The sequence below is a fragment of the Sphaeramia orbicularis genome, chromosome 18 (genome assembly GCF_902148855.1).
Source record: "Sphaeramia orbicularis chromosome 18, fSphaOr1.1, whole genome shotgun sequence".
NCBI lineage: Eukaryota > Metazoa > Chordata > Actinopteri > Kurtiformes > Apogonidae > Sphaeramia > Sphaeramia orbicularis.
In genome coordinates, this window is record NC_043974.1 from 11,023,113 (window position 1) to 11,311,470 (window position 288,358).

General features: G+C 34.6%; 1 long non-coding RNA gene across 1 annotated transcript; it reads right to left on the minus strand.

Moving 5' to 3' along the window:
- Positions 1-6,111: 6,111 nt before the first annotated feature.
- Positions 6,112-151,866, minus strand: LOC115438216 (uncharacterized). Its single transcript, XR_003938049.1, has 3 exons — positions 151,375-151,866; positions 151,143-151,301; positions 6,112-6,193 (listed from the first exon to the last, which is right to left on the minus strand). It is a non-coding gene; the product is annotated as an uncharacterized LOC115438216 (long non-coding RNA).
- Positions 151,867-288,358: the final 136,492 nt, after the last annotated feature.

Consider the following 288,358-nt stretch of genomic DNA (forward strand, 5'->3'; position numbering starts at 1 on the left):
TGTGATTTCCTCATTTTTTCCAGACTCACCCTGTCACCACCTCTGCCTGAACACTTCACCTCTGCGTTTTCAATTCCTTCCCCTTCTCTGGAACTAAATCTGTCTCATCAGATTTTGAATTATAAAAGCCACTGAATTTCTAGTGCTGAATTTTTTTTGCACTGAAATGATATATCTGAATTTTTTGTCTCTGAATTCAACTATGTTCATAAATTTAGAAAAAAAAAAAAAATCCACTTCTTCATTTCAGTGCAAAAAAATCTGATACAAAAATGCAGATTCTTAATTTCAGTGCAAAAAAAATTCAGATACTTAATTTCAGTGTAAAAAAAAAAAAATCAGATATTAATTTCAGTGCAAAAAAATAAATACATAAAAATAAAAATTATATATATATATATATATATATATATATATATACAGATATATATAGATATAGATATAGATAGATAGATAGATAGATAGATAGATAGATAGATAGATAGATAGATAGATAGATAGATAGATATAGATATATATATAGATACTTAATTTCAGTGCCAGAAAATTCAGACACTTAATTTTAGTTCAAAAAAATTTCAGATACTTAATTTCAGTGCAAAAAAAAAAATCCAGATACTTAATTTCAGTGCAAAAATAAAAATCAGACACTTAATTTTAGTGCAAAAAAATTTCAGATATTTAATTTCAGTGCAAAAAAAAGTCCAGATACTGAATTTCAGTGCAAAAAAAAAAAAAAAAAAATCAGATACAACAAGGCAGATTATTAATTTCAGTGTAAAAAAAAAAATTCAGATTCTGAATTTCAGTGCAAAAAAAAATATATATATATATATATATATATATATATATATATATATATATATATATATATATTCTGACACTTAATTTCAGTGCAAAAAAATTCAGACACTTAATTTTAGTGCAAAAAAAATTCAGATACTTAATTTCAGTGTAAAAAAAAAAAAAAAAAAAATTGAGATACTTAATTTCAGTGCAAAAAGAATTCAGAATGTGGTGAGACAGATTTACTTCCATACCCTCCTCTGCTTTTATCTCGCCTTCACTTCCCCTTCTTGCTTCTTTCTCTGAGCGTTCCATCCAAATCTTTGCACCCCCACTCCCCTCTCCTTCATCTCCCTCGTCTGCCCCGTCATCCTCCAGCCCTCTGTCCTCATATGCATTCGCTTCACGCTGCTTTTCCATCTCTGTGGTCCTTCTCCCTACTCTTCTACTGTCCATCATTTAGTTTTTCATTGACTCTTGAATCTCGCTTCTCATTATTTTCACCTGCACATTTTTTTTTACCCATTAATCTTCCTTTCTCCAGTGATTTGTTCATTCTAGTGAAGCTAAAGCATCTGTTACAAAAAGGATAAACTTATACAATATGCAATACTTATTTGATGTTGACGCTCAAATAAAAGGATAAGACAGAGATCACGGCTTTGGTTTTGTTAAACCACGACTAAGACATTTTAGTTTTTTAACCATTACATAGCCAAATGTTTTGGATATGTTTCAGTCCGGGAGGCAAACACCCTGTCTACGTCTGTATGTTATGTCTATGTCTATTTAATTCTCGATTAGGTAAGTTTCTTGACAAGCATCTTATAACACTGGGTTACAAAAAAATGTTTTTTTTTGGTTGTCTAGGTTTTTTCAACTGAATTAGGACCATTTTGCAGCGCTAAATCCAAAAATGACATCTGTTTTTCTCAATCAGGTCAGGTTTTTTTGCTAATTTGATTTTGAAAAATTTGATCTTCTCACAAAATTGATTACATTTTTGTGACTTTATCAGTTGATTTTTTATATAGTTCTCACCCAAAATAGGTTTTAAGAGAAAAAAAAAAATCATTTTCTAACAGGATTCCTGTTAGGTACAATGGTGTATTCACCGCAGATGTAGCAGAATACGTCAGGCTTATTTTTGCAAGATCTTCTAGTCGAAGCCATTTCATTCACCTGTAATATTAAAAAAAAAAAAAAAAAAAAAATCATAAATTGGCAAAAGTATAATCTTTAGGACTCGTTTATTGCAAGAAATATGAAAGAATTTTGTATCATATGATGTGAAAATGCCCATAAATGTAAGCAAAAATGTTAAAAAAAAACCAATATGTAGCATAGTTCAGAAAGTTGACCTGATTGAGCAAAATTAATGTGATTTTTTGATTCAGCACACCAAAATGATCCTAAATCTGTGTTCCAAAAGTCAGAACTAAACATGGAGAATCAGCGTTCAGTTTCTATGCTCCGTATATCTGGAACAAACTACCAGAAAATATCAGGTCTGCTGAGAGTCTGAGTTCTTTTAAGTCAAGGTTAAAGACTCACCTGTTCACTGCTGCCTTTGACTAAAAGGCTTTTGACTTTTTAAATTTTATATTCTCTTTCGAAACTCTGCACTGCAATTCTTACTTTAATGTGTCTCTTTTTATTTTATTTATTTTATTTTATTTTATTTTATTTTTGATTTTATGTCTTGTTTTCTTACTTGCTGTTTTTAATCACCTTTTAATGTTTTAAATGTGTTTCTTTTTCCCTGTCGTTGTATTTCAACGTCCTGTGTGAAGCACCTTGAATTGCCTTGTTGCTGAAATGTGCTATACAAATAAACTTGCCTTGCCTAAATGAGCTCAAAAAACTTAAACAATAAATTTGTTGTTGACCAGTGTAATTAATCAGGGTCAGTACAGTTTTAGAACAAAAACTACCACCTCAATGGCAATAACTGAAGCAATAGAAGAAATCACTAATGCGTTGGATAAAAAAAAAAACAAAAAAAACATGTAATTTCAATCTTTATCGATCTTAAAAAAGCATTTGACACAATCAATCATTCAAATCAACTCAATAAACTTCAACTATATGGTATATCGGGGGGCGGGGGGGGGGGCTAAGAAACTGCCTAACAGATAGGGTGCAATATGTAAAAATGGGACAATGCTCATCAGAATATCTTGGCATTTCTTGTGGTGTTCCCCAAGGGTCCGTTTTGGGACCCAAACTATTCTATGTTTATATTAACCCTTTCATGCATAGTGGTCACTCCAGTGGACAGCTGTTCTCTTGTATATTCATGGATTTTGTTGCTCTTTTTGTTTTGTTTTGTTTTTTTACACATATCTTTATTGAAGTTTTAAGACACTACATATCTTTTCTGACATGAACTGGTAAAATTCTGTAGATCTCTCCTGAGGATAAACCACCAGAATCACGAGCCCTCCCATAGTTTTCACACAATTTATCAGTAAATACATGTTTCTGTGCGTCAAAAATTAAACGTGTGGTGTCCAGCTGAGTGGACATTATTGCAATTTCATGAGAAATAGAAAAATAGGTTCATTAGAATTTTTTTTAAAATGTATTTTTAAATTTTTTTAAAATTATTTTTATTATTTCTTTATTTTTCAGAAGGAAATTTTCAATCGCATTTTTTTTTTCATGTCTAAAGAGGAATAAAAACACTCAGGAAAAAAAATTTGATTAAGGTTCTCATAATTCGTGCATGAAAGGGTTAATGAAATATTTAATGTATCTGAATCAGGGTATAAAATTAACTTTTTACCTCTGCCATTGGTTAGTGACCTCCAAAAAATTTTCACCGGCCGAATAAAAAATTCCGTGCCTTATTTGACTTAAAATAATGACCATCGGTTTTTATTATGAAAATCTACCTTACAATTCACTAAAAGAATACAGTTATGTACAGATAAAAATTGATTATTGCCATTTTATGAGGTTATATTTCACTTCAAGGTGACTGCTACATTATCATTTAAACCCCTTTAGCCCTATCAGCCTGCCCGTGGGCCGAAAAATTATATTAATCTTCATCTACTATAAAAATGCAATAAATCAGGACAATGAATGTTTTTTTCTACTTTTGCTCAAAGTTAGACCCTAATGTTAATAAAAGTACATCAAAAGTGTATTTTAGTGCAAACTTTAATGTTCAAACATGATTTTTAATCTTTGTGGGGTGAAATATACGCTATTAAAAATCTCCGACATGAACAATTAATTTATGCATATCATCGCCAATCCAGCCGGAAAAAAAACAGGCGAGGGAAAAAAAAATTCTAATTTCTCTTTTAGTTTGTTACAGTTTACTCAGGCATAGTAATAGATACAATATTTTAGACAATGGGAATAGATTCTGTGAGGTCTGTAAATGTCCATAGACACCAAGGACATCCATATGAACCTTATTATTATAAGTATTATAAGTAATTCTTCATTTACTTTGGGTATGTCTTTTTAGGCGTTTTTCCCCTGAAAATATGGTCAGGGTTAAACAGGTTAAGAAAAGTATTAAAAACTGCAACCTTTGCATTGACTGAGTGAGTCAAATGTCGGTCTGACAGCTTTAACAGGAACATTCTGTTTAACCAACACAGAAAGGGAAAAAAAAAAAAAAAAAAAAAAAAAAAAAAAAACATCAACTGGGATTGAGTCTAAATGAAATGAACTCCACAGAACACAGACATTTGTCTACAATGCTCAATGAATATTACAGCGATTTTGGGTCGATTTTATTTTAATTTTGCATTACTGAATGATAGTGGATAAGATCGATTTTTCAAAGTGGGACCGCGAGTACCTTACCCGGGTACTGTCACACCGAGGCGGTTCTGGCGGCGCAGGATGGTCTCGGAGGTAGTGATGGGACTTTTGGTTCTTTGAAGGGAGTCGTTCACTGAAAAGAGTCGTTCAAAAGACTGGCTCTTTTATTTTTTTTTGCATTATTTTGAAACACCAATGTTTTAATGACTAAATAGACTACATGTGATGATTGACATTACATTTTAAAGGTGTTTAATTGGCGCGGCAGTAAATATTATCTTACCGTAAAAAAGAATAGTTACCTCCGCCAAGGAGGTTATGTTTTTGCCAGGGTTTGTTTGTTTGTTTGTTTGTTTGTCTGTCCGTTAGTGTGGAACATAACTCAAAAAGTTATGGACAGATTTTGATGAAATTTTCAGGGTTTGTTGGAAATGGGATAAGGAAGAAATGATTCAATTTTGGTGGTGATCGGGGGTGGGGGGGCTCATGGGGGGGGGCGCAGACCACAAAATTTCATCAAAATCTGTCCATAACTTTTTGAGTTATGTTGCACACTAACGGACAGACAAACAGACAGACAAACAAACAAACCCTGGCAAAAACATAACCTCCTTGGCATGGGGGGGGCCACTGATCAGCCTTGGCGGAGGTCTGCGCTCTCCGAGTGCTTCTAGTTTGTTTGTTTGTTTGTTTGTCTGTCCGTTAGTGTGCAACATAACTCAAAAAGTTATGGACAGATTTTGATGAAATTTTCAGGGTTTGTTGGAAATGGGATAAGGAAGAAATGATTAAATTTTGGTGGTGATCGGGGGTGGGGGGGCTACGGGGGGGCCCATTTTCAACAAACCCTGAAAATTTCATCAAAATCTCTCCATAACTTTTTGAGTTATGTTGCACACTAACAGACAGACAAACAAACAAACCCTGGCAAAAACATAACCTCCTTGTGTGTGGGGGGGGGCCCACAGGGGGGGGCCACTGATCAGCCTTGGCGGAGGTCTGCGCTCTCCGAGTGCTTCTAGTTAGTTAAATGTGTGGGCTAAATACATGACATGAGAGGTGACATTAGGCAAATGCTGGAATTTGACCAAAAACATCACGGTACACTATGTGGACTAGTCTGTAGCGTAAAAATGAAGAAGAAAATAAAACATTTTCTGATGAAATAACATTTTTCTTTGGCTCATTACTCATAGGTGGTCACTCACTCACTCACTCACTCACTCTCAAACTTTTCTCCAGTTTGGACCAGTCTTCCAGCTCCGCCTCCTCCAGTATGCACACCTCACGCTTCAAACTCATTAGCAGTTAGCATCAGCATGTAGCGCACACATTAGGAGCCGTGGGTTGCCATTGAAACCACTGAGGGACCAACTCTAGATCTTTATCAGTACTGAAAGCTCTGAAAGTCCAACTGGGTAAACATAGCATAGAGCTGTCATACACACCTGTCAATCAAAGCCAGGCACAGGGAACAGCAAAGCCCTCTAGTCACCCAAAAAGAGTCCGAATAAAACAAAGGTTAAAGGTTACACTCACCTAGCATTGGCATTAGCATCAGCGTTTACACATCAGGAGCAGTGAGCTGCCATTGAAGGTGCACGGGTACCAGCTCCAGAACCTGTCAAGGGCAAAGACAAGAGAATTAACCTATGTGTGAATGCTTGTTTTTGAAACCCACATAACATGAACACAATGAACAAACTCAAAATAAAATGCATTAGTTTAATTGGGAATTGAAACACTATCCAAGGAACGGCCCAATGTAATGAGACCTCTGGAAAAATATTACCAATGGTATTTTTAAGGAGAAGCTCAATGTGAGGTGATGGACTAATGTCGCACCCAAAAAACAGTAGCCATTAGTGGTATTAAACTTTAACCTGTTTAACCCTGACCATATTTTCAGGGTTAAAACATCTAAAAAGACATAACCAAAGTAAATGAAGAATTCCTTCACAATAATAAGGTTCATATGGATGTTCTTGGTGTCTATGGACATTTACAGACCTCACAGAATCTATTCCCATTGTCTAAAATATTGTATCTATTACTATGCCTGAGTAAACTGTAACAAACTAAAAGAGAAATTACAATTTTTTGTCCTCGCCTGTTTTTTTTTCGGCTGGATTGACGATGATATGCATAAATTAATTGTTCATGTCGGAGATTTTTAATAGTGTATATTTCACCCCACAAAGATTAAAAATCATGTTTGAACATTAAAGTTTGCACTAAAATACACTTTTGATGTACTTTTATTAACATTAGGGTCTGAACTTGGAGCAAAAGTTGAAAAAAACATTCATTGTCCTGATTTATTATATTTTTTATAGTCGATGAAGATTAATATAATTTTTTCGGCCCACGGGCGGGCTGATTGGGCTAAAGGGGTTTTAACACTTAGGGGTCCACTGACTGAATCACATGACATTTTCAACACGTCATAGGGAACAATTGCATGCCAAAGTGCAGACTTGAAACACTCTCCCACTTTTTATTTGATGTTGATAGAACAAAAAACAAGCGGAGATATGACGGTTTGAAACCGGAGCAAACAAACAATATAGTGTTATTATAGTGATAAGCGTTATATTTCTGACCATGTCTTAGTAATTTTTTTTATCTTTTTCAAAATGGAATAAAACTGGCTGAATCTGCAGATTCTAATCCACAGACTGTATTAGCGTCACAGGTAAGGGTGATAATGAACCCCCTGTGAACCGGTGGGGGGGGGGGGGGCAGAGAAAACACCCATGTAAAGATATGCTTTTATGTCAAATATTTAACTATAGTTTTAATTTCTGACTATTTTGATTTCACATACCTGATATCTGGAGCCAATATTCACTTTTAAAGTCTTTGCAAAGGTTTGTGAAGCATCTTTGTGTTACTTATGCAATAAATTATATACATTTTTCAAATCGGATTTTATGTTTTTGTGTGTTTTTTTTTCCTTTTGTGTTGATATAGTAAGTTAAAGTGAAACAATAATAGGCAGATGACATAGATGAAGCTGTGCTGAAAAAAAAACAAAACAAAACAATATAGTATAGTATAATAAACATTTCTTTATTTCGTATATAAAGGCAAAATCAAAAGTACTGAAAAACGGCCAAAATAGGCTCAGACCATTAAGGGTTAATATTTGAATGTTTCTGCCAACAGAAGGTACATTGCACCTATTATTTTATTTTATGTTTTATTCTTTTTTTTTTTTTTTTTTTTTTTTTTTTAATCCAACTTGGTTAAATTATTTCAGTGTGTGTATAAGTAGTTTTTGAACATTTTGAGCACAATTTCAATAATACCGCGATAATAATGATAACCATGATAATTTTGGTCACAATAACCGTGATTTGAAATTTTCATATCATTACATCCCTAGTGCGGACTTGAAACACTCTCCCACTTTTTATTTGATGTTGATAGAGCAAATACAACCAGAGATATGACATTTTGAAACCGGAGCAAAAAAGCGTGATTATAACGACATAAAGCAAGCATTATATTTCTGACCATATCTTAATAATTTTTTGACCTTTTTTAATGTAATGGAGCCAATATTCACTTTTAAAGTCTTTGAAAAAGTTTGTGAAGTATCTTTCTGTTATTTATGCAATAAATTATATATATTTTTCAAATCGGATTTTATATTTTTGTGTGTTTTTTGTCCTTCTGTGTTCATATAGTAGGTTAAAGTGAAACAATAATAGTCAGATGAGATAGATGAAGTTGTGCTGAAAAAAAGATACTGATATAGTATAGTATAGTAAACATTTCTTTATATAGTACATAAACGCTAAATCAAAAGTACTCAAAAACAGCCGAAATATTATCATTTATTTATGAAATAAGACCATGACTTTTTACAAAGTGGCTTTTGTGCAATTTCAGAATTTACTTGAAAGCACTCATAAAACAAGTGGTGCCAGGCACTACAAACTCCGCCCCTCGCATGTATTGTAGCTTATTTTAGCATCGATCCAGCTGAGGTCATCATGTACATGCATGTGCTGATGTCGGCATATCAATTACATCTATATATGTGCCAAGGCTGAAGTAAATCAAAACAAAATTGATGTTTTTTTTAAAGACGGGAAATTTTGCCCATTTAAAAAAAAAAAAAAAAAAAAAAAAAGGGGGGGGGGGGGGGGGGTAAAAAAAAAAAAAAAAAATCAGACAAAAATTTAAACATCAACCTACTTTTCCCAAAATGTAATGACATCTGTTCTGGGTCACGGGTAATCTATAAACCCAATTTTATATGAATTCAACCAATAGTTTTGCTGATAAACACTTTTGAAATTTTTCCCAACATAAGTAAATGGAAGAAAAAAAAAAAGATTTTAAAAATACATAAATTTTTTTTTACTTTGATCTACCATTCCCACAATGTAATCAGATCTATTCTGGGTCACTGGCAATCTATAAACCCAATTTGGTATGAATTCAACCAATAGTTTTGCTGCTAGAGTGTTAACAAACAAACAAACGAACCAAACCAAAAATAATACCCCTTGCCTCCCCTTCCATGGGTAATAACCTCATTGGACAACCTAGCTGGAAGTCAGTAACCACCATCATGAGAGTCTGGTGGACTTGTTTCACTGTACTGCCTCCAGATCCAGATAGATTTAGCATCTGCCCTCTATATTTAATAAGTCAATGATATTCTACAGACTGAAACAAGTGTTCAGAGAACGCCAACCTCCGCCAAGCACCCCGAACGGTGTGCATGTGTGGAACAACTATTTCTTTTTAAATTAAACAATTTCAAGGTTGTTCCACACAGCAGAAAAAGTTGAAGCTTGGTACCAGTCATGTGTATGTCAAATTATATTCAATTCCAATCAATATTTGTTGAGTTATGATGAAAAATGTGTCGTAAATAGGATTTTCAGTGTTAAATGTAAATGTCCACAGAGTCCACATTCCACAGTGAATGTGGACAATTTTGTGTCAGATACAAGATATTGTTATAAGCTAAGGGTGGATCCAATTGGAGGCTAATCGGAGTCGTTTTTCAAATTTTTTATGGGTTTTCAACAATTGCTCAATGATGAGAGATAGGAAAATTTGAGATTTTGTGACTTTGCTGTGACCTTGAACTTTGGCCTACTTGGCCCAAAATTTAATGGGTTGGTCCCAGGGCCTAGGCCTATCTGTGGGGACAATTTGGTAAAGATGGTTGGAATAGTTTTCCCATAAAGTTGCTAACTAACAAACAAACACACAAAGCAAAGTGATCACAATACCTCTTGACGGAGGTAATGACATGACTCAAATACAGAGATACAACAGGTAACGTTTTACAGTTAGATTACTTTAATGCAACTGAAACGATGGATTCGAAGGCAGCAACAGAAATCTGGCACATTAGACTACATGAACAGCCTTCATATTTGAAAACCAATCAATAATGCAAGACAAATTCAAGTGGAAAGCGGGAGAAAATTGGTCATAACAGCGCTACCTGCGGAGCTCACTTAAAACAAGTCCAACAGTCTATTCCTACGTTCGTCATTCAGTGAAATTAGCTAAACAAAAAAAAAAAAAAAAAAAAAAATTCATCTCGAGTCATTTACTCCTAGTTTCATTCGAGCTGTAAAGCGATAATCAAATGAGTGAGTTTATTATACAAGTTTAACGTCGCAATCGAATTTCCCTCGAGCTGATTACTCCCAGTAGAGAAGTAAAAGGTAGAATGTATTGATGAACATATAAACATAATTCCTGATGAAGTCTTTGAAGTGCATCGGAACTTCAGAGGGACGAAAGACGACAAAAGTAAAACTGTCTGAGCTGCTAATTTGCATTGATTGTTGGCGAAAGTACACAAAGGCAAACACTATGCACATTATTTATGAAGGTGAATGTCACTTTTATGAAAGCAGATCATGTTTCATTACAGTCTGAGTGAACTGAGGGGTTCGGGTCAAAGTCTTATCCTAAGGGTTGTAGAGAAGGAGGTCAAAGGCTGCAACAGTAGCAGCTGCTGACCTGTTTTTAATACTTTCTTAGATCAGGGAAACATATTGGGAGATGAATGAGAACCAGAGTCAGGGGTCAGTCAGTAAATGTGACAGATACAGCCATGCCTTCAGGCTCTGAGCCAGGAACGCTACGAGTGGATTTACCTTTAATTTATGAAGCGAAATGTGGATGAATGTGACGGCGTGTGAATGTGGATTTGTCCTTGCAGCAGTAAAGCAAACGGCCAGAAGGACACGAAGGCTTTGTCCTTCATGAGATAGGATTTTATTTTATTCCAGTCAATAAAAGAAATACTGAAATTTCAGACTGAATATAAAAATCTCAGAAAATACGATGGAGATACACAAAAGTTTCTGTCTCGGTTGAAAGAAAATTGGACTCACAAAGAATCTAAACATCCATAGAAGCTTTTGTTAACTGGGCTCCTGGGGGATTATGACAAGTCTAGAAAAAAAACTTTTTAAGTCCCTGAATGCCGATATCAAATGAACACATAGACATTTTACGGTGTGAATTGTGTTTTTATTTTGCATGGATGAGTCCCGAGGCTAGGGCTGTGCGATACGATGATATTAAATCGTGAAGGATTAGAACGTATCGGTGATCAGACAAAGCAGAGAGATCGTGGAATCATCTATAACAGTGGTTCCTAACCGTTGTTGGCTCGTGACCCCATTTTTTTTAGTGTACTGGCTGATAGGCTTTAAGCGTCGTCGTCGTCTGTCGTTGTCGTCTGTCGTCGTCGTCTGTCATCGTCTGTCGTCGTCATCTGTCGTCGTCTGTCGTTGTCTGTTGTCATCATTTGTCATCGTCGTCTGTCGTCATCTGTCTTCGTCGTCTGCCATCATCTGCCATCGTCTGTTGTCGTCATCTGTTATGTGTCATCGTCGTCTGTTGTCGTCGTCTGTTGTTATGTGTCATCGTCGTCTGTCGTCGTCTGTTGTCATCATTTGTCATCGTCTGTCGTCACCTGACGTCGTCGTCTGCCGTCGTCTGTCATCATCTGTTGTTGTCATCTGTTGTTATCTGTCGTCGTCTGTCGTTGTCTATTGTCGTCTGTTGTCGCCATCTGTCGTCGCCGTCTGTCGTCGTCTGTCGTCATCGTCTGTCATCATTGTCTGTTGTCGCCTGTCGTCCATTACAAAACTTTCGATCGTCTTCTCTGAAACAACTATTCCAATTGACTTGGTATACAACTTCTTTATGATGATGTCAACAAAAGTTAGTGAAATTATTTGGATCCGTCTCTGATTCTGGATTTGGTGCGACTTTGAAAAATTTCCCCATTATAAGACATAGGAAGTGCCGGTAAACTACAGGGCCACTTGTCCTATTTTTTTTTTTTTTTTTTTTTTCCAACCTTTGTTTATTTGGAGTTTTGGCCAATACAAACACTGTATCATATGTGACAAATCAATTGAAAACGAATTGTTGCACGATTTCCTTTTTTTTTTTTTTTTTTTTTTACATGTGTACAAAGACAAAACAAACAAACCCCAGAACAACTACACCAAACTTCTCCATTAACAAAAAAAAACCCCAAAAAACCTTGAAAGGTTCACATTTAGAACATTGATGTGTTATGTGTTACATGAGGTAAATACTGGACAGAAAAACAAAGAAGAGGACCAGGCAGAAAAATTATTATTTATGGTCAGTCTGGAACAAAGGGGAAGTTAGTTTTTCTGACTAGTTGAAACAGAGGATTTCAGATTTGTGAGAACTTATCAGCAGAGGCTCGTGACTCCATTTTAACATCAAAAATTTCTGTCGACCCCAGACATTCAAAACAGAATTTTTTTTTTTTTTTTTTGCCAAAATTCATTTGTTTTTGATCTTGTATTAGTTTGCTATACAGGGTGAGTCAGAAAAAACGCTCTTTCCATTTAAAGAAATTGTACTGCTAAAACGGAAACACTGATTTTTCTTTTGACCATACAGTCATATTGATGTGGTTATTGAGCATGTCTGGTGATGCAGTCATAGATTTATTGCATTGCATAAGAGAGAGAAGGTCCATTGTTTATTGGGCACTGAAATACCTGCCAACACAATGTATGCCACAGTGGACAAACTTGAAATTGACAACAATTACAGGAGTCGGGGCTTTGCTTTCACACTCAGGACATAGGCCTACATGACAGTGCCCAGAGAGTTTTCATCATGGCAAGACCACAGCGATTGCAGGTATTATTTCCTCATCGAGTTGTCTGTTTGGGTCAGGAGGGAAAGTGGCCACCTAGATCCCTGGACTTGACCCCCCTTGATTTTTTCTTGTGGGGGTATCTTAAAAACCATGTGTATCAGATTGTTCCACGAACTCTTCAGGAACTCCGAAATCGCATCACGGCTGAAATCCAAGCCCTACGACGAACACGAATGGCGAGAAGAGCTGTGTTAGAGATGCGACAACGAGCACAGATTTGCATCAATCTGAATGGTAGCCAGGTTGAAGGTCGTGCCGGACGACTTCGTTAGACAAAACATTTTGATGGCGAGTAAACATGCTGTAATGGTTGACAATTTCAATTTCATTCACGGTGGCATAAACTGTGTTGGCAGATATTTCGGTGCACAATAAACAATGGACATTCCCTCTGTTATGCTATGCCATAAATCAATGATTCAATCGCCAGACATGCTCAATAACCACATCAATATGACTGTATGATCAAAAGAAAAATAAGCATTTCCATTTCAGTGGTACAACTTCTTTAAATGAAAAGAGCGTTTTTTCTGACTCACCCTGTACTATGTTGCAAATAAACATTAATTTTAGTCGACATTTAGTCTATATAATGTATATTATTATGGACAGAAGCAGTAAAGCCAGGTGTAGATTACTGCACAAAGTGACAATTTGATTTCTTTGGTCAGGATATGTACAGTCAGTCCATCTTGGATTTTCAAGGCTGACAATTAATACTGAACAAACAAGAACTCAAACTATGAATTATGAAAGAGCTGCAGCATCTGAAACCGACCACAATGAACATTTGACACATAAACAGAACCACAGTGCTTCAGTTTCAGCTTCACAGTTTGTCATGTCTGTTATGGATTGGGATTGTCTCTGTCAACTCACCATAGATTTTTGATTAGTAAGTTGTCTTTTTATCAATTTCTAGAAATTCCAGGTGACCCCATGTTGGGTCCCAACCCCAAGGTTGAAACACACTGGTCTATAATATGATGTAGTTACAGCCATAGAGGTGGCGAGAAGGTCCTGGGTTCAATTCCAACACCAGTCGATGAGGGTGGGACCTTTCTGTGTGGAGTTTGCATGTTCTCCCCATGTCTGTGTGGGTTCTCTCCGGTACTCCGGCTTCCTCCCACCATCCAAACACACTGATAGGTTAATCAGTTAATCTGAATTGCCCATAGGTGTGAATGTGACAGTGATCATTTGTCTCTGTATGTTCAGCCATGTGAAAAACTGGAGACATGCCCAGGGTGTACGCCGCCTTCAACCATAAGTAACTGGGAAAGGCTCCAGTGACCCCCGTGACCCTAGTCAGGATAAAGCGGGTTCAGAAAATAAATGAATGAATAGAGCTATAGAGTATTCAACGGCTCTGGAGGTCATTATATACTGATGCACAGTTTTATCCTCACTAGGGTCACTGGAGCCTATATCAGCTACTAATGGGCGAAAGCCGGGTACACCCTGGACGTGTCACCAGTTCATCGCTGGGCTGAACATTTAGAGACAAACAACCACTCTCATGTTCACAAAGAGCTCCACTTCCATCATATGGAATTGGTTTGGCTTTTCCCCAAACAACAAAGTGCAAACAATAGTAATTTGCAAAATTTGCACAGACACGATTCGCATGTCAGATGGCAATACTGACGAACCTGTTCAATCAGCTGAAGAGACAGCATCCCAAATAGTATGAGAACCAAACTGAACAAGAAGACCAGCCACACCACAGCCAGAGGCAACAGGTAAACAAAAGCAAACAACTTTAATGCAAGCATTTAGTAAAGACACTTTAGAGAAACATGAGAAATTCATGGGGCCCAGCATTTGTGGGGGGCCCATAGAGGAGAGGAGGGGGTCCAGTGGATACAGGTTAGAAGTTGTGAAAATGTCCTGTAAGATCCGCTGTCTATAAGAGAGGAATAGAAGTCGGGAATTGGACGTTCAAGCATGTTCAGTTTCTGTTTTGTTTTCACGCTAGCGCAAGTGACATTATGTGTGGCCAACTGTCGGCAGTGTCAGAATTCATGAACGTCCTCATGCACTGGGGGGGGGGGGGGGGGGGGGGCATTTGTGTGTCCAGTAGATACAGGTTAGAAGCTGTGAAAATTTTGTGTAAGATCTGCTGGATGATAGAGGAATAGAACCTGAGAGTTACATGTTGAAACTATGTAAAGTCTCACTTTCGTTTCACAGCAGCATTAGTTATGTTAGTTATGGACCACACCCCCATGTATATAACTGCTGCCCCCACCACCACCACCCCAGTTTATGCCGAAGTTGCTCATTTTCTCATGGACAGGTAAAATTCAGCCAAGTTAATTCTACTTAATGTAAGCACGGACATTTCAAATATTCTCTACACTCGAATAACGTTACGCACAGTCGTTCATAGTATGTTAGCGCTATGCAGGTGTGTTGGGCTGCATTATGTAATAAATTCCCATTATGTAATAAAAGTTCAAAATGTAATAAGAATGTCATGTAATTTTGTAGTAAAGCCGTATTATGTAATAAACTGACGCATTTTGTAATAAACTACCTCAAATGCATTATGTAGTAAATTTTTTCACATTATGTAGTAAGTTATTACAATTTGAGAAATTTATTACAAAATGCACTTGACACATTTTTATAAAAAATAAATAAATAAATAAATAAATAAATTAAAAAAGTAATAACATGGTTCATTATGTAATAACAATCCAAATTAATATAATTGCAGAGCAATGTAGAAGAAATTAGTCACAGCAGCTACAGGTAATGTAATCAGAACTTTAACCACACAGTTTAAAGATTAATTTAGCACATTACATTTTCCTGAAAATAAAAATGTTTCAAGTGCATTTTGTAATAAATTTCTCAAATTGTCATAACTTTCTACATAATGCAAAAAAATGTACTACATAATGTGTTGACGTAGTTTATTACAAAATGTGTCAGTTTATTATATAATGCGGCTTTATAACGAGATGACGTGACATTCTTATTACATTTTGATCTTTTATTACATAATGGGAATTTATTACATAATGCGGCTCAACAAGGTGGGTCATCAAATTGATTAGGTAACTAGAAGCACTCGGAGAGCGCAGACCTCCGCGAAGGCTGATCAGTGCCCCCCCCCCCCCCCCCCCCCCCCCGTGGGCCCCCCCCACTCCCGATCACCACCAAAATTTAATAATTTCTTCCTTATCCCATTTCCAACAAACCCTGAAAATTTCATCAAAATCTGTCCATAACTTTTTGAGTTATGTTGCACACTAACGGACAGACAAACAAACAAACAAACCCTGGCAAAAACATAACCTCCTTGGCGGAGGTAATAAATTGTTTGAGAAACAAAAATTTTGACTCGTTATTACTAACATTTAGGAATGCATTATGCTGAGACAACGTCAGCACCGAGGTTATAATCGTTTTGGATTTTTTAGTACCTCCATTTTTTTTTTGACAAATCGCACCCTATAAATATATATATATACAGGGTGGGGAAGCAAAATTTACAATATTTTGAGGCAGGGATTGAAAGACAGTGTATGACCAATTAGTTTATTGAAAGTCATGAGAATTTATTTGCCACAAGAAAATTGACATAATAGAAAATGTTTTTATTCTATGTGTCCTCCTTCTTTCTCAATAACTGCCTTCACACACTTCCCGAAACTTGCGCAAGTGTTCCTCAAATATTCGGGCGACAACTTCTCCCATTCTTCTTTAATAGTATCTTCCAGACTTTCTCGTAATAGTTTTGCTCATAGTCATTCTCTTCTTTCCATTCTAAACAGTCTTTATGGACACTCCAACTATTTTTGAAATCTCCTTTGGTGTGACGAGTGCATTCAGCAAATCACACACTCTTTGACGTTTGCTTTCCTGATTACTCATATGGGCAAAAGTTTCGGAAAAGGTATGGATAATAGTGTTAGGTATGATTATGACATCAATATATGTTTGGTTTCAAAACAATTGACGTAGTGCCTGCTGAGAAAAAACAACTAAATGTTCATTGTAAATTTTGCTTCCCCACCCTGTACATACTGTAAATTTGCGTCCTATTTATTCTGCTTAGCTCTATTCTTACATTATTTTGTAGAATTGTAAAATTTATATTTTATTTTATTATGTTATTTTTAGTTTTTGTAATTTTTAGGGATGCACCGATACCGATACGAGTATCGGGCATCAGCTCCGATACTCAGTGCCTGTACTCGTATTAGTACTCGTAAAAGATATCCGATACAAATGCACCGATACCACTTACGGCCGTGTGACATTCACAGTTCAGTGCAGCAGGTACGCGGCGGTGGAATAATGTGTGGGGAGTGTGAAGAGTGTGGAGATTTTTCAAAATAAATGACGGTGATAAAAGTAACGCTGACTGCAAGTAACGTTACAGACACAGACAGATACGGATACAGCTTCATTCTGTCCTCTGCATACATTCCATCTGTTTTCCAGGTGCTGGCGGATGCGTACCCAGACGGATAATACCACCGGTAGTACGGAGCGGTGTGGACCGCCGCCAGCAGAAGTGAAAACCAAACTTATCGCTCATCGCAAAAATGCTGCAATATTAGTATCACATTAGTGTTGCCTCTGTCATCTCCATGTTTGTTATTACTGACTTTCTTCATCTTCTTCTCAAAAAAAACTTTCCTCTTCTTCGTGGTATTTGTCCAGTATGGTTAATTCAGAGCGGCGCCCCCTGGTGGATTAATTGAGAAACGCTCATTCCAACACATTAAATGTCAGTAGCAGCACTTTGTCCCAGTCAGACTAATGACAACGACAATAAAGCACATTTACAAAAGGAACTAAGAACTGGAATGGGATTATTAAGTACTCGTATCGGTACTCGGTATCGGCAAGTACTCAAATGTAAGTACTCGTACTCGGTCTGGAAAAAAGTGGTTTCGATGCATCCCTAGTAATTTTATATTCGTTCTATTCTCATTTTCTAAAGTACTGGTGTTTTGTTGATATTGCAGTGACTGGAGTAGCACAATGACAATAAAGGCTATTCTATTCTATTCTATTCTATTCTATTCTATTCTATTCTATGTGAAATCTGATTTGATTGCCATCGCCACAACAACAGATTGTCAAAAAAACTCCAAATAATGTGTTGGTGAACTGAACTCCATATTTTTTGTTCACTCAACACTTTCACCTTTTTCTTCGGTCAGCGTTCCTTTCCACTCATCCATCACCTCTTTCGTTCCTTCATCATCACTCAATTTATCTGTCCACTCATCCATACCTTCATCTCTCCGACCGTTTGTTCGTTCATTCTATCTCTCTCACTCACTCACTCGCTCACTTCTTTCTGAACCGTAACTTCATCGTCGCTCATTCCTTCGTCATTTCCCTCCTCCATCAGTCGCTTCTGGGCTCTGCCGTCATCGCTCACTTCATTCACGAGGTTTATGTCGTCTCCCTCCCTCGTTCGTATCTTCGCTGTCGGAATTCTAATTTTGTTTTTCAATCGCAGGCAGAGTAACGTTAATCGCCGAGGACGAGACTAGATTAATTTGTCTAGGTGGCGTAAGGACAAAGCACACGATAACGACGCTTCTTTCTTTCATCCTTTAAAACACATCATCAGTCGCTCCCATCACCTTCTTTTTTTCTTGTGTCTAGTCTTTGCATCATCCAACACACTTTCAATAAAAACCCCTTAAATCACCTGTCAAGCCTCACATCTTTGTCTGTCTCTAATGTTTCATTTTTATTCCCTTTATTCTTTCACTTTATCCAATCATACGGCCATCTTTTCTTACTCCCTTCCAAAAGGTTATCATTGACTTTATTGACTTTTCTTTCCAAATCCGATTTTCTTTCTATCTCGCTGTTTGATATTAGTTCAGCTGTATCTATTTAAGCTGTGATGGTTCCGCCGGGAGAGTTCATCATTGCGTATAAAATATTAATTATTTTGGCTGAGTGATCGGTTGCGGCTTGCTGTTGTACTGGCATACACTTTGATCGCATGCTGTACGTGCTATTTGTAGTCTAAAAGCAGATCTGAGCAGGTGAAGGGTAGCAATGACTGCACCGGGAAACATCAAAAACATCTGCCTAGTTAATCTAGTTGGCAAAATACCTCATATTAATTTCCCATTTCCCTGCAATGAAATTAATTTAAGCTGTAAATCAAGTTGTATTGGAGCAAAACATGATACAACCCATATAATAACTAGAAAAGCACTAGCAGACCTCTGCCAAGGTAGACCCCCCCCCATCACCACCAAAATTGTAATTTAATAATTTGATCCTTGTGCATTTCCTGAAAATATCATCAAAATCTGCCCCCCCCCCCCCCCCCCCCCCCAAATCACCACCAAAATTGTATAATTTGTTCCTTGTGCCAGAATCAACATGTCCTGAAAATATCATCAAAATCTGCCCCCCTGATCACGACCAAAATTGTATCATTTCTTCCTTGTGCCAGAATCAACATTTCCTGAAAATATCACCAAAATCTGCACCCCCCGATCACCACCAAAATTTTATAATTTGTTCCTTGTGCCAGAATCGACATTTCCAGAAAATATCATCAAAACCTGACCCCCCGATCACCACCAAAATTGTACCATTTGTTCCTTGTGCCAGAATCAACATGTCCTGAAAATATCATCAAAATCTGCCCCCCTGATCACGACCAAAATTGTATCATTTGTTCCTTGTGCCAGAATTAACATTTCCTGAAAATTGCATCAAAATCTGACCCCCCCGTCCCCCCCGATCACCACCAAAATTGTATCATTTCTTCCTTGTGCCAGAATCAACATTTCCTGAAAATATCACCAAAATCTGCACCCCCCGATCACCACCAAAATTTTATAATTTGTTCCTTGTGCCAGAATCAACATGTCCTGAAAATATCATCAAAACCTGACCCCCCCTCCCGTCCCCCCCATTCCCCCTGATCACCACCAAAATTGTATCATTTGTTCCTTGTGCCAGAATCAACATGTCCTGAAAATATCATCAAAATCTGACACCCCCCCCCGTTCCCCCGATCACGACCAAAGTTGTATCATTTGTTCCTTGTGCCAGAATCGACATTTCCTGAAAATATCATCAAAACCTGACCCCCCGATCACCACCAAAATTGTATCATTTGTTCCTTGTGCCAGAATCAACATGTCCTGAAAATATCATCAAAATCTGCCCCCCTGATCACGACCAAAATTGTATCATTTGTTCCTTGTGCCAGAATTAACATTTCCTGAAAATTGCATCAAAATCTGACCCCCCCGTCCCCCCTGATCACCACCAAAATTGTATCATTTCTTCCTTGTGCCAGAATCAACATTTCCTGAAAATATCACCAAAATCTGCACCCCCCGATCACCACCAAAATTTTATAATTTGTTCCTTGTGCCAGAATCAACATTTCCTGAAAATATCATCAAAACCTGACCCCCCTCCCGTCCCCCCCATTCCCCCTGATCACCACCAAAATTGTATCATTTGTTCCTTGTGCCAGAATCGACATTTCCTGAAAATATCATCAAAACCTGACCCCCCGATCACCACCAAAATTGTATCATTTGTTCCTTGTGCCAGAATCAACATGTCCTGAAAATATCATCAAAATCTGCCCCCCTGATCACGACCAAAATTGTATCATTTGTTCCTTGTGCCAGAATTAACATTTCCTGAAAATTGCATCAAAATCTGACCCCCCCGTCCCCCCCGATCACCACCAAAATTGTATCATTTCTTCCTTGTGCCAGAATCAACATTTCCTGAAAATATCACCAAAATCTGCACCCCCCGATCACCACCAAAATTTTATAATTTGTTCCTTGTGCCAGAATCAACATTTCCTGAAAATATCATCAAAACCTGACCCCCCCTCCCGTCCCCCCCATTCCCCCTGATCACCACCAAAATTGTATCATTTGTTCCTTGTGCCAGAATCAACATGTCCTGAAAATATCATCAAAATCTGACCCCCCCCCCCTTTCCCCCGATCACGACCAAAATTGTATCATTTGTTCCTTGTGCCAGAATCGACATTTCCTGAAAATATCATCAAAACCTGACCCCCCATTCCCCCTGATCACCACCAAAATTGTATCATTTGTTCCTTGTGCCAGAATCAACATTTCCTGAAAATTGCATCAAAATATGACCCCCCATCAACCCCCTGTTCCTCCCGATCACCACCAAAATTTTATCATTTGTTCCTTGTGCTTGAATCAACATGTCCTGAAAATATCATCAAAATCTGCTCCCCCAATTCCCCCCGATCATGACCAAAATTGATTCATTTGTTCCTTGTGCCAGAATCAACATTTCCTGAAAATTGCATCAAAATCTGACCCCCCGTCCCCCCCCCCCCATTCCCCCCAATCAACACCAAAATTGTATAATTTTTTCCTTGTGCCAGAATCAACATTTCCTGAAAATTGCATCAAAATCGCCCCCCCCCCCCCCCCCCCCCCCCTTCCCCCCGATCACCACCAAAATTGTATCATTTGTTCCTTGTGCCAGAATCAACATTTCCTTAAACTGCATCAAAATCTGAACCAACCTTTTTTGGCTCGTGACCCCATTTTAACATAGCAAATTTCGGGCGACCCCAGACATTCAAAAACTGAGACATTTTTTTGCTATGCTAATTCTATGCGACCCCATTTGAATTCCAGGTGACCCCACGCGGGTTCCCGACCCCGGGGTTGAAAAACACTGCATTAGTCATTGCGTGCTTAAATACCTTAATCACTTCGAACAGCTTCGATGATGATGATTTTGAAAGCAGCCGTGTGGCAGTTTTTACCCCTTGAATTTATCCGTTAAAAAGTTCTTATAACACTGGGTTACAAAAAAATGTTTTTTGCTAGTTGTCTAGGTTTTTTCAACTGAATTAGGACCATTTTGCAGCGCTAAATCCAAAAATGACATCTGTTTTTCTCAATCAGGTCAGGTTTTTTTTTGCTAATTTGATTTTGAAAATTTGATCTTCTCACAAAATTGATGACATTTTTGTGACTTTATCAGTTGATTTTTTTTAAAAAGTTCTCACCTAAAATAGGTTTTAAGAGAAAAAAAATAATTCTCTATCAGGCATCGGTTTTTCTCAATCAGGTCAGGTTTTTTTTTTGCTAATTTGATTTTGAAAAATTTGATCTTCTCACAAAATTGATGACATTTTTGTGACTTTATCAGTTGATTTTTTTTAAAAAGTTCTCACCCAAAATAGGTTTTAAGAGAAAAAAAATAATTCTCTAACAGGATTCCTTTTAGTTACAATGGTGTATTCACCGCAGAAGTAGCAGAATACGTCAGGCTTATTTTTGCAAGATCTTCTAGTCGAAGCCATTTCATTCACCTGTAATATTAAAAAAAACATTAATCATAAATTGGCAAAAGTAAAATCTTCAGAACTCGTTTATTGCAAGAAATATGAAAGAATTTTCTATCATATGATGTGAAAATGCCCATAAATGTAAGCAAAAATGTTAAAAAGCCAATATGTAGCATAGTTCAGAAAGTTGACCTGATTGAGCAAAATTAATGTGATTTTTGGATTCAGCACACCATAATTATCCTAAATCATCTCAAAAAACTTAAACAATAAATTTGTTGTTGACCAGTGTAATTGTTGCGAGTAGAAAAAGTAGATACCGATATCGGAAGAAGAAATGACAGCATTAAACCTATTCAGACAATTAACCCACTATGGCGATTCGATGACTTTAAATCTCAGCTCCTCTTTGGTCTAGTGTCATTGTGTCCTCTGCAGTGCCTTTGTTAGGCGCTGCTGAAGTGCCCTTCAACCAAACACCACCGCTCCATCACGTATTCAGCTGCTGCCCTTCGGCTCATTTTGACTCATGCAGAGAAAGTGATTTGCTTGTGTTGAAGGCAAAGTGTGAAAAGGCAGGATCCAATTACCTTGGGTAAAATTATTAATAAAGTTATCAGCCTCTACAGTGCAAAAGTGGGCGGTGTAGGAATACAGGAGCAAACACAACAGATAATGTTAATAATCCTGCAAAACAAAACCAGAGCGCAGGAGTGTAACAAATGTGGGCACCGACAAGAGCACGTACATGTTCTGATAAGAGGATGAAATTATAGAAAACAACGAAGTCCGTGTATATGTTCGATTTTTTTTTTTTTTGCTTTCATACCGGCTTCTTTTCAATTTGCAGCAGTATAGATAACATCAATTCAAGCACCCCAGCAGGAGTGATATCAAAGGTGTCCTTGTAAGAGTGGATGTATAAATAAGTGTCGGTGTCTCCGCAGAGCATAGACTACCTGTGATAAACCGTAGAGCAGGGGTGTCAAACTCATTTTAGTTCAGTTCCACATTCAGCCCAATTTTATCTCAAGTGAGCCGCACCAGTAAAATAATAAAAGTGAATGAAAAAAGTAAAATTATGTTCTGATCAGGTTTACATCTACTAAGTTTCCCTAAAAATCTGAATAACATAAACATCTTGAATTGTCTTAAGTTAAAAAAGCGCAATTTTAACAATGTTCGGCCTCGGTTTATCAGTTTATCATTTACACGTGTGTGTTACAATCACACAAAACATTTAGTAACAGGCAGAATATTGGTCAAATTGCATTTACTTTTCTTAAAACATTTCCGTTTGTTCATATTTTTTCAGGTTATTCACATTTTTTTTGTAAAAGTATAGTTTGTTAATGCAAACATTTTCATGTAATTTTACTTTTTTACACCAAAAAAACAAAGAAAAAATTTGGGGTTGTCATTATTTATAGATTATTATGATAATATTTTACTGGTTCTGCCTCAGTTTATCAGTTTATCATTTACACATGTGTGTTACAATCACACAAAACATTTAGTAACAGGCAGAATATTGGTCAAATTGCATTTACTTTTTTAAAAACATTTCCTTTTGTTCATATTTATTCAGGTTATTCACATTTTTTGTTATAGTTTGTTAATGCAAACATTTTCATGTAAATTTACTTTTTTACACCAAAAAAACAAAGAAAAAATTTGGGGTTGTCATTATTTATAGGTTATTATGATAATATTTTACTGGTTCTGCCTCAGTTTATCAGTTTATCATTTACACATGTGTGTTACAATCACACAAAACATTTAGTAACAGGCAGAATATTGGTCAAATTGCATTTACTTTTCTTAAAACATTTCCTTTTGTTCATATTTATTCAGGTTATTCACATTTTTTGTAAAAGTATAGTTTGTTAATGCAAACATTTTCATGTAATTTTACTTTTTTTACATCGAAAAACAAAGAAAAAATTTGGGGTTGTCATTATTTATAGATTATTATGATAATATTTTACTGGTTCTACCTCAGTTTATCAGTTTATCATTTATACGTGTGTGTTACAATCACACAAAACATTTAGTAACAGACAGAATATTGGTCAAATTGCATTTACTTTTCTTAAAACATTTCCGTTTGTTCATATTTTTTCAGGTTATTCACATTTTTTTTGTAAAAGTGTAATTTGTTAATGCAAACATTTTCATGTAATTTTACTTTTTTACACCAAAAAAACAAAGAAAAAATTTGGGGTTGTCATTATTTATAGGTTATTATGATAATATTTTACTGGTTCTGCCTCAGTTTATCAGTTTATCATTTACACATGTGTGTTACAATCACACAAAACATTTAGTAACAGGCAGAATATTGGTCAAATTGCATTTACTTTTTTAAAAACATTTCTGTTCGTTCATATTTATTCAGGTTATTCACATTTTTTTTTGTAAAAGTATAGTTTGTTAATGCAAACATTTTCATGTAATTTTACTTTTTTTACACCGAAAAACAAAGAAAAAATTTGGTGTTGTCATTATTTATAGGTTATTATGATAATATTTTACTGGTTCTGCCTCAGTTTATCAGTTTATCATTTACACGTGTGTGTTACAATCACACAAAACATTTAGTAACAGACAGAATATTGGTCAAATTGCATTTACTTTTCTTAAAACATTTCCGTTTGTTCATATTTTTTCAGGTTATTCACATTTTTTTTGTAAAAGTATAATTTGTTAATGCAAACATTTTCATGTAATTTTACTTTTTTACACCAAAAAAACAAAGAAAAAATTTGGGGTTGTCATTATTTATAGGTTATTATGATAATATTTTACTGGTTCTGCCTCAGTTTATCAGTTTATCATTTACACATGTGTGTTACAATCACACAAAACATTTAGTAACAGGCAGAATATTGGTCAAATTGCATTACTTTTCTTAAAACTACCTTTTTCCCCCCCCCCCCAAAAACAAAGGAAAAAATTTGGGGTTGTCACTTATTTATAGGTTATTATGATTAATATTTTTACTGGTTCTGCCTCAGTTTAATTCAGTTTATCATTTTAAACATGTGTGTTACAATCACACAAACATTTAGTAACAGGCAGAATATTGGTCAAATGCATTACTTTCTTAAACAATTTCCGTTGTTCATATTTATTCAGGTTATTACATTTTTTTGTTATAGTTGTTATAATGCAAACAATTTTTCATGTAATTTACTTTTTTTACCACGGAAAACAAAGAAAAATTTGGGGTTGTCATTATTATAGGTTATTATGATAATATTTTAATGGTTCTGCCTCAGTTTAATCAGTTTATCATTTACACATGTGTGTTACAATCACACAAAACATTTAGTAACAGGCAGAATATTGGTCAAATTGCATTTACTTTTCTTAAAACATTTCCTTTTGTTCATATTTATTCAGGTTATTCACATTTTTTTGTAAAAGTATAGTTTGTTAATGCAAACATTTTCATGTAATTTTACTTTTTTTACATCGAAAAACAAAGAAAAAATTTGGGGTTGTCATTATTTATAGATTATTATGATAATATTTTACTGGTTCTACCTCAGTTTATCAGTTTATCATTTATACGTGTGTGTTACAATCACACAAAACATTTAGTAACAGACAGAATATTGGTCAAATTGCATTTACTTTTCTTAAAACATTTCCGTTTGTTCATATTTTTTCAGGTTATTCACATTTTTTTTGTAAAAGTGTAATTTGTTAATGCAAACATTTTCATGTAATTTTACTTTTTTACACCAAAAAACAAAGAAAAAATTTGGGGTTGTCATTATTTATAGGTTATTATGATAATATTTTACTGGTTCTGCCTCAGTTTATCAGTTTATCATTTACACATGTGTGTTACAATCACACAAAACATTTAGTAACAGGCAGAATATTGGTCAAATTGCATTTACTTTTTTAAAAACATTTCTGTTCGTTCATATTTATTCAGGTTATTCACATTTTTTTTTGTAAAAGTATAGTTTGTTAATGCAAACATTTTCATGTAATTTTACTTTTTTACACCACAAAAACAAAGAAAAAATTTGGTGTTGTCATTATTTATAGGTTATTATGATAATATTTTACTGGTTCTGCCTCAGTTTATCAGTTTATCATTTACACATGTGTGTTACAATCACACAAAACATTTAGTAACAGACAGAATATTGGTCAAATTGCATTTACTTTTCTTAAAACATTTCCGTTTGTTCATATTTTTTCAGGTTATTCACATTTTTTTTGTAAAAGTATAGTTTGTTAATGCAAACATTTTCATGTAATTTTACTTTTTTACACCAAAAAAACTAAGAAAAAATTTGGGGTTGTCATTATTTATAGGTTATTATGATAATATTTTACTGGTTCTGCCTCAGTTTATCAGTTTATCATTTACACATGTGTGTTACAATCACACAAAACATTTAGTAACAGGCAGAATATTGGTCAAATTGCATTTACTTTTTTAAAAACATTTCTGTTCGTTCATATTTATTCAGGTTATTCACATTTTTTTTTGTAAAAGTATAGTTTGTTAATGCAAACATTTTCATGTAATTTTACTTTTTTACACCAAAAAAACAAAGAAAAAATTTGGTGTTGTCATTATTTATAGGTTATTATGATAATATTTTACTGGTTCTGCCTCAGTTTATCAGTTTATCATTTACACATGTGTGTTACAATCGCACAAAACATTTAGTAACAGGCAGAATATTGGTCAAATTGCATTTACTTTTCTTAAAACATTTCCGTTTGTTCATATTTATTCAGGTTATTCACATTTTTTTGTAAAAGTATAATTTGTTAATGCAAACATTTTTGATGTAATTTTACTTTTTTTACACCGAAAACAAAGAAAAAATTGGGGTTGTCATTATTTATAGGTTATTATGATAATATTTTACTGGTTCTGCCTCAGTTTATCAGTTTATCATTTACACATGTGTGTTACAATCGCACAAAACATTTAGTAACAGACAGAATATTGGTCAAATTGCATTTACTTTTCTTAAAACATTTCCTTTTGTTCATATTTATTCAGGTTATTCACATTTTTTGTAAAAGTATAGTTTGTTAATGCAAACATTTTCATGTAATTTTACTTTTTTTACACCGAAAAACAAAGAAAAAATTTGGGGTTGTCATTATTTATAGATTATTATGATAATATTTTACTGGTTCTGCCTCAGTTTATCAGTTTATCATTTACACATGTGTGTTACAATCACACAAAACATTTAGTAACAGACAGAATATTGGTCAAATTGCATTTACTTTTCTTAAAACATTTCCGTTTGTTCATATTTTTTCAGGTTATTCACATTTTTTTTTGTAAAAGTATAGTTTGTTAATGCAAACATTTTCATGTAATTTTACTTTTTTACACCAAAAAAACAAAGAAAAAATTTGGGGTTGTCATTATTTATAGGTTATTATGATAATATTTTACTGGTTCTGCCTCAGTTTATCAGTTTATCATTTACACATGTGTGTTACAATCGCACAAAACATTTAGTAACAGGCAGAATATTGGTCAAATTGCATTTACTTTTTTAAAAACATTTCCGTTTGTTCATATTTATTCAGGTTATTCACATTTTTTTGTAAAAGTATAGTTTGTTAATGCAAACATTTTCATGTAATTTTACTTTTTTTACACCGAAAACAAAGAAAAAATTTGGGGTTGTCTTTATTTATAGGTTATTATGATAATATTTTACTGGTTCTGCCTCAGTTTATCAGTTTATCATTTACACATGTGTGTTACAATCGCACAAAACATTTAGTAACAGGCAGAATATTGGTCAAATTGCATTTACTTTTCTTAAAACATTTCCGTTTGTTCATATTTTTTCAGGTTATTCACATTTTTTTTTGTAAAAGTATAGTTTGTTAATGCAAACATTTTCATGTAATTTTACTTTTTTACACCAAAAAAACAAAGAAAAAATTTGGGGTTGTCATTATTTATAGGTTATTATGATAATATTTTACTGGTTCTGCCTCAGTTTATCAGTTTATCATTTACACATGTGTGTTACAATCACACAAAACATTTAGTAACAGGCAGAATATTGGTCAAATTGCATTTACTTTTTTAAAAACATTTCCGTTTGTTCATATTTATTCAGGTTATTCACATTTTTTTGTAAAAGTATAGTTTGTTAATGCAAACATTTTTGATGTAATTTTACTTTTTTTACACCGAAAACAAAGAAAAAATTTGGGGTTGTCTTTATTTATAGGTTATTATGATAATATTTTACTGGTTCTGCCTCAGTTTATCAGTTTATCATTTACACATGTGTGTTACAATCGCACAAAACATTTAGTAACAGGCAGAATATTGGTCAAATTGCATTTACTTTTTTAAAAACATTTTCGTTTGTTCATATTTGTTGAGGTTATTCACATTTTTTGTAAAAGTATAGTTTGGTAATGTGAACATTTTCATGTAATTTTACTTTTTTACACCAAAAAAAAAAGAAAAAAATTGGGGTTGTCATTATTTATAGGTTATTATGATAATATTTTACTGGTTCTGACCCACTTGAAATCAATATTGGACTGTACGTGTCTGTATGAGGAACCTGAATTAAAAGGATTTTGACATCACTGATTGTTAATATCTACAGTGTAATTTTTGCATTTCACAAATTCATCCCGCGGGCCAGATTGGACCCTTTGGCGGGCCAGATTTGGCCCCCGGGCCGCATGTTTGACACCTGTGCCGTGGAGAAACTGTCAAAAATCCAAGTTAAGGTTTAAATGTTGAAGACTTTGGTTTCGGGCGCAAACTGAGGACATCCAATACGGCTCTTGGATGAAAAAATAAATCAATAAAAAATCTAAATCCAAAGGGGTGACTTTGAAGTGAAGCTGACCTGTCGGAGGCATTAATGTAAGATCATTTATTATCACCGCGTTCACTTTTATCATCATTTCCACGTTACACTTTCTGACAGTATCAAAGCAAACCCCTCGCTGTGGCAAATATTTTGGACATACAGGAGATCAAAGCGGGACAGGTGATGAAGGAGAGGAAAACAGATGGAGAGTGGAGAGAACGTGAATATGCTACACTAGTCCGGGAGAAAGAAAAAGGAAAGGAATGGAGGGAAAGGTGGTATTTCCATGTCACTGACAAGCCAAGCAAACTATGGAACGGCCAGCGGTGGAGTGGGCCCTGGAGAAGTGGGTATACTTTCAATTTTTGCCCTTTTGACCTCCGCCAAGAAGGTAATGTTTTTGCCGGCGTTTGTCTATCTGTCTGTTTGCAAGATAACTCAAAAAGTTATGGACGGATTTGGATGAAAATTTTAGGAAATGTTGATACTGGCACAAGGAACAAATGATACAATTTTGGGGGTGGGGGTGGGGTCTGTGCTCTCCAAGTGCTTTTCTAGTTTTTTTTTTAAAGTAGTCCAGAGAAGTCCAAAAAAAGACTACAGTGGTCCCTCGTTTATCGTGGGGGTTACGTTCTAAAAATAACCCGCAAGAGGTGAAATCCGTGAAGTTGTCAGCTGTATTTTTTACAATTACAGGGCGACACAAAACACAAATAATTAAATAAATAATTTTGTAAAAAATGTGAATAACCTGAAGTGTATTAAGAGAAGTAAGTACAATTTCAACAATATTCTGTCTGTTACTAAATGTTTTGTGTATTTGCAGATCCCCTGTGATCTGTACGTTCTAATGTCCATGTGAAAATCATCAACTGAAGCAGAATATTGTTAAAATTACACTTATTTTATTCAGTTTGTTCATGTTATTCACATCTTTTGAAGGGATAGTTTGTAGATGTAAACCTTTTCATACTGTAAATTTACTCTGAAACATACAGAAAAGTTTAGAGTTGACATTATTTATATATTGTTATGTTATTATTTCACTGGTTCCGTCCACTTCAGATCAAATTTAGCTGAATTTGGCCCCTGAACTGAAATGAGTTTGACACCCCTGATATAGATGAAGGTGTGCTGAAAAAAAAGACACCAAACATGGGTATAGTAAACATTTCTATATATAGTAAATAAAGGCAAAATCTGAAGTGCTCAAAAACGGTCAAAATAGACTCAGACCTCTAAGGGTTAAGAATCAAGCCCACTGAGATATAAGTGATAAAGTAACTCGTACTGTTTGTAAAGCACATGTCAGTGAAGATAGTGTCCAAAACATCACCCGCGTATACTTCCATGAGATTTGTTCATCCATCTGCCCAGGTGAGAAACTCCTCACATTTGCTCTGCTGTGTCGTTGATAAGCACAGTCAAATCCACTCCGTCACTATAATCTGTGAGATTTAGGAATGTGTTTGCTCTGCTCGACCCTGTGGAGGAAGTGAAATATACACAAACGCACACAATACGATCCCACATGCTTGGTCACAGAAGCATTAGGTCTTCAGTGTGTGATATGTCCTCCATCTCAGTCTGCGTCCTGTACTCACTCACTGCTGCTCTGTTAAACACACCTACGACAATCCACTTTATCTGTGGAAATGCACTAGTCTTCTATCTCTAATCCTCAGCTAGAAAAGGCTGATGGAAAAAAGAGGATCTTCAACATGTCTCTGTCATGTCTCCAAACTGATTTTCATTTTTTTTTTTTTTTTTTTTTTTTTTTTTTTTTTTTTTTTACAACAAGGGACATAGAGTATTACATTGAACTACACTGTAAACAAAAAAAACAGTATTATTCCAGCAGCAGGGGTGCTGAAAAAATACTGTTAAATAACGGAAAATAACCATCTCATAAAAATACGTTAATTTTCCATAATTAAAATACAGTTTTTTGCCTTAACTTTACATGACATTATATTACATTACATCCGTAATTTAACAGAATTTTTCCTGTTTATTTTAGAGATCTTTCCTGTATTTTTAAGATACAGGAAAATATCAATGAAATGACAAAAATAGACTGTGATTTTACACGTCAAATGTAAAATAACATGAAAAAACTGTAACTGTGAATAACCATAAAATTTCCATTTTTCAATAGAATTTGTTCTTTTTTCACAGAAAAATACAGTTCAAATACATTTACAAATGTATTGTAATTTCACAAATATTTCTTTTCTATTTATGAGATTAAATTGTTAATTTAAAGTTTAATACTGTAAAAAAAAAAACAAAAAAAAAAAAACAAAACAGTATAATTCCAGCAGCAGGAGTGCCAAAAAAATACTGTTAAATAACAGAAAATAACCATCTCATAAAAATATGGTAATTTTTCATAATTAAAATACAGTTTTTTTCCCTAACTTTACATGACATTACATTACATTACATCTGTAATTTAACAAAATTTTTACTGTTTATTTTACAGATTTTTCCTGTATTTTTAAGATACAGGAAAATATCAATGAAATGACAAAAATAGACTGTGATTTTATATGTCAAATGTAAAATAACACGAAAAACTGTAACTGTGAATAACCATAAAATTTCCATTTTTTAAAAGAATTTTTTTCCTTTTTTACAGAAAAATACAGTTAAAATACATTTGCAAATGTATCGTAATTTCACAAATATTTCTTTTCTATTTATGAGATTAAACTGTTAATTTAAAGTTTAATACTGTAAAAAAAACAAACAAACAAACAAACAAAAAAAACAGTATTATTCCAGCAGCAGGGGTGCCAAAAAAATACTGTTAAATAACAGAAAATAACCATCTAATAAAAATACGGTAATTTTCCATAATTAAAATACAGTTTTTTGCCCTAACTTTACATGAGATTACGTTACATTACATCCGTAATTTAACAAAATTTTTACTGTTTATTTTACAGATTTTTCCTGTATTTTTAAGATACAGGAAAATATCAATGAAATGACAAAAATAGACTGTGATTTTATATGTCAAATGTAAAATAACACGAAAAACTGTAACTGTGAATAACCATAAAATTTCTATTTTTTAAAAGAATTTTTTTCCTTTTTCACAGAAAAATACAGTTAAAATACATTTGCAAATGTATTGTAATTTCACAAATATTTCTTTTCTATTTATGAGATTAAACTGTTAATTTAAAGTTTAATACTGTAAAAAAAAAAAAAAAAAAAAAAAAACAGTATTATTCCAGCAGCAGGGGTGCTTAAAAGATACTGTTAAAAAACAGAAAATAACCATCTCATAAAAATACGGTAATTTTCCATAATTAAAATACAGTTTTTTGCCCTAACTTTACATGACATTACATTACATTACATCCGTAATTTAACAAAATTTTTACTGTTTATTTTACAGATTTTTCCTGTATTTTTAAGATACAGGAAAATATCAATGAAATGACAAAAATAGACTGTGATTTTATATGTCAAATGTAAAATAACATGAAAAACTGTAACTGTGAATAACCATAAAATTTCCATTTTTTAAAAGAATTTTTTTTCCTTTTTTACAGAAAAATACAGTTAAAATACATTTGCAAATGTATCGTAATTTCACAAATATTTCTTTTCTATTTATGAGATTAAACTGTTAATTTAAAGTTTAATACTGTAAAAAAAACAAACAAACAAACAAACAAAAAAAACAGTATTATTCCAGCAGCAGGGGTGCCAAAAAAATACTGTTAAATAACAGAAAATAACCATCTAATAAAAATACGGTAATTTTCCATAATTAAAATACAGTTTTTTGCCCTAACTTTACATGAGATTACGTTACATTACATCCGTAATTTAACAAAATTTTTACTGTTTATTTTACAGATTTTTCCTGTATTTTTAAGATACAGTAAAATATCAATGAAATGACAAAAATAGACTGTGATTTTATATGTCAAATGTAAAATAACACGAAAAACTGTAACTGTGAATAACCATAAAATTTCTATTTTTTAAAAGAATTTTTTTTCCTTTTTCACAGAAAAATACAGTTAAAATACATTTGCAAATGTATTGTAATTTCACAAATATTTATTTTCTATTTATGAGATTAAACTGTTAATTTAAAGTTTAATACTGTAAAAAAAAAAAAAAAAAAAAAAAAAAAACAGTATTATTCCAGCAGCAGGGGTGCTTAAAAAATACTGTTAAAAAACAGAAAATAACCATCTCATAAAAATACGGTAATTTTCCATAATTAAAATACAGTTTTTTGCCCTAACTTTACATGAGATTACATTACATTACATCCATAATTTAACAAAATTTTTACTGTTTATTTTACAGATTTTTCCTGTATTTTTAAGATACAGGAAAATATCAATGAAATGACAAAAATAGACTGTGATTTTATATGTCAAATGTAAAATAACATGAAAAACTGTAACTGTGAATAACCATAAAATTTCCATTTTTCAATAGAATTTGTTCTTTTTTTCACAGAAAAATACAGTTCAAATACATTTACAAATGTATTGTAATTTCACAAATATTTCTTTTCTATTTATGAGATTAAACTGTTAATTTAATGTTTAATACTGTAAAAAAAACAAAAAAAAAAACAAAAAAAAACAGTATTATTCCAGCAGCAGGAGTGCCAAAAAAATACTGTTAAATAACAGAAAATGACCATCTAATAAAAATACGGTAATTTTCCATAATTAAAATACAGTTTTTTGCCCTAACTTTACATGACATTACATTACATTACATTACATCCGTAATTTAACAGAATTTTTACTGTTTATTTTACAGATTTTTCCTGTATTTTTAAGATACAGTAAAATATCAATGAAATGACAAAAATAGACTGTGATTTTATATGTCAAATGTAAAATAACACAAAAAACTGTAACTGTGAATAACCATAAAATTTCCATTTTTTAAAAGAATTTTTTTCCTTTTTCACAGAAAAATACAGTTAAAATACATTTGCAAATGTATCGTAATTTCACAAATATTTCTTTTCTATTTATGAGATTAAACTGTTAATTTAAAGTTTAATACTGTAAAAAACAAAAAAAAAAACAAAAAACAGTATTATTCCAGCAGCAGGGGTGCTTAAAAAATACTGATAAAAAACAGAAAATAACCATCTCATAAAAATACGGTAATTTTTCATAATTAAAATACAGTTTTTTGCCCTAACTTTACATGAGATTACATTACATTACATCCATAATTTAACAAATTTTTTACTGTTTATTTTACAGATTGTTCCTGTATTTTTAAGATACAGGAAAATATCAATGAAATGACAAAAATAGACTGTGATTTTATATGTCAAATGTAAAATAACATGAAAAACTGTAACTGTGAATAACCATAAAATTTCCATTTTTCAATAGAATTTGTTCTTTTTTCACAGAAAAATACAGTTCAAATACATTTACAAATGTATTGTAATTTCACAAATATTTCTTTTCTATTTATGAGATTAAACTGTTAATTTAAAGTTTAATACTGTAAAAAAAACAAAAAAAAACAGTATTATTCCAGCAGCAGGAGTGCCAAAAAAATACTGTTAAATAACAGAAAATAACCATCTCATAAAAATATGGTAATTTTTCATAATTAAAATACAGTTTTTTGCCCTAACTTTACATGACATTACATCCGTAATTTAACAGAATTTTTACTGTTTATTTTACAGATTTTTCCTGTATTTTTAAGATACAGTAAAATATCAATGAAATGACAAAAATAGACTGTGATTTTATATGTCAAATGTAAAATAACATGAAAAAACTGTAACTGTGAATAACCATAAAATTTCCATTTTTTTTTTGAATATTTTTTTTCCTTTTTCACAGAAAAATACAGTTAAAATACATTTGCAAATGTATCGTAATTCCACAAATATGTATTTTCTATTTATGAGATTAAACTGTTAATTTAAAGTTTAATACTGTAAAAAAAAAAAAAAAAAACAACATAAAAGTAGTGTTTGTTCTGTAAGTTTAACAAGACTTGTTTGTTAATTGACAATTATCTTGTGTAATTACAGGAGGTTTCACAACAAAAATGTTGAATAAATTTGTTTTTGTGAATGTATAACATGTATAAACACTGATCAACTGTCCAAATATAGTTTTTATCAGTGGATTGTACAACTGAGTCTCATTGAAAATTATTTGTATATATATTCATAGGTAAATTGATTGTTTTAATACATGTAAATATTCTTTATTAAACATTAAAAAGTAAAAAAAAAAAAAAAAAAAAAAAAAAAGCAAAATCTCATGTAAAGTTAGGGCAAAAAACCGTATTTTAGTTAAGGAAAATTACCATATTTTTATGAGTTGGTGATTTTCTGTTAGTTTACAGTATTTTTTTGGCACCCCAGCTGCCAAACTATTACTGTTTTTTTATGTTGTTTTTTTTGTTGTTGTTGTTGTTTTTTTTACAGGGTATGCATGACAGCGTTACACGTAGAAAAAGGGCGATCAGAAAGAACAGGACAGAAAATATCTGGGCAAAAAATGAATTTCAAACTTCTTCAAGAAAACATCAAAAAAATTAAAACATGCCACACCATCAGAAAGTGAGAATCTGAATCTGATTTAAACTGAACTCAGAAGGAAATTCAACCAGCATGGAATGAGAGTATCTGCAGGGTGTTTCCATCCCAAATCAACCAGATTTCATAAAATGCCCCACATGACCCCGTCAGAAAGTTCTGAAAAATTCACACTTGTTCACCTAAAACAAGTGAAATTGGGTCAACTGACCAGCTCCATCCAATTTCCCAGAAGTCTCTACTACAGGCATCAACCTGAGCCAGTTCTGGGAAATCTAGAATTATTCAATCTGAACCCTCATGCAGTTCCACACCCTAGTTCAAATATCTCCAGTATTATCATAACTTGTGCAATTATCAATGCTATTATACTGTTAAAAATAACATTTACACCTACGTTTGTATACAATTTTCCTCCATGATGAATAAGTTTGTTCAGGATTATGAATAGAATTCCCAAAATTAGGCTGGCCAGCATCATAAAAATTCTGGGAAATCTTTGCTACATTTATGTAATTGACCCTGGTGAAATTGGGTCAGCTGACCAGCTCCATCCAATTTCTGAGAAGTCTCTACTACAGGCATCAACCTGAGCCAGTTCTGGGAAATCTAGAATTATTCTATCTGAACCCTCATGCAGTTCCACACCCTAGTTCAAATATCTCAAGTATTATCATAACTTGTGCAATAATCAATGCCGTTGTACTGTTAAAAATGCCATTTACACCTACGTTTGTAGTCATGCAGTAAAAAAAAAATATTTAAAATAGAACCAGTTCCATCCCAAAGCTAAAGTTTTGTGCACAACATCTTGAAACATTTATGAAGACATGATAAAAATTTCTAAATTTTCATTAACTGGCCACATGCTAATTTGGGTGCTCAAATAAAGAGTATTTTTGTGAAAAATTGAAATCGACCCTTTTTATTCATTGCCACACAGCAACACTTTTCATTGAAATGTCATCTTTTTGCAGTTTATTGTTGCATCTTGACCATAAGAATCCATGCAAAAAAAATTTGGTCTCTACATTTATCCATTATGGCACAGTGCAAACCTGAAGAGAGAGGACATTTGGAAGAATTAGCCTTTTGGCCTGATTTCAAGGCCAAAAGGCTTGACCAAACATGAAGGCACCTACAATTGTTTTAATGCAAAATATGGTCTTTTCAGGGGGATTTCACCCCAGACAGTAAGTTTCAGCAGTGTGGCTGGAATACCCAAGGAGATATAGCTCCTCAAAGTTGGCCAAAATGAAAATTTGCAAAATTAAAAAAATAAATAAATAAAAAATAACCCTTTCACGCATGAATTATGAGGACCTTAGTCAAGATTTTTTTTTTTTTTTTTGTTCCTGCAGTGTTTTTATACCTCCTTAGGCATAAAAAAAGTTTTTTTTTTTTTTTCATGGTGTTACAAAAATATCCACGCATTTAATTTTTTAAGTAAACAAATATGTATTATCAGTACAGACAGCTGCCTGTCAGCCAGCTGAGCCCATTAAAAAAAAAAAAAAAAAAAAAAAAAAAGAAGAAATATGTATTTAAAACCCAATATCAGAAAGTAAAATGAAAACAATGAAATAAAAACATTTTTAAGGCTGCTAATTTGATGTTTTCTCATATTTTAACATACTCTAATGCTAGTTGTTACCTCATATAATATGCAAAAAAACAACTATTTTTGTCTAACAAATAACAACTGATTTACACATAAAAATGTTACTGCAGATCAGGTTTATCAAGAACAGCAAAGTTATAGTAATGGTATGAATTGCAGTGTATTATGGGATGTTGCATAAGTGTCCACTGTGTTGGCCCATATGGAACTAAAACAACAAAACCTTTAAATATACAAGAGAACAGCTGGAGAAGAACTGTCCACTGGAGTGACCACTATGCATGAAAGGGTTAATTTTCAGAGGGCTGTATCTCCTACTAAACTATTACAGATATGACATTAACCCTTTCATGCACGAATTATGAGAACCTGAATCAAATGTTTTTTCCTGAGTATTTTTATTCCTCTTTAGGGATGAAAAAAAACAATTCGATTGAAAATGTTCTTCTGAAAAATAAATAAAAATTAAAAAAAATAAAAAATAATCCAAAAAAACAAACAAACAAACAAAAAACAAAAGAAAAAAAAAAAAATCTTAACCTTTTTTTCATGAAGTTGCAAAAATTTCCATTCAACTGGACACCATGTGTTTAATTTTTGACGCACAGAAACATGTATTTACCGATAAATTGTGTGAAAACTATGGAGAGGGCTTGTGATTCTGGGGGTTTATCCTCAGGAGAGATCGACATAATGTTACCAATTCATATCAGAAAAGATATGTAGCGTCTTCAAACTTTAATAAAGATATGTGTAAAAAACAACAACAAAAAAAAAACAAAATGAACAACAAAATTTATGAACATACAAGAGAACAGCTGTAGAATAGCTGTCCACCGTAGTGACCGCTATGCATGAAAGGGTTAATTTTCAAAGGGCTGTATCTCCTACTAAACTATTACAGATATGACATTAACCCTTTCATGCACGAATTATGAGAACCTGAATCAAATTTTTTTTCCTGAGTGTTTTTATTCCTCTTTAGGCATGAAAAAAATAATGCGATTGAAAATGTTTTTCTGAAAAATAAATAAAAATAAATAAATAAAATAAAAATAATCAAAAAAAAAAAAAAAAAATCTTATTAACCTATTTTTCATGAAGTTGCAAAAATGTCCATTCAACTGGACACCATGTGTTTAATTTTTGACGCACAGAAACATGTATTTACCGATAAATTGTGTGAAAACTATGGAGAGGGCTTGTGATTCTGGGGGTTTATCCTCAGGAGAGATCGACATAATGTTACCAATTCATATCAGAAAAGATATGTAGTGTCTTCAAACTTTAATAAAGATATGTGTAAAAAACAACAACAAAAAAACAAAATGAACAACAAAATTTATGAACATACAAGAGAACAGCTGTAGAATAGCTGTCCACCGTAGTGACCATTTGATTGAACATTTTCTTCTGAAAAACAAATAAAAATAAATAAGTAAAATAAAAATAATCAAAAACAAACAAACAAACAAACAAAAACATTAAAAACAATGAAAAAAAAAAAATCTTATTAACCTATTTTTCATGAAGTTGCAAAAATGTCCATTCAACTGGACACCATGTGTTTAATTTTTGACGCACAGAAACATGTATTTACCGATAAATTGTGTGAAAACTATGGAGAGGGCTTGTGATTCTGGGGGTTTATCCTCAGGAGAGATCGACATAATGTTACCAATTCATATCAGAAAAGATATGTAGTGTCTTCAAACTTTAATAAAGATATGTGTAAAAAACAACAACAAAAAAACAAAATGAACAACAAAATTTATGAACATACAAGAGAACAGCTGTAGAATAGCTGTCCACCGTAGTGACAATTGATTGAAACATTTTCTTCTGAAAACAACTAAAAAATAAATAAGTAAAATAAAAATAATCAAAAACAAACAAACAAACAAACAAAAACATTAAAAACAATGAAAAAAAAAAAATCTTATTAACCTATTTTTCATGAAGTTGCAAAAATGTCCATTCAACTGGACACCATGTGTTTAATTTTTGACGCACAGAAACATGTATTTACCGATAAATTGTGTGAAACCTATGGAGAGGGCTTGTGATTCTGGGGGTTTTATCCTCAGGAGAGATCGACATAATGTTACCAATTTATGTCAGAAAAGATAGCTAGTGTCTTCAAACTTTAATCAAAGATATGCGTAAAAAACAACAACAACAAAAACAAAATGAACAACAAAATTTCATGAAAATACAAGAGAACAGCTGTAGAATAGCTGTCCACCGTAGTGACCATTGATTTGAACATTTCTTACTGAAAACAAATAAAAATAAAGTAAGTAAATAAAACTAATCAAAACAAACAAACAAACAAACAAAAACATTAAAAACAATGAAAAAAAAAAAAATCTTATTAACCTATTTTTCATGAAGTTGCAAAAATGTCCATTCAACTGGACACCATGTGTTTAATTTTTGACGCACAGAAACATGTATTTACCGATAAATTGTGTGAAAACTATGGAGAGGGCTTGTGATTCTGGGGGTTTATCCTCAGGAGAGATCTACATAATGTTACCAATTCATGTCAGAAAAGATATGCAGTGTCTTAAAACTTTAATAAAGATATGCGTAAAAAACAACAACAACAACAAAACAAAATGAACAACAAAATTCATGAACATACAAGAGAACAGCTGTAGAATAGCTGTCCACCGTAGTGACCGCTATGCATGAAAGGGTTAAATTTTTGGATGTGTTCGTTTATCTGTTAGGTGAACAAGTGTGATTTTTTTCAGAATTTGGTTGAATTGCCATGGAATGACCCTGCATTGAGGAAGATGACTATCATCAACACTGCAAACAAAAAGTAACCTGCGGTTCTGGACGCCCAGTCGCTCTCTCTCTCTCTCTCTCTCTCTCTCTCTCTCTCTCGCTCTCTCTCGCTCTCTCTCTCTCTCTCTCTCTCTCTCTCTCTCTCTCTCTCTCTCTCTCTCTCTCTCTCCTCTCTCTCTCTCTCTCTCTCTCTCTCTCTCTTTTTGAGTTTGATCTCCAGCTCCAGATGCTGGGAAACGTCTTCAAAGAGTCTGTTCCCTTTCAGACAGAGCTGCAGGTTCTCTCAGAACTTCATCCCCCAAAACCAGAACACTTTTTGAAGAAGCTGAGAAACTAATAAAAAAAACTCTGCATATGCTTATTGGTATCTGTTGGCTCCTCAGAGTGATGTTTCTCAGCACTTAGACCAGGGATGGGCAGTTAATTTTCCTATGGGGCCACATGAGAAACTTTGACAGTTATTAAGGGCCGGATCAATTCACTGGCAGCTCTGCTCAATATATATCTCTATAAAAACAGTAAATGAAACAGTACAATGATACTGTTGTTGTAATGTTCATTTCATTTTTATATTTTCTTCATTTTTGTGCATTTTGTTCATTATTTTCTTCATTTGTATTCATTTTATTTTTGTATTTTCTTCATTTTTGTGCATTTTGTTCATTATTTCCTTCATTTGTGTTCATTTAATTTTTTTATATTTTCTTCACTTTTGTGCATTTTATTCATTATTTTCTTCATTTGTGCTCATTTTATTTTGTATTTTCTTCATTTTTGTGCATTTTGTTTATTATTTCCTTCATTTGTGTTCATTTGTTTTTATATTTTCTTCATTTTTGTGCATTTTGTTCATTATTTCCTTCATTTGTGTTCATTTGTTTTTATATTTTCTTCATTTTTGTGCATTTTGTCCATTATTTCCTTCATTTGTGTTCATTTCATTTTTTATATTTTCGTCATTTTTGTGCATTTTGTTAATTATTTCCGTCATTTGTTTATTTTAATTTTATATTTTCGTCATTTTTGTGCATTTTGTTTAATATTTCCTTCATTTGTGTTCATCTGTTTTTATATTTTCTTTATTTGTGTGCATTTTATTCATTATTTTCTTCATTTGTGTTCATTTAATTTTAATATTTTCTTCATTTTTTGTGCATTTTATTCATCATTTTCTTTATTTGTGTTCATTTTATGTTTGGATTTTCATCATTTTTGTGCATTTTGTTCATTATTTCCTTCATTTGTGTTCATTTAATTTTTACATTTTCATCATTTTTGTGCATTTTGTTCATTATTTCCTTCATTTGTGTTCATTTCATTTTTTATATTTTCTTCATTTTTGTGCATTTTGTTAATTATTTCCGTCATTTGTTTATTTTAATTTTATATTTTCGTCATTTTTGTGCATTTTGTTAATTATTTCCGTCATTTGTTTATTTTAATTTTATATTTTCGTCATTTTTGTGCATTTTGTTCATTATTTCCTTCATTTGTGTTCATTTCATTTTTTATATTTTCTTCATTTTTGTGCATTTTGTTAATTATTTCCATCATTTGTTTATTTTAATTTTATATTTTCTTTATTTGTGTGCATTTTATTCACATTTTCTTTATTTGTGTTCATTTTATGTTTGGATTTTCATCATTTTTGTGCATTTTGTTCATTATTTCCTTCATTTGTGTTCATTTAATTTTTACATTTTCATCATTTTTGTGCATTTTGTTCATTATTTTCTTCATTTGTGTTCATTTGTTTTTATATTTTCTTCATTTTTGTGCATTTTGTTCATTATTTCCTTCATTTGTGTTCATTTACTTTTTATATTTTCTTCATTTTCTTGCATTTTATTCATTATTTTCTTTATTTGTGTTCATTTATTTTTTTATATTATCTTCATTTTTGTGCATTTTGTTCATTATTTTCTTCATTTGTGTTCATTTTATTTTTGTATTTTCTTCATTTTTGTGCATTTTGTTCATTATGTCCTTCATTTGTATTCATTTGTTTTCATATTTTCTTCATTTTTGTAAATTTTGTTCATTATTTTCTTCATTTGTGTTCATTTAATTTTTATGTTTTCATTTTTGTGCATTTTGTCCATTATTTCTTTCATTTGTGTTCATTTATTTTTTTATATTTTCTTCACTTTTGTGCATTTTATTCATTATTTTCTTCATTTGTGCTCATTTTATTTTGTATTTTCTTCATTTTTGTGCATTTTGTTCATTATTTCCTTCATTTGTGTTCATTTGTTTTTATATTTTCTTCATTTTTGTGCATTTTGTCCATTATTTCCTTCATTTGTGTTCATTTGTTTTTATATTTTCTTCATTTTTGTGCATTTTGTCCATTATTTCCTTCATTTGTGTTCATTTCATTTTTTATATTTTCGTCATTTTTGTGCATTTTGTTAATTATTTCCGTCATTTGTTTATTTTAATTTTATATTTTTGTCATTTTTGTGCATTTTGTTTAATATTTCCTTCATTTGTGTTCATCTGTTTTTATATTTTCTTTATTTGTGTGCATTTTATTCATTATTTTCTTCATTTGTGTTCATTTAATTTTAATATTTTCTTCATTTTTTGTGCATTTTATTAATCATTTTCTTTATTTGTGTTCATTTTATGTTTGGATTTTCAGCATTTTTGTGCATTTTGTTCATTATTTCCTTCATTTGTGTTCATTTCATTTTTACATTTTCATCATTTTTGTGCATTTTGTTCATTATTTCCTTCATTTGTGTTCATTTGTTTTCTTTTTTTTTTCATTTTTGTGCATTTTGTTCATTATTTTCTTCATTTGTGCTCGTTTTATTTTGTATGTTCTTCATTTTTGTGCATTTTGTTCATTATTTCCTTCATTTGTGTTCATTTGTTTTTATATTTTCTTCATTTTTGTGCATTTTGTTCATTATTTCCTTCATTTGTGTTCATCTGTTTTTATATTTTCTTCATTTTTGTGCATTTTATTCATTATTTTCTTTATTTGTGTTCATTTAATTTTTATATTTTCTTCATTTTTGTGCATTTTATTCATTATTTTCTTCATTTGTGTTCATTTAATTTTTATATTTTCTTCATTTTTTGTGCATTTTATTCAATATTTTCTTTATTTGTGTTCATTTTATGTTTGGATTTTCATCATTTTTGTGCATTTTGTTCATTATTTCCTTCATTTTTGTTCATTTGTTTTTATATTTTCTTCATTTTTGTGCATTTTGTTCATTATTTCCTTCATTTGTGTTCATTTGTTTTTATATTTTCTTCATTTTTGTGCATTTTGTTCATTATTTCCTTCATTTATGTTCATTTTATTTTTTGTATTTTCATCATTTTTGTGCATTTTGTTCATTATTTCCTTCATTTGTGTTCATTTGTTTTTATATTTTCTTCATTTTTGTGCATTTTGTTCATTATTTTCTTTTTTTTATGTTCATTTAATTTTTGCATTTTCTTCATTTTTGTGCATTTTGTTCATTATTTTCTTCATTTGTTTTCATTTCATTTTTATACTTTCTTCATTTTTGTGCATTTTGTTCATTACTTCCTTTGTGTTCATTTTATTTTTGTATTTTCATCATTTTTGTGCATTTTGTTCATTATTTTCTTCATTTGTTTTCATTTCATTTTTATATTTTCTTCATTTTTGTGCATTTTGTTCATTATTTCCTTTGTGTTCATTTTATTTTTGTATTTTCATCATTTTTGTGCATTTTATTCATTATTTTCTTCATTTGTGTTCATTTTATTGTTGTATTTTCATCATTTTTGTGCATTTTGTTCATTTTTTTCCTTCATTTGTGTTCATGATGTGAGTCCACTCCTCCTTCTGACTGGACCAACCCACCCCCCCATTCAACACCAAACTATAATCATTTCTTCCTAGTGCCAGTATCAACATTTCCTGAAAATTTCATGAAAATCCATCCATAACTTTTTGAGTTATCTTGCTAACAAACAAACAAACAAACAAACAAACTTGCACGCATGCACACAAAGCAAAGCGATCACATTACCTCCTGGCTGAGGTAATGATCAAAGTTTGGTGGTGATGGGTGATTGTGTGTGTGTGTGTGTGGGGGGGTGATCTGCCTTGGTGGAGGTCTGCGCTTTTCTAGTTTATTTGTTTATCTCACAAAGGTAATATCACATTAATAGTCAAACAATGTATTTTCGTCAACTGAAAAAGCTAATTGATTTTGTGTCACTGTTGGCATGAACCTCACAGACCTCCCCCCCCCCCCCCCCCCCCCCCCCAATTTGAAATGGGTTCCCATGGTGATGCATCCACGGTATGGACAGGCTGTCACTGCTCACTCGCTCCTTACAGTACATGTTTGATAAGCCTACACTATGACATATTCTGTAAATACCATGAAACTGACGTCTAAGTGTTGTTTTTCACCATCACACACCCCGTATTATAAGATGACAGTTGACTTACACTGACTCCTCCCATTTCTTCTGACCTGGCAGCAGAAATGGTTTCATTGCTTGTTGTTTTCATGTTTGTTGCTGCTGCAGCTGCATGGAATTCCCATTCCCACAATGCACTTTGTGACAAAATATCCGAAAAGGCCCTAGTGACGTATGGGTTTGGTATGTAAACAAAACAGACTGTTTGTGATGAGAAGTGATTTAGGCGCATAAGCACAGAAAAACTAACGGATTAGTGATAATTAGGATATCACTGGGGTTTGACAAATTTGAAGAAAAATGTGCGATGAAAGTCAGACGCTGCTTTAACCCTTTCATGCATAGTGGTCACAACAGTGGACAGCTATTCTACAGCTCTTCTCTTGTATGTTCATGGATTGTGTTGTTTTGTGTTTTTGCACATATCTTTATTAAAGTTTTAACACATTATTACATATCTTTTCTGACATGAATTGGTAACACTGTGTAGATCTCCCCTGAGCATAATAGTTGTAGTTTTCACACAATTTATCGGTAAATACGTGTTTCTTTGCTTCAAAAAATTAAACACATGGCGTTCAATTGAGTGGACATTTTTGCAACTTCATGAAAAATAGGTTCATTAGATTTTTTTTTTAAATTATTATTATTACAATTTTTTATGTATTTTTTTTAACTTTTTTTTTTGTTATTATTTTTAAATTTATTTTATTTATTTTTCATAAGAACATTTTCAATCACATTGTTTTTTTTTTTTTTTCATGTTTAAAGACAAATGAAAACACTCAGGCAAAAAGTCTTAAGGTTCTCATAATTCGTGCATGAAAGGGTTAAAATTAGTGCTGCAGCTACCGCCTATTTTTGTTATCGATTATTTTCTTCAATTTGATTCGATTAAACAATTATTTGAACAGGTGAAAAAATACAAGACTTGTCCTTTATTCCAGAACCATCTGAAACAACCATAACAAGTATAATATCACATATAAAAACTAGAAAAGCACTCGGAGAGCACAGACCTCCGCCAAGACAGATCAGCCCCCCCACCCCCCATCACCACCAAAATGCAATCATTTCTTCCTTGTGCCAGTATCAACATTTCCTGAAAATTTCATCAGAATCCATCCCTAACTTTTTGACTTATCTTGCTAACAAACGAACAAATGAACAGATAAACCCCAATGAAAACACAAAAGTCAACAGAGCGTAACGGAAAAGAAATGGAGCGCAACGATATTTGGTACAAAGTTGAAGCTTGGTACCAGTCATGCGTATGTCAAATTATATTCAATTCCAATCAATATTTGTTGAGTTCTAATGAAAAATGTGTCGTAAATGGCATTTTCAATGTAAAATTGAAATGTCCACAGAGTCCATATTCCACAGTGGATGTGGACAATTTTGTGTCAGATACAAGATATTGTTATAAGCTATGAGTGGATCAAATTGGAGGCTAATTGGAGTTGTTTTGAATTTTTTATGAATTTTCAAAAATTGCTCAATGATGAGAAATAGGAAAATTGTAGATTTTGTGACCTTGCTGTGACCTTGAACTTCGGCCTACTTGGCCCAAAATTTAACGGGGTCGTCCCAGAGCCTAGGCCTATCTGTGGGTACAATTTGGTAAAGATGGTTGGAATAGTTTTCCCATAAAGTTGCGAACAAACAAACAAACAAACATACAAAGCAAAGTGATCACAATACCTCCTGGCAGAGGTAGAAATCGTCTGCCAAGCTTGATCAGTCCCCCTCCACCCCCACCCCCGATCACCACCAAAATTTAATCATTTGTTCCTTGTGCCAGTATCAACATTTCCTGAAAATTTCATCAGAATCCATCCCTAACTTTTTGACTTATCTTGCTAACAAACGAACAAATGAACAGATAAACCCCAATGAAAACACAAAAGTCAACAGAGCGTAACGGAAAAGAAATGGAGCGCAACGATATTTTGTACAAAGTTGAAGCTTGGTACCAGTCATGCGTATGTCAAATTATATTCAATTCCAATCAATATTTGTTGAGTTCTAATGAAAAATGTGTCGTAAATGGCATTTTCAATGTAAAATTGAAATGTCCACAGAGTCCATATTCCACAGTGGATGTGGACAATTTTGTGTCAGATACAAGATATTGTTATAAGCTATGAGTGGATCAAATTGGAGGCTAATTGGAGTCGTTTTGAATTTTTTATGAATTTTCAAAAATTGCTCAATGATGAGAAATAGGAAAATTGTAGATTTTGTGACCTTGCTGTGACCTTGAACTTCGGCCTACTTGGCCCAAAATTTAACGGGGTCGTCCCAGAGCCAAGGCCTATCTGTGGGTACAATTTGGTAAAGATGGTTGGAATAGTTTTCCCATAAAGTTGCGAACAAACAAACAAACAAACACACAAAGCAAAGTGATCACAATACCTCCTGGCAGAGGTAGAAATCGTCTGCCAAGCTTGATCAGTCCCCCTCCACCCCCACCCCCGATCACCACCAAAATTTAATCGTTTGTTCCTTGTGCCAGTATCAACATCTCCTGAAAATTTCATTTTTAAGTTATCTTGCTAACAGACAGACGAACAAACAAACTCTGGTGAAAACATAACCTTCGCTGTCCTTGGCGGAGGTAATTAACAACAAAAATCCAAGTATAAAAGTATATATAAAAATTCAGTTCAGTTCATGTCGAATATGCAACAAAACAAGCAAAATAATCTTACTTTAGTGCCTAGAAATGAACCAGATTTCAAGAAAATGGAAGTACAATTTTTAAAATTATATATAACAAAAAATACGTGTACTGCAGACTGCAGTCTTCACTACATTTGTATCCAACTTAAGGGTATAACCCTTAAATCCCCCCAACCCTCTGCTATATTTAAATCTATCCACGATAAGTGTCCGATAATCGATATCAACTCAGTTTGAGCTACATTGACCTGATAGTGGTAGAATAATGGTCAGAGAACCAGTTTTTCCCACAAAACTCCACCTAGTGCAGGGGTGTCAAACTCATTTCTTCTGGGGGCCACAGTCAGTCCTAAATAACCCGAAGTGGGCCAGACCAGTAAAATAATAGCATGATAGCTAATAAATAATGACAACTCCAAATTGTTTTAGCGCAAAAAATGACATTCAATTATGTCAATATTTACGTTTATAAACTATCCAAACAAAAAAGGATGTGAATAACCTGAAAAAAAAATGAAATTTGTTGAGAAACATAAGTACAATTTTATCAATATTCTGCCTCAACTTATCATTTCTACATATGCATTACAGATCAGATCTACAAAGGCACAAAACGTTTAGTAACAGGCAGAAAATTGTTAAAACTGGACTTACAGACATACATATAGATATGCACACACATACACATTGATACACACACAAAAAATAAATAAATAAATACAATAAAAAGAAATAATAAAAAAAGAAAAAAAAATTAAAGAAACAAAAAAGTAAAATAAAAATAAATTAATACACCGAACAAAAGTATTATAAAAACAAAAAAGTATATATGTACATATATACATACACACACATACATACAGGGTGGGGAAGCAAAATTTACAATGAACATTTAGTTGTTTTTTCTCAGCAGGCACTACGTCAATTGTTTTGAAACCAAACATATACTGATGTCATAATCATACCTAACACTATTATCCATACCTTTTCAGAAACTTTTGCCCATATGAGTAATCAGGAAAGCAAACGTCAAAGAGTGTGTGATTTGCTGAATGCACTCGTCACACCAAAGGAGATTTCAAAAATAGTTGGAGTGTCCATAAAGACTGTTTATAATGGAAAGAAGAGAACGACTATGAGCAAAACTATTACCAGAAAAAGTCTGGAAGATACTATTAAAGAAGAATGGGAGAAGTTGTCGCCCGAATATTTGAGGAACACTCGCGCAAGTTTCAGGAAGCGTGTGAAGGCAGTTATTGAGAAAGAAGGAGGACACATAGAATAAAAACATTTTCTATTATGTCCATTTTCTTGTGGCAAATAAATTCTCATGACTTTCAATAAACTAATTGTAAATTCAAAATATTGTAAATATTGTAAAATATTGTAAATTTTGCTTCCCCACCCTGTATAAACATATATAGTTAAAAAAAAAAAAAAAAAAACACTTCTAAAGTTAGGTCCCACTATTAGTACCACATGCTCAAATGCAATACACTTTAAAAAAAAAAAAATCTTATTAATTCATATTTTCTCATCACCAATCCCACATAACCAAATATCCCTCATGAAATCTCTACATGACCGATTTCCAACGCTACAACGTGTTGAAAATGTCATGTGATACAGTGACCGTGGACCTTTAAGGGTTAAAAGCAAAATGCAAAGCAGCAGCAGCATCTCAAAAGCCATTCTGATATTTTCTTTTTTAGCTGGAATGCTCCTTAAAATACACTTCGGCACATATTTAGCTGTTTTATCAACAGATGAGTAATAATTTAGGAGAAGCACGGACCACCCACAGTGTTTTGGAACGCTGGGACATGTCTGCATCGACTAAAACACAGTCCAACTCTTCTATCTTTCTTTCCCTCAGCGTGCGAGAGCGTGTCTGCAGGTTGATGTGTATGCGTCGGCTTTCTGCATGACTTGTATGCATAAGCGTCCCCTTCAGAGTGGCAGTAGGGGGCAGGCAGCAGGCAACTGTTCACACAGCCAGACTGCTGACACACAACACTGGGCTTCTGGGGACGTAAACCCACACACTCACAAAGCAAAAAAAAACCCCGGTAGAAGCCCGTGTTCCTGTTTGACAGTGCGGATCTGACAGGTTAAGACCTTCCCTGCATGGGCATGTGTGTGTTTGTGTGTGTTTGTGCACGTGTGTGTGTGGTGGATGTTGTTCTGCAAAGGCCGGGAGGTGACGATTAAACCAGACTGAGCATGCACGTACACCTGCTTTTTGTCCGAAGCGTCACTGTGTGTGTCAGGAAAAACCTAAAGCAGGGGAGGCTTAATTCAATATATATATATTTTTTTACTTAATTGAAGATTTTTTTTTTTTTTTGCTTAATTGAAGATTTTTTTTTTTACTTAATTGAAGATTTTTTTTGTTGTTGTTTTTGCTTAATTTAAGATTTTTTTTTTTTTTTTTTACTTAACTGAAGATTTTTTTTTTTTTTTGCTTAATTCAAGATTTTTTTTTTTCCTTAACTGAAGATTTTTTTTCTTAAGTCAAGATTTTTTGCTAAATTTGAGCATGCACATACACCTGTTTTTTGTCCTTACCGTCACTGTGTGTGTCAGGAAAAACCTAAAGCAGGGGTGGCTTAATTCAATATTATTTTTTTTTTTTTTTACTTAATTGAAGATTTTTTTTTTTTTTTTTTTTTGGCTTAATTGAAGTTTTTTTTTTTTTTTTTACTTAATTGAAGATTTTTTTTTTTTTTTTTTTTTGCTTAATTTAAGATTTTTTTTTTTTTTTACTTAACTGAAGATTTTTTTTTTTTTTTTTGCTTAATTCAATATTTTTTTTACTTAGTTGAAGATTCTTTTTCTTAAGTCAAGATTTTTTGCTAAATTTGAGCATGCACATACACCTGGTTTTTGTCCTTACCGTCACTGTGTTATTAATTCTAGATTTTTTTGGGCTTAATTCAAGATTTTTTTTTACTTAATTGAAGATTTTTTTTTTTTTTTTTTGCTTAATTCAAGATTTTTTTTTTTCCTTAACTGAAGATTTTTTTTCTTAAGTCAAGATTTTTTGCTAAATTTGAGCATGCACATACACCTGTTTTTTGTCCTTACCGTCACTGTGTGTGTCAGGAAAAACCTAAAGCAGGGGTGGCTTAATTCAATATTATTATTATTTTTTTTTTACTTAATTGAAGATTTTTTTTTTTTTTTGGCTTAATTGAAGTTTTTTTTTTTTTTTTTACTTAATTGAAGATTTTTTTTTTTTTTTTTTTTGCTTAATTTAAGATTTTTTTTTTTTTTTTTACTTAACTGAATATTTTTTTTTTTTTTTTTTTTTTTGCTTAATTCAATATTTTTTTTTACTTAGTTGAAGATTCTTTTTCTTAAGTCAAGATTTTTTGCTAAATTTGAGCATGCACATACACCTGGTTTTTGTCCTTACCGTCACTGTGTTATTAATTCTAGATTTTTTTTGGCTTAATTCAAGCTTTTTTTTTACTTAATTGAAGATTTTTTTTTTTTTTTTTTGCTTAATTCAAGATTTTTTTTTACTTAATTGAAGAATTGTTTGGCTTAATTCAAGATTTTTTTTTTTTTTGCTTAATTTAAGATTTTTTTTTTACTTAATTGAAGATTTTTTTTTTTTTTTGCTTAATTCAAGATTTTTTTTTACTTAATTGAAGAATTGTTTGGCTTAATTCAATGTTTTTTTTTTTTTTTACTTAATTGAAGATTTTTTTATTATTATTATTTTTTGCTTAATTCAAGATTTTTTTTTACTTAATTGAAGATTTTTTTTTTTTGGCTTAATTGAAGTTTTTTTTTTTACTTAATTGAATTTTTTTTATTATTTTTTTTTTTTTTTGCTTAATTCAAGATGTTTTTTACTTAATTGAAGATTTTTTTTGGCTTAATTGAAGATTTTTTTTTACTTCATTGAATATTTTTTTTTTTTTTTTGCTTAATTCAAGATGGTTTTTTTTACTTAATTGAAGATTTTTTTGCTTAAGTCAAAATTTTTGGCTAAATTTGAGTTTTCAAATTTTTTTTTTTTTGCTTCATTGAAGATTTTTTTATTTAATTGAAGATTTTTTTTTTTTTTTTTTTGCCTAATTGAAGATTTTTTTTTACTTGATTGAAAAAAAAATTGGCTTAATTCAAGATTTTTTTCCTTAATTCAAGCTAATTTTTTTTTTTGCTTAATTCAATTCAAGACTATGGAATTTTTGCACTTGGCAAAAACATGCCAGGGGCCGAACTAGACTCTTGGGTGGGCCGTATTTGGCCCCCGGGCCGCATGTTTGACACCCCTGCCCTAAATGCTGGGCCTGTTATTTAACCCTCCGGAAGGGCTGAAAGATATATCGTTATCGTATTGATATCTAGATATGAACATTCACGATATTAATATTGAAAAAGCAACCATATAAATGATATAGATTTCCCCCGCACTCGCCCTGCATGTACAGCTCTGGAAGTCACAACAAATTTCATTTATTCGTACTTTATGTTCATGATGATGACTGGCAGTGAGTTCTTATAAATAAAACTGGACCTTCCACATCCTTTTGTGTTATGATGTTAGTATTTTTCTGAAAAATGCTTGGTTTTCACCCAACCTGTAGTCATATCGTATCGTATCGATATCAAGATATCTGGCATGAATATCGAGATATGAAATTTTGTCCATATCGTTCAGCCCTACCCTCTGGTATCCCATCCAGCAAGGCTCTTTCTAAGCACCAAGTGTGCCTTTTTTGCACACTTGTGGAATAATGTCAAAAAAATTTTTTATACAGTTTGTTTGGAATTCTTTTACACTTTTTTCTATTTCATGAGCCGTAAATAAAAATACCAAATACTCAATAATTGTGACATTTTTTAACCCTTTAAATGCCATGTTTGTAATATAAACAAACCATTTTTTGGATGCAAAAAACACACAAAAATTTTTGTTTTCCAATATACTACATAAAAAGTGGATCACATATTATTTGATTTTTTCATCCTGGCATATGTCAATGATTAACTCTAACATTGGTTAATTTGCATTATTATTTTTGGCGCTAGGTCAAATTTTCAAAAATACTAGCATCTGTCACCAAGTGTGCGAAAAATGCACACCTATAAATCAAACTATTAAATATTATATATTGATTTATTTTTCTGCCCTAATTTGATTTTATTTTCATAAATCAAGGTCAGCCCTAATCATACATATCAAATAATCATTCATTTTAGATTTTTTTTTTAACCCTTTAAACATTCTCTTTTCTTCATGATATCACTACATTTTTATTTTTTTTTTTTTTACTTAATTTTTATTTGGTTTTGCTCATCCAAATATAAAAGACATTTTCCATACATTGACTTATATAATCACACATCCCCATATGGCACACATGAAAAAAGAAAAAAAAAAATCGGTATCTACAGTAGATATTGATTACAATTAATCACAAATGAAACATGAATGAAAAGAAAAAAAAGTCACTACATTTTTTGATGCAAAAAACACAAAATATGATTTTTTTCCCAATATACTACATAAAAGGTGGATCACAGATTATTCGATTTTGTCATCCTGGCATATGTCAGTGATTAACTCCAACATTGGTTAATCTGCATTATTATTTTTGGCGCTAGGTCAAATTTTCAAAAATACTAGCATCTGTCACCAAGTGTGCAAAAAATGCACACCTATAAATCAAACTATTAAATATTATATATTGATTTATTTTCTGCTGTAATTTGATTTTATTTTTGTAAATCAAGGTCAGTCCTAATCATACATATCAAATGGAAGAAATAGTGCGTTTTAGGCAGACTTGGAAGACAGATGCTAGTCGTGTAATTTTCTTTTGTTTACAATGTGCACATTTTAGTTGGTGGCCAGAATTTTAGAGATCATACAAAAATGAACAACTTTTGAATTCTAACCTTATTTAAATTGTGAAAAATAATATGAAGTTTTTTAAAACGAAGTGCTAAGTGTGCCTAAAAGGTGCATCTGGATACCGAAGGGTTAAATGCTGTGTTTGTTAATGTTAACAACCCTTTTTTTTTGTGGATGCAAAAAACACACAAAAATATTTATTTTCAATATACTACATAACAAGTGGATCACGTATTATTTGATTTTTTCATCCTGGCATATGTCAGTGATTAACTCCAACATCAGTTAATTTGCATTATTATTTTTGGCGCTAGGTCTCTTTTAAAGTCTTATAAATTTTTTTTATCTAATTTTTTTTTTTTTTTTAAATATACATGTTTACAGTATTTTAGATTATTTTTATATTTCATGAAGTGTGTTTTTATTTATTTTTATAAACTGAAATTTATAAATTATTTATAAATAAATTTTAGTTGGTGGCCAGAATTTTAGAGATCATACAAAAATGAACAACTTTTAAATTCTAACCTTATTCAAATTTTGAAAAATAATATGAAGTTTTTTAAAACGAAGTGCAAAGTGTGCCTAAAAAGCGCACCCGGATACCGGAGGGTTAATGCTGCTTTTTGTTTTTGTGTTTTTTTAAGCTAATGTCACAGGGAAAAAGTGTCTAGACAACACAGACAGGAGGACAGATGCATCACCGTCAGCGCATAGACAAACACAAACACCCACGCACTAACTTGTGTATTTCAGCGGTGACGGCTGAGTGAACAGTGCCCAGGGGCATTGTGGGAACTTGGCACCGTGGAGAACTGGGATTTAAAACAAGACAAGAGACCGCTGAGGATGTGACTCCAACTTCCAGACAAACCTTTCCAATCAGCTCAGACAGCAGTGCTTAGTATATCGACAGTTTGCGCGCTGACAGTTCCCACCGGCCCGGTCTAATCTTAAATTATAAAAAGGGATCGACGTAGCTGGAAAAGCCTCAGTAATTACATCAGATGGCTGACATTTTGGTTGATTTAGGCCCATGTGATAGGCAATTTGCATTTACATCAGATGCTAATACCTACAGGCGCTATTTTTCACCTATACTGATCATTAACCCTTTCATGCATACTGGTCACTCCAGTGGACGGTTATTCTGCAGCTGTTCTCTTGTTTATTCATGAGTTTTGTTGTTTTAGTTCCATATCAGCCGACACTGTGGACGCTAATACATCATCCCATAATAATACACTGACATTCAGACCATTACTGTAACTTTGCTGTTCTAGATAAACCTCATCTGCACTAACATGTTTGAGTGTAAATCAATTGCTAAATGTTATTAGACTGTAATTAACAGTTTTCTTAACCCTTTCCTGCATGAATTATGACAACCTTAACCCTCCGGTATCCGGGTGTGCCTTTTAGGCACACTTTGAAATTCATTTTAAAAAATGTCATATTATTTTTCACAATTTAAACAAGGTTAGAATTCAAAAGTTGTTCATTTTTGCATGATCTTTAAAATTCTTTCCCACTAAAATGTGCACATTGTAAACAAAAGAAAATTACAAGACTAGCATCTGTCTCCCAAGTGTGCCTAAAACGCACTATTTCTTCCATTTGATCTGTATGATTAGGGCTGACCCGAATTTACAAAAATAAAATCAAATCAGAGCAGAAAAATAAATCAATATATAATATTTAATAGTTTGATTTATAGGTGTGAATTTTTCGCACACTTGGTGACAGATGCTAGTATTTTTAAACATTTGACCTAGCGCCAAAAATAATCATGCAAATTAACCGATGTTGGAGTTAATCATTGACATATGCCAGGATGAAAATATCAGATAATATGTGATCCACTTTTTATGTAGTATATTGAAAAAAAGTATTTTTTTTGTGTTTTTTGCATCCAAAAAAATGGTTTGTTTACATTACAAACATGGCATTTAAAGGGTTAAAAAATGTGACAATTATTGAGTATTTGGTATTTTTATTCATGGCTCAAGTTGATGAAATAGAAAAAAGTGTAAAAGAATTAAAAACAAACTGCATGAATTTTTTTTTTTTGATATTATTCCACAAGTGTGCCAAAAAGGCACACTTGGTGCCTTGCTGGGTGGGATACCGGTGGGTTAATCAAGATTTTTTTTCCAGAGTGTTTTTATTCCTCTTTAGGCATGAAAAAAACAATGCAATTGAAAATTTTCTCATGAAAACAAAAAACAAAAATAAAAAAACGATTAATTAACCTTTTCATGCATAGTGGTCACTACAGAGGGCACTTATTCTGCAGCTGTTCTCTTGTTTATTCATGAGTTTTGTTGTTTTAGTTCCATATCAGCCGACACTGTGGACACTTACGCACCACTCATACCCTGACATTCATCCCATTACTGTAACTTTGCTGTTCTTGATAAACCTGATCTGCTGTAACATGTTTTAGTGTAAATCAATTGTTATTTGTTAGACAAGAAGGCTTTTTTTTTTTTTTGCATATTATCTCCATGAGGTGAGTAATTACTAGCATTAGAATATGATAAATATGAGAAGACATCAGATTAGCAGCATTAAAAATGTTTTTATTTCATTGTTTTCATATCACTTTCAGATATTGGGTTTTAAACATGTTTCTTTACTTCAAAAATTAAATGCATGGATATTTTTGTAACTCTATAGGAAAAAAAATAAATAAATAAAATAATAATAATAACTCGATCGCATTATTGTTTTTTCATGCCTAAGGAGGTATAAAAACACTCAAAAAAAAAAAAAAAATCTTGGCTAAGGTTCTCACAATTCATGCATGAAAGGGTTAAATAAGTAAATAAATAAATAAATAAATAAATAAAATAAGAAAAACATTAAAACACTAGAAGCAGTTGGAGAGCGCAGACCTCCGCCAACGTAGATCACCCATGTCACCAATTTATCTGTGAACCACTGCCGTTATGAAGCTCGTAGATTGCGATCTGGTCATTGCTGCGTTTGCTTTCTGATCCAGAAGTGCATTTGGATTAAAGGTGAAGAACTGTTAGAGCCAAAGTGGTCAGAAGCAGAGCCAGTCGCTAAGTCTTAGCCGGCTCCAGCTGAGCTGTCTGTCAAAGTGTGTTTTATTAAATAAACCTCCAAAAGTCCAACTGGGCAGATGAGCATGCTGTCAATCAAAGCCCCGCATGACAGACATCAAGGCCTTCTATTTGAGATCTTATTAATGGAGGAAAAGTTTTTCAGATGGACCACCAGATCACTCACTCTGTGATCCACATGAAACAGCTGATACTGGAAGGACTTGGTCAAATCATTTGCCCTGTTTTCCCTCGTGAAACATTAATGGAACATGTGATGGAACCAGCATTGACTGATAACACTGGTCAACAACAAATGTGTTGTTTAAGTTTTTGGAGCTGATTTAGGATCATTTTGGTGTGCTGAATCCAAAAATCACATTATTTTTGCTCAATCAGGTCAACTTTCTGAACTATGCTACATATTGGCTTTTGAACATTTTTGCTTACATTTATGGGCATTTTCACATCATATGATACAAAATTCTTTCATATTTCTTGCAATTAACGAGTTCTGAAGATTTTACTTTTGCCAATTTCTGATTAATGTTTTTTTTAATATTACAGGTGAATGAAATGGCTTCGACTAGATGATCTTGCAAAAATAACCCTGACGTATTCTGCTACATCTGCGGTGAATACACCATTGTACCTAACAGGAATCCTGTTAGAAAATGATTTTTTTTTTTCTTAAAACCTATTTTGGGTGAGAACTATATAAAAAAATCAACTGATAAAGTCACAAAAATGTAATCAATTTTGTGAGAAGATCAAATTTTTCAAAATCAAATTAGCAAAAAAACCTGACCTGATTAAGAAAAACAGTCATTTTTGGATTTAGCGGTGCAAAATGGTCCTAATTCAGTTGAAAAAACTTAAACAACTTGCAAAAAATATTGTTTTGTAACCCAGTGTTATTATTTGTGCATGCTGTATGTGTTATATTTTCTGTACAGATGGAAATATAAAAGACAGTTAATGCAAAAAAAAAAAAAAAACTGTACTCTTTTATTCCCTCACCCAATGAGAATCAATAATGGACTCGATAATGGACTCAGAATCATTAAATTCTTATACATATTAAATAAATACATACATACATAAATACATATTGGCTTTTGAACATTTTTGCTTACATTTATGGGCATTTTCACATCATATACAAAATTATTTCATATTTCTCGCAATAGACGAGTTCTGAAGATTTTACTTTTGCCAATTTATGATTAATGTTTGTTTTTTTTTGTTTTTAATATTAATAATTAATACATAAATTAATTACAATAAATTTCTAAAAGCTATCATATTTATTTTAAGGAAAATGTTTATATTTTTATATTTTTCTTTCTCAAATAAATGTTTGGGCCTGAAAACAGGTTTGGATCTTTGGTTTCCTTCTATAATACTGTACTTATTTTTTAAAATCTACGAAGGTTTGAACTTTGAGAGTGTTTAAACAAGAGAGAAATGTGAGGAAATGTTAATGCCTGTCTGAGAAAAGTGTAGAAAGTGTGTAGTGAGGGGTTTTAAAGCCTTAGAACATATATAACACTGGTCAACAACAAATTTAATAAGTTTTTGGAGCTGATTTAGGATCATTTTGGTGTGCTGAATCCAAAAAATCACATTAATTTTGCTCAATCAGCTCAACTTTCTGAACTATGCTACATATTGGCTTTTTAACATTTTTGCTTATATTTATGGGCATTTTCACATCATATGATACAAAATTCTTTCATATTTCTTGCAATAAACGAGTTCTGAAGATTTCACTTTCGCCAATTTATGATTAATGTTTTTTTTTTAATATTACAGGTGAATGAAATGGCTTCGACTAGAAGATCTTGCAAAAATAAGCCTGACGTATTCTGCTACATCTGCGCTGAATACACCATTGTACCTAACAGGAATCAAGTCACAAGTTTCATAAAGTGTACTTACCAATCTTATTTTGGTATTAACCCTTTCATGCATAGTGGTCACTACAGTGGACAGTTATTCTATAGCTGTTCTTGGATTTTGTTGTTTTACTTGCATATCAACCAACACAGTGGATACTTATGCACCATCCCATAATACACTGCAATTCATACCGTTACTGTAACATTCCTGTTCTTGATAAACCTGATCCGCAGCAACATATCTGAGTGTAAATCAATTGCTAGTTGTTATTAGACTGTAATTAACAGTTTGTTTGTTTTTTTGTTTGTTTTGTTTTGTTTTGTTTTTTAAGTTGTTGTGTTTTGTTGTTTTTTTTTTTGCATATTATTTGAGTGAGTAATAACTGCTATTATAGTATGTTAAAATGTGAGAAAACATTAGATTAGCAACATTTAAAAAAAAACAACAACATTTATTTAATAGTTTTCACACAGTATGACAGTAATGCAGCTAATCTGATGGTTTCTTACATTTGAACATACTCTAATATCAGTTATTACTCACTTCATGGAGATAATATGAAAAACAAAAACAAAAAAAACAAACAAAAACAAACTGGTCACTACAGTGGACAGTTCTTCTCCAGCTGTTCTCTTGTATATTCATGGGTTTTATTATTTTAGTTCCATATCAGCCAACACAGTGGACACTTATGCATCATCCCATACACTGCAATTCAGACCATTACTGTAACTTTGCTGTTCTAGATAAACCTGATCTGCACTAACATGTTTGAGTGGAAATCAATTGCTTGTTATTGTTAATAGACTGTAACTAACCATTTTTCTTAAACAAAAAGTTATTTTTTGTTTTTTTTGCATATTATCTCCATAAAGTGAGTAATAACTAATATTAGAGTATGTTAAAATGTGACAAAACACGAGATTAGCAGCATTTTTAAAAAATTATTTCATAGTTTTTACTCAGTATATCAGTAAATACATGTTTCTTTGCTTCAAAAATTAAATGCATTGTGTCCAGCTAAGTGAACATTTTTGTAACTCCATGAAAAAAAGGTTCATAAACAATAAATAAATAAATAAATAAATAAATTCAATCACATTGTTTTTTTCATGCCTAAAGAGGAATAAAAACACTCATGAAAAAATCTTGATTAAGGTTCTCATCATTCATGCATGAAAGGGTTAATTATTATATTTTGTGAGAAGATCAAATTTTTCAAAATCAAATTAGCAAAAAAAACCTTACCCGATTAAGAAAAACAGTCATTTTTGGATTTAGTGCTGCAAAAAGGTCCTAATTCAGTTGAAAAAAACCTAGACAACTCGCAAAAAACATTATTTTTGTAACGCAGTCAGAATTCTGAAAAAAAGTCGGAATTCTGGGAAAAAAAAAAAGTCAGAATTCTGAGATTAAAGTCAGAATTCTGGAAAAAAAAAAAAAAAAAAAAAAAAAAAATAGGTCCTAATTCAGTTGAAAAAACCTAGACAACTTGCAAAAAACATTATTTTTGTAACCCAGTCAGAATTCTGAAAAAAAATCAGAATTCTGGAAAAAAAAAAGTCAGAATTCTGAGATTAAAGTCAGAATTTTGGAAAAAAAAAAAAAAAAAAAAACAGGTCCTAATTCAGTTGAAAAAAACCTAGACAACTCGCAAAAAACATTATTTTTGTAACGCAGTCAGAATTCTGAAAAAAAGTCAGAATTCTGGAAAAAAAAAAAAGTCAGAATTCTGAGATTAAAGTCAGAATTTTGGAAAAAAAAAAAAAAAAACAGGTCCTAATTCAGTTGAAAAAACCTAGACAACTTGCAAAAAACATTATTTTTGTAACCCAGTCGGAATTCTGAAAAAAAGTCGGAATTCTGGAAAAAAAAAAAAGTCAGAATTCTGAGATTAAAGTCAGAATTTTGGAAAAAAAAAAAAAAAACAGGTCCTAATTCAGTTGAAAAAACCTAGACAACTTGCAAAAAACATTTTTTTTTGTAACCCAGTGTATAAGCGTCTCCTCTCAGATACGAACGGATTCATGCTATTTTGGAAAGTAAAACCATCCAATCTTTTTCAGCCTAGCTTTTCCTGCCCACAGTCTGGCTGAAGCAGGTTATTTATACCTGTCAGACTGAAACCCTCCTGCTGCGGTGGAGCTCATTTAACTAAATTCATTGTGAAAGAAAATTGCAGAGAGCTGCACTCAACACTGCCAAGATTGTGAAATATTTCCTTACTCATTTATATTCACACAACACTTTAACAAACTTCAAACGTCAACTTACGAAAACTACCCGGAGGTTTCCAGAGAGAGTCGAAACCAAGCGCAATCCTTCCGAAATCGGCCTATAATTGGGGCCCGACTCTGTTGTTGTTGTGTGTATTACAGCATAGACATAGGCAGCGGCGAGATGGGTAAACTGATAGTAAGTGATAGGATCAGACAGATAATTTTGTTAAGGGAAGACAAACGAGCGCAAATAGGAAACCGACAAAGAGTAAGCCAATTTCTTATCTCCTCCTCCTTCTTCTTCTTCTTCTTCTTCTTCTTCTTTCCTTCCTCCAGAGCTGTCTCTGCCTACAGGCAAACTAAAGTACACAATCCCAAAGTGACGGGATTGAAAAGAATGATTCAGGCGGCCGGCTTTCAACACCTGGTCTCTTATTCCCTCGCAGACACGGGGTTAGGATTTACAGACCGACGAAGACTGAAGTAAAGGTGCGATAGAAGACTGCTGGGGGATATGTGGAAATTAGGAAAACACACATACACAGACAAGGTGTAAAGATAGTGAAGAGGAAGGTTTATTCACAAGTAAAGACAGACTTAGAGGAGAAGAGATGTTCAGAGATAAATCAAAGTCAATGAGGGGAAAAAAAAAAAAAAAAAAGAATTGGCTTTAACCCTTTCATGCATAGTGGTCACTCTTGTATATTCATGGGTTTTGTCGGTTTAGTTCCATATCGGCCGACACAGTGGACACTCATGCACCATCCCACATACTGACATTCAGTTCTTGATAAAACTGATCTGCACTAACATGTTTGAGTGTAAATCACCTGTTATTTGTTAGACACAAAAGGTTTTTTTTGCATATTATCTCCATGAAGTGAGTAATAACTAGCATTAGAATATGTTAAAATGTGAGAAAACATCAGGTTAGCAGCATTAAAAATGTTTTTATTTCGTTGTTTTGATATTACTTTCTTATGGAAGAGGATTAGGGCCACTGGAAAGTTAAAAAAAAAAAAAAAAAAAAGGTGTAATATATATATATATTTTTTATTATTTTGAGTAAAAAAGTCAGAATTCTGACTTTAAATGTCGAATTCTCACTTTTTTTTTTTTTCCCCAGAATTCTGACTTTCAGAATCCTGACTTTCAGAATTCTGACTTTTTTTTTCTGGATTCTGACTTTAAACTCAGAATTCTGACTTTTTTCAGAATTCTGACTTTTAACTCCAAATTCTGTTTTTTATTTTTGTTTGTTTGTTTGGTTTGGTTTGGTTTTTTGTTTTGTTTTGTTTTTTTTCAGAATTCTGACTTTTTTCCTCAGAATTCTGACATTAATCTCAGAATCCTAACTTTTTTCTCCAAATTCTGACTTTTTTCTCCGAATTCTGACTTTAATCTCAGAATTCTGACTTTTTCCCCAGAATTCTGACTTTTTTTTTTCCCTGAATTCTGACTTTAAACTCAGAATTCTGACTTTTTTCCATGAATTCTGACTTTTTTTTTTTTTCTGAATTCTGACTTTAAACTCAGAATTCTGACTTTTTTTTCAGAATTCTGACTTTAAACTCCAAATTCTGTTTTTTTTTTTTTTTTTTTTTTTTTTTTTTCCCAGAATTCTGACTTTTTCCTCAGAATTCTGACGTTAATCTCAGAATCCTAACTTTTTTTTTCCAAATTCTGACTTTTTTCTCAGAATTCTGAGTTTAATTTCAGAATTCAGACTTTTTTTTCATAATAATAATAATAATAATAAGAAATACATATTGGACCTTAGTTTTTTCTTTTGTTTTGTTTTTTTTCCAGTGGCCCTAATTATCTTCCATACTTTCTGATATTGGGTTTTAAACACACATTTCTTTACTTCCAAAATTAAATGCATGGACATTATTGTAACTCCATGAAAAAAAAAAAAAAAAATCACCTTGTTTTTTTCATGCCTAAGGGGGAATAAAAACACTCAAGAAAAAAATCTAGTCTAAGGTTCTCATAAGTCATACATGAAAGGGTTAAAGAAAAACAGAACAGACTGGGGTGATATATGAGTCGATCTTAAATCAATATCTGTTTTGTCCTTTACTCCCCAAACACTAAACCATGACTGAACCCAGCAAAATTTAACACACAGGCTGTTCTAAACACCCACGGCTGCTTAATCCTCCTAAGAAAGTATCCATCAGCGTCTACGATCAGTGAATAACCTGCAGTGATTGTGCTTCTAAATAGAGGCCATAATCTACACAGACAACCCGAGTCCACTAGTGGAAAAAAAAATGCATTGAGTGACAGGCTGATACGTGGATACGGCACAGCAATAAAGTCTTGGCATTCAAGGAGCCCCCCCCCCCCATCTTTACTGTCTTTCATTCTGTACATATTACTCATATTCTCTCCCTGTCTCCATCTCTTTCTTTATTATATCGCATATCCACACATCCTGGGGAAAGTATAGAGGAATATTGTGAAGTGTTTAGGGCACGATAAATAATAAAACACTGATTGAATTTTGTGCAATACCAGCTAAGATAGTATAGGAGAGCTGATCTCAGAGGAGGATGCTAGGTCAGGAAAGCAATGAAGGAAAAATGGAAAGCAACAACCTGCTAAAGATAGAGTCAGAGAGAACGCACAAATCAAATGTGAGAGAAGGAAGAAGAAGTTTCGTGAACGCATTTGAACCCTTTCATGCACAGTGGTCACTCCAGTGGACAGTTCTTCTACAGTTGTTCTCATGTATATTCATGGGTTTTGTTGTTTTAGTTCCATATCAGCCGACACAGTGGATGCTTATGCACCATCCCATACACCACAGGTGTCAAACATGCGGCCCGGGGGCCAAATCAGGCCCGCCAAAGGGTCCAATCTGGCCCGTAGGATGAATTTGTGAAATGCAAAAATTACACTGAAAAAAAAAAAAAAAAAAAAAAAAAATATATATATATATATATATATATATGTGTGAACAGTAAAAAAAAAAAAACGGTATTATTCCAGAAGCAGGGGTGCCAAAAAAATACTGTTCAATAACAGCAAGCAAAGGCAGGCAAATAATTCTAAGGAATCAAGCTACTGGGAACCGGTTCTCAAAAAGAACCGGTTCTCGATTCCTATCCCTCCACGCAACGCTGTGAGCATGGAGGCTTTGGGCGCGCTCAGATGGAGAGAAAATGGAACGCAAATGGCAAGCAGGAGGTTTTGTATCTTTGTTAGGGCTGGGTAAAAAAATCGATTTAATCGATCTTAGATCGATCTCATTTTAATTTTGCGTAATCAGTTAATAGTGGATGAGATCGATTTTTCAGAGCAGGAACAGGAGTACGCAGAACCGCGGGTGACTCTGTCTTGCGAACCCCTGAGGAAGACTTGGTCTCGCTCGTGGAAAAGACGTGGTGGGGAAACCCCTCCGCTGGAGGTCCTCGCTGGAGGTCCTCCAGCCTCAAACTCGAACCTGCAGTGTGAAGGAAGTGGCCGCCAGGTGAGTCGCAGAAGCCGGTCGTTCTTTGAATAATAACTTGGATCCATACTATCTATAGTTATATACTATATTATTAGAGGAAGAGTGAAGTGACAATGTCCGACTGCTACGCTACCCCCCGACCAACATTCACGGAGTGTGTGCACCCCCCAGCCCCGCCCTTAACCACTGTAAAAACATGGTAATGTTTCTGTCCTGTTCATTATTTAAGAACACATTCAGCAATTTACTGGTGAAATGTCAGATTTATTTCCTTTCTAATATCAATATTGATACCAGTATTGATGTGTTGCATGACTGCGGTACTTAAATAATCAGGTTACATCTCAAAATTATACTTTGGTATCACTAAATTAATCTGAGTCAATCAATTAATACTGAATCAAATCGATATTGAATTGAATCAAATTGAATCATGATTAATCGATTCAGAACCTTATGAATCAAAATCGAATCGATTATGGAAATTGGCCATGATACCCAGCCCTAGTTTTTGTCATCTACAGGTGTGCAATGGTGGTCCAAGAACATGTCTGCACCCTGGCCTGAACGTCTGAGACCACCTTTGGCTTTGTTGTTTTTGCAGGGATGTGAGCATATAGAGTTATTTCTCAGTCTGTTTTTCCACAGGTTGGCTCCTGTCCTTTACTCTGAGGACAGCAGCCACCAAAACTGTGGACCCCAGCCCATTTATGGACCCCATGTCTTGCTGCTTGAGGTGTTCTGGGCATCTGCTTGGAATGCCTCCTCAACACCTTGGCGCTTAGGGGTCTTGGGCATGTCCAAGCACAGGGAGGCCCTGGCAAACCAGGACACTGGAGGGATTATGGCGCATCTCTTGACTGACCTTGAAACACCTCAGTGTCCCTCTGGAGGGGCTGAGGGAGGAAATGGGGGGATGGGAGGTCTAGACATCCTTGCCCATGAGACCCTGGCCCATATAAGCAGTGGAAGATGGATCGAGGGATGAATAAAACCAATAAAAACACATAATAACTCCCCCTGAGATAACACTTGTGACGAGCAGCTCTACCACTCATGAATATTTTAAATAGCACATTTTAAAGTCAGTGGAGTGTCCATTTAACACAAAAAAGGATTTAACTTCCAGCCAGGCTAAATTAGGAATTATAATAGAGCAATAAATTAATACCTGAATGTATCATTAAATGTTCACTAGTCTTTAGTCTTTGCTAATTAGACCAGTTGACCTTCCAGAGCTAACGCTACAAATATTGGCGATTAGCTATGAATTAACTGATTTTCACTTGGTCTTTTTCTGTCTCTTCTTAGGTTTTCTTCTTTGTAGCAAGATTTTTTTTTTTTTTCCTGGATGTTTTTATTCCTCTTAAGTCATGAAAAAAAAAAAAAAATTGTGATTGCATTTTTTTAATGAACCTATTTTTTATGGAGTTAAAAAAAAATGTCCACTCAGCTGGACACCATGTGATTCATTTTTGAAGCTAAGAAACATGTATTTAAAAAAAAAAAAAAAAATGCAATAACAGAAAGTGATATAATGTGTGAAAAATATGAAATAAAAAAAAAAAAAATTCAGCTAATCTGATGTTTTCTCACATTTGAACATACTCTAATATTAGTTATTACTCACTTCATGGAGATGATATGAAAAAAAACAAACAAAAAAAAAAAAAAAAAACTGGTCACTACAGTGGACAGTTCTTCTCCAGCTGTTCTCTTGTATATTCATGGGTTTTATTATTTTAGTTCCATATCAGCCAACACAGTGGACACTTATGCATCATCCCATACACTGCAATTCAGACCATTATTGTAACTTTGCTGTTCTAGATAAACCTGATCTGCGCTAACATGTTTTAGTGTAAATCCATTGCTTGTTATTGTAATAGACTGTAACTAACCATTTTTATTAAACAAAAAGTTTTTTTTGTTTGTTTGTTTTTATGCATATTATCTCCATAAAGTGAGTAAAAACTAATATTAGAGTATGTTAAAATGTGACAAAACGCAAGATTAACAGCATTTAAAAAAAAAAAAAAAAATCATAGTTTTCACTCAGTATGTCAGTAAATACATGTTTCTTTGCTTCAAAAATTAATTAATTAATTATGGTGTCCAGCTGAGTGGATATTTTTGCAACTCCATGAAAAATAGGTTCATAAAAAAATTTTCAATCGCATTGTTTTTTTTTTTGTTTTTTTTTTCATGCCTAAAAAGGAATAAAAACACTCAATATCTCTATTAGGGTCAAAACACAATATTCAAAATCTCTTTGACGGGACATTTTAGAGACAATTTGACCCACACTTTTACTTTTAAATTCATTTTAGCTTTAGTTGGACCATAAGGGTTTATCCAAAACAAGGAGTTACTTTATAGTGAAATAAATGTTGGAATGGGAATCAATTAAAGTTTGCTCTATGACGGGACATTACTGCGTTTTGACCCTTTAAGGGTCTCAATTTTCATGCATGAAAGGGTTCAGAAAACTGTTAATTACAGTCTAATAACAACTAGTACTCTCAAACATATTAGTACAACTGGAGGCAGCATCTTGTCACCCATCCTCTCTTTCAGCTCTAGTTTTTTCAAATACAGTTCCTCCGACTGATTATACTTAAAACCTTTTTGTAAAATGTACTGTTAAAATTTGGATTCAGTTCAAGCATCATTTTAATTGGACATCAATTTCTCTAAAAGCGCCTATCCAGTCGAACCATCTCTTTAAACCAGCTCTATTGGATAAAGCCTATTCTGTTTGGGAGGACAGGGGGATTAAGACATTTGCTGATGACAATGGCATATTCATGTCTTTTACCAAATCTGGTAAATATCAGATCCAAAACAGAGACTTTTTCCGCTACTTACAGATTTGTGACTTTATGTCCAAAATGACACCCCAGTTTCCTAATGCCCCAGAAATAAATCCATGTGACTCCATTTTAGAACATCCCCAAGCACTGAAGGGAATCATTTCAACTCTACAGGGTGGGGAAGCAAAATTTACAATGAACATTTAGTTGTTTTTTCTCAGCAGGCACTACGTCAGTTGTTTTGAAACCAAACATATATTGATGTCATAATCATACCTAACACTATTATCCATACCTTTTCAGAAACTTTTGCCCATATGAGTAATCAGGAAAGCAAACGTCGAAGAGTGTGTGATTTGCTGAATGCACTCGTCACACCAAAGGAGATTTCAAAAATAGTTGGAGTGTCCATAAAGACTGTTTATAATGGAAAGAAGAGAATGACTATGAGCAAAACTATTACGAGAAAGTCTGGAAGTGGAGGATGCAACAAAAAACGTACCAAAGCTTTTATTAAAGCTCTCAAATCCAAAATCCTAAAGGATCCAACCAAATCCATGAGAAAAATGGCAGTTGAACTTAAGGTAGACAACAAGACCGTTAGAAATGCAGTAAAATATGATTTGAAGTTAAAATCTTACACAAGAACACCAAAACACTTGTTGACAACAGCAACAAATCCAGCTTTAGCAATTTTTGGGAATCATGTTTATGGCCGCCTTCTAGCCCAGATCTAAACCCTCTGGATTCTGCTATTTGGGGCGTTTTAGAACATGCTACCAATAGAACATCACACAGCAATGTCCACTTTCTTAAAGATACTATTAAAGGAGAATGGGAGAAGTTGTCACCCAAATATTTGAGGAACACTTGCGCAAGTTTCAGGAAGCGTGTGAAGGCAGTTATTGAGAAAGAAGGAGGACACATAGAATAAAAACATTTTCTATTATGTCAATTTTCTTGTGGCAAATAAATTCTCATGACTTTCAATAAACTAATTGGTCATACACTGTCTTTCAATCCCTGCCTCAAAATGTTGTAAATTTTGCTTCCCCACCCTGTACATAATACATTTCTAAATATTCAAAATTCATTCTCCTGAGTTTTAAAAGGAGAATGGGAATCTGAGTTCAAATTTAACAATTTGTGAAAGTCTATGGTTTAGCATTTTAAAGAGGGTTCACACATCTTCCGTCTGCGCTAAACAGTCATTTATGCAGTGTAAAATTTTACAGCGCTGTTTTTGGACCAATCAAAAGATGGCAAAGATTTTCTCCGATGTAAATCCAAACTATAACCGGTGTGGTGCTGCTCCTGCTAATCGTGTTCACATGTTTTGGTCTTGCTCAAAACTTAATATGTCTTGGAATAATATTTTTTGCTCTGATTTGGGTAAATCAGTGTAATCATGCCCCCTACTGGCAATTTTTGGAGTTTCTTCTCCTGCGCTAGGATTATCCAAAGCCCAAAGTGACTCGATAGCTTTTTGTACACTGTTAGCCCGTCGTATGATTCTGTTTAAGTGGAAGGAACCTCTGCCGCCCACTTTTGTGCAATGGGTGCATGATTGACTTTTCTTTTTAAAGCTGGGAAAGATTAAGTTTTCTGTTCGTGGACAAATTAATTTGTTTTATCAATGACGGAATCCTTTTTTCTCTACTGTCAACAACAGTGTCCTGCTGTTACCTACTTCCTTTTGATGGAGAAATGTGTTGTTGGTTTGCACTGTACTGACTCAGCCCTGAGTATTGTAAAGAGGAGCTGATAACGTTATTTATCCTGTTGCCTTTTTTTTCTTTTCTTTTTTTGGGGGGTTTGGTATATTTGTTGTATGGTTTGTTTGTATATGTTGTGTTTGTGTAGTTCCCTGTATATGGGTACATGTTTGTGTAAATGTATAATTTGAAATAATAAAAAAAAAAGATAAAAAAAAAAACAAAACATGTTAGTGCAGATCAGGTTTATCAAGAACAGCAAAGTTACAAGTAATACAGTAATTGTATGAATGTCAGTGTATGGGATGGTGCATTTAAGTGTCCACTGTGTTGGCTGATATGGAACTAAAACAACAAAACCAATGAATGTACAAGAGAACAACTGTAGAATACATGTCAACTGTAGTGACCACTATGCATGAAAGGGTTTAATCAATCTTCTTTAAGATCAGTGGCGGCACCAGGATTTTTAAAGTGTGTGTGTGTGTGTGTGTGTGTGTGTGGGGGGGGGGGGGGGTGGCAACTGGAGGGCAAAGAAAATGTTGGGGAGGGCAGACAAAAAAATTTTGCGCATAGCGTGAAATTAATGCTTTGCGCTTAGCAGCTGCAATATATATATACACACATATATACACATATACACACACACACACACACACACACACACATATATATATATATATATATATATATATATACACACACATATATATTTAATGTATAGCCTATCTGTTACACTTTATATAGAGGGCAATTTTAGGTAAAATCAGGTAATACTTAATGTACAGGGTGGGGAAGCAAAATTTACAATAAACATTTAGTTGTTTTTTCTCAGCAGGCACTATGTCAATTGTTTTGAAACCAAACATACATTGATGTCATAATCATACCTAACACTATTATCCATACCTTTTCAGAAACTTTTGCCCATATGAGTAATCAGGAAAGCAAACGTCAAAGAGTGTGTGATTTGCTGAATGCACTCGTCACACCAAAGGAGATTTCAAAAATAGTTGGAGTGTCCATAAAGACTGTTTAGAATGGAAAGAAGAGAATGACTATGAGCAAAACTATTACGAGAAAGTCTGGAAGATACTGTTAAAGAAGAATGGGAGAAGTTGTCACCCGAATATTTTGAGGAATATTTGAGGCGCAAGTTAAGGAAGCGTGTGAAGGCAGTTATTGAGAAAGAAGGAGGACACATAGAATAAAAACATTTTCTATTATGTACATTTTCTTGTGACAAATAAATTCTCATGACTTTCAATAAAGTAACTGGTCATACACTGTCTTTCAATCCCTGCCTCAAAATATTGTAAATTTTGCTTCCCCACCCTGTATTCAAGGTATTTGTTAAAAACTACAGCATCAACAACTCAGACTTTCTGTTCTGATTATTTAATAGGTACAATGTACTTTCACATATTTCTCTAAACACATCAGAAAAACATGCGGCAAACAAACAGCAATGCCAATGTATGCAAGTTAATAAATGTTGAAAACAAAATAAAACTAATAGCCTAATCAACTAATCAAACAAAACGTATGTATACAATGGCTTCCACTACATGCACATGTATATAATCACTGACAACATCTGGAGGCTTAGGTACACTTTCATACTGACCGCTATAACCTTCGAGCAGAAATTTAAACTGAGTGATAAAACAGACCTGAACAGTTAACAAAACTATTTGTAATTAACAGGTGGGTTCAAAACATAAAAAACTAGTCCTTATGCTACTCGTGCTAATTCTTTGCTTTACATTTCTTATGTAGAAGAAAGATGAATGCAATAAAAGCGGCAGTATTAATCCATTCCAGAACTGAAGGCACACATATCATTATGAACCTAGAACTATATTATTCATAAGAAACAACCTCTGCATGTCTGCCTGGTTGGATTACACTGGTCTACAAGGAAAATGCTTCCAGAATAAAAATAATGAAATTTTACCACATGAGAGTCACTGATAAAGAAAAATCCAGTCAAAAATGCTGGTTGGCTGAACTTTCCAAGATACAGCCTTGGGTCAAAATGTGAAATTCAAGAATTAAGGAGAGACTGGGTTTGACTCAAAAGGAATATTTGTCTCAGAGCTACAAGATCTACTTCAAAACACTGTCTGCACATTAGAATACATTCACTTTACAGGTTCTATTTAGTGGAAGATTTATAAAACTGTTATAGAAATGTACATAAACCAATATATATGTGTAATGACACTTAATCGTATACCTTGAAAACATTAGCAAACCGGCACTTTTGTCATTTATTTTCCAATTAATCTTATTAAAATACGTAACATTTAGCACATTTAATGTCTAAAGCAAATCATTTCTAAAAAAAAATTGTAGACCAGTGTTAGAAGTGGATCAAAATGTGTTATGTACGCTTTCATTGACGGATTTTTCGTATTTCTTCGTTGCCCGAATTTTCCCAAAGATTTGCCCAAATCTGGGTGGGGGGACAAAGGTTGATACTGCCCCCCCCATGCCCCCCCTTGGTGCTGCCACTGTTTAAGGCAGGCATGTCCAAAGTCTGGCCCGAGGGCCAATCACGGCCCGCGGTCAGATTTTCTACGGCCCACAGCTTCAGTTTTATAATGTATTATTTATGGCCCGCTTGGACTGTTGAACCGAGTACATGAATCATAAAAGGTTCAAAATGCAGTTTCTCCTTTCACCTCATGGTGGCAGCACCACTCTAACTCTATCTGGCTCTGTGACCTTGCCGTGAACCCTTTTCGCTAATTTCTAACCATAGCGCCTGTAAATAAAAAAACAAAGTTGACAGTGAGGGCCGCCGCTTCCAGGAGAGATGGGAATTACAATTTTTTTTCACTGAAAATCGAGGCGATTATGTTTGCCTAATTTGTCAAGAGACTGTTGCCTTGTTTAAGGAATTCAATGTAAAGAGACACAAGCAGACAAAACATGCTAACGCATACGACAAGCTAGCAGGGAGTGAGCGCTCCGAAAAAGTGAAGCAAATTCAAGCTGCTTTAAACTCACAACAGTGACTCTTCATGTGAACCTGGGAGTTCAGTGAATTCACCACCAAGGCAGGATACCAAGTTGCCAGGTTAGTTGCCTATAATTGCTGGTGTTATGTACTTGTAGATGTGACATAAAATATTACTTTCTGAATGATTTTGTGAAAGACAAGAGTAATAGTCATATGTTTTCATCTTAAATGTTAACAGACTTTGCATTACTGAGTAATATATGAGTAATGATTACTCATATAAGTCATGTTTAAAATGAATGTGGGGTTAAAATTTTTATCAACTTTTTGGATGTTTAAGATACTCCATACAGTTTGTTCTATGTTATTTGACTCCAGATGTGAAAGGAAGGCAGAAATGTCTTTTTTTTTTTTTTTTTTTTTTTTTTGTTCACACCTGAGTGGTGTAGATTTGGTTACATTGCCATTTAAAAAATTATATTGTGACACTGAAAATAAAATTATTGTAGAACAGCGCATTTATATGTAATTTTTACTGTTTAAAAAACGTCTGAAGGGACCACTGGCCCCTGGCAATCTCCACATTATCAGATCTGGCCCTCTTTAAAAAAAAGTTTGGACACCCCTGGTTTAAAGTATTTAGATCCGTCACTATATGAAAATATAAATAATACATACCCAAAGCCTGACATTCAACTCCAAGCAGCGTGTCGGTGTTATTTAAATAAGTGGAGATATTTTTGTATGGCGTGTTCAAAGTGCAACCATTGTTCGCTGCGGTTGCCTCTCCTTGACTGCTGCGTTTCTTTCTTGATAAAAGTATGTGTTTGTTCCAGCGGGCTCACACTGAGGTCTAGGCTGATTGGCTCGCTCTTAAAGGGATGTTACTTTGAGAAGACCTTGGCTGATGTTTTAGTTTCATCTGTCTGTCTCAATTTTCTTTTTTTTTTTTTTTTTTACTTTCTGTTATTTATCCCTTATTTCTTTGATTTATTGCCCTTGGCATCCTCTCACAGTCGTTCTCTTTTCTCTCACCATCTGTTGTTTTCGCTCTCTTTCATTGATTGCCCTTGTTTCTTTTTGTGAATCCAGAATAGTGATTTACATGACACGCTGATACGCGGTTGAGAAGTAATCCTTCTTGTTTGTTTTAATCTAATCTTACTTCGTTTCACCCTCCCTGTTGTTCTGTCACATATGAAGCCGACGTGTGCAGATATGCATACAAATGAAGATGGTCCTGTTAGTCAAATGTAAATGGAGATGGGATTTAGTGGTAGATGAACTGTAATTAATCTAATCGCTTACAATTACCCATAAATATACATAATAGCATAAATAATAGCGCTGCAACGACTACTCGAGTAATTTAAGTGCAAAAAAAATCCTTTAATCTTTTTTTTTTGCCTCTAGTACAGGGGTCTCAAACTCGATTTGATTTCAAGTGGGCCAGACCAGTAAAATAATATCATAATAACCTATAAATAACTAGAAGCACTCGGAGAGTGCAGACCTCCGCCAAGGCTGATCAGTGCCCCCCCCCCCCCCCCCCCCCCCCCCGTGGGCCCCCCCACCCCCGATCACCACCAGAATTTAATCATGTCTTCCTTATCCCATTTCCAACAAACCCTGAAAATTTCATCCAAATCTGTCCATAACTTTGTGAGTTATGTTGCACACTAATGGACAGACAAATGTGCCCCCCCCCCGTGGGCCCCCCCCAGCCCCGATCACCACCAAAATTTAATCATTTCTTCCTTATCCCATTTCCAACAAACCCCGAAAATTTCATCCAAATCTGTCCATAACTTTTTGAGTTATGTTGCACACTAATGGACAGACAAACAAACAAACAAACAAACAAACCCTGGCAAAAACATAACCTCCTTGGCGGAGGTAATGACAACTCCAAATTTTAGTCTTTGTTTTAGTTCAAAAAAACCCATTAAATTATGAAAATACTTATTTTTATAATCTATCCAAATAAAAAAGATGGGAATAACCTGAAAAAAACTGAAATTTCTTGACAAAAAATAAGTGCAATTTTAACAATATTATGGCTCAACTATAATTTATATACATTTGTTTAGATTTCAGGTTGTTTATATTTGTTCAGGTTATTTATATTTTATTGTTACAGGATAGTTTGTAAATGTAAATATTTTCATTTATTATGTTTTGCACTAAAACAAAGACAAAAATTTGAAGTTGTCCAGTTCTTTCTGAACAACCAAAAAAATTGTCGAAAAAATTTCAAATGTGAATTTCCACGTATGAGTTTCAATTTTGTATCATATTTGATACATCAGGTCTCAATGCTCAAATATTGTTACTTTGGAACAAACAAAACCATAATATAACACAAACATGTCTAATAAATCGGTAATTCCTTTTCAAAATTGCCCAAGTTCTTCCTCCTTCCTCATTAATGACAGTCTTGTAGTGTCACTGGAAAGGCCTCTGGTGAATGAATTCCTCCCCCTGGTGGATTATCCGTGTTTTGCATGTATCTAATTGTATACATCAGGTTTTTCATGAAAAAAAAAAAAAAAAAAAAGACTGCTTGTGATGGAGTACACTTCGAAGTTGTTCACTGTGTGTGAGGAAAGTGATTATGAAATATTTTCATAATTAAATGTTATTTTTTGCACTAAAACAAAGATAAAAATTTGAAGTTGTCAATATTTATAGGCATAATATAATATTATTTTTTTCACATCAAACTGAGAAGAAAATATGGAGTCATTCTTTTTTTATAATAATAATAATAATAATAATAATAATAATAATAATAATAATAAACTTTATTTGTATAGCACCTTTCATACAGAAATTGTAGCCCAAAGTGCTTCACATTGATTGAAAAAAATACAATATTAAAATACATTTAGATTTGATTAGAAATACAATAAAATAAAAATAAATATAAAAACAGCGCACATTAAAATATTTGATTATGCATAGAATTTTTGAAGTGCAAGAAATTAGATGAAATGTGAGAGAAATACAATAAAATAAAAATAAAAGCAACGCACATTAAAATATTTGATTATACATAGAATTTTTGAAGTGCAAGAAATAAGATGAAATTTGAAATACAGTAAAATAAAAAATAAAAACAGAAATACAATAAAATAAAATAAAAATAAAATCTGCACATTCCTGGTTCCTGAATTGTGACCCCATTTTTATCTCCTTTCAAAGGCTAATGAGAATAAAAATGTTTTTAATTTGGTTTTAAATATATTCAGTGAACTGGCTTCTCTAATGTCTTTTGGGATTGTATTCCATAACTTTGGTGCATAGTTAGTAAAGGCTGCGTCCCCCATTTTCTTTGTAATATTTCTGGGAGTCGCTAGTAACCCTGCGTTTGATGACCTCAGTGTTCTAGTTTGTACATAATTGATCAGTGACTTTGTAATGTAACTTGGTCCGGTTCCATTTAGAGCTTTATACGTGAGGAGTAGTATTTTAAAATCAATTCTGTAGGTTACCGGTAGCCAGTGCAGGGAAACCAGCACTGGAGTAATGTGCTCTCTCTTCTTGGTTTTGGTTAATAACCTAACTGCAGAGTTCTGAATCAGCTGAAGTCTGTCTGTGCTGCTTTTTGGGAGACCTGTAAGGAGTGCATTACAGTAGTCCAGTCTGCTGGAGATAAAAGCATGGACCAGTTTTTCAGCATCCTTTCGATTTATAACCGGCATTACTTTGGTTATGTTTCTGAGGTGGAAGAATGACGTTTTAGTGACTTTCTTTATGTGGGACTTAAAGTTTAAGTCTGAGTCTATAATGACTCCCAGACTTGTCACTTCTGGTTTGATCCAAGAAGTGAGTTTGCCCATCCTACTCATCAGCATTTCCCTTTTTGCTTTTGGGCCAACAAGCAGGATTTCAGTTTTTTCCTCATTCAGTTTCAGAAAGTTCCTGCACATCCACTGATTCATTGCTGTGAGGCAGTTTGTAATGGAATGGATGGCCGTCACGTCATTGGGTTCTGCGGAGATGTATATTTGTGTGTCGTCCGCGTAGCTATGGAAGCTAACATTATGTTTTCTGATGATATCGCCAAGTGGTAGCATATATAAGGAGAATAGTAGTGGACCCAGGCAGCTCCCTTGTGGAACCCCATAGCATGTATCATGTGTGTTTGACACGTGATCTCCAAGCCTGACGTAGTACTGTCTTCCCTTAATATACGTTTTGAACCACTGTAGTACACTGTCAGAGAGACCTACGAGCTTTTCTAGCCGATTTATATATATATATATATATATATATATATATATATATATATATATATATATATATATATATATATATATATATATATTATAGGTTATTCTGCTGTTATTATTTTACTATAGATCATATTGGTCTGTATGTGGAACCTGAACTAAAATGAGTTCCACAGCCTTGACTGTGGAATTTTTACACTTTGCAAATTCATCACACGGGCCAGATTGCAACTTTTGGCGGGCCACATTTGGCCCCTGGGCCGCATGTTTGAGACCCCTGATCTAGTATTTGTTTAATTATTATTTTTGTTTAAAGTGACATTTCACTTTCGTCACCAAGTTTTCATCAAATCTGTAAAACCCGAGTCATAGCCTAAGAATCACAAATCCAAAAGCCTTTCTGTGATTACGCACCTGAATCTCTTCCCTCACGGTGAACAACTTCGAAGTGTAGTCCACCATATTTTCGGAAAATTTGTCACAAAATACCAGCTCTGTTTGTAAACACATAGCGTGTTTATAGTGGAGTACACTTTGAAATTGTTCACCGTGAGGGAAGAGATTCAGGTGAGTAATCACGGAAAGACTTACAGATTCGTCAAACTTAGGCTATGATTCGGGTTTTACAGATTTGATGAAAAATCGGTGACAGCTTTAAGTAGTCATTTGCGTTCCGCCCCAGGGATAATGTTCTACACAGACTGTCAACGGTGACGCAAGTGGCTCAGAGTCAAAAAGTTGACGCTAGGGGTGGGCGATACTGGCAAGAAAAACAATCTTGAGTATTTTTTAAAAATTCCTGCTAACAATAATCCGACGATATCCTTTAAAACATGAATTTCTTTCTTTCATTTTTTTGTTTTTCCAAAAAATGCTGTAAAACTCTACATCACAGGTGTCAAACATGCGGCCCAGGGGCCAAATCCGGCCCGCCAAAAGTTGCAATCTGGCCCGTGTGATGAATTTGCAAAGTGTAAAAATTTGTGAAATGCAAAAATTCCACTAAAATATGAACAATCCTTTTAGTTCAGGTTCCACATTCAGACCAATTCAATCTCCAGTGGGCGGGATTCAGTAAAATACTATCACAAAAACATAAAAATAATGACAACTCCAAATATTTCTCTTTGTAAATGTCAATATTTTCATGTATTTCCACTAAAACAAAGTATAATTTTGCAACAAAAAAAAAGTAAATAACCTGAAAAAATATGAACAACCTGAAATCTCTTAAGAGAAGTCAGTACAATTTTAACAATATTCTGTCTGTTATTAACTGTTTTGTGTATTTGTAGATCCTCTGTGATCTGTAAGTTATAATGTACATGTGTAAATGATAAACTGAGGCAGAATATTGTTAAAATTACACTTATTTTTTTCAGTTTGTTCATGCAATTCACATCTGTTGAAAGGATAGTTTGTAGATGTAAACCTTTTCATAATGCAAATGTACTTTTTCTGCTCTAAAACATAGAGAAAAGTTTGGAGTTGACATTATTTATATATTATTATGTTATTATTTTACTGGTTCGGCTCACTTCAGATCAAATTGGGGTGAATGTGGCCCCTGAACAAAAATGAGTTTGACACCCCTGCTCTACTTGTTTACCAGGACATCTATGGATAGACACAGCGTTTCAGGACAACAGCTCATTTGTTTTTAAAGTGCTTCATACATCTTCTGCAAAACATGGGGTGGTGGTAGTAGTAGTAGTATTAGTAGTAGTAGTAGTAGTATTAGTAGTAGTAGTAGTAGTAGTAGTAGTAGTAGTTATACAGTAGTGTGGTCCAAAACTAACGTAACAAACCCTGGGGTGAAATGAAAGTGAAACTTAACATGCTTTCAGCGTCCGACTCCCGGCTTCTATTCCTCTATTACACAGCAGAACTTACATGAAATTTTCTCAACTTCTAAAGCAAAGCATCTGTGTACAGGTGTCAAACATGGGGGGGGCCAAAACCAGCCCACCAAAGGTTCCAATCCAGCCCGCGGGATGAATTTGCAAAGTCCAAGTTAGGGCATCAAACTCAAAAATAATATCATAATAACCTATAAATAATGACAACAGCAATTTTTACTCTTTGATTTAGCGCAAAAAAACATTAAATTATGAAAATGTTTACATTAACCCTTTCATGCATGAATTATGAGAACCTTAATCAAAAATTTTTCCTGAGTGTTTTTATTCCTCTTTAGGCATGAAAAAAACAATGTGATTGAAAATTTTCTTGTGGAAAAATAAATTAAGGAAATAAAAATCATTTTAAAAATTTTAAAAAATACATAAAAAAAAATAGTAATGAAAAAAAAAAAAATTCTTACAATGAAGATATTAACGATCTATGGTGTCAAAATCTTTTTAATTCAGGTTCCACATACAGACACATACAGTCCAATTAGATTTCAAGTGGGTCAGAACCAGTAAAATATTATCATAATAACTTGTAAATAATGACAACCCCAATTTATTTTTTTTTTTGTTTTTTTGGTGTAAAAAAGTAAAATTACATGAAAATGTTTACATTACCAAACGAAACTTTTACAAAAAATGTGAATAACCTGAACAAATACGAACAAATGGAAATGTCCTCAGAAAAGTAAATGCAATTTGACCAATATTCTGCCTGTTACTAAATATTTTGTGTGATTGTGGCGCACATGTGTAAATGATAAACTGATAAACTGAGGCAGAATATTGTTAACCCTTTCATGCATGAATTATGAGAACCTTAATCAAAAATTTTTCCTGAGTGTTTTTATTCCTCTTTAGGCATGAAAAAAACAATGTGATTGAAAATTTTCTTGTGGAAAAATAAATTAAGGAAATAAAAATCATTTTAAAAATTTAAAAAACACATTAAAAAAAATAGTAATGAAAAAAAAAAAATTCTTACAATGAAGATATTAACGATCTATGGTGTCAAAATCATTTTAATTCAGGTTCCACATACAGACACATACAGTCCAATTAGATTTCAAGTGGGTCAGAACCAGTAAAATATTATCATAATAACTTGTAAATAATGACAATTTTTTGTTTTTTTGGTGTAAAAAAGTAAAATTACATGAAAATGTTTACATTACCAAACGAAACTTTTACAAAAAATGTGAATAACCTGAACAAATACGAACAAATGGAAATGTCCTCAGAAAAGTAAATGCAATTTGACCAATATTCTGCCTGTTACTAAATATTTTGTGTGATTGTGGCGCACATGTGTAAATGATAAACTGATAAACTGAGGCAGAATATTGTTAACCCTTTCATGCATGAATTATGAGAACCTTAATCAAAAATTTTTCCTGAGTGTTTTTATTCCTCTTTAGGCATGAAAAAAACAATGTGATTGAAAATTTTCTTGTGGAAAAATAAATTAAGGAAATAAAAATCATTTTAAAAATTTAAAAAACACATTAAAAAAAATAGTAATGAAAAAAAAAAAAAAAATCTTACAATGAAGATATTAACGATCTATGGTGTCAAAATCATTTTAATTCAGGTTCCACATACAGACACATACAGTCCAATTAGATTTCAAGTGGGTCAGAACCAGTAAAATATTATCATAATAACTTGTAAATAATGACAATTTTTTGTTTTTTTGGTGTAAAAAAGTAAAATTACATCAAAATGTTTACATTACCAAACGAAACTTTTACAAAAAATGTGAATAACCTGAACAAATACGAACAAATGGAAATGTCCTCAGAAAAGTAAATGCAATTTGACCAATATTCTGCCTGTTACTAAATATTTTGTGTGATTGTGGCGCACATGTGTAAATGATAAACTGATAAACTGAGGCAGAATATTGTTAACCCTTTCATGCACGAATTATGAGAACCTTAATCAAAAATTTTTCCTGAGTGTTTTTATTCCTCTTTAGGCATGAAAAAAACAATGTGATTGAAAATTTTCTTGTGGAAAAATAAATTAAGGAAATAAAAATCATTTTAAAAATTTAAAAAACACATTAAAAAAAATAGTAATGAAAAAAAAAAAAATTCTTACAATGAAGATATTAACGATCTATGGTGTCAAAATCATTTTAATTCAGGTTCCACATACAGACACATACAGTCCAATTAGATTTCAAGTGGGTCAGAACCAGTAAAATATTATCATAATAACTTGTAAATAATGACAATTTTTTGTTTTTTTGGTGTAAAAAAGTAAAATTACATCAAAATGTTTACATTACCAAACGAAACTTTTACAAAAAATGTGAATAACCTGAACAAATACGAACAAATGGAAATGTCCTCAGAAAAGTAAATGCAATTTGACCAATATTCTGCCTGTTACTAAATATTTTGTGTGATTGTGGCGCACATGTGTAAATGATAAACTGATAAACTGAGGCAGAATATTGTTAACCCTTTCATGCACGAATTATGAGAACCTTAATCAAAAATTTTTCCTGAGTGTTTTTATTCCTCTTTAGGCATGAAAAAAACAATGTGATTGAAAATTTTCTTGTGGAAAAATAAATTAAGGAAATAAAAATCATTTTAAAAATTTAAAAAACACATTAAAAAAAATAGTAATGAAAAAAAAAAAAATTCTTACAATGAAGATATTAACGATCTATGGTGTCAAAATCATTTTAATTCAGGTTCCACATACAGACACATACAGTCCAATTAGATTTCAAGTGGGTCAGAACCAGTAAAATATTATCATAATAACTTGTAAATAATGACAATTTTTTGTTTTTTTGGTGTAAAAAAGTAAAATTACATCAAAATGTTTACATTACCAAACGATACTTTTACAAAAAATGTGAATAACCTGAACAAATACGAACAAATGGAAATGTCCTCAGAAAAGTAAATGCAATTTGACCAATATTCTGCCTGTTACTAAATATTTTGTGTGATTGTGACGCACATGTGTAAATGATAAACTGATAAACTGAGGCAGAATATTGTTAACCCTTTCATGCACGAATTATGAGAACCTTAATCAAAAATTTTTCCTGAGTGTTTTTATTCCTCTTAAGGCATGAAAAAAACAATGCGATTGAAAATTTTCTTCTGAAAAACAAAAAATTTAAAATAATTTTAAAAATTAAAAAAAAATACATAAAAAAAATAATAATGAAAAAATAAAAAATTCTTATGAACCTATTTGTCATGAAGTTGCAAAAATGTCCACTCAGCTGGACACCACACATTTAATTTTTGACGCACAGAAACATTATTATGTATTTACTGATAAATGTGGGGAGGGCTTGTGATTCTGGGGGTTTATCCTCAGGAGAGATCTACATAATATTACCAATTCATGTCAGAAAAGATATGTAGTGTCTTTAAACTTTAATAAAGATATGTGTTAAAAAAAAAAAAAAAAAAAAAAAAGAACAACAAAATCCATGAATATGCAAGAGCAACCTGAAATGTCTAAAGAAAATTAAGTGCAATTTTAACAATATTCTACCTGTTACTTAACGTTTTATGCCTTTGTAGATCGGATCTGTAATGCATATGTGTAAATGATGAGTTGAGGCATAATACTGATAAAATTGTACTTATGTTTCTCAACAAATTTCATTTTTTTTCAGGTTATTCCCATCTTTTTTGTTTGGATAGTTTATAAACGTAACTATTGGCATAATTGAATGTCATTTTTTGGACTAAAGCAATTTGGAGTTGTCATTATTTATTGGCTAACATGCTATTATTTGACAGGTCCGGTTCACTTCAGGTTATTTAGGACTGAATGTGGCCCCCAGAAGAAAATGAGTTTGACACCCCTGTTATAGTGTATGAGCAAAACAACCCCAACATACTCACAACACCAGTCTCACAAAACTATGAAATATTACATGTACATATATATATATATATTTTTTTATCCCTACAAGCTCATTTATAGCAGGTGCTCGGAAATGTGCCTTTTGTCTCCACACTCCGTAAGCGCAAAGGCGTGAACTTGTGCAGCAGACTGCCAAAGATCTAAAGTGAGAGCTCAAATCTTTTTAAGCCCTTCCAGATACAGTCTGAGCATTTGCTTTGCTCTGGCTCGAGGCCAGATGCAGCAGGGATTTGAGTTTTGGGAATATTAGCCAGCTCTGCTTTGCTACACACACTCAATCAATCCTGGAACATTTGAGAGGATTTGAAGCCGTTTCTTAGATGTTTAAGAAAAGATTGGGCATAGATACAATCGCCATCTGCGAGCGTAAGCCTCTTAATCCTATGTTAAAGCTGAAAAAAGATTGAAATGCTACATGCTAATCTTGTGTTTTTCAACCTTGTTAAAACTTTATCCAGTCAAAGTTCAACACAAGTGTCCTTTTAACCCTTTATCGGGCGAGTGGATATTTTTAGTAATTTCCGCACACAGTACAAGACAGTGACAGCAACGGTTATAGTGAGGACGGTTGAGTCAACGATCTCAGGTGCCATGTGGTCTACAGGGTCTACAAGGTCACAGTGACTGGACCTGCTTTGTTCGGTACCATGAAGTAATGGTACTAATGTAAGGAATGATGTTCAAAGGGATAATGTGGATGTGGACAGGGGTCTGGATCGGCATTTATGTTATGCCGCGTTTCCACCACGTGGAACCGGCTCGACTCGGTATTCCTGGAGACCGTTTCCATTACAGGATACTACTGACTTTACAGTACCTGGACGTCATAGCGATGCGGCGCGTTATCTCCATGTTGTCTGCTCAGAGAGTTGCGGAAAACTCGCTCGTTGGGGGTTGTCTCATCTAAATTTGTACATCAGCCACCAAAGACTGAATCTCCTCGACCGACCACGGTGTAGTTTTGGGCTGTTATCATGTGGATTAATGTACCGCTATATTTACCGTCAACTTCCGTATCTGTTTTTTGTAAAACAGCGGGTCACAGAGAAAACTGTCTGACCAATCAGTGTTCTGCAGTGTTATACGTCATGGTTTAGTATCGCTTGGAACCTCGGCGGAGGTGATACCAAAAAAGTAGTACCGGGTACCAGATTCCAGGTCCTTTTTCGTAATGGAAACGCAAAAAGACCGAGCTGAGTCGAGTCGAGCCGATACCACGCAGTGGAAACGCGACATTAGTCTAATGTTCTAAAAATGATGTTCAAATACTTGTTCCTTTAACATTACACGTGTTTTTCTTGTAAATATATAGGGTGCGATTTGTCAGGGGAGGTGGCGGGGGGTGGGGTGGGGGTTTAACCGCCCCTCTGGTTTTTACATCCCTACGTCTGCTCAATGAATTTCATCCTCGGGGCGGGGGACAACCAACCAATGTAAATAACAGCAGGTTGTGACAGTTTTCTTCCACTTACAGGGGTTGGACAAAATAATGGAAACACCTTAAAAAATCAACAAAATATAATTTAATATGGTGTAGGTCCGCCTTTTGCGGCAATTACAGCCTCAATTCTCCGAGGTATTGATTCATACAACTTGTGAATTGTTTCCAAAGGAATTTTAAGCCATTCTTCAGTTAGAATACCCTCCAACTCTTTTAGAGACGATGGCGGTGGAAATCGACGTCTTACTTGAATCTCTAAAACTGACCATAAATGCTCAATAATGTTGAGGTCTGGGGACTGTGCCGGCCATACGAGATGCTCAACTTCATTAGAATGTTCCTCATGCCATTCTTTAACAATTCTAGCTGTATGGATTGGGGCATTATCATCTTGAGGTGAAGGTGTTTCCATTATTTTGTCCAACCCCTGTATATCCTACATTACTGGCACTAACGTTCACCTGAACCGAACTGTCGGCAGTCTCAGAATTCGCGAACGTCCCCATGCACCGGGGCGCTGTAAAGGAGGGGTGAACATGACAAATTCATGGGGCCCAGCATTCCCGGGGTTAAAAAAACCAAAAAACATTACTGGATTTCTATTGGTAGTCAATCAATTTAACATTAAAATGAATAAAGTATCGAAGGTCCTGTGATGCTGGAAGCAAATGAATTCAACGTGTTGTCATCTAATTTCAAAGGTATGTAACACAAACTGCGTGTAGCAATCCACCAATCACAACCATTCTTAAGCAATCAATCAATGATCATTAAGTTTCGCTTTCACATCTGCGGCGACACTGTCCACACCTCCCTGTACCTCTGCCATAGTATTATAAGTCGGACAGAAACCAGTCGAGCCCCCCCCCCTTCAAACCCGAATCATGTGCGGATGTACACCCCCCCCCCCCCCCCCCCTCGGATTGCACATTGCCACACCAACAGATCAGTTCCACAGGAAACACCGCAACGTTGAAAAATGAGCAACAAACAAGAGAAAATCACCCAAAACGAAAACGTGCCAAAACGAAAAGCAACGTCAGTTATCTGGAATTATTTCAGCTACAAAAAGGATGATACTGAAACACGTGTTCTCTGTCGATAGTTTCTTCCACCTGTTCCCACAACGAGAGGAAACACAATTAATTTGTTTGACCATTTACGTCGGCGCCACACAGCTATTATATCCTCCTGAGTAGTTTTTTCATATCGCAATATATCTCGCAGGGTTAAAAAAAATCGCAATGTCACTTTTTTCCAATATCGTGCAGCCGTAGATGGAAAGAAACGTACCATCAAACTTCTTAAAAATTTGGTTAAATCTTAGTTTGTTTGTTTTGGTTTTTTTTATATTATTTTAGCCAGAAAATAAAAAATAATTAATAAAAAAAAACTATTAAAAAGCTAACTTATTTTTTGTCATTTGAATTAAAAATTGCGTAAATTCTAGAAAAACACTGTGCTCTGTCTTGTTATAAAAATGTTCATTCGTAACCCCACATGACAACATCGATACGTCCTGTTTATTCTTTTGTTCGTTTGTGGAGGTTTGGGTCTTTATGGGTTAATTTGATTCCGCTCAGATTCTTCCACCATTCTCCATTTTCTCAAGGGTTGAAAAATAACTTGACAGAACAAACAGATCACGTCAACCGGACATAAAACATCCACGTAACGAAGCAGATGTTTAAAACCACATATAAGACGTAACCTTCGTCTAAAAACCGCAAGGAGGCTTTAATATGTGTCGGTTTTGCTTTAACATTTGTTTCATGGCAGTGTTTCAGTTCTGTTTCCATCTAAAATGTCATTTTTGTTCATTTCCTCTGTTTCCGTCTCACCGACCCACCTTTCTTTTGTGATATTTCGAGGTTTTATTGAGTTTTTGGCATTTTCATTTTTGTGTGTAAGGTTAGATTCTAGCCTGGGGCTTTTGCTTTATGAAAATAAAACTAAAATAAAAAGTCGGGGATAGAAATGTGTTAATCAACGAGCTAATTAGCAGCATTTAAATGGGCTTGCTGCTCCTTATTTTCGAAGATAGCCAGCTAATGGAAATTGCAGAGGAAAGCAGACAGACGCAGGCTATTACCCTAATGTCCTGTTTATGATTAACGTCACCCAGCCTTTAAACGTGACACCAGTGAATCATGAATCAGTCGGCGGTGGACTGACTCACACAGGGGTTCATAGTCCTGGTATTGTGAACTGTTTAACCCTGTACAAACCTGACCCACCAAAAACTAGCATCAAAATTCAAATATTTTGGGAATTTTATTAGACCTTTAACCTTTAGTGGTCTGAGCCTATTTTGGCTGTTTTTGAGTACTTTTGATTTTGCCTTAACCCTTTCATGCACAGTGGTCACTCCAGTATATATCCATATATATATATATATATATATATATATATATATATATATATATATATATATATATATATATATATATATATATATATATATATATATATATATATATATATATATATAGGTAATTTGATTGTTTTAATTGATGTAAATATTCTTTATGAAACATTAAAAAGTCAAAAAACATGCAAAATCTTGTGTAAAGTTAGGGCAAAAAAATGTATTTTAATTACAGAAAATTACTGTATTTTTATGAGATGGTTATTTTCCGTTATTTTACAGTATTTTTTTCGGCACCCCCGCTGCTGGAATAATATGTTGTTTTTTTTTTTTTAATTTTTAATTTTTTTTTTTTTTTTTTTTTACAGTGTACATTGGTGTTGCTTTAATATTTCCAGTATTGGATGGAAAACTTTCTGAAGGTTTTGTTCAAATTTGTCCCACATTTGGATGCAAACCTGCTTCTTGTACACATTATTTTAGAACTTTAATCTTCTCCTGGACTCATCTGCTCCTACACACCAGCAAATCTCAATTCCTTGTCTTTAACATCTAGCATCCTTTGAGAATGTTTCCTTTGCAAACGTTAATCTCAAAGCGGCACACAAACAGCATCCATACCCCTTTGTTTTTTTTTTGTTTTTTTTCATTTCAGAACATAGTGACCTGCAAGGCTAATTACAGGACAGACCCTGGCCTCCGTCTATAAATCTGTAAATGAATATGTGTGTGTGTGAGTGACATCATCAAAGGTTAAGTACCTGCGATTAATGGACTCGCATAAGCTCAGACTTAATGGAGTTTTTATATCATGGCTTAATGCTGCAAAAGAGGTTGGGGGGGGGGGGGGGGGGGGGGGATACGGTCTAAATGGCACAGCCCGTAACCCTGTCAGGTTTAGTGCCATTGGCTCAATGTTGAGTCATCCAGACTTTAACACACGTGCATGAGTGAGGAGAGTAGAAGAAGTAGTTGTGAAGTTGATAAAGTGACACGTGAAGGAGTATTTCAGCGAGTAGACTGGGTTGTGTGGTGTATGTGTGTGTCAAACTGTCAAACAGCAGTAGAACAGACAAATCCCCCAAGCACATCACCTTCAGAAAGGAGGCTACCCAGAGACCCTGAGAGGGTGAATGAGGGAGGGTGGGGGGGGGGGGGGGGTTCCAACACAGTCACACTGAAGGACTGAGCTGTAAGAGAAGAGGGTGTAGGTGAGAAGAATACAAAGCATATATGGAAGGGAAGAGGAGGAGAGAAAGGAATAGAAGGGTGGGCAAGAGCGGGGGGGGGGGGGTGTCCAAACATACAAGTTCCAGTCCAATCTGGGGTGAATTTGTGAAGGGAAAAAAATAAATAAATAAATAAAAAAAGGACCAATGGCCCTGTAGCTGACCGGCCAAATTAAAAGCTTTGGGAAAGCTTTGTATCCAGGTGCCATTTATTATCACCCAGTTCTGTATATTTATTCTACACTGAACAAAAATATAAACGCACCACTTTTGTTTTTGCTCCCATTTTTCATGAGCTGAACTCAAAGATCTAAAACTTTTTCTACGTACACAAAAGGCCTATTTCTCTCAAATATTGTTCATAAATTTGTCTAAATCTGTGTGAGTGAGCACTTCTCCTTTGTCCTTTGCTGAGATAATCCATCCACCTCACAGGTGTGGCAGATCCAGATGCTGATTAGACAGCAATATTTTTGCACAGGTGTGACTTAGGCTGGCCACAATAAAAGGCCACTCTAAAATGTGCACTTTTACTGTATTGGGTGGTCCAGGGGGGTCAGAAAACCAGTCAGTATTTGGTGTGACCACCATTTTCCTCACACAGTCTTCTTCATGAATTCTCTGAAACAGCTTTGGAGATGGCTTATGGTAGAGAAATGAACATTCAATTCACAGGCAAAAGCTCTGGTGGAGATTCCTGAAGTCAGCATGACCATTGCATATTCCCTCAAAACTTGTGACATCTGTGGTATTGTGCTGTGTGATAAACTGCACATTTTGGAGTGGCCTTTTATTGTGGCCAGCCTAAGGCACACCTGTGCAAAAATCATGCTGTCTAATCAGCATCTTGATACGCCACACCTGTGAGGTGGATGGATTATCTCAGCAAAGAAGAAGTGTTCACTAACACAAATTTAAACAGATTTATGAACAATATTTGAGAGAAATAAACCTTGTGTGTACACAGAAAAAGTTTTAGATCTTTCAATTCAGCTCATGAAAAAGGGGAGCAAAAACAAAAGTCGTGCATTTATATTTTTGTTCAGTATATTACAGAAATAGCCCATGTTTTGGTCATCTCCCCATCAGGGCTGGACTGTAAAAATTTATATTTACTGAGTTATTGCATCGATCCACTTCCTATCTCTTACAATGGGGAAATTTTTCAAAGTCGCACCAAATCCAGAATCAGATCCAGATCCAAAAAATGTCACTAACTTTTGTTGACATCATCATAAAGAAGCTGAATACCAAGTTTGAAATCAATCGGAATTGTAGTTTCAGAGAAGAAGACGAATGAAAGTTTTGAAACGGACGACAGACGACGATGACGCCGGACGCCACATGATGACAATATCTTACGTCCTCTCGGTCAGTAAGCTAAAAAACTGAAAATAGTGAAACTCATTTTAGTTCCAAATTCTAAACATCACAATTTTACTAATATGTCTATTACTGAATGTTTTGTGGATTTGTAGATCCACTGTGATCTGTAACACATGTGAATAAATGATTAAAAAAAAACAAAAAAAAAAAACGGTAAAACTGTGGAACAAATTGTGTGTGGCGATAAAACAAATATCAAACATAATTTAGTTTAAAAAAAGATATAAAGGAGTTGGCCGAGGAGTAATACCCTATAAATAACTAGAAAAGCACTTGGAGAGTGCAGACCTCTGCCAAGGCTGATCAGTCCTCCCCCCTGCCCCCCTGCCCCCCTGCCCCCCTGCCCCCCTGATCCCCACCAAAATTTAACCATTTGTTCCTTGTGCCAGTATCAATATTTCCTGAAAATGTCACCAAAATCCATCCATAACTTTTTGAGTTATCTTGCTAACAGACAAACAAACAAACAAACAAACAAACAAACCCTGATGAAAATATAACCTCCTTGGCAGAGGAAGTGACTCCAAATTTTCTTCTTGGTGTAATGTGAAATAAATAAACAAATAAATAAATAAATACACACATTATGCTTAAAAGTAATGCAAAAAAATTTACATTAAATTATGAAAAACCAAAATTTCATCTGTTCCTTGTGCCAGAATCAATATTTCCTGAAAATGTCACCAAAATCCATCCATAACTTTTTGAGTTATCTTGCTAACAAACAAACAAACAAACAAACCCCGATGAAAATATAACCTCCTTGGCAGAGGAAGTGACTCCAAATTTTCTTCTTGGTGTAATGTGAAATAAATAAATAAATAAATAAATAAATAAATAAATAAATAAACACACATTATGCTTATAAATAATGCAATAAATAAATAAATAAATAACATTAAATTATGAAAAAACTAAATTTCATCTGTTTCTTGTGCCAGAATCAATATTTCCTGAAAATGTCACCAAAATCCACCCATAACTTTTTGAGTTATCTTGCTAACAAACAAACAAACAAACAAACAAACAAACAAACAAACCCCGATGAAAATATAACCTCCTTGGCAGAGGAAGTGACTCCAAATTTTCTTCTTGGTGTAATGTGAAATAAATAAATAAATAAATAAATAAATAAATAAACACACATTATGATTATAACTAATGCAATAAATAAATAAATAAATAAATAAATAAATAACATTAAATTATGAAAAAACAAAATTTCATCAGTTTCTTGTGCCAGAATCAATATTTCCTGAAAATGTCACCAAAATCTTTCCATAACTTTTTGAGTTATCTTGCTAACAGACAAACAAACAAACAAACAAACAAAGAGATTGACCTCGATGAAAACATAACCTCCTTGGCGGATGTAAACACACTATCCTTTAACAATGAAATGTGAATAACCTGAATAAATATGAACCTGAAATGTCTAAAAAAAAATTAAAAGTAATTGGACCAATATTCTGTCTGTTACTAAATGTTTTGTGCCTTTGTAGATCTGATCCGTAATGCACATGTAGAAATAATAATTTACCTTATTCAACAAAAACCTATAAAAATTTACTTGTGTTTCTTTGTTTTTGTCTATTATTCCGCCCTGCTTTTCCACCTAAAACACACAGAAAAGCAAAACAAGGTCTTGAAAGTAGAAGTAGTCCTGAAAAAAAGGACACTAGTACACACACAGCAGCTTTTATGACACTTCTACAGCTACAATAATAAAATAATTCCAAACAGACAGTTCCAGTGAAATATTTTCTCCTGGGTTAAAGGTGTTTTGCACAGAATACTACTGTACTGACATACGTGTGATCGACTATCTGCAGAAGGAGCCGACTGTCCTCTTTCTTGGAAATCTAAATACGGTCACCCTATGTTACATGTTTTCTTGGTGCTTAAGAAACAATTTATTCCAGAATTAGCATAAGTCTGTAAGCTGTGGGTCTGACTCCTGCCAACTTCAGTCTAATCTTACACAGATGCTGCACGGATGATGTTAGAGTGTAAGGAAGCTTTTGATTATCGTTCATCTCCAGTGGGACAAATTAGTCCGACGCAGTCTGGGTAATTAATGGACACAATGCAGCTGGAAGTGCAGGTTTGGTTGTAACTCGCCAACATATTATAAGAAGGGAAGAAAACTGTGGTTCACATTCCTTATCGAACATGACTTAAAGCTGCAGCGATTGATTATTTTATAATCGATTAATCCAGTGGTTCCCAACCTTTTCTGGCTCGTGACCCCATTTTAATATCGCAAATTTCTGAGACAAAAATTAATTTGTTTTTGATCTTGTTTGCTATACTACACTGTAAAAAAAAATCTGTAATTTAACAGAATTTTCACTGTTTATTTTACAGATTTTTCCTGTATTTTTAAGATACAGGAAAACATCAATGAAATGACAAAAAACAGACTGTGAGTTTACACGTCAAATGTAAAAGAACACGAAAAAACTGTAACTGTGAATAACCAAAAAATTCTATTTTTTGAAAGAATTTTTTTTTTTTTTTCACAGAAAAATACAGTTAAAATACATTTGCAAATGTATCATAATTTCACAAATATTTATTTTCTATTTATGAGATTAAACTGTTAATTTAAAGTTTAATACTGTAAAAAAAAAAAAAAAAAAAAAAATAGATAAAATTACTGACAATTAACTATAAATGAAGTATTTATTCTGGAAGTTTAACCAGACTTGTTTGTTAATTGACAAATATCTTGTGTAATTACAGGAGGTTTCACAACAAAAATGTTGAGTAAATGTATTTTTGTGAACATATAACATGTATAAGCACTGATAAACTGTCCAAATACAGTTTTTATCAGTGGATTGTACAACTGAGTCTTATTGAAAGTTATCTATCTATCTATCTATCTATCTATCTATCTATCTATCTATCTAGATAGATAGATAGATAGATAGATAGATAGATAGATAGATAGATAGATAGATAGATATAAGTAATTTGATTGTTTTAATACATGAAAATATTCTTTATTAAACATTAAAAAGTCAAAACAAAAAAAAAAAAACAAAAAAAGCAAAATCTCATGTAAAGTTAGGGCCAAAAAATTACTGTATTTTTATGAGATGGTTGTTTTCTGTTATTTAACAGTATTTTTTTGGCACCCCTGCTGCCGGAATATTACTGTTTTTTTTTTACGATTTTTTTTTTCTACAGTGTGTGTTGCAAAATAAACGTTAATTTTAGATGACATTTAGTCTATATAATATATATTATTCTGGACGGAGGCAGAAAAGCCAGGTGTAGATTACTGCACAAAGTGAGAATTTGATTTTCCTTGGTCAGGATATGTGCAGTCAGTCCAGCTTGGATTTACAAAGGCTGACAATTAATACTGAACAAACAAGAACTCAAACTATGAATTATGAAAGAGCTGCAGCATCTGAAACCGACCACAATGAACATTTGACAGATAAACAGAACCGCAGTACTTCAGGTTCAGCTTCAGTTTGTCATGTCTGTTATGGATTGGGATTATCTCTGTCAACTCACCATATATTTTTCATTAATATGTTATTTTAATTGTATTTTTTTAGCAATTACTAGAAATTCCAGAGGACCCCACGCGGGGTCCCGACCCCAAAGGTTGAAAAACACTGGATTAATCTATCAATTTGATTTAAGCTCCTAAAACCCAGGAAATGTCAGCAAAGTACCAGCTTTTTTGTTTTTTTTATTAAATAAGTGCCTATATTGGAAACATCATGATGCAACAATTTTTTTCAGATGCAGTTTTTAAAATTTTTATGGAATGTCCTTTGTGGTGGACAGTTTTCTTTTTTTTTTTTTTTTTTTTTTTTTTTTTTTATATAAACTTGTGAAACTCTTGTCCACAAATATGGACAGAAAACTCATTGCTGGGTTTTAGGAGGTTAAAGGTGGGGTATGAGATCTGTCAGTCTGCCCCAGGGCAGCTGTGGCTACAGATGTAGTTTACCACCACCAGAGGGAGAATGTGAGAGCGAATGAATAATGGGTCAATAATGTAAAGCGCTTTGGGTGTCTAGAAAGGCGCTATATAAATCCAATCTATTATTATTATTAGAAGCGAGCTACATTTTGAAAATACTCAGTTCAAAAGTCCAAACCCCTTTCTTCAGACATCCCCCCGAAGCCACGCCTCCAGAGTACTGGCACGCACAATGCTTGTTCTCGAAGGTTCACGAGCACTGCACAGCAACAATTCACCCGGCTCCGGCCCCGATCCATGCGTACCTCATTCAGTCTCCTCCAGATGTTGTGCTAGACATGTTTATTCGGGTCGTAAAAATTCCGTCATAACATATTATTATCCATCATTTCAAATTTTTATTTTTTAATGATAATGAGATATATTTAGTAGTATTTAATGTTCAAAAACATCTCAATGATGCAGCAGCTGTAGTTGCTGCTGGCTGATAAACCAACGTGATATCACGACTCGCATAATTATTTACGCCACTTTTAATTGGTGTGTTATCTGTAGACATTATAAGCTTTCCTTGTGTTTGTTCATACAGTGTCAAATCCCATGCACTGAGGGTTAGGGTTCGGGTTATGAGAACCACAGATCTGGGAACAAATTGACATGCCATCAAATAACACATGAAATGTAGAAAATGCGTACATATAACACACCAAATGCAATCAGAAACGGCGTATTCCTTGCTTGTCCGTCATCCTTCACCGTATCAGTACCTCTTTTTTCACCGCGTTTATCAATGCCATCACATTTACCGGGCTTTCTAAAATAACTAAGGAGCCACGGCTGTCTTCACATTTTGCGCTAGCAAAGTAGCATCTAATTTTGGGCTAAAGTCAGCAAAACAACAAGATGAGACTTGACACTGACTGATTAATGTGCACACTGGCATCAACTGGACAGGGGGTCTACAGGTGAACTAACGGTGAGTCATTTAACTGAAGTACCGCTGTTGTATTCAGTGTAGTTGTGAACAGTGGTGGCGCTGTATGGTTCTATACAGGGTAGGATACTCTTATGGAATGTTTGATGACTTGTTCAGAGACAGACAGACCAGTGATCCTATGAGCAGGTTCTGTTCACAGTGTTGTGTGAAAACTTTTTTTGGTAGATTACTCTCAGTATTTTAATCTGTCAAAATGACAGACGGCCTTCAGAATTCTCTGGAATTTAAAAAAAAAAACAAAAAATCTGTCAGTGACGCCCCCCCCCCCCCCCCCCCCCCGGCTCATACAGAACAGCACAAGTTCACACATACAGGGTGGGGAAGCAAAATTTACAATGAACATTTAGTTGTTTTTTTCTCAGCAGGCACTACGTCACTTGTTTTGAAACCAAACATATATTGATGTCATAATCATACCTAACACTATTATCCATACCTTTTCAGAAACTTTTGCCCATATGAGTAATCAGGAAAGCAAACGTCAAAGAGTGTGTGATTTGCTGAATGCACTCGTCACACCAAAGGAGATTTCAAAAATAGTTGGAGTGTCCATAAAGACTGTTTATAATGGAAAGAAGAGAATGACTATGAGCAAAACTATTACGAGAAAGTCTGGAAGTGGAGGAAGCAACAAAAAACGTACCAAAGCTTTTATTAAAGCTCTCAAATCCAAAATCCTAAAGGATCCAACCAAATCCATGAGAAAAATGGCAATTGAACTTGAGGTAGACAACAAGACCGTTAGAAATGCAGTAAAATATGATTTGAAGTTAAAATCTTACACAAGAACAGCAAAACACTTGTTGACAACAGCAACAAATCCAACTTTAGCAATTTTTGTGAATCATGTTTATGGCCGCCTTCTAGCCCAGATCTAAACCCTCTGGATTCTGCTATTTGGGGCGTTTTAGAACATGCTACCAATAGAACATCACACAGCAATGTCCACTTTCTTAAAGATACTATTAAAGAAGAATGGGAGAAGTTGTCACCCCAATATTTGAGGAACACTTGCGCAAGTTTCAGGAAGCGTGTGAAGGCAGTTATTGAGAAAGAAGGAGGACACATAGAACTAGAAAAGCACTCGGAGAGCGCAGACCTCCGCCAAGCGCAAAAATTCCCCACATAATCGGTGATACAAATCCTACATTTATTTTTTAAAATAAAATCCGCCTTCTGGATCAGATCCGGATCAGCCTTTGAAATGTGATAGAGGACCCCGTTGTCAATTCCTGAGTTAAATTTCATGAGTTTTGGTCAATAATTAAGCGAGATATTGGGAAACGAAAATTTTGGCCCCATTTACCACAATGTTAACGAAAATTTCAAAGTGATCCAGAATCCAGGATTTCTTCCGGATCACCCCCAAAAGGTAATCATTTCTTCCTTATCCCATTTCCAAAAAAACCCTGAAAATTTCATCAAAATCTGTCCATAACTTTTTGAGTTATGTTGCACACTAACGGACAGACAAACAAACAAACCCTGGCAAAAACATAACCTCCTTGGCGGAGGTAATAAAAACATTTTCTATTATGTCAATTTTCTTGTGACAAATAAATTCTCATGACTTTCAATAAACTAATTGGTCATACACTGTCTTTCAATCCCTGCCTCAAAACATTGTAAATTTTGCTTCCCCACCCTGTATGTGGCTAATGTTACATTTCCTACTGATTTATATTAGTGACAAAACAGTTTGCTAGTTTGCTGGTGAACTTTCCATCCTAATATATCCAAGCTCTGGCTCTGGTTTAGTTTCCTTTACATTTGCTCCAAACCTCTGAGAACGTACGATTCATGCACAAAGAGGGATACGCACAGAGGGGGGAGGGACAAATGGCAGTTGAATTTGATGGACATACTGTATCACCGTTCAATCATTTCGATTGGACGCTGAAAATGATCGGATGGTGTTTTTTCAGTCCTGTCCGTTCCACAGGTGACTACATTTTTTAAATTTTGTGTTAGAACATTTAATTAACCATTTTGTTGGATGCGAAAAACACACAAAATTTTTTTTTTTCAAAATACTACATAAAAAGTGAATCACATATTATTTGATTTTTGCAGCCTGGTATATGTCAGTGATTAACTCAAACATTGGTTAATTTGCATTATTATTTTTTTTTTTTAATTGCACAAAACACAACAGTGATTCATCACTGCAATTACAGTACTTAAATACCTAAAAAACACTCCCTCCTTAAAAAAAAAAAAAAAAAAAAAAATGAACGGCTCTTTACAAAGACTTCCCATCGTTCATTTCAAAGAGCCATTCAAAAGATTCGATTCGTTCGTGAACGTCACATCACTACAACTCATGCACAAATAGGGGTAGAGGGGGGAGGGACAAATGGCAGTTGAGTTTGATTGACATATCACCGTTCAATCATTTCGATTGGGCGCTTATGGGTGTTTTTTCAGTCCTGTCCGTTCCACAGGTGACTACATTTTTTCAATTTTGTGTTAGAACATTTAATTAATTGATTGTAATCAGGATGTGAAGGGGATTTTAAGCAATATAGTAAAAAACGCTCCAGGAAAACATCTCGCACCCCAACTTTAATTCAATTACACAAATATTCAACGTGTCTGAAAATGTCAGATAATCAGGAAGGACTGAAATGAAAATATGAAGCAATTTAAGAAAAAAAAGAGGAGGAATACAAGAGGATATTGGTGGGACTTTTGGATCTTTGAAGTGAGTCGTTCACTAAAAAGAGTCGTTCAAAAGACTGGCTCTTTTATGTTTTTTGCATTATTTTGAAACACCAATGTTTTAACGACTAAATAGGCTACATGCGATGATTGACATTACATTTTAAAGGTGTCTAATTGGCGCATCAGTAAATATTATTTTACCGTAAAAAAAGAATAGTTAGTTAAATGTGTGGGCTAAATACATGACATGAGAGGTGACATTAGGCAAATGATGGAATTGGACAAAAAAAAACAAAACATCACAGTACATTATGTGGACTAGTCTGTAGCCTCAAAATGAAGCAGAAAATAAATCCCATGCACTGAGGGTTAGGGTTCGGGTTATGAGAACCACAGATCTGGGAACAAATTGACATGCCATCAAATAACACATGAAAGGTAGAAAATGCGTACATATAACACACCAAATGCCATCAGAAACGGCGTATTCCTTGCTTGTCCGTCATCCTTCACCGTATCAGTACCTCTTTTTTCACCGCGTTTATCAATGCCATCACATTTACCGGGCTTTCTAAAATAACTAAGGAGCCACGGCTGTCTTCACATTTTGCGCTAGCAAAGTAGCATCTAATTTTGGGCTAAAGTCAGCAAAACAACAAGATGAGACTTGACACTGACTGATTAATGTGCACACTGGCATCAACTGGACAGGGGGTCTACAGGTGAACTAACGGTGAGTCATTTAACTGAAGTACCGCTGTTGTATTCAGTGTAGTTGTGAACAGTGGTGGCGCTGTATGGTTCTATACAGGGTAGGATACTCTTATGGAATGTTTGATGACTTGTTCAGAGACAGACAGACCAGTGATCCTATGAGCAGGTTCTGTTCACAGTGTTGTGTGAAAACTTTTTTTGGTAGATTACTCTCAGTATTTTAATCTGTCAAAATGACAGACGGCCTTCAGAATTCTCTGGAATTTAAAAAAAAAAACAAAAAATCTGTCAGTGACGCCCCCCCCCCCCCCCCGGCTCATACAGAACAGCACAAGTTCACACATACAGGGTGGGGAAGCAAAATTTACAATGAACATTTAGTTGTTTTTTTCTCAGCAGGCACTACGTCACTTGTTTTGAAACCAAACATATGTTGACATTTATTTTTTAAAATAAAATCCGCCTTCTGGATCAGATCCGGATCAGCCTTTGAAATGTGATAGAGGACCCCGTTGTCAATTCCTGAGTTAAATTTCATGAGTTTTGGTCAATAATTAAGCGAGATATTGGGAAACGAAAATTTTGGCCCCATTTACCACAATGTTAACGAAAATTTCAAAGTGATCCAGAATCCAGGATTTCTTCCGGATCACCCCCAAAAGGTAATCATTTCTTCCTTATCCCATTTCCAAAAAAACCCTGAAAATTTCATCAAAATCTGTCCATAACTTTTTGAGTTATGTTGCACACTAACGGACAGACAAACAAACAAACCCTGGCAAAAACATAACCTCCTTGGCGGAGGTAATAAAAACATTTTCTATTATGTCAATTTTCTTGTGACAAATAAATTCTCATGACTTTCAATAAACTAATTGGTCATACACTGTCTTTCAATCCCTGCCTCAAAACATTGTAAATTTTGCTTCCCCACCCTGTATGTGGCTAATGTTACATTTCCTACTGATTTATATTAGTGACAAAACAGTTTGCTAGTTTGCTGGTGAACTTTCCATCCTAATATATCCAAGCTCTGGCTCTGGTTTAGTTTCCTTTACATTTGCTCCAAACCTCTGAGAACGTACGATTCATGCACAAAGAGGGATACGCACAGAGGGGGGAGGGACAAATGGCAGTTGAATTTGATGGACATACTGTATCACCGTTCAATCATTTCGATTGGACGCTGAAAATGATCGGATGGTGTTTTTTCAGTCCTGTCCGTTCCACAGGTGACTACATTTTTTAAATTTTGTGTTAGAACATTTAATTAACCATTTTGTTGGATGCGAAAAACACACAAAATTTTTTTTTTCAAAATACTACATAAAAAGTGAATCACATATTATTTGATTTTTGCAGCCTGGTATATGTCAGTGATTAACTCAAACATTGGTTAATTTGCATTATTATTTTTTTTTTTAATTGCACAAAACACAACAGTGATTCATCACTGCAATTACAGTACTTAAATACCTAAAAAACACTCCCTCCTTAAAAAAAAAAAAAAAAAAAAAATGAACGGCTCTTTACAAAGACTTCCCATCGTTCATTTCAAAGAGCCATTCAAAAGATTCGATTCGTTCGTGAACGTCACATCACTACAACTCATGCACAAATAGGGGTAGAGGGGGGAGGGACAAATGGCAGTTGAGTTTGATTGACATATCACCGTTCAATCATTTCGATTGGGCGCTTATGGGTGTTTTTTCAGTCCTGTCCGTTCCACAGGTGACTACATTTTTTAAATTTTGTGTTAGAACATTTAATTAATTGATTGTAATCAGGATGTGAAGGGGATTTTAAGCAATATAGTAAAAAACGCTCCAGGAAAACATCTCGCACCCCAACTTTAATTCAATTACACAAATATTCAACGTGTCTGAAAATGTCAGATAATCAGGAAGGACTGAAATGAAAATATGAAGCAATTTAAGAAAAAAAAGAGGAGGAATACAAGAGGATATTGGTGGGACTTTTGGATCTTTGAAGTGAGTCGTTCACTAAAAAGAGTCGTTCAAAAGACTGGCTCTTTTATGTTTTTTGCATTATTTTGAAACACCAATGTTTTAATGACTAAATAGGCTACATGCGATGATTGACATTACATTTTAAAGGTGTCTAATTGGCGCATCAGTAAATATTATTGTACCGTAAAAAAGAATAGTTAGTTAAATGTGTGGGCTAAATACATGACATGAGAGGTGACATTAGGCAAATGATGGAATTGGACAAAAAAAAAAAAAACATCACAGTACATTATGTGGACTAGTCTGTAGCCTCAAAATGAAGCAGAAAATAAAACATTTTCTTATGAAATAACATTTTATTGTCCTCAAAACAACAACAATAAATGTGTGTAAACATACGGAAAAAATTACACAAAACACAACAGCGATTAATCACTGCAATTACTTAAATACCTAAACTATGGTGCAATTCTCAGAACAAGAACAGTGTGTTGGTAAATTGACAGGTAATCGGACACTCCCTCCTTTAAAAAAAAAAAAAAAAAAAAAAAAAAAAGAACAGCTCTTTACAAAGACTCGGTTCTCATTGTTTATTTCAAAGAGCAGTTCAAAAGATTTGATTCGTTCATGAACGTCACATCACTATTTCATACAGTTTGTTTTTAATACTTTTACACTTTTTTCTATTTCATCAACCTAAGCCGTAAATAAAAATAACAAACACTCAATAACTGTCACATTTTTTTAACCCCTTAAATGCCGTGTTTGTATTGTAAACAAACCATTTTTTTGGATGCAAAAAACACAAATTTTTTTTTTTTCAAAATACTACATAAAAAGTGAATCACATATTATTTGATTTTTGCAGCCTGGTATATGTCAGTGATTAACTCCAACATTGGTTAATTTGTATTATTATTATTTTTTTTTAAATTGCACAAAACACAACAGTGATTCATCACTGCAATTACAGTACTTAAATACCTAAAAAACACTCCCTCCTTAAAAAAAAAAAAAAAAAAAAATGAACGGCTCTTTACAAAGACTTCCCATCGTTCATTTCAAAGAGCCATTCAAAAGATTCGATTCGTTCGTGAACGTCACATCACTACAACTCATGCACAAATAGGGGTAGAGGGGGGAGGGACAAATGGCAGTTGAGTTTGATTGACATATCACCGTTCAATCATTTCGATTGGGCGCTTATGGGTGTTTTTTCAGTCCTGTCCATTCCACAGGTGACTACATTTTTAAAAAAAAATTTTTTATGTTAAAGCATTTAATTAATTGATTGTAATCAGGAAGCAATATAGTAAAAAACACTCCAGGAAAACATCTCACACCCCAACTCTAATTCAATTACAAAAATATTCCGACGTGTCTGAAAATGTCGGATGTTCAGGAAGGACCGAAATGAAAATATGAAGCAATTTAAGAAAAAGGAGGTAAAGACAGGTGGATAGACAGAACGCTGTTTACAAGAGGAGGAACCGAAGGAATTATGGGAAAACCAGGAGGGAGAAAGACAAATTACCAGCAGGGGGGTTTTGTGGCTGAAGGAATTTATTCAGCAAAGAGGAAAAAAATCACCGTAGAACATGATTAATGTTTTGTGGAGCCTGTAGGGTTGGCAAACACAAACGCTCTGTCTCTCTCATGCTAATCGCATCACACCAAACTATAATCAAAGAGACAGAAGAGAGTGAGCAACGCACAGAAGACGAAAAAGAAGCGCCACTCGAGGGTTGTAGATGTGATGTTTTTATACCGCTGTTTAATTGAATTCATGCAAACTGCCTACAGTCTGTGTGTGGTTCTGTGTGTGCCCACTCATCTATATTTTAAGCTCCTTCAACATTTGACAAATTACATCAGGGAATAGCGGGAATTCTCGACGCTGCTTAGCCACGGTACACACACACACACACATACGTGGACACGCTGACAGGTGTGGAGCAAACCTTTTCCTGTGACAGAAACTTCCCAGGAACCCTTGGGACATACAGGGAAAGTGCAAAAAATGTGTGTGTGTGACGGAGTATGTTTCCGTGACGCTTTTAGCCATGAAAAAAAAACTGAGCATGGCAGCAAGAGTGACGTTCATGTATGTTTGTCCGCCTGTGCGAAAGTGCATGAAACAGGTACTGTCATGGCTGTCTTGTTAAGTGACAATCATGCGACTATTCTTCAGTTGCGTACGTCTAAATGCATCCTGGTGGAAGATACGACATCCTCAGTGCTCACTACACTAGTCGCTTTTCTATTGGACATCTGCGCAAAACTTTATCGATATTACCGTAAATTCCGGACTACAGACCGCACCTGAATATAAGCCGCAGACCCTAATTTTAGAAAGAAAATCAATTCTGTACACGTATAAGCCACGCTGGTTTATAAGCCGCGGGTGTCCACCAGTGGTGATTTCTCATAGACTGCAAGAGAAGCCCGGCTTCCCCTATCATTCCGAAAATTAAATGGTTAAATATGTTTGGTTGTGTTGACATTTCATTGACTACACATGTGTTAAAACACGTTCATCTCACAGACCAGTTCGTTCAGAATCAGCTTTATCACAGATCATCAGACTCCATGTTGTTCACTTCTCGTACATTCCCGTTGCGCTGTTTCCTCATACGATCTATGGTCAGTGCATTTCCCCGTTGAAGCCTGGCTTCTATGGGAGTCTATGGGACCAAGTGGAACCTTTTTTTTCATTGCGTCAAAACTGGACGGTAATTGGATAAAGGTTTTCTTTGAGTTCAAATGAAATTCTTCCCTGTATGTAAATGGGTGATATGTGTGAGCTTGCTGTCATATCTATAGGCTGATTGGTTGTTAATATGATGATTAAAAAACAAAAGACAAAAAACAAGGCAATAAAAGGATAGAAATAAAAGCACATTTTCTCTTTCTTTTTTTTTTTTGGTCAGTGGACTTATCGGGGTTTCCTTTGGATTCGTGCCGATACGGGATTGACTTGCTTTTGCGCCGGCTGTGGATTCACAGACTTAAAATGACTTGAAAGACACTTGAAAGTGAACAAACTTTTGTTTTTTGTTAGAGTAGGACTTTTCATTTATTTTTAAAACATAAAGATTAAAAACAAGTAATTACATCTGTTGTAATATCATTTTCATTTAACATTACGCACGACGTGCGCATTAATTCTGAAATGCTTTAAATTTATGACGGTCTCTGGAGAGCTTTATTGGGTGTTTTCAGTCAGAATTTTGTTTTGTATATTTGTGAAACAACATTAACATTTGAAGGTTTACTGTTTTTCCTTAAAAGTTCCCCTTTTGTGTGTGTTAATATGAACTTTATAAAGGTTTAGTTGTTAATGTTATCCATTCCTGCATACCTGGTAACAATAGACAGATTCTTCCCTGGGGTGTGGCAGCAATAAGGGAAAATCGTCGTATAAGCCGCGTCGGAGTATAAGCCGCAGTGTTTAAAGCGTGGGAAAAAAGTAGCGGCTTATAGTCCGGAATTCACGGTAACTAAATGTCGGAAAAAACAGAAGTGCATAATGTTGGTTTTTCCATTAACCCTCCTGTATCCGGGTGCACGTTTTAGGCACACTTTGCACTTCGTTTTAAAAAACTTCATATTATTTTTCACAATTTAAATAAGGTTAGAATTCAAAAGTTGTTCATTTTTGCATGATCTTTAAATTCTGGCCACCGACTAAAATTTGCACATTGTAAACAAAAGAAAATTACAAAACCAGCATCTGTCTGCCAAGCAGTGGCGATTTCTCATAGACTGCAAGAGAAGCCCGGCTTCCCCTAAAATTACGAAAATTAAATGGTTAAATATGTTCGGTTGTGTTGACATTTCGTTGACTACAAATGTGTTAGAACACGTTCATCTCACAGACGAGTTCGTTCAGAATCAGTTTTATCACAAATCAACAGACTTGATGTTGTTCACTTCTCATACATTGTCGTCGCGCTGTTTTCTCATTCGATCTCTGCTCAGTGCATTTGTCCGTAGATGCTCAGCGTCCATGCACTTCAATGGGACTGAGTGGAACAGTTTTTTTCATTGCCTCAAAACTGGACGATAATTGGATAAATGCCACGATGTTGTCCCGCCCCCGAACGCCGGGCATCTCTGGGGGTGAATGGAGCTGTGGGCGGAGCTCCGCTGGGCTGGACGCTGGGCTTCCTCGTGTGTCCATCTGAGTTTCCTGTAGTCGCAGTCTTTGAGTCACCCTTTCCATTGTATATCCTTCAATAACTGCGATCCACTGGTCCTGTGTTGGAGGTTTTGTCCTTCCCCAGTTCCTTGTAATAGCTTTTTCGCAAACTAGTAAAAGTATGTTAACCAAGGATATGTCGTTTTCCGGTACTTTTCCAGAAACCTGCATTTTCAGTCAACTTTTTGAAACCAGGTCCAAGAGTGGATAAATTTGAAAACACCGGTTTCGTGTCTTTGTCTGTACGACCAAACCCCAACTTTTCTAAAACGATGATGTAATAGCCCCACCTCTCTAATCTTTCACTCCAGCAGCAAAACTCCACTTCACAACAACAACAACTAGAAAAGCTCTCAGCCCCCTGATCCCCCCCCTCCCGATCACCACCAAAATGTAATCATTTCTTCCTTGTGCCAGTGTCAACATTTCCTGAAAATTTCATCAAAATCCTTCCATAACAAAAACAAAACAAAACAAACAAACAAAAAAAAAACCCTTCCATAACTTTCTGAGGTATCTTGCTAACAGACAGACAAACATAAAAGACAATAACGTATTGTCTGCTTTCAATTCATAGTCCTCTACGAAATAGCTTCAATCACTCTACAATACACCTGAGGGTAAATTTCTGTATTTTTAATATCTAAATATGTGTCACAGGAGAAAAAAAATGTCATTATTTTCCATCATAATGCAGCCCAGTGAGAGACCTCCATACTCCAGGTAGTCACGTATAGATTCTGGCATCATCTGATACGTCTAGACTACATGAGGATAAAGCCTGAAAGCCTGCCTGAGAGGGAAATCAATCTAAAATATGTTGTTAAACCATGGAAACTGACCTGTAACATCTTTTCAGAATAATAAATGCACACAGCTTTCATGCGGTGAGAGCAACTAAGAAGCCTGAGCTTACTCAAGCCATCAACGCCTGATTCCTGAATACATTTTCAGAAATGAATGATACTGAAAGCCCGTCTTTTTTTTTTTTTTTTTTTTTTTTTTTGGGTGTGCTCATGGATCTCTGAAACCCTGCCATGCTTCGGCTTCTGCTTTTCCCCTGGAATTCCATACGTGTTATTACTGCAATGCTGCAAATGTAGGGAAAAAAATAAATAAAAATACATTTGAAATGCTTGGAAATGCTTCAGTGGTTTTGAATGAGATGAAAATTGTTGGTGTATGGAAAATATGGGAGATAGTTCTGGGAAGTGGTTCTTTTTACCCTGTAGGGGAGGCAAGGGGTATTGTTTTTGTGACCCAGAATAGATCGTATTACATTTTGGGAAAAGCAGGTCAAAGTTACAATATTTTATGAATTTTTAAGTTCTTTTTTTTTTTCCCCCTTTACTTATAACGGGTAAAATTTAAAATGTCTGTAGCGGCAAAACTATAAAACTATTGGGTGAATTTATACCAAATTAGGTTTATAGATTGCCAGCCAGTGACCCAGAATAGGTCTCACTACATTTTGGGAGAAATAGGTCAAATTTGAATTTTTTTAGGAATTTTTTGCCCATTTTCTTATAATGGGCAAAAATCTAGCAAAACTTTTGGGTGAATTCATACCAAATTTGGTTTATAGATTGCGAGTGACCCAGAATAGATCTCATTACATTTTGGGAAAAGTAGATCAAAGTTACAATAATCTATGAATTTTTTTATCTTTTTTTTTCCCCATTTACTTATAATCTGCAAAATTTCAAATGTCTGTAGCAGCAAAACTATTGGGTGAATTCATACCAAATTAGGTTAATATATTGCCAGTGACCCAGAATAGATGCCATTATATTTTGGGAGAAATAGGTCGAATGTGAATTTTTTAATGATTTTTTTTTTTTTTAATCTTTTTTTTCCCCCTTTTACTTATAATGGGCAAAATTTCAAATGTCTGTAGCACCAAAACTATTGGTTGAATTCATACAATTTTGGGGTTTTATATTGCCAGTGACCCAGAGTAGATATCATTATATTTTGGGAGAAATACGTCAAATTTGAAATTTTTTAGAAATTTTTAAAATCTTTTTTTTTTTTCCCCATTTACTTATAATGGGCAAAATTTCAAATGTCTGTAGCACCAAAACTAATGGTTGAATTCATACCATTTTGGGTTTTTATATTGCCAGTGACCCAGAATAGATCTCATTACATTTTGGGACATATACGTCAAATTTAAAAAAATTTTATGAATTTTTTAATTCTTTTTTTTTTGTTTTTTTCCCCATTTACTTATAATGGAAAATTTTTCACGTCTGTTAGCAGCAAAACTTTTGGATGAATTCATATCAAATTAGGTTTATATATTGCCAGTGACCCAGAATGGATCTCATTATATTTTGGGAACAGTAGGTCAAAGTTCAAATTTTCAATGAATTTTTACATTTTACCCATTTACTTATAATGTGCAAAATATGTGCGAGGGGCGGGGTTTTATTGTGCCTGGCACCACATGTTTCCTTGTGTAACTTCCAGAATTGAACATGCAGTGTGCAGACACGTCAATAACCTCTAATACATGCAGGTTGTTAAACAATTAGTGACACTATTAACCCACCCACTGCCCCCCCGCCCCCCCTTCATACTCAAGAGTCTATTTATAGCTGAAGCTCTTATCTAAAAACACACACCATTACAAGCAGACATGATGTCATCTGATTTACCAATGTCACTGATGCATGAACACATGCTCTCGTGCCGACCGCTGCCTCCACTTTTTGCGTACTTAGTATTTTACTTATTATTTTGAGTCTATCGTTCCATTGTTTTCACTCCCTCTCCCCTTCCACACCCCCATTTACTTATAATGGGTCAAATTGCACATGTCCGTAGCATAAATTCATACCAAATTAGGTTTGTATATTGCCAGTGACCCACAATAGATTTCATTAAGTTTTGGGAGAAATAGGACAAATTTGAAATGTTTTATGAATTTTTTTCAATCTTTTTTTTCCCCATTTACTTATAATGGGCAAAATTTCACATCTGTGGCAACAAAACTTTTGGGTGAATTCATATAAAATTAGAATTATATATTGCCAGTGACCCACAATAGATGTCATTACATTTTGCGAGAAATAGGTCAAATTTAATTTTTTTTTTATGATTTTTTTAAATCTTTTTTTTTTTTTTCCTTCCCCATTTACTTATAATGGGCAAAATTTCAAATGTCTGTAGCAGCAAAACTATTGGTTGAATTCATACCAAATCAGGTTTATAGATTGGCAGTGACCCAAAATAGATCTCTTTACATTTTGGTAGAAATAGTTCAAAGTTCCAATTTTGTATGAATTTTTAAAATCTTTTATTTTTCCCCATTTACTTATAATGGGAAAAAATTCAAATGTATATAGCACCAAAACTATTGGTTGAATTCATACCAAATTGGGTTTTTATATTGCCATTGACCCAGAATAGATGTCATTACGTTTTGGGAGAAATAGGTTAAAGTTCCAATTTTGTATGAATTTTTAAAATCTTTTTTTTTTTTCCCCATTGTCTTATTTTTGGCAAAATTTCAAATGTCTGTAGCACCCAAAGTATTGGTTGAATTCATACCAAATTGGGTTTATGTATTGCCAGTGACCCAGAACAGATGTCATTATATTTTGGGAGAAATAGGACAAATTTGAAATTTTTTATAAATTTTTTAACACCACCACCACCCCCGTTTACTTATAATTGCCAAAATTTCACATGCCTGTAGCAGCAAAACTATTGGGTGAACTCATACCAAATTAGATTTATATATTGCCAATGACCCAGAATAGATGTGATTACATTTTGGGAGAAAAAGGTCAAATTTATAATTTTACATGTTTTTTTTTTTTTTTTTTCTGTTTACTTATAATGGGCAAAATTTCAAATGTCTGTAACAGCAAAACTATTGGTTAAATTCATACCAAATTGGGTTTGTGTATTGCCAGTGACCCACAATAGATTTCATTACATTTTGGGAGAAATAGGTCAAATGTGATTTTTTTTTTTTCCCCCATTTACTTATAATCGGCAAAATTTCACATGCCTGTAGCAGCAAAACTATTGGGTGAACTCATACCAAATTAGGTTTATGTGTTGCCAGTGACCCAGAATAGATTTTAGTACATTTTGGGAGAAACAAGTCAAATTTATAATTTTATATGAATAAAAAAAAAAAAAAATCCCATTTACTTATGATGGGTAAAATTTCAAATGTCTATAGCAGTAAAACTATTGGTTAAATTCATGCCAAATTGGGTTTCTAGATTGCCAGTGACCCAGAATAGATGTGATTATATTTTGGGAGAAACAGGTCAAATTTATAATTTTACATGATTTTTTTTTTTTTTTTTTTTTTTTTCCCCATTTACTTATAATGGGCAAAATTTCAAATGTCTGTAGCTGCAAAACTATTGGGTGAACTCATACCAAATTAGGTTTATGTATTGCCAGTGACCCAGAATAGATTTTATTACATTTTGGGAGAAGCAAGTCAAATTTATAATTTTATATGAATTAAAAAAAAAAAATCCCATTTACTTATGATGGGTAAAATTTCAAATGTCTATAGCAGTAAAACTATTGGTTAAATTAATACCAAATTGGATTTGTATATTGCCAGTGACCCACAATAGATTTCATTACATTTTGGGAGAAATAGGTCAAATTTGAAATTTTTTTCTAATTGTTTTTTTTTTTTTTTTTTTCCCCCCCATTTACTTATAATCGGCAAAATTTCACATGCCTGTAGCAGCAGAACTATTGGGTGAACTCATACCAAATTAGGTTTATATATTGCCAGTGACCCTGAATAGATTTTATTACATTTTGGGAGACATAGGTCAAATTTATAATTTTATATGAATTTTTTATTTTTTTTCCCCATTTACTTACGATGGGTAAAATTTCAAATGTCTGTAGCAGCAAAACTATTGGTTAAATTCACACCAAATTGAGTTTATAGATTGCCAGTGACCCTGAATGGATCTCATTATATTTTAGGATCAGTAGGTCAAAGTAAAATTTTTTTTAATGAATTTTTAAAATCTAAAAACACACACCATTACAAGCAGACATGATGTTTCTGCCTCCAGTTTTTGCCTAGTTAGCGTTTTTACTTATTATTTCGAATCCACCCGTCCGTCGTTCTCACTCCCTCTCCCCTCCCACACCTATCTCCGGCGGCGGCCCAACAGCGGAGGGCAGAGAGGAGATCAAACAGGAAAGAAAGTGTGAAATAAGAGCAGTGGGAGAGAGGTGAATAAGAATGAGAAGAGATAGCGGTAGCCTCAGCGAACGGCGAACAGAAATCTACAAGGAGCCATATGGGATGGAATTCACACTTTACCTCACACTTACATATGATTTCAAAAGATGCTTCAGGGAACACTAGAAACACAATGTGATGGAAGAGTATCGGCCCACACTGAAAGCATCCCACAGAGGATGGAAAATGATTGGGTGCTTGTAACATTGTAAAAGCATGATTCTTACATTCATAAATGTTTCGGTAAACATCGCTCAAATTTTACTGCAGCTTTTATTGCGCTTTAGTGGATGCTCATAAACAGATAAGCAGCTTAAGTATCTATAAATTAGCATTCTTTATTATTTTTTCTATTGTTGCGTATTTTAATCCTTTAACCCCTTGACATATTATTCCAGGTAAACGTTCTGCTGTGAATTGTCGTCTGTTTCAGTGTCATTAAAGCTGTTGTGAGTATGTGTTTGTGTTTGATTTGATATTTATTTATTTATTTCGAACATGCAAAAAAAAAAAAAAAAAAAAAAAAAAAAAACATTCAAATGGACAGAATTTATCTCCAAGCACATACAAGTCTGAATTTTGCATGGTCGAAAAAGAGTAGGAAGAAGTATAAACTTATTTAATCCTACCCCCCAGTGTTTTTACACCTTTATCGCTAACTTGATACAATACTCAAACAATAATATTTTCCTAATTTTAACATCAAACTACAACAAATACATAATGCGGTAACTGAATTGATTCACCCTTTCTATGTCTACACCCTCTATCTGTACCTTTACCTCATTACTGGTTTTACATTTACCAAAAATCATGAATTTCGTTTTACACAAATTTATTGACAACTTATTTTTGTCAAACCATAACTTAATTTTGTTTAGCTCTCGAGTGATTATGTCCAAAAGTTGCTGCAAATCCTCACCGGTTCCCAGAATATTTGTGTCGTCAGCAAATAAGACAAATTTTATTTATTCGGACACTTTACATATATCATTAATAACAAATTAGGTCCCAACACTGACCCCTGGGGGACACCACATACAGTACCCAAACACTCAGAATGACAGTCTCCCATCATCACAAACTGTTTCCTATTCTCCAAATAACTTCTAACCCAATTCAGCACCACTCCCCTGATTCCATATTGTTTCAGTTTATTGATTAAAATCTCATGGTTTACGATATCAAATGCTTTTTTTTTTCAATCAGTGAAAACTCCAACTGTGAATTTTTTATTGTCTATGGAATTTGTGATTTCTTCAGTGAGTTCAGTTAATGCTAGTGATGTTGATCGGTAGGTTCTGAATCCATATTGACTGTCTGAAAGTAATTTGTATTTTTCTATGAATGTGTCTAATCGGTCATTAAAGAGTTTTTCAAGGATTTTGGAGAATTGTGTTCCATTTCTTCAGTGGTTTTGTTTTACTGTGTGTTTTAGTAGTCATGTCCAGATCTGGATTTTTTTTTTTTTATTTGCTTCCGATCCAATTTTTGGGGGGATTAGGAGTGAATTTGGATTGGGCCTAAAACTGTTAAATCTAGATATAAGCATGTATGAACACTTAAAATATAAAGAATAAATTAAAAATATAATAAAATAGTTAAAATAAGAAATTAACTCTCAAAACAAGATTAAAAAATCTAGTTTTTGTTTTGGGGATCTTTTTTCTACCAGAGTTTTGGCACCTGGTTGAACTCCAAAAAAAAGTTACAGGGTAAAAACTTGGAAAAATCGCAGTAAAAAAATAACAATAATATAAGGGAAATCATGACAACATTACAAAACAACAGTAAAAACAACAAGGAAAACAGTGTTAAAAAAAAAAAAAAAAGCCCAAACTGTCTATTTTTACAGTGAGTCGGTCTCACTCACTGTTCTATGTTTTACCCCCCCATTCCACATTTAGCAGGGGGTGCACTGAGCATGCTCAGATGTCTATGAAAAGAACAAGGTCCATTCTATCAGTAAATTTTGAAATTTTTCTTATTGAGCAAACAGTTGAATTTTTATGAATATTTAAAATAAATCATACATTCAGAACGGTCACCACAGACACGTCAGGAGTTAAAGGGTTACGAAATAATAAAGTTAATTTACTGTTTCTGTCATTATATGAAGCAGGGGTGTCAAACTCATTTTAGTTCAGGGGCCATATTCAGCTAAATTTCATCAGCAGTGGGCCGCACCGGAAAAATAATAACATAATAACGTATAAATAATGAAAACTCCAAATTTTTGTCTTCGTTTTAGTGTAAAAAAAAACAAAACATTAAATTATGAAAATATTTACTTTTAAAAACTATCCAAAAAAGAGAGAGAGAGAGAGAAAAAAAAAAAAAAAACTGAAAAAACTAAAATTTAGATTAAAAAAAACATAAGGAAAATTTTGTGCAATTTTAACAATGTTATTCCTCAACTTATCATTTCTCCATGTGCATTATGGATCAGATCTACAAAGACTCTAAACACTGAGGAACAGGAAGAAAAGAGTTCAAATTGTGCTTAATTTTCTTTAGACATTTCAGGTTGTTCATATTTTATTGTTACAGGATAGTTTGTAAATGTAAATATTTTCATAGTTTAAGGTTATTTTTTGCACTAAAACAAAGACAAAAATTTGAAGTTGTTAATTTAAGATTTTTTGGCTTAATTCAAGATATTTTTTACTTACTTAATTGAAGATTTTTTTTATTTATTTATTTATTTATTTATTTATTTATTTATTTGGCTTAATTCAAGATTTTTTTCCTTAATTCAAGCAAAAAATTTTTGCTTAATGCAAGATTTTTTGCTAAATTTGAGATTTTTTTTTTTTTTTTTGGCTAAATTCAAGATTTTTCCCTTAATTCAAGCTTCTTTTTTTTTTTTTTTTTTGCTTAATTCAAGATTTTTTGCTCAATTTAAGATTTTTTTTTAGCTTAATTCAAGATATTTTTTTATTTAATTGAAGTTTTTTTTTTTTTTTTTTTTGGTTAATTCAAAATTATTTCCTTTAATTCAAGCAAAAAAAAAATTTCTTAATGCAAGATTTTTTGCTAAATTTGAGATTTTTTTTTTTTTGCTTAATTCAAGATTTTTTGCTAAATTTAAGATTTTTATTTTATTTATTTATTTTTTTGTTTAATTCAACATTTTTTCATTAATTCAAGCAAAATTTTTTTTTTGCTTAATTCATGATTTTTTTTTGCTAAATTTAAGATTGTTTTTGCTTAATTTAGCATTTTTCCTTAATTCAAGCGAAATTTTTTTTGCTTAATTCAATTCAAGACTGTAGAATTTTTGCATTTTACAAATTCATCCCACGGGACAGATTGGAACCTTTGGTGGGCCACATTTGGCCCCTGGGCCGTATGTTTGACACCCCTGGGCTAAAAGGTGAAGAAATAATAAAGTGAATTTACTGTTTCTATCACTATATAAAGTGTTCATGTACAATATTTAGGTTGGAATATATTTAGGATCCTGTTTTAACACAGCTGTGAAACTCAGACGTACCCCTTTCCAATAAAAACGGAGTGATTCAAAAGAAGCTCGTCCAACAAAAATGGAGTGATTCAACATATCCGAGTCCAAAGCGAGTTCCAAAATAGATGCGTGGTGTTTCAGTAAAAGCGGGGCTGATAGACTTAAAGTAAATATAGTGTTTTAACAAGGATGTGAAATATTCCGTGTGTTCCAATCCAGATGAAAATAGCTTCAGATATTCTGTTTCAGTAAGGCTGTGGTGAAGTCATATATAATTAACCCTCCGGTATCCGGGTGTGCTTTTAAGGCACACTTTGCACTTCGTTTTAAAAAAAACTTCATACTATTTTTCACAATTTAAATAAGGTTAGAATTCAAAAGTTGTTCATTTTTGCACGATCTTTAAAATTCTGTCCACCAACTGAAATTTGCACATTGTAAACAAAAGAAAATTACAAGACTAGCATCTGTCTCCCAAGTGTGCGTAAAACGCACTATTTCTTCCATTTGATATGTATGATTAGGGCTGACCTTGATTTACAAAAATAAAATCAAATTAGTGCAGAAAAATAAATCAATGTATAATATTTAATAGTTTGATTTATAGGTGAGCATTTTACGCACACTTGGTGACAGATGCTAGTATTTTTGAACATTTGACCCAAAAATAATAATGCAAATTAACCAATGTTGGAGTTAATCATTGACATATGCCAGGATGAAAAAATCAAATAATATGTGATTCACTTTTTATGTAGTATTTTGTAAAAAAAAAAAAAAAAAAAAAATTGTTGTTTTTTTTACATCAAAAAAATGGTTTGTTTACATTACAAAAACAGCATTTAAAGGGTTAAAAAATGTGACAATTATTGAGAATTTGGTATTTTTATTTACAGCTCAAGTTGATGAAATAGAAAAAAAGTGTAAAAGAATTAAAAACAAACTGTATGAAAAATTTTTTGACATTATTCCACAAGTGTGCCAAAAAGGCACACTCAGTGCTTAGTAAGGGCCTTGCTGGACGGGATACCGGAGGGTTAAAGAATTGGGCTCCAAAATTTTGGAGTTTGGAACTAAAATTTGTACAGTTTCTACAATATTCCATCTCTTATTATTAACACAACTACAGGTCACAGTGGATCCATAAATGCACCAAACATTTAGTAACAGGCAGAATATTGTTCAAATTGCACATTTCAGGTTGTTCATCTTTGTTTTTATTTATGTATTTATTTGCATTTTATTATGAAAAAAATAGTTTTGTAAATGTAAATAATTTCACAGTGTAATGTTATTTTTTTTCCACTTAATATTTCACAAAGAAAATTTTTCGTTGTTGTTATTTATGGTTTTATTGTGTTGTTATTTTTACTGTAGATCACATTGGTCTGTATGTGGAACCTGAACTAAAATGAATTTTGACAACCTGGACTGTTCAGGTTCATTTTTGCACTTTCATCCTGCAGGGCCGGAATGGAACCTTTGGCGGGCCAGATTTGGCCCCCGGGCCGCATGTTTGACACCTGTGTTTTACAGGTTACATTTTACAGATGGACAAAGCAGGAATGACATTAGCTTTACATCAGTGACAGCAAAATGTCACGTTATTCCTTTCTACATTTTACTTTTTTTTTTTTTCCAAAGCCCATATGGGTTCAGAAACCATAGATTGCACACCCCCTCAACATCCACATATCAGAATACAAAGGCAAAAAAAAGCAGCTGATCTTTCAATAATTTTACATTTCATCGCAACAAACTGAATCCCCTGATCACATTTACCAAAACATAATTGAAGTTCAACTTAATTATGACTGATCTAATAATACAGCGATCAATTGATATTAACTTAAACCTTAGATAAAAGCAGTAGACTATATGACGGGAGTCAAACTCATTTAGGTTCGGGGGCCATATTTAGCCCAGTTTGATCTCAAGTGGGCCAGACCAGTAAAATAATGACTTAATAACCTGTAAATAATGACAAATCCAAGTTTTTCTTTTTGTTTTAATTAAAAAAAAACAATTAAATTATGAAAATATTTACATTTTACAAAAAAGATGTGAATAACCTGAAAAAAAAAAAAAAAGAAATTTCATTTCATTTGAAAAATTAGTGCAGTTTTAACAATATTATGCCTCGACTTTTTATTTATACATGTGCATTACACACAATGTTACATAAACATTTGGTAACAGGCAGAATATTGTTAAAATTGCACATTTCAGGTTGTTGATCTTTGTTTTTATTTATGTATTTATTTGCATTTTTTTTGTGAAAAAAACTGTTTTGCAAATGTAAATATTTTCACTGTGTAATGTTATTTTTTTTCACTTATTTTTTTTTCACATAATACATTACCTGAAATTATAAATGTTAAACTTGTGAAATGAAAAGTTCTATAAATGTTGAAAAGTTCTATGAAGTTACAAAAAAAAAAAAAAAAGCCCATATGGGTTCAGAAACCATAGATTGCACACCCCCTCAACATCCATATATCAGAATACAAAGGCAAAAAAAATCAGCTGATCTTTCAATAATTTTACATTTCATCGCAACAAACTGAATCCCCTGATCACATTTACCAAAACATAACTGAAGTTCAACTTAATTATGACTGATCTAATAATACAGCGATCAATTGATATTAACTTAAACCTTAGATAAAAGCAGTAGACTATATCAGATCAATGTATTGAATTTTTTTTTTGCACATTTTAAATAGAAATACTATTTAAATAATTGCCACTAATGGCTACAGCTTCTGGTTTTTTACTGCCTTTCATGTGTCTTCGCTGTTCTCGTGGCTTTAATTTAGCATTTTTTACTCTCTGATGTACTCGGGAAAACATTCAACATAAGAGTCTGGAATTTTTCACTGAAATCTATTCCTTGTCGGAGAGATTGAACAAGGATAAAAATGCAGAGCTCCGGCTAAAACTGGAATTTAAATGAGCTGCACTTGTTTGCGCAGTCATTCCACATAATTGAGTTATTCCACAGCTGAAGGGTGGAAGAGATGTGATGGTGTAAATTCAGTAAATTAACAAGTGACAGAAAGTGGATTTTGAGTTAACCAATATGATTTATACAATAGAGAAGTGCTCAAAATTCACATAATGCAGTACGACATTATTAATTTACGCAGAATACGCATAAATTAGTACGTATCAAAGTGCAGTTTATCGTCGTTATGGAGGTTCGTATAAAGCAGGGGTGTCAAACTCATTTTAGTTCAGGGGCTATATTCAGCTAAATTTGATCTGAAGTGGACCGAACCAGTAAAATAATAACATAATAATACATAAAAAATTTCAACTCCAAACTTTTCTCTGTTTTCAAAGTAAATTTACATAATGAAAAGTTATTTTTATTTTTATTTTTTTTTACGAACTATCCTTTCAAAAGATGTGAATAACATGAAAAAACTGAAAAAAATAAGTGTAATTTTAACAATATTATGCCTCCGTTTACCATTTACACATGTGCATTATAACTTACAGATCACAGTGGATCTACAAACACACAAAACATTTAAAAACAGACAGAAAATTGTTAAAAAAAAAAAATTAAAAATTGTACTTCTATTAAGACATTTCAGGTTGTTTATATTTGTTCAGGTTATTCGCATTTTTTACAAAACTATTAGGGGTGGGCAAGTTAACGTGTTATTACCGCGTTAACGCATTCATTAAATAACGCCGACAATTTTTTAAATACTGTTTTATTATTACTCATATTATTCTGCCTCTGCTTGTGTGCGTGTAGTGATTAGCTCGGAAGATAGACAACAGGTTTAACAAGAAAAGCCGGATGCCGAAAACTTCTCTCCAAATCTTTTACTTGAGACTCACTGTAAAACTGCAACATACATACAAAATATGTATGAGTTATGTTCATTGCCTTAGTAGATCTACATGGCATTATACATTTAAATGAATGATAAAAACATTGCTAGCTCGATGCTAACTTGAATGGGAAAATCCATAGACACGCTAACAATTAGCATTTAAAGAGTAATTTAAGATTTACAATGTCTTTTTATCCAGCAACAAAAGTTCACATCAGAGATATTTTATACTATTCATTCTTACAAAATCTGAACATAAAATACTCACAGGCAAATGTTTTTGGGGTCATACAAACAGAGTGAAAGAAACGTGTCTGTTAGTTCCTTCTTATGTCCGAACTGACTACGGTAACACGCAAGTACAAAATATACGTTAGTGCAACTTATTCCAACCACTAGAGGGCCCCCGTTGCTTGTTTTTAACAACTGAACATCGCATATTATTTTGAAAGTCCATTGCTCTTGCTCTGTGAATACACGTAGGTTTCAACCAATGACAGCATTTGGGGTGGGCTTAAGGCTCCTGTCAATCACTCACAAGCAGAAATAAACTGGTGTGGACATAAACATGGAGAAAAGTAGCGGTCTTCTCCATGGATTTTTTCATTTTAAATGTCTTCAGATGGTGGGGGTGAGAAGGACACAGTTGTTTGGAAGCACTGCAATGTGGAATTATTTTTTTATCACCGGAGTACTTCAAGTTTGAAATATCACTTAAAGGCAATACACATGCCGGCAACCCCCCCCATCCCCCATATAACTATGCAATTAATCATGATTAATCACAAATTTAATGTTATTTTTTGCACTGAAACAAAGGGAAAAAAATTAAGTTGTTAATTCTATATATATATATATTTTTTTTTTTTTTGCTTCATTCATGATTATTTTACTTAATTGAAGATTTTTTTTTTTTTTTTTGCTTAATTGAAGATTTTTTCTTTTACTTAATTAAAGATTTGTTTTTGCGTAATTCAAGATTTTTTGCTAAATTTGAGATTTTTTTTTTTTGGCTCAATTCAAGATTTTCTACTAAATTTGAGATTTTTTTTTTTTTTTTGGTTTAATTCTAGATTTTTTTTTTTTTTTTTACTTAATTGAAGATTTGTTTTGGCTTAATTCAAGATTTTTTTGCTAAATTTGTGATTTTTTTGGCCTCATTGAAGATTTTTTTTTTTTACTAAATTGAAGATTTTTTTTTTTTTTTTTGGCTTAATTGAAGATTTTTTTCCTTAATTCAAGCTAAATTTTTTTTTTTTTTTTTTTGCTTAATTCAATTCAAGATTGTAGAATTTTTGCATTTGGGAAAAACATCCCAGGGGTCGAACTGGACCCTTTGGTGGGCCACATTTGGCCCCTGGGCCGCATGTTTGACACCCCTGGCATAATACATTCTGTTTACACAACCAAGACAGGACACTGATTTTTATTACTGACTGACATTTTGTTTCTTTTTTAAATTACATGCCTTATATCTTAAACCCCCACCCCCCACCCCCCACCCCCACCCCTTTATGATGATGTAATGTAAATATGAATATTGTATAATACTGTACATAAACCTCTTTGTCATTTGGTGTCACTTCTATAAAGGTAAACATAAATAAATAAATAAATAAATAAATGATTGCTAGATTTTGAAAGATCTGGAAAAGAAAGTGCTCTGGAAAAATGGGCAAACGGACTCACTCACCGCATATTTTCTAACCTTTTTAGAGTCAAAATAAAAAAAAAAAAAAAAAAAAAAAGGCTCAGGCTTAGGGTTCAAAGGGTTAATGTATATGTGCAGTGCCTTCACAAAAAAAAAAAGGGGGGTAATCCTGCAAATGCCTGGAAATGCCCTTCCTACTGACTCTGTATTGGCAGTTTCATTGTGATGCCTTGCACATTAACCAATGAAAAGAGGGCATGGAATTAAACTCGGGTATTTACAGCTATTCATAGTGAATGAAAATTTGGATTATAATGGATTATCATCGCTCTTGTTGACCTTGTGATCTGAACTGCCAGATTGTGAGAATCTGTACATCATCTGGTCGGCAGAACAGGATTCAGCACACACTGTAAAAAAAAAAAAAAAAAAAAAAATCTGTAATTTAACAGAATTTTCACTGTTTATTTTACAGATTTTTCCTGTATTTTTAAGATATAGGAAAATATCAATGAAATGACAAAAACAGACTGTGATTTTACATGCCTGGAATTCAAATGGGGTCGCCTAAAATTTCTAGTACACTGTAAAAACAAACCTCAAGAATCTACTCAATAAAAGTGAGGTAACAATTTGCACTCATTTTCGTTGAATAGATTTTACCCTATATTTTGAGTAAAATGTGATTAAATATAACAGCTATAACGCACAAAAAGAAATTACACTGTAAAAAAATCTGTAATCTAACAGAATTTTCAACATTCTTTTTAGAGATTTTTCCTGAATTTTAAGATACAGGAAAATATCTATGAAATGACAAAAATAGACTGTGATTTTACATGTCAAATGTAAAAAAAAAAAAAAAAAAAAAAAAACATGAAAAAACTGTAACTGTGAATAACCATAAAATTTAAATTTTTTTTTTTTAAAAAGAAATTTTTTCTTTTTTCACAGAAAAGTACAGTTAAAATAAATTTGCAAATTTATCATAATTTCACAAATATTTCTTTTCTATTTATGAGATTAGACTGTTAAAGTTTTTAACACTGTAAAAAAAATAAATAAATAAAAATAATAAAACGAGATAAAATTACTGACAATTAACCGTAAAAGAAGTATTTCTTCTGTAAGTTTAACAAGACTTGTTTGTTAATCGAAAAATATCTTGTTTAATTACAGGAGGTTTCACAACAAAAATGTTGAATAAATGTATTTTTGTGAATGTATAACATGTATAAATACTGATAAACTGTCCAAATACAGTTTATCAGTGGATTGTACAACTGAGTCTCATTGAAAATTATTTATATACACATTTATAGGTAATTTGTTTTAATTTCTGTTGTTTTGCTTGGTATTTTTATTTCATCATTTTAAATTGTACGGCTGTTTTTGTGTCTTCTTAATCTATTCTTGTATTTTTAGTCCATAATTTTGCTTTTTAATCTTCTGTACAACACTGTTTTTTTTTTAATTGTACAGCTGCTTTATGTCTTTAATCTATTCTTGTATTTTATTTTATTTTATTTTTCATTTATTTAGTTATTTATTTATTTTATTTTTTATTTTTCCCCTGTAAGTCACTTTGGAAAAAAGCATCTGCCAAATGCATAAATGTAAATGTAATGTAATTTGATTGTTTTAATACATGAAAATATTCTTCATTAAACATTAAAAAGTAAAAAAAAAAAAAAAAAGGCAAAATGTCATGTAAAGTTTTTTTAATTATGGAAAATGACTGTATTTTAATGAGATGGTTATTTTCTGTTATTTTACAGTATTTTTTTTGGCCCCCTTGCTGCCAGCATAATACCGATTTTTGTTTTTTGTTTTTACAGTGCATACATTAATCCAATATTTGTTTTGTGTATTTTTTTTCCAACCCTTTCTCATATTTTCTCTCTCACCTTCTACTTTTCTCCAACACCTCATTTCATTCCTAATCACACCGCTGCGTGTTTACTGTTCTCACTCGTAGATAAACCATTTTAGATCTCAAGGGGTTTATAAAGCCATTCAAGGTCTCTACGATAAAGCGATAAAATACAGTAAGCTGCCTGCGCTGCAAGTTCCACATTTCTGTCGTCCAAGGTCTTGACAGCTTTAAGAGAGTCTTTTATTTGTAGAGTTTAATGTTTCTAAGGAGAAACTGTTGAATACTAGCGCGCTGACGTAAAAGTGTTAACAATAATTCTTTGCCGGGGATGAGGGCGACTAAGAAAAGAGAAAGATCAAGGTAAGGGAGAATAAGAGACATAAATACAGTCAGTGGTCACGTTCTACTGCAGGATTGTTTCTATTCACTGCTGCCAAAGAAAATGTCCAAGAGCAGACTCATCTCAGTATATGGTGTTGTATGTCACGCCGGTTCTTATGGCATTTGGCGTGCTAAACCTCTGCATTTTTGACCTTTCGCGTGTTAATCAACGGTATTTGGCCTCCGTTCGGATTACATTAACTAGCAATCGCCTGTCAATTTACGCCAAGATCTGTGGTTCACGTAACCCTCACCCTAAATACGTGGTATTTGACACATCGATTCAGGTTGGACAGGGGGCTAACAAAAGCATGAACACACGTGGAAGGCTTATAATGTGTACAGGTTAGTGTTGTAGTCAAGATAGTACCATCTGAGACCAGAGGGTTCCGAGACCAAGACAAGACCAAGACCGTACATACTATGAAAATTATTAAAAGACTGAACAAAGTCAGAATTTTCTACTTTAACCCTTAGGGGTCCACGGTCATGGCCCCGTGACTGAATCGCATGATAGATTCAACATGTCGTAGCGTTGGAAGTCGGTCACGTAGACCACTGGGGCAGTGGCGGCTCTTCATCTTTCAGACAGGGGAAGCTCATTGTCGGCTTACATTAAAAAAAAAAAATTAAGTTATTTAAACATAAATTCGGCCCTCCGTTCCTTTTTAAGAAAATGCTCAGTGACCTTATCGTACCAAGTAGGCGTCTTTTCCAGGGACTGGACCAGTGTCCTGTCAATGTCCAGCAGAGCTGGGCTACTTAAGGCGGCCTTACACTGTGCGAGTTTAGAGACGATTTTGTCACTCGTGCGACTCTTTGTAGGATCGGGCCCGATGTGCCTCTAATCGTGTGTCGTGCTTCGTGCAGTGTACATGGGGTAAAGAGAAACGATTAGCACCTCACGACCACCTCACGACCAGCAATCGTGTGTTCACAAGGAAAACGGAGCTGTTTGAAATCCTGCTCGCTCCTCGTGAGTGTATCGCAATGTCAAAGCAGTGCCACGAGCCGATGTGCCTCAAATTCTCACACTGTGCATGCGCAAATACAATAATAGCCAGCTACTGTAAGCTAATTCTAATCTTACAGTAGCTGGTTATTGTCCTAGTGCAGTTTAGCTGTTGCAGCTTACCTCTAGTTCCCTTTGCTGTAGGATGACAGCCCATACTGTCCACGTCTGGCCAACCAATTCCTGCACCAAACACGTCATCGTCTTTTCTTCTTTTTTGATTCCCCGCAGATAATGACACATATTCCAAAGCAGCTCGTTGGTTTTTGTTTAGCACTACCATTTCTTGACTCACGCCAATACACAATCATCTATGCACTTTCGGATTCCTTGGTATTTTAACGTTGTATTTCCGGATTCAACACTCGAACATGTCGTGCGTCCTCTGATGTATGGTCGTACAGTGTGAGCAGTCAGGTCGCGTACGAGCATCGGTCCGTACAGTGTGAGAACGTGAATCGTGAGTCTGACTTTTACGAATGATTCGCACAGTTTGAGATGAAGCTGCGTGCAACGATCGAAATAATCGCACAGTGTATGGCCACCTTTAGATTGCCTTGGCCCATTGTGTTGCGGGTGTAAGACTTCAGCCTTTTTAAACGAGATGCTCCTTTCACTCTGACCTAGCCGACAGTTTGATTGATTTAACTATCTACAAAATGATATTAAACTCAACCAAGAAATGACTAATTTATGAAACTGAAACAAGAAAACGCTGAAATTATGTTAAATTGAAACAAGGGAGTCCAATGAGTGTGTTTTATTTACAGTGCAGGAAATGAACGAGTAATTTCGTAGTGGTTTCTCTCTCGATTTCACAGCAGAATGTGCGACGGTATTAAACTGAACTGTGTCAGTGAAGGAGGAGATCTGAAAACAGCTGTCAATCAAACGGGATTCAGCCTTTCGACTGGTCATCCAATCAGCACGTGGGATTCTGGCGTCCAGCCCAGCCGAGCTCCGCCCACAGCTCCATTCACCCCCAGAGACACCCGGCGTCTGGAGGTGGGACAACATCGTGGCATTTATCCAATTACTGCCCAGTTTTGAGGCAATGAAAAAAACTGTTCCATTCAGTCCCATTGAAGCCCAGAGACGCCCACAGTCTACGGACAAATGCACTGAGCAGAGATGGAGGAGAAAACAGCGGAATGTATGAGAAGTGAACAACATCGCGTTTGTTGATTTGTGATAAAGCTGATTTGAACGAACTCATCTTTGAGATGAACGTGTTCTAACACATTTGTAGTCAATAAAATGTCAACACAACCGAACATATTTAACCATTTAATTTTCGTAATTTTAGGGGAAGCCGGGCTTCCCTTGCAGTCTATGAGAAATCGCCACTGGTATCACAGTAGTGTTACCTCTGTCGTCTCCATATTTGTTATTACTGACTTTCTTCTTCTCAAAAAACTTTACTCTTCTTCGTGGTATTTGTCCAGTATGGTCAACTAATGGTTAACTCCCCCTGGTGGATTAATTGAGAAACGCTCATTCCAACACATCAAATGTCAGTAGCAGCAGTTTTTTTCCAGTCAGACAAATGACAATGACAATAAAGCACATTTACAAAAGGAACTAAGAACTGGGATGGGATTATTAAGTACTCGGTATCGGCAAGTACTCAAATGTAAGTACTTGTACTCGGTCTGGAAATAAGTGGTATCGATGCATCCCTAATTTCAGAGTCATGATATCAATCATATGCCAAGAGTCACATTTTTAGTTCCTGCTCAGAGAAACATCTGTAGAAAACAACACTGTTTTTTGGCTACCTCTACATACAGATAAAAGTAGGTATTGGTTGCTTTATGCCGCGTTTCCACTACGTGGTATCGGCTCGACTCGACTCGACTTAGCTTGGCCTTTTTTGCATTTCCATTACGAAAAAGGACCTGGAATCTGGTACCCGGTACTACTTTTTTGGTATCACCTCCGCCGAGGTTCCAGGACTGGGGACCAGATACTAAAACGTGATGTGTACACACTGCAGACCACTGATTGGTCAGACAATTGTCTCTGTGACCCGCCGTTCTACAAAAAACAGATGTGGAAGTGGACAGTAAATATAGCAGTACATTAATCTACATGATAACAGCCCAAAACTACACCATGGTTGGTCGAGGAGATTCAGTCTTTGGTGGCCGATGTAAAAATTCAGACGAGACAACACACAATGAGCAAGTTTATCAGCAACTCTCTGAACAGACGACATGGAAGTAACGCGCCTCATCACTATGACGACCAGGTACTGTAAAGTCGGTAGTACCTTGTAATGGAAACGCTCTCCAGGAATACCGAGTCGAGCTGAGCCGAGTCGAGCAGGTTCCATGTAGTGGAAACGCGGCATTAGACTAAATTCACAAGGTTGGCCACAGTATAAAGTATGTATCCGGTTAAAAGACCTCACAACACCACAAGTCAGAAAGCAAGGATGTGTTCTCACAAACACAAACCTCCTAAGATCACAGAAGAGGAAAATCCCTTCCAAGACAAAGTTGGCCAAATTGGCTGTATGACAAAATAGCAAATCAATGACACTATTACAGAAAGAGTGGTACAAATGTAATGTAGGTTTCCTTTATACACCAATCATCACCAACATTTGTATTACCCAACATTCACAAGCCTCCAATTTCTATATTTCGCTTAATAACCTTGGCCATTAAAGCTTCTCATCAATAAAATAAAGTATCAGTACAGTACGCTTCTGGAAACAGAGTTATAAAAGGTTAGAAGAAAGCACCCCCTATCCTATCTAATCTTTGGAAAACAAATCTATTTCTCATTGATTTATTTTTACAGGGACGATGCTCATTAAGTTTTGGAGCCACAAAAAAAAAAAAAAAGAAATAGGAAGAAAAAAAGCTTATCATCATCTGTTGTCCCTGGGTGAATGTTACAAAGGTGTCTGAAAATGAGAAAGAAATGCAAGTAATTTAGAATATACCAAACGATTCACCATCTAATGACGGCAGAAGGCAGAAGCAGCTATATTTTCAGTGTTCAATTTGTCGGTTTATGAGCTATAACTTCAGCGGACTGGTGAAAGAACGGTGGATGTTTATTTCTCCAATGTCTAGGCGTAATAGGATCTAATGTTTAGATATTATTATAGAAAATACTTTCTGTCTGAAAGTTGTGATTCGAACAGGATACATTCTGTTCTCATGGTTTTTTTGGTCATCTGAGAACAGGTTCTTAGAGCTGGAGTGGAACCAGAATTATGTATAAATGAAGCATTAAAAATAGGGCTGGGCAAGTTAATGTGTTATTACTGCGTTAACGCATTCATTAAATAACGCCGACAATTTTTTTTTTTTTATCTCCGTTAATGCCGTTCTGCCTTTCAAGCAAGTCTTTGTTCATTTATACATACAGACTCTTATTTTGAAACTCATGCTTTTATTTTGGCGCTCCACACGCACTAGAACCAAACGCCGGTGCCGGTGTAGCTGAGAGGAGAAAAGCCAGCGAACTTTCCGAGAAATGCTAAATCAAACTTTGTTTACCTCCTGCAGTTCAACGCCTGTATGTATCAATCATTCTGTTGTTTGCTAAATAATTTCACATGCAAACGTGCCGTTAGAAACATGTTTATGACGTTATTTTGGATGTGTTTATTACAATGTGTTATTAACATGTTTAAGCTAATTCGTTTATGCTAGCAGTCGGAGATGGGTTGCTAATTCTTTATGCAGGCTCATGTTAAGTTTATGTAAATTCATTGGTTGTGTTTAGGTATAATATGCCAGCCTTTGAACTAACCTTTACTTATTTACAATGTGATTAGCTCGATGCTAACTTGAATGGGAAAACCCATAGACATGCTAACGATTAGCATTTACAGATTAATTTAAAATTTACGTCTTTTTATCCAGCAACAAAGGTTCACATCAGAGATATTTTATACTATTCATTCTTACAACAACTGAACATAAAATACTCACAGGCAAATGTTTTTGGGGCCATACAAACAGAGTGAAAGAAACATGTCTGTTAGTTCCTTCTTATGTCTGAACTAACTACGGTAACACCGAAAGGACAAAACATACGTTAGTGACACTTATTCCGACCACTAGAGGGCCCCCCTTTGCTTGCTTTTAACAACTGAACATCACATATTATTGGGCTTATTAGTATTAGTACTTATTAGTGGGACTAAGACTCCTGTTAATCACTCACAACTGTAAATAAACTGGTGTGGACATAAACATGGAGGAAAGTAGCGGTCTGTTCCATGGACATTTTCATTTTAAATGTCTTCAGATGGTGGGGGTGAGAAGGACAAAGTTGTTTGGAAGCACTGACATGTGGAATTATTTTTTATCACTACAGTACTTCCAGTCTGAAATATCACTGAAAGGCAATTCACGCTGTTGATACCAGCAACCCCCCCCCCTAATATAACTATGTGATTAATTGCAATTAAAATTTTTAATCGCTGCCCGGCACTAATTAAAAACCATGCACTGATCGGAATCTTCTCCTCAGACTAATCTCAAAAAATGGTGTTGTATGTCACACCAGTTCTTACGGCATTTAGCGTGCTATACGTACACATTTTCGACCTTAGGTGTATTATTCAACGCCATTTGATCACGTGTCAATTTACACCAAGGTCTCTGGTTCACATAACTAAGGCTTGAACTAACGGTGATTTTAATAATTGATTCATCAGATTATTTTAATAACTAATCGGATTAACACAAAAGACTCAATTCTCCAAGACTGTATTTAACCCAAAACAATATCAGCTGCAGACGAGTCACTAATGGCCTGATAAAACAGGAATGGATGAAAACGTTATAATTATGACAATCGTGTCTTACTAGCTAACGGGCTAAAGTACGACACATAGGCTATTTTAAGATACAGCGGTGTGCAAAAATATTAGAACACTTGTCAAATCTTAAGAAACTGGTGGTTTATTTGTTCCCAGAGCCTAGATTTTAATTTTTTGCCATTGCGAAACGTAAAGGCGAAGGTACTGAGAATATTTCACCTACAAATTTATCAGTCCAGTCCTTTTTTTTTTTTTACATTTTACTCTAATATTTAGTGTGCCCCCCCCCCCCTTGGCAACGATCACAGCAGCGCATCTTTCTGGCATTGTGTCGATGTATTTTCTGAGGGTTTCAACCCCAATGTCATTCCACGCTCTCAGAAGTTCATTCCACAGAGTTTCCTTAGATTGTTGCCAAGTGGGGCCACACTAAATATTAAAGTAAAATGTAAAAAAAAAGGACTGGACTGATAAATTTGGAGGTGAAATATTCTCAGTACCTTTGCCTTTTGCAATGGCCCAGCTTCCAGAAACGCTACTTCAACCAGACGTCAATGTGAAAAGGTTGACTCAACTTCAAAGTATCAGATCTTCAGAACTATAAATGTTTTATTACATTGTTCTTCAATAATTCCACGCGCCACCCATTTATTTCAATCATCCTGACTCGTTCTGATCACATTACACCAGACCGAAGCTTTTGCAGCCCTAAATCCAAACCCATATCCTATCAATCTTCCTCTATCCTAAAGTTTAATAGCTTCATAGAGCAGGAAAGCAATTTTGCAGTCCTGCCTTGTGTTCAGACAAGCAATCTGTTTCATTCAAAAGCACCACAGGCAATTTTCATTCCACAAAAGGCTAAAAACAGCATAATTTGCCTAATGTTCACTGATCAATATTTGAAAAGTACAGATAACCACATTGAATAAAACAAATTATTTATTTATTACCACAGTTAAGAGCCCTAGATGGTTAAAATCCTCCTATTTAATAGAAAGCCAATATTTAGTTTAAGTTCATAGCACATCTTCAGGATTTTGATAGTCCAGTTTCTTTAACAGTTCCAGTTTGGATACTCCAGGCCATAATTTTGCTTCTGTTGACTCACAAAAGGAAAAGAGTTGGGATGAATCAAATTCTTGCGAAAATCAGAGAAAAAAAATAGGAAATACCTTCTAAAACCTAAGAAATACTAGCAGCAGAAGTTACTTACGCTTACTTACTTTTATTTTTTAAGGGTGTATTCACACCTACCACGTTTGGTCCATTTAAAACGGACCAGAGTTTGGACTTTTTTTTTTTAGGTGTGAATACAAACATGCGAACTCTGATTCGAACCAAACAAGCGGACGTGGTCTCGGTCCGCTTCCAAACGGACTCTGGGCCGGTTCACTTCTGGTGTGAATATAACCGACCACGAACCAAACCAAACCAAGGAATCTTGCGCCTTTTTGTGCTTGACGAGCCACCGTAGCCGCTGGAAGTAGCCGAGGTTGACGGGTGGTCAGAGCTAACAGCAGCAGCTATGAGCTGTGGACAGACGTGGAGCAATGAGGAAACTGAATGTGCCATTGACATTTGGTCAGATGCCCGTATTATGAAACTGGCTCCGACCGAGATTTTCTTGAGTGTTAACATTATTTTCGTAAATTTGTGTCTGTAAAAATACAATTTATATTCCAAAAATGATAACTTTATGTAGGAGGACCATGTCTGTTTTCATCAACACCAGCTGTCTCTGGTTCAGCCCGCCCCTGACTTTTCTGTCCAATGCCAACGCAGTTTGTCACATGCATGCTTCTGTTCACACATTTTGGTCCACTAGCAAAAAGTGCAATGTGAATGCGATCTGACCCAAATGAAAGAAATAAAGTCTGCATTTGATCCAAATCAAATAAGCGGACCAAGAGACTTTTCAATGAATACACCCTAAAATTTTTTATACCTTTATTGAATCCCATTGAGATCAAGATCTCTTTTACAAGGGTGACCTGGCCAAGAGGTCAGCAGCACATGCCACGAAAGAAGACAGGTTTTACAGACAGGAAGTAACAATAAATTAAAACAAACAGTAATAATATTGTAATAACAGAGAAGTGAAACAGTTTTGTTTTTTTTTTTATAAAAAATGCAGTTGATAAAGTGCAAAAATTTAGTTCAGGTCATGGCAATTTAAAAACACAGGCACTGTCCGATTGACTCTTGCTGTCTCGTCCGTAAGACGGACCGAAAAGCTTGAAACGACATGAGTTCTGGTATTTTCAGCTCTACTTTAAGCGTGTTCCAGCTAAAAGCTCACTTTCCCAATTCAGTTCTAACTTTGGGTACATTCAAATAATACTGATCACAACACCGTAAAAAATATCGACTAGTTGATCTTTGGAGAAAAGAGGATAGCTACACTGTAATACCGGATAAGTTGAGTTTACTTAAAAAATTTGAGTAAATTGGTTACCTTAAAAAATTTAAGTAATGAGTAATGAAAACTTGAGTGTATTCAACTTAAATGCTTGATTTGAATTCAATTGCTATTTTAAGTACAACACACTAAATGCCAAGTTAATTTAACTTAAAATTTGTTGCAATGTCAATTGCTTCGGAAAATCACTAACTTAATATCATCAGTGCATTGGACTCATTCCGAGTTGATTTAACTTAACATCTTTTGCAATATAAATTGCTTTATGAAATTATTCAACTTAATATATATCAGCGTGGATGGAAATTAAGCAGGAAGATAGCTCAGTGTACTTTACCAGTACAGGAAGTGCTTTTACTTTGGTGAGGTATAAAGATTTTAATTAAACAAGATCCATCTTAGATGAACAGTAAAGCCATAGTTCTTCCTCTGGCTCTGACTCATGGTGCAGCTCTACAAAAATACAAAAACAAACACAAAAAGCCAATAAACTTTTCCATACACACATTAAGTCCGAATTAACACTAACACCACAACCCCGCTGAACCCCTGCACAGAAAAAGAACACATTTTTAACAACATGCCCAATACCCACAATGCAATGCGGAGATAAAAAGGTGGTCATGACTAAAACTTAGTGATTTAAATCCATTCAACTTAAGCTTTTTCGTATTTTTGACTATGTCTACAAATTAGTAGAATATACTTAACATTTTATAGTAATGGAATAAAACTGAAATCATTTAAGTACATTGTAATTAAAACATTTTAGTAAATACAAAGTCTTACAGTATATGACGGTACCATACCTAGAAGAGCTTTGTAGGTTAAGGTTAACCAATGGGTCAACCTTCAGGAATCTAAAGATGGCCACTCTGCTTTAACATATAGTTCATAATGATGTGTGAGGTGATTACAATCGGTAAAAAAGCGTAATGGTAAACAGTGTTTAATGACTGTAAACATTTGACTGAGGCATTCATATACAAGACATCACCATAATCTAGCATTGGGAGCAAGGTTATAATAGTTTCGGATTTTTCATTATAGTTTAGTTTTATTTAGTTTTGACTTTTTTTCTCTAATTCAGTTATTTTTAATAACTTTTCAGGGCAGGTTTGCTAGTTTTCATTATTTTCTTTTTTTTTTCTAAATACTTAGTTTTAGTTTAGTTTTACTATTATTTTAGTTTTGTCATATCTTTTATCTTCTTCTCCATCGTATTCGAATAAACAGACAAAACTCTGCTGCTTTCTCCCAACTTTAGTCTCCATGTTTCCAGGCAGAGTGAGGATCAGAAGACGACTCTAAACCACAAGTGACGAGAAGTGACAGACCGTGAAGTACCGTATGGTGCCACTAGCTAAAATTGCTAGACAAAATAAATCGCTTTCGTATCAATATGACATAGACAAAGATGACAACGAAGGGAATTTTATCCACAATTTTTACATGTTTTAGTTTTGTAAACACACAATACAGTTTCAGTTAGTTATCTTTTTTTTCCTTTTAATTATAGTTTTTATTTATTTCAGTTAACGAAAATGTTTTTTTCAATTCTAGTTTTAGTCATTTTGTTAGTTTTTGTTAATGATAATAACCTTGGTTGGGAGACAAGCCGCTGTTACCAGGTATTTACGAGCTCTTAATGAGAAGCAGGATTTATTTCGATAGTAGAAACCTATCTTTACGCTCAATTTACGAACTAGGTTTTTCATGTGGGTTTGGCTTACTTATTTGCTTACCTACTTATTGCTCAGAATTTCCTCACAAAAAAAAAAGTAAAATCCTACTTCAGAAACATATATCATCCCATCACTGTTAAAAGAAAACATATATATATAGAAGTAGAGCTGCATGATGTATTGTAAGAGCATCGTCATCACAATGTACACATGCGCAATAGTCCCATCACAGGTCCTACGATGTTGGAGGCAAATGAACTCGACGTGTTCTCAGCTAATTTCAAAGGTATCTGACACACATTGCGCGCAACAATCCACCAATCACATTCATTCTTAATCAGTTTGCCGAAGCAGACCACGCCCCTGCACATGGAGTGAGTTGCTGGTAACAACGCAAAGTTTTTGGTGGTAAGGTTTTGCAACGGCGTAGCGCTACATCCTGCACCCTCAAATGAAAGTTTGCGAAGCTTCAGGAGGTCGGGAAAAGATAAATGAGCGTTAAGCTTCAGTTTCGCTTCCGCAGATGGCACTGCTGCGTTCCAGGTAACTCGTAACTCATATTTTTCCAACCTTCTACCGGTGAAAATGCACTGGAATGTCAGTCAAACCTGTGACTTCCCACCCGTGAACTCGTACTAGATCTATGTACTCCCAGTTCCGAGCTCTGACGTCACATAGCAATGGCGTCCCCCATGGATACGGTGTTTATGCAAATTGTTTATTAAAAGAAGGTATTGCTGTGACATTATTTATCTGCAAATGTCACTGGTCTACAAATTTTTGGACTCGATCTGCTTCCGAGATAAAAGTGGCTAAATCTCATTTATTTTGATAAGATGAACTGAAAATCAATTGATAACTGTGCTGGTTAGCTAATGTTTCAAGATATTTAATGATATTATTTTACATCAAAATTGCATCTGTTTATACAATAGATTTAGGCATTTTTGCTTAAAAATAATATTTATATTTTGGAAATATTTAAGTTGCACTTCTTTATCTGTCAAGAAATAAACAAGAAATATCTTAAGACATCAGGTGATTGAATATATTATGAAAAACAGGCTAAAGTACCACTTAAAACTGTTGGTTCTCGCCAAACCATTGGGATTGCAAAGGGCACAGATTTTCTTTTCTTGTTGAGCCACTGGCAAAGATTAGTTGCATATGTGTTACAACAATAATGTGGAGCCCAACTTTTGTCCTGATCTCCAACTTTGCAACCAAAGTAATGGTGGTAGGCCTTTTTAACCACTGCAGTTATGTTGCGCTTTTGTGATGCAAACGTCACTTCACCACAAACGTAACAGAAGTTATCTGGGTTGTTCACACAAATTCGAGGCATCTCTCTTATCTGAAATCAAAAAATGATACAGTTCACTAGAGATATCTGACAAATGTGATCTTAGAAGATGTTACATGCGACTTGTGATGCAAAAGTCAATTTCTGCTACCGTTCATGAAATTTCTCTACATGCATGCATTTTGTCCACTTCCAAGAGAGAGTTTTCTGCAAATAAAAACAAAACATTTTATGTCAAAACTCTAGACATATTAAAATTAATGTATTGGAATGTGCAGACAGGCTTTCAGATAGAACTGGTTGCTTGTAGACACACTGTACCTTCTGATAAACTACCGTTTTTTCCTTATTTTGCATAAATTTCCTATTTTGACCCAATATTGTATCTTGGAAACTATAGCCAATCTGCACTTCTGACTTTCTTTTTCTTTATTAGTGACCTAAACCAAGAAAAATTTCACTACTTTTGTTCCGGAAGCATTTTGCTTGTAGACCAGTGTGTTCTGCATAATCAGCAGCTACTCTAGCGTTAGCTAGTTTTCAAGTCCATTGAGTGCAAGAATAAATTAATACCAAATATACAAATAACACAACATAAAAGGTAGAACAGTTTCTCTTGCCTTATGCGCCGGTTTTCCTCCTCTGTTTCCCTCAAATAAGCAAAGAACAAGCACCTTTGGCAATAGAAATGATTGTAAAAGAGCAACGTACGGTCCACCATGCTGGTTTGTTTACATCTAGCTAAAACAATCCCTTGCGCTCAAACAGTTTGGCGTGACTTGCCTGGAACGTTACAAAGTCGTGAGTCGTGGTTTGAAGTCGTGACTTACGGGCTCAAAAACCAGCTTGGAACGCAGTATTATAAGTCAGACGGAAACCGGTCGAGACCCCCACCCCCCCACCCCGACCTACCGACAAGAGAAAATCACCGAAAACGAAGACTTGGTGCCAAAAAGGAAAGCAACGTCAGTTATCTGGAATTATTTCGGCTACAAGAAGGATGATACTGAAACATGTGTTCTGTGTCGATAGTGTCTTCCACCTGTTGCCACGAGAGGAAACACAACTAATTGGTTTGACCATTTACGTCGGCACCACACAGCTAGTGAGTATTTTTTTTTTTTTTCATATTGCAGGGTTAAAAAAAAATCGCAATGTCAGTGTTTTCCAACATTGCGCAGCCCCATATACGTAGACGCTTTTGAGTCTGATTATATGTTTGTTTTCTACCTGGTATTTGAAAGCAACACATCAGCAGAAAAAAGGATTGATTCACAAAGGATGAGGCTGGTCTAGTGCAACCCCATGACCGGAGGTTAAAGCTTAGATCCGTGATCAGTGAGTTGTCTTCTGACAGGTCACGGGGTCTACAAAAGGACGGCGATAGCAGAGGCTGGGCTTCTTCTTGTTGTTTCACATGACTGATTGTCACTGTAATCTTGCAGGTCTTGGCTAGGACAGACGAAGCAATTCAGCCAAATGAAATCCTCTTCCACTGAATGACTGAATCAACACTGCAATAGTGGCTGAACACACACAAACACACAGACTCGCGCTTGTTATGGGGGAAAACGTGGCGAAAAGCTAAAGCCGCATGGATTTTATTCGTCTAGAAAATAGAAGTGCTTCAACGCAATCAAGACCCAGCGGGATAGCAATTAGACATCAAGTGACATGCAAAACACAGGATGCAGGGATTTTTTTTTTTTTTTTTTTTGGACTGGAATGAAAAGAACAGGTGATTCTAATCACATCTACAAAAAACAAAAGCCAAACCTAGGATATGGATGCTTCTATGAAACTGGGTATATTTTGATATCTGTTGCTGGCTTTTTAGACCAGATAGTAAAAGAGAAATGTAAACATATTTCCCCCCAGGATGTACCTAATGATGACCTCAGATAAATGCAAATATATATATATATATACTCTTGCTCCGAGCCATCCCATAATTAATGAATTTTTAGTCAAATGTTGGGGACAAAAATAGGACCAAAATTTGGACAGGAAAGGCTACCTAGGTGTCAGTGCATTTGATCTGAAAACATGGCTGTAAATGGTCTTATATGCTGCTATAAATATGGACACTGTGTTAAATTTGACAATTCTAGTTGTTTTTCTTATCCAGACATTTTACTCTTGCTCTGAGCCATCCCAAATTTAAGACATTTTTAATAAAATATTGGGGCCAAAATTGTGACAGTTAAAGCTACCTAGGTATTAGTACATTTGATCTGGAAAACATGGCTATAAATGGTCTAATATGCCCCTATAAATAAAGACTCTGTGTTAAATTTGACGATTCTAGTGGTTTTTCTAATCCGGACATGCAGGTTTTTCATGAATCCTCAGTCTCATTCCAGGTTTTGTGTGTAACCCATTGTGTCCACTCTTGTTACATGCGAAACCTGCCCATTTAAACACAAATAAATCGTGATTGAATTTGCAAAAGCGGTTATTTTTGTGAAACACTCTGCCATGCATTATTAGTTCGATTCCAAAAATGTACCTGTGAGAGAATAAAAAAGATATTCGAAAAAATAGTAGCGTATAATTTTCGTGTCCTTTTTACCACGTTACATGCAGATGTTTGTATAAAAATAATATAAAAATGTGTTTTATCTGAAAACTAGTTTCTTTTATCTCAGTAAATATTTATTTTTAACACAGACCCAAAGTGCTTCCAAACTTGCTTCATGACATTAGTCTACATCTGGTTTGAATTTTTAGCATCCATGTCCAGTTTCATAGAAGCGCCCAAATATAGAGCCTATTTTTGTCTTAGGTGAGACTGATGTCATGAAATTGTGTTGTATGTCAGGCCAGTTCTTATGCTATACACAAAATTAATGAATTTTTAATCAAATATTGGGGCCAAAAATAGAACCAAAATTGGGACTGTAAAAGCTACCTAGGTGTCAGTGCATTTGATCTGAAAACATGGCTGTAAATGGTCTTATAGCGCTATAAATAAAGACTCTATTAAATCTGACGATTCTAGTGGTTTTTATAATCCTGACGTGTGGGTTTTTCATGAATCCTCAGTCTCATTCCAGGTTTTATGTGTAACCCATCGTGTCCACTTGCGTTACATGCAGAACCTGCCCATTTAAACACAAATAAATCGTGATTGAATTTGCAAAAGCGGTTATTTTTGTGAAACACTCTGCCATGCATTATTAGTTCGATTCCAAAAATGTACCTGTGAGAGAATAAAAAAGATATTCGAAAAAATAGTAGCGTATAATTTTCGTGTCCTTTTTTACCACATTACATGCAGAAAATAATATAAAAATGTGTTTTTTTCTGAAAAATACTTTCTTTTATCACAGTAAATATTTATTTTTAACACAGACCCAAAGTGCTTCCAAACTTGCTTCATGACATTAGTCTACATCTGGTTTGAATTTTTAGCATCCATGTCCAGTTTCATAGAAGCGCCCAAATATAGAGCCTATTTTTGTCTTAGGTGAGACTGATGTCATGAAATTGTGTTGTATGTCAGGCCAGTTCTTATGCTATACACAAAATTAATGAATTTTTAATCAAATATTGGGGCCAAAAATAGAACCAAAATTGGGACTGTAAAAGCTACCTAGGTGTCAGTGCATTTGATCTGAAAACATGGCTGTAAATGGTCTTATAGCGCTATAAATAAAGACTCTATTAAATCTGACGATTCTAGTGGTTTTTATAATCCTGACGTGTGGGTTTTTCATGAATCCTCAGTCTCATTCCAGGTTTTATGTGTAACCCATCGTGTCCACTTGCGTTACATGCAGAACCTGCCCATTTAAACACAAATAAATCGTGATTGAATTTGCAAAAGCGGTTATTTTTGTGAAACACTCTGCCTTGCATTATTAGTTCGATTCCCAAAATGTACCTGTGAGAGAATAAAAAAGATATTCGAAAAAATAGTAGCGTATAATTTTCGTGTCCTTTTTTACCACGTTACATGCAGAAAATAATATAAAAATGTGTTTTTTTCTGAAAAATACTTTCTTTTATCACAGTAAATATTTATTTTTAACACAGACCCAAAGTGCTTCCAAACTTGCTTCATGACATTAGTCTACATCTGGTTTGAATTTTTAGCATCCATGTCCAGTTTCATAGAAGCGCCCAAATATAGAGCCTATTTTTGTCTTAGGTGAGACTGATGTCATGAAATTGTGTTGTATGTCAGGCCAGTTCTTATGCTATACACAAAATTAATGAATTTTTAATCAAATATTGGGGCCAAAAATAGAACCAAAATTGGGACTGTAAAAGCTACCTAGGTGTCAGTGCATTTGATCTGAAAACATGGCTGTAAATGGACTTATAGCGCTATAAATAAAGACTCTATTAAATCTGACGATTCTAGTGGTTTTTATAATCCTGATGTGTGGGTTTTTCATGAATCCTCAGTCTCATTCCAGGTTTTATGTGTAACCCATCGTGTCCACTTGCGTTACATGCAGAACCTGCCCATTTAAACACAAATAAATCGTGATTGAATTTGCAAAAGCGGTTATTTTTGTGAAACACTCTGCCATGCATTATTAGTTCGATTCCAAAAATGTACCTGTGAGAGAATAAAAAAGATATTCGAAAAAATAGTAGCGTATAATTTTCGTGTCCTTTTTTACCACGTTACATGCAGAAAATAATATAAAAATGTGTTTTTTTCTGAAAAATACTTTCTTTTATCACAGTAAATATTTATTTTTAACACAGACCCAAAGTGCTTCCAAACTTGCTTCATGACATTAGTCTACATCTGGTTTGAATTTTTAGCATCCATGTCCAGTTTCATAGAAGCGCCCAAATATAGAGCCTATTTTTGTCTTAGGTGAGACTGATGTCATGAAATTGTGTTGTATGTCAGGCCAGTTCTTATGCTATACACAAAATTAATGAATTTTTAATCAAATATTGGGGCCAAAAATAGAACCAAAATTGGGACTGTAAAAGCTACCTAGGTGTCAGTGCATTTGATCTGAAAACATGGCTGTAAATGGTCTTATAGCGCTATAAATAAAGACTCTATTAAATCTGACGATTCTAGTGGTTTTTATAATCCTGACGTGTGGGTTTTTCATGAATCCTCAGTCTCATTCCAGGTTTTATGTGTAACCCATCGTGTCCACTTGCGTTACATGCAGAACCTGCCCATTTAAACACAAATAAATCGTGATTGAATTTGCAAAAGCGGTTATTTTTGTGAAACACTCTGCCATGCATTATTAGTTTGATTCCCAAAATGTACCTGTGAGAGAATAAAAAAGATATTCGAAAAAATAGTAGCGTATAATTTTCGTGTCCTTTTTTACCACGTTACATGCAGAAAATAATATAAAAATGTGTTTTTTTCTGAAAAATACTTTCTTTTATCACAGTAAATATTTATTTTTAACACAGACCCAAAGTGCTTCCAAACTTGCTTCATGACATTAGTCTACATCTGGTTTGAATTTTTAGCATCCATGTCCAGTTTCATAGAAGCGCCCAAATATAGAGCCTATTTTTGTCTTAGGTGAGACTGATGTCATGAAATTGTGTTGTATGTCAGGCCAGTTCTTATGCTATACACAAAATTAATGAATTTTTAATCAAATATTGGGGCCAAAAATAGAACCAAAATTGGGACTGTAAAAGCTACCTAGGTGTCAGTGCATTTGATCTGAAAACATGGCTGTAAATGGACTTATAGCGCTATAAATAAAGACTCTATTAAATCTGACGATTCTAGTGGTTTTTATAATCCTGACGTGTGGGTTTTTCATGAATCCTCAGTCTCATTCCAGGTTTTATGTGTAACCCATCGTGTCCACTTGCGTTACATGCAGAACCTGCCCATTTAAACACAAATAAATCGTGATTGAATTTGCAAAAGCGGTTATTTTTGTGAAACACTCTGCCATGCATTATTAGTTCGATTCCAAAAATGTACCTGTGAGAGAATAAAAAAGATATTCGAAAAAATAGTAGCGTATAATTTTCGTGTCCTTTTTTACCACGTTACATGCAGAAAATAATATAAAAATGTGTTTTTTTCTGAAAAATACTTTCTTTTATCACAGTAAATATTTATTTTTAACACAGACCCAAAGTGCTTCCAAACTTGCTTCATGACATTAGTCTACATCTGGTTTGAATTTTTAGCATCCATGTCCAGTTTCAAGGAAGCACCCAAATATGGAGCCTATTTTTGTCTAAGGTGAGACTGATGTCATGAAATCATGTTATATGTCAAGCCAGTTCTTATGCTATACGTTATAGCTATATTAGTTATTATTTGTTTGGCTTTTCTGCCACCATCCATAATAAAATGCATTATATAGAATAAATGCCATCTACCGTTAGCATTAATTGCAACATAATATATCAAAAACAAATAAATTTTAGGAAAAAAAAAAGTCTGATATGGAACTAAAACAACAAAATCCATAAATGTACAAGAGAACAGCTTTGAACAGCTGTCCACTGTAGTGACCACTATGCATGAAAGGGTTAATCTGTCAAAATGACGGACGGCCCTCAGAATTTTCCGTCATTTAAAAAAAAAAAAAAAAAACAATCCGTCAATGATGGAATATTTTCGGTTAACGCAACCTCTGGTCCGATATAACATATGAGCTGTTAACACACAAAGACGGCCGCTTCATGTACAACAGCATATTTACACTAAACGAGAACAAGTAGCTGCTCTAAAGGCTTCAATGGGCAACGTTGTTTGGCAGCATCAATCAAAAAGTCCATAACAACCTTAGAGTATGATGTAATTCCGTGGTCTGAGAGAAAACTAGACTTCTGCACCTCACTGTGGCTCTGATTTCAGGCCAGTTCAATGTGTTTTCAGGGTAGAAAGAAGATAAAAATGGCTGATTGACTAGTTCTGGCAACACTCCATCTGGGATGTTTCTACAGTGAAGACTCACAGAAGCAACGTGACAGTTCCTCTAACTGTCATCATTTGGATTCACCCATCCATAACAATTTACAGCAGGGGTGTCAAAGTCATTTTAGTTCAGGGGCCACATTCAGCCTAATATAACACTGGTCAACAACAAATTTATTGTTTAAGTTTTTTGAGCTGATTTAGGATAATTTTGGTGTGCTGAAACCAAAAATCATGTAAATTTTGCTCAATCAGGTCAACTTTCTGAACTAGGCTACATATTGGCTTTTTAACATTTTTGCTTACATTTATGGGCATTTTCACATCATATGATACAAAATTCTTTCATATTTCTTGCAATAAACAAGTTCTGAAGATTTTACTTTTGCCAATTTATGATTAATGTTTTTTTTTTAATATTACAGGTGAATGAAATGGCTTCGACTAGAAGATCTTGCAAAAATAAGCCTGACGTATTCTGCTACATCTGCGGTGAATACACCATTGTACCTAACAGGAATCAAGTCACAAGTTTTATAAAGTGTGCTTACCGATCTTATTTTGGTATTAATTATTCTATTTTGTGAGAAGATCAAATTTTTCAAAATCAAATTAGCAAAAAAACCTGACCTGATTGAGAAAAACAAATGTCATTTTGGATTTAGCGGTGCAAAATGGTCCTAATTCAGTTGAAAAAACCTAGACAACTTGCAAAAAACATTTTTTTTGTAACCCAGTGTAATCTAAAGTGGGCTGGATCAGTAAAATAATATAAATAATAAGATAAGAACTGATAAATAATCTCAACTCTAAAGTTCTATCTATACTTTTGAGTGAAAAAAAGCACAATTCCATAATGAAAATGTTTACATCTACGAACTGTACTTGAACATAACATGAACAAATATGAACAACCTGAAAATCTTTAAGAAAAAAGGAGTGCAATTTTGACAGTATTACACCTTAGTTTATCATTTATACATAATAACCTGTAAATAATGACCACTCCAATTTTTTTCTGTTTTATTGCAATAAAAAAACATTAAATTACAAACATATTTACATTTACAAACTATCCTAACAAAAAAGATGTAAATAACCTTAAAAAATAAACAAACAAACAAGAGAAATAAGAATAATTTTAACAATATTACGTCTTAGTTTATCATTTATACATGTGTATCACAATTTACAGATTACAGTGGATCTCCGGATAGTTAGTAAATGGCAGAATATTGGTACAATTCCACATATTTCTATTAAGACATTTCAGGTTATTAACATTTTTTGTCTATCAGTGTAAACATTTTTGTTTAATTTTACTTTTTTTATACTTAAACAAAGAAGAAATTCTGTGGTTTTCATTATTTATAGGTAATTATGATAGTGTTGTACTGGTCTGACCCACTTTAGATTGAAGTGACCTAAAATGATTTTAACATCTTTAATATTTTCAGTGTAATTTTTGCATTTCACAAATTCATTCCACATGCCGGATTTGGCCCCCGGGCCGCATTTTTGGCACCTGTGGTACACAGGGTTATTCAAAAAGAATGTTCCGATTTCATTTCGTAATATTTCAATAAGGAAAAGCAATAGAAAACTCCAGCCAAGTCACAAGTACTTTACTCACAATCAACTTTTATTTCCTATCTTATAAGTGTTCAGTGTGTCCACCACTTGCAGCGACAACATCAATGCGATAAGACGATTCGTCGCAGATGTGTATCAGCATATCACGATCCACTGACTTGATCGCTGTTGTTATTCGATGTTTAAGGTCATCGAGATTAGTGGGTAGCAGTGGAACATAAATGCGATCTTTTACCTTTTATGTATCCCTACAAGAAAAAAATCACACACGGTGAGCTCTGGGGATCTCACAGTCCAAGCACAAAGAGCAAGTTCTTGGGCCTCCGTCCGACCAATCCATTGCCCCCTGCGCCCCTGTGGCAACTGTTCAAAACTTAGACAACTCCTCTTTCAAATGGTCGACAGTCGCTTTTCCATTGACCCTTGAATTGTGCAGATATAACTCGCAAAAAGTCAGATTTTTTTTGATTGAAAGTTTTTGTGCTGGCAAGAGGTGGTTTTTTGGGCGTAGCACAAATGGTACAGGGTGAGTCAGAAAAAAACGCTCTTTTCATTTAAAGAAATTGTACCACTGAAATGGAAATGCTTATTTTTCGTTTGATCATACAGTCATATTGATGTGGTTATTGAGCATGTCTGGCGATTGAATCATTGATTTATGGCATAGCATAACAGAGGGAATGTCCATTGTTTATTGTGCCACCGTGAATGAAACTGAAATTGTCAACCATTACAGCATGTTTACTCGCCATCAAAATGTTTTGTCTCAACGAAGTCGTCCGGCACGACCTTCAACCTGGCTACCGTTCAGATTGATGCAAATCTGTGCTCGTTGTCGCATCTCTAACACAGCTCTTCTCGCCATTCGTGTTCGTCGTAGGGCTTGGATTTCAGCCGTGATGCGATTTCGGAGTTCCTGAAGAGTTTGTGGAACAGTCTGATACACACGGTTTTTAAGATACCCCCACAAGAAAAAATCAAGGGGGGGTCAAGTCCGGGGATCGGGGAGAATTTTGTCACCATGAAAGCTCTCTGCACATCCATAAACTGTGGTCTTGCCATGATGAAAACTCCCTGGGCACTGTCATGTAGGCCTATGTCCTGAGTGTGAAAGCAAAGCCCCGACTCCTGTAACTGTTGTCAATTTCAAGTTTGTTCACTGTGGCATACATTGTGTTGGCAGGTATTTCAGTGCCCAATAAACAATGGACCTTCTCTCTCTTATGCAATGCAATAAATCTATGACTACATCAGCAGACATGCTCAATAACCACATCAATATGACTGTATGGTCAAAAGAAAAATCAGTGTTTCTGTTTTAGCAGTACAATTTCTTTAAATGGAAAGAGCGTTTTTTCTGACTCACCCTGTATATCACACAAAACTGCAATGGAAAGACCTTTTTTCGCAACTAGAGTCAGGTGAATTAAAAAAACGGATGTTGACATACGTTACAGAAGAAGACGAAACATGTCGCGGTATGTGTGGACACAACAGGAAACCCGATTATTTTTTAATTTAGTATGAGATAGAGGGGTAATATATAATAATAATGAATGTACAGGGTGGGGAAGCAAAATTTACAATGAACATTTAGTTGTTTTTTCTCAGCAGGCACTACGTCAGTTGTTTTGAAACCAAACATATATTGATGTCATAATCATACCTAACACTATTATCCATACCTTTTCCGAAATTTTTGCCCATATGAGTAATCAGGAAAGCAAACGTCAAAGAGTGTGTGATTTGCTGAATGCACTCGTCACACCAAAGGAGATTTCAAAAATAGTTGGAGTGTCCATAAAGACTGTTTATAATGGAAAGAAGAGAATGACTATGAGCAAAACTATTACGAGAAAGTCTGGAAGATACTATTAAAGAAGAACGGGAGAAGTTGTCACCCGAATATTTGAGGAACACTTGCGCAAGTTTCAGGAAGCGTGTGAAGGCAGTTATTGAGAAAGAAGGAGGACACATAGAATAAAAACATTTTCTATTATGTCAATTTTCTTGTGGCAAATAAATTCTCATGACTTTCAATAAACTAATTGGTCATACACTGTCTTTCAATCCCTGCCTCAAAATATTGTAAATTTTGCTTCCCCACCCTGTATCTGTACATTAACACCATATTTACATTCGTCGCCATGTTTATGGAATGACTTCTCATGTCATCTCACAATAATAAATAAACAAATCATCGCATTTGTGATTTAATGGAAAAACCGACATTACGCACTTCTGTTTTTTCAACATTTAGTAAATATCAGTAAAGTTTTGCGCAGATGTCCAATGGAAAAGCGACTACTGACTCATTCCATGACGACGCTTGAGAACTGAAGGAATGCGTCACGAAATCTAGGGGTGTCCCAGTCCGATCTACAGATCATATCAGCTGCCGATCTGGAATTTTTTAGAAGATCAGATCGGATTTAGTTACTAGATCGGGACGATCCGGGCCTGGTTCAGGAAGGGTTAAATTAACCCTTTCATACATACTGGTCACTACAGTGGACAGCTATTCTACAGCTGTTCTCTTGTATATTCATGGATTTTGTTGTTCTTTTTGTGTTGTTTTTTTTGTTTTTTTTGTTTTTTTTAAACACGTCTTTATTAAAGTTTTAAGACACTACATATCTTTTCTGACATGAATTGGTAACATTATGTAGATCTGTCCTGAGCATAAACCCCCAGAATCACAAGCCCTCCCCATATTTATCAGTAAATACATGTTTCTGTGTGTCAAAAATTAAATGTGTGGTATCCAGCTGAGTGGACATTTTTGCAACTTTGAATTTTTTTTTTTTTTTTTCATTATTATTTTTTTATGTATTTTTTAAAAAATTTTAAAATTATTTTTATTTTTTAATTTATTTTTCACAAGACAATTTTCAATCACATTGTTTTTTTTCATGCCTAAAGAGGAATAAAAACACTCAGGAAAAATTTTTGATTAAGGTTCTCATAATTCGTGGATGAAAGGGTTAAAGTTTCCGGAGATAAGAAAAAGCTGCACAACAGCGGGAGGCTTAGAGGAACTAGTAAAGCGTCCATAAGTTTCACTTTCACTCTGCACTTGAACTCATTATGAGCTCCGGTTGTGATGGTGAGTCTGTTTTTTTTTCAGCCCGAGGGGCCTTGGTGGAATTATTTGACCTGACCCAACCCACCCACAAATAAACTGACATTCTTTTGACCTGCCCCAACCCAACCCGCGAGTAACCCGCTTCACATCACTAACGCACGGCACCGAACGCACCCCCATATAATACAAGGACGGACCTGTCCATATAGACACATTACAGCTGTGGAAAATATAAGGCTCTAATTTGTCCCACAGTACGAATTTGGAAAGTACAAAAATTATACTAAAGTTATTAAGAGTCATAGATGCACCAGTTGTTTTAGTTCAGGTTCCACATTCAGCCCAATTGTGATCTGAAGTAAAATAACAGCATGATAACCTCTAAATAATGACTCCAAATTTAACTCAAAATTTCACTGCAAAAAGTCTATATCAGATCGGTATTGGATCGGTATCGGCAAAACTAATCCCAAAAAAAATCGGATCGGTTCAGAAGCAAAAAAAAATCCAGATCGGAACATCACTAATGATTTTTTTTTTTTTTTTTTTTTTTAGAACCCTGCAAAACTTTGCTGTTGTCTATCTTAATATCCAGTCTATGCTTAGGACAAGAGGGCTACAAGAGGAGGATGTATTCCTACTAAAACTTCAAAGCATTCACTGTTTAGAAACATCAGGCAGGATTTGGTAACTTTCCTTTGCTAGCATGCCCAGATATTACATATTTTAGTGCACTGATTTGTTGCTGGTCTATCCAGTTCCAGGTATTTTGGTGTTTTGGTTTGTGGTAATTGATAATCTCTCTCATCATCTAATTATCTCTTGGAAACCAAACATGTGCAGGTTCCAGGTTAATTCTCATTTGAGAATTAGTCTGACTGTGTAGCTGGCTAATGTGAAAGGGTTTTTGCTTCATCTTTAGCATTCTGTTTATTTTTACGGCCACCATCGACTGTGTTTTCAGCCGCACAAGGCAGTTCTTTACAGGTACAAACCTAAGAGCTAAGGGCTAGTTGAACTAATATGAATCAGAATCGGCTTTATTGGCCGAGTATGTGAACACAAAGAAGGAATTTCATTTTGTTTTTTCTTCGCTCACAACGTACAATTTCAACACGAACCCAAACACACTTAAAAATAGACCTAATATAAACAATACACAAATATTTGACTAGAGAAAAGGGCAACAATGGGTTGAGATTTACACTGGATTCTTATTGTAATTAGGGCTGGGCAATATAATGATAACGATATATATCGCGATATAATTTTTCCTCGATAGAAATATGAGACATGCTCAATACAATTTCGAAAGAATTCATTCGTCCATGTTTTGAAAGACATAAGAACAGCCGATTACAATTAACCGTCCGGTATCCAGGTGTGCATTTTAGGCACACTTTGCTCTTTGTGTTAAAAAACTTCATATTATTTTTCAAAATTTTAATAAGGTTAGAATTCAAAAGTTGTTCATTTTTGCATGATCTTTAAAATTCTGGCCACCAACTAAAATTTGCATATTGTAAACAAAAGAAAATTACAAGACTAGTATCTGACTCCCAAGTGTGCCTAAAATGCGCTATTTCTTCCATTTGATATGTATGATTAGGGCTGACCTTGATTTACAAAAATAAAATCAAATTAGAGCAGAAAAATAAATCAATATATAATATTTAATAGTTTGATTTATAGGTGTGCATTTTACGCACACTTGGTGACAGATGCTAGTATTTTTGAACATTTGACCTAGCGCCAAAAAAAAAAAAAAAAAAAAAAGGCAAATTAACCAATGTTGGTGTTAATCATTGACATATGCCAGGCTGCAAAAATCAAGTAATATGTGATCCACTTTTTATGTAGTATTTTAAAGTAAGTAAAGTAAATTTTATTTATAGAGCACTTTTCACAGACAGAGTCACAAAGTGCTTTATCAATTCAAATCAGAATCAAATTAAGTTTACAGAGACCCAACAGAATCCTTCAGGAGCAAACACTTGTGATTGGTGACAGTGGCGAGGGAAAACTTCCCTTTAACGGGCAGAAACCTCGAGCAGACCCAGACTCCTGAAGGATGGCTGTCTGCTTTGACCAGTTGGGGTTAAAGAGAGAGAGAGAGAGTAAAGGAGGAGAAAAGAGAGAGCGATAGAGATATAGAGAGACTGGGGGAGGGGGGGGGGGGATGACACATGGAGTACGTTATGATGAATACATAGAGTGTAATCAGTTTGTGGTGGTCCTGGGTCAGGTGGGAGACTAAAAAGCCTTAAAGCTTTTTTTGTAGTAATTTTGTATCATATGATGTGAAAATGCCCATAAATGTAAGCAAAAATGTGAAAAAGCCAATATGTAGCATAGTTCAGAAAGTTGACCTGATTGAGCAAAATTAATGTGATTTTTGGATTCAGCACACCAAAATGATCCTAAATCAGCTCAAAAAACTTAAACAATAAATTTGTTGTTGACCAGTGTTATTTATTGTATAGTTTATCATCATACTAAAGAGTAAATAACAATATAGAATTGTTATTTCTTTATAAAAATAATTATTATTAGAAAACTGTTGATTTAAAAAGTGACGTGTGACATTCTTCATGTATGTATTGGCGTAACATAAGCAGGATGGATCAGCACCATACTCCATATTGAACCTGTAAAAATAAAACGTGATATGTAGGATAGAATCTGGTAAGAAAAATTGGGGAATCTAAAAGAATAGAATATTTGTTTTTCAGGTAAATTCAGTTCAAATAGAACTTGGCCATTTGTGACATGAAAATATAGCATTAATTGTGATGAAATTGGACATTTTTGAGCTGAAAACATAGTTCATATGAGCATCAGCATGTTGCAACAGAACTGAAATCCTGTACATTTGCATAACTTGCATTTACCAACAAAAAGTTCCTTTGGGGATTCACTTAGATTGATTTCTTATGCACAAAGACAGAAATAAGACCTCTAAGCAAATTTTAGCCGATATACAGGTCTCACATTCACACCTATAGGTTGACTATTTAACTTATCAGTGCATGTTTTTGGATGGTGGGAGGAAGCAGGAGTATGCAAACATGGGGAAAACATGCAAACTCCACATGAAAAGGTCCCTAGTTGGAATCGAACCCAGGACCTTCTTGCTGTGAAGTCACCACCATACGCTTCGTATACAAAAACCTAAACAAATGTTTTCCCTCTAATACATTTCAGAATAAAACAAAAGTAGATCAAGGTCAAATTGTTCCTCACAAAGGATCGACAGTGACGCTCGCCCTCCTGCCCGACAAAAACAGTGTCACACACACACACACACACACACACACACACACACACACACATATATATCAGATGAAGACAAACACAAAGCTTCCTGCACTTCATATTTCATTTCCTTGCCCTTCTCTGAATCTATTTTCCTCCTGGATTCCAGCACTCTGATATCATCCTCTACAGTTATTGTTCTTTACTTTGCGGACTCAGATAGCTTTTTCTATAGATTTTAATGAAAGAAAAAAAAACAAAAAAAAACAGTGGCAACATCTCAAGGCTGTCAATCCACACGGATTAATTCTGTAAATTAAATATAGAATAGAATAGAATAGAATAGAATAGAATAGAATAGAATAGAATAGAATAGAATAGAATAGAATAGAATGTCTTTATTGTCATCGTACAGGTACAACGAAGTTAAAAAGTGCAATCATCCTAGGTGCCATAAAAAAAAGTATAAATAACACTGGGTTACAAAAAAAATATTGTTTGCAAGTTGTCTAGGTTTTTTCAACTGAATTAGGACCATTTTGCACCGCTAAATCTAAAAATGACAATCAGGTCAGGGTTTTTTTGCTAATTTGATTTTGAAAAATGGGATCGTCTCACAAAATAGAATAATTAATACCAAAATAAGATTGGTAAGCACACTTTATGAAACTTGTGACTTGATTCCTGTTAGGTACAATGGTGTATTCACCGCAGATGTAGCAGAATACGTCAGGCTTATTTTTGCAAGATCTTCTAGTCGAAGCCATTTCATTCACCTGTAATATTAAAAAAAAAAAACATTAATCATAAATTGGCAAAAGTAAAATCTTCAGAACTCGTTTATTGCAAGAAATATGAAAGAATTTTGTATCATATGATGTGAAAATGCCCATAAATGTAAGCAAAAATGTTAAAAAGCCAATATGTAGCATAGTTCAGAAAGTTGACCTGATTGAGCAAAATTAATGTGATTTTTGGATTCAGCACACCAAAATGATCCTAAATCAGCTCAAAAAACTGAAACAATAAATTTGTTGTTGACCAGTGTTATTTATTGTATAGCTTATCATCATACTAAAGAGTAAATAACAATATAGAATTGTTTCTTTATAAAAATAATTATTATTAGAAATCTGTTGATTTCAAAAGTGACGTGTGACTTTCTTAATGTATGTATTGGTGTAACATAAGCAGGATGGATCAGCACCATACTCCATATTGAACCTGTAAAAATAAAACATGTGATATGTAGGATAGAATCTGGTAAGAAAAATTGGGGAATCTAAAAGAATAGAATATTTGTTTTTCAGGTAAATTCAGTTCAAATAGAACTTGGCCATTTGTGACATGAAAATATAGCATTAATTGTGATGAAATTGGACATTTTTGAGCTGAAAACATAGTTCATATGAGCATCAGCATGTTGCAACAGAACTGAAATCCTGTACATTTGCATAACTTGCATTTACCAACAAAAAGTTCCTTTGGGGATTCACTTAGATTGATTTCTTATGTACAAAGACATAAATAAGACTTCTAAGCAAATTTTAGCCATTTTATTACTGGGTCTAAAAAGCTGGTAAAGTGCCAGGTAACAAAATAAACCCAGTTTCATAGAAGCGCCCGCCTATAAAACACAGTGTGTCATGTTTCAGACACTGTTGGAGCTTTTCCAGTTGCACAAACAACCAATACAAACGCATATGCCAGAGATGACACGTCAGGTTTTAAAGAGTTAGAATAAAGCATGGTTTGTGTCTTTAACTTTACAATCTTTTATATTAAAAGCACATTGAAATATGAGGATTAAATACATAAGGTTAAAACAAGACTCATTATATCACATGATCCACTTTGATTTTCAGGGGAAAGGGGGGGGGGGGGGGGGGGGGGGGGGGGGGGGTTGTGTTGGTCTCAGACTCGGTACAGCCTTTTTTTTTGGTGGGGGTCACTGATCTGCCTTGGCGGAGGTCTGAGCTGTCTTTTCTAGAAAAGCACTTGTAGAGCGCAGACCTCCGCCAAGGCAGATCAGTGCCCTGCCCCCCCCCATCCACCCCTGATCTCCACCAAAATTTAATCATTTCTTCCTTGTGCCAGTATCAACATTTCCTGAAAATTTCATCCAAATCTGTCCAAAACTTTTTGAGTTATCTTGCACGCAAACAGACAAACAGACAAACCAACGCAGACAAAACTAGAAGCACTCGGAAAGCGCAGACCTCCGCCAAAGCTGATCAGTGCCCCCCCCCCCCCCCCCCCCCCCGTGGGCCCCCCCCCCCCCCCCGATCACCACCAAAATTTAATCATTTCTTCCTCATCCCATTTCCAACAAACCCTGAAAATTTCATCCAAATCTGTCCATAACTTTTTGAGTTATGTTGCACACTAACGGACAGACAAACAAACAAACAAACAAACAAACAAACAAACAAACAAACAAACCCTGGCAAAAACATAACCTCCTTGGTGGAGGTAACTACACTTCAGGACTCTCCGTCCTTTTAACTAACCCTTAGGGGTCCACGGTCACGGCCTCGTGACGCAATCACATGGCACTTTTCAACACGTCATAGCATCGGAAGTCAGGACTGGGGACGATTGCGATTACGATCGAAAGTGCGAACTTGAAACACTCTCCCACTTTTTATTTGATGTCGATCGAGCAAATACAACCGGAGATAGGATGGTTTGAACTTGGAGCAAACAAACATGAGTACAAGTGTGAAAATGAGGTGTGTGTGTGTGTGTGTGTGTGGGGGGGGGGGGGGGGGTGGGGGGGGGATTTCATTTCTGACCATATCTTTGTAATTTTTTGTCCTTTTTCAAAATGAAAAAAACTGGCCAAATCTGCAGATTCTAATCCACAGACATTACAGGTAAGGGTGAGAATGACCCCCACCTGAACTGGATGTGGAAAGCGAGAAGTGAGGGGGGTGAGAAAACGCATATGTAAAGACATACTTTTATGTCAAATATTTGAGTATAGTTTGAATTTATTACAATTTTGATTCTATATACCTAATATTTGTAAAGTGTACAACCCCCCCTCCCCCAGTGAGTAGAAGCCTCCAGCCATAAAACAGAATGAAGATGACGAAGTCCGTTCTGAGCCACTGTAGAAACATGGCAATGTTTCTGTCCCGTTCGTTGAAATGCTGAAATCTCAGATTTATTTCCTTTCTCATATCAATACTGATACCGGTATTGATGTGTTGCATGACTGCGGTACTCAAATAATCAGGTTACAACTGAAAATTGTACTTTGGTATCACTACATTACTCTGAATCAATCAATTAATACTGAATCAAATCGATATTGAGTCGAATCGAATCGAATTGTGATTAATCGATTCAGAACCTTATGAATCGAAATCGAATCGATTATGGAAATTGGTCACGATACCCAGCCCTATACCAAACTGAACACAGTTTCATAGAAGCATCCTGATAGACATGTGATGTGTGTTGTTGTTTTTTTGTTTTTTTTTTACAGTGTGACAACCATGATAAACCAAGAGAACAAAACTAAATTGAGAAAAGATGGCAAAGGGGACGAGAAAGATATAGACTTGTTGAGAGAGGACAGAACTGTATCCATTTTCATGCTTCTGATTTTTTTTTTTTTTTTTCCATTTTCATGCTGATAAAGCAGGGGAATTGAAATTTTCTTATATAGTCTCAGAGAAGAGGATGGAAAGAGATGGTGAACTGAAAGAGGGGAAGGATTCCAAGATATGATGATGATGATGATGATAAAAAAAAAAAAAAGATATATATTTGGCTTGTCTTTCATTTCATTCATTAAATCAGGTCTTAGTACCAGGTAGAAATCTGCCTTTTAATGTTAAACATTATAATTTACATATAATTCCAACTGTTCTGCTTAGATAACCTCCAAGATAACACGTCAGAGTTTGTCATCACACAAAAGTGGCCGAATAACCATGACTATTATAAAATTGAATGAAATTATTTGCACTCAAAATCACAGCCAATAAAAAAAAAAAAAAAAAAAAAAAAAACTCCACCAAATGTTGCGCATGAAATGGCACTTGTGGCTCCCATCTTCACGGGTTGAACTGAAGGAATCAACGTTTTGTCTCATAGATGATGATGTTGGGGAGAAAAAAAGGGGGGAAAAAATCTGGTCCAAAAATGTAGTCTTTCCATTTCATGTCCATTGTGTAAACAAGAAAAGTTCTAATTTTTTTTGAAAACATTTTCTACACTGTAAAAAAATATCTGTAATTTAACAGAATTTTCACTGTTTATTTTACAGATTTTTCCTTTATTTTTAAGATACAGGAAAATATCAATGAAATGACAAAAATAGACTGTGATTTTACACGTCAAATGTAAAATAACACGAACAAACTGTAACTGTGAATAACCAAAAAGTTCAGTTTTTTAAAAGAATTTCTTTCTTCATAGAAAAATACAGTTAAAATACATTTGCGAATCTATCATAACTTCAGAAATATTTATTTTCTATTTATGACATTAAACTGCTAATTTAAAGTTTAATACTGTGAAAAAAATATATTAAAACCAGATAAAATTACTGGCAATTAACCGTTAAAGAAGTATTTGTTCTGTAAGTTTAACCAGACTTGTTTGTTAATTGACAAATATCTTGTGTAATTACAGGAGGTTTCACAACAAAAATGTTGAATAAATGTATTTTTGTGAATGTATAACATGTATAAGCACTGATAAACTGTCCAAATACAGTTTTTATCAGTGGATTGTACAACTTAGTCTCATTGAAAATTATTTATTTATTTATTTATTTATTTATTTATTTATTTATTTATTTATAGGTAATTTGATTGTTTTAATACATGAAAATATTTTTATTAAACATTAAAAAGTTAAAAAATATGCAAAATCTCATGTAAAGTTGGGGCAAACATCTGTATTTTTATGAGATGGTTATTTTGCGTTATTTAACAGTATTTTTTTGTTTTTTTTGTTTTTTGTTTTTTTTTAATATTACTTTTTTTTTTACAGGTGTTTTTTTTTTTTTTTTTTTTTTACAGTGTAGAGGAGACCACAGGAAGAATAGTAATTGATATTTCACTTGCAAATGGGGATCGTAATAAATGAAATGGAAAAAGCTGAATGCAGAATATATATATATATATATATATATATATATATATATATATATAAAGAAGTATTTCTTCTGTAGTTTAACAAGACTTGTTTGTTAATTGACAAATATTTTGTGTAATTACAGGAGGTTTCACAACAAAAATGTTAAATACATGTATTTTTCTTAATATATAACATGTATAAGCACTGATAAACTGTCCAAACACAGTTTTTATCAGTGGATTGTACAACTCTCATTGACAATTATATATATACATATATATATATGTATATATATATATATATATATATATATATATATATATTTCTTTATTTATTTATTTATATATATATATATATATATATATATATATAATTTGATTGTTTTAATGCATGAAAATATTCTTTATTAAACATTGAAAAGTAAAAAAAAAATGCAAAATCTCATGTAAAATGGTTAGAAAAGAGATAGTGAACTGAAAGAGGGGAAGGATTCCAAGGTATAATGATGATGTTAAAAAAAAAAAAAGCTATATATTAGGCTTGTCATTCATTTCATTCATTAAGTACCAGGTAGAAATCTGCCTTTTAATGTTAAACATTGTAATTTACATGTAATTCCAACTGTTCTGCTTAGATAACCTCCAAGATAACACATGTCAGAGTTTGTCATCACACAAAAGCATCCAAACAACCATGACTACTGAAATTATTTGCACTCAAAATCACAGCCAAAAAAAAAAAAAAAAAAAAAAAAACGCCTCCACCAAATGTTGCGCATGAAATGGCACTTGTGGCTCCCATCTTCACGGGTTGAACTGAAGGAATCAACGTTTTGTTTCATAGATTATGATGTTGTGGAGAAAAAAAAAAAAAAAAAAAAAAAAAAAAAATCTGGTCCAAAAATGTCCCCATGCGCGTTAATCCTCCCTGGAGACAGGTGGATTAACGGGACGTTCATTCATTGAATAAACACAAGAGAGAGAGAGAGAGAGAGAGAGAGAGAGAGAGAGAGAGAGAGAGAGAGAGTCTAACAAAGCTAGATGGTTTAATTCCCAGTTTGGTGCTGCAGGTATTTGCAGCTGAATTCTTCCGTGTATAGTCGAGGAAAAAAAAAAAAAAAAAAAAAAATCAGCAAAGCAGAGCCAGGATGTCCACGCACACACACCGCCACACCCACTGTGAATGAAAGCCATCCACACATGAACACACCCTCTGAATAATAAACACCAGCACACAAGTATGGGAATCAACTTAGGAGCATCACAATCCAATCCGGAACATAGAACCCTCCGCATGGATATCATCATAAAAAAAAAAAAAAAAAACTACATCAAATGATTTTAAAAAATGAACATTTTAACGCGCAATGATCCAACAGATCTGATGCGTAAAAGCGCGTCAGACCGGAACACTTAGACATATTCTGGGTTTCTTCACCTGTCACTGGGGGTGATGTTGGACGCGCATGGTTTAGGGGTCTGGGTGGGTGGGTGGGTGGGTGGGTGGGGGGGTTTGGACACCTACCTTTTTAGTAGATGATCCTCAATGCCAATGTGCGCGTCGGTTGAACCTCAGATGCGGATCCTTTTTTGCGTTAAAGTGTCCTCAGATTTCGACTAAAAATTCACGCGTAAAATCCACAGCGCAGCTCTCTCACCTCCCCGTGGTGGATTTGTTTCCAGTCTAACATGCAAAGGACGCACGGATGAGTTAGTGTTATAGTCAGATATGTTTTTTTTTTTTTTTTTCCACTTACTGTTGAACACTTCCCACTGTCCTCTTGCGTCCTCGCGCCGTGTCATGCCCGTGTTTTCCAGCTACATCCTCTTTTTTTTTTTTTTTTTTTTTTCTTTTTAATCTTTAAACGCTGATAACAGTATGTCCACGAAGGATTATTGTGCAAGAAAAGACCCCACGGACTTAAGAGACAAGTGTGTGTGTGTGTGGGGGGGGGGGGGGGCTCAGTTTGTTCCGGACGCGTCTGCAGATGGACAGGGCGGACGCACCGGACGCGTTTTGCGGTCCATTTGGGTTTCAGCGCGCACCAAAAAAATAAAAGAAGACGCGTCCTGCACCAACAATGAGACAGGAAATTAAAAAAAATAAATAAAAAATAAATAATTAATCCCTTCTTCCAAGTTGTAGGAGAAACACGTGCCGGATTATTGAATAAAAATATTCGCACAAACGTCTCCTTGAAAGGAAAGTTTAAAACAGGAACGACCGGAGCGCAGAGGGGATGAAAAGAGAAACGGCGATAAAGGACTGACTGACTGAAGCAGAGAGGGAGGAAGGAGGAGAGGTAGAGGGAGAGGAGAGGGAGGGACGAGAGAGGCAGAGAGAGAGAGAGAGCGAGAGAGAGAGGGAGCTGCAGACGGACTCGCTTCACCGACCACGAGTTGAGTCTGAGTCCCGCACCTTGTGACGCCTCAACAAGCCGCGAGTCAAATAAGCTTTTTGCCATTAAAAAAAAAATAAATAAAATAAAATAAAATAAAATAAATGGATTCTAAACTGTTGGACCGTGCGTTTAAAAGCAACCTGACTTCATGTTCATGTTCTAGTTTTTATTCTTCTGTTCAGCATCACCTGCAGGTTTGACATGCACCAGATGTGAGCACATTCTAAAAGCAAAACACACAGATATCACCAAATTATGCATGACAAAAAAAATAAAAAAAAAAAGGTAATATTCCGGCAGCAAGGGTGCAAATAAACAAACAAACAAAACGGCAATATTCCGGCAGCAAGGGTGCAAAACAAACAAACAAACAAACAAAAACGTAATATTCCGGCAGTAAGGGTGCAAACAAACAAACAAACAAACAAACAAACAAACAAAACAGTAATATTCCGGCAGCAAGGGTGCAAAACAAACAAACAAACCAAAAAAAAAACCGTAATATTCCAGCAGCAAGGGTGCAAAAAAAAACAACAACAACAACAACAAACAAACAAACAAACAAAAAAATGGCAATATTCTAGCAGCAAGGGTGCAAAAAAAAACAACAAACAAACAAAAAAACGACAATATTCCGGCAGCAAGGGTGCAAAACAAACAAACAAACAAACAAAAAAACGGTAATATTCCGGCAGCAAGGGTGCAAAAAAACAAACAAACAAAAAACAGTAATATTCTGGCAGCAAGGGTGCAAAACAAACAAACAAACAAACAAAAACGTAATATTCCGGCAGTAAGGGTGCAAACAAACAAACAAACAAACAAAACAGTAATATTCCGGTAGCAATGGTGCAAAACAAACAAACAAACAAAAAAAAAACGTAATATTCCAGCAGCAAGGGTGCAAAAAAAACAAACCAAACAAACAAACAAACAAACAAACAAACAAACAAAACGGCAATATTCTGGCAGCAAGGGTGCAAAAAACAAACAAACAAACAAAAAAAACGACAATATTCCGGCAGCAAGGGTGCAAAACAAACAAACAAACAAACAAAAAAACGGTAATATTCCGGCAGCAAGGGTGCAAAAAAACAAACAAACAAACAAACAAAAAACAGTAATATTCTGGCAGCAAGGGTGCAAAACAAACAAACAAACAAAAACGTAATATTCCGGCAGTAAGGGTGCAAACAAACAAACAAACAAACAAAACAGTAATATTCCGGTAGCAATGGTGCAAAACAAACAAACAAACAAAAAAAAAAAACGTAATATTCCAGCAGCAAGGGTGCAAAAAAACCAAAACAAACAAACAAACAAACAAACAAACAAACAAACAAACAAAACGGCAATATTCTGGCAGCAAGGGTGCAAAAAACAAACAAACAAACAAAAAAAACGACAATATTCCAGCAGCAAGGGTGCAAAAAAAACAAACAAATAAACAAACAAAAAAACGGTAATATTCCGGAAGCAAGGGTGCAAAAAACAAACAAACTTACATTATGATTTTAATTATTTACATTAATTTTACACCATTCACACACACACACCTACACGCACACTGTAAAAAAAAATAAAAATAAAAAAAATTCTGTTGTTTTTACGGGAAAAAAACTGGCAGCTGCGGTTTCCAGAACAATACTGTAAAAAAAACATCCAACTGTAAACATATTTATGGAGTAACATGTAGATTTAACCTCTTTCAACATGTAGATTTAACATTTTAAACATGTAGATTTAACATTTTAAACATATAGATTTAACATTTTAAACATATAGATTTAACATTTTAAACATGTAGATTTAACATTTTAAACATATAGATTTAACATTTTAAACATGTAGATTTAACATTTTAAACATATAGATTTAACATTTTAAACATGTAGATTTAACATTTTAAACATGTAGATTTAACATTTTAAACATGTAGATTTAACATTGGATTTAAATGGTAAATGGACTGCACTTATTTAGCACATTTTCTCCACCTTCATGGTGTCCAAAGCACTTTATAAATCCACCAGGTCCAACTGGGACCAGTTTAGGGTTCAGTGTCTTCCATGGACACTTTAACACATGGACAGTCGGAGCCAGGATTCGAACCACCAACCCTTTGGTTATTGGACGAGCCGCTCTACCAACTCTACCAACCCATTCATTTACAAGTTTAAAATGTTACATTGTTAAATGTTTACTTTTTTATAACAGTTATATATATATATATATATATATATATATATATATATATATATATATATATATATATAAAAGCAAATACACCATTATTTCAACATTATGTTCTTGCAATTTAAACAGCACCACACTGTTTTTCGATTTACAGTTTTATTTTCTAAAAACAACAGAAACACATCATTTCTACATACAAATCTGGTTTTGTTCACATACTCTTCCTGTAAAAACTACAGCTATATTTGATTTAATCGTTGACACAAAAATCTTTTCAAATAAACAACTTTGCATTGTATTGTCACTCACAGTTTTTTTATGTTGCAATTTTACAACTTTTTGGTGTTAATTCTACAGTCATTTTTTTTTACAGTGCACGCACACACACACACACACACACACACACATTCTGTTATTATTCTATGAAAATTTGATCAAAATCTATCCATAACTTTTTGAGTTATCTTGCTAACAGACAAACAAACAAACAGACAAACCCCAATGAAAACATAACCTCCACTGTTCCTTGCTGGAGGTACTTATGCATGGACATCTGCAGTCATGTCCACTTTCACCTCTGCAAAAATCAAAAGGAAAACCCCAGTATTATGTATGCCATCTGCATTCAGCTTTTTCCATTCCATTTCCATTTTTATTAAGATCCCCATTAGGATCTGAAATATCAGTTGCTATTCTTCCTGTGGTCTCCTCTACATTACATTACAATTTGAATTATTTACATAAATTTTACACCATTCACACCCCAAAACACACACACACACACACACGCACACACACAAATGGACTATAAAAGGTGGACCGTGTGTTTCAAACCAACCTGACTTCATGTTCATGTTGTAGTTTTTATTCTTCTCTTCAGCATCACCTGCAGGTTTGACATGCACCAGATGTGAGCACATTCTAAAAGCAAAACACAGACATATCATCACCAAATTATGCATGGACATCTGTAGTCATGACCACTTTGACCTCTGCAAAAATAGAAAAGAAAACCCAAGTATTTATGAATGAAATCTGCATTCAGCTTTTTCCATTCCATTCCATTTATTAAAACCCATTAGCAACAGAAATATCAGTTACTATTCTTCCTGTGGTCTCCTCTACACTGTAAAAAAAAAAAAAACAAACAAACAAAAAAAAAAAACAGTATTATTCGTGCAGCAGGGGTGCCAAAAAATACTGTTAAATAACGGAAAATTACCATCTCATGAAAATACGGTAAAATACGTTTTTTTGATCCAACTTTACATGAGATTTTTCATATTTTTTGACTTTTTGATGTTTAATAAAGAATATTTACATGAATTGAAACAATCAAATTACCTAGAAATATATATTTAAATAATTTTCAGTGAGACTCAGTTGTACAATCCACTGATAAAAACTGTATTTGGACAGTTTATCAGTGCTTATACATGTTATATACTCACAAAAATACATTTATTCAACATTTTTGTTGTGAAACCTCCTGTAATTACACAAGATATTTGTCAATTAACAAACAAGTCTTGTTAAACTTACAGAACAAATACTTCTTTACAGTTAATTGTCAGTGATTTTATCCCATTCTATTTATTTATTTATTTATTTATTTATTTTTTACAGTATTAAACTTTAAATTAACAGTTTAATCTCATAAATAGAAAAGAAATATTTGTGAAATTATGATACATTTGCAAATGTATTTTAACTGTATTTTTCTGTGAAAAAAGAAAAAAAAAATCTTTAAAAAAAATTTTAATTTTATGGCTATTCATATTTACAGTTTTTTCATGTTATTTTACATTTGACATGTAAAATCACACTCTATTTTTGTCATTTCATTGATATTTTCCTGTATCTTGAAAATACAGGAAAAATCTGTAAACAGTGAAAATAATGTTAAATTACTTTTTTTTTTAAATATATATTTATAGGAAATTAGATTTTTTTTAATACATGAAAATATTCTTTATTAAACATTAAAAAGTAAAAAAAAAAAAAAATAGCAAAATCTCATGTAAAGTTATGGCAAAAAAACAGTTTTTTTAATTATGGAAAATTACCGTTTTTTTTTTTTGTTTTGTTTTGTTTTTTTTTTTAGATGGTTATTTTCCGTTATGTAACTGTATTTTTTCGGCACTCCTGCTGCTGGAATGTTAGTTTTTTTTAATGTTTTTTTTTTGTTTTTTTTGTTTTTTTTACAGTGTGATATGCCAATGTTAATTCATGGAGTTACTGTAGTTGTAGGCCTTATATAAATGCCATGTTATTTAATAATCAATTTTCATGTGCGTGAAATACTCTTTATTATTATTACTAAGGACCTGAGCATTTATGCTGTGTTTGAGCAAGTGTTTTCTATAGAAATGCAAATTCCCCAATTTAAAATGATCTAAAAATGAGTTTTTTGTCATTCTCCAGTGGAGGCATCTCAGCTTATGTAGCACCTACGTATTCGGAAGATATTTACAGAGGGATTTATTAATAAATAATTCCTGGCCTGATTTATGTGACATTTTAATTTAAGAAATATGGTGAAAATTCACCCACTCTCCGGATGTGTACAGTTTGTGTATTTGTCTGATTTTTCAATGTTTGAAAAAAATCTAAATTCTTTCAATAAAAAGAGAAATAACCCTTTCATGCATAAATTATGAGAACCTTAGTCAAGATTTTTTCGAGTGTTTTATTCCTCCTTAAGCATGAAAAAAAAAAAAAAATTGCGATCAAGTTTTTTTTTTTCTTCTCTCATGGAGTTGCAAAAATGTCCATGCATTTAATTTTTCAAGTAAACAAACGTGTTTAAAACCCAATATCAGAAAGTGAGATGAAAATAATTAAATAAAAACATTGTTTTCTCACATTTTAACATATTCTAATGCTAGTTATTTCTCACATCATGGAGATAATATGCAAAAAAAAAAAATTTTTCCAACAAATAATTAATTTACACTAATGCATGTTAGTGCAGATCAGGTTTATCAAGAACACCAACGTTAAAGAAATGGTCTGGATGTCAGTGTATGGGATGTGTGCACGAGTGTCCACTGTGTTGGCTGATATGGAACTAACACAACAAAAACTATGAATATACAAGAGAACAGCTGGAGAAGAACTGTCCACTGGAGTGACCAGTATGTATGAAAGGGTTAAAAAAATAAATACATTTTTTAAAAATCTGGCAAATTTTATTTATTTTTTTGAGGCTATGGGCAGTATATTTAGATTTCCTAGATAATGAAAGCAAATATCCTGAAATCCCTCAGTATTTTTTTTTTTTTTTTTCATCTTGAGTGTAAACAGAATGAAAAAAGAACTTTGCACCTGGATCTATCTACCGAAAATGTATGCAAAATTGTGCATATTTCTTTCTTTCTTTCTTTCTTTCTTTCTTTCTTGCTTTCTTTCTTTAGGATCCCCATTAGGGCCCTTACAATAATCTTTTAATAACTTGTCAACGCAAATAACATACAATATAATTGTCGAGGCCCAAAACGGAATCTGGCCCGATTCAGAATCCGGCCGGCCCAGAATGGAATTCTATTCTAGGCCGGCCTAGAATGGAATCCTGCTGCTATAATGTTATTTTTATACCATGTTTAATGCAAATGATCCGTAATTCCATAATTTGTCATAATTTTACATTTTCAGTCTTACATACCTTGAGTAACTATTGTCAATTTCAGTCGATTTCACTGTACCATATATTGGTGGGGAGTACCACTAGGTTCTATTTGTAAATCAAGTGTATTATAGTTTACAATTAAAATATTGTTTGTTTCTTTTTTTTTTTCACATATTTGCAAATTCCATGTATTGATTTTTGTAATAATTTAGCATTAAACATGGTATAAAAATAACATTATAGCAGCAGGATTCTGTTCTAGGCCGGCCTAGAATAGAATTCCATTCTGGGCCGGCCCGATTCTGAATCGGACCAGATTCCGTTTTGGGCCTCGACATAATCATACAAAACAATTTTCACATACTACATAACATACAAAAAAGAGACAAAAATACAAAATTTAATTTAATTAATTTAATTTTAATGAGATAACACCTAATTTGTATAATTAAACATACCAATTTCAAAAACTTGTAATATATATATATATATATATTTTTAATATACTTGTATAAGTAATCAACTGATGAACTTCCATGGTGATATCTTTTTTTTTTTTTTTTTTTGTGATAGTTAACAAGACATTGTGGACAGAAGAACAGCAACAACAAAAACAACACATAAACAAACCAAAAGCAACTACAACAGAGTAATGACAAACAACAATAATGACAACATCATATTACAATGAAAAAACAATAAATGTAAAAAGCTACTAAAAAATATAGCTCGGTTAGGGGCGATAGGGAAAAGGGGAAGAGGAGAGCGTGAATGAAAGCGAGAAAGAGACAGGAGAGACATAATAATTGTTGTAATAATACAAAAATATATAATAATAATAATAATAATAATAATAATAATAATAATAATAATAATAATAATACTAATACTAATACTAATACTAATAGTCTAATTTGCTTGTATTGTTGTAGCGGCGGAGGCAGTCAGAATGGTGGTATCTGTTATTATAAAATGTGACTCTATTCATCTGAAGTGTCTGGCCTTAATAAGATTAATTGGAAAACACACTTGTTTTATGATCAGTTCATTATATATTTTACAGAAAAAGCCACTTTTTCTTGGGTTTTGTCTGTTTCTGATATAATAACCCTCTATTTTACTCTGAGTTTTAATGAATATTTACACCAGGGGTGTCAAACTCATTTTCGTTCAGGGGCCACGTACACCCCAATATGATCTCAAGTGGGCCGGACCAGTAAAATGATACCAGTTAAAAAAGTAAAATTACACTATGATAATGTTTATATCTACAGCAGGGGTGTCAAGCTCATTTTAGTTCAGGGGCCACATTCAGCAAAATTTGATCTGCAGTGGGCCGGACCAGAAAAATAATAACAGAATAACCTATAAAGAATGACAAGTCCAAATTTTTGTCTTTGTTTTAGTGTAAAAAAAACAAAAACAAAAAAAACCCAAAACATTAAATTATGAAAAATACTTACTTTTATAAACTAAAAAAAAAAAAAAAAAAAAAACTGAAAAAACTGAAATTTAAATTTAAAAAATGTAAGAAAATTTAGCGCAATTTTAACAATATTCTGCCTCAACTTCTCATTTGTCCATGTGCATTATGGATCAGATCTAAAAAAGACACTAAACACTGAGGAACAGGCAGAAAATTGTTAAAATTGTGCTTAATTTTGTTTGGACATTTCAGATTTTTCAGATTTGTTCAGGTTATTCAGATTTAATTGTTACAGGATAGATTTTCGTTATTTTTTGCACTAAAATAACTTTTTTTTTTTTTTTTAACTTGTTCATTCTAGATTTTTTTTTTTTTTTTGGCTTAATTCAAAATTTTCTCTTACTTAATTGAAGATGTTTTGAAGCTTAATTCAAGATTTTTTTTTTTAACTTAATTGAAGATTTTTTTGGTCTTAATTCAAGATTTTTTGTTAAATTTGAGATTTTGTTTGGCTTAGTTGAAAATTATTTTACTTAATTGAAGATGTTTTTTTTTTTTTTGGCTTAATTGATTTTTTTTTTACTTTATTGAAGATTTTTTTTGTCATAATTCAAGATTTTTTGTTAACTGAGATTTTTTTTTTTGGCTTAATTAAAGATTGTTTTACTTAATTGAAGATGTTTTTTTTTTTTTTTTTGGCTAATTCAAGATTTTTTTTGGCTTAAGTGAAGTTTTTTTTTTTTTACTTCATTGAAGATTTTTTTTTTTTTTTTTTTTTTTTTTTTGGCGTAATTCAAGATATTTTTTTTGGCTTAATTGATTTTTTTTTACTTAATTGAAGATTTGTTGTTTTTTTTTTTTTTTTTTTGCTTATTTCAGATTATTTTGGCGTAATTCAAGATTTTTGTTAAATTTGAGATTTTTTTTGTCTTAATTGAAGATTTTTTTTACTTAATAGAAGATTTTTTAAATTTTGGCTAATTCAAGATTTTTGTGGCTTAATTGAAGATTTTTTTTTTTTTACTTAATTGAAGATGTTTTTGGTTTTTTTTGGCTTAATTCAAGATTTTTTTTACTGAATTGAAGAAGTTTTTTTTTTTTTTTTTTTTGCTTAATTCAAGATTTTTTCCTCAATTCAAGCTACATTTTTTTGTGCTTAATTCAAGACTGTGGAATTTTTGCACTTGGCAAAAACATCCCAGGGACCGGATTGGAACTTTTGGTGGGCCACATTTGGCCCCTGGGCCATATTTTTGACACCCCTGATTTACACGATCAGTGAATTAAATAGAGGAAAAAACCTGCCTTTCACTGAAAAAACCCCAAAATACAGACGATAATATTACAATAAATCACCAAACAAAGGTTCAGTATAGAGAAAAAGTCATTTGGAAAGTACTGTACAAGACACGGTTTATATTTTTATTCCCTTTTTTTATGTCGTTTATGAAGAGGTGTTGAAAATGCAGCGATATTTTCCTGGTGTGATGTGATGTGGTCGGATCCGAACCGAAGTTTTGATCCATATCCACTCCATCCCTCATAATCCCTGTCCAATACATTTTTTTTTTGTTTACTCCTGCATTTTAATTCTGCTTTTCTTTGGCTTTTCTCGTTGCTGCAAAAGCGTACGACGGCACAAAAATAAGCTGAGTATATTTTTCGGTGACACTTTCTATTTGTGTTCATTGAAATGTAAACAGACGTAGCGAACGGGAACAATCTTTCACTGAAGTCGACATGAAAACACTTAAAAAGGAATACCAAGTACCGATGACAGCAATGTTTTGTCGCAGCTTTGAAATATGCGTGGGATGGTTTACTGCAAAAATGTCGCACTGATAAAGGATTTTTTGTTTGTGTTTTGTTCTGTTTTTACACGTGGAAGGCTACTTATATTTTTCTGTTAAAACACAGAACTTTGACTGAGTGTACAGTAACTGTCTGCATTTTTGCAGTGTTTTAGGATCCAGAGTTCGGAAACTTTAGGAAACTTCGCTGGTCCAAGTTCAGTTTTTAATACAGACTGGTGAAAATGATGATGCAAACACTCAAATGAACCTCCTGTTCAGGTCTTATTAGTCACTGCATCCTCTTCCCTGGTTTTTCACACTCTTATGGACAGTGTTGTACAAGTAACTTCCAAACTGTAATCCATTACTGTTATTTAACCCTTTCATGCATAGTGGTCACTACAGTGGACATCTGTTCTCCAGATGTTCTCTTGTATATTCATGGGTTTTGTTGTTTTAGTTCCATATCAGGCAACACAATGGATGCTTCTGCTTCATCCCATAATGCACTGCAGTTCATAGCATTACTGTAACTTTCCTGTTCTTAATAAACCTGATCTGCAGTCCCCCCTGGACCACCCAATACAGTAAAAGTGCACATTTTAGAGTGGCCTTTTATTGTGGCCAGCCTAAGTCACACCTGTGCAATAATCCTGCTGTCTAATCAGCATCTTGATATGCCACAGCTGTGAGGTGGATGGATTATCTCAGCAAAGGACAAAGGAGAAGTGCTCACTAACACAGATTTAGACACATTTATGAACAATATTTGAGAGACAATAGGCCTTTTGTGTTCGTAGAAAAAGTTTTAGATCTTTGAGTTCAGCTCATGAAAAATGGGAGCAAAAACAAAAGTCGTGCATGTATATTTTTGTTCAGTGTATATTCATGGGTTTTGTTGTTTTAGTTCCATATCAGGCAACACAATGGATGCTTCTGCTTCATCCCATAATACACTGCAGTTCATAGCATTACTGTAACTTTCCTGTTCTTAATAAACCTGATCTGCAGTAACATATTTGAGTGTACATCAGTTGCTAATTGTTATTAGACTGTCATTAACAGGTTTTTTGTTCCATATTATCTGAGTGAGTAGTAACAAGTATTATACACTGAACAAAAATATAAACGCACCACTTTTGTTTTTGCTCCCGTTTTTCATGAGCTGAACTCAAAGATCTAAAACTTTTTCTGTGTACACACAAGGTTTATTTCTCTCAAATATTGTTCACAAATCTGTTTAAATTTGTGTTAGTGAACACTTCTTCTTTGCTGAGATAATCCATCCACCTCACAGGTGTGGCATATCAAGATGCTGATTAGACAGCATGATTATTGCACAGGTGTGCCTTAGGCTGGCCACAATAAAAGGCCACTCCAAAATATGCAGTTTTATCACACAGCACAATACCACAGATGTCACAAGTTTTGAGGGAATATGAAATCGGCATGCTGACTTCAGGAATCTCCACCAGAGCTTTTTCCTGTGAATTGAATGTTCATTTCTCTACCATAAACCATCTCCAAAGCTGTTTCAGAGAATTCATGAAGAAGACTGTGCGAGGAAAATGGTGGTCACACCAAATACTGACTGGTTTTCTGACCCCCCTGGACCACCCAATACAGTAAAAGTGCACATTTTAGAGTGGCCTTTTATTGTGGCCAGCCTAAGTCACACCTGTGCAATAATCCTGCTGTCTAATCAGCATCTTGATATGCCACACCTGTGAGGTGGATGGATTATCTCAGCAAAGGACAAAGGAGAAGTGCTCACTAACACAGATTTAGACAAATTTATGAACAGTATTTAAGAGACAATAGGCCTTTTGTGTACGTAGAAAAAGTTTTAGATCTTTGAGTTCAGCTCATGAAAAACGGGAGCAAAAACAAAAGGGGCATTTATATTTTTGTTCAGCGTAGTATGTTAAAATGTGAGAAAACATCAGATTAGCAGCATTAAAAATATTTTCATTTCATAGTTTTTACACAGTATGTCAGGATATGCATGTTTCTTTGCTTCAAAAATAAAATTCTTAATCCGTTTTGTCATTTGTGTCATATCAGTACTGGACTCTTGTATGTTTTGTCTGTCTTGTGTGTCACTTCCTATTTTATTTTGTAGTTTTTCCCTCATGTGTCTTGTCTGGTGTCTTTACTTCCTTTTGTGTTTACCTTTCACCTGATTACCTGATTCCTCCCCGTTTATTTCCACCTGTGTCTCATTGTCTTCCCGCCCTCTTGTGTATTTAAACCCTGTGTTTTCCCCTGTTCCTTTGCCAGTTTGTGCTCTACAACTCGTTGTGTTCACTTACCAGCGTTTCTTGGATCCTGTTTGTTCGTCTGCCGTGTTTGACCTGTTTTCGTCCCTCGACCTTCGATTCAGCCTGACCTTTTCCTGCCTGCCTGTTCCCGACCTGGTTCGTACCCGACTTCGTCTCTGCCTGCTCCCTTTTTTACCTCAGCCTCCAACGATAACCTGTGCTTCGACCTCCGCCTGGATTACTACCGTGAGTTTGCTCGTCCCCCATGTACCGTCGCTTGTATGACTGCCTTTCCGTGTATGACCTGGCTTGTTTTTTGACCACCCTCTGTCTGTCCCTAGTGGGGATTCCGTTGGGGTTTTCCCGGCTCGGCCAAGCCGGTCGTCTGCTGTATCCACCCGCAGCCCAGACGTTTATCCCCAGAACCAGAGGCTCCACAGAAATTATATTATCTCTGTGTTGTACCTTATTTCCTGTGAAAGTGTTTAATAAAAACACTAAACCTTACTGGGTACTTGTGGTCGTGCTTTTGGGTTCAGCCTTTGTACTTAGCGTATCACAATTTGTACATGTAACCTGTGCTGCTACTCATTCTGTTTGTGTGCTGCCTCTTGGCCAGGTTGTTACTGTAAATGAGGATCAGTTCTCAACTAACTTACCTGGTTAAATAAAGGTTAAAAAAAATAAATAAATAAATTAAAACATGGTGTCCAGCTGAGTGGACATTTTTGTAACTCCATGAAAAGTAGGTTCATAAAAAAAATTCAATCACATTGTTTTTTTTCATGCCTAAAGAGGAATAAAAACAGTCAGGAAAAAAAAAAAAAAATCTTGATTAAGGTTCTCATAATTCATGCATGAAAGGGTTTAAAGTTATTCCCTACAGCTAGGGATGGGAATTGATAAGAATTTTGTGAATCCATTATCGATTTTGTTTTTCGATCCAATTCCTTATTGATTCTTTTATCGATTCTCATTGGGTGAAGGAATAAAACAGTACATACAGGTGTGTTTGCAGTAACTGTCTTTTATATTTCCATCTGCACAGAAAATATAACATATACAGTATGCACAAATAATAATAACAGATGATGCTGGGGGGGGGGGGCGGCAGCACCATACAGTGAAAGTGAAATTTAAGACGCTTTAGTCCTTTCTGTCAATCTCAATGCCATTCCCTCCATTTTTATCACTCATAACCTTATGCGTGCAAACACAGGCACAATAATGATGGTGAATTCATCTGTAACTGATGTGACTTTCATTTGGATAAGAGACGAACAAAGAATCACCAACAGCATCTATCTGGATAGGTGGGTTCTTTTAACCCATAAAGACCCAAACATCCACTGTTGACCAAAACCATCTACTGATCTAAACTGTTTATCTGTTGATCCACTAACCCAGTGGTTCTCAAACTTTTTACAGTGGAGTAACCCCTGAAATATACTTCCTTACCCACGTACACCCAACTCACGCTTCAGCATTTTTTAGATTTATACATTTGGCAAAATTTGTTCCTGTACCAAAGGTTTCTGCTTATATTTTCAAAAATTTGTAGACAAACAACATATATTTAACTGTAATACATATACGAGGGCTGTTCAATAAGTTCATGGCCTCACCCAGAAATACTGGTTGTTATAATACAGGATGTTACATTCTTTTGTGATGGGATAGTGATGCTTGAACATCGATGGACCAAGTGCATTGCTGTAAATGGAGATTATGTTGAAAAATAAATATAAATTATCAGTCTGTGTTGTTCTGTTCTGGGTGAGGCCATGAACTTATTGAACGGCCCTCGTAAATATATATATATATATATATATATATATATATATATATATTGCCAAAAGTATTGGCTCACCCATCCAAATAATCAGAATCAGGTGTTCCAGTCACTTCCATGTCCACAGGTGTATAAAATCATCACCTAGGCATGCAGACTGCTTTTACAAACATTTGTGACAGAATGGGTCGCTCTCAGGAGCTCAGTGAATTCCAGCGTGGAACTGTAATAGGACGCCACCTGTGCAACAAATCCAGTCGTGAAATTTCCTCGCTCCTAAATATTCCACAGTCAACTGTCAGCTGTATTATAAGAAAGTGGAAGTGTTTGAGAACAACAGCAACTCAGCCACGAAGTGGTAGGCCACGTAAACTGACGGAGCGGGGTCAGCGGATGCTGAGGCACAGAGTGCGAAGAGGTCGCCAACTTTCTGCAGAGTCCATCACTACAGACCTCCAAACTTCATGTGTCCTTCAGATTAGCTCCAGAACAGTGCGCAGAGAGCTTCATGGAATGGGTTTCCATGACCGAGCAGCCGCATCCAAGCCATACATCACCAAGTGCAATGCAAAGCGCCGGATGCAGTGGTGTAAAGCACGCCGCCACTGGACTCTAGAGCAGTGGAGGCGCCTTCTCTGGAGTGACCAGTCACGCTTCTCCATCTGGCAATCTGATGGACAGGTCTGGGTTTGGCGGTCGCCAGGAGAACGATACTTGTGGGACCGCATTGTGCCAAGTGTAAAGTTTGGTGGAGGGGGGATTATGGTGTGGGGTTGTTTTTCAGGAGCTGGGCTTGGCCCCTTAGTTCCAGTGAAAGGAACTGGGAATGCTTCAGCAGAACAAGACATTTTGGACAATTCCATGCTCCCAACTTTGTGGGAACAGTTTGGAGCTGGCCCCTTCCTCTTCCAACATGACTGTGCACCAGTGCACAAAGCAAGGTCCATAAAGACATGGATGACAGAGTCTGGTGTGGATGAACTGGACTGGCCTGCACACAGTCCTGACCTCAACCCCATAGAACACCTTTGGGATGAATTAGAGCGGAGACTGAGAGCCAGGCCTTCTGTCCAACATCAGTGTGTGACCTCACAAATGCGCTTCTGGAAGAATGGTCCAAAATTATAATAATAATAATAATAATAATAATAATAATAATAATCTTTATTTATATAGCACTTTTCATACATTAAAAACTGTAGCACAAAGTCCTTTACATATCAGTTTAAAAATCAGTACCACCCCCACCCACCCACTCACCCGCACACACACATACACACACACACACACACACACACACACACATATACATGCAAATCCACGAGCTCACACATACTTAAGAAGACTGACTGAGCACAGGTAGACCAGAACAAAAATGTAAAAGTAAAAGAGGAGGCGCTGTCTCAGGGAGCCATCCGCACCAGGAGGCAGCCACCAACCCCGGCAACCAGGCACCAGCAACACAGCCCCGCATCCCAACCAGTGGGAGAGGGCCAACTGGGACCCCCACCCACCAGAAAGGAGCGGACCCCAGTGAGAGAAGGCGCCACAGCCCCCGGAGTCGCCCCCCCGGCATGGAGGGCTCCCTCTGATGAAATACCAGAGAATAAGAAACATTAAGAAGATATAAAAGAACTGATTAAAATAAGATAAATTTAAGACATATATGAAAATAATAAACATATTAAACATTAAAATGATAAAACAGAAGCACTGGTTAAAAGAATCTGAAGATATATATATACATATATATATATATATATATATATATATATATATATATATATTAAATATAACTATAAAACCTTTGAGTAGATAAAACAGAAGCATCAGTTAAAAGCCAAATTAAAAAGGTGGGTCTTGAGCCTCGTTTTAAAAATGTCTACATTCTCTGCGGCCCTGAGGTTCCCTGGCAGGCTGTTCCAGAGGTGAGGAGCATAATGCTGAAAAGCTGCCTCACCATGGGTTTTTGTGTTGGCTTTTGGAACTGTTAAAAGGCCAGTGCCAGAGGACCTCAGGGTCCGCGAGGGTTCATAAGGTAAAAGCAAGTCTAAAAGATAAGAAGGCGCAAGACCATTAAGACATTTAAAGACTATTAAAAGGACCTTAAAATCAAAATTCCCATGAACACACTCCTAAACCTTGTGGATAGCCTTCCCAGGAGAGTTGAAGCTGTTATAGCTGCAAAGGGTGGACCCACGTCAGATTGAACCCCATAGACTAGGAATGGGATGGCACTGAAATTCATATGCGAGTCAAGGCAGGTGAGCAAATACTTTTGGCAATATAGTGTATACACACACACACACACACACACACACATAGTTTGTCTCTTGAAATGAATGAAATGAAAATCACAGCAGTCACAGATAAATTCACCATTTATATGTATATATGTAAATAATACAATTGCTAAATTCATTTCTGTAATTACATCTTGGCATATTTTTATTTTGACTATGAAGAGGAACTTCCTGTCTTGACATAAAAATGAGGAAAAAACAGTTAAAAAAAGGCAAAGAAAGTTCGACACAAAGTCAATTCATTGTTTTTTATTAGCTCTGAAGAGGTACAAGGTACGTTTGTGTTAAACTTAGATATGTTACTGAATATTTTACGTCTCACTGGTTTATTAATTTGTCACTTACACTAGCGAGCTAAGCTAACATTTATAGAGAGGTTTCAGTCAAGCTAATCCTCATAGTTATTTTGCTAATGTGAAATGTAAGTGCTTTGTAATTACGCATGTTTTTCCCGTGTTTTCTTTAGCTCTTACGGTTGATTTCAGGATTTAGTGAAATTAAATCTAAAAATCAGATCGATGGAAATTTAAAGTAGATGTTGTGTGCAAATATGAACTGAAAAGTGCCCTCTTTGACTGATAAGAAAAATAATAAATTGGTCATTAATTAATAAATGAACCTTTCATCAATAAAAATACTTAGCCACTCAAACCCATTTTGAATAATATAAAATAAAAATGTATTTAATTATGTATGTATTTAATTGTATTAATTCTCATTATTTATTCTGTATTCAGTACATGATGACTTATTTAATGTATTTTTTTTTCCCCAAAAATTTTCAAGAACCCCCTGGAGGTACCCCACTTTGGGAACCTCTGCACTAATCCTATCAATACATGTAAATAATTGGTGTAAAATACAGTTTGTCATCTTTTCATGGTCATCAGATATGACCCGTTTGGACATTAAGAAGCTCAGTTGTTACTGTGGAAACACCGTCATCTTCTATAACATTGATTCACCAGTAAAACCCATGCAGTTGGATCAATGACAGTGGATGGACACACTTCATTTATGTTCAGTTCATGATAGATTTTACTCTAAAAGTCACTGTTTCTTCAGTTTGTCTGTTTCTGATATAATAACCTTCTATTTCACAGGTGTCAAACATACGGTCCGGGGGCCAAAACCGGCCCGCCAAAGGTTCCATTCCGGGTCCGTGGGATGAAAGAGCAAAAATTAACCTGAAAATTCAAAAATGTCAAAATCTTGGACACATTTTGGTTCAGGTTCCACATACAGACCAATGTGATCTACAGTCAAAATAACAACACAATAACCCATAAATAATGACAACTACAAATTTTCTTTGTGAAAAATTATGTGGAAAAAATTTAAGTGAAAAAAAATAACATTACACTGTGAAAATATTTACATTTACAAAACTATTCTTTCGCAATAAAATGCAAATAAATACATAAATCTAAAAAAAAAGATGAACAACCCGAAATGTGCAATTTGAACAATATTCTGCCTGTTACTAAATGTTTGGTGCATTTATGGATCCGCTGTCATCTATAGTTGTGTTAATAATAAGAGATCGAATATTGTAGAAAGTGTTCAAATTTTAGTTCCAAAATTTTTACAATATTCTGCCTGTTACCAATTCTGTCCAATTTTTGGGCTGTTCTCTTTTTTTTCTTACAGTGGATAATTTTTTGGGCTGTTCCCTTTTTTTTTTTTTGTTATGATGGATATTTATTTTGGGCTGTTGTCTTTTTTTCTTATAGTGGATAATTTTTTGGGCTGTTCCCTTTTTTTCTTATGGTGGATATTTTTTTTCGGGCTGTTCTCTTTTTTTTTCTTACAGTGGATAATTTTTTTGGGCTGTTCTCTTTTTTTCCTTATGATGGATATGTTTTTTGAGCTGTTCCCTTTTTTTCTTTATGATAGATATTTTTGGGGGGCTGTTCCCTTTTTTTTTCTTATGGTGGATATTTTTTTTCGGGCTGTTCTCTTTTTTTTTCTTACAGTGGATAATTTTTTGGGCTGTTCCCTTTTTTTCCTTATGATGGATATGTTTTGTGGGCTGTTCCCTTTTTTTCCCTTATGATAGTTATTTTTTGGGGCTGTTCCCTTTGTTTTCTTATGGTGTATATTTTTTTTCGGGCTGTTCTCTTTTTTTTCTTACAGTGGATAATTTTTTGGGCTGTTCCCTTTTTTTCCTTATGATGGATATGTTTTTTGGGCTGTTCTCTTTTTTTCCTTATAGCGGATAATTTTTTGGGCTGCTCCCTTTTTTTTCTTAAGATGGATTTTTTTTTTTTTTTTTTTTTTTTTGGCTGTTCTCTTTTTTTTTCTTATATAGAAAATTTTTTAGGCTGTTGCACCTCTGGGCCACCGTACTAATACTAATCATTACTCACTTCATGGACATAATATGCCAAAAAAAAAACCAAAACTTTTGTTATTAATTACAATCTAATAACAATAACACAGAATTGATTTACACTCAAACATGTTAGATCGGGTTTATCAAGAATAGCATTTGATTTCAGTTGCAGTGAATGGGATGGTGCATTTAAGTGTTCACTGTGTTGGCTGATATGAAACTAAAACAACAAAATCCATGAACATACAAGAGAACAGCTGTAGAATAACTGTCCACTATGCATGAAAAGGTTAAATATAGGAAAATACATGATTTACAGTGAAAAATGCAAAATAGAGAGGACAATATTCTAAAAAAAAAAAAAAAAAAAGGGTGATAAATCACTTAAAAACTTTTAAATAGAGAGAAAAAACCTGCTACAAAACAGGCACTGGGTCGTTCTGGGTTAAATTGAACTAAGCAGCCAATATTATGAAAATCTTTTTTTTTTCTTCCTGTTTTTAAACCTTCCAAAGAATGCCTGGGGGCTCTGAAAATAACCTTAGAATATCCAAACACTCACTACATGGAGAAAAAAAGCTGTTTCTTTCTTTTTTTTTTTTAAACAAGTGGGCCTTGAAATTTTTTTTTTTTTTTTTTTTTTTTTTTTTTTTTTTTTTTTTTTTTGGGGGGGGGGATTTAAAGCCAGTGTTCTGAGTCAAACCCAAACCTTATTCATGTTCACAAAACGTTCAGCAAATGTCAATCCAATCAAATTTACTTGTCTTTGCTACAGAGGGAACAATAAGCTAATGTTAAACAGATGCTAATGGTAACTGTTTGGATTATTAACCCATAAATACCCAATGCTACGTTTGTGGCAGTTCCCAAAAGATTATTTTCTCTACACTGTAAGACCGAATAAGTTGAGTTTACTTAAAAAATTTGAGTAAACCGGTTACCTTAAAAAATGTAAGTAATGAGTAATGACAACCTGAGTGTATTAAACTTAAATGCTTGATTTGAATGGAATTACTATTCTAAGTACAACACACTAAATGCCAGGTTAATTTAACTTAACATTTGTTGTAATGTCAATTGCTTTGTATAATCATTAACTTAATATCATCAGTTCATTGTACTCAATTCCAAGCTGGTTTAAATTAAAAATCTTTTGCAATATAAATTGCTTTGTATAATTATTAAACCTAATATACTGTAATGTGGATGGAAGTTAGCTCAATGTAATTTGCCAGGACAGAAAGTGCTTTTATTTTGGCAATGTGTACAGATTTACATTGAACAAGCACAGTATCGGTTGAACAGTAAATCAGTAAAGCTCTACAAAAATACAAAAACAAACACAAAAAGTCCAATAAACACTGCCATACACACATTCAGTCCAAATTAACACTAACACCACAACCCCGCTGAACCCCTGCACAGAAAAATAACACATTTTCAACAACATGCCCAATACCCACAATGCAATGTGGAGATAAAAAGGTGTGGTCATGACTAAAACTTAGTGATTTAATTCCATTCAACTTGAACTTTTTTGTACTTTCGACTATGTCTGCAAATTAGTAGAATATACTTAACATTTTAGAGTAATGTAATAAAACTTAAATAATTTAAGTACATTGTAATTAAAGCATTTTAGTAAATACAAAGTCTGGGCTTAGAGTGTATATTTAACCTTTCTGAAGTGATTTATCACTATTTATTGTAATACTATATATTGTGTTCTGCATTTTTTGGGGGGATGAAAAACTGGTATTTTCTTATATTTCATTTACTGATGTTGTTGTCCACAAAAAGTCACAATAAAATTAGGGATGTCCGATATTGGCTTTTTTGCCAAAAACCGATATGCCGATATTATCCAACGCTTAATTTCCAATTCCGATATCTACTGATACCGCTGCCGATATATGTGAGATATTAAACTAATTTTAGGTAACATCACATATCTCCTGTCATGGAATTAAAGCTATACCGTATGATGTGTCATTTTTACACTTTTCTTTTGTCATCTTAAAATGCTCCTAATAAGTGTGTGTCAAACTAAAATGTAAAAGAAATCCACCAGGTATTGAAACTCAAAAATGTTTAATTCTCATATATTTCTGATGACAGTCTGACCAATCATTTTAGTCGGTCCGAATGAAATAATTGGCCGAACCTGACTGAGCCTCCTGTCAATCATCCATTACGGCCGTCCAGCATCCGATCCATTATCGCCGTCTCAAATCCGATATGTGTCCCTCTGAATCTGACGCTTCACTGGTGCTGCTCCTCCTGTCACTGACCACAGTCTACTGTCTAGGATGTGTTTGGATAGAACTGACATGCACATGTGGAAGGGAAGAAACGGATTTATGAACAGAAATGACAGCTGAGGGGCACAAACGGGAGTCTGATGAATGAAGGATGGAGATCAGCTGTACTGGACTGAACAGGTCTGCTTAAAGTTCAGCTTTTATGATGGTGGGACTCATACAGGTACATGTACATGGTGTCACACATGTAAGATGATGTAGGATGATAATTGTATGGACTATGAAACCTCAAATGTCCACGGAAAATTCGCGGAGGCCGTGCGTTCACAGTGCGTGCGCCCATCCCCTGGGCACTGCAGTGAAGACCCTGACCCAGTACTGCACAGACCAGGTCTACTGATGGAACAGGAGCCGCGGGCCCACGGCAGGTGGATGATGCATCTGATTACTGAGGGAGGGGTCCGCGGACACGCCAAAACGGACCGGACCTCCGCCTCTGCTTCCTCCTCCGTTTCCATCGCGCATCAGATGAGAGGAGGAGAGAGGAGGAGGAGCCTCAGAGCTCAGGCAGAGGGAAGGGGGCGGGGCTTTGGAGAGAGGCGGGTTGTTCATGTTCAAACTTTTACTAAGTGCTGTGAGACATGACACATCGGTAGGTATAGCTTTAACACATCATGCCTAATTTTATTGTGATGCCCCATTGGATGCATTCTCAAATGCAACAAGGCTTTCAAAATGTAAACACTGTCTGTGCAAAGAATACATACTTCAACTTAAGTTGTGGAAAAAATGCCATATTTATTTATTTTCTCTCCCTCCCTCCATGAGTCTATTACAGTGTGGCAACTCTACTGTACAATTTTGAAAACTGCACATTTCTTTCAGCTACAAATAATGCTTCATTTACAATGTCAGTGAAATCAAGGCATTATTTTATCGGGTTTAATGATAGGCAAAAAAAAAACGATATTCACCGATATTACATTTTTGTGCAAATATCGGGCCAATAATATCGGTGGGCCGATATTATCGGACATCCCTAATTAAAATAGAGGGTTATCATATCCGAAACAGACAAAACTGAAGAAAACGTGACTTTTTCAGTAAAATCTATCATGAACTGAACATAAACTAAGTGTGTCCATCCGACTCCATGGGTTTTACTGGTCAATCAACGTTATAGAAGATGACAGTGTTTCCATGGTAACTACAGAGCCTCTGAACATCCAAATGAGTCAGATCTGACGACCGTGAAAAGATGACAAACTGTATTTTACACCAATTATTTACATGTATTGTTAGGATTAATGGATTGACTGGTATTAAATAGTTTATATCAGTAGATGCTGTTGTTCGCCTGTGGATGTTTGGGTCTTTATGGGTTAATCATGAACGTGTTCATGTTCGTACAGTTAAAATTTATGAGGAAAGCTTTCATCATTCACACGCCCCCCCCCCATTTTCCCCCTATATTCTGCATTGCAGTAGCCTATTTAAAAGATCACATCTATAACACACAGAACTAACAGCACAGCACATTAGATAAAAAAGTGATGATACAGCCCATTGTTGGAAGCAGACTGGGTGGAATTCAGTAAATCATACACGTGCCATAATAATAATAATAATAATAATAATAATAATAATAATAATAATAATAATAATAATAATAAAAGACTTGAGATTTGAAAAAATAGACTTGTAGATATCTCTGGATATCTATTAATTCAATGCAGATACAGAATTATCAGGTGAACCTCCATCCATTGAGCTCTGGATGGAGGTTATTTCTGAAACTTTACGAAAATGCTTTTCTGGAAATTACAAATAAATAAATAAATAAATAAATTTTAAAAAATTAACAAACTAAAAAAAAAAAAAAAGGGTATTCATGGATGGAGCCACAGAAATCACAAAAAAAGTGGAGTGTCAAACTCATTTTAGTTCAGTTCCGGATTCAGCTAAATTTGATCTGAAGTGGGCCGAACCAGAAAAATAATAACAGAATAATATAAAAAATAATGTCAACTCCAAACTTTTCTCTATATTTAACAGTGGAAAAAAAGTCAAATTAAATAATAAAAATGTTTACATCCACAAACTGTCCTTTCAAACAATGTGAATAACTTGAACAAACTGAAAGAATAAGTGTAATTTTAACAATATTCTGCCTCAGTTTATCATTTACACATGTTCATTATAACGTACAGATCACAATGGATCTACAAATACACACAACATTTAGTATCAGGCAGAATATTGTTAAAATTGCACTTATTTTTCTTAAGATATTTCAGGTTGTTCATATTTGTTCAGATTACTCACATTTTTTTTTGTGAAATTATACTTTGTTTTAGTGTAAATACATGAAAATATTTACATTTACAAAGAGAAAAATATGGAGTTGTGAGTATTTATAGATTATTATGATAGTTATTTACTGGTCTGACCCACTGGAGATTGAATTGGTCTGAATGTGGAACCTGAACTAAAATTATTGTTAATATCTTCAGTGTAATTTTTGGATTTCACAAATTCATCCCAAGGGCCAGACTGGACCCTTTGGTGGGCCGGATTTGGCCCCCGGGCCGCATGTTTGACACCTGTGATCTACATCAATTATTTTTATTATTTCTTTATTTACTTGAGAACCTTACAAGTACATTGTAAAAAAAAAAAAATCTTTACTTTAACAAAATTTTCACTGTTCATTTTACAGATTTTTCCTGTATTTTTAAGATACAGGAAAATATCTATGAAACGATAAAAACAGACTGTGAGTTTACATGTCAAATGTAAAATAACACAAAAAACTGTAACTGTGAATAACTAAAAAAAATTAATTTTTTAAAAGAAATTTTCTTTTTTCACAGAAAAATAGAGTTAAAATACATTTGTATTATAATTTTACAAATATTTCTTTTCTATTTATGAGATTAAACTGATAATTTAAAGTTTAATACTGTAAAAATAAATAAAGTAAAACAAGATAAAATTACTGATAATTAACCGTTAAAGAAGTATTTGTTCTGTAAGTTTAACCAGACTTGTTTGTTAATTGACAAATATCTTGTGTAATTACAGGAGGTTTCACAACAAAAATGTTGAATAAATGTATTTTTGTGAATGTATAACATGTATAAGCACTGATAAACTGTCCAAATACAGTTTTTATCAGTGGATTGTACAACTGAGTCTCATTGAAAATTTTAAATATATATATATATATATATATATATATATATATATATATATATATATATATATATATATGTATATGTAAAAAAAACAGTATTTTAATTATGGAAAATTATCGTATTTTTATGAGATGGTTATTTTAATGTATTTTTTCGGCACCCCTGCTGCCGGAATATTACTGTTTTTTTTTCTGTTTTTTTTGTTTTTTACTGTTCCCCCCCCCCCCCCCCCCCCCCCACACACACACACACACACACACACACACACACCCACTGTAAAAAAATCTCTAATTTAACACAATTTTCACTGTTTATTTTATAGATTTTTCCTGTCTTTTTAAGATACAGGAAAATATCAATGAAATGACAAAACTAGACTGTGATTTTACATGTTAAATGTAAAATAACATGAAAAAACTGTATATATATTTTTGTAACTGTATAACATGTATAAGCACTGATAAACTGTCCAAATACAGGTTTTATCAGTGGATTGTATGACTGGGTCTCATTGAAAATTATTTATATATATATTTATAGGTAATTTGACTGTTTTAATACATGAAAATATTCTTTATTAAACATAAAAAAGTAAAAAAAAAAAAAAAAAAGCAAAAATCTCATGTAAAGTTAGGGCAAAAAACTGTATTTAATTATGGAAAATTACCGTATTTTATGAGATGGTTAGTTTCTGTTATTTTACAGTATTTTTTCGGCACCCCTGTTGCCGAAATATTACTGTTTTTTTTTTTGTTTGTTTTTTTTTGTTTTTAACAGTGTATGCTCAACTCAAATTTATGGAAGTTGCAAGAAGTGCATTATGGTGTCATGGAAATCTGATTGTCCTCTTCTTGCCCTGTTGTTGTTGTTGTTGTTGTATTCTACTTATTTATAACTGTTTGTTTCTGTATATAACACCCACATCTGTATTTAAACCAATAATCTTTTACCACTAACTGGTTTCATTTATGCTGTATATTCCACACCCATTCATTCAGGCAGAGGATTTTCTTAACTGGTTCCCTGCTCAGCCACCCCCCCCCCCCCCCCCCCCCCCCCCCCCCCCCCTTCCCACCGCCATGGATCAAATCCTGCGTCTTAAACCTTCTGTCACGCTGCTTCGGTTCAACTCTTTATCCTGTTAACGTACATTATGTTCCACACAAACAGTGCTTTCAGATCCACCTCATTACTGCATGTGTCAAAACGGGCGACGTGTGGCACAATTCGACTAGTTTTTTGCAAAGAGGCTTTACATCACAAGCCATTATTTTTGTCAGAGATACACAGGGTCTGATTTACTAAGATCTAGTGATGGGGACGAGACCGAGTCTTTGAAGGGACGCGACCAAGAAACGTACTACACACTGTAAACCATAATAAGTTAATTTAAGTCAAAAAATAGTTGAAACTGATTACATCAACATTTTTAAGTAATTAATTTAATTCAAGATTTTTTTTACTTGATTGTAGATTTTTTTTTTTTTTTTTGGCTTATTTCAAGATTTTTTTTTATTTTTTTTTTTCTTAATTGAAGACTTTTTTTTCTCCTTTTGCTGAATTGAAGATTTTTTTTTTTTTTTTACTTACCTGAAGATTTTTTTTTTTTACTTAAATTTTTTTTTTTTTTTTTTTTTTTTTTTTTTTTTTTTTACTTAATTCAAGATGTTTTTTTGCTTAATTCAAGGTTTTTTGCTAAATTTGAGATTTCTTTTTTTTTTTTTTTGGCTTAACTGAAGATTTTTTTTTTACTTAATTCAAGATTTTTTTTTACTTGATTGAAGATTTTTTTTGCTTAAATCAAGATTTTTTTGTTTGTTTGTTTTTTACTTAAAGATTTTTTATTTTATTTTATTTTTTTGCTTAATTCAAGCTTTTTTTTCCTTAATTGAAGGTTGTTTTTTTTTTTTTGCTTAATTCAAAATTATTTTTTTCCTCAATTGAAGATTTTTTTTTGCTTAAATCAAGATTTATTTATTTATTTGTTTTGGCTTAATTGAAGATTTTTGTTGTTGTTGTTGTTTTTTTTTTTTACTTAATTGAAGATTTTCTTTTTTTTTTTTTTAATTCAAGATTTTTTTTTGTCTTTTTTACTTAATTCAAGATTTTTTTTTTTGGCTTTATTCAAGGTTGTTTACTAAATTTGAGATTTTTTATTTTTTTTTTTGGCTTAATTGAAGATTTGTTTTATTTAATTGAACATTTTTTTGGTCACTTAATTCAAGATTTTTTTTTGCTTAATTCAAGGTTTTTTGCTAAATTTGAGATTTTATTATTATTATTTTTATTTTTTATTTTTTTTTGGCTGAATTCAAGATTTTTCCTTCATTCAAGCTAATTTTTTTTTTTTTTTTTTTTCTTAAATTAATTCAAGACTGTGGAATTTTTGCACTTGGCAAAAACATCCCAGGAGCCGAACTGGACCCTTTGGCGGGCCTCATTTGACACCCCTGATCTAACCTTTAATCAGTTTAAACCAGGAATAAAAGTTGTCACGTAAACCCAACAACAGAAGCAAATAGGTTAAATGTCACTATTATACATGTTGTCCCAACTATTTTTATGGAAGATGGGAGTGTGAAAAGTTCAAGTACTTTACAGTTCAGTCTGTTTATGCTGTTATTAGAAAGTTAAAGTAGATGTCGCAGATATAGACCGGAGCTGCAGACTCAGCACAACAGACTTCGAAAGACATGAGAGAGTTAGAAATGATTTTTTTTTTTTTTTACTTAATTGAAGATTTTTTTTGGCTTAATTCTAGATTTTTTTTTTTTACTAAATTTGAGTTGTTGTTTTTTTTGTTTGTTTTTTGGCTTAATTCAAGTTTTTTTTTTTTTTTTTTTACTTAAATAAAGTTTTTTTTGTTTGTTTGTTTTTTTTGCTTAATTCAAGATTATTTTTTTCCTTGATTGAGGATTTTTTTTTGCTTAAATCAATAATTTTTTTGTGTGTGTTTTTTACTTAAAGATTTTTTATTTTATTTTATTTCATTTTTTTTTTTTGCTTAATTCAAGCTTTTTTTCCTTAATTGAAGGTTTTTTTGTTTTTTTTTTTGCTTAATTCGAAATTGTTTTTTTCCTTAATTGAAGATTTTTTTTTGCTTAAATCAAGATTTTTTTTTTTTTTTTTTTTTTTTTTTTTTTTTTGGCTTAATTGAAGATTTTATTTTTTTTTGTTTTTGTTTTACTTAATTGAAGATTTTTTTTTTTTTTTAATTAATTGAAGAGTTTTTTTTTTGTCTTTTTTACTTAATTCAAGATTTTTTTTTTTTGGCTTTATTCAAGGTTGTTTACTAAATTTGAGATTTATTTTTTTTTTTTGGCTTAATTGAAGATTTGTTTTATTTAATTGAACATTTTTTTTGTCACTTAATTCAAGATTTGTTTTGCTTAATTCAAGGTTTTTTGCTAAATTTGAGATTTTATTATTATTATTATTTTTTTTTTTTTTTTTTGGGCTGAATTCAAGATTTATTATATATATATATATATATATATATATATATATATATATATATATATTTTTTTTTTTTTTTTTTTTTTTTTTTTCCTTAAATTAATTCAAGACTGTGGAATTTTTGCACTTGGCAAAAACATCCCAGGAGCCGAACTGGACCCTTTGAACTTCACAGTTCAGTCTGTTTATGCTGTTATTAGAAAGTTCAGGTAGATGTCGCAGATATAGACCGGAGCTGCAGACTCAGCACAACAGACTTATTCAGACGAGAGAGTTAGAAATGAATGCAGACGTTAAACGGAGCTGCTTCATTAAAGAAGGTAAAATCTAATCAAACGAGGTGCTGAGCAATGGCACGGCTTCCTGTTGGTCTTCTGACTCATGTGGACGTTGATGGTAATTTAAAGTCATTGGTAATTTAAAGTTCAGTGGGAAAGATTCAGCTACTTTTCTGCTTTTTCCAGTGTTATCTTCAGCGGTAGGACACAAGAAGATAAATATACAGCTTTAGCATTGGAAAATTGTAAAGATTATGGTATGGTTTAATGTACGAATGGGTGCCAGATCTATACAAACAATACTTTAGGAAGTCGTACAAAAATTTAACAAACAAGTGAAATTTTCTAGGGATTTAATCATGAGCGTCACAGATGGACCGCCCACTACTTTTTGATTCAAAACTTTTAAACCAGACAAGTTTAAGACAAATGTTACACATATTTGTAAAAGTCTAAATGCCATCTTAAACATACTCCAGATCAAAATATAGTTTCAAATATTTTTAAATGAAAAATATCAAAAGTACTGCGTCACAGATGGAAAAAAAAAAAAAAATTAGCGTCTATTTTTTGCAAGAATTACAAAGTTCTCAAAAGTTAAGTTTCTGTGACATTTTCGTCCCAAAATTTATTCAAACCCTCTATTTTACAACCAAATAATTGGTTAGAGGAAAAAATATTTGATCATATTTAAATAGGAAGAGTTTGACAAATGGCAGCGTCACAGATGGACAACAAAAGTAAATATCAAAATAAACATGTTTTATTTCAATTATCACTATCATAGACATTTTTTTTACAGTATTTACAACATATAAATAATATTAACATTATTTTCAAATGTATTTTTCATAGATTTATGCATTTATTAACTTTAAACACTGCGTTTAGAAAATGACAAATAATACAATAGTCAAATATTAATGTATTTGGAATAAATTTAGTTTATTTATGAGAGTTTATTAAAAAAAAAAAACAGAATGAAGGCAGAAAACTGTCACTTTCCAAACATTCACACTCATAAAACCCCTTACATTTTTTTTTCCACAATTTTTTTTTCTCATTTCAAAATACATTTTCCTGAAAATATAAGTAATTACCTACCCAAAAATATAAGTTTGGTGTAGATTATTGTAATTAAATTGTTTTGACCAGATGTTAACCTTTCCTTGACTTCGCCCTCATGCTGTTTAATTATTGGTGTTCTGCCACTATGAGGTACACTGTAAAAAAAAAAAAAAAATCTGTAACTTAACAGAATTTTCACCGTTTATTTTACAGATTTTTCTTGTATTTTTAAGATACAGGAAAATATCAATGAAATGACAAAAACAGACTGTGATTTTACATGTCAAATATAAAATAACACAAAAAAAAATTACTGTGAATAACCATAAAATTTCCATTTTTTAAAAGAATTTTTTTTTCTTTTTTCACAGAAAAATGCAGTTAAAATACATTTGCAAATGTATCATAATTTCACAAAGATGTATTTTCTATTTATGAGATTAAACTGTTAATTTAAAGTTTAGTACTGTAAAATAATGATGATAATAATAATAATAATAATAATAATAATAATAATAATAATAATAATAATAATAATAACAATAAAAATAGTAATAATAATAATAATAATAATAATAATAATAATAATAATAATAATAATAATAATAAAATGGGATAAAATTACTAACAATTAACCATAAAAGAAGTATTTGTTCTGTAAGTTTAACCAGACTTGTTTGTTAATTGACAAATATCTTGTGTAATTACAGGAGGTTTCACAACAAAAATGTTGAATAAATGTATTTTTGTGAATGTATAACATGTATAAGCACTGATAAACTGTCCTCATACAGTTTTTATCAGTGGATTGTACAACTGAGTCTCATTGAAAATTATTTATTTATATATTTTTATAGGTAATTTGATTGTTTTAATACATGTAAATATTCTTTATTAAACATTAAAAAGTTAAAAAAAAAAAAAAAAAAAAAATCTCATGTAAAGTTATGGCAAAAAAATTGTATTTTAATTATGGAAAATTGCCATATTTTTATGACATACTTATTTTCCATCATTTAACAGTATTTTTTCGGCACCCCTGCTGCCAGAATAATACTGTTTTTTACTTCTTCTTTTTTTTTTTTTTTTACAGTGTAAGGAAGACAGATATGTATGCATATTATCCTGTAGTTGCGCAAAAAAAAAAAAAAAAAAAACATAGTTGTGCAAAAAATACATATTTGAGAACTCTTGAACGAGTTCAGTTGTATATAAAATGCATTGTGTGTATTTTATCTGTCAGAATACGAATGAAAAAGTTTTATTTAGTTATTTTATTTAATTTTTTTTAGTGCTAGACAAACATTGTTACACAGATAAAAAAAAAAAAAGGACAAAACATCTGGTATAATAATTCATAAAACTTCATAAACAAGGACGAGTGCAAACAGAGGGCTGTTTACAGGTGAGTTTGTGTGTGTATATATGATAATTTATGGTTATTTTGTGCATGTTGGGCATATTCAAGTGAGACAGAAGAGGGAATGAAAACCAAACTGACCGTCTAGTAAGTAAAAGGGTCACAGGATGTGACGATACTAGACCCAGATATCAGTAAAGGGTTTTAAATAATGGTAGAGAAAGACGATTAAGGGGGAAAAAAGAAAGGAAAGGAAAAAGATAAAAAATTAAAGATGAAAAAAAACTTAAAAATCAATAATACCAAATAAAATAATAGTGACAGCCTTGAATGAAAAAGTTTTGACACCAAGAATTACAAATATGAAATGCAACTTTATGATTGTGCATAAGATAGAAATGTGTGCATATTAGTCTGTAGTTGTGCAAAAAATAAAGATTTGTAAACTCTGGGATGAGTTCAGTCGTACATAAAATGTATTGTGTGTATTTTATCTGTCAGAATAGGAATGAATATGGTCTGACGACAAGAATTACAAACACGAAATGCAACTTTACGACTGTGCCTTCTTCATCACGAATGTAAATATAAACATAAAAATGATAATAAAAATGACAATAAATATATACAAAATTTAAATGAAAAATTACAAAGAAAAAATTAAATAAATACATATAATAAAAAAAAAAAATATATATATATATATATATATATATATATATATATATAAATAAATTACAGTCTTGCCAAAATGTATTCATTCCTATTCTGACAGATAAAATACACACAATGCATTTTATCTACGACTAAACTCATTCAAGATTTTCCAAATATTTATTTTTTGCACAACTATAGACTAATATTCTCCTGACATGCAGTAAGTAAACATTTTTGCCAGTTTACATTAACCCTTTCATGCATGAATCATGAGAACTTTAGTCAATATATTTTTTTCTCGAGTGTTTTTATTCCTCTTTAGGCATGAAAAAAACAATGCAATAGAATTTTTTATGAACCTACTGTATTTTTCATGGAGTTAAAAAAAATGTCCACTCAGCTAAACAATTTTTTAACTCCATGAAAATGCAAATAATTAGTGTAAAATACAGTTCGTCATCTTTTCACGGTCATCAGATGTGACCCATGGATGTTCAACGGCTCCGTAGTTACCATGGAAACACCATCATCTTCTACAACATTGATTCACCAGTAAAACCAATGTAAATTGATCAATGACAGTGGATGGAGACACTTCATTAATGATAGCTTTGCTGAAAAAGTCACTTTTTTTTCCTGTTTCTGATTTAATAACCTTTGAATTTACTCTGAGTTTTAATGAACATCAACATGATCGACAGATTAAATATAATAAAATACCTACTTTATGCTGAAAAAAACGCTACATAAACAGGATAATATAAAAATAAATGGTGATAAATACTTAAGAAAGGTGAAATAGAGAGAAAAAATCATTTGGGAACTGCCATCAAAGAAGCGCTGGGTCTTTATGGGTTAAATATTAATAACATTTTATTATTTTCTTGCCTTTATATTCACTCATGCAGATTTTATGCAGGTACTGTTATAGAAGTTCAGGTTAAATTACATTGTAGAATAGCTGTCCACAGTAGTGACCACTATGCATGAAAGGGTTAAATAATTGCCTTAATTTGAAACAGCATGATGGAACAGTTTTTTCAGATACATTTTTTATTATTATCATTATTTTTTTTTTTTTTAACATAATGTCCTTTTCAGTGGATATTATGTAATTTTTTATTTTGAAGTAAAGCTATGAAACTCTTGTCCACTACAGAGGACAAAAATGCATTGCTGGGTCTCAGGAGGACTAATATGTACACACGTCTATCTTCTGCACATGAATATTTGGACAGTAACCTTACCCCATTTGCCACTGCTGTTGATTCCTTTGTGAAATGGTGTTATCAAAGACAAAAAAAAAAAAAAATAGCTTGAGTTAAGGAAAAAATCTTGAATTAAGCAAACAAAAAAATCTTCAATTAAGCAAAAAAAAAAAAAAAAAAAAAAAAGTTTTCAATAAAGTAAAAAAAAAAAAATCTTCAATTAAGCAAAAAAAAAAAAAACATCTTCAATTAAGTTAAAAACAAATCTTGAATTGAGCAAAAAAAAAATCTCAAATTGAGCAAACAATCTTGAATTAAGCCAAAAAAAAAAAAAAAAATCTTTAATTAAGGAAAAAAAATCTTGAATTAAGCAAAAAAAAAAAAAAAAAAAAAAAATCTTTAATTAAGGAAAAAAAATCTTGAATTAAGCAAAAAAAAAAAAATCTTCAATTAAGTAAAAAAAAAATCTTCAATTAAGACCAAAAAAAATCTTCAGTTAAGTAAAAAAAATATTGAATTAAGCAAAAACAAAAACAAAAAAAAAAAAAAACTTAAATAAAGTAAAAAAAACTCTTGAATTACGCCAAAAAAATCTGGAATTAACAACTTTATTTTTTTTTATCTTCTTTATTGTAGTGCAAAAAATAACATTAAATTATGAAAATATTTACATTTCCAAACTGTCCTGTAACAATAAAATGTGAAAAACCTGAACAAATATGAACAACCTGAAATGTCTAAAGAAAATTAAGCACAATTTGAACAATTTTTCTTCCTGTTCCTCAGTGTTTAGTGTCTTTGTAGATCTGATCCATAATGCACATGGACAAATGAGAAGTTGAGGAATAATATTGTTAAAACTGTACTAAATTTTCTTACGTTTTTTTTTTTTTTTAATTTCAGTTTTTTCTTTTCTTTTTTTTTTGGATAGTTTATAAAAGTAAGTGTTCTCATAATTTAACGTTTTGTTTTGTTTTTTTTACACTAAACACAGACAAAAATTTGGAGTTGTCATTATTTCTATATTATTCTGTTATTATTTTTCTGGTCCGGCCCACTGCAGATCAAATTTAGCTGAATATGGAACTGAACTAACATGAGTTCGACACCCCTGCTCTACTATGCTGACTGTACAGTTGCCTCTAGGTCGTCTACACCACATTCTCCTTCTCAAACGCAGCCTAAAACCATGTGTATCTCACATTACCGCTGGTTTTACCGCTTTCATCTCTGAGGGCTTTATCACTTTATCTTAATTAAATAAGTCGGTGTTAAGATACTGAGAGGAGGCGGGGCTTAGAGTGCTTTTGTGTGGCAGTCAGTCATGCCTCTTTTTCTTAAAGCAGTGTTTTTCAACCTTGGGGTTGGGACCCCACGTGGGGTCGCCTGGAATTCAAATGGGGTCACCTGGAATTTCTAGTAATTGATTAAAAAAAAAAAAAAAAAAAAAAAAAATATATATATATATATATATATATATATATATATATATAGATAGATAGATAGATAGATAGATAGATAGATAGATAGATAGATATAGATAGATATAGATATAGCTATATAGATATATGGTGAGTTGAGAGAGACAATCCCAATCCATAAAAGCCTCTGTCCATAATGATATACATTAAATAGACTAAATGTGTCTAAAATTAACGTTTATTTGAAACATAGTGTAGCACACTATTACATACTCAAAAACAAATTAATTATAGCAAAAAAAAAAAAAAAAATCATCTCCGTTTTGAATGAATTTGTGATGTTAAAATGGGGTCACGAGTGATTTATCACCATTTATTGTTTTATATTATCTTCTGTATTTTTTTTTTTTTTCAGAGAAAATCAAGTGCTTTCTTATATTTAATTCACTGATCATGTAGATGCACATAAAACTTTTTTTTTTTTAAACTTTATTAATAACATTTGAGTATACAGTACAAGTAAGTTTAAGAAAATAATGCATAGATTTAAAAATACAAGGCATAAAATGCAAATAATAATAATAATAATAATAATAATAATAATAATAATAATAATAATAATAATAATAGTAAATAAAGAAATCTGACAAATAAAAATACAAGGCATAAAATAATAATAATAATAATAATAATAATAATAATAATAATAATAATAATAACAATAATACAAGTAAATAAATAAATAAATAAGAAATCTGACAAATATAAATAAATAAATGCAACAGAGAGTTCAGTCAGTATTGAAATTTTTTTTATTAATTTATATTATGTGTTAGTGCTTTTTTTTTTTTTTTTTTAATTATAAATGAATTCTAAAGATTTAATATTATTTTCAAATTCCAACAGGAAGATTTTAAAATTTAGGTGTGTTTTATTATATTTGTTTTTATGTATATGAAATTTTCCAAATGATATGAATAAACTTACAATAAATTGTAGATTGTTAAAATAAGTAATTACATTTTGGGATGTGCAATTTGAACAATATTCTGCTGTTACTAAATGTTTTGTGCATTTATTGCATTTATATTTATTTGTGCATTTATATAGCAGAAGAATCCCTGGCTTTGATCGGAGCATTACAGCATTTTAATGTACATGTCACGGCTGTTCCAATTCCCTATCATTACATGTCAGACACATAGTGCATAATACATGCTATTGCACTGGTTCCCTTGTGATATTAGAGTATGTATCTGCTGTATGCATTTAATATCAGCCCTGAGACATTACAGCGTATGAACATTTTTAATACTCATCCTGAATTTAAACTCAAACATATGATCTAATGATGTGACTTAAAACCCTAGTGTACTGGTGTCAAACATACGGTCCGCGGGCATGGTATGAATTCAACTAATAGTTTTTTTTCTGCTAGAGTGTTAAGAAACGCAGGGAGAAAAAAAAAAAAAAATTAAAATTCATAATAAATTTGAACTTTGACCTACTTTTCCCAAAATGTTATGACATGTCTTGTGGGTCACTGGTAATCTATAAACCCAATTTGGTATGAATTCAACCAATAGTTTTGCTGCTACAGACCTGCAAAATTTTACCCATTATAAGTAAATGGGGGAAAACATTTTTTTTTAAAATTCATAAAAAATTTTAACTTCGACCTACTGTTTCCAAAATGTAATCAGATCTATTCTGGGTCACTGGCAATCTATAAACCCAATTTGGCATGAATTCAACCAATAGTTTTGCTGCTGGAGTGTTAACAAACAAACAAACTGAACCAAAAACAATACCCTTGACTCCCCTTTGGGGGGCGGGGCAATAAATAAGGACCAAATGACATGAAAATGTGAATAATTTGAACAAATATGAAGAACCTACAATGTCTTAAGTGCAATTTTAACAATATTCTGCCTTTTACTAAATCTTTTGTGTATTTGTAAATCCACTATGATCTGTAAAGTGTAATATAAATGATAACAAGTGGTTCCAGGCACAACAAACCCCGCCCCTCACATGTATTATAGCTTATGTTGGCATCAATCAGGCTGATGTCATCACGTCTATGCATGTGCTGATGTCAGCATATCAATGGCCTCTACATATGTGCCAAGTTTGAAGTAAATTGAAACAAAATTGATGTTTTTTATAGAGATTTGAAATTTTGCCGATTATAAGTATATGGGAGAAAAAAAAAGATTTTAAAAATTCATAATAAATTTGAACTTTGACCTACTTTTCCAAAATGTTATGACATGTCTTGTGGGTCACTGGTAATCTATAAACCCAATTTGGTATGAATTCAACCAATAGTTTTTCTACTACAGACCTGCGAAATTTTACCCATTATAAGTAAATGGGGGAAAACATTTTTTTTTTAAATTCATAAAAAATTTTAACTTCGACCTACTGTTTCCAAAATGTAATCAGATCTATTCTGGGTCACTGGCAATCTATAAACCCAATTTGGCATGAATTCAACCAATAGTTTTGCTGCTAGAGTGTTGAACAAACAAACAAACTGAACCAAAACAATACCCTTGACTCCCCTTTGGGGGGCGGGGCAATAAATAAGGACCAAATGACATGAAAATGTGAATAATTTGAACAAATATGAAGAACCTACAATGTCTTAAGTGCAATTTTAACAATATTCTGCCTTTTACTAAATCTTTTGTGTATTTGTAAATCCACTATGATCTGTAAAGTGTAATATAAATGATAACAAGTGGTTCCAGGCACAACAAACCCCGCCCCTCACATGTATTATAGCTTATGTTGGCATCAATCAGGCTGATGTCATCACGTCTATGCATGTGCTGATGTCAGCATATCAATGGCCTCTACATATGTGCCAAGTTTGAAGTAAATTGAAACAAAATTGATGTTTTTTATAGAGATTTGAAATTTTGCCGATTATAAGTATATGGGAGAAAAAAAAAGATTTTAAAAATTCATAATAAATTTGAACTTTGACCTACTTTTCCCAAAATGTTATGACATGTCTTGTGGGTCACTGGTAATCTATAAACCCAATTTGGTATGAATTCAACCAATAGTTTTGCTGCTACAGACCTGCGAAATTTTACCCATTATAAGTAAATGGGGGAAAACATTTTTAAAAAAAATTCATAAAAAATTTTAACTTCGACCTACTGTTTCCAAAATGTAATCAGATCTATTCTGGGTCACTGGCAATCTATAAACCCAATTTGGCATGAATTCAACCAATAGTTTTGCTGCTAGAGTGTTAACAAACAAACAAACTGAACCAAAAACAATACCCTTGACTCCCCTTTGGGGGACGGGGCAATAAATAAGGACCAAATGACATGAAAATGTGAATAATTTGAACAAATATGAAGAACCTACAATGTCTTAAGTGCAATTTTAACAATATTCTGCCTTTTACTAAATCTTTTGTGTATTTGTAAATCCACTATGATCTGTAAAGTGTAATATAAATGATAACAAGTGGTTCCAGGCACAACAAACCCCGCCCCTCACATGTATTATAGCTTATGTTGGCATCAATCAGGCTGATGTCATCACGTCTATGCATGTGCTGATGTCAGCATATCAATGGCCTCTACATATGTGCCAAGTTTGAGGTAAATTGAAACAAAATTGATGTTTTTTATAGAGATTTGAAATTTTGCCGATTATAAGTATATGGGAGAAAAAAAAGATTTTAAAAATTCATAATAAATTTGAACTTTGACCTTCTTTTCCAAAATGTTATGACATGTCTTGTGGGTCACTGGTAATCTATAAACCCAATTTGGTATGAATTCAACCAATAGTTTTTCTACTACAGACCTGCGAAATTTTACCCATTATAAGTAAATGGGGGAAAACATTTTTTTTAAAAATTCATAAAAAATTTTAACTTCGACCTACTGTTTCCAAAATGTAATCAGATCTATTCTGGGTCACTGGCAATCTATAAACCCAATTTGGCATGAATTCAACCAATAGTTTTGCTGCTGGAGTGTTAACAAACAAACAAACTGAACCAAAAACAATACCCTTGACTCCCCTTTGGGGGGCGGGGCAATAAATAAGGACCAAATGACATGAAAATGTGAATAACTTGAACAAATATGAAGAACCTACAATGTCTTACAAGAAGTAAGTGCAATTTTTACAGTATTCTGCCTTTTACTAAATCTTATGTGTATTTGTAATTCCACTATGATCTGTAAAGTGTAATATAAATGACAATAATGAGGCATAATTTTGTTACAATTGCACTTATTCTTTATTCAGATTTTTAAATCAAATCAAATCAAACTTTATTTATATAGTGCTAAATCATAACAAAAGTTATCTCATGACACTCTACATATAGAGTTGGTCAAAACCAGACTCTAAGCCAGGGGTGTCAATCTCATTTTAGTTCAGGGGCCACATTACGCTAAACTTGATCTGAAGTGGGCCGGACTAGAAAAATAATAACATAGTAATATATAAATAATGTCAACTCCGAACTTTCTTCTATGTTTTAGAGCAAAAACAAGTAAAATTATACAATGAAAATGTTTCCATCTAGCAACTCTCCTTTAAAACAATGTGAATAACATGAACAAACTGAAATTTCTAAAGTAAATGAAGTGGAATTTTAACAATATTATGTCATATCATTATATAATTTAAACGTGTAAATTACAACTTGCAGATCACAGCAGATCCACAAATACACAAAACATTTAATAACAGGCAGAATACTGTTAAAATTAAACTTCAGACATTTCAAAATGTTTATATTTGTTGAGGTTATTTGTGTTTTTGTGAAATGGTAGTTTGTTTTAGTGTAAATACAATAAAATGACATTAAAATTTTTACATTTACAAAGAGAAAAATTTGGAGTTGTGAGTATTTATAGATTATTATGAAAGTATTTTACTAATCCGACCCACTTGAGATTAAATTGCTCTGTATGTGGAACCTGAACTAAAATGAGTGTAATTTTTGCATTCTACAAATTCATCCCAGGGGCCAGACTGGACCCTTTAGCTTCGTGTTTTTGTAAAATGTTAGCTTGTTTTAGTGTAAATACAGTAAAATGACATGAAAATTTTACATTTACAAAGACAAAAATGTGGAGTTGTGAGTATTTATGGGTTATTATGATAGTATTTGACTGATCCGACCCATTGGAGATTAAATTGGTCTGTATGTGGAACCTGAACTAAAATGATTAATATAGCGTAATTTTTGCATTTCACAAATTCATCTCAGGGGCCAGACTGGACCCTTTGGTGGGCCGGATTTGGCCCCCCGGCCGCATGTTTGAGACCTGTGCTCTAAGCCAAGAGTGGTTAAGGTAACTTTATAGATGTACACGTTTTCATAATAAAATTTTACTTTTTTCATTGTTATTATTATATTTGTCCGGCTCACTTGAGATCATATTGGGTTGAATGTGGCCCCCGAACTAAAATGAATTTGCCCCCCCTGCCCTAGTGTGACACTGCTGTAAGGATTATACCATGTGTGTTTGATACTAAATACTCCCAAAATCCATAACCACAAACGATAAACAATAAAGACCCAGCCATTGTAAGTCCAGCGCTGATACTAAGCACCGCTGCACTTCTTCATCCCCAAAGAGTTGTTGGAAAAATCAATACGTGTTTGTTGACAAAGGAGACCAGAGTAAAGACACAGAAGTGGAATCGTATTCATGTGGTTGTTATTTTTTTTTTTTATCAGCAGAGTTATTATAACTGATCTAGAGTAGATCAGATGAAGATAAATGAAATCACTTTAGTTCTTTACTGTTTTTCCAGATGTATAAAGCACAGACATACTGACAATAGTAACAGATTAACCTTTTGCAGTTATTTTATTTTATTTATTCACTTTTTTTAGCTCAAGAAATGCACAGAATATGATTTTAACCCTTAGGGGTCCACAGTCATGGCTCAATCACATGACATTTTCAACATATCGTAGCATCGGAAGTCGGTCCCGTAGACCACTGGGGACATTCAAAAGTTCGGATTTGAAACACTCTTTTTCTTTTTTTTCTTAATGTTGACAGAGCAAACACAACCGGAAATATGACGGTTTCAACTCGAAGCAAACAAACGTGAGTAAAAGTATGAAAATGAGGTAGTGGATGTTCGGGTCTTTATGGGTTAACCCTTAGGGGTCCACGGCAGTAGTCCCATTTCTACATTGCATATCTCTGCATATCTTTTCGTCATTTTTTGTCCTTTTTTAAAACAGAAAAACTGGCTGAATCTGCAGATTCTAATCCACAGACTGCATTAGCATTACAGGTAAGGGTGAGAATGACCCCCACCTGAACCAGATGTGGAAACCGGGAGGACGGAGAGGTGGGGGTGAGAGCCTATGTAAAGATGTGCTTTTATGTCAAATATTTGAGTATAGTTTTAATTTATTACAATTTTGATTTGGTACACCTAATATTTGGAACCAATTCACTTGTAAAGTCTTTGAAAAGGTTTGTTAAGCAAATATAACCAGAGGTATGACAGTTTCAACTGGGAGCAAACAAACATGAGTAAAAGTATGAAAATGAGGTGGGGGGGGGTTATATTTCTGACCATATCTTCGTAATTTTTTGTCCTTTTTTAAAAAAGAAAAACTGGCTGAATCTGCAGATTCTAATCCACAGACTGCATTAGCATTACAGGTAAGGGTGAGAATGACCCCCACCTGAACCAGATGTGGAAACCGGGAGGACGGGAGGTGGGGGGGGTGAGAAAGCGCCTACGTAAAGATGTGCTTTTTTGTCAAATATCTGAGTACAGTTTTAATTTATTACAAATTTTGATTTGATATTCCTAATATTTGGAACCAATTCACTTGTAAAGTCTTTGAAAAGGTTCATTAAGCAAATATAACCAGAGGTATGACAGTTTCAACTGGGAGCAAACAAACATGAGTAAAAGTATGAAAATGACGTGGGGGGGTGTTTATATTTCTGACCATATCTTCGTCATTTTTTGTCCTTTTTCAAAACAGAAAAACTGGCTGAATCTGCAGATTCTAATCCACAGACTGCATTAGCATTACAGGTAAGGGTGGGAATGACCCCCACCTGAACCAGATGTGGAAACCGGGAGGACGGAGAGGTGGGGGTGAGAGCCTATGTAAAGATGTGCTTTTATGTCAAATATTTGAGTATAGTTTTAATTTATTACAAATTTTGATTTGATATTCCTAATATTTGGAACCAATTCACTTTTAAAGTCTTTGAAAAGGTTTGTAAGGTAAGGTAAGGTAAGGTAAGGTAAGGTAAGGTAAGGTAAGGTAAGGGTGAGAATGACCCCCATCTGAACCGGATGTGGAAACTAGGAGGACTGAGGGGTGCGGTTCGGGAACTTCCAGTGGCTACGGTGGTTCATCAAGCACAAAAACACACAAGATTCCTTGGTTTGTTTCGGCTTGAGACCAGTTGTATTCACACCAGAAATGAGCCGACCTACAGTCCATTTGGAAGCGAACCAAGACCACCCCCCCATGTTTGACTCAAATCAGAGTTTGCGTGTTTGTATTCACACCTAAAAAAAAAAAAAAGCCTGAACTTTCCGGGGAAAGGAACTCTGGTAAGTGTAGGTTTGAATACACCCATGAAAATGTTTCATCTCTCATCCAAGAGACTTCTTCACTTCAGAACTGAAAAAATCTCATGTTCTCCAGTTGAACCGAGAAGAACTACAAAAAAGTACGATGACCTGGGCGAATGAGAACCTCCACAGACCGCTCCACATCTGTATTCATAGTCATCACCCTAATCTAACCTCCATGTAAGTGTTTCGACTACCTTATTACACGATACATCTCCAGAACAGGTTTTCCGTCTTTTCACAGTTAGAGTAAGTTTAATTAAGCTGTGCTCAGACAGACGAAGTGTTACCAAAAGTCAGTTTGCGACCTTCAAAGAAAAAGAGAAGGGTTTTGACTTTCCTTTACTCCCCCCCCCCTCCCTTTTTCTACTCATTTTCCATTTTCTTTGTACGTCTGTATGAAGAGAGCGAGCAGAAGGTAAAACCCTCTTCCATGACACCTTATTAGAAGCTTATCTGTAGGCGGAGGACAGGACAGAGAGGTAGGATATGCAAGGGAAAAAAGAAGGATAGAGATAGAAGATGGAGACAGAGAGAGGGCGGTATGTCTGAAAGCCTGGTGTGAGTCATATCAGAGCCTGTAGAGTTCAAATACAAAGCCTGCTTCCTCATATATTAGTCCACCTACTGGGGTTAGACCACAGGGTCTGTTTCAGAACCTGCTGTGACTGAGGAATCATCATCATCTCATCTTCTTCCTTTAGATTTGTCCTTCACAAATCACTTTTTCGGTATCACATACAGGATTACCCATTTGCCTTGAGCATTTATTTCTGTATCTATAAAACAGCAGAGCATTCAAGCATCACTGCAGGCAGATATAAAGGACACGCACCTGCTTCTACTCTCTGTGTCAATACATTAATCTATCTGCCATGGCATTCGCTTTTTGTTTCAACACTATGGAGTTTTTCAGCCTTCAAAGTATATTTTCAAGGTCATTTTGGTGGTACGACAACTCACAATAGGTTCAACAGTATCTGTATTGCCTGCACTGACACTATGTAACTTCTGGTACACAAAAAGTACTATTGATTGATTGATTATTGTATTTATTTTGAAATTATGAATGTCAAAAAAGAGGAAAAATAAATAAACAGCCAAAACATTTAAACGTAAGACATATAGTACATATTTGAAAAGGAGTGAGAAGAAACAGAACTTATAAACACCCGCCCCTTCTCCTTACATAATTAATAACAATAACAACCTTCCTAGTCTAAACATATCTATAATCTAACACCTGATATTTATTCTTAAATCATTTTTTTTCTGTCTTTATATTATTACAAACAAGTATAATATAATTTACATAAACACATAATACAATAACACATATGTATGAACACAAACTGAACGTTTTGGTACACACCTGTTTGGTTGTGTTGGTTGGTTGGTTGTTGGTTGGTTGGTTGGTTGGTTGGTTGGCTGGATGCTTGGTTGGTTGGTTACTTTGTTTGTTTGTTTGGTTGGTTGGTTGGTTGGTCGGTAGGTTGGTTGGTTGGTTCGCTGGCTGGCCGGTTGCTTGCTTGCTTGGTTGGTTGGTTGGTTGGTTGGCTGGTTGCTTGGTTGGTTGGTTGGTTGATTGGTTGGTTGGCTGGTTGGTTGGTTGGTTGGTTGGCTGGTTGCTTGGTTGGTTGGTTACTTGTTTGTTTGTTTGTTTGGTTGGTTGGTTGGTTGGCGGGGGGTGGGTTGGTTGGTCAGTCGGTTGGCCAGTTGGTTGGTTGGTTGGTTGGCCGCTTGCTTGCTTGCTTGCTTAGTTAGTTGGTTGGTTGGTTGGTTGGGTGGTTGGTTGGCTGGCCGCTTGCTTGCTTGGTTGGCTGGTTGCTTGGTTGGTTGGTTACTTGGTTGCTTGGTTAGTTGTTTGTTTGTTTGTTTGTTTGTTTGTTTGTTTGGTTGGTTGGTTGGTTGGTTGGTTGGTCGGTTGGCGGGGGTGGGTTGGGTGCTTTGGGGAGCTTGGGGCTAAAATTTCTTATTTTCAAAATATTGATATCATTCTTTATATTCAAAATGTTTTACTTTACAATAAAAAAAACAAAAAACAATAAAATGCAATGCACCTTCACCCACATGTAGCCAGGATAGGCTCCAGCACCTCCGCAACCTTCTCAAAGACTAATCGGTTTAGAAAACTAATGGATGAAGACGAATGTTGGCTTTTGTCATCAAAGAATTTGTAACCCATCTTTCTTGAAAGCTTCATTCAGGCTTTTCCATTGACCCTCAAATTGTGCAAATATAACTTGCGCATAAAAATGTACTTAATGGAAAAACAACAATTTTGCCAAAAGTCTCATTTTTCGATTAAAATTTTTGCACTGGCAAGAGGTGGCTTTTTGGGCATAGCGCCAAATGGTATAGCACGCAAAACTGCAATGGAAAGACCTTTTTTTCGCAACTAGAGTCATGTGAATTAAAAAAAACAGGTGTTGATGTATGTTACAATGAGCGAAGAAGAAGAAGAAACATGTCGCGGTATGTGTGGACACACTAGGAAACCCACTCATTTTTTTAATTTAGTATGAAATAGAGGGGTAATATATAATAATAATGAATATATCTGTAAACCAACACCATATTTACGTTTGTTGCCATGTTTATGGAATGACTTCTCGTGTCATCTCGTCATAATAAATAAACAAATCATCACATTTGTGATTTAATGGAAAAACCGACATTACGCACTTCTGTTTTTTCAACATTTAATAAATATCGGTAAAGTTTTGCGCAGATGTCCCATGGAAAAGCGACTCGTGTTTTAGAAACTACAACCAAATAGCATTTTTGACTTAAATTTTCTTTATCAGTGAGTCAAATTTAGTGAAGTTTAACTACTTATATTCTGGAAGCATTTTACTAGTAGACCAGTGTAATGAATCAAAACAGACATTTAAGCCAAATGCACAAGGTCCGTTTCTATACAGAAATACAGAACATTAATGAAAAAAGCATTCTCAGAAATTTGGAAAGTCAGCAAGGGACAAAAGCAGAAGCAAAAAGGCATTAAAAGAAAACTCAAAAGACAAGTGACTCAAGGAGATATGATAACGAGAAAAACAAAAGAACCAATGGTACACTCCCTCTGCAACAAAAATGTTACATAACAGAAAAAAACTACTTATATAAGCACTGTTTGCCTTGTCAAGGATGCAAAGAAATACGCAGAAACATTTCCTCAGACATTAACTCATATCCACTACCATACTAAATACACATGCATTCATATACATCTTTTTAAACACACATTCCCATTTACACTAAAGGCATTTTAACGAAAGTAAGAAAATTTAGAATCTTGTCTGTCAATTGTTTAACAAGGAAGGTCAGTTGTTTACTTTTAATGAATTTTTGCCAGAATATAAAATTCCTGTACTCCCAAGAGAACATGCTGTCGTTTTTGATGCTATCCCTTCAGGTTTAAAAACTATCGACTACTATCAGACCTTCAAACATTACCCCTCAAATTGCTCAATCAGAATTATACGTAAGAAATTCAGATCCTTTTTTGAGTAAAAAAAACAAAAAAAAAAACCAATAATAAAGGTATTAGAGAAATGATTCAAAGGGATACAATTTGTAAGACGGCTTCTATCTTTTATTTGGAATAATTTATATTTTAATGTGGTTTGGGAAAAAATATGGATATTACCTTGGAAGTTCATCTCAAATAAGGTGTGAGAGGTACACTGTAAAAAAAAAAAAAAAATCTGTAATTTAACAGAATTTTCACAGTTTATTTTACAGATTTTTCCTGTATTTTTAAGATACAGAAAAATATCAATGAAATGACAAAAATAGACTGTGATTTTACATGTCGAATGTAAAATAACACGAAAAAACTGTAACTGAATAAATTTCCATTTTTAATTTTTTTTTTTTTCGCAGAAAAATACAATTAAAATACATTTGTAAATATGTCGTAATATCACAAATATGTCTTTCCTATTAATGAGATTAAACTGTTGTTTTAAAGTTTAATAGTGTAAAAAAAAAAAAAAAATAATAATAATAATAATAAATTGAGATAAAATTACTGACAACTGTAAAAGAAGTATTTGTTCTGTAAGTTTAACAAGACATGTTGTTTTATAATTGACAAATATCTTGTGTAATTACAGGAGGTTTCACAACAAAAATGTTGAATAAATGTATTTTTATGAATGTATAACATGTATAAGCACTGATAACCTGTCCAAATACAGTTTTTATCAGTGGATTGTACAACTTAGTCTAATTGAAAATTATATATATATATATATATATATATATATATGTATATATATATATATATGTATATATATATATACATATATATATACACACACACATATATATATATATATATATATATATATATATATATATATATATATATATATATATATATATATATAATTCGATTGTTTTAATACATGTAAATATTCTTTACTAAACATTAAAAAGAAAAAAAAAAAGCAAAATCTCATGTAAAGTTAGGGCAAAAAACTGTATTTTAATTGTGGAAAATTACCATATTTTTATGAGATGGTTATTGTCCATTATTTAACAGTATTTTTTCGGCATCCCTGCTGCTGGAATAATACTGTTTTGTTTTGGGTTTTTTTTGTTTTTTTTACAGTGTATCTCTGAAACTGTTGCACAGGTGCTATCCAGTTAATTCAACTCTGGTTAAGTATAAGATCAACGTCGACCCTCTTTTGACAGTTTGAAGCGTGAGGTGAGCATACTGGAGGAGGCGGAGCTAGAAGACTGGTCAAAACCAGAGAAAAGTTTGAGAGTGAGTGAGTGAGGGGCTGTTTACACGGCGTAGGATTCAGTCGACTCCGGGAAGATTTCATGGCGGATTAGTCTTCTGTTAACATGGAAACGGTGCCTAGAGTGCCTGAATCCGGAAACTTTTGATACCAGGGTCCAGGGCGGAATGTTATCGATACGCTCCGCATTTCAGCTCCGTGTTAACCCGAATCGGAGCGTTCTGGGGTAAAATATGACATCACCGCATGCGCGCGCAGCCAAGAACCACCAGTTAACCCACTCCAGGCCAGTTGGTGGCGGTAATGCGCCTCCAAGCTGGTTTGCCAGCCTCTATGACACAATAAAGCTGCAGAAAAAGAAGGAACAACCACAACAACAATGGCCGGTTTCAGAACAACATACGTGCTGCTAACTGTGCTCAGTTTGCTGTCGCTTCTCCACCAAAAGTTAGACTTACACTCTTACCAGCAGAGATGCATTTCTTATATTCGCCAATGCCTGAGTCAATCCCTAACGTACCATCGAAGGAGGACAGTTAGGAGATCGCCAGCTACTGGTCTGGCATGGCCACTACAGCGTATTCAGCCGTGCTCGCGGACTCATGTTAACACAGATCGTTATCATAGCGGCTTCGTCTTAACGCGGAATGATTTTATAACGCAAAGGAGAAATCTTTGCGGAATTAGATCCTAGTGTTGCCATGTAAACGTACCCTGAGTGACCACCTGTGAGTAATGAGCCAAAGAAAAAGGAGGAGTATTTGGATGCACTTTTCAAAAAGAAAAGATGGGCATGCAACTTTTACCGTGATGTTTTTGGTCAAATTCCAGCATTTGCCTAATGTCACCTCTCATGTCATGTATTTAGCCCACATATTTAACTAACTATTCTGTTAAACCCTGACCATATTTTCAGGGGAAAACGCCTAAAAAGACATACCCGAAGTAAATGAAGAATTCCTTCATAATAATAAGGTTCATATGGATGTTCTTGGTGTCTATGGACATTTAGAGACCTCACAGAATCTATTCCCATTGTCTAAAATATTGTATCTATTACTATGCCTGAGTAAACTGTAACAAACTAAAAGAGAAATTAGAATTTTTTATCCTCGCCTGTTTTTTTTTCGGCCGGATTGACAATGATATGCATAAATGAACTGTTCGTGTCGGAGATTTTTAATAGTGTATATTTCACCCCACAAAGATTAAAAATCATGTTTGAACATTAAAGTTTGCACTAAAATACACTTTTCATGTACTCTTATTAACATTAGGGTCTAAACTTTGAGCAAAAGTGGAAAAAACATTCATTGTCCTGATTTATTATATTTTTATAGTAGAGGAATATTAATAGAATTTTTTCCGCTGATAGGGCTAAAGGGGTTAATGGTAAGATAACATTTACTGCTGCGCCAATTAAACACCTTTAAAATGTAATGTCAATCATCACATGTAGCCTATTTAGTCATTAAAACATTGGTGTTTCAAAATAATGCAAAAAACATAAATGAGCTAGTCTTTTGAACGGCTCTTTTCAGTAAAAGAGCCAAAAGTCCCATCGCTACATCTGTGTCATCTGCAAACATATAAAGATATGTTTTATGTATAGTTTTAATTTATTACAATTTTGATTTTCTATACCTAATATTTGGAACCAATATTCACTTTTAAAGTCTTTGAAAAGCTTTGTTAAGCATCTTTGTGTTATTTATGCAATACAGTATATAAATTTATAATATCAGATTTTATATTTTTTGTTTTTTTGGCCTTTTGTGTTGATAAAGTAGATTAAAGATGAGATAGATGAAGTTGTGCTGAAAAAAAAGATACCCAACATGGCTATAGTAAACGTTTCTTTATATAGTATATAAAGGCAAAATCAGAAGTGCTCAAAAACGGACAAAATACCCTCAGACCCTGAAGGATTAATAATGTGAGCAGCACTTCATCAGAAGACATCTGAAACAACCCCAGACACAGACACCCTTCACACTTCAGGCAAGGTTGATTTGATTTGATGTCTCTTTCATATGCTGAAATGGACTTGAGTATTAGGACGTTCAATTCAGACCGGGATTTAAAAGACTTTTTTGCGGCGTTCAAGTATCAGATGGGTGGAGTTTTCTGCTTTAAAATAGCTGCATGCCCCGCAGCTGTTAAACCCAAACTTAAAAAATAAATTCATTAATTAAGGAACTTGTAAAAGAAATGATGCAAGAATGAAAACATTTAGATTCATAACACAGCATACGTACACGTTATTATTATGTAAGTCACTGCTAATACCAAAGGGATTATTTCAGTTCAACCTGTAGACTATCACACTACATTTTTTTAATTAAGCCTTCAAGGATATGATTGCGATCTTTTTCATCAGTTTTGTGTTTGATATTGGGCAGATTTGAGAAGAATAAGCATGGTCTGCATTTTAAAAGTCAAGCAGCAACACACATAGTAAATGTAGAAAAGTGTTTGCATTATTGTGGAATGTAATAGAAATGAGGAAGTAAAGATGAAGACGTTCCCACTGAAGAAAAACTTTAAATATACCGGTTATTCTTCATAGTGATTATGTTCTTGTTCTTAACCCTTTCATGCATGAATTATGAGACCCTTAATCAAGATTTTTTTGTTTTTTCCTAAGTGTTTTTATTCCTCTTTAGGCATGAAAAAAACAATGTAATGTTTTTTGGGTTTTTTTGTTTTTTTAACCATCTGTTTATTGTTTTTTTTTTTTTTTTTTTTTTTTTACATAAAAAAAAAAGAACATAGTACCGACATATGATACATAAGTCCATTACAGACAAACAACAAGCGGAACAAATCCCCCAAACAATGTAATGTAATGTTGATTTCTCTTTTTTTTTTTTTTTTTTTTTTTTTTTAATAAACCTATTTTTCATGGAGTTACAAAAATGTCCACTCAGCTGGACACCATGCATTTAATTTTTAAAGCTCAGAAACATGCATTTACTGACATACTGTGTGAAAACTATTAAATAAAAACATTTTTAACCTCCTGAGACAAAGCGATGCATTTCTGTCTTATGTAGGGGACAAAAGTTTGACAGTTTTACTTATAAAATGCTGTCCATTGTAAAGGACATTCCATAAAAAAAAAATTATATAAATAAATAAATAAAAATAATTTTAAAAAATGTCTTGGGAGAAAAACAAAACAAAACAAAAAAAAATGTTGTATTATGTAGTTTCCAATCAAGACAATTGTTTAAAGGAAAAAAAGCTAAAAATTTCACTTTCCTGGGTCTCAGGAGGTTAATGCTGCTAATCTGTTTTCTCACGTTTCAACATATTATAATACTAGTTATTACTCACTCAGATAATATGCAAAAAAAGTAAAAAAAAAATAAAATAAATAAAATAAATAAATAAATAAATAAATAAATAAATAAAAACTCTGTTAATTACAGTCTAATAACAATTAACAACTGATTTAGATGAAAGAACAGCAAAGTTACAGTCATGGTCTGAATGTCAGTGTATAGGATGATGCATAAGTGTCCACTGTGTTGGCTGATATGGAACTAAAACAACAAAACCCATGAATATACAAGAGAACAGCTGGAGAAGAACTGTCCACTGTAGTGACTTATGCATGAAAGGCTTAATAAACCTATTTTTCATGGAGTTACAAAAATGTCCATTCAGCTGGACACCATGCGTTTAACCCTTTCATGCACGAAATATGAGAACCTTAATCAAAATTTTTTTTCCTGAGTGTTTTTATTCCTCTTTAGGCATGAAAAAAACAACGCGATTGAAAATTTTCCTCTGAAAAATAAATAAAAAAAAAAAACATAATAAAAAAAATTAATAATGAAAAAAAATTCTTATGAACCTATTTTTCATGAAGTGGCAAGAATTTCCACTCAGCTGGACAGCACACATTTAATTTTTGACGCACAGAAACATGTATTTACTGATAAATTGTGTGAAAACTATTGGGAGGGCTTGTGATTCTGGGGGTTTATTCTCAGGGGAGATCTACATAATGTTACCAATTCATGTCAGAAAAAATATGTAGTGTCTTAAAACTTTAATAAAGATATGTGTAAAAAACAACAACAAAAAATAAAACAACAACAACAAAAAGAACAACAAAATCCATGAATAAATAAGAGAACAGCTGTAGATGAGCTGTCCACTGGAGTGACCAGTATACATGAAAGGGTTAATTTTTGAAGCTCAGAAACATGCATTTACTGACATACTGTGTGAAAACTATTAAATAAAAACATTTTTAACCTCCTGAGACAAAGCAGTGCATTTCTGTCTTCTGTAGGGGACAAAAGTTTGACAGTTTTACTTATAAAATGCTGTCCATTGTGAAGGATATTCCATTAAAAATAAACAAACAAACAAACAAATAAATAAATAAATAAATAAATAAATAAATAAAAATAATTTTAAAAAATGTCTTGGGATTAAAAAAAAAAAAAACAAAAAACAAAAACTGTTGTATTATGTAGTTATCAAGACAATTGTTTAATGGAAAAAAAAAGCTAAAAAATTCACTTTCCTGGGTCTCAGGAGGTTAATGCTGCTAATCTGATGTTTTCTCACGTTTGAACATACTATAATACTAGTTATTACTCACTCAGATAATATGCCAAAAAAGAAAAAAAAAAAAAAAAAAATGTTAAAAAAAAAAAAAAAACCTGTTAATTACAGTTAAATAACAATTAACAACTGATTTAGATAGAAGAACAGCAAAGTTACAGTCATGATCTGAATGTCAGTGTGTAGGATGATGCATAAGTGTCCACTGTGTTGGATAAATATATATGTGTATATGTATATACAGGGTGGGGAAGCAAAATTTACAATATTTTGAGGCAGTCATTGAAAGACAGTGTATGACCAATTAATTTATTGAAAGTCATGAGAATTTATTTGCCACAAGAAAATGTACATAATAGAAAATGTTTTTATTCTATGTGTCCTCCTTCTTTCTCAATAACTGCCTTCACACGCTTCCTGAAACTTGTGCAAGTGTTCCTCAAATATTGGGGTGACAACTTCTCCCATTCTTCTTTAATAGTATCTTCCAGACTTTCTGGTAATAGTTTTGCTCATAGTCATTCTCTTCTTTCCATTATAAACAGTCTTTATGGACACTCCAACTATTTTTGAAATCTCCTTTGGTGTGACGAGTGCATTCAGCAAATCACACACTCTTTGACGTTTGCTTTCCTGATTACTCATATGGGCAAAAGTTTCTGAAAAGGTATGGATAATAGTGTTAGGTATGATTATGACATCAATATATGTTTGGTTTCAAAACAATTGACGTAGTGCCTGCTGAGAAAAAACAACTAAATGTTCATTGTAAAGTTTGCTTCCCCACCCTGTATATATATATATATATATATATATATATATATATATATATATATATATATATATATATATATATATATATATATATGTCGAGACCCAAAACGGAATCTGGCCCGATTCAGAATCGGGCCGGCCCAGAATGGAATTCCATTCTAGGCCGGCCTAGAATGGAATCCTGCTGCTATAATGTTATTTTTATACCATGTTTAATGCAAATGATCCATAATTCCATAATTTGTCATAATTTTACATTTTCAGTCTTACATACCCTGAGTAACTATTGTCAATTTCAGTCGATTTCACTGTACCATATATTGGTGGGGAGTACCACTAGGTTCTATTTGTAAATAAAGTGTATTATAGTTTACAATAAAAATGTTGTTTGTTTCATTTTTTTTCACATATTTGCAAATTCCATGTATTGATTTTTGTAATAATTTAGATCATTTGCATTAAACAGGGTATAAAAATAACATTATAGCAGCAGGATTCCATTCTAGGCCGGCCTAGAATAGAATTCCATTCTCGGCCGGCCCGATTCTGAATCGGGCCAGATTCCGTTTTGGGCCTCGACATATATATTGGTTCAACCAATCGACCAAACCATGAAACCAAACTGATTTTGGATCAGCCTCTTGTGTTTTGAAGTGGTCTTCAGGTAAAGAAACTGTCTTCCAGTTCTCGTCCTTCCTATCACACATGTCTCAGGTGTACAGATGGCACAGGTCAGCTGAGCCGCTCCGTCACGCACCGCTAGCTTGACAAAACAAGCCTCCTGATGCGAATGTTTGACTTTATCAGTACAAGCTCCGAGTGTCGCCGTCACTCCTCACCTGTGACACCACGTAGCAGGTTCACTTAAGGGTTCATGCGCTCGTACAAGAGTTAAAGGAACTCCACAGCCGCGTGGGAGGAGGAGGACGGAAGAGTAAAAAAGGACCGTCGCATCATGTGTCACTAATGTTAAAATGTCACCCTCGTAGATTCGATCGCTGTCTTTGTTCGGATCTGTGCGTCTGTGTATTATTACTAGAGTGTGCGGACGTGTTAAAGAAACTCCTTTTCAGTGTTGTTTCGGTTTGAGATTTCAATTCAGAACACGAGCCTCTACAAAAACACATGCACAGTGAGGTTTACAACCCAAAGTGGTCTTATAAAACCATCTGTTGATGCTTAGGTAAACTTCATTATGTGAAATTAAAAACTGTGCAGAGCAATTAGAAGGACGTCCTGCTGGGTGTCGTGCTGTATTGAATAAATATTTTTTTCTTGGGTTTAATTAAGATGAAAGTAACTCATCTGCTTGGTTCTTTAGTCTGCTGTCATCTTTCATATAAGTGAATGTTTTTAACCCATTAAATGTCCCGTATTATGCAAATCTCACTTTGTGAAAGTTTTCTTACAGTAGTGTGTGTTGCAGTAGCCTCATTATGAGGTTCGAATTTGAAAACTGTCCGTTTCCTCCCTGCCTTGCTACACCACAGTTAGTTAAAATGCCTGCTCAACGGCCGAGTTTGAGTTGGGTCCGCTTATGACGACATAAACGGATTTAACTCCTCCCCTGACTGTGCCTCCACCCTGCATGAAAAGGTAAGCCCCAAAGTACCTCTTGGACAACAAACATGGCAAAGGCGAGACACGCAAGTTGTGGTGTTGTTAGCTGCACACACCAACACGATAGTTTATTTTTGCTCCCCACTTCCGAGCCTCTCCGTAAAAAGTGGCTGGATTATATCTGTGATGCTCATGGACCAAACAACATTCCCAAACGCTTGTATGTGTGTGTCCGGCATTTCACGGACGAGTGTTTTTCGAACATGGGCCCATACAGCTCCGGGTTAGCACAAAGACTCCGACTCAAGAAGGACGCAGTACCAACGGTTCGTGACCCAAGTACAAGTGTGGGAGATGTAAGTTCTTCTCATTTTTTTGTATCTTTACTGCATAACCCTACATTACGGATAAGCTGGTGGTTGTTGATGTGTACGTCTAACGTTAGCATGGCAGCTAACATAGCTCGGTTACTGCTGCTAACGTTTGCATCCCCGTTAACATGCAAGAGCTGATAATATCAAGAAAGAGTCAACAGAACTACTTTGAACACGGGCCTTTTGTGGTTGGCATCAGTATAGTTAGCATCAAGCTTGTTAGTAGCTGCCTGCATTAGTGATGGCAGGCGTCTTTCCGTGTCAGGTCCACGAACCCGACACAACACCGCCGTTTTCCGTCGGGGCTCAATCACGCCTCAAGACAAAGAAAGCCAGTGTTTGGAAAGACGTTCTGTCTGAGACATGTGTATTGTAGACGAGAGAGGGGCATTTCAGACAGCGCGTAGTACCGCTAGCGTAAGCCGTGTCCTCTCCCAGAGAGGGGAGGGGGAGTGGGCGTGGACAGATGCGTTCATTTGCATACCCGGAAGCAGGCCCAGAAACAGTCTGTTCTGAGGAGGGCTGGTGAGAGTGACTTTTTCAACCGCTGAAACTCCGAACAAAGGATGATTTTGGGGCGAACAAACTTAAATACTATGTTTTTGGGCTTCTGAGACCTATATGACGTGACTGAAAAATAGCATAATACGGGACCTTTAAGACCCAGTGTGACATTTGTTCCAGTGCCCAAATGAACTGTCTACATATTTAACCACCCTTAAATGATTTAGCACCATTTATTGTAATATTATCTCCTGTATTTTGTGTTTTTTTTTTTTTCAGTGAAAATCCGATGCACACAAGCAACACATTTCTTCAAGTTCGATGATGCGTAAAATGCAACACACCGCTAGCACAGTAGGGTCCGGTACAGTTCGTGGGTCAAACCGGGTGATATTCAGATTGATATGTCTACTGAAGACGATTGTATTCTGATGTTTAATGCACCGGACATTTTAAGGGTAGGAATACTGCGGTAATTCACCCAATTCACGGGAGAATAATCATATACACAGCCGTCGGTAACGTTGGACCAGAACTCACTGAGCTCGCGTCACTTTTTCTTAGTGAACATCCTGTTAAACCAAGGGTGTCAAACTCATTTTAGTTCAGTTCCACATCCAGCCCAATTTGATCTCCAGTGGGCCGAACCAGTAAAATAATAACAGTGAAAAAATTAAAATTCTATTCTGATCAGGTTTACATCTACAAAGTTTCCTTAAAAATCTGAATAACATGAACAACTTGAATTGTCTTAAGAAAAACACTTGTAATTTTAACAATATTCTGCGTCAGTTTATCAGTTTATCATTTACACATGTGCGTTACAATCGCACAAAACATTTAGTAACAGGCAGAATATTGGTCAAATTACATTTACTTTTCCTAAAACGTTTCTGTTTGTTCATTTTTGTTTAGGTTATTCACATTTTTTGTAAAAGTATAGTTTGGTAATGTAAACATTTTCATGTAATTTTACTTTTTTTTTTACACCAGAAAACGGAGAAAATTTGGGGTTTTCATTATTTATAGGTTATTATGATAATATTTTACTGGTTCTGATCCACTTGAAATCTAATTGGACGGTATGTGTCTGTATGTGGAACCTGAATTAAAATGATTTTGACACCATTGATTGTTAATATATTCAGTGTAATTTTTGCAATTTTTCACAAATTCATCCCGCAGGCAGGACTGGATGCTTTGGCGGGCTGGTGTAGCAGTCAGTTTTTACCCCCCTCCCATTCTTATCCCCGGAGGTAAAAATCAACTAGTTGATTCTTACCCCTCCCTCTAGAAACTGCCACTTAAAATGAAAATATATGAAAAGCAGTCTAAAAGTCTATCGTTTGGATTTTGTGAGGAAAATATAGATTGTTTACGGGTTGGATGTGATAAAGCAATGTTTTAGGGAAATTTTACATATGCCTTCCTAGATATGTTTTGAAATAGTTTAGCAATGTATTGCATCCCTATATTTATTGCACCTTGTTTTATTGCTTTATTATGCTATATTGATTTACATTCATATTGAAGGTCAAGGTAAATCAACACCATTTTCAACACAAAATTCGAGGTTGACTAGGTGCATGTTTCCTGCAATTTTGAAATTTCTAGCTTAAATACGTGATGAGTTATATCCCAATGCAAGGAATTAAGAAAATTCTCGATTTTAAGACATTTTCCCAGAAATGACCTTGAAATTCAATGTCAACATTATATTTGATACAGATGTACAGGTCTTTAAGCCACATATTTGATGCAAATTTGATGAACCTAGCTTAAAAATTGAGCGTTTAAGAGCCAAAATTGTGAAAAATAGGTGTGTGGGAAAATTTTTAATTATGCGCATACTTGATGAGCTGCAAAGCTGAATAACGAACTCAGCCTTTGTTTTTAGTTAAGTAACTCATATTCTAAATTTGAAATGGATCGGTCAAATACTTTCTAAGTCATCGCTCGGACAAAATATCTACAGACAGACAGACGAACAGACACGCAGGCTCGTAGCGTAATGCTAAGTGTTTTAACTCACGACAGTTTAAATTCTAATAAGAATGCCTGAGCTTACCTCTTTGTCATCAAACATCAGGATGCCATTGGCCACGTGGTAGGGCTTGGCGGTGTGGCGGAAGTTGGCCTTGGCATTGGCACGTTGTTGGGGTGGTAGGTCGTAGATGGCGTCAGGATATCGCCGATCAGTAGCCGAGAAGAAGTTAAGAAGCTGAGTATACAGATCGTCGTCCATGATGGAATGAGTGAAGATTATCCAATTTACCTATATATAGGTAAATTGGATAATCTTCACCGGACAGTATATATATATGTCAGGGTAGAGACTGCGATCTGGTAGGATCGGTGATTCTACCAGTAGAGACTCCGATCGTAGTAGAAACTCCGATCAGAGTCTCTACTGGTAGAAACTCCGATTCGAACCCTAACCCTAACCCTTCTACTGGCAGGATCGGAGTTTCTACCAGTAGAGACTCTGATCAGAGTTTCTACTGGTAGAGACTACGATCAGAGTCTCTACTGGTAGAATCGCCGATCCTACCAGATCGCAGTCTCTACCCTTACATATATATATACTGTCCGGTGAATCCCGGTGAATACGTAAAGGTGTTGTTGTGATCGGATAGCACCTTACTCGAATGAGACTCGATCAAGAAATTTTTGTTTGTTTTGAAGAATCTGTGTACTCCATGTATCACTGGATTTGAGCAATATGTGTTGTTGTGAAGTGAGCAAAATTTTTTATTTGCATTCGCATAATTTTAATTTTGGTAAATTTTTTATGTGTTCACATTTTGCACAAACTACACTGAACAAAAATATAAACGCACGACTTTTGTTTTTGCTCCCATTTTTCATGAGCTGAACTCAAAGATCTAAAACTTTTTCTACGAACACAAAAGGCCTATTTCTCTCAAATATTGTTCATAAATTTGTCTAAATCTGTATTAGTGAGCACTTCTCCTTTGTCCTTTGCTGAGATAATCCGTCCACCTCACAGGTGTGGCATATCAAGATGCTGATTAGACAGCAGGATTATTGCACAGGTGTGACTTAGGCTGGCCACAATAAAAGGCCACTCTAAAATGTGCAGTTTTACTGTATTGGGTGGTCCAGGGGGGTCAGAAAACCAGTCAGTATTTGGTGTGACCACCATTTTCCTCGCGCAGTCTTCTTCATGAATTCTCTGAAACAACTTTGGAGATGGTTTATGGTAGAGAAATGAACATTCAGTTCCTGATTTTCCTGAAGTCAGCATGCCAATTGCATATTCCCTCAAAACTTGTGACATCTGTGGTATTGTGCTGTGTGATAAAACTGCACATTTTGGAGTGGCCTTTTATTGTGGCCAGCCTAAGGCACACCTGTGCAAAAATCATGCTGTCTAATCAGCATCTGGATACGCCACACCTGTGAGGTGGATGGATTATCTCAGCAAAGAAGAAGTGTTCATTAACACAAATTTAGACAGATTTGTGAACAATATTTGAGAGAAATAAACCTTATGTGTACACAGAAAAAGTTTTAGATCTTTGAGTTCAGCTCATGAAAAATGGGAGCAAAAACAAAAGTCGTGCATTTATATTTTTGTTCAGTATATTATGTAAACAAAGCCAACTCATTTCCATTACATCGAATTAAAGTTCAAATAAAATATTTCACAAAAAGCCACGTCATTTCGCATTCTTTTTTTTACTTATTAAAATCAAAGAGAGTCATATTTCATATAGAGCGCTTGCAATGAAAAAATGAAATATAACCTTGTTTTCTTGTTGTATATTTAAAGTGGTTGTATGTTGGGGGGGGGTAAAAAACAACCAGAGGGGGTAAAAACCAACTGGGGGGTAAAAATCAGCTGTTACACTTGTTTTTGGCCCCTGGGCCACATGTTTGACACCTGTGTGTTACACCCTTCAGTTTCAGAGCACAAAGAACACAGAACAGGTTGGAATATAGAACGATGTTGATTTAGAATCGTAGGCGCAAAAAAAAAAAAAAAAACATGCCACATATAGACGGTGGTATGTCTGTATGTCCGCCCTCTGAGCGGCAGCAGAGACGGAGTCAAGATGGGGAATTCTAATCTCTTGTTTGGCCTATGCGAATTCTAAACGGGGACAGGTATTTCCAATATTTCCGAACGTCTGTCCCCGATCTGCTGACTCCAGTGACTCGCTGTCATCATCTTCCTCTGTAATATAACGTGTTAAATTAAACTACATTACTTGCATATTGCCCCCACTGGTGACGCATGGTATTGCACATGTCCTGTATAAAAAAAATAGACAACACATTTTCACGACGCGAGCATGCATCATGGCGGCCAATGCATCTCGAAGCGTTACAATGCATTTGTGTCTGCGTGCCCTTGCGTTGACTATGAAATGGCCTTTAACCTTAATAATATAAGTCCATTTCTGTTCCAACTAGGGGTGTAAGAAAATATCGGTTCTGCAATATATCGTGATATTTCATTTCACAATACTGTATCGATATTAAAAAGTACTGTATTGATATTTGTAGGTATTTATTCAAATGTAGATATTATGGAGGTTCATTTCTGTTTTTTGTAGTTTATATTTTATTTATCATTATTTGACACTTATTAAATAATATTAGTTCCTTTGTTGAGATTGCACAAAAATGATGTTATGATGTTAGTTCTCAACTAATAGAATATGAAAATTTAACAGGATCTTAAACTGTAATGTCTGTAAAACATAATTTAAGTTTGAACACAGGAACATTTTTTGATATAGCATTAGATCCTGTTCTGATCAGTTAAAAATGTGTTCAGTATTTGTGCATATTTCTGGTGTAATTCAGTTCCTCCAGGAAATAATCGTTAAAAAAAAACAAACAAACCCAATGAAAATGGCCTTTTTAATGGTATCATGATATATCGTGATATATCGTATTGCGATCCTAGTATCGTGATTTGTGTCGTATCGCCAGATTCTTGCCAATACACAGCCCCAGTTCCAACCTTGGTGATGACGTTCAATTTTTCTGCATTGTCCACATTTACAGTCATGGAAAAAATGATTAGTCCACCCCTTGTTTTCTTCAATTTCTTGTTCATTTTAATGCCTGGTACAACTAAAGGTACATTTGTTTGGACAAATATAATGATAACAACAAAAATAGCTCCTAAGAGTTGAATTTCAGAGCTGATATCTATCCATTTTCCATGTTTTCTTGATCATACAAAAATTACTTAAGTTCTTACATCAATATCTTTGGCATTGTACTGACAAAAACAGTGCTTTTAGGCATTCCATGTTTTTGTTTCTGTCTGTTTTAGTCACATGATTCACACAGGAGTTAGTACTTGATTGCATACACTGTAAAAAAAAAAAAAAAAAGGTAAAAAATTGTAAAAATGGCAGTAGGGGTGCCGAAAAAATATTGTTAAATAACAGAAAATAGCCATCTTACAAAAATACAGTCATTTTCCATAATTAAAATACAGTTTTTTTGCCCTTACTTTAAATGTAATTTAGCATTTTTATTTTTTTTTTACTTAATGTTTAATAAAGAATATTTTCATGTATTAAAACAATCAAATTACCTATAAAAATATATATAAATAATTTTCAGTGTGACTAAGTTGTATAATCCACTGAAAAAAAACTGTATTTGGACAGTTTATCAGTGCTTATACATGTTATACATTCACAAAAATACATTTATTTAACATTTTTGTTGTGAAACCTCCTGTAATTACACGATATTTGTCAATTAACAAACAAGTCTACTTCTTTTACGGTTAATTGTCAGTAATTTTGTCTTGCTTTTTTTTTTTCAGTGTTAAACTTTAAATTAATGGTTTAATCTCATAAATAGAAAAAAAAAAATTGTGAAATTATGATATATTTGCGAATGTATTTTAACTGTATTTTTCTGTAAAAAAAAAAAAAAAAAAAAAAAGCCAAAAAAAATCTTTTAAAAAATTTAAATTTTATGATTATTCACAGTTACAGTTTTTTCATGTTATTTTACATTCGACAAGTAAACAGTCTATTTTTGTAATTTCAATGATATTTTCCTGTATCTTAAAAATAAAGGAAAAATCTGTAAAATACACAGTAAAAATTCTGTTAAATTACAGATGTTTTTAATACAGTGTAACCATTGTTTTTGATGACTTTTGATTGTCTAATAATTTTTTCCTGTATATACTGCATTGAACAATACAGTAAAAACGCTCCAGAGAAGTATCCGAGATACATTTTTCGTAGTCCATCTTTACAACATTGTCGTTCCACCACAGTTGACCTACATGACATCTGGTAAGTATAAGAACATCTGGATTCTCTCAGCCAGTCCTGAGGAATTCTTTCCATTTTTCCTAAACCCCATGACATTTTCCTTAAGGTATTTTTTTGGACATTAAACACACCCCAGATTTTCCTCGGAGGATGATAAAATGAGTTAGCTTAGACCACAGGTGTCAAACATGCGGCCCGGGGGCCAAATCTGGCCCGCCAGAGATTCCATTCCGGCCCTGCAGGATGAAAATGCAAAAATGAACCTGAACAGTCCAGGTTGTCCAAATCCTTTTGGTTCCGGTTCCACATACAGACCAATGTGATCTCCAGTAAAAACAACAGCACAATAACCCATAAATAATGACAACTACAAATTTTCTTTGTGAAAAATTATGTGGAAAAAATTTAAGTGAAAAACATCTCGTCTCTGTGTGTTGTTTTTCCCACCGCTCCTCCTCCTGGGACGCAGAATTGTGACGTCTTTCGCATTTCAATGATGTAAAGGTCGGATAAATGCGACCTGGCGGTTCAGACTGAAGTCGCATTGCAAAATATCAGATATGTATCAGATTTAGGACCACATATGAAAGTAAGTGGCCTGGGTTGGATTTGGAAAAAATCAGATTTGTGTTGTTGAAACTGTCCATAACAGATCGGATACAGGTCACATATGGACAAAAAAATCGGATTTGGGCTACATTTGTCTGCAGTCTGAGTGTAGCCTTTGTTGAATAAGGTTTAATTTGAGGTAAAATTTATACCTTGCAAATTACAGCTGTGGTAGATTTGTAAAGGATTAACATCAGAGAACGACACCTATTATTACATAATATCAGAGGTCACTGGGTTATACGAGTCCCATGGAAGTAGGGCTTCTGTCTGAGTACCCCGCTGATGAAATGGACATCTACAGTCAAATCCTAAGTATTATTCTAAGCCTGTGTTTTCTCTGCTGTCTCTCTCCGTCTCCTCTGGTCCTCTCCTCTCCTCTAGCCAGGGCGCCTTAAGCCGTCCGGACATTTGCCGATTGTTGGTCCTCCTCCCATACTGGATTAGATGCAGACTGGTTTCTCCTAGTCTCCTTTTCTTAGCCTTTGTTTCTGTCGTCTGTGCATGTCGCTGTGTTTGTGTGAATGGTGTCCTGTGTCCTCTGAGCGTATGCTAATCTGTTCTTTTGTCTGGGTTCCCATTACTGGAAGTGTGAAACCCAGGTCTGGTCTTAAATTAGAAACTGAACATTATCATCGTTTCCCCAGTACATGAAATATTCATGTTGTTCTACGTAGTATGTGTACATTTCCAAGATTCATTGTTTTTCTAAATTTCTATATATACACATTACCCACAGCATTGTCATAGAAGAGGAATCCCTCTGTTTTACACTTTATACACACACACACACACACACGTATATATATATATATATATATATATATATATATATATATATATATATATATATATATATATATATATATATATATATATATATACTATATTGCCAAAAGTATTGGCTCACCCATCCAAATAATCAGAATCAGGTGTTCCAATCACTTCCATGTCCACAGGTGTATAAAATCATCACCTAGGTATGCAGACTGTTTTTACAAACATTTGTGACAGAATGGGTCGCTCTCAGGAGCTCAGTGAATTCCAGCGTGGAACTGTGATAGGATGCCACCTGTGCAACAAATCTGGTCATGAAATTTCCTGGCTCCTAAATATTCCACAGTCAACTGTCAGCTGTATTATAAGAAAGTGGAAGTGTTTGGGAACGACAGCAACTCAGCCACCAAGTGGTAGGCCACGTAAACTGACGGAGCGGGGTCAGCGGATGCTGAAGCGCATAGTGCGAAGAGGTCGCCAACTTTCTGCAGAGTCCATCGCTACAGACCTCCAAACTTCATGTGTCCTTCAGATTAGCTCCAGAACAGTGCGCAGAGAGCGTCATGGAATGGGTTTCCATGGCTGAGCAGCCGCATCCAAGCCATACATCACCAAGTGCAATGCAAAGCGCCGGATGCAGTGGTGTAAAGCACGCCGCCACTGGACTCTAGAGCAGTGGAGGCGCCTTCTCTGGAGTGACCAATCGCGCTTCTCCATCTGGCAATCTGATGGACGGGTCTGGGTTTGGCGGTCGCCAGGAGAACGATACTTGTGGGACCGCATTGTGCCAAGTGTGAAGTTTGGTGGAGGGGGGATTATGGTGTGGGGTTGTTTTTCAGGAGCTGGGCTTGGCCCCTTAGTTCCAGTGAAAGGAACTGGGAATGCTTCAGCATACCAAGACATTTTGGACAATTCCATGCTCCCAACTTTGTGGGAACAGTTTGGAGCTGGCCCCTTCCTCTTCCAACATGACTGTGCACCAGTGCACAAAGCAAGGTCCATAAAGACATGGATGACAGAGTCTGGTGTGGATGAACTGGACTGGCCTGCACAGAGTCCTGACCTCAACCCCATAGAACACCTTTGGATGAATTAGAGCGCAGACTGAGAGCCAGGCCTTCTGTCCAACATCAGTGTGTGACCTCACAAATGTGCTTCTGGAAGAATGGTCCAAAATTCCCATGAACACACTCCTAAACCTTGTGGACAGCCTTCCCAGATGAGTTGAAGCTGTTATAGCTGCAAAGGGTGGACCCACGTCAGATTGAACCCATAGACTAGGAATGGGATGGCACTGAAATTCATATGTGAGTCAAGGCAGGTGAGCAAATACTTTTGGCTATATATATATATATATATATATATATATATATATATATATGTATATATATATATATATATATATATATATATACATACATATTACACTACAGGGTGTCCCAAAAAATGTTATACACTTTAAATAATTGTAAAGTAGGTGTTTATTAAAATTCATTTAATTTTCAATTTAAATTTCCTGGCTGAACTCCTGAAGCACCAATCAGCTGCAGCCAGCAGAGCAACAGCACACCTGCAGCTCATCCTTAATCAACTGCTATCTGCTGGAGGGAAACAGAAACAGAACACACTCACACACAAGGAAGAGAACAGAAAAACTACAAAAATACAACAGAACAAATGACACAGCCCATTACAGAATAAAAAAAAAAAAAATACTAACCCTTCACAAATGTAATAGAATTTACAAACATCATTTTATTGTTTTGTCTCCTCCTGTTCTCAAGCTGACGTCCATTCTGGTCCAGACTCTGCAGACAACGCCAAGCAATGGAATCGCACACATCACCAAACAATTCCCTTGGTATTTGCGTGCATTCACGTTCAATGGCTGCTCTCTGGTGAACTTGTCAAACAGGTTTTTTATGGGGATACCTAAAAAAACAAAGTCTACGCTACAAGACCTGCAACAGGTGCTGAATTGAGAGCAGCCACTGAATGTGAATGCACACAAATACCAAGGGAATTGTTTGGTGATGTGTGCAATTCCATTGCTTGGCGTTGTCAGCAGAGTCTGGACCAGAATGGACGTCAGTTTGAGAACACGAGGTGACAAAACAATAAAATGATGTTTGTAAATTCTATTACATCTTGAAAACTAAATTAATTTTATTAAACACCTACGTTACAATTATTCAAAGTGTGTATACATGTTTTTGGGACTCCATATATATATATATATATATATATATATATATATATATATATATATATATATATGTGTGTGTGTGTGTGTGTGTGTGTGTGTGTGTGTGTGTGTGTGTGTGTGTGTATGTAATTTGTCAAAAAACAGAGAGGGGGATGTAATTTTTATTTTTTGTCGAAGTGGGAGAGGGGGGTTATGTACGTGGGGTAGGGGCGGCAGTTATATATATACGTAGGGGTGCGGTCCATAACTTAACATAACTAACGCTGGTGTGAAACTAAAGTGAAACTTTAATGAAACATTAACAGTAATGCAGGATATAGGTGTAAGAAAAGTGTCACAACCTGCTGTTATTTACATTGGTTGGTTGCACGCCCCCCCCCCCGAGGATGAAATTCATTGAGCAGAAGTAGGGATGTAAAAACCAGACGGGGGGGGGGGGGTGACTCACCCCACCCCCCAACGAATTGCACCCTGTATATATATATATATATATATATATATATATATATATATATATATATATATATATATATATATATATATATATATATATGGATGGATGGATAGGCAGACAGACAGACAGACAGACAGAGTATTTATATGTTGTAGTGAAGGTGTTTAATCCTTTAGCCCCTGAATCTGTACAGAATGGAACAGAAACATCGTAGAACCATGCACTTGCAGTAACGACACTTTCAGACAGAGAACCGCACCAGTTCCCGCTCCTAATCTCAAACCGGCCAATGTGTTCACACCTAAAGTCAGAGCGTTCGGGAACAAAACATTTGGTTCCTGCTGGGCACTAAGGAAAACTAGGTGAACTGGGTCAGAAGCAGAAAAATAAACAAACCAAGAAAACATGAGTGTGAAAAATGGCTGAGAAATGGAGGTGTAATGTTGTGTGTTGCATTAAATAAACATAACGTGCTGGGCACTTTTAATCCCCCTCGGCCAAATTTAGTGTAAGATTCTGTTAAAGTTACTGCTCTGTAATTTAGATTAGATTGTCTTTGTGTCAAACTGATTACATACATATTTTATTTAAAAGTACTCAAATATTAGCTACAACTTCACAAGGCTGTTTGACCTTGAAAAAGTCGGTCAAGGTCACCTATTTACAATATTCGTCTGATCCATGCCAAGATGCATCCCCAGTATAAATGTGGTGCAGATATGTCAATGCATTCTTCAGATAATGTGAACTGTCATTGGATGAACAGACAGACGATAAAACAATTACAATACCCTTCAGCTGAGGGGTAGAAACCATCTTTTGAGAGTTCTTTGTCATCTTTATTGTTGCTTGTACATTCACTTACAGACATGTGGTGTTTCTCCTACAACCTATCTCATCCATGCATCTTTTTTTTTCCTTTTTTTTTTTATTTGGTGTCATGCCAGAAGTGACAATTTAAAGGGTTATTTTGCAAAAAATTTCCTCCGGGGAAGCATGCCCCCAGAGCCCCATTGTTGCTAGGTTACCAACACATCACCGCTGCTACAAACATTTCACTGCCTCTACACAATATCACATATCATATGTAGTTACATTTATGGCAATGGTAATGTTGACATTTTTAGATAAGAGTGATTTCATCCAATTTGCTTTGAAAAACTGGCCAAAAGTAAATTTGATTTACCTGACCCTGGCCTGGAAAACAGGATTTCCAAATCCAAACTGTTCTGATCCAGATTCAGCAGCATTTGTGTGAACGTTCAATCCATGTAGAGTACATGACACAGTTGGCTGATACATTTTTAAACAACAGACTGTACTGTTGTCTGATATATATGGGACACAAGGAAGCAGAATGAGATATGATCACCAAGGGATTGGATGTTTAGTTTTTTATTTATTTTTTTTTATAACATGGACACTACCAGCCCAAGTGGTGCTGGCGTCCATGCTAATGTACCTCACATCTCACAACAACATACTGATCAGTGAATAAAAGATGAGAAGAAGAGTGAAACACAGAAACATGAGGAGTGGGAACTATCGCATGTGTTTCTATTATAAGGCTCCTCTTATGGTGGTGATGGGGGGGGTGGGGTGGATGGGGTGAATTGGCTCTCCACCAATACACCCTCCCAGGCAGAGCAATGGACCATCCAGTTGTCGCTGCACTTCACACTCCTTCAGTTTTGATGGCTTAAGGGCATGAATAGCTGATATTTATGAGGTACTGTATATAGAAAGAGGGAGAAAGAGACATGAGAGTCCTGTGGGTTTGGGCTGTATATAAGGATTCCAAAATGTGAGATTTTATACATACACTTGCAAAAATTGGAGAGTTGAAATGTCAAGGTTAAACATTTGAGAGTCAATTTTCACTCTCAAAGTGTAGTTTTAACTCACTGTGAGTTAAATGTCACTCACACTCAAAAAAAATGATTCTTGGCTCTAATAAACATGAAGTAATATTTTAAAGTAAAATGTAACTGAAATATATGAAATTTCAAGTTTATTTATTGGAAAAAGTCAAACATAATGTGAATATGCTTAGTATAAAGTGAATCTAAACAAATAAAGTAAACTTTATTTACTAGATCACATAAAAAGGCCGAGCGTCACAGTCAAACACAGTTTATGTAAAAGTTTGCATTAACTAAAGCAAATCTGACTGAAGGTATTTAATTTATTCATTGTTACGACCCATAGGTGGGTCGTAGTGTCACTCTGTGGGTGTGTCCTTTGTTGTGTGTGTGAGTGGACAATATGTTGCAGGTGCCGAGCCAAATGCACCCCTGTGATTGGAGCAGCAACGGGAGGCGGACCTTTAAAGACCGCGGAGCTGGGCCGGACCTGTGTTGCTCTTCCTCCACTCCCAACCCTGCCTCCATTCCGCCAGAAGTCCTGTTCAGAAGTAGGGGTGGGCTGCCCTGTTTGTTTTATCTCGTTTTCTCCTGTTTTTGGTAGGAAGGTTAGACCTTGTATTTTGGTTTCTTTTGTTTTGCAGGTCAGCCTAATTTCTCATTAGTGCAGTTTTGTTTGTGGTTTTGGCCAGAGCCCACCCTGAAGTTTCAGTTGCTTTCTGTCTAGTTTTCAATAACCTTATGTTGCACCTTGTAAATAAATCACCTTTTTGTTAAACTTGTAAAACCCGTGTCCAGGGTTTTTTCCTCTATGGCTTGGGAGTGAGGAAAAGTGATCACAAACTTCGTGTTGCACCCTGGGTCCCCTAGCCGGGGCGTAACATGAATATTGACTCAGTATGATAGAAAAAAAACATTGTATTAAATGCAACTCTTTACATTAAACTTATGTAATAAAATTACATGGAAAATTCACATGTAATTAAAATACATAAAGTCAACATTTTTGGCTTAATTATTTTTTTGAGTGCAGAGTGAGGGTTAATGAAAAGAGTTAGTCAAGCCTGTGGAAATTAACTCAGGATAAGTGTTGTTTTGCGTCTCTCCATAGTTAATTTGCCTGGCCCCTGCGTTTCAAACTAGGTGAACCTGTGCAATTTCTATCAGACTGTCACTGTCAGAGAGAAGAAAGAGGAAAAATTAATTTAAAAACAACAAAAAAAAAAAGGCATCAACTTTCTTTGAATCATCCTGTTCACATTGAATTTTAAGTAATTTTTAATGGATTCACTTTTTTTTATGATTGAAATTAACACTACTTTCAGAGTGAAAATTAAGTAAAATGAGTGTTATTTTTGTTACTTTCATGGTGTTAATTTAACTCTGTTTGAGTTAAAGGAGAAACTCTGACAGTGTAAATAATAAATCCATCCATTATCCACTGCTTATCCGCCGGCCGGGTCGCGGGGGCAACAGTCTAAGCAGGGATGCCCAGACTTCCCTCTCCCCAGACACCTCCTCCAGCTCTTCTGGGGGGACCCCGAGGCATTCCCAGGCCAGCTGAGAGACAGAGTCTCTCCAACGTGTCCTAGGTCTTCCCCGAGGCCTCCTCCCGGTGGGACATGCTCGGAACACCTCCCCAGGGAGGCGTTCAGAAGCCCCTATGAACAAGAACCATCAAAGAAACGTGTCATCGCCCGGTATGGTGCAGCCGGGGCCCCACCCTGGAGCCAGACCTGGGGTTGGGGCTCGTAAGTGAGCGCCTGGTGGCCGGGCCTATGCCCACGGGGCCCAGCTGGGCCCAGCCTGAAGGAGTGACGTGGGCCCGCCCTCCAGAGGACCCACCACCCACCGAGGGAATCGTAGGGGCCGGGTGCAGAGTGGATTGGGTGGCAGTCGACGGCAGGGGGCTCGACGACTCGATCCCCGGACACAGAGTCTAGCTCTAGGGACAATAATAAATCCATATGGGTTAATTTAACCCAGGTTAGTGGGATTATGAAGGGCGGCTGTGGCTCAGTTGGTAGAGCAGGTCGTCCAATGGTCAAAGAGTCAGCGGTTTGAATCCTGGCTCCGACTATCCATGTGTCGAGGTGTTCTTGGGCAAGACACTGATGTCACTGTATGAGTGTGTGTGAATGTGAGAAATTGTAAAGCGTTTTGGACACCATGAAGGTGTAGAAAATGCACTATATAAGTTCAGTCCATTTACCATTTTTGAACTCTTATGAGTGTTGGTAGTTAAATCAGTCAGTGTTAAGTTAACTCAGGTTTCTGAGTTAAAAAGGCAACTCTGGCATAGTGTTAAATAATTAAGTCCAATGAAAATGTTAATTTAACTCTGTAAAGTATGGACCTATATAAACTCTGAAAAAGAGTTAAAACTAGAAGCACTCAGAGAGCGCAGACCTCCGCCAAGGCTGATCAGTGGGCCCCCCCACCCCCGATCACCACCAAAATGTAATAATTTCTTCCTTATCCCATTTCCAACAAACCCTGAAAATTTCATCCAAATCTGTCCATAACTTTTTGAGTTATGTTGCACACTAACAGACAGACAAACAAACAGACAGACAAACAAACAAACAAACCCTGGCAAAAACAAAACCTCCTTGGCGGAGGTAATCAACTCTGTGGGAGTTGATTCAACTCTCCAATTTTTGCTGTGTAACTAGAGAAGCACTTGGAGAGCTTAGATCTCCGCCAAGACAGATCTGTCCTCCACCCCCACCACCAAAATGTAATCATTTGTTCCTTGTGCCAGTATCAACATTTCCTGAAAATCCGTCCATAACTTTTTGAGTTATTGTGGTGTCAAAAAATCAGTATTTTAATGAAAAGTATTCAATTTGTAATCAAAAGTATTTAACCTGTGTTCATTAAGTATTTAACCTATATTCATTCGCATGCCAGAAGTTATTCTTAGTATAATGTGTGGATTGTACCAGAGTAGCTGACTTTTTTCCTGGGAGACCCTCAAAAGAACGAAGACGTGAAGCCATCGAAAGAACCCGTGAAATGGTGGAAAGTTACAAAAAGGGGCGGGCAGAAAGAGCATGTGAGCTCATGGAAAGTTTCGGCGAACGTGGTGTACAAGAGAAGTACACATGAGGAAAAATTTTGGACATTCTGGGAAATAATTTACATTTTCTGGGAAAAAGTTTAATATTAATATATGATAAATTAATTCTAGGAATCAACTGCATATGTATATTCTCTGACCAATCCTGATAGACACCAAGAAAACTGTACCCTATCGGAGACAAGCTAAAAAAAGGGGGTTTCTGACGTGACTAGATTAATGTTCAGAATATGATGAAAAAAAATGGGTATGGTTTGTAGCGAAACCCAACCTACTTCTGATAATATAAAAATGGTCTCCTGGGGTGAAAAAGTCAGTTGCTTCTGAGGATGTCAACTCAGTGTTTATTTTATGCCTGAATAAACACTTTATGCGGCTCCAATTCTGCTCGATCTCCGACTTTGACTTGACTCTGTGTGCGTTTACTTGACGAAGCTCCACTACGTAGATGGGAGTACAGAGACATAAATCCAACATGCCAGAGTACCGTGAGGAAGAGCGTCAAAGGGACCAAAGATGTCTCCCACCTGCGGCCATAAATTTTTCACGACATTATCTTGCTAACAAACAAACAAACGCGCGCAAACGCACAAAGCAAAGCAATCACAATACGTCCTGGCGGAGGTAACTAGAAAAGCACTCAGAGAGGACAGACTGGCTTTAAAGGTGCTGGAGACTTTCGTGACCAATTTTTCATCAGATCTGTCAAACCTCAGTCATATCCTCAGTATCATGAATCTGTCAGTCTTTCTGTCATTACTCACCTGAATCTCTTGCATTACGGTGAACAATTTCAAAGTGCCATCCACTATAAACAGTCCATTTGTTTACTCAGGCATCTTCAGAATTTTGTCGCGACATGCCCCTTATGAAACAAAAATATATGGCAATATATTGAAAAATATAATGCATTATATTAAAAAATACATTTCCATATATGGGAAAGTAGTGCATATATTTTCCAATATACTGCAATATATGCTTTAATCATATATTGATACATATAAAACATATATTGCAATGAAGACAAAAACTGCCCTATATTTTTACATATAGTTTTATTGAAACTCAATTTCTTTCCATTGACACAAGTTTACATAAAGCAGATATTTATAAACACTTACATTACTTGGTATGCATAATAACATATTTCATGAAAATATGCATCGTGATATACATGAAAAAAGTGCTAACTAAAAAAAAAAAAAAAAATGCTCAAAAAGATGCCTTCTTAGTCATTTTATTGACTGTATATAAGTTATATATTTTGAAGTGTATTACTAAATATATAATTACCTATATTTAGTAATACACTAGACAATATATGTATTTATATATGCATACATACATTTTGAAGTTTATTACTAAATATATAATGACATATATTTATGTATGTGAGTAAATATATTGTCATATATGTTTCAATATATGGAAAGCGGCAATTCCTTATGTATTTTTCAATATATTGTAATATAATACAAAATGTATTGACAAATATATTATTCTGTATATTTTAAATATAAATATATATTATACAGTAATATATTTCTCAGTCAGTAATATATTGACAGCCAATATATAGAGAAATATATTTTCTTTGCATAAGGGGTATTGTGGGAAACGGAGGTTCGCGCAGTTGGAACAGACGCGATCGGAAACTGCAGGAGCTCCCTTCCTTTTATGCAGATTCCTCCAGTCGTTTCCGCCTGTTTGTTTTATCCATATGTGATACGGATCGTATTAAATGGGAGTTCAATGTGTGACTTTAAATCTGGCTCTAAAAAGTGTCGGATGAACATCATAAATCGTACATCATGAACCAAAATGGAGAAGAGGAAATGTAATGTTATTAGTTGTCTGCTTAATCTTTACATTACAAAGTTATTTTTCTTCAAGAGTCTTTTTATTTTTGCAAGTCTAAGTAATATTCTGAGTAATATTCTTATATAATCGTAATATTCTTTTCATTTTAGAGGTACTGAAGAGTCAGGTTTAATTCATGTATGAGTGTGTGTGGTTTTGCTGAACTTGGAGAAAAGGTCCGATTCTACCTAAAAGATCTAATTTTACGTCTTTAGAAAGTAGTTGTGGTAAAGAGAGCATAGAGCAGAAAAAACAGATTTTGAACCTGGGGGATTTTTGTGGTCAAGAAATGCTAGCCTAATAGTGGTGGTGTTAAGCAAGAGCTGTGCACATGCAAAAGAAATGTGCTTTTCTTAGAATTGGCTTATGGAGTGACTGACATGTTCTGCCCAGTAACTACCATTAACCAATAATAAGCCTACGACGAATGACGTCATTGAATAATGGGAGTCTCCAAGAGTCACTAAAGACTATAAAAGTAACAAAGCAAACTGTTTTTTGGCGGGCTTTTTCTTTTTCTCTCTGTGACGAAATGCGTGCTAGATTTCTTTTTGTAACTTTTTAAAAAAAAAATTCTGAATCAATAAACTTTTTTTTTTTTTTTTTTACTTTTTAAAACCTCAAACCTTCTTTTTTGGTAAGTTCTTCCATTTCTCCTGGTTTGGTCCGTCCATCCGAAACGTAACTGGTGAGTTAATTTTTAAATTATGTGACCTCCCCCCCTGCCCTGCAATGAACTGGCGACTTGTCCAGGGTGTACCTCGCCTTCGCCCCATGTAGCTGGGATAGGCTCCAAGTGACCCCCGTGACCCTAGTGAGGATAAAGCGGGTTCAGAAAATGAATGAATGAATGAATGACCCCCCTCTCTGGTTGCAGCATAAGTGGAGTAGTCCAGAGCCACCGTTGGTCCAAAAATCTCTAGAACTTTCGTTTTGCCTTTTGTCCAAGATAACCGGAGATTTTTTGGTACCGAGGTGGTTTAAATTTAACAAAACTGGAGCAGTGGTTCATTAACCGAAATAAATTGTGGTTTTTGAGATTTACTGCTTGCTGCGTGTTTACACATATAGTACCATATGGTCGCGCTGCCGCTGCCACTGTCAGGTGGCTGCGTGAACCTCCGTTTCCCACAATGCACGTCGCGACAAAATTCCGAACATGCCCGAGTGACGTCCCGGGTCGGTTTGTAAGGCAAGGCAAGTTTATTTGTATAGCACATTTTAGCAACAAGGCAATTCAAGGTGCTTCACACAGGACATTGAAAGACAACGACAAGGGAAAAAGAAACATTTAAAACATTATAAAAGAAACATGTAAAAGGTGATTAAAAACAGCAAGTAGGAAAACAACACATAAAATCCAAAAATATAAAAACACACTCGTTAAAGTAAGAGTTGCAGTGCAGAGTTTCAAAGAGAATATAAAATTTAAAAAGTCAAAAGCCTTTTAGTCAAAGGCAGCAGTGAACAGGTGAGTCTTTAACCTGGACTTAAAAGAACTCAGACTCTCAGCAGACCTGATATTTTCTGGTAGTTTGTTCCAGATATACGAAGCATAGAAACTGAACGCTGATTCTCCATGTTTAGTTCTGACTTTTGGAACCCAGAGCAGACCTGCACCAGATGACCTGAGTGGTCTGGATGGTTCATACTGGACTAGAAGGTCTCTGATGTATTTTGGGCCTAAACCATTCAGTGCTTTATATGCTAGCAAGAGAATTTTAAAGTCTGTTCTCTGAGAGACAGGGAGCCAGTGTAGAGACCTCCGAACTGGACTGATGTGGTCCACTGTCCTGGTCTCAGTGAGGACTTGAGCAGCAGCATTCTGGATCAGCTGCAGTCATCTGATTGACTTTTTAGGCAGACCAGAGAAGATACTGTTACAGTAGTCGACTCGACTAAAGATAAATACATGGACGAGTTTTTCAAGGTCCTGCTGCGACATCAGTCCTTTAATCCTAGAAATGTTCTTGAGGTGATAGTAAGCTGACTTTGTAATTGAATCCATGACAACACCCAGATTCCTGGCCTGCCCATATGCAAAGAAAATATATTTCTCTATATATTGACTGAAAAATATATTACTGTATAATATATATTTATATTTAAAATATAAAGAATAATATATTGTATCAATATATTTTGTATTATATTACAATATATTGAAAAATACATAAGGAATTGCCGCTTTCCATTATTATATTGAAACATATATGACAATATATTTACTTATACATGTAAATATATGTCATTATATATTTAGTAATACACTTCATAATGTATGTATGCATATATACATACATATATTGTCTAGTGCAGTGGTTCTTAACCTGGGTTCGATCGAACCCTAGGGGTTCGGTGAGTCAGTCTCAGGGGTTCGGCGGAGGTCAAGACACACACTCGACTCATTAGTCAGGTGTGTGTGTCGGGCTAGGTCCGTGTATGTAAACAAACGGCTTCGGAGACTCTTTCTCTGATTGACATCCAATATACGTGGTGTATTGTTGTTGCTTATAACATTACATCACATCCGGAAGTGTTTATAATCTCTTCCACTCATCTGACGATGAATTATTTGAGTATTTTCCACATCGTTGTTATGACTTTTGCTACTTCCTGTTAACCACGGAGGCAGCCATATGTAGCGTTTGTTTTTATATTTTCCAGTCACCGCACTGGTCAGTTACAATCATGTGATGACCGACGCACCGTCGCGGATGGAGAAATCGTATTACGCTAAAGCCGAGCTAGTGCCGTAATAAAACAACAATCACAAAAATACTGAAGGAGTATAACGAGAACTTTTTTTTTTGATACACTACATGCAGTTATCTTTTTTTATGCCAAAATTGCATGGTTCGGAAAGTTCGGAGCGAGATGAAACAAAAACTGGGTTGACCTGACGGCCTATATATGATTCGTGATGACACGCCCCGCTTGGCCATCACTGGCTGCAGGTGATCACAAGGTTAAAAATTAAAACCATTTCAGTGTGGTAGTATTAAAAAAGGTCATGTCTTTGTGAAAAGGTATGTAATTTGTTGTGAGTTCATGCATTGTATTGGTTTTGTTCTTTGAACACAGTGATGTTAATGCACGGTTCATTTTGTGCACCAGTAAAACATATACCCGTGTCTTGAATTTGAAAAAAATCATATTTTATTTTTAATAAAGAAGGGTTCGGTGAATGCGCATATGAAAGTGGTGGGGTTCAGTACCTCCAACAAGGTTAAGAACCACTGGTCTAGTGTATTACTAAATATATGTAATTATATATTTAGTAATACACTTCAAAAAATATGCACGTATATATATATGTACATCTTTTTCATCCTATGTTGCCAAAATGACTAAGAAGGCATCTTTTTTCAGCTAACACTTTTTTCATGTATATCACGATGCATATTTTCATGAAATATGTTATTATGCATACCAAGTAATGTAAGTGTTGATAAATATCTGCTTTATGTGAACTTGTGTCAATGGAAAGAAATTGAGTTTTAATAAAACTATATGTAAAAAATATAGGGCAGTTTTCGTCTTCATTGCAATATATGTTTTTTATATATATATATATATATATATATATATATATATATATATATATATATATATATGACAATATATTTACTCACATACATAAATATATGTCATTATATATTTAGTAATAAACTTCAAAATGTATGTATGCATATATAAATACATATATTGTCTAGTGTATTACTAAATATATGTAATTATATATTTAGTAATACACTTCAAAATATATAACATATACAGTCAATAAAATGACTAAGAAGGCATCTTTTTGAGCATTTTTTTTTTTTTTTAGTTAGCACTTTTTTCATGTATATCACGATGCATATTTTCATTAAATATGTTATTATGCATACCAAGTAATGTAAGTGTTGATAAATATCTGCTTTATGTAAACTTGTGTCAATGGAAAGAAATTGAGTTTCAATAAAACTATATGTAAAAATATAGGGCAGTTTTCGTCTTCATTGCAATATATGTTTTAGATGTGTCAATATATGATTAAAGCATACATTGCAGTATATTGGAAAATATATGCACTACTTTCCCATATATGGAAATTTATTTTTTAATATAATGCATTATATTTTTTATATTGCCATATATTTTTGTTTCATAAGGGTGGTCTGAGGTTTTTAACTGAAGTGACTGGAGCTGCATGCTGATTTTAAGACGATCCTTCTTGGGTCCAAAAACGACACGGTTTGTTTATGGTGGATCGCACTTCGAAATTGTTCACCGTAATGCAAGAGATTCAGGCGAATAATGACAGAAAGACTTACGGATTCGTGATACTAAGGATATGACTGAGGTTGTACAGATTTGATGAAAAATTGGTCACGAAAGTCTCCAGCACCTTTAAGAGTTAAAGATACCCAACTGTAGACCAAAAAAATGCTCTTCAAAACATAGTTATATTGAAAACATGGAGCTCAAGTTTGCAGTCATCATTACAGCTTATAAAAGGTCAGTAATGCTGGCATTTCAGACACGGCAGAACAAGAAGTTAATAAAAACTACTTCTGACTCTTGGCCCCTTCTGGAAAGCATAATGAAAATGTAGCCTGACAGAGTTGGAGGTAATGGTGAAATGAGAAGTGGTGGCATTTGTAACAAGTGACATGCCAAGTTTTCTTTGCATTTGCCTCTTTTTTTTTTTTGCCTGACTTATTTACTCTGCAGCTAGCTGTTGTCACAGAGGGGTTTTTAATGAGCAGCCAACTCTTCAGACTGTCTTTTCCTCGGAATAAAAGGCCAAATATTTCTTGTTTTTTTGAGTTTTTGAAAAGTAAACCCAGAACTTTTAAAACAGCGTTCCTCATTACGGCGTCTATTTGAAGGTAGATGACGGCATCATCTCAGAGGGCATAGAACCTTAACGTTCAAGCATCAACTGTTCTCCATCGATGCCAAAATGACATTAAAATATCGCAATATATTAGACTTTACAGGTCATGGAAAGTTATTTATCCATACCCTGAAATTCAGTTTATTTTAAAATGTCATTGCTCAGTGTGAAATACATAAGTCCAAGTTCAATGAGATCTTCCTTGAGAAGACCCGTCACACATTGCGCAAAAAAACTCTCAAATTCAGGACTTCATACTTAGCGATGGCAGATATTTGACAGTAGCTTTTTATGGCAACTTTAAAATGTTAAGGCACTAAAAATGGGCGCTAACGAGCATATGTCACACAATGCTTATGCAATGTCAAAATAAATGTCACATTTAATTCCGTGAGTTGTTCGCCGAGATCTTGCATTGATGATAATGATGACGATGATGGGAGTTGACCACTATGTAGAGTAGTGGTGTGTGGTACTGCATATTCTGGTATCGAACCAATACTAAATAAATACAGGGCTAGTATTTCTGATACCAATACTTTTCAATAATTAAGGTGGATTAATCATTGAATTGCTAAATCTCAATAAATTTTCATGACCTTTAACCCTTTCATGCATACTGGTCACTACAGTGGACAGCTATTCTACAGCTGTTCTCTTGTATATTCACGGATTTTGTTGTTCTTTTTGTTGTTTTTTTATTTGTTTTTTTGTTTGTATTTTTTACACATATCTTTATTAAAGTTTTAAGATACTTCTTATCTTTTATGACATGAATTGGTAACATTATGTAGCATAAATCTGAGCATAAATCCCCAGAATCACAAGCTCTTCCCATAGTTTTTGCACAATTTACCAATAAATACATGTTTTTGTGCGTCAAAAATTTAACGTGTGGTGTCCAGCTGAGTGGACATTTTTGCAACTTCATGAAAAATATGCTCATAAGAATTTTTTTTTTTTTTTTTCATTATTATTTTGTAAATGTATTTTTTTTTTTAATTTTTTAAAATTATTTTAATTTTTTTTTTTTTTTTTCGGAAGAAAATTTTCAATCGTATTGTTTTTTTCATGCCTAAAGAGGAATTAAAACACTCAGGAAAAAAATTTGATTAAGATTCTCATAATTCATGTATGAAAGGGTTTAGTGTTTTTAAGTGTTATCTTTTTTATTATTAACCCTTTCATGCATACTGGTCACTCTAGTGGACAGCTATTCTACAGCTGTTCTCTTGTATATTTATGGATATTTGTTGTTTTAGTTCCATATCAGAAAAACACAGTGCTTATGCATCATCCCATACACTGTAATTAAAACCATTAGTGTAACTTTGCTGTTCTAGATAAACCTGATCTGCACTAACATGTTTGAGTGTTGAAAGGGTGGGGATTAAATAAATTACACTTCCTCCCACTCTTTTTTGAATTTGTGCAAATGAAGTCATGTATATGTATACGTTTTGTTTTTTTGTTGTCTTTCATGACCTCTTACTTCCTGTTTTATTTCTAAGGACTAAGTAAGACTACTTTGTCTTGTTGCATATTTGAAATAATCTAAATTAAAAAATAATAATAATAACACTGGTCAACAACAAATTTATTGTTTAAGTTTTTTGAGCTGATTTAGGATCATTTTGGTGTGCTGAATCCAAAAATCACATTCATTTTGCTCAATCAGGTCAACTTTCTGAACTATGCTACATATTGGCTTTTTAACATTTTTGCTTACATTTATGGGCATTTTCACATCATATGATACAAAATTCTTTCATATTTCTTGCAATAAATGAGTTCTGAAGATTTTACTTTTGCCAATTTATGATTAATATTTTTTTTAATATTACAGGTGAATGAAATGGCTTCGACTAGAAGATCTTGCAAAAATAAGCCTGACGTATTCTGCTACATCTGCGGTGAATACACCATTGTACCTAACAGGAATCAAGTCACAAGTTTCATAAAGTGTACTTACCAATCTTATTTTGGTATTAAACTTGGTGACCAAGATAAAGTTTGGGCGCCACACATGGTATGCAAGTCATTTTCAAAATCAAATTAGCAAAAAAACTTGACCTGATTGAGAAAAACATGTTATTTTTGTATTTAGCGGTGCAAAATGGTCCGAATTCAGTTGATAAAACCTAGACAACTTGCAAAAAACGTGTTTTTGTAACCCAGTGTTGTTGTTGTTATTATCATTATCATTATTATTATTATTATTATTATTATTATTATTATTATTATTATTATTATTATTACACTGGTGAACAACAAATTTATTGTTCAAGTTTTTTGAGCTGATTTAGGATAATTTTGGTGTGCTGAATCCAAAAATCACATTAATTTTGCTCAATCAGGTCAACTTTCTGAACTATGCTACATATTGGCTTTTTAACATTTTTGCTTACATTTATGGGCATTTTCACATCATATGATACAAAATTCTTTCATATTTCTTGCAATAAATGAGTTCTGAAGATTTTACTTTTGCCAATTTATGATTAATGTTTTTTTTTTTAATATTACAGGTGAATGAAATGGCTTCGACTAGAAGATCTTGCAAAAATAAGCCTGACGTATTCTGCTACATCTGCGCTGAATACACCATTGTACCTAACAGGAATCAAGTCACAAGTTTTATAAAGTGTGCTTACCAATCCTATTTTGGTATTAAACTTGGTGACCAAGATAAAGTTTGGGCGCCACACATGGTATGCAAGTCATGCACCGAGTATCTGCGTCAGTGGACCAAAGGCAAGAAGAGTTCTCTGAAGTTTGGAATTCCCATGATTTGGAGGGAGCCGACAAACCATGTCACTGACTGCTACTTCTGTGCTATTGATGTGACTGGAATCAACAGAAAGAACCGAAGCAACCTCAAGTATCCTGACCTTGAATCGGCACGTCACCCTGTAGCTCACTGTGATGAAATTCCAGTACCTTTACAGGAATTAACCCATAAAGACCCAGTGCTACTGTTGTGTCACTTCCCAAATTAAATGTCCTCTATATTTTGCCTTTCTTATGTGACTTATTATCATTTATTATAATATTATCTTCTGTGTTTTGCATTTTATCAGTATAAATCAGACATTTTCCTGTATTTAATTGAGTGACTGTGCAGATATTCATTAAAGGTCGGATTAAAGTTGAGGGTTATTATATAAAAAGACAGAGAAAACTGCAGAAAAAGTGACTTTATCAGTAAAATCTATCTTTTACTGAGGAATTAACGTTGTAGAAGATGACGGTGTTTCCATGTTCACTACGGAGCCTCTGAATGTCTAAACGAGTCAAATCTGATGAACATTAACAAATAAACTGCATTTTACACCAATTAGTTACTGAATATTATTAACCCATAAAGACCCAGTGCTACTTTTGTGGCACTTCCCAAATTAAATTTTCTCTCTATTTAACCTTTCTTAAGTGATTTATCACCACTTGTCATAATATTATCTTCTTATTTTGCTTTTTATCAGTGAAAATCCGGTAGTTTTCTATATTTATTTGACTGATCATGTACTTTAGTCATCATGCTGAGATTACATTGAAGGGTTAACATACCAAAAACAGAGAAAATGTGAGAAAGAGTGACTTTTTCAGTAAAATATATCATTAGCAGAACATAAACCAAGTGTCATTGATCCAACTCCATGGGTTTTACTGGTGAATCAATGTTGTAGAAGATGATGGTGTTTCCACGGTAACTACGGAGCCTCTGAGCGTCTAAATAAATCATATCTGATGACCATGAAAAGATAATAAACTGCATTTTACACCAATTATTTACATGTATTGAATATATAAATAATATAATATATAATATAATTCTATAATATATATATATTATAGAATTAGCAGCTCAACAGGTATTAAACAGTTTAGATCAGTAGATGCTTTGGTTGCAAATGGCTGTTTGGGTTTTTATGGGTTAAAGTTTGTAACACTTAAAAAATACATCCTGTTACAAAATGATTTTTTTTCTCTTAAAACCTATTTTGGGTGAGAACCATATAAAAATCAACTGATAAAGTCACAAAAATGTAATCAATTTTGTGAGAAGATCAAATTTTTCAAAATCAAATTAGCAAAAAAACCTGACCTGATTGAGAAAAACAGATGTCATTTTTGGATTTAGCGCTGCAAAATGGTCCTAATTCAGTTGAAAAAACCTAGACAACTTGCAAAAAACATTTTTTTGTAACCCAGTGTAATAATTGCTTGTTATTGTTACTAAACTGCAATTAACTGTTGTTTTTTTTTTAACAAAAAAGTTTTTTTGCATATTATTTCCATGAACTGAGTAATGACTAGTATTAGAATTTGTTAAAATGTGAGAAAAATGCAGATTAGCAACATTAAAAATGTTTTTATTTCATAGTTTTCACACGATATATCAGTAAATCCATGTTTCTTTGCTTTAAAAATTAAACGCATGGTGTCAAACTGACATTTTTTGGAACTGTATGAAAAATAGGTTCATAAGAAAATTTTCAGTTGCGTTGTTTTTTTCATGCCTAAAGAGGAATAAAAACACTCAGGAAATGAATGTTGATTAAGGTTCTCATAATTCATGCATGAAAGGGTTAAATTGTTTAAACCCAGGACAGAATTAGGACAAAGTTTATAGATAAAAAGAAAATACTTTATTTTCAAAATAAATTTGTTCAGAAACAATAGAATAGTAACAAAACAAAATTTCCCCATAAATTGTCATGTCTGGACTTTTTTTTTCGCAAATAAAAACTGCTCAAAATGATAACTGGAAAACAAATGAATATAAATGATTTTTTTTTTTTTTTTTTTGGGGGGGGGGGGGGGGGGGGCAGTGTTCAGAAATTACAATACAAACATTAAATAAAAATGATCTGCACCTTATGGCCTTTTTATAATGTTATACAGCTGACCGTCGTCTCAGATAAAAGAGCCGATTATCGAAAGTGTTGGTTGTATAAACGAACACAAGTGTCTGAACGGAACAGAGCAGCACAGCCAATAACCTGGAGGGGGCGGGGCTTGAAGTGGCTCATTTGCATTGAAAGGGCCAGCGCTCCGAACCACCTTTCTGGTGTCATTACTCAGAAATAGGGTTGAAGATGGACCTGTGGAGTTGAATTAATGAAGAATTCAGACCCAAACATAGCATTTACAGTTTATGTAGACCACAGGGAAATGTTTGAAAATGCGTAATTTCATTTAAAGTTTTCAAGTGGTTAGGTTTTCACAACTGATCTTAGCATATTTACAATAATTAAAGAAAAGAAACGGTTGAGATTTCGATGGAAAGGTACAGTTGAAGAACAAAACAGGTAGAGGCTGTAGCTGATCCTCATTTACTTTGATACTGGGACCTCATACCAACTTAACCCTTTCATGAATACTGGTCACTCCAGTGGACAGTTCTTCTCCAGCTGTTCTCTTGTATATTCATGGGTTTTGTTGTTTTAGTTCCGTATCAGCCGACACAGTAGACGCTTATGCATCATCCCATACACTGCAGTTCATACTGTTACTGTAACTATGCTGTTCTTTTTTTTTTTTTTTTTTTTTTTTGCATATTATCTCCATGAAGTGAAAAATGACTAGTATTAGAGTATGATAAAATGTGACAAAACATCTGATTAGCAGCATTAAAAATGTTTGTATTGTATAGTTTTCCATATCACTTTCTGATATTAGTTTTTAAATACATGTTTCTTTGCTTCAAAATTTAAATGCATGGTTTCCAGCTGAGTGGAAATTTTTGTAACTCCGAAAAAAAAAAAAAAAAAAAAAACTCGATCGTATTGTTTTTTTTCATGCCTATAGAGGAATAAAAGCACTCAGGAAAAATATCTTGGCTAAGGTTCCCATAATTCATGCATGAAAGGGTTAAATTCTGCCACGGCTGGGATAGTCGGTCATCGAACCAGATCATGGCGTTGGTGAATTAGAATCGCTTTTGGGACATGGTGGAGCGAACCACAGACTGTTTGTGGGACAGAGTACATACAGAGTAAATTCAATGGTTATTATATGAAAACCCTGAAAACTGAAGAAAAAAAGTCACTTTTTCAGCAAAATATATCATTACGTGAACATAAAATAACTGTCTCCGTTCACTGTCATTGATCCAACTCCATGGGTTTTACTTGTGAATCAATGCTGTAGAAGATGACAGTGTTTCCACGGCAACAACAGAGCCTCTGAACGTCCAAATGGGTCATATCTGATGACCATGAAAAGACGAAAAACTGCATTTTACACCAATTATTTACATGTATTGATAGAATTAGTGACTCTAGGGTTATTAAACATTTTAGATCAGTAGATGCTTGTGGTTACTGGTGTATATTTGGGTCTTTATGGATTAAATGTGAAAATAAAATGTTCTTCAACTGTATGAAAATTGACTATAAAATACAAGTAGATAACGCTGGTAAAATACACAAAATTGCACATCAGGGGGGGTTTTCTGACATGTTTTGCCCTAGATTAAGAAAGCCCTAACAAGCTTGTCTAACGTAACTGCATTTTTTTTTTTTTTTTTTTTATTGTACCAAGCCTTAACCTTTTATAGAACACTCATTGAAATACTCTGAAACTCAAAATTTCAACCTTAGTGTGTTACTGGACATCATCATCCCCCTTCTCTTGCCATAAAACATCTGAGCAGCACTTGCTAAAACATAAACACATGCAATAAAACAACTACTATACGGTCATAAATTGACAAAAATCACTCATATTCACTATTTTCTGCTTCAAAATGTCCATAAAATCTCTGTGAATCCCTGTATAGCACAGGTGTCAAACATGCGGCCCGGGGACCAAAACCGGCCCGCCAAAGGGTCCAATCCGGCCCCTGGAATGAATTTGTGAAATGCAAAAGTAACACTGAAATTACACTGAAGCTATTAAAAGTCAAGGATAGTAAAATAATTTTAGGTAAATTCAATCTAAAATGGGTCAGACCAGTAAAATACTAACATAATAACCTATAAATAAAGAAAACCACAAATTTTTCTCTGTTTCAGTTTTAAAACAGTTAAAATTGCACAAAAATGTTTACATTTACAGACTAGCCTTTTCCAAAAAATGGGAACAACCTGAAATGTCTTCACAGTACTCTAATTTTTACCAATATTCTGCCTGTTACTAGATCCACTGTGATCTGTAAGTTATAATGCAAATGTATAAATCATAAACTAAGGTGTAACATTGTTAAAATTGCGCTTTTTTATAATTTTTTTTTTTTTTTTTAAGAATTTGCAGGTTGTTCATATTTGATCATGTTATGTTCAAGTACTATTTGTAGATGTAAACATTTTCATAATGGAATTTGACTTTTTTTCAATCAAAAACAGAAAAAAAACTTTGGAGTTGACATTATTCATAAGTTATCCTATTATTTATATAATTTTACTGGTCCGGCCCACTTTATAAAATATTAGGCTGCATGTGGCCCCTGAACTGAAATGAGTTTGACACCCATGCTGTATAGTGTTTCTAAAAACCAACATATTTCAGGACTTGACTGAGGCACAGGATTGGCCCCATATTTAATGTTTAACTCTTTCGGTGCCAGACAGTTAAGGGGCTAATAAGCCTTAAAAGTGCCACGGAATTTGGCCGTTTTTCAGTATTTCGCGTCGTTTTTATAATCAAAGTCTGAATCGTCATCAGAAGTCATTTTCTAGCAGATGGGACTGTTTTGACAGATCGCTGTGTTTACCATATTACTACAAAATGGCCATCTAATTTGCATATGATTTCATTCATAAATTCATTCATAAAATTTCCCAAGCAGAAAATGAAAAGCGAGCTCTTCCTTGGTCAAAAACCGCTCTGTAACATCCGACCGATTGCTACTTAGATTCAAAACGCACCGGACGCAGTCGATTCATTATTGATCGTAATTTGCAAGAAGATTTGAAAGAACGTCATCGAAATGTGAGAAAGAAATGGGGGTGGATGGTTTGTTTGTACACAAATATGGCGTGTTCTCCAAAGCCGATCTGATCGGCCCGTGGCACTTTAAAGGTTGTATTCGTAAAGCCGATTTAATCGGCCCATGGCATTGAAAGAGTTAAGGAAATGACCAAAAATAGTCACTTGCTTAATAAAGGGTTACATGTTTGCCAGTCAGAGGTGGTCCAACCCAAACCATTCCCACTCCTACAATCCAATAAGTCCATTTAAAACCAATTTCCACACACTGAGCATTAAGTGCATTTAAAATATTCACCATCTAAAACCGTTAATTAGCCTAAATTAAAGATCTGTCAAATCCGTCACGTTCTAGCTCCACAACACTGACGGTCTTGAATCCCATTTTTAATTAAAGGGCAATATATCAGCAGGAGACTTACTGCAAGTGTCACAGGATGAGCAGCAAATTAAACTCTTGATGAAGTTTAATTTGTGGAGCAATAAAATACCACCTGTCTGTGACAGTGCAGACAGAGAGCGTAGACCTCTACCACGGCCAACACTCCGTTCTTTTTCTCATTCCACAGTGTTATTAAAGCACAAACACTGTAATTATGATCTATGGTCTCTCATTTGTGTCTGCTGGTTAGGGTACGACAACAAATCTCCTAATTATAATTCAAGAGTTGGTACCAGTTGAGGTTTTTGTTTGTTTTTAGCTAATTTATTGCTGTTATTATTATTTAAAGGGTGGGGAAGCAAAATTTACAATGAACATTTAGTTGTTTTTTCTCAGCAGGCACTACGTCAATTGTTTTAAAACCAAACATATACTGATGTCATAATCATACCTAACACTATTATCCATACCTTTTCAGAAACTTTTGCCCATATGAGTAATCAGGAAAGCAAACGTCAAAGAGTGTGTGATTTGCTGAATGCACTCGTCACACCAAAGGAGATTTCAAAAATAGTTGGAGTGTCCATAAAGACTGTTTATAATGGAAAGAAGAGAATGACTATGAGCAAAACTATTACGAGAAAGTCTGGAAGATACTGTTAAAGAAGAATGGGAGAAGTTGTCACCCCAATATTTGAGGAACACTTGCGCAAGTTTCATGAAGTGTGTGAAGGCAGTTATTGAGAAAGAAGGAGGACACATAGAATAAAAACATTTTCTATTATGTACATTTTCTTGTGGCAAATAAATTCTCATGACTTTCAATAAACTAATTGGTCATATACTGTCTTTCAATCCCTGCCTCAAAATATTGTACATTTTGCTTCCCCACCCTGTATTTGTTTGTTTGTTTGTTTATTTCGAACATGCAAAGAAACAAAATAAAACAAAATAAACAAAATAAAACATTTAAATGGACAGAATCTATCTTCAAGCACGTACAAGTCTGAATTCTGCATGGTCGAAAAGGCGTAGGAAGAAGTATAAACTTATTTAATCCGACCCCTCAGTGGTTTTACACCTTTATCATTAACTTGATACAACAATCAAACAATACTACACTGAACAAAAATATAAATGCCCCACTTTTGTTTTTGTTCCCATTTTTCATGAGCTGAACTCAAAGATCTAAAACTTTTTCTGTGTACACACAAGGTTTATTTCTCTCAAATATTGTTCACAAATCTGTCTAAATTTGTGTTAGTGAACACTTCTCCTTTGCTGAGATAATCCATCCACCTCACAGGTGTGGCATATCAAGATGCTGATTAGACAGCAGGATTTTTGCACAGGTGTGCCTTAGGCTGGCCACAATAAAAGGCCACTCCAAAATGTGCAGTTTTATCACACAGCACAATACCACAGATGTCACAAGTTTTGAGGGAATATGCAATGGTCATGCTGACTTCAGGAATCTCCACCAGAGCTTCTGCCTGTGAATTGAATGTTCATTTCTCTACCATAAGCCATCTCCAAAGCTGTTTCAGAGAATTCATGAAGAAGACTGTGCGAGGAAAATGGTGGTCACACCAAATACTGACTGGTTTTCTGACCCCCCTGGACCACCCAATACAGTAAAAGTGCACATTTTAGAGTGGCCTTTTATTGTGGCCAGCCTAAATCACACCTGTGCAATAATCCTGCTGTCTAATCAGCATCTTAATATGCCACAGCTGTGAGGTGGATGGATTATCTCAGCAAAGGACAAAGGAGAAGTGCTCACTAACACAGATTTAGACAAATTTATGAACGATATTTGAGAGAAATAGGCCTTTTGTGTTCGTAGAAAAAAGTTTTAGATCTTTGAGTTCAGCTCATGAAAAACGGGAGCAAAAACAAAAGTGGGGCATTTATATTTTTGTTCAGTGTATTTTCCTAATTTTGGCATCGAACCATAACAAATACATACTGCAGTAACTGAATTACACACAACAATTTGATCATGGTCGTACAGTCATACAAACAGACTCAACAATATCTTCACACACAATTTGTTCTACAATTTTACTCCACAGATGGTGATACAGAAACTTTTTTAAGGTAGTGCATACTTTATGAATCTTTAAATTAAATTTTCCCCTTAAATCACAGACTCCCTCTCTTTCACAAAACATTTCCTGAATATTATTCTTTGCTTTATATATTATTTGAATAGTTTTGAACTCCACAAGGTCAATGAGTTTTAAAGTTTTAGATCGGAAAAAATAACGAAATACCAACACTGTGAACGATTCTTACTGCTCTTTTTTGCAGTAGAAAAAGTCTTTGTAATGAACTTGTATATGTATTCCCCATACCTCCAAACAGTAACTTAAATAAGGTAAGATCAATGAATTATACAGAATCTGAAGTGATTTTCGATCTAATATCCCCTTTGCTCTGGCCAGGACTGAGATCTTTCTGGATAGTTTGTTTTGTACGTGTTTTATGTGAGGTTTCCAGCAAATTTTCTCATCAATTATCACTCCAAGAAACTTGCTTTGATTCACCCTTTCTATATCTACACCCTCTATTTGTACCTTTACCTCATTACTTGTTTTACATTTACAGAAAATCATGAATTTCATTTTACACAAATTTATTGACAACTTATTTTTGTCAAACCATAACTTAGTTTTATTTAGCTCTGAAGTGGTTAATTCCAAAAGTTGCTGTAAATCAACACCGGATTATTATTATTATTATTATTATTATTATTATTATTATTATTATTATTATTATTAATTTATTAATTTATTTATTTACTTATTTATTTTACTTTTTAAACTATTCTTAGTTGGGGTGGGAATCTTTTACCATCCCACGATTAGATTTGATTCTGATTTTTGGGGCTACGATTCAATTCAAAATTTATTTTTGACCGGCACCGTGTCCTTCAGCTCTGGGTGATGCCTGCTGACAGCCTGATATCATGAAATCGCGCTGTATGTGATGCCAATTTATTGCATTTGATGTGCTATACGTATGCATTTTCATACTTTCATGTTATTTAATGATGTCATTTGATGACGTGTCAATGCGCTAGCCAGTAATCGCAATGCTGGGTAGAGTATGACAACAAATCTCCTAAATACAATTCAAGAGTTGGTACCAGTTGAGGTTTTTCATTTTGTTTTTAACTAATTTATTGCTGTTACTATTATTACTATTATTATTATTATTGTTATTATTATTTTTTTAAACTATTCTTAGCAGGGGTGGGAATCTTTTACAATCTCATGATTTGATTCGATTCCAGTTTATTGCATTTGGTGTGCCATTCGTACACATTTTCATCCTTTTGTGTGTTATTTAACGTCATTTGATGGTATGTCAATGCGCTAGCCGGTAATTGCACTAATCGCTAACTGTAACCGTTAATTGCGCTAGCCGCTAATCACTAACTGCTAATTATGCTAGCCGCTAATCGCACTTATCGCTAACCCTAGCCACTAATCGTGCTAGCCGCTAATCCTGCTATTGGCATGCAGACTGCCGGTGGATTTGTTTTATTTTTGAATCGTAGTAAATGAGAATCACAATTTTTTTTCTGAATTATTTGGCACACCCCTAATTCTTAGTTTTAACCCTTTCATGCATGAATTATGAAAACCTTAATCAACATTTATTTCTTGAGTGTTTTTATTCCTCTTTAGGCATGAAAAAAAACAGTGCGGTTGAAAATTTTCTTACGAACCTATTTTTCATGGAGTTCCAAAAATGTCACCATGAAGTAGAGCAGGGGTCACCAATCCTAGTCCTCGAGGGCCGGAATCCTGCATGTTTTCGATGTATCCCTCTTTCAACACACCTGATTCAAATTATAAGCCTATCATCAAGTTCTGCAGAAGCCTGATAATGACTGTCACCTGTGCTGGAAGAGGGAAACATCTAAAACACGCAGGATACCGGCCCTCGAGGACCAGGATTGGTGACCCCTGAAGTAGAGGATTGGGACAGGCCCTGTCGGGTAAGTAGTAGGACTGAGGACAGCTTGAATGGGCAGGACATCAGCGCTCAAATGGGGAGGGTAGTCAAACAAAGTTACTGTGTGAAGGAATGGCAGGTGTCTTATCAAGGAGGCAGGTTTGTGTCACTACACAGATGAGCGACAAAGTGGAGGAAATACAAAAGAAAGAGGCCAGGCTGGAGGTCGGTGCACATGTAAGCGGATCAGCAGAACACAAACACCGTGGAAAAAGGAGCTCAGAGAGGCAGGATCTCATAGTGGTGGATTACTCTGCAGTGTCCTCTCAGAACGGAAGGAAATGGGTCAAGAACGAAGCCGGTCGTAAGTCAAACTGAAGGTCTACAGGGTGGGGAAGCAAAATTTACAATATTTTGAGGCAGGGATTGAAAGACAGTGAACCTATTTTTCATGAAGTTGCAAAAATGTCCACTCAGCTGAACACCATACGTTTAATTTTTGACGAACAGAAACATGTATTTACTGATAAATTGTGTGAAAACTATGGGGAGGGCTTTGTGTTTCTTGGGGTTTATGCTCAGGAGAGATTTAAATAATGTTACCAATTCATGTCAGAAAAGATATGTAGTGTCTTAAAACTTTAATAAAGATATGTGTAAACAATCAAACAAACAAACAAACAAACAACAACGAAAAGAACAACAAAATCCATGAATATACAAGAGAACAGCTGTAGAGTAGCTGTCCACTGTAGTGACCAGTATGCATGAAAGGGTTAAATTCTCTATGCATTTAGACACTGAACAGTTATTGGAGCAAATAAAATGTACAGGGTGGGGAAGCAAAATTTACAATATTTTGAGGCAGGGATTGAAAAACAGTGTATGACCAATTAGTTTATTGAAAGTCATGAGAATTTATTTGCCACAAGAAAATGTACGTAATAGAAAATGTGTTTATTCTATGTGTCCTCCTTCTTTCTCAATAACTGCCTTCACACACTTCCTGAAACTTGCGCAAGTGTTCCTCAAATATTGGGGTGACAACTTCTCCCATTCTTCTTTAATAGTATCTTTAAGAAAGTGGACATTGCTGTGTGATGTTCTATTGGTCGCATGTTCTAAAACGCCCCAAATTGCAGAATCCAGAGGGTTTAGATCTGGGCTAGAAGGCGGCCATAAACATGATTCCCAAAAATTGCTAAAGTTGGATTTGTTTCTGTTGTCAACAAGTGTTTTGGTGTTCTTGTGTAAGATTTGAACTTCAAATCATATTTTACTGCATTTCTAACGCTCTTGTTGTCTACCTCAAGATCAATTGCCATTTTTCTCATGGATTTGGTTGGATCCTTTAGGATTTTGGATTTGAGAGCTTTAATAAAAGCTTTGGTACGTTTTTTGTTGCTTCCTCCACTTCCAGACTTTCTCGTAATAGTTTTGCTCATAGTCATTCTCTTCTTTAGCAGGAAAGAAATTATCAATACAACAAAAAAAGACAGAGTATGTACATATATAAAGCTCTAAATATATAAACATTTATACATCAGGGTTCCTGAGGGGTCTTAAAAGTCTTTAATACCTTAAAGTCTTTAAGAGGTAGGAAATTTGATATGGTATGTATTAAGTTATGTTGCCATAAACTTGTTGGCTGTATTGTGTTTACATGTGTCTGGAAAATGTCCAAACTGTAAAGAAAGTAACATTAGTCGACTCCACCTGTTCCAATCCAACAATTTATATTGAAAATGAGAACCAGCTACCACTAACTCTGCAGTTCCCGGTCAGATATGACTACATTTACATACATTGTCCTAAATTCTAAGAGTCAACAATTTTTGCCAGTATGAGCATGAAATGGGCACTAAATTCTGTTCTAAGTAGTCTTAAATAGGTCTTAAAAAGTAACATTTAACTTGCAAGGAACCCTGATACATAGTTCTGAATGTGTGTGTGTGTAAATATATACATATATACAGGGTGGGGAAGCAAAATTTACAATATTTTGAGGCAGGGATTGAAAGACAGTGTATGACCAATTAGTTTATTGAAAGTCATGAGAATTTATTTGCCACAAGAAAATGTACATAATAGAAAATGTTTTTATTCTGTGTCCTCCTTCTTTCTCAATAACTGCCTTCACACGCTTCCTGAAACTTGTGCAAGTGTTCCTCAAATATTCGCGTGACAACTTCTCCCATTCTTCTTTAATAGTATCTTCCAGACTTTCTCGTAATAGTTTTGCTCATAGTCATTCTCTTCTTTCCATTATAAACAGTCTTTATGGACACTCCAACTATTTTTGAAATCTCCTTTGGTGTGACGAGTGCATTCAGCAAATCACACACTCTTTGACGTTTGCTTTCCTGATTACTCATATGGGCAAAAATTTCGGAAAAGGTATGGATAATAGTGTTAGGTATGATTATGACATCAATATATGTTTGGTTTCAAAACAATTGACGTAGTGCCTGCTGAGAAAAAACAACTAAATGGTCATTGTAAATTTTGCTTCCCCACCCTGTAGTAAAACAGAGGTGAGCACTGAAGGCCTGGTTCTGATACCAACGATGATTGTCTGAGTAGTTAGGGCCGTTTCATTGTCAACCTAATCTTTCTTTGACACTCATCCTTTAAGATCAATTCAACAACACATTTTTCCTCCAGGATTATGAATAGAATTCCCAAAATTAGGCTGGCCGGTATCATAAAAAATTCTGGGAAATGTTAGCTACATTTATGTCATTGACCCTGGTGAAATTGGGTCAACTACCCAGCTCCATCCAATTTCCCAGAAGTCTCTACTACAGGCATCAACCTGAGCCAGTTCTGGGAAATCTATAATTATTCTATCTGAACCATCATGCAGTTCCACACCCTAGTTTAAATATCTCAAGTATTACCATAACTTGTGCAATAACACTGGTCAACAACAAATTTATTAAGTTTTTTGAGCTGATTTAGGATAATTTTGGTGTGCTGAATCCAAAAATCACATTAATTTTGCTCAATCAGGTCAACTTTCTGAACTATGCTACATATTGGCTTTTTCACATTTTTGCTTACATTTATGGGCATTTTCACATCATATGATACAAAATTCTTTCATATTTCTTGCAATAAACGAGTTCTGAAGATTTTACTTTTGCCAATTTATGATTAATGCTTTTTTTTTTTAATATTACAGGTGAATGAAATGGCTTCGACTAGAAGATCTTGCAAAAATAAGCCTGACGTATTCTGCTACATCTGCGGTGAATACACCATTGTACCTAACAGGAATCAAGTCACAGGTTTCATAAAGTGTGCTTACCAATCTTATTTTGGTATTAATTATTATATTTTGTGAGAAGATCAATTTTTTCAAAGTCAAATTAGCAAAAAAAAAACTGATCTGATTGAGAAAAAACAGATTTCATTTTTGGATTTAGCGGTGCAAAATGGTCCTAATTCAGTTGAAAAAGCCTAGACAACTTGCAAAAAACATTTTTTTGTAACCCAGTGTAATCAATGCCATTATACTGTTAAAAATGCCATTTACACCTACGTTTGTATACAATTTGAAGAAAATATAGTCATGCAGTAAAAAACAATAATAAAAATAAAACCAGTTCTATCCCAAAGCTAAAATTTTGTGCACAACATCTTGAAACATTTATGAAGACAAGGTAAAAAATACAAAATTTTCATTTACTTGCCACATGGTAATTTGGGTGTTCAAATAAAGAGTATTTTTGTAAAAAAAACGGAAATCGACCCATTTTATTCATCGCCTCACAGCAACACTTTTCATGGAAATGTCGTCTTTTTGCAGTTTATTGTTGCATCTTGACCATAAGAATCCATGCAAAAAAAATTTGGTCTCTATATTCATCCATTATGGCACAGTGCAAGCCTAAAGAGGGAGGACATTTGGAAGAATTAGCCTTTTGGCCTGATTTCAAGGCCTCATGGACCAAACATGAAGGCACCTACAATTATTTTAATGCAAAATATGGTATTTTCAGGGGGATTTCACCCCAGACAGTAAGTTTCAGCAGTGTGGATGGAATACCTAAGGAGATAGAGCTCCTCAAAGTTGGCTGAAATGCAAATTTACAAAATTAAAAAAAAACAAAAAAAACATCAATTTTCCAAGGGCTGTATCTCCTAAAGTATTACAGATATGACATTAAAATTTTGGATGTGTTCGTTTATCTGGTAGGTGAACAAGTGTGAATTTTTTCAGAATTTTCTGAGGGGGTCATGTGGGGCACTTTCTGAAATCTGGTTGATTTGGGATCGAATGACCCATGAGCTTTATTAAGAAGTTAACATTGGCCAAAACAATATGTCATTTAACCCTCCGGTATCCGTGTGCGCCTTTTAGGCACACTTTGCACTTCGTATTAAAAAACTTCATATTATTTTTCACAATTTAAATAAGGTTAGAATTCAAAAGTTGTTCATTTTTGCATGATCTTTAAAATTCTGGCCACCAACTAAAATTTGCACATTGTAAACAAAAGAAAATTACAAGACTAGCATCTGTCTGCCAGTTGTGCCTAAAACGCACTATTTCTTCCATTTGATATGTATGATTAGGGCTGACCTTGATTTACAAAAATAAAATCAAATTAGAGCAGAAAAATAACTCAATATAAAATATTTAATAGTTTGATTTATAGGCGTGCATTTTTCGCACACTTGGTGACAGATGCTAGTATTTTGGAACATTTGACCTTGCGCCAAAAATAATCATGCAAATTAACCGATGTTGGAGTTAATCATTGACATATGCCAGGATGAAAAAATCAAATATGTGATCCACTTTTTATGTAGTATATTGAAAAAAAAAAAAAAAAATTTTGTGTTTTTTGCATCCAAAAAAAAATGGTTTGTTTACAATACAAACACGGCATTTAAAGGGTTAAAAAAAATGTGGCAATTATTGAGTATTTCGTATTTTTATTTATGGCTCAAGTTGATGAAATAGAAAAAAGTGTAAAAGAATTAAAAATAAAATGTATGAAAATTTTTTTGACATTATTCCACAAGTGTGCCTTTTTGGCACACTTGGTGCTTAGTAAGGGCCTTGCTGGACGAGATACCAGAGGGTTAAGGTATGATTTTACCCAAAAATACAGCATAAATTAATTTTACCTGACACCAAACGGGATCCGGAAATCTAGGTTTGGTTTTGTGGATTTGTGGATTCATCTACTTCTCTTTTCTTTGTCTTTCGGTGTCTGTAAAACGATAGCTCCGACTGCGTTTCAAACCTGTTCATACAATCAATCACACAACAGCTCTTCCCCATTTTTTATTAAATATTGTTCTTCAGTTTAGACAGTATTGAAGCCAATGCTGCTACTCATCTCCCTCTTTCTGCCACTCAGTGGGCGGAACCGCGGTGACGTCACGTGCATACCCTCTATACCACAGGTGTCAAACATGTGGCCCGGGGGCCAAATCTGGCCCACCAAAGGGTCCATTCTGGCCCCTGGGATGAACTTGTGAAATGGAAAAATTACACTGAAGACATTAATCATTTTAGTTCAGGTTCCAGATACAGACCAATTTAATCTGCAGTGGGTTGGATCAGTCAAATACTGTCGGAATAACCTATAAATACTCACAACTCCAAATTTTTCTTTTAGTAAATGTTAACATTTTTATGTCATTTTACTGTATTTACACTAAAACAAACTAACATTTCGCAAATACACAAAAAACCTCAACAAATATGAACATTTTGAAATGCCTGAGTGTAATTTAACAATATCCTGCCTGTTATTAAATGTTTTGTGTGTTTGTTGATCCGCTGTGATCTGTATGTTGTAATTTACATGTTTAAATGATAAACCGAGACAGAATGTTGCTAAAATTGCACTTCGTTTTCTTTAAAAATTTCAGTTTGTTCATGTTATTCACATTGTTTTAAAGCAGTGGTTCTCCATCTTTTTCTGTCGGGCCCCCCTTTGGAGCACGAAAAATCTCCAAGCCCCCCTCAACCCCAACAACATTGTACCTGTGGTGCAATTATAACTATTATTGAAAGAAACATCAATATCGTTAGAATACTTTTTGCTTTTCCTTGAATAATTTGTTGTGCGAATTAAAAATAACTTCAATTTTTGATTGAACAATATAAATGACCTCAACAAAATTGCTCCCTGAGACATTATTTTTACAATTAAAAATAGGAAATGTGTAATTATCTTACAACTATGACAATAAGGTAAATTTTTTTGTAGAACAACAACCAAATTTTGGTAACAAAGATGAACATTTTAACAATATCAGTGGCTGCAATGAGCCTGTTTCCATTGCACATCTCAGAACATTAAAGTGCAATCTGTACAAACTGTGCAAAAACAGAAACATTGCACATTTTTCTTTTCCAGTCCAATCCTTGTCCATTCTCCAAACCTAAACTCTTGGTCTAGTCTAGTGACAGATCACCATGGCAGTAGATTTGTTTGTTGTACATCCCTAAAATGAGTCCAGGGTGCTCCAATGCTAAAACATTAGCTCCACCTGCTACATGTTCGAACCTGAAGAAAAAAAACAAAACACCTAGGAATGATCCTATGCGCCCCCCGGAAAGCCTTCACGCCCCCCCGGGGGGGGCCCGCCCCACAGTTTGAGAAGCACTGTTTTAAAGGATAGTTGGCAGATGTAAATATTTTCATCGCATAATTTGACTTTTTTCATTGTAAAACACAGAGGAAATTTTGGAGTTTACATTATTTATATATTATTCTGTTATTATTTCACTGGTCCGGCCCACTTCAGATCAAATTTGGCTTAATATGGCCCCTGAACTAAAATGAGTTTGACACCCCTGCTCTGTACACTCTTTTTCAGTAGCCATGTCGATCTGAATATCACCCGGTTCGACACCTGGACTGTACCGGACTCAGAGCTGCCCCCTATTGCCCTAGTGATGTATTGCATTTTACGCATCACCCAGCTAGCTTATGTTCAGTGTATTAACTATGAAAAGAAATGCGTCGCACGTGTCGACTTTCTAGCCAGCCTTATAGTGAACAGTCACCAGGAAAAGGTGAAACCAGCTGGGTGTGGCATGAGGATGGACGGAGTGAACCTGCAGAGGAATGAACGGAGCAGAATGACAGAAATTACAACTCAATAAGCTTATCAGTCTGTTTCACATTCTCAGTGTTTTCCCAAGCGACACCGTCCGTCTTCAGTTTTGAAGTATTTATCATAAAACAAGAGGTACCAAGGCTCAGCAAAGCAGAACAATCAGACTGAAGTGTGATGACAGTAGCAATCAGCTTCTACTTCTGAGCAGGATTAAAGGCTCTTCTATACGCTTTACTAAATACACAAACATTTACAGATAGAGTGATCTGTCCATCCTCTGCATTCATTATGTCTATATATCTGTTTGTCCTCTGGGAGCTTACATATGCAAACTCAAATGGTTGGAAGCGGTTGAAATTTGAAGACAGTCATTTCCAGAAATGGCGACAGCTTGAGTTGATGAAAAGCTATCGACATTTACAACAACTACTTTTCTCAATGTCAACATTAGTAATACCTAGGGGTGTACGATATGATGACGATATTAGATCATGAAGGATTAGAACGTATCAACGATCCGACAAAGCAGAGAGATCGTGGAATTGTCTATAATATAATATATAATAATAATAAATAAATATAATACATAATAATAGTAAATAAATAAATAATAAAAAGGTGGTTTGCCCTCTCTGGGTGGATGGGGAGTCTTTGCCCCAAGTGGAGGAGTTCAAGTATCTTGGGGTCTTGTTCACGAGTGAGGGAAGGATGGAACGTGAGATTGACAGATGGATCGGTGCAGCGTCTGCAGTGATGCAGTCGCTGTATCGGTCTGTTGTGGTGAAGAAGGAGCTGAGCCGAAAGGTGAAGCTCTCGATTTACCGGTCAGTCTACGTTCCTACCCTCACCTATGGTCATGAGCTTTGGGTCATGACCGAAAGGACAAGATCCCGGATATAAGCGGTCGAAATGAGTTTCCTCCGCAGGGTGGCTGGGTGCACCCTTAGGGATAGGGTGAGGAGCTCAGCCACCAGGGAGGAGCTCGGAGTAGAGCCGCTGCTCCTCCGCGTCGAGACGGGCCAGCTGAGGTGGCTCGGGCATCTGTTTCGGATGCCTCCTGGACGCCTCCCTGGGGAGGTGTTCCGGGCATGTCCCACCGGGAGGAGACCTCGGGGAAAACCTAGGACACGCTGGAGAGACTATGTCTCTCGGCTGGCCTGGGAACGCATCGGGGTCCCCCCGGAAGAGCTGGAGGAGGTGTCTGGGGAGAGGGAAGTCTGGGCATCCCTGCTTAGACTGTTACCCTCGCAACCCAGCCCCGAATAAAGCGGAAGAGAATGGATGGATGGATGGATGGATGGATAGATATTTTTTATTTTCTCACAGGTACATTTTGGGAATCGAAGTAAATATACAAGGCAGTGTTTCACAAAATGTACATGTTTTGATTGACATGATTTGATTGACATGTGTTTAAATGGGCAGGTTCTGCATGTAACGTAAGTGGACATGATGGGTTACACACAAAACCTGGAATGAGACTGAGTCTGGTTTAGAAAAAAAATTCTAGGATCAACAAATTTAACAGTGTGTTTATTTACAGCGGTATACAAGACCATTTACAGCCATGTTTTCAGATCAAATGCACTGACACCTATAGGTACCTTTTCATGTCCCAGTTTTGGTCCTATCATTGGCCCCAATATTTCATAAATTTTGGGATGGCTCAGAGCCAGAGCATATATATATATTTTTTTTTTTTTTCATTTTGTCTGAGGTCATCATTAGGTACATGCTGGGGGGGGGGGGGATATATCTACATTTTACTTATTATTTGATTCAATACAATTCAGTTTTATTTGTAGAGCCCTATATCATAACAAGGTTACCTCACAGGGTTTTACAGAGTTAGTTGGATATGAAAACAAACAACAGTCAAATATACAGCAAATGAAGGAAACGGATTAATGTCCCAGGCATCCCCTGTCCTTAGAACCTCCTTTTCGGCAAGGAAAAACTCCAAAAACCCAGTGGGAAAAGAGAAACCTCAGGGAGAACCACAGTGAAGGAGAGATCCACTCCCATGGACGGACAGGCTATAGATGAAACCAGGACTGATGGACGTCCATTTACAGATGTAGTTCCAGTCTGTAAAGATGCAGTAGGGTAGGGACACATGAGGGGGTCCATCTCAGATCCTGTCTTCATTGGGACCCAGGTGGCTACAACTGAAACAGTAGCCACTCCTCCAGAGGGGAGTGGGCAAAAGGGACTCCAGGGACCTCATGTGCAAAGATTGCGTACACCCAAAAACGTGACGTACGCCCTTTACCACGCTCATATTCAGATGTACAAAGAGTGAAATGATCGTGGAAATGTGCGGTCCTCCACGCCAACTTCATAGCCAGCGTACGCACGTTTCTAGCGCTTTTGAACCATTGGCAATACTGGGAAACTGTTAATAATGTGACAAAGGTCATTCCTCCGATTGATGTGCAAATCAGAGACACACACTTAAATAATGAACACACCAACACGTCATCCTACTGCCAGAGCAGCACACCCCCCCCTCCACCAGAACCAGACTCTGGACCCATCAATGCCAATCCTGCCATCCGAATAGGATGTGATTTCAACCACATGAAGAGACAAGGACACAGAATTCACTTATTGATAAATGAATTTAATGTAATATTAATGACTGCGTCTCACTGTCTTCTGTCTCATTGTCTTTTGGGAAATAATAAATTGAGTGATTAAACACAAGTCAAAGTCTTTGATTTCCTCTTTGATATCCTGACATGATTATGCATGAACCTTTATCTTGTTTGGCTGTGATCAGACTATTGTATGACCTGTAGAATGAACAAATGTGTGAGTTACACAAATACTAAATATATACAGGGTGACACAAAAAAAAACAGGAACTTTTTAACAATCCAATAAAACCAAGAGTGATGGAAGAAAAATATTTTATTCATAGTAATGGAAACCTTAAAACATGCCATTTAAGAAACAATGATGGAATTTTCTTTTTTTTTTCTTTTTTTTTTTTTTATTACTTCCTGTACGAATGCATTCTTGAAATCTACTGTTGAGATTCCTCATTGACCGCTGCAACATCTCAGCTGGGATACTGTGAATTTCATCCTGAATTCTCTGTTTTAACTCATCCAGAGTTCTTGGTCGAGTCGTGTACACTTTACTCTTGAGATAGCCTCACAAGAAAAAATCACAAACGGACAAATCTGGCGATCTAGGGGGCCAGGGAACGTTACCGAATCTTGAGATCATACGGTTACCGAACAATTCTCGCACAGCCGCCAATGGTTACTAAAATGGGGGTGTGTTTACTTGCTCAAGGTCACTGTCTCACGGTGCTGCCACTTGCTCATGTCTGCCAATACGCACTTCAAAAATTCCCGTTTTTTTGGGTCACCCTGTATTTACCTTGGGGATGATTCGAGTCAGGGCAACACGGTGGTGCAGTGGTTAGCACTCGTGCCTCACAGCAAGAAGGTCCTTGGTTCGATTCCAACACCAGTCAACTGGGGATGGGACCTTTCTGTGTGGAGTTTGCATGTTCTCCTCGTGTCTGCGTGGGTTCTCTCCGGGTACTCCGGCTTCCTCCCACCATCCAAAGACATGCACTGATAGGTTAATTGGTTAATCTAAATTGCCCATAGGTGTGAATGTGAGAGTGATTGTTTGTCTCTATGTGTTCAGCCCTGCGATGAACTGGCAACTTGTCCAGGGTGTACCCCGCCTTCGCCCCTATGTAGCTGGGATAGGCTCCAAGCGACCCCCGTGACCCTAGTGAGGATAAAGTGGGTTCAGATAATGAATGAATGAATGAATGAATGAATGAATGATTCGAGTCGCCCCTGTGACGCTAGTGTCACTCACAATAGCGGCGACTCTCTGTTCAAAAGGGCTGAGTTCGTCCTCCTTTCTCCTTCCACCTGATTTGGCCTTTTTGAGCCGCATTATGTAATAAATTCCCATTATGTAATAAAATTTCAAAATGTAATAAGAATGTCACGTCATCTTGTAATAAAGCCGCATTATGTAATAAACTGACGCATTTTGTAATAAACTACCTCAGTGCATTATGTAGTCAATTTTTTCGCATTATGTAGTAAGTTATTACAATTTGAGAAATTTATTACAAAATACACTTGACACATTTTTATTTTCAGGAAAATGTAATGTGCTAAATTAATCTTTAAACTGTGTGGTTAAAGTTCTGATTCCATTACCTGTAGCTCCTGTGACTAATTTCTTCTAAATTGCTCTGAAATTATATTAATTTGGATTGTTATTACAAAATGAACCATGTTATTACATTTTTTTTTTTTTTTTTAATAAAAATGTGTCAAGTGCATTTTGTAATAAATTTCTCAAATTGTAATAACTTCCTACATAATGTGAAAAAAATTACTGTATAATGCACTGAGGTATTTTATTACAAAATGCGTCAGTTTGTTACATAATGCGGCTTTATTACAAGATGACGTGACATTCTTATTACATTTTGAACTTTTATTACATAATGGAAATTTATGACATAATGCGGCTCAACATGGCCTCCGCTTTGCCTCCACCTTGACGTCATCGTCTGATCATGCAGAGAGGGGAATCCCGCCGGCAGACCCCGTTTATACTGTTTTGCATATTTAAATATGGGCGTGGAGAGGGAGGAGCCAGGTACTCCAACATATACGCTCAATTCCACACTGATTGGGATGTACGAAGGAAGTGTGCTTGGATTCGGGCGTACGTACAGTTTTCTTCATCTGGATTTTTTTGTGCGAACAGACTTTTCTGGATTTGGGCGTACTCCAGGTTTCAGTATGAAATCCATGCAAGTCTTTGTACATGAGGCCCCAGGTGAAGAGTGATGACCAGACTAAGTAAACTAAATATTGGAAATAATAAGTACAGACAAAAGTGGTCTGTAGTATCAGAAACAGGTGATAGGACTCAGTGCGCTGTACTTTCCCCAGCATTATAGCTCCTGGGGCAGTGTAGACTGAACTGTGGGGTTCAGTCTGTTTTTAACTAGCCTGACCATAAGGCTTTTCAAAGAGGAATGTTTTCAGTCTAATCTTAAGTGTACAGACTGTGTCGGCCTGTTAAATATTAGCTGAAGCTGATTCCATTAGACAGGAGCTTGGGAACTAAAGGCTCTAGCTCCTACTGTACCTTTATGCTGCGTTTCCACGATGTAGAGCTGGCTCGTCTTAACTCGACTCGACTCGGGTACCAGGTCCTGTTCCTGGAGATCATTTTCACCACAAGATACAACCGACTTTAGAGTACCTGGACGTCATAGCGATCCGGTGCGTTACTTCCCTGTCGTCTGCTCAGAGAGTTGCTGATAAACTCGCTTGTTGCGTGTTGTCTCGTCAAGCTCATGCTGAATTTTTACATCTGAACCTCCTTGACAAACCATGGTGTAGTTTTGCGGGCTGTCATCATGTGGATTAACCTACCGATATCTTTACTGTCAACTTCCACATCTGTTTTTTGTAAAACGGCGGGTACACAGACAATTCTCTGACTATTCAGTGGTCTGCAGTGTTTACACGTCACATTTTAGTATCTGTTCGCCAATCTTGGAACCTCTGCGGAGGTGATACCAAAAAACTAGTACCAGGTACCAGATTCCAGGTCCTTTTTCGTAATGGAAATGCAAAACGGCCGAGTCAAGTTGAGTGGAGCCGGTACCACGTAGTGGAAATGCAGTATTAGAGACCCTGGGAACTACCACTAGACCTGCATTCTGAGAGCAAAGTGTCCTGTTGGGATGGTACCACACCAGAAGATCTTTGAGATAAGAAGGGCCCATACCATTAAGGGTCTTATATGGAAGAGGGAGGATTTTAAATTTAATTCTAAACTTGACTGGAAGCCAGTGAAGTGCTTGGAGTACAGGGGTGATGTGTTCTCTTCTATTAGTCCCTGATAATAGTGTTGCTGCTGCGTTCTGAACCAGTTGAAAACTTTTTCGTGAACTTTTAGGACACTGCGAGTACGAAGTTACAGTAAAAACGCATAAACGCATGAATTCATTTTTCTGTATCATTTTTATTGGGTCTAAAAACCTGGCCAGGTGCCAGATACCAAAATAAACCCAGTTTCATGGAAAGACCCAACTTGTAACTGTTTTGTGAGACATATCTTACGTTAAATGGAAGTTGGATGTGTGACTTTGAATCTTGCTTTAAAATGTCAGATAACCATCATACATCAGGGTTGTTTCAGGTTCGTGTGTGCTAAACTTGGAGAAAAGGTTAGATTCTAAGAAAAAGATCGTATCTTGCAACTTTGTGGCAAAAGCGAGCTGAGTTAATCTTGATTATGAACTTAGGGACTTTCTGTGGTCAAGAATTGCGCAAGTGTTAGAACTAGACGTACTTATGGAAACTCTTTGTGGTTTAACTATGCAGTGTAAGCTAAACTGTTGGTGCAAATGTCAAACCAAGGTGTGATTAACTCAGGTGAACTTTCAAATGTGTTTTTTCTTAGAATTAGCTTATGTGGAATTATTGATGTAAGCTGTGACCTGTTTTACTCAGCAACAACTGTCAAACCAATCATATGTGAATGTTGAGATTATGAACCAAATATGGAAGTCTTCCAAGTGACTGAAGACAAAACTGTGATGAAGAAGATTTTCATGTAAATGAGACAAAGTCAGAGATGAATAGTGTGTTTGATGCTAGACTAATTGATAACTGACCTTTTTTTTTTTTTTGTACTTTTTCTATTTTGCCTGAAGCAATAAATCAAGTTTTGACTTAACTTTTTAAAACCTCAACCCTTCTTTTTTGGTGAATTCTTCATTTCTCCTGGTTTGGTTTTTCCATCTGAAACATAACTGGTGAGTTAGGGTGTATTCACACCTGAAAAGTCCTTTGGTCTGCTTATTTGATTCGGATCAAATGCGGACTTTATTTTTTTCATTTGGGTCGGATCGCATTCACATTGCACTTTTTGCAAGTGGACCAAAAGGCGTGAACACAAGCACGCATGTGACGAACTGCGCTAGCATTGGACAGAGAAGTCGGGAGTGGGGTGAGTCAGAGACAGCCGGTGTTGATGAAAATAGACGTGATGCTCCTACATACAGTTATCATTTTATAAATTGTATTTTTATAGACACAAATTTACGAAAATAATGTTAGCACTCAAGAAATGCTCAGTCGGAGTCAGTTTCATAATACGGGCATCTGACCAAATGTCAATGGCACATTCAATTTCCTCGTTGCTCCACGTCTGTCCACAGCTCATTGCTGCTTCTGTTAGCTCTGAACACCCGTAGACCTCGGCTACTTCCAGCGGCTACGGTGGCTCATCAAGCACAAAAAGGCGCAAGATTCCTTGGTTTGGTTCAGTTCGAGGTCGGTTATATTCACACCAGAAGTGAACCACCCCAGGGTCCACTTGTTTGGTTCGAATCAGAGTTCACATGTTTGTATTTACACCTAAAAAAAAGTCCAGACCTTCTGGGGAAACGAACTCTGGTCTTTTTTAAACGGACCAAACGGGGTAGGTGTGAATACACTCTTAATTTAAATTACGCAACCCCCCCTTTGGGGCAGCCCGGATTTAACCGGACAGCCGTTTTTACGGAAGTATTGGTGTAAGGTGGAGAAACACTGGTGGTCATGTGTTTCGCATGGGCAGTTTAAGTCAGTGTTAAGGGTTAGTTTTTTTTTTATTCTGTAATGGACTGTGTCATTGGTTCTGTTGTATCTTTGCAGTTTTTCTGTTCTCTTCCTTGTGTGTGGGTGTGTTCTGTTTTTTTTTTCCCTCCAACAGATAATGGATAATGGAGGATGAGCTGCAGGTGTGCTGTTGCTCTGCTAGCTGCAGCTGATTGGTGCTTCGGAGATAAGCCGGGAAATTTAAAGGCCAGATCTTCATTCCTTCAAGAGAGACTCCTCTCATTCCATCTCCCCCTCTGTGCAGACCAGCCTTTTGTGATTTTTGTTAGAACTTTGTAAAACCAACTATACAAGGAGGGAATCTTTTTCTTTAAGTTTTGTTAGGTAAGATTGGTGTATTTTGGTTTCCTTCATTTGTGCTTGTAGAATATTATGATTCCTTTACCTGATTTAATTTTTCTTTTTTTGTAAATAAATATTTCATATTACAGTGCCGTGGTTGCTGGTCATTTTGTTAATTTGCTCCTGTTTGTTAAGGGACATGGAGGGAGGGAAGTCTCATGTCATGTTGTGTCTCGGCAACCCCTAGACCGAGCGTAACACAGAGCAAAGCGAAAATAGTTACCCGGTGTATAAAATATAAAGATATCTGGCGCAGTAAATTCATTAACCTAAATTAATTGTGGTTTTTGAGATTTACTGTTACTGACATGTTCAGTAGTTTAACTTTTTGTGTTTTCTGTTACATGTCAGTTTAAACATTTGTACAATGTCCTTAGCAGAGAGGAAAATGTACCACTGCATCAAGGCTAATACCAAACATGGAAAAAAACAAAACAAAAAACAGACTCAGGAACAGTATGTTTGATCGTAGTCCAAGTGAAAAATGCATTTCTTTTGAAAAAGTTGGCATTTGGGGAAAAAGTCTCAAGAGAGATTGAGGGTAATCTACCACCTGGCAGACACAATATTCAGGTACCATGTGGCATTTTTTGGAAGGAACATGAGGCCTTTGTCAGGAATATAAAATATACCACAGAGAATCCAACCTACAGCTGTTACTGCTGATGTATTTCTACTTGACTTTACTATCTTAGAGTCCAGCGCTGCAATGTTCTATTGGCAATACTGTGGAAAAAGTAGGTGTTTTTACTGGAAATCAATACCTAGGTTGTCTGCACCTTCAGCACAAAACACTCTTACATCCAGTGCAGAGTGATTCATCTATTACTTACTATTGAACTCTATCAGGAGTTAAACTGGATAGTGTGCTGTTTCTCCGTCCTGTTCTTTTTAAAGCAAATAGAGCTCACCTTGGCTGCTAAAGAAGCCACTGTAAGTAGGCCAGAAAATACATGAAATCCAATCCAAAACCATTTGTTTGAAATTGTCTGTTTATTTGAGTTTTTACAAAGATCTTATCTCGCTTACGTGGAGTATAATTGTACCGTCTTGGGTCTTCTCCCAGTCATAATTTCAGAGTTTCCAGATTTTCAAAAAGAAGAAGGAAAATGATGGAATTACCCTGTCAGTCTGGAAAGATGGATGATTTTCCATCTGCTCGTAAAGGAGACAGATCTAGGGAGGGAAGGGGCTGTGAATGGGTTTACGGTTCATGTACAGTATGTAAGAGCCGCCATGGGACAAATGCAACAAATAATTAACTTTTTAACCCGTTAAGACCCAAATGTCCATCACCAGCCCAAAGCATCAACTGGTATAGACTGTTTAATACCTGTTGATTCACTAATCCTATCAATCCATGTAAATAATTGGTGTTAAATACAGTTTTTCATTTTTTCATGGTCATCAGATATGACCCATTGGGACGTTCAGAGGCTCCATAGTTACCATGGAAACACTGTCATCTTCTACAACATTGATTCACCAGTAAAACCCATGGAGTTTGATCAATGACAGTGGATGGAGATGAGTGTTTTATGATCAGTTAATATTTTTTCTACAGAAAAAGTCACTTTTTCCTCAGTTTCTCTGTTTTTTTTTTTTTTTTCAACGTAATATCATGATTTGCGTGCAGATATCACGCTACTTTTAATTGGCGTGATATCTGTACGCATTATTAGCTTTCTGCGTGTATGTTCACGCCGCGTCAAATACCCCGCGATTAGCAGTTAAGGTTAGGGTTAGCGGTTACGGATATGTAAATCGGAGATCTTGGCGTACATTGACACGTGATCAAATCGTGTTGAATAACATGCGAAAAAATGAAAATGCGTACTTTTTAACCCATGAAGACCCAAACGTCCATCACCGACTAAAAGCATTAACTGGTATAAACTGTTTAATACCTGTCGATCCACTAATTCTATCAATACAAGTAAATAATTGGTGTAAAATTCAGTTTGTCATCATTCTCATGGTCATCAGGTATGTAACATTTGGACATTAAGAGGTTCTGTAGTTATCATGGAAACACCGTCATCTTCTACAACATTGATTCACCAGTAAAACCCATGGAGTTGGATCAATGACAGTAAATGGAGATGCGTGTTTTATGTTCAGTTAATGATATTTTTGCTACGGAAAAAGTCACTTTTTCTTCAGTTTCTCTGTTTTTTTTCAACGTAATTGTTAGAACCAGTGACACAAGTCTTGGACCCAAATGCACAACCAACAGACAGGAATAAAGTTAAGGAGTGTTTATTAAACACGGACAAAATTAACAGTTCACAAAAAGGTTTCGTTAAGGAGTCTTCGCAGGTCAGACTGTGTGAATTCGTCACGGCGCCCGAGACCAGCAAGGGAAACTCTCTGCCCAGGTCGGGAACACACGAGGGTAACCCGACTAGGAGGAAACAGAGGAGAGTCAGGGGACAGACCAGGTCATACACAGAGGATCCAGAAAACAGGCAACGGTACATGGGGATAAAGCAAAGCACTAACCGTGAGTCCAGGCAAAAGTCGAAAACCAGTGAGGCAGAATCAGGCAGAGGTACAGACAGGGATCAGGCAGGCTCAGAAGTCGGGGAACAAACCGGGTCAGGAACGAACAGACAGGCAGACGAACAGGTTCAGAGAATCGCTGGTAAGTATACACAACACAAGGAAGGAATACGAACTGGCACAGGACAGGGGAAAACACAGGGCTTATATACACAGAAGGGAGGGAAGACAATGAGACACAGGTGGAACAAATCAGGGCGGAGACAGGTAATCAACACAGGTGAAACAATCAGGGAGAGGAAGCAAAGACACCAGACATGACACAAGAGGAGGATTAACAAAATAAAACAGGAAATGACACACAAGACAGACAAAACATACAAGAGTCCAAGTACTGATATGACAGTAATATCACAAACTGCGTAAAGATAATACGATTAGCTTTCCGCGTGTATGTTTATACCGCATCAAATACCACGCAATTAGCAATTAGGGTCAGGGTTAGCGGAAACCAGAGATCTTGGCGTACATTGACACATCAAATGGCGTTGAATAACATGCGAAAAGATGAAAATGCATACTTTTTAACCCATGAAGACCCAAACATCCATCACCGACCAAAAGCATCAACTGGAATAAACTGTTTAATACCCGTTCATCCGCTAATCCTATCAATCCATGTAAATAATTGGTGTAAAATACAGCTTGTCGTCTTTTCATGGTCATCAGATATGACCCATTTGGACGTTCAGAGGTTCTGTAGTTACCATGGAAACACCGTAATCTTCTACAACATTGATTCACCAGTAAAACCCATGGAGTTGGATCAATGACAGTGGATGGACACACTTGTTTTATGTTCAGTTAATGATATTTTTTCTACAGAAAAAGGCACTTTTTCTCCAGTTTCTCTGTTTTTTTCAACGTAGTATCATGAATTGCATACAGATATCACGCCACTTTTAAATCAGTACGCAATATAAGCTTTCTGCGTGTATGTTCATGTCACGTCGAATACCACATGATTAGCAGTTAGGGTTAGCGGTTACAGATATGGAAACCAGAGATCTTGGCGTACATTGACACACAATCAAATGGCGTTGAATAACACGCGAAAAGATGAAAATGTGTACTTTTTAACCCATGAAGACCCAAACATCCATCAACGACCAAAAGCATTAACTGGTATAAACTGTTTAATACCTGTTGATCCGCTAATCCTATCAATCCATGTAAATAATTGGTGTAAAATACAGTTTGTCGTCCTTTCATGGTCATCAGATATGACCCATTTGGATATTCAGAGGCTCTGTAGTTACCATGGAAACACCGTCATCTTCTAGAACATTGATTCACCAGTAAAACCCATGGAGTTAAATAAATAACAGTGGATGGACACACTTGTTTTATGTTCAGTTAATGATAAATTTGCTGAAAAAGTCACTTTTTCTTCAGTTTTCTCTGTTTTTGATATAATAATCCTCCATTTTAATCTGAGCTTTTATAAAAATCTAAATGATCAGTACATTAAATATAGGTATATACATTATTTTCACTGAAAAAAAAAAAAAAATACAAAGGATAATATTATAATAAATGGTGATAAATCATATATGAACGGTTGAATATAGAGGAAAAAATATTTTGGAACGGCCAGAAAAGTAGCACTGGGTCTTAATGGGTTTTAAAAAAAAAAAAAAAAGAGACCAAAATTCAATATAATATAATAATTTTAATATCAATGACAGTGGATGGAAATGGTTGATTTATGTTCAGTTAATGATATGTTTTACAGCAAAAATCAGTTTTTTTTCTGCAGTTTTCTCTGTTTCTCATATAATAACCCTCATCTTTGATCTGTGCTTTTATGAACATTTTCATTATCAGTTAATTAAACGCAGGAAAATATCTGATTTGTACTGATAAAATGCAGAAGATAATATTATAACAAATGGTGATAAATCACTTGCGAAAGGTTAGATGTTGGGAACTGACACAAAAGTAGCGCTGGGTCTTCATGGGCTGAATTCCACCAGGTCATAATGATCTATTTGATTATTTTTAGGGTTACATTTGAACCATGTATTATTGATATACGACCCAACCCAACAGCAAGGGGAAGTCATGTCCCAAAACACAATTAGGACGACCAAAACCACCAACGGATCAACACCATGTATCCACAGACTGTATCATTCACTGAATAAAGTCTAAAGCTCATCGTCTACACACATCTATACTATGGTATCATCAAATTTTCTCCTTTAAACCTTTCTTCTTCTTCCTCCTTGACATTTGTTTTTGATGTGTGTACTGCTGGCTGTACAATAATTTCCCTCAAGGGGATAAAAAGCACCTAAAAAGAACCTCGAACTAAAACTCATTGGTGGTTTTATTGACTGTAGGGATGTAACAATATGAAAATTTCATATCAACGTTATTGTGACCAAAATCATCGCAGTATTGTTGAAATTGTGCTCAAAATGTTCAAAAAGTACTTATATGTACAGTGAAATAATTTAACCAAGTTGTATTTTGACAAAAAATAAATAAATAAATAATTGGCACAATGCACTTTCTCTTGGCAGAAACATTCAAGTATTAACCCTTAGTGGTCTGAGTCTATTTTGGCCATTTTGCAGTACTTTTGATTTTGCCTTTATACAGGGTGTCCCATAAGTCTCCATACATAAGAGACATAATACATTCCATACATATATGGTTCTAACATGTATTTCTTTATATTTCTTCTTTATAGTTCTTCAGCAGTGGAGGACACGCATTGAAATGTGTTCCCGACAAAATGGCAGTCATATAGAGCGTATTATATAAATAAAAATGGTTTATGTCAAGAAACGTTTATTTTTCCTATGTACGGAGACTTATGGGACACCCTGTATACCATATAAACAAATGTTTACTATACACATATTTAGTATCTGTTTTTTCAGCACAATTTCATTTATATTGCCAAATCCGGCCCGCCAAAGGGTCCAGTTCAGCCCTTGGGATGAATTTGTGAAATGCAAAATTACACTGAAGATATTAACAATCCTTTTAGTTCAGGTTCCACATTTAGACCAATTCAATCTCAAGTGGGCAGAACCAGTAAAATAAGATCATAATAACATATAAATACTCACAACTTGAAATTTCTCTCTTCCATGCATCCATTTTCTTCCGCTTTATCCGGGGTCGGGTCACGGGGGTAACAGTCTAAGCAGGGATGCCCAGACTTCCCTCTCCCCAGACACCTCCTCCAGCTCTTCCGGGGGGACCCCGAGGCGTTCCCAGGCCAGCCGAGAGACATAGTCTCTCCAACGTATCCTGGGTCTTCCCCGAGGTCTCCTCCCGGTGGGACATGCCCAGAACACCTCCCCAAGGAGGCATCCGAAACAGATGCCCAAGCCACCTCAGCTGGCCCCTCTCGAGGAGCAGCAGCTCTACTCCGAGCTCTTCCCTGGTGACCGAGCTCCTCACCCTATCCCTAAGGGTGCACCCAGCCACCCTGCGGAGGAAACTCATTTCGACCGCTTGTATCCGGGATCTTGTCCTTTCGGTCATGACCCAAAGCTCATGACCATAGATGAGGGTAGGAACGTAGATGGACCAGTAAATCGAGAGCTTCGCCTCTCGGCTCAGCTCCTTCTTCACCACAACCGACCGATACAGCGACTGCATCACTGCAGACGCTGCACCGATCCATCTGTCAATCTCACACTCCAACCTTCCCTCACTCGTGAACAAGACCCCAAGATACTTAAACTCCTCCACTTGGGGCAAAGACTCCCCACCGACCCGGAGAGGGCAAACCTCCTTTTTCCGGTCGAGAACCATGGCCTCGGATTTGGAGGTGCTGATCCTCATCCCGCTCACTTCACACTTGGCTGCAAACCGCCCCAGGGCACGCTGAAGGTCCAGGTTTGATGAGGCCAACAGGACAACGTCATCTGCGAAAAGCAGAGATGAAATCCTGTGGTCCCCAAATTTCTCTCTTAGTAAATGTAAATATTTTCATGTATTTACACTAAAACAAAGTTTAATTTCACAAAAAATGTGAATAACCTGAACAAATATGAAAATCCTGAAATATTTAAAGAGAAGTAAAATTTTAACAATATTCTGCTTGATACTAAATGTTTTGTGTATTTGTAGATCCACTGTGATCTGTAAGTTATAATAAACATATGGAAATGATAAAATGAGGCAGAATATTGCTAAAATTACACTTATTTTTTCAGTTTGTTCATGTTATTCACATTGTTTGAAAGGATAGTTGGTAGATGTAAACATTTTCGTTGGTATTATGCTATTATTTTACCGGTTTGGCCCACTGTAGATCAAATTTAGCTGAATGTGGCCCATGAACTAAAATGAGTTTGACACCCCTGATTTATATCATCTACCTATTATTTTTTTTCACTTTAACCTATATTGACATAAAAGGCCAGAAAACACAATATATGAAATCCGATTTGAAAAATGTATATAATTTATTGCATAAATAACACAAAGATGCTTAACGAACCTTTTCAAAGACTTTAAAAGTGAATATTGGTTCCAAATATTAGGTATATAAAATTAAAATCGTAATAAATTGAAACTATATTCAAATATTTGACATAAAAGCATATATTTACATAGTGCGGTAATCAAACACGGTTATCATGATAATTAGAAATTAAACGGTAATACTAACTGTCTGCAATTTTACCTTGGTTTATCGTTATACCGGTAATCGTTACATCCCTAACACCAACATAATTGAGTATCATGCGGTATAAATCTAAAAAATAAAACGGGCTGTAAAATGAATTGCGTTGAAATATTTGGGAGACGAAAATGAGGACAGAACAGGGATAAAGGGATGGAAACAAGAGGTGTCAATATTGGAAAGGAACTTTTCTTCAACCGAGTTCAGGAACAAAAGTTGCCACTCAACTGTCAAAGCTGCTCAATCTTCCCTTCTTCTTTCTCACTGTTTTAGGAAAGAAAACCTCCTGAGGGAAGTCGACCGTCACCGAGTTGTCTTCTTTTGTCTTTGTGTGCTCGTATCGGTGTGTTTGTGTCCATGTGTCATCCATTAAATGCCAGATTTCTTGAGAATTGGACCTCACTGACCTCTGAGGAGGGGGGGGAGTCTAGTGTTATTTTCCAAAGATAAACACAGAGCTGCAGATTTGAGCCGGAAAAACCCCAAATCAGACAGCGACTCCCCTGTTTCTGACCTCATTCTGTATAATTCCATGCAAACCACATGTTTTCACATTGCTTGCCAAAGTTAGACTAACTAAAATTCTTGGCTTGCTGGAACCAAATGGGAAGAATGAATTTGTAATTCATACATACAGAAGCACTGCTATTATCACATTGTGACAGTTTGAGTTTGAGCTTTAATTAATTTATTTTATATTGATTTTTTAGGGGTGCCAGCCAGGTCTCTCTCCTGACATATAAGATGTTGTGTTAGTCAGTTTAAGGCAGTCTTTTGTGTATGTTAGAGTCTTCGTTTTTTGTTGGTTTGCAAACCCTCAAACTTCACAAGGGATATGAGTTTTAATTAAACTCACACCCCACACATTAAATGACAAAAAAAGAAAGCACATCTTTAAACCATTTAAAATTCAAAATCATATATTAAACAATGATTATATGGAAAAAACACAAATCCAAGCCTACAGTTGCCCCCCCCAAAGTCCAAACTCAAAAAAATCCACCAACCAAGCAAGAATCCAAACTTAAATTTTCCACAATTTAGCAGTCTTTTGAAAGAAGAAATTAAAGTAACAAAAAAAAAAAAAAAAAAAAAACAGTTCAGTCCATTTAAACAAAAACAAAAAAATCCACTTCAGGTTTTTAGTTTTCAGTTTTTCAAAATGGGAAAAAATAAATAGTTCAGTTCCTTTCAGTTTGTTGGTTAACAAAAAAACAAGTGCACAGTTCAGTTCAAGGTTTTTAAAAAAAAACAAAAAAAAACAAGAGGGCAGAAAAAAAAAAAAACTTGATTTACTCACACGGCTCCAATGTCCAGTCACAGTCAGTCCGTCTCTCATTCAGTCCAGTCCAGTCAGTCGATAATCCGGTCCGGGGTTTGCTGCTGGATTGCTGCTAAGTGAGGGAGACTGTCTTTGCTGCAGTGGGATGGAGATGACGAGCCAAAGGGTGAACGGATGAAGATGAATGGAGTTGGTAAGAGGTATGACGGATTCAGCGGATGTTGTGACGGGGTTAACTACCGTACTGTTGTCTTAGTCTATGAGCTGTAGCTCTGATGCTTCCACTACGTGCAGAGTCGTCCACACGGAATACGGATATGGGGTGGGGGGGGGGGGGGGGGGGGGGGGGTATTGGCAAATCAGGTGTTGACGCTGTGGCAACTATTAGCCTCCGGTGAATCCAGAGGCTAATAGGCATGTTACGCGGGTGTGTGTGTGTGGTGCAACTTCCAGGTTGTCAGAACATATCCTTTTTTTCTACACCAATATTAGTGCTGGGCAGCGATTAAAATTTTTAATCGCAATTAATCGAGTGGATTTCTGCGATTAATCACGATTAATCACATAGTTATATTTGGGGGGGGGGGGTGGTTGCTGGCATCAACAGCGTGTATTGCCTTTCAGTGATATTTCAGACTTGAAGTATTACGGTGATAAAAATAATTCCACATGTCAGTGCTTCCAAACAACTGTGTCCTTCTCACCCCCACCATCTGAAAACATTTAAAATGAAAATGTCCATGGAACAGACCGCTGCTTTTCTCCATGTTTATGTCCACACCAGTTTATTTACAGTTGTGAGTGACTGACAGGAGTCTTAAGCCCACTAATAAGTACTAATACTAATAAGCCCAATAATATGTGATGTTCAGCTGTTCAAAGCAAGCAAAAGGGGGCCCTCTAGTGGTCGGAATAAGTTGTACTAACGTATGTTTTGTCCTTTCGGTGTTCCCGTAGTCAGTTCATACATAAGAAGACACGTTCCTTTCACTCTGTTTGTATGGCCCCAAAAACGTTTGCCTGTGAGTATTTTATGTTCAGTTGTTGTAAGAATGAATAGTATAAAATATCTCTGATGTGAACATTTGTTGCTGGATAAAAAGACGTTGTGAATCTTAAATTAATCTGTAAATGCTAATCGTTAGCGTGTCTATGGATTTTCCCATTTAAGTTAGCATTGAGCTAGTCACATTGTAAATAAGTAAAGGTTAGTTCAAAGGCTGGTGTATTAGACCTAAACACAACCATTGAATTTACATAAACTTAACATGAGCCTGCATAAAGAATTAGCGACCCATCTCCAACTGCTAGCATAAACGAATTAGCTTAAACATGTTAATAACACATTGAAATAAACACATCCAAAATAACGTCATAAACATGTTTCTAACGGCATGTTTGCATGTGAAATTATTTAGCGAACAACAGAATGATCGACACATACAGGCGCTGAACTGCAGGAGTTACACAAAGTTTGATTCAGTATTTCTCAGAAAGTTCGCTGGCTTTTCTCCTCTCAGCTACATCGGCACCAGCATTTGGTTATGAAGTGCGTGTGAAGCGCCAAAATAAAAGCATGACTTTCAAAATAAGAGTCTGTATGTATAAATGAACTAAGACTTGCTTGAAAGGCAGAACGGCATTAACGGGAGATTAAAAAAAAATTGTTGGCGTTATTTAATGAATGCGTTAACACGGTAATAACTCACCCACAGCTCCATTCACCCCCAGAGATGTCCGGCGTCCGGGGGCGGGACAACATTGTGGCATTTATCCAATTACCGTCCAGTTTTGAGGCAATGAAAAAAACTGTTCCACTCAGTCCCATTGAAGTGCATGGACGCTGAGCATCTACGGACAAATGCACTGAGCAGAGATCGAATGAGAAAAAAGCGCAACGGGAATGTATGAGAAGTGAACAACATCGTGTCCGTTGATTTGTGATAAAGCTGATTCTGAACGAACTCGTCTGTGAGATGAATGTGTTCTAACACATTTGTAGTCAATGAAATGTCAACACAACCGAACATATTTAACCATTTAATTTTTGTAATTTTAGGGGAAGCCAAGCTTTCTTTGCAGTCTATGAGAAATCGCCTCAGGTTTGTGCGAAGTAGTGGTGGAATTTAAATCCAGTTAGAGTTGACCCTAACAGAGCCTGACCGATATGGGATTTTTGGGGCCAATGCCAGTACCAATATTAGGGGCTAAAAAAAGCTGATATCCAATATATCGACGGATATCTGATTTTGGACGATAACCGATATATTAGCTGATATATGAAATAAGAACACTGATCTACACAGGATATAAAAATCTTATATTAGATAATTGTGGACAGGTGGATAAACAGTTGCATACATTTTACACAACTTTCAAATGCAAACTATGCGATCACAAAAATAATTAGAGCAAAAAATATTACTAACCACACAATTATGTTTTCACTCACAAATTTGGATGTGTCTGCCTCACGGCACTACAGCTTCCCATGTGGACTAAGGACTAAACTGAGCATGTGCAGAGTGAATTAGGATGATTCCTAAGTTGTTCCTGATTGGAGCAACTGCACGAGTTACAACTGACCCGTGTTACAACTGTCCCCAGTCTCCCCTACACTATTAACACCCAGGCCTGTCTGCAGAATGAAACTGTGAGGAAGACAGGAAGTGCACAGACATGGGGGTGTCTGGGGGGGTGAATACTTCTTAAGACAGGGGGTCCGTGATTCAGGGGGAGAGGTAGCGGTCCAAGCTCGTCAGAGCGCGCAGTAGCGGTCCGTGATTTTCACCGGTGGTGGTGGTGGTGGGGGGGGTCGGGGTCGGGGTCGGAGTCGGAGCAAGGGGGATTAGCAGTAGCTCCGTGATAATGTGATTGTGTGTGGGGGGGTGATAGCGTCATTGTCCAAGCAGGAGTGAAAGTGAAACTAACTCGCTTTACTGTTCGTCTGACTCTCCGTGTCGCGCGCACACACACACACACACACACACACACAGGAGCAGCGAGCGACAGAATCTCCGCGAAGCAAAAAAGTTAATACATCGGCTACATCAGCTACATATTGACCGATGTTGATTAATTGATGAAACGCTATAATCGGCCAGCTGATTAATCAGTTGGGCTCTACACCCTAACCCTAACTTGTCCTCTCCTCAGTGACATTTTCAGGCCTAAACAAGTTGAATTAAAACCGAAAGTTAGGAACAGCTGCCATGGGTAAAGAAATGAAACTGACATGGTGGCCAAAGTGTTAATGCTGTAACCTGGCAATTTTGTGGAAAACAAGATGGACGCTCATTGTCCCCTCCCATGAGCTTTGATTGGATTTAAATCCCACCATTACTTTATGATGTACTGTACATTGTACACTCTCAAAAACAGAGGTACCAGCTTGTACTTAAAAGGGTACAAATACTTGTCGCTGGGGGTGTACTTTTTTGAGAGACATTTCTGTACCCTTTCGAAATGGTCCATTTTTGTACCTTAAGTACTTTACATAGAAAGTAAACTCTTGTATAGTTGATAATGCCGTGATGTTTAAAGTTTGAACCGGTGGCCTAATTGAGAAAAAAAAAAAACAGCATAGGCAAACTATGACATCAAGACATGGAGGTGTGAATGACAACTTGATAAAACAGAGATTGTGGCAATAATCAGAGGTTCGAATAAGATAAATAAATTATCATTGAGCTAATTGGGCTATTAAATTAAAACACAAATTATTATTAAATATAATATGGAGTAATTGCAGTATGATATATAATAAATAATGCGCTAAGCCTAATGTTTGAACTATAATTAGTCCTACTGTTCAGTTCTCCTAGCCTATAGCCTATTCTCATGGTCTACACACATTTTTTTAACGCTGCAGGGTACCTTATAGTACAAATTTGTACTTTACATAACTTTGGACCCTTTTTCATAGTCTAAAGGTGCAATTCTGGCCTCCTAAAGACCAATATTGTACTTTAGAGAGAACATTCTTCAACAATGTACTTATACGTACATAAATGTTCTGATCTCGTACCTCTATTTTTGTGTACTGTGCTGTCAAATGACAATAAATACTTTCTTCTAACCCAATCTAACACAACACCACCATTCAGTCAACATTCAATCATTGTGACGGGCCGGTTAAAATTATTGGATGGTGTTTTTTCAGTCCTGTCCATTCCACAGGTGACTAAATTTTTTTTATTTTTGTGTTAGAGCAGGGGTGTCAAACTCATTTTCGTTCAGGGGCCACATTAAGCCAAATTTGATCTGCAGTGGGCTGGACCAACATAATAATAACATAATAATATATAAATAATGTCAACTCCAAACTTTTCTCTATGTTTTAGAGCGAAAAAGTAAAATTTTTCGATCAAAATGTTTACATCTATCAACTATCCTTTAAAATAAAGTGAATATCATGAACAAACTGAAATTTCTTAAGAAAACTAAGTGCAATTTTAACGATATGCCTCAGTTTATCATTTACACATGTAAATTACAACTTACAGATCACAGTGGATCAACAAACACACAAAACATTTAATAACAGGCAGAATATTGGAAAAGTTGCACTTCGTACATTTCAAAATGTTCATATTTGTTCAGGTTATTCGCATTTTTGTGAAATGATAGTTTGTTTTAGAGTAAATACAGTAAAATGACATGAAAATTTTTACATTTTCAAAGAGAAAAATTTGGAGTTGTGAGTATTTATAGGTTATTCTGATAAAATTTTACGGATCCGACCCACTTGAGATTAAATTGGGAACCTGAACTAAAATGATCAATATCTTCGGTGTAGTTTTTGCATTTCACAAATTCATCCCAGGGGCCGGACTGGACCCTTTGTCGGGCCGGTTTTGGCCCCCGGGCCGCATGTTTGACACCTGTGTGTTAGAGCATTTAATTAATTGGTTGTAATCAGGGTGTGAAGGGAATTTTAAGCGATATAGTAAAAAATGCTCCAGGAAAACATCTCCTACCCTATCTTTAAATGAATCCATTCTTTTGATCGCGAATCGCCCATGTATTCTCTGTATCAATTAAAAGTTAATTAAATAAAGTTACATTTGGTTTAAGAACGCATGTATGTGAAGAGATTTTTTTTCCTCAAAATTTTTGTGGTTAGCTTTATTTTCAGGAAACTTTCAACTTTTTATCTGTTTTTTCTTACTTTAGCGATTTACTTTTATTTTACTTTATTAGTTTCCTCTGTGTTTTTGCGACAATCATTCAGTCATTTTGTACAGCTTCCTTTTTGCCTCACACGAATAAACACAGGTGGCTGAAAAAGTACAAGTTTTACAAAATTTAACAAATGCTGTCGTTAAAAACCCATGCAGGGCTGTCGTGGATGTTAGTCATTTGCAACAAGTCGCATTATAAGAGGTAGAGAAAGCAGTGGTATTCATTCAGTTTTACATAGACACTGTGTTTATATGCGTGTGTGGGATGATTAATAGTGTAATAGCTTTTCTATCATCAGTGTGAGGCAGCTAACAGGCTTTATTTTATCACTGGGAGTTCCAATGATAATGGTTAGGAGAGGGTGGGTGACGGCAGATCGAAATTCACCCCCAGAATGACGACAGACTCTGCAATGTGACAATGTGAATGACATGCAGCCGTGCGTGGCCAACGACTTCTACGCACCACGAGTGACTGCATGTGCCGCTGCATTGTCAATAAAGTTTATTGCAGCCGACGGTAATTGTCCAGAGGTTTATGGACATTTGTCAAATGTGTGCAGTCCTTCGGAGGGTGTTTGAAACATTCATTGCGTAAACTTGAGGATTGACCTTGACATCTGATCTGTAAATTCTTTTTTTTTGTGCATTTTTTTTAACATTCCTCTCCTTTATAAAAGCTACTTTTACATCCAGATCTCTGAGATGGAGGAAAACCTGGTTAACTTAGAAGATTTCCCCAAAACCTCTAACATTCCAGGGCCCATATTCCTAAAGATTCTTAGTGCAAAGAGTTGCTCCTAGTGGCCAAATTCTAAGAAAATTCTTAGAATCATGATGTTTTCTTTGAATTTCCCCTAAAAATGAAGAGTAGATCCTAGTAAAGATAAAATCTATTCCTAAAGAATCTTAATCCTTAAGAGAACTCCTAAGGTGAGATCTGTTCAGAGCAGGGAAGAGGACTTTTAAGGGGAAGAGGAGTTACCTAAAGACGGCCATACACTGTGCGATTATTTCGATCGTTGCACGCAGCTCCATCTCAAACTGTGCGAATCAGTCGTACAGTCAGACTCACGATTCCTTTTCTCACACTGCACGGACCGACGCTCGTATGCGACCTGACTGCTCACACTGTAGGACCATACACCACAGGACGCACGACACATTTGAGTGTTGTATCCGGAAATACAACGTTAAAATACCAAGGAATCCGAAAAAGTGCATAGACGATTGTGCATTGGCATGAGTCACGAAATGGTAGTGCTAAACAAAAACCAACGAGCTGCTTTGGTAATATGTGCCATTATCTGTGAGGAATCAAAAAAGAAGAAAAGACAACGATGTGTTTGGTGCAGGCATTGGTTGTCCAGACGTGGACAGTATGGGCTGTCAATCCTAAAGCAAAGAGAACTAGAGGTAAACTGCAACAGCTAAACTGCACTAGGACAATAGCCAGCTACTGTTAGCTTGTACGCTACTGTACGTGTCTGTGTTTGCGCATGCACAGTGTGAGAATTTGAGGCACATCGGTTCGTGACACTGCTTTGACAGTGCGATACACTCACGAGGAGCGAGCAGGATTTCAAACAGCTCCATTTTCCTTGCGAACACACGATTGCTGGTCGTGAGGTGCTAATCGCTTCTCTTTACCCCATGTACACTGCACGAAGCACGACACACGATTAGAGGCACATCGGGCCCCATCCCAGAAAGAGTCGTACGAGTGAGAAATCGTCTCTAAACTCGCACAGTGTAAGGCCGCCTTAAGCAGAGGACAAAATGGCAGGAGGGATATTCTTCAAACACTGAATGACAGTGAATTAATTAAACGCTACAGATTGGATCGTGCAGGAATCATGTTTGTTGTTGATCTCATTAGAGATGCACTTACTTCTCCAACCCAACGCCACAATACAATACCACCCCAAATGAAAACCATCACAACACTGAGGTATTTGACAACAGGGAAAATGCAACAATGCAGCAGCGTTGACTTGGGTCTGTCACAACCCTCCATCAGCAGAGTCATCACCCAAACACTGACAGCATTGTCACAACCTCATATTTTTAGACAATTTGTTTCATTTCCACTGGATGCCCGCACTTTACAAGCTCACGGAAGGGTATTTATGGACATCGCAGGATTCCCCGGTGTTGTGGGTGTAATCGATGGCCCCAGTACCAAAATTGAGTTGAAATGTTGAAAGTTGAAAGTGCAAAAATTACCAGCATGCCAATTAATATGAGCAAATAAATATAACTAGAAGTACTTGGAGAGCGCAGACCTCCGCCAAGGCTGATCAGTGGCCCCCCCCGTGGGCCCCCCCACGCCAAGGAGGTTATGTTTTTGCCAGGGTTTGTTTGTCTGTCTGTTTGTTTGTTTGTCTGTCTGTTAGTGTGCAACATAACTCAAAAAGTTATGGACAGATTTTGATTAAATTTTCTGGTCTGCGCCCCCCCCGTGGGCCCCCCCACCCCCGATCACCACCAAAATTTAATAATTTCTTCCTTATCCCATTTCCAACAAACCCTGAAAATTTCAGCAAAATCTGTCCATAACTTTTTGAGTTATGTTGCACACTAACGGACAGACAAACAAACAAACAAACAAACCCTGGCAAAAACATAACCTCCTTGGCGGAGGTAACTATCACTATGTGAATACTATGCAAGTGGACCTGAGTTTTTTCACACATTTTGTCGGATAATTTTAAAGTATAACTTACTATTCATTTAACAGATATTTTCTTTTATGTTAAATATTATTTACAATTACACAGTCTTCATAAGATTAGACTCTGTGATTAAGTTTATCGATTTGAGGGTCCATCCCTTGCCCATTATCACCAAAAGTTTATTTTTTTCTAGCTTTTAAGATCAGCCAATCACAGCTTTTGAAATGATGACTCGTACCTAGCAACGGGGTCGACCACACCTCTTCACTAAGATAGGAATTTCTGTCCATTCCTTGCTCAGAGTTCTCTGAGAGTGTTCTGGAATCACTCCTAAGCTAAGACTGCTAGGAATTTCTAGGTTACGTTAGGAGCTCTGGGAGAGGATTCTCAGAATCTTTAGGAATACGGGCCCAGATCTGTAAATTCAAGTAGATCGGAGGGGAGAGAGAGAGAGAAAAAAAAAAGGCCGTTAACTGGGGCGTTGATAAGGGGTGGGGTAAACATGACAAATTCATGGGGCCCAGCATTTGTTGAGCAGTGGAGGGGGTCCAGTGGATCCAGGTTAGAAGTTGTGAAAATTTCGTGTAAGATCCGCTGTATAAGAGAGGCATAGAAGTCAGGAGTCGGACATTAAAAGCGCTAGCGTAAGTAATGTTATGTATGGACCACACCCCCACATACACTTACACCCCCCCTCGCTCCGACAGATTGACAAGATACTGAATTTTATGACAGGGTCCACAACGTTAGCCTTTCATGGGACCCACAAATGGTAGCGGCGCTCCTGACTGTGAATCAGTTTCTAGAAATAAAAAAAGATGGGAATTAATCAAACATCTGTAAACGATAGATAACCTTTAACCCTGTAAAGCCGGAACCATTAAATCATTGACAGAAAATTACTGTTCTTTGAAACTGGAACCTTTATTGGACTGGACCTTTATTTATTCTTTTTTTTTTTTTTTTCAATTATAAATTTCCATGTATGAGTTTCAATTTTGTTCTCGCAGTGTCTGCGTGGGTTCTCTCCAGGTACTCTGGCTCCTCCCACCATCCAAACACATCATACACTGATAGGTTAATCGGTTAATCTAAATTGCCTGTAGGTGTGACAGTGATTGTTTATCTCTATATCAATGGCCAAAATACAAAACCTCCTATCTGAAAAAATCCGTTTTTTCAGGAAACAAAAAAAAAATGTGGACCCTGGAAGATTCTGTGGGGTTTCTGTAAATTGGCATAGAGTCTGGTTTTGACCAACTCTATATGTAAAGTGTCATGAGGTAACTTTTATTACGATTTGGCGCTATATAAATAAAATTTGATTGATTGATAGTTTAGTTTTATTATAGTATGGTCTTTTTTGTTGTTGTCAGGTGACCTTCATGTCATAAGTAAGGGCGGGATTTTCTTGCAGATAGACCGACAATGTGGAGTCATCTTTGTTCTCACCATTTAATGTGAATACTCAAAAACTAAAAATTTGCAGACAGGAGGTTTTGTTTTTTGGCCATCTATATGTCAGTCCTTTGATGAACTGGTGACATGTCCAGGGTGTACCCCACCTTCGCCCATAGGTAACTGGGATAGGCTCCAGTTACCCCCGTGACCCTAGTGAGGATAAAGCGGGTTCAGAAAATACATGAATGACGAGTTTCAATTTTGTATCATATTTGATACATCGGGTCTCAAAGCTCAAGTATCATTATTTTTGAACAAACCAAAGCATAATATAACACAAACATGTCCAACAAATTGGTAATTCCTTTTCAATGGCAAAGTTCTGCCTCCTTCATTAATAACGATCTTGCAGTGACTTGAGTCACATGACTTGGACACGAGTCCATATCTCTACCATGATGTATATAACAGAAGTTAGCCAACAGCGCACCGATGACAACAGACACATGTAACCGATTTAGTTAAATGTTACATCTCAAAAATGATTCTATCTGACAGAAAATAAAATAATTACAACAATTACATCCCATCAGTTCTGAACACAAGAGAACTGGTTTCGACCAACTCGATATGTAAAGCGTCATGAGATAACTTTTGTTATGATTTGGCGCTATATAAATAAAATTTGATTGATTGATTGACATTAACTGAAGCCTAGCTATCCCCAGAGTCAAATGATTTATTTATTTATTTATTGCGAACCCGCAAAGAAACGAAATGAAGCAAATTAAGACAAAAACAAAATAACATTTAAATGAACAGAATCTATCTTCAAGTTACGTACACGCAAGTCTGAATTTTGCATGGTCGAAAAGGAGTAGGTTTGCGCAAAGTAGCAAAGTAGCCTAGTTCTGATCTCCGCTATGTATCACTATTTATACGACCACACCAACCAATCAGATATAAATATACTTTATTATTTCAATTTGCTTACATTTATGGGCATTTTCACATCATATGATACAAAATTCTTTCATATTTCTTGCAATAAACTAGTTCTGAAGATTTTACTTTTGCCAATTTATGATTAATGTTTTTTTTTAATATTACAGGTGAATGAAATGGCTTCAACTAGAAGATCTTGCAAAAATAAGCCTGACGTATTCTGCTACATCTGCGGTGAATACATTATTGTACCTAACAGGAATCAAGTGATCAAATGATTTTTTTTCTCTTAAAACCTATTTTGGGTGAGAACTATATAAAAAAATCAACTGATAAAGTCACAAAAATGTGATCAGTTTTGTGAGAAGATCAAATTTTTCAAAATCAAATTAGCAAAAAAACCTGACCTGATTGAGAAAAACAGATGTCATTTTTGGATTTAGCGGTGCAAAATGGTCCTAATTCAGTTGAAAAAACCTAGACAACTTGCAAAAAAACATTTTTTTGTAACCCAGTGCTATGATTTGACTCATGATGATATTTCTGAAAATAAGGTGGTGGGGGTTAGCTCTGAAAAATGAAACACACCACAATAAGCCAATATGTAAACTACAATGTATACCTTGTATATATCAGGTTTTTCAACAAAAAAAATATCACATTGATCATGTAGCGGGCTTCAAAACTCATGTATCAAATGTGATACGTTTGGCGTTATAGGGTTGAATATTGGAAAATACAGGATTTTCATAGTAATACAGTGATCCCTTGCCAATTCGTGCTTTAAGTTCCGCGGTTTTGGTTATTCGCAGATTTTTCAGAAATATTCATAAAAAAATAAAAAATCAAGAAAAAATCACGGAAATTCCGCGAAAATCCACCCCACAGTGGACGAGAGGCCACAGCTGCCAGCGAAACGTCAAACGATGACTCACAGCCTCCTGTAAGCAACACGAGAAACGCAGACGGCCCAGCAACCGCTTACCCCGAGCGAGAGAGAGAGAGAGAATGTAGAAATGTCAGTTCATGCATGCCCATGTACGTGTGTTTGTGTGTGTTGATGCTCGAGACCAAAGAAAGAGAGAGAGAACTGATTCGTTTCTTGTGTGTATGAGAGGAAAAGGGAGCTGGGAGTAGATGTGCGTGTGTTCGTGTGTACGTATACGATGGATAAGCATCACGAATGAAGAGAGGAGAGAGTACGTATCAGCTGTTAGTACGTATGCACGTGTGTGTGTGTGTTTTGTTACCTCCGCCAAGGAGGTTATGTTTTTGCCAGGGTTTGTTTGTTTGTTTGTTTGTCTGTTTGTCTGTCCGTTAGTGTGCAACATAACTCAAAAAGTTATGGACAGATTTTGCTGAAATTTTCAGGGTTTGTTGGAAATGGGATAAGGAAGAAATGATTAAATTTTGGTGGTGATCGGGGGTGGGGGGGCCCACGGGGGGGCCCATTTCCAACAAACCCTGAAAATTTCATCCAAATCTGTCCATAACTTTTTGAGTTATGTTGCACACTAACGGACAGACAAACAAACAAACAAACAAACCCTGGCAAAAACATAACCTCCTTGGCGTGGGGGGGCCCACGGGGGGGGGCCACTGATCAGCCTTGGCGGAGGTCTGCGCTCTCCGAGTGCTTTTCTAGTTTACTTTCTACATTCTTTTCTTTCAGATGTTTTACAGTACGTACATGTACATGTATCCGATCTATATATATGCATGTATACATGTACTAATCATTGTTTTCTTTTATATATATCTCATTTATTACCTCCGCCAAGGAGGTTATGTTTTTGCCAGGGTTTGTTTGTTTGTTTGTTTGTTTGTTTGTATGTCCGTTAGTGTGCAACATAACTCAAAAAGTTATGGACAGATTTGGATGAAATTTTCAGGGTTTGTTGGAAATGGGATAAGGAAGAAATTATTAAATTTTGGTGGTGATCGGGGTGGGGGGGGCCCACGGGGAGGGCCACTGATCAGCCTTGGCGGAGGTCTGTGCTCTCCCAGTGCTTCTAGTCTTTCAGATGTTTTACAGTACGTACATGTACATGTATCCGATCTATATATATATGCATGTATACATGTACTAATCATTGTTTTCTTTTATATATATCTCATTTATTTCATAATTATTACATTTGCAGTACTTATATACTATTTATAGATACATACATACATGTACCCAGGTCTAGGATAGGCTCGGGGGGCTCCGGCTCCAGTTTGCGGATTTTCGATTTTCGCGGGAGGGCGCCGGTCCCTATTAACCGCGGAAAATAAGGGATCACTGTAATGCAAATTATGGAGGATTATTATATTTATACGACCACACCAACCAATCAGATATAAATATACTTTTATTATTTCAATGTGGTATGGTTGAAATTATCCAGATTGACAAGGACAAAATAAAATATTTTTCAGTTATTTTCATTTTGGGATGAAGCAGGTCAGTTTGGTGGGGCAGTCGGAGCATTTGGAGCCCATGTCTAGAACAGGCCCTGGTACAGTTACAGATACACTGGTCTTACTCCTGTGGTATTTAATGATGTAACTGAGCCCCTTCCACCAGGCAGTCTGCCCCAGCTGTCACACCTGACATCCCCCATCCTCGGCCCCTAACCCTGGGGCTCATGCATGTTTCATGTCAGGTCACTGTACTTGAGAAAATCCAAAAGAGTTAAATGTGATAGATGTCAGAGAAGAAAAAGAGGAAACTTGAAAATATCGGTGCAGATTCATGGGGAAAACCATAGATTTGGGAGGTACAGTATTTAATAATGACAATGAGGGCTGTTTGTTTATGGATGATGTTGTACTGATAAATATACTGTAATTATTGAAGAAAATTATTGAATTGTTGAGTCTGTTTGTATGACTGTGCTACCATGATCATATTGTTGTGTATAATTCAATTAATGCATCATGTATTAGTTGTGTTGAATGCTAAAATTAGGAAAAATGTATTGTTTGATTGTTGTATGAAGTTAGTGATATAGGTGTAAAAGCACTTGAGGGGTAGGGTTAAATAAGTTTATACTTCTTCCTACTCCTTTTCGACCATGCAACATTCAGACTTGCACGTACTTAAAGATAGATTCTGTTCATTTAACCCTTTCATGCACAGTGGTCACTCCAGTGGACAGTTCTTCTCCAGCTGTTCTCTTGTATATTCATGGGTTTTGTTGTTTCAGTTCCATATCAGCCAACACAGTGGATGCTTATGCATCATCTCATACACTGACATTCAGACCATTACTGTCACTTTGCTGTTCTTGATAAACCTGATCTGCACTAACATGTTTGAGTATTTTTTTATATATTTTTTTTTGTATTATCTCCATGAAGTGAGTAATAGCTAGTATTAGAGTATGACCCTTAAGGATTAAAATAAGAGAAAACATCAGATTAGCTGCATTGAAAAAGTTTTTACTTCATAGTTTTCACACAGTATATCACTTTCTGATATTGCGTTTTAAATACGTGTTTCTTTGCTTCAACAATTAAACACATGGTGGACATTTTTGTAACTCTATGAAAAATAGGTTTAGTAAAAAAATTTAAATTGCATTGTTTTGTTTTTTTCAGGCCTAAAGAGGAATAAAAACACTCAGGAAAAAAAAAAATGTGACTAAGGTTCTCATAATTCGTGCATGAAAGGGTTAAATGTTTTTTTTTGTTTGTTTGTTTGTTTGTTTTTGTCTTAATTTGCTTTGTTTTGTTTTATTTTGTTTCTTTCCATGTTCTAAATAGATAGATAGATAGATAGATAGATAGATAGATAGATAGATAGATAGATAGATAGATAGATAGATAGATAGATGAGCTATTACCTCCACCATCATCATCATCATTTCATCGGGGTTTGTCTGTTTGTCTGTCTGTTAGATAACTCAAAAAGTTATGGAAGGATTTTGATGAAATTTTCAGGAAATATTGATACTGGCACAAGAAATAAATGATTAAATTTTGGCGATGATCGGGGGGGGGGGGGGGGGGGGGGGAGCTGATCTTCCTTGGTGGAGGTCTGCATGCTGAGTGTTTTTCCAGTTGAACTTGAATTACTACACTGGTCAACAACAAATTTATTGTTTAAGTTTTTGAGGCTGATTTAGGATCATTTTGGTGTGCTGAATCCAAAAATCACATTAATTTTGCTCAATCAGGTCAACTTTCTGAACTATGCTACATATAGGCTTTTTAACATTTTTGCTTACATTTATGGGCATTTTCACATCATACGATACAGAATTCTTTCATGTTTCTTGCAATAAACAAGTTCTGAAGATTTTACTTTTGCCAATTTATGATTAATGTTTTTTTTTTAATATTACAGGTGAATGAAATGGCTTCGACTAGAAGATCTTGCAAAAATAAGCCTGACGTATTCTGCTACATCTGCGGTGAATACACCATTGTACCTAACAGGAATCAAGTGATCAAATGATTTTTTTTCTCTTAAAACCTATTTTGGGTGAGAACTATATAAAAAAATCAACTGATAAAGTCACAAAAATGTAGTCAGTTTTGTGAGAAGATCAAATTTTTCAAAATCAAATTAGCAAAAAAAAACCTGACCTGATTGAGAAAAACAGATGTCATTTTTGGATTTAGCGCTGCAAAATGGTGCTAATTCGGTTGAAAAAACCTAGACAACTTGCAAAAAACATTTTTTTGTAATCCAGTGCTATGATTTGACTCATGATGATATTTCTGAAAATAAGGTGGTGGGGGTTAGCTCTGAAAAATGAAACACACCACAATGAGCCAATATGTAAACTACAGTGTATACTTTGTATTTATCAGGTTTTTCAACAAAAAAAATATCACATTGATCATGTAGCGGGCTTCAAAACTCATGTATCAAATGTGATACGTTTGGCGTTATAGGGTTAAACATTTGAAAATACAGGATTTTCATAGTAATAATGCAAATTATGGAGGATTATTATATAACTAGAAAAGCACCCCCCACCCAAGGCTCAGGTTTCACACTGAGGAAGTAAATTGAGACTAGATTTGCATTATGTTTCAATAAATATACTTTTTGGGACATTTTTGTTTGGTGGTGTGCCTTGTGATATTTCTAATGTCAAATATGTGCCGTGGCTCAAAAAGGTTTAGATCAATAGATGCTTCTGGTCGTCAGTTTTCGTTTGGTCTATTTGGGTTAGCATCGGAATCATCCTAGTTTCCCCCGTGACTCCCCTCAGACCTCTGTTTTGGATCATAGCATCCTTACCCTCTTTTTATTTGGCCTCTGGTTTACTTGCCTTACACCTTGTCTTCCTGACCCACATCTGCCCTAACCGCATTTCTTTGCCTTTTCCTCATGTCTTTCATTTTATGAAGTCGTCTCGAGTCGCACTTCAAGTCCTGATTGTTACCAGTCCAAGTGTTTGACTCATTAGACCAGGGGTGTCAAACATGCGGCCCGGGGGCCAAATGCGGCCCGCCAAATGGTCCAGTTCAGCCCCTGGGATGTTTTTGCCAAGTGCAAAAATTCCACAGTCTTGAATTGAATTAAGCAAAAAAAAAAAAAAAAAGCTTGCATTAAGGAAAAAATCTTGAACTAAGCCAAAAGAAAAACAAACTTCAATTAAGCCAAAAAACCATCTTCAGTTAAGTAAATAAAATCTTGAATTAAGCCCAAAAAAAATCTCAAATTTAGCAAAAAATCTTGAATTAAGCCAAATAAATCTTCAATTAAGTAAAAAAAAAAAAAAACAAAAGAAATTTTGAATTAAGCCAAAAAAATCTTCAATTAAGTTAAAAAAAAAAATCTTGAATTAAGCCACAAAAAAAATCTTCAACTAAGTTAAAAAAAATCTTGAATTAAGCCAAAAAAAAATCTTCAATTAAGCCAAAAAAATAAAAAAAAAATCTTCAGTTAAGTAAAAAAAAAAAATCTTGAATTAAGCCACAAAAAAATCTTCAACTAACTTAAAAAAAATTGAATTAAGCCAAAAAAAAAATCTTCAATTAAGTTAAAAAAAATCTTCAATTAAGCCACAAAAAAAATCTTCAATTAATTAAAAAAAATCTTGAATCAAGCCAAAAAAAATCCAGAATTAACAACTTAATTTTTTTCTTTGTTTTAGTGCAAAAAATATCATTAAATTATGAAAATATTGACATTTACAAACTATCCTGTAACACTAAAATGTGAATAACCTGAACAAATACGAACAACCTGAAATGTCTGAAGAAAATAAAGCACAATTTTAACAATTTTTCTTCCTGTTCCTCAGTGTTTAGTGTCTTTGTAGATCTGACCCATAATGCACATGTAGAAATGATAATAAGGAATAATATTGTTAAAATTGCACTAAATTTTCTTACGTTTTTTAATTTAAATTTCAGTTTTTTCAGGGGTTTTTTTTTTTTTTTTTTTTGGATAGTTTATAAAAGTCAGTATTTTCATAATTTAATGGGGGTTTTTTGTTGTTGTTTTTTTACACTAAAACAAAGACAAAAATTTGGAGTTGTCAATATTTCTAGGTTATTATGTTATTATTTTACTGGTCCGGCCCACTGCAGATCAAATTTAGCTGAATATAAACTAAAATGAGTTTGACCCCCCTGCATTAGACTTTTCACTTAACTGAAGCTTGTGTCCTGGCAGCTGCTGTACCTTAGCCTCAGCGCCAAAATGTCAAATATTATAACCCCCCTTAAATCTACACTGTGATTCTCAAAGACAGCCCTTAGCGTCATACTGAGATCTGCCTCCTCAAGCTGTTAAAACTCTTTCTTTACATAATTTACAAAGAAATTGCCTGGCTAATCTGTTTTAATATTTAATACTCAGCAATTATCTGCGCGGTAACAGCTCTTTGAATTTCTTCTCTATTTAATAAGACTAAACATTTTCATAAAATCTGGATTTCAGCAACACTAGTCGCTTTTCCATTGACCCTCAAATTGCACAAATAGAACTTGCGCATAAAAATTTACCTAATGGAAAAAAGACAAATTTGTCGTTTTTACGCTGGCAAGAAGTGGTTTTTCAGGCGTAGCGCAAATGGTATATCACGCAAAACTGCAATGGAAAGACCTTTTTTCGCAACTAGAGTCAGGTGAATTAAAAAACGGGATGTTGACGTACGTTACAACAACGAAAAAGATGAAGAAACATGTCGCGGTATGTGTGGAAACACCAGGAAACCTAATAATTTCTTAATTTAGTACGAGATAGAGGGGTAATATATAATAATAATAATGAATATATCTGTAAATCAACACCATATTTACGTTCGTCACCATATGTATGGAATGACTTTTCATGTCATCTCACGATAATAAATAAACAAATTGTCGTATTTGTGATTTAATGGAAAAAAAACATTACGCGATTTTCTTTAAACATTTCAGGTTGTTCATATTTGTTCAGGTTATTCACATTTTAGTGTTACAGGATACTTTGTAAATGTAAATATTTTCATCACTTAACGATATTTTTTGCACTAAAACAAAGAAAAAAATTAAATTAATAATTCTAGATTTTTTTTGGTTTAATTCAAGATTTTTTTTTACTAAATTGAAGAATTTTTTTTGGCTTAATTGAAGATTTTTTGCTAAATTTGAGATTTTTTTTGTTTTGTTTTTTTAGTGTTACAGGATAGTTTGTAAATGTAAATATTTTCATAATTTTTTTTTTTTTTGCACTAAAACAAAGAATTAAAAATGTAATTGTTAATTCTAGTTTTTTTTTTGGCTTAATTCAACATTTTTTTTACTAAATTGAAGAAATTTTTTGTCTTAACTGAAGATTTTTTGCTAAATTTAAGATTTTTTTTTTTTTTTTTTAGTGTTACAGGATAGTTTGTAAATGTAAATATTTTCATAATTTAATGATATTTTTGCACTAAAACAGGAAAAAAATTAAATTGTTAATTCTAGATTTTTTTTTTTGGCTTAATTCAAGAGGTTTTTTTACTTAATTGAAGAATTTTTTTGGCTTAATTCAAGATTTTTTGCTAAATTTGAGAATTTGATTTTTTTAAGTGTTACAGGATAGTTTGTAAATGTAAATATTTTCATAATTTATAGTATTTTTTTTTTTTTTTTGCACTAAAACAAAGAATAAAAAATGAAATTGTTAATTCTAGATTTGTTTGGCTTAATTCAAGATTTTTTTGCTAAATTTGAGATTTCTTTTGGGCTTAATTGAAGATTTTTTTATGTAACCGAAGATTTTTTTTTTTTTTTTGCTTAATTGAAGTTTTTTTTGGCTTAGTTCAAGATTTTTTCCTTAATTCAAGCTAATTTTTTTTCTTGCTTAATTCAATTCAAGACTGTGGAATTTTTGCACTTGGCAAAAACATCCCAGGGGCTGAACTGGATCATTTGGCGGGCCGCATTTGGCCCCCGGGCCGTATGTTTGACACCCCTGATGTAGATGTTCATGAAAACCCAGAGTTAATTCAAAGATTATTATTTTATAAGAGACCGTATTTACGTTCGTTGCCATGTTTATGGAATGACTTCTCGTGTCATCTCGCGATAATAAATAAACAAATTATCGCATTTGTGATTTAATGGAAAAAAAACATTACGCGATTTTCTTTAGACATTTCAGGTTGTTCATATTTATTCAGGTTATTCACATTTTAGTGTTACAAGATGGTTTGCAAATGTAAATATTTTCATCATTTAATGATATTTTTTGCACTAAAACAAAGAATAAAACATTTAATTGTTAATTCTAGATTTTTTTGGCTTAATTCAAGATTTTTTTACTTAATTGAAGATTTTTTTTGTTTAATTGAAGATTTTTTTTGCTAAATTTTAGATTTTTTTTTTGCTTAATTGAAGATTTTTTTTATTTAACTGAAGATTTTTTTTTGCTTAATTGAATTGGTTTTTTTTGTTTTGTTTTGGGTTTTTTTTTGGTTTAGTTCAAGATTTTTTCCTTAATTCAAGCTTTTTCTTTTTTTTTTTTTTTTTTTTTTTTTGCTTAATTCAATTCAAGACTGTGGAATTTTTGCACTTGGCAAAAACATCCCAGGGGCCGAACTGGATCATTTGGCGGGCCGCATTTGGCCCCCGGGCCGCATGTTTGACACCCCTGATGTAGATGTTTGTGAAAACCCAGAGTAAATTCAAAGATTATTATTTTTTAAGAGACCATATTTACGTTCGTCGCCATGTTTATGGAACGACTTCTCGTGTCATCTCGCGATAACAAATAAACATATGATCGCATTTGTGATTTAATGGAAAAAAACAACATTACGCGCTTATGTTTTTTCAACATTTAGTAAATATCGGTAAAGTTTTGCGAAGATGTCCAATGGAAAAGCGACTACTGTGAAATGCTGACCAACTGCCTATTCAGTAGTTCTGTGGAATTTTGGTTGAGACATAAATAATTGTGTAACAAATCAGTTTTGCATTTATATTAATGAGTTACCAAACAGCTGTAGGGAATGTATGGTGATGACAATTTTCTGTGAATAGTTGCTTTTTTCTTTCGTAATCCTCTGAATCTTGCAATAAATGGCAGTTTTTGTACAGATTCTATGTGTTTTTTTTTGTTCATATGAAACATTCAGTCATCACATATTAACCCATAAAGACCCAGTAACAGTTCCCAAATGAAATTTTCTCTCTATTCAACCTTTCTTAAGTCATTTACCACCACTTATTACAATATTATCCTCTGTATTTTGCATCTTTCACTGTAAATCAGGTATTTTTCCCTATATTTATTTTACTCATCATGTAGATCAGGGGTGTCAAACTCATTTTAGTTCAGGGGCCACATTCAGCTAAATTTGATCTGCAGTGGGCCGGACCAGAAAAATAATAACATAATAACCTAGAAATATTGACAGCACCAAATTTTTGTCTTTGTTTTAGTGTAAAAAAAACAAAAACATTAAATTACGAAAACAGTTACTTTCATAAACTATCAAAATTAAAACAAAAAACTCAAAAAACTGAAATTTAAATTTAAAAAAACCTAAGAAAATTTACAGCAATTTTAACAATATTCTGCCTCAGCGTATCATTTGTCCATGTGCATTATGGATCAGATCTACAAAGACACTAAACACTGAGGAACAGGCAGAAAATAGTTCAAATTGGGCTGAATTTTCTTTAGACATTTCAGGTTGTTCATATTTGTTCAGGTTATTCACATTTTAGTGTTACCGGATAGTTTGCAAATGTACATATTTTTATTAATTTAATGATTTTTTTTGCACTAAAACAAAGAAAGAAATTAAAATTGTTAATTCTAGATTTTTTTTTTTTTTGCTAAATTCAAGATTTTTTTGTACTTAATTGAAGATTTTTTGTGGCTTAATTCAAGATTTTTTATTAAGTTAATTGAAGATTTTTTTTTTTTTTTTTTTTTTGGCTTAATTGAAGATTTTTTGCTAAATTTGAGTTTTTTTTTTTTTTTTTCAATGTTATGGGATAGTTTGGAAATGTAAATATTTTCAGAATTTAATGATATTTTTTGCACTAAAACAAAGAAAAAAAAAAGTTAATTCTAGATTTTTTTGGCTTAATTCAAGATTTTTTTTTACTAAATTGAAGAATTTTTTTGGCTTAATTCAAGATTTTTTGCTAAATTTGAGATTTTTTTCGGCCTAATTGAAGATTTTTTTTTTTTTTTTACTTCCCTGAAGATTTTTTTTTGTCTTAATTTAAGTTGTTTTTTTTTTTTTTGGCTTAGTTCAAGATTTTTTCCTTAATTCAAGCTTTTTTTTTTTTTTTTTTTTTTTTGCTTAATTCAATTCAAGACTGTGGAATTTTTGCACTTGGCAAAAACATCCCAGGGGCCGCATTTGGCCCCCGGGCCGCATGTTTGACACCCCTGATGTAGATGTTTTTGAAAACTCAGAGTAAATTCAAAGATTATTATTTTATAAGAGGCCATATTTACGTTCGTCGCCATGTTTATGGAACGACTTCTCGTGTCATTTCGCGATAATAAATAAACATATGATCGCATTTGTGATTTAATGGAAAAAAACAACATTACGCGCTTATGTTTTTTCAACATTTAGTAAATATCGGTAAAGTTTTGCGCAGATATCCAATGGAAAAGCAGCTAATGAAACCATATAGTAATTTTTTTTTTTTTTTTTTGGGAGGTCTCGGTTTAAAATTCAGGATTCACTTCGTCTTGTTGTCAACTGAAGGGGAGAGCGTTGACATTATGAACTACTGCTCCAGATCCATTTTTCATATGTTGTCCTGTCAGATCTGTCTCTGTTTCGGCACTGAAAAAAAAAAAAAAAAAAAAAGTGTCAGAAAAAATGTAAATGAAATAAGAGTGATGGAAGTCAGGAAGTCCTGGTAAGTCACAGATGTTAAGTTCATCTGACAAGACTGACTTTGTATTTGACAGTAGGATAAAGGCGAGGTCATCACACTCTGACAGGACAATGTTTTAGTCCTTATGAAAATGCAATCACTTTAGTCCTTGGAAGGTGTCTGGTGTTTCTGTTTCATCATTTATCCTTTCTATCATCGACTCTTATATAGCACAATATGATCAATCACAAACTGTCTCGAGGGGTTTTACAATCTGTACAAAATACAAAAGAACAAAGAATAGAGTCGCAAAAAAAAAAAAAAAAAAAAAAAAATCAATAAGCAATGGTCAAAGAGGACATAGAGTTATTTCTGGCTGTTGTATTTTTGCGCTAACACACTCTGACACAACAGTAAATATCCTTTTATTACAGTGGTTCTCAACTGGTCTGGCTTCAGGACCCACCATCACCTCTTAATGACAAGCCGCAACACGAACCTAGAAAATCTATATCTCATGGAGTTGGTGTCGTACTTGTGTTTTGCTTTCGCTTTTGTTTTTTTCTGACTTTGGATACTCAGTTGAGGGCAGGAAAAACTTGTCAAACTCATTTTGGTTCAGGAACAATATTTAGCCCAATTTGATCTGCAGCGGGCCAGACCAGTAAAATAATGACTTAATAACCTATAAATAATAACAAATCCGAGTTTTTCTTTTTGTTTTAATACAAAAAAACCCCAATTCAATTATGAAAATATTTACATTTTACAAAAAAAGATGTGAATAAGATGAAAAAACAGAAATTTCATTTGAAAAATTAGTGCAATTTTAACAATATTATGCCTTGAGTTACTATTTATACATGTACATTACACACAGTGTTGCGTAAACATTTGGTAACAGGCAGAATATTGTTAAAATTTTGGAGTTTGGAACTGAAATTTTAACAATTTCTACAATATTCCATCTCTTATTATTAACACAACTCCAGATCACAGTGGATCCATAAATGCACCAAACATTTAGTAACAGGCAGAATATTGTTCAAATTGCACATTTCGAGTAGTTCATCTTTGTTTATATGTATGTATTTATTTGCATTTTATTGTGAAAGAATAGTTTTGTAAATGTAAATATTTTCAAAGTGTAATGTTACTTTTTTCACTAAATTTTTTTTCCACATAATTTTTCACAAAGAAAATTTGTCGTCATTATTTATGGGTTATTGTGTTGTTGTTTTTTTTTACTGTAGATCACATTGGTCTGTATGTGGAACCTGAATCAAAATGATTTTGACGACCTTGACTGTTCAGGTTCATTTTTGCAATTTGATCCCGCGGGCTGGAATGGAACCTTTGGAGGGCCAGATTTGGTCCCCGGGCCGCATGTTTGACACCTGTGTCCTATGCAATAACCCAACATACTGTATATTCTATTCTCACAGCAAGAGGGTTGTCGTTTCCCAGTCAGAACACTGCCTTTTTGTTTGTAGAATTTGCATATTCTTGCAGGGTTTTCCTCCAGATCTTTTTCTAAGTTTTCAAATTCATGTATGCTAGGTTAATTCACCTCCAGTGCCCTTGATCAACCAAGAGCCCATTGCTTTCATAGTATGTTACACTATAAAAAAGAAAAAAACACTGTAAAAAAAAAACAGAAAAAACAGTATTATTCCGGCAGCTGGGGTGCCAAAAAATACCATTAAATAACAGAAAATAACCATCTCATAAAAATATGGTAATTTTCCATAATTAAAATACAGTTTTTTGCCCTAACTTTACATGATATTTTGCTTTTTTTTTTTTTTTTTTGACTTTTTGACTTTTTAATGTTTAATAAAGAATATTTACATGTATTAAAACAATCAAATTACCTATAAATACATATATATAAATAATTTTCAATGAGACTCACTTGTACAATCCACTGATAAAAACTGTATTTGGACAGTTTATCAGTGCTTATACATGTTATACATTCACAAAAATACATTTATTCAACATTTTTGTTGTGAAACCTGCTGTAATTACACAAGATATTTGTCAATTAACAAACAAGTCTTGTTCAACTTACAGAACAAATACTTCTTTTATGGTTAATTGTCAGTAATTTGATCTTTTTTTTTTTTTTTTTTTTACTTTAAATTAACAGTTTAATCTCATGAATAGAAAAGAAATATTTGTGAAATTATGATACATTTGCAGAAGTATTTTAACTGTATTTTTCTGTGAAAAAAGAAAAAAAAAACAATTAAATTGAAATTTTCTGGTTATTCACAGTCACAATTTTTTCATGTTATTTTACATTTGATGTGTAAAATCACAGTCTATTTTTGTAATTTCACTGATATTTTCCTGTATCTTAAAAATACAGGAAGAATCTGGAAAATAAACAATGAAAATTCTGTTAAATCACTGATTTTTTTTACATTGTACAGAGAGTGAAGGACCCAGATGTAGACTTTAAAGTAGTGATATTTTGCTTTTTTAAATGGAATTATGCATTTTCAAACATTTCCCTGTGGTCTCCATAAACTGTAAATGCTCTGCTTGGGTCTGAATTCTTCATTAATTCAACTCCACAGGTCCATCTTCAACCCTATTTCTCAGTAATGACACTAGAAAGGTCATTTTGAGCGCTGGCCCTTTAAATGCAAATGAGCCAATTCAGGCCCCGCCCCCTCCAGATTGTTGACTGTGCTGCTCTGTCCTGTTCAACCAACAACTGAACATTTTAGGTAATCTGCTCAAAGTTTGGACATATTTTCAGTATGGACTACAACAAACAATTATGTCGTACTCGGAGAAATGTTTATCGGGAGTTTTGACCTTATATGGGCAAATGTTGTGATGTAACTAGTTTTAGACGTAACAAATTGAATTGAAACAGGTTGTAGAAATCCACGTGATTTTTGCCGGACTTAACATAAAGATAGTTTTGCAGCATCTGGAGGGTTCAAAATTCAAATGTTTTGAACTATTAGGGTCCAAATACACAAATAAATGTATCAAAGACTAATAATAATTTTTAAAAAAAAGTGGGTTTAGGAAAATATAAGCCCTTTAATAGGGAGGAACCAATGATGTTAAAAAGAAAAAAAACTGATAAGGCAAACTGAAAGTACAAAAGAATCCTTCAATACAAAAGGAAACACAAGGAGCGGTAGATGAATAGACAAGGTGAGTAAGAGCAGGAACAGTCATGGTGGCAAACCAATGGGGAACAAAGGCAGGGTGAGCGGTACATGGAGTCTAGTCCTGATGATGGACAGGTGGAACATGGGCCAAGCAAGAGGCTGGAGACTGGAGATGAACTGAAGATGGGATAAAAGAGCAACGGAAAGACAAATGAAAAGGAAGTTTGTGTGAGGTCCTGGTCTTTCCAAGCCCAAGTACTGAACGTTACATAGTCTCTTTCACTTTGCATTAACTATATCAGGGGTGTCAAACTCATTTTAGTTCATATACAGCTGAATTTGATCTGCAGTGGGCCGGACCAGAAGAATAATAACATAATAACCTAGAAATAATGACAACTCTAAATTTTTGTCTTTGTTTTAGTGTAAAAGAAAAAAACATTAAATTATGAAATACTTACTTTTATAAACTATCAAAAAAAAAAAAAATTTGAAAAAACTGAAATTTAAATTAAAAAACGTAAGAAAATTTAGCGCAATTTTAACAATGTTATTCCTCAGCTTATCATTTGTCCATGTGCATTATGGATCAGATCTACAAAGACACTAAACACTGAGGAACAGGAAGAAAAAGAGTTCAAATTGGGCTGAATTTTCTTTAGATATTTCAGGTTGTTCATATTTGTTCAGGTTATTCACATTTTAGTGTTTCAGGACAGTTTGGAAATGGCAATGTTTTCATAATTGAATGTTATGTTTTGCACTAAAACAAAGAAAACTAAATTTAAGTTGTTAATTCTCTTTTTTTTTTTTTTTTTTTTTTTTTTTGTTTTTGGCTTAATTCAAGATTTTTTTACTTAATTGAAGATTTTTTTTTTTTTTTTTGCTTAATTCAAGTTTTTTTTTGCTAAATCTGAGATTTTTTTGGCTTAATTCGTGATTTTATTATTTTTTTTACTTAATTGAAGATTTTTTTTTGGCTTAATTCAGTAATTGTTTTTTTGCTAAATTTGAGATTT